The sequence below is a fragment of the Macaca fascicularis genome, chromosome 4 (genome assembly GCF_037993035.2).
Source record: "Macaca fascicularis isolate 582-1 chromosome 4, T2T-MFA8v1.1".
NCBI classification, from domain to species: domain Eukaryota; kingdom Metazoa; phylum Chordata; class Mammalia; order Primates; family Cercopithecidae; genus Macaca; species Macaca fascicularis.
In genome coordinates, this window is record NC_088378.1 from 69301673 (window position 1) to 69590030 (window position 288358).

The window sequence follows — 288358 nt, forward strand, 5'->3', positions numbered from 1 at the left end:
CTCCCAAGTAGCTGAGACCACAGGCACATGCCACCTTGCCTGCTTAATTTTTGTATTTTTTGTAGACACAGAGTTTCACCATGTTGCCCAGGCTGGTCTTGAACTCCTGGGCTCAAGCAATCCACCTGCCTTGACTTCCCAAAGTATTACAGGTGCAAACCATTGTATCTGTCTGTCCTTTGATTATTTAAGTAGCTTATTTATTTCAGTCATTTCCCTTTTCTGGGAAAAATAAAATGAGTTGAGGTTTCCTACCCTAGCACAACTGTATGGGTCTTGGGTTACTGTTAGAGATGATTGTGGAGGCATACAAGGTGACTTCAATTATTTTCATGTGACCAGGTGTGGTGGCTCACGCCTGTAATCCCAGCACTTTGGGAGGCTGAGGTGGGTGGATCACTTGAGGTCAGAAGTTTGAGACCAGCCTGGGCAACATGGTGAAACCCATCTCTACTGAAAAAACAAAACTAAACAAAAAATTAGCTGGGCATGGTGGTGCGTGCCTGTAATCCCAGCTACTCGGGAGGCTGAGGCAAGATAATTGCTTGAACCCAGAGGCACAGCTTGCAATAAGCCAAGATCGGGCCACTGCACTCCAGTCTGGGTGACAGGATGAGACTCCGTCACACACACACAGACACACACACAATTTTCATGTAACTCGAATTCAACAAAATCATTTGCTCAGTAAATTTATTGATTATTATGTTGAAATAATATCAAAGTGGTACTTGAATAACAGGATGATCATAGTGAAGTCATCAAAACACAGTGGTTCAAGGCCAAAGGACTAGATGGTCAGCCTCCACTATCCTCAGGGAAACGATCCCCAGAGCTACAAAGGTTAAGAGTCTGCTCTCATGATGTCAAAAATCCTGAGAATTATTCTTAATAGCTTTTAAAGGCCTTGTCTTTGAAGAAAAAGCTTCATTTCCTGGAATTTAAAATGATTCATAACTGGGGAGGTCTTGGGCTGGCAGAGGGGGTAAAGGTCGATGATATAAGATGCCCACTGTCATTAGAGTATGTTTGAGGCATTCATGTGAATGCATTTATTGTGAAATGGTCCATACACAATAAAGAGGGAAGGCAATTTTACTTTTACGTTCAAGAAATTAAAGTAGCTACCATAGGTAGAAAAGTTAACCCATGCTGACATGTTTTTGACAGAAGAGTAAAAAGTGTCCAAAAATGGGGATTTCTTCTTATCCTCAACCCTTCGTTCTCCAATAATTTGTGTTTTAAAATTAATAATAAGTGTTTTACATAGTGCTCAAAGCAATCTACAGATTCAATGCAATTCCTATCAAATTGCTGATGTCTTTTTTCAAAGAATTAGATGAAACAATTCTAAAATTCATATAGAACCATAAAAAGCCCAAATAGCTAAAGCAATCCTAAGCCAAAAGAACAAGGGTGGAGGCATCACATGACTTAACTTCAAATTATACTACAAGGTTATAGTAACATGGTACGTACAAAAATAGACATATAGATCAATAGAACAGAATAAAGAACCCAGAAATAAAACTACATACTCACAACTAACTGAACTTCAACAAAGTCAGCAAAAATATGTAATGGGGAAAGGACACCCTTTTCAGTAATGGTGCTGGGAGAATTGGATAGCCATGTGCAGAAGAATGAAACTGGACCCCCATCTCTTACCATACACAAAAATTAACTCAAGATGGATTAAAGGCTTAAATATAAGACCTGAAACTATAAAAACTCTAGAAGAAAACCTAGGAACAACTTTTCTTTGGTTTAGGCAAATAATTTATAATTAAGACCTCAAAAGCAAATACAAAAAAACAAAAATGACAAATGGAGCTTAATTAAACCAAAAAGCTTCTACACAACAAAAGAAACAACCAACAGAGTAAACAGACAACCTACAGAATGGGAGAAGATATTTGCAAACTCTATGTCCAACAAAGGACTGATATTCAGAATCTATATGTAATGCAAGCAACTCAACAAGAAAAAAATAAATAACTTCATTAAAAAATGGATAAAGGACGTGAACAGACATTTCTCAAAAGATATACAAGCAGCCAACAAACATGAAAAAATGCTCGACATCACTAATCATCAGAGAAATACAAATTAAAACCACAATGAGATATCATTTCATACCAGTCAGATGGCTATCATTAAAAGTCAAAAAACAACAGATGTTGGCGAGGATGCAGTGAAAAGGGAATGCTTATCTACTGTTGATGGAATGTAAATTAATACAATCTTTATGGAAAACAGCATGGAGATCTCTCAAATAATTAAAAATAGAACTGCCATTTAACTTAACAATCCTAGTACTAGGTATCTATCCAATGGAAAAGAAATTGGATATCAAAAAGACACTTTCACTCATATATGTATCACAGCATTATTCACAATAGCAAAGTCATGGAATCAACCCAAATGTCCATCAATAGATGACTGAATAAAGAAAATGTGAGATACATTATGTATATATATACATACACACACACACACATATATTAGAATACTGTGCAGCCATAACAAAGAATGAAATCATGTCTTTTGCAGCAACATGGATGGAGCTGGAGGCCATCATCCTAAGTGAAGTAACTCAGGAACAGGAAATCAAATACTGTATCTTCTCACTTATAAGAGGGGGATAAGCAATGGATGCGCATGGACATGCAAAGGGAAAGGACAGACACTAGAGACTCCAAGAAGGAGGAGGTTGGGAGGCAGGTGAGGGCGGAAAAATTACCTGTTGGGTACAGTGTTCACTATGTGGGAGATGGGCACACTAGCAGCCCAAACCTCACCACTATTCAATCTATCCATGTAACGAACCTGCACATGTACCCCCTGACTATAAAAATAAAAAATTTAAATAATTAGTGTTTTGGCATATAGATTGTTTTGAAAGTATTAGTCGTGTTTATTTTCTTCCCCTTGATAAAGTATTCTCCTTGAGTTCTGCCTGCAAATTGTATCAAAATGATCTTTGGAGTTTGGTATTTAAACCAGAAACAGAAAACAGAATAAAGAATTATCTATCGGCCGGGCGCAGTGGCTCACACCTGTAATTTCAGCACTTTGGGAGGCCAAGGCAGGCAGATCGCAAGGTCAGGAATTCGAGACCAGCCTGGCCAATATGGTGAAACCCCATCTCTACGAAAAAAATACAAAAATTAGCCGGGTGTGGTGGTGCGTGCCTGTAGTCAGCCACAGCTACTCGGGAGGCTGAGGCAGGAGAATCGCTTGAACCTGGGAAGCGGTGGTGAAGAGAGAGACAGAGTAGAATGGGGAATTAAAAATGAGGTAAGCCCTTTTTTCCCACTAGGTTTTAGAAAATGATGACTTATTATTATAGATATAGAGAGTAGGTCTTCAATTGCTCACTCTCTTTGCTAAAACTAAAACATTGTAGTATTTGCATCTTCTTTCTGCTTATATGTCCTGCTCATCAGCTACCTTGAGCCTGCTTTGCGACCTGTTTGATATTGCGATTTCAGATCACTAGAATATTGTTTAATACATTCTTAGAGTCCTGGCATGTGGTTGTATTTAAAAAAAAAAAAAAAAGCACTAGAGTTCTCTGCATGCTGAAAATGCAAGAGTAGGCATCTAGGGAAATGATGAAGATTATTATATCTTTGCTAGAGGTATATAATGAAATTATTATACTGTATAGTGAATCACATAAAACAGGAAATAATGCCATTTAATTGCCTTAAAAGATACACAAGTCCTATATTGACTGCAAATGTATTCTTGCTTCTAAGTCACATGAGACCTAAATATTCCTGCCTCAACCTGGGTTCCTAAAAAAGCAGAGCCTGAACCAAAGTTATAAGTGCAATTATTCTGGGAGGCACTAGAGAAGGAGGGAGACACAAAGCAAATGTGTAATATAGAGTCAATCACCCTGTGGGCCACTGGTACTTGATTCCCCCGGGTCTGCTTGAGACTGATTGAAATGGTTTTCCATTTCATTTGGAGGTTGCAGTGGGGAGAAGATGGAAACATTTATTAATCAGTTCCTAACCCCATTGGTCAAAATTCCACCCCAAGTGTGTTAATTACTCCTCTCCCCAGACTCAACAGGGAAGCCCTGGGGTGGGAGGCAAGAGGCTTGTTTAAGGAATGGCTCTTTGGGTTACAGTTATGTGAGGTTGATTGGAGTCTGTGCAAAACCAGTCGCTACAGGGGTTTTTGGAATAATTGAAAGGTGGGGCAAAGAGAATCTGATACAGGGCACAAAAGGTATCAGACATATCCTTCAACCTTACCATCTTATGGGGAAATAAATTTACATTAACATAATTACCAGAATCTTGCTGCCGCCAAGCTCCAGCTGGCTCACTTGGGAACTCCAGGACTTTGCACAGACTTCCTTCCCCAAGTGTTGAATAAGTCCACAGAGGGTGCCTAATAAAAGCTCTGATGGTGCCCCTGACTACAAAATTCCTGGCTTCTGCTGTACTGCTAGTTCCTCATCTGACTCCAGAGCTGGCAGTCCTTATGCTTCTCCTCAGGAGTCTGGCATTCTCTTGCAAAGTGGGAAGAATGTTGTGCCTCCGGAGTATTGCTTGGACCTATGGAACATTATAGAACTTAATGAGCCTGCACTTTCCATGCATAAGGCCAGTGAACCCAGCCGCTGTGCATCCTTGGGGTGCTCGTGTGCCTCTGGGAGAGCTGGGGGAAATGGTTGTGCCAGCTGCCATGCCATAGTCAGGACCCACCTCTGCTCAGGAGCTCAGGGTCTGAAGAGCATTGTGGCTGGCATGGCTGGTTTTTCACGTTACTTTCCTTTATGGTTAACTTCATTTTGGGGTGTGTGTGTGTTTGCACATGCACTGGTTTCTCTTCCTCTCTCATTCTTCTTTATTTTCATTCCTTTCCTGCCCCCACCAAGTCTCCCAGATATGTCTCAAATATCTAATTCTCAGCCAGGGGCACGGCTTGAAATTTTCTCCAGGATTCTCCTTGGTCCTTATGTAAATTATGGATGGGATTTGGATATTGCCAAATTCCACACGCCAGAGACACATGTATCTTGGCTCTGGCCCAGGTGGGATCTAATCTGTATCACAAGTTATCTAATCTGTATCTCTACTATCCTAAGGACTCTATGGATCATTCCATAGATCAAGTTGAAGAAAATCCTTATGAATATATATATAGTTGACCTTTGAACAACATGGTGGTTGGGGCACTGACTTTCCAAGAAGAAGGAAATCTACGTATAACTTTAGACTCCCCAAACACATAACTACCAATAGCCTATTGTTGACTGATAACATAACACTTTACTGATAATATAAACAGTTAACACGTATTTTATATGCTGTATGTATTATATGCTATGTTCTTAAGATAAGCTAAAGCAAAGAATGTTATTAAGAAAATCACAAGGAAGAGAAAATATGTTTATTATTCATTAAGTGAAGTGGATCATCATAAAGGTCTTCATCCTCATCACCTTCGTGTTCAGTAGGCTGAGGAGGAAGAGGAAAAAGAGGGGTTGGTCTTGCTGTCCCAGGGGTGGCAGAGGCTGAAGAAAATCCAGTATAAATGGACCCATGCAATTCAAACCTGTGTTGTTCAAGGACCAGCTGCATTTAATTTAGAACAGAACAATCTTTTCTTCTAAATGCAGATGATCCAAATTCAAAGAAAAAAAGAACATGTATTTTACCTTAAACACTAGTAGACTTAAGTTAGGTGAACCACCTTAAGTGTGTATCAGCCAGCCTTGGCTATGTCTTTGTGACCTGAGGCATAGAGGAAAATAAGGAGACTTTAACATTGCTACTTTGCTGCTGGAGAATTTGAGGCATGAGAAGCTTCAGACATAGGCTTGCTCAGTGGTTCTCAAACTAAATCTTGCATCAGAATCACATGGAGCACTTGTTAAAACAGATTGCTGGGCCCCACTCCTACATATTCTGATTCTGTAGGCCTGGGGCCGGGCCTGAGAATTTTCATTTCAAATAAGTTCCCTGGTAATAATGACACTACTGGTCCAAACACGATACTTTGAGAACCGCTGGTCTAGTAGCTTCAGCTTGAGATCAGATGACTATTTTGATTTCTTTCTTCCAGGCTAGAGCTTGTTTCATGGCACTTTCTCTAGTAAAGTTGGCACTTAATAAAGCTGATCATTTTCAACTAGATTTTAATTGTGCACTTTTGGCATTAATAGATAAAAGACCAGAAAGCAGGTAGTACATCCAAATCCAAACTAGAAGAAAGTGTTTTTTGAAAGAACTCTTAGTGCTGTATATCGGGATTTGGCAAATTATGGTCCGTGGGCCAGATCTGGCCTACCGTTTTTGCAAATAAAGTTTTATTGAAACACAGCCATGCACATTCATTCGTATTGTAGATGGCAGGTTTTGTGCTACAACATCAGAGTTAAGTAGTTGCAACCCACAGAGGCTGTATTTATTAAATATAAAATACTTTACAGAAAACATTTGCCGACCCCTGGTCTATATGTCTTTCTGAGCAATTCTTGACTGATTTAGGGAAGTTTTCTCTTGAAACCCAGCAGTAAGCAACATCAGTTTACATTAGCAGATATGAAACTCAGATCCTAACACTTTCTTCCGCCCTCCTTCAATCCTTCTCCCCCAACATGGAAAGTGGCCCAATAAGTGAAATGAAACTTGGCCTGATCAGCGATATTTAGAAAGTGGAAGGTGAAAGTGTTGACATCTGCTTGTATTTTGTAGCCCCTGCTTCTCTGGCAGCATGTGACATGGTGAGAGTGCTCTGGTCAGCTAGCCATCTCACGTTTTGTGGAAGATTGTCTGGTGTTCTGACCTTGGTTGGATTTATGCCTACGAAGATGCGTGGTTTGACAAAAGATCTACATCCCTTTCTACATAGTGGCTTCCTAGGTGAACTCTTCCTTCTTTGACTTTTGACAATTTCAGTAAGTTTGAGTGTCTGTTGTATATTCGGTATCTGTATGTACACATTGATAACACATATGCATATTTTGGGGCATATGTTTAAATCACGGTAAAACACAGATAACATAGGAATTACTATCTTAACCATTTTTAAATGTACAGTTCAGTAGTGTGGTATTTTCACAGTGTTGTGCAACAGATTTCCAGAACATTTTCATCTTGCAAAACTGAAAATCTAAACACATTGAACAACTAACACCCCATTCCCTTTTTCCTCTAGCCCCTGCCAGTCACCATTCTATTTTCTGTCTCTATGAATTTGATTACTCTAGTTACCTATATAAGGGGAGTCGTACAGTATGTGTCTTTTTGTGAGTGGCTTATTTCACTTATATAATGTTCTCAAGATTCATCCATGATCTAGTATGTCAGAATTTCCTTCCTTTTAAAGGCTGAATGATAATTCATAGTATCATATGTATATATCACATTTTCTTTATCCATTCACCTGCTGACAGCCCCTTGGGTAGTTTCCACCTTTTGGTTATTGTGAACCGTGCTACTATGAGCATGGGTGTGCAAATATCTGTTGGAGTCCCCGCTTTCAATTCCTTTGGGTACGTACCCACAAGTGGAATTGCTGGATCATATGATAATTCTAGTTTTAATTATTTGAGGAAGGGCATATGTGTGTTTTAATCAGGTATGCCCATTTTAACCATTTTGCCTCTTACCTTCTTCCTGATTTTATCTGCCCCTCTGTAGTTGGTTCAGGTCCCCAGAGAAGCTGATGCCAAGGCAAGATTAAAAGTGCAAGGCAGGATTAAACGTATTTAGTGGGGGAAATGCTGGTGGAGAATAAAATGAGGAAGCAGGAATAGGCGTGAAATCCTTCACACTGCAGAGCAGATTTCACTGGAGGAAAGAAAGAGGATTGTGGAGAAAGTCGCAGACTTCAGGGCAATTCTAATAAAGCTGCAGGTGGGTAGATGGGGGGTGCTGGAGCTAAAAGTCGGAGGAGTTCCGTGTTTGTCAGGAATGGGTCAGTGCTGGTATTGCCATCACTGATGGGGCGGCTGGGGAAACGCGCCGTCTGCAGAGCTCTGAGCGGCCACTTTCACAGCCACCATGCCCTTATATCTCTACATCTTGCCACTGAAGATGTATTTTTTTTTTTTTTTAAACAGAAAAAGCTCAGGGCATATTCTGGCAATGTTATATCTGTGGTGGAGAAAAGACTATGAAGTCAAATGGGGTTGGGTGGCAGGGCAACTTAAATGAGCCGGCCTTTATTCTGCAATGAAAGGTAAGCCATGAGAGGTCTGTAAGGAGAATAATACGGTTGTTTTTCTGTTTTTTTTTTTTTTTTTTTTTTTTTAGACAGAGTCTCGCTCTGCCGCTGGGGCTGGAGTGCAGTGGCCGGATCTCAGCTCACTGCAAGCTCTGCCTCCCGGGTTTACGCCATTCTCCTGCCTCAGCCTCCCGAGTAGCTGGGACTACAGGCGCCTGCCACCTTGCCCGGCTAGTTTTTTGTATTTTTAGTAGAGACGGGGTTTCACTGTGTTAGCCAGGATGGTCTCGATCTCCTGACCTCGTGATCCGCCCGTCTCAGCCTCCCAAAGTGCTGGGATTACAGGCTTGAGCCACCGCGCCCGGCTGTTTTTCTGTTTTAAAATGCACCACTCAGATCTGTGCAGAGGACACGTTTCCCTGGCTGCCCCACCAATGATGGCAGTACTAGCACTGACCTATTCCTGAGAAACCCGAACTCCTCCAACTTCTAGATCAAGCACCTCCCTGCAACTTTATTAGAATTGCACTGAAGCCTAAGACTTCCTACACAATGTGGCACTTATCATAATTTGCCCATATAGTTCCCTTTTACTTACATGCCCTCCCTCTCTTAGCCACCCATTGAAATGCTACTTTCTTTTAAACTATTTCTTCACACAACCATAAATGAAATTAGCAGCTCCCTCCTTGAAAGCCTAATTTATTTAGGAAACATTATTTGAAATCATTCACTGTATACTATGAAAAAAACAAAGATGGATCAAATTTGAATTCTGTTGTGAAGGATTAACTTTAATAGGAAAAGTGATATCCCACAAACACTACATTAAAAGCAGAAAGTAAGAAAAGCCATAAAGCTGTGTACAGAGAAAGTGCAGTGGGAATTCGGAAGAGGTGATGATCTTTGTATCGGAGAAATCTACTACAAGAAGTAGGCCTTCAAGAATCAGTAGATTTAGGCATGAGGAAATGAGGGGAGGAGGGAATGCCAGATTCAAAATATAACAGGGGCACAGGCATGAATTTTAAAAGAACAGCCTTGGCCAGGCACAGAGGCTCATGCCTGTTGTCCTAGCACTTTGGAAGGCTGAAGCTGGCAGATCGCTTGAGCCCAGGAGTTTAAGACCAGCCTGGGCAACATAGTAAAACCCCGCCTCTACTAAAAATTAGCTGGACATGGTGTCATGCACTTGTGGTCCCAGCTACTTGGGAGGCTGAGGTGGGAGGATCACTTGAACCTGGGAGGTCGAGGCTGCAGTGAGCCAAGATGGCACCACTACAGTCCAGCCTGAGCGACAGAGTGAGACCCTGTCTCAAAAGAAAAAAAAAAAAGAAAGAAAACAACGTCCTGACTAATTAAGATTATTCAAATTGTGCATAGACCCACTTGTAAAGTGTGAAATAAATTAATACATTTAGTTTTCCTCTTATCAAAAAAAGAAATAGAATAGGATGGAGAATGTCTGAAGTGTATGGTGTGCAGTAAGGGTATTAGTTTGTAAAACTTTTGTTATGTATAGATATATTTCTACATATATAATGGTTCACTATGTAAATGTACTTCTTCCTGTGTGGCAAGCTTCTATCTTATGCGAGTTTATTCAACAGTATATCGTCATCATGGAGCATATCTCACATGCTGACCATTAAGCAAAGTCCCGTGTGTGTGTGTGTGCATGCATATGTGTTTAGCAATTGGAAAAAAGCTGACATAGGCTCCGTCCTCATAGACAGTATGATTCCGTATAGCGATTCTCAAATTTTAGTGATATTAGAAACACCTGGAACACTTAATAAACCAAAACACAGATTTTCAGATCCTGCCTTTAGAGTTTCTCATTCAAGGTCTGAAGTGGGGCCTGGGAATTTGCATTTCCAAGTTCCTGAGTAATGCTAAAGACAGTGGGCAGGTGGGTGACTTAAATCAATACAAATTAATACATGATGGCAAACTGTGATAAGTGGTATGAAGGAGACGAACAGGGAATTAAGAGAGAGAATAACTGGGAAACTGGGAAACCTATTTTATGCAGGAAAACGTGTCTCTGGATGGTCAGCAAAGGTGTCTCTGAGGTCAGAAAATGTGATCTCAGAGAAAAGGTTTCTCTAGGAAAACATGTCTCTGAGGAAGTGATGTGTAGGCAGTGGGAACACCACGCTCAATGATTCAGAGGAGCTCAGGGAAAACAAAGGTTAAGTGAGATTGGAAAGCAGGCCCAGGCAGTCCAGCAGTTTTCAAAGGGGAAATATATGCATTCCTGGAGCAATGAAGACCTCTTACGAGGTAGGCAGGCACACGTACTTTTCAGAGAAATGCCTTCGTTATGTGCTTTCCTAAATGGATCTGCCCAAGAGCTAGCACTTTGGTACTTAAAAGTACCATTTATCTTTCCTGCCTTTTTGCAAAAGAGAGGCATACATACTACCTAGTGAACCTTACTAGGGTGTTTTGTCCTAGGATGTAAAAGTACTTGAGGGATGAAACAAGGAATAACTCAAAATCTTGACTTTGCTGTTGAAAAAAATGAATGACTTTAATAGTGGAGTAATAACAAGATTTTACTTGTTTTTACTAGTTTTCAAGTCAACTGGTTTTTAATTCTTGGCATTCTACAAAATTGTAGAATTTTTTTGTCTTATTGCTATAACAAAACATCTTTTATTTCCTCTCTTTAGGTGACTAAAACAACTACTTTCTCAGTGCTTACCTCCATAAAAATGAAAAATTGGGAAAAGAATCAATTCTGAAAATGGCTACAGTTTAGCATTAAGGAATATCAAATTATAAATACAGCAACTCACTTAATATCATCAGTAAGTTCTTGGAAACTGCTACGTGAGTGAGATGACGTATAAGGAAATGAATTTTCCCATAGGCTAATTGATATGAACAAGAATTAAGTTCCTATGGTATATTTCTGGTCACATATATGTCACCAAACTTCTAAATAAAGACAAAAACTTCTTTTACTAAACATTAAAATAAGTGTGACCTATACATACATTTTTAAAAGATGACTAAAACCAAGTAAGATAATTGCTTATCAGTTTATTCCAGTTCAGGGCCACGGGTTGCTGGAGCCTGTCTGGGCAGCTCAGGGTGCCAGTGGGAATTCACTTTGGACAAGACACCATTTCATTGCAGGACGCATTCACATCCACACCCACACTCACACTGGGACTGTGCAGACATGCCACTTCACCCAACGTGCACATCTCTGCAATGTGGGAGAAAACTCACGAAGGCCTGGGGAGAACATGCAAATCCACGCAGATGGCAGCCCAGCCTGGGAACCCATTTTTTTTTCCCCAATAAAATTATAACAAAACAACGTTGAAGGAAACAGGTTTATTCAAAGACCTGCTATACATGAATTAATTGGATGAAAAATATGCCACTGAATTTGTTAAGAGATTCATTTCTTGAGAGCTTGTTTGGAGGTTCCAGTGGGGGAATGCAGTTACTCCTATTACTCCTATACCCTTGACCGAAGACCCGTCCTCCTCCATCAGGGATGGTCGTCCCTTTGACCCAGCGTGAAGCTTTGGGAGGGATGCACACGGAGTGGTGAGGGAGGAAGGGGACACCGCCTAGCCAGCCAGACCAGCTGAATCACCCCTAGCGATCAATGGGGTGACAGATGTTGCAGCCAGATCACCCTCACATCCAAGAGATTCATTTCTAATACAACATACTTTATGTGTTTAATAATTATCTATATGATTTTAAATATGTTTCTGTGATGTTGATTAACTGTACCTTTGAAATAAATGTAATAATAACTCCAAGAAGAATATTTTTTTTAACACTTAGCATGCTACGGCCACAAGAAAATTTTAAAAATTCCTCTCTTCCTCTCCCTCATTTTTATATATACATTGTATATGAAAATAAGTGTAGTAGAGACATATTATATATATATACACACACACAAATATATATCAGAAATAGATATATAAATATAAACATATAAATATAAGTATAAGCATATATAGACAGTTGTAGAAAAGCATAATATGATCAAAATACTCTGAAGCCAAACAATATATAAGAATAACATTCTCTACATGGTAAGTATAATGGAAATATGAGTTTATGGAGAAAATGAAATAAGGTACTCAGGGTACCCTCAGGTAAAGAAGGAAGACCCCATGATTTTCAAAGACTGGACTAGAGGCTTGAGGTTGTGGGGAAGAGGTTTCTAGAGAAGGTTAGCCTCGGGAAGAATGGTGGGTTTGGGAAGAGACAGGCTACGAGCGTGACATGTAGGTTGTGGGGGCTGCCATTCCTGTCTCAGCTCTCAGCTCCTTCTTGAATTTTGAGTAGGCAAAATTGCCTCTATCTAATAACACCCCCCACTAGTTTTCTCTTCCCTTCTTTCGTTCTCCTCCTGCCCCCTATATGACAAAATAGGCAAAATGAGTACATCAGAGGGTGAGATGGAGAAAAAGAACTATAGTTGGAGATTGTGGCGGGTCTCTTTTAGGTAGGAAGGGGGAGGTAGGATAGTGAGAAAAATGATTGCGAAGAAGCAGCCATGTAATTTTTTCCCTTTGACTTTAAGTCCTCAGATGGGCAGGCTGGAGGCCTGGGTGACTCTTGGTCAGAGGGAGCAGCCTGGGAGGACTGCAGTTCTAACCCTTGGACAAGGCAAGTGGTGCAGCTGCTGAGCTGGAGAGGTTTTCTTTGTGAAAAAGGCAGCTGAAGTCGCAGAAAGGGATCTGGACTGAGAATCAGGAGAAGTGGATTCAGTTCACACTCAGCCACTTTTTGTGTGACCTTGGGAAGAGCAACTACACTCTTGATGCCCAGTTTCTTTATTTGTAAAGGAAACAATTGAATAAAGTGATCTGTACTTTTTCTCCCTGCTTTAAAATGACTCTTTAGAAGTTATGAAAATTGAAAATAGCTCACAAAAGCCCAGTAACTTTTGCTTTCTTCTTCATTCTAAGAGAGAAGAATTAAAGTGAACTTTCCAGTTCATTGTTACAAAAGAAAAGAAAAGAAAAGAAAAGAAAAGAAAAAGGCATCTTTTCTCTTTGAGAAACACCAAAATTACTCTGCCCCCTAATAGTCGCCTGGGTAGAATTTTCCATCTTAGCACAAAGCGGCTCGGCTCGACCTGGTTTCAACTAATCCCTTCTCTGTATTTAACAAGAGGAACTGGAAGAGTCAGACAGTGTGTGGGAAGACTGAAGAAAATAAGGAAGGTATAGAAACTACTAGAGATGGAGATAAGTTAAACATTCTGGCAAATTGTCACGGCGTATTGCTCATGCTGAATGGTTAGGCAGTTGGGAAGGTAGTTAAGAGAACGGCTTTAAATGCTTCCTCTAATTGCAAGCAGCTGTCGATTAGTGGAGCTTGACCAACTGTTTTTAATTCCACTCAGTGGTGATGAAGAGAATGAGACTTTTAAGGGAAACTGGCAGGGGCTGTGTATATGCATGGAGTTGCCTACACTTTTTCTGGAGGTCATAGAGTGCAGTAACTACTGAGAGATGTTCTCTGAAACCATTGCAGGCTTTCATGATAATAATGACTTTTCTAAATTTTACCAGCATTTGTTGGGCTTTTGGCGGGAGGCAAACTTCTCCGTTATCCAAATTCTGGAATGATTTTAGGGAGTGATTCATTCCCAATCGCGAGTAACTGGATGTCTTGTGCCAATTCAGAAGCAACTGTTCAGTGGGGGCAGTAAATCTAGAATGAGAGCTGATTATGCCATTTTAGAGTCTTCTTCTTAGAAATGTTTAATCTCATTTTTTTGAATTGGAAAATATAAGAAAGTGGAAACATTTTAACTAGTTTCCATAATTGAAAAACCTGCTACAGCTTATGTAAAGTTGAGAGTTTTCTGGAAGATAAAGTTTCAGGCTAGTTTAATCAAGTCTGAAACCTTACTTGATGGAATGACTCTACTTCTATGTTATATTTTCTTATTCCAAACAAGATTAGTAACCTTTCCTAATATTTATTTCATTTGCTTTCATTTCTCCTCACAGATTCTAAAAGTATTTTAAAGTTTCTGCATTGCAAACTGAAGAAACCATTCATTTGACTGAAAGCAAGGCTTCTATGAATCCAGGAAGGCCTTGTAGTTCTAACAGTAGCTGCCTAACTAGAAATATGTAGAAGAAGAAATTGCCAGCAATTCTTAGGGACGAGGGTGCTAGATTTCTTCAATGCCTATTACTGTCAATTTTATATCCTGAATTTCAGTGTATTGTAAGAGAAAGTAACTTTCATATGTACACGTGTAAGATTTATCAACAAGGATCTTTTTCACAGCACTGTTGATAATAACACAAAATCTGAAACATCCTAGGCCAGGCAGTGGTGCATTTGCCTGTAGTCTGAGCACTTTGGGAGGCTGAGGCCAAAGGATCACTTGAAACTCCTAGTTTGAAACTTGAAGTTTCAAGTGAGCCAGGCTGGGCAACATAGTGAGAACCCATCTCTTCAAAACCAAAAAAATTAACCTGGTGTGATGGCACACACCTGTAGTCCCACCTACTCGGGAGGCTGAGGCAGGAGGATTGCTTGAACCTGAACCATGATGGCACCACTGCACTCCAGCCTGGGCGACAGAGCGAGACCCTGTCTCAAAAAAATAGAAAAAAAGAAAAAGAAGTATCCTAAGTGTTCATAATTGACATTAGCTGAACAGTTTGTGGTGTTTGTATGGTCTGATATTTTGCAGATATAGAAAATGTGGAAGAATATATAAATGACATAGGAAAATGGTCATGATGTACTGGATGAAAAATCAGGTTCAAAATGAGTCATTTAAATAGATATCTCTATCTACCTATCTGTCTAGATATAGATACAGATAAAATTTAAATCGTGTGTGTATATGAAAAACTAAAGTTAAAAAAATAACAAAATAGAAACAGTAGTGGGATTACAGGTGACTTTTATTTTACTTTTTGTTTGTGTTCTGCATTTTCCTCTAAAGAACATATATTACCTTTACAATTAGAAAAGAACCCTTATTTTACCCTTAATTTCCCAATATATCAATTTTTATATCATAAAAGATTTTATTCCTTGCCAGGATGAAGCTAAAGGGGAGATTCATGTCTAAGCAAAGGAGAAAAAAAATCAAGAGGACAGCACTCAATAAACACCTAATTTTGTTTCTGATCTTGTGCCTGTTTGAAGCGCTCACACTTGTTTTGACTCAGCTAGATAAGTCAGCTCCTCTAAAACAGTCACAATTTCCACCAGCTGTTTTGGATGTTTGAGGTTATGTTTTTGTTTTAGTGAACTTCACTGCCTATCCCTTGAGCTAGCTTAGGAACAATTGCAAAGGAAGTCTTTGAGGCCGACTCAGAGGAAAGCTGCTAATCTTATGACATCCACAAGGATTTGAACAGGCAGCTCCATCTGTGTTGTTTCTGTTTTTCTTCTAGGGCAGGTCTCGATGGCAGAAAGATGGACACTTCTCAGGTCTAGTTGTTTCATGGCGTGTCCCTGACCACAGCTGTGCCCAAGGAGTCTCACAGATTCCTCAGGAGGCAATAGGACATTTATCAACGAAGATGTGAGAAACCCATGCGGGTACCGTTTATGAACCCTGCCTGGGTTCTGTTTTCCATGTAGTAATTCTTTTCCACGAGTTCAGGTTTATGAGTGCTCAGGCAGGAAGCTGTTTATCATTGAAAGCCCCCAAAGGAGAGCTGCTGTTGTCTTTATTCAAGACCTCTGAGACTTTCGTTTGAATTAGGAGCTGGGGGTTCTTGTTGCATGATATGGCAGAGTTTCTGGAAACTGATTTGGGGAAGAGGAAGCTGACTTATATGGGAGTCACCCTCTTAGTTAGTTGTCTTTCTCCAGCACCCCCTCTCGCATCATGCTTTTTCAAAGAAAAGAAAAATGATGACACTTCTAGTGAGAGGTGGGATTTAGTTAGAAATGTTCCAGGGCTGAGTGAAGGTTGATCTGACTTTTGAAGCTCACTTTTGAGGGTTGCTGCCTGTTTTCACTTAGCATTACTTCCAATGTGCTTTGCTGCCATTTAAAAAATTCCATTCTATCTGGATGTAGACTCACCAGGCTCAATTTTATTATTCTTATCTTATTTGGAAGGTTGTTTGCAAACAGTCACTCAATAGAGCATCTACTATGAACCAGCCACTGTGCATGGCCACCAAGAGAACTGTTAAGAAGAGTGTAGTTCTTACATGCAGAGAGCCCACGGAGGGGGGAAAGGAGGTAAGTAAGCAATGGTGAGGCTAGGCGCTTAAGTGCTACACTAAACAAGTGATCTGTTAGGGAAAATTTTACTCACTGGATTTCCAGAGGGGCTGGCAAAGGTATCGACCTGGCAGGTCTGTCCATCTGGAGAGAAACCATTAGAGCAGTTGGTACTTAGGTACCCTGGAGCAGAGCAATGCATGAGTTGGCTAGTAGAACTCCCTCTTATTTCAGGCTGGACACAGTGCCTCATGCCTGTAATCCCAGCACTTTGGGAGGCTGAGGTGGGTGGATCACTTGAGGTCAGGAGTTCGAGACCAGCCTGGCCAACATGGTGAAACTCCATCTCTGCTAAAAATACAAAACTTAGCCAGGTGTGGTGACAGGCACCTGTAATCCCAACTACTTGGGAGGCTGAGGCAGGAGACTCGCTGGAACCTGGGAGTTGGAGGTTGCAGTGAGCCGAGATTGTACCACTACACTTTAGCTTGGGTCACAGAGTGAGACTCTGTCGCGCAAAAAAAAAAAGTAAAAGAAAGAACTCTCTCTTATTTCAGTCTGTACTCTCAGTTGCAGCAATAAATACTCAGCTCAGATTCTGGGGTATTCTAACTTCAAGCTCTGCTAGATCCAGATAATATTGTCAGGAGTATGTCTCTGTCTCTTGGCTGGGTTTTCTTCAGTGTTCGTGTCATTCTCTGGTACATTTTTCCCCACTAGTGGCAATGGCCACTTGCATCCTGTTGGTTTGGCAAGCTCAGAGGAAAGGGCTGGTTCCTCTTCCAACAGTTTTAACAGTATTCTAGGGCTTACTTTCCTTAGATCAACCTGGATCACACACCAGCTCTGAAGCAATCATTATGGGCTGGGTGTGATACACATTTATTGCACAGATCTAAGTTTTGGGCCCTCTCCTGTGCCCAGGGTGTGAAGTTGGCCTTACTTGAATCACAAGGACTAAGAGCTGGAGAATAGCAGTTCATCAAGGGAAAAGGAGGAACTATTTTCAGAAGAAGAGTGGATGCTCAGTGGTCACATCCATCACAATGCCCATGATGCCCTTTTCTTGCAGAGATATTTTAATTTGGACTGTCCTAAGCTATCAGAGTGTTCTAGTCATCTTCACCCTCAATACAGAAGGGGTTGGATTTCCAGGTTTCTGATTTTTCATTTCCCAGAGTTCCTTTAATTCCAAGTTTTCCCACGTCCTGCTTAGCAGTGGGCTGGGGTTCAGGAAGAGGTGTCCATCCTCCCTCAGTACATTGGGAGCCTGCTTCTCTTATGTTTGTATGACTAAGAGGCATGACTCAAATGTTTAGTGTGGTGGTTCTCAAGGTTGTGGTCCCCAGATCAGCAGCATCAGCATCACCTGGAGACTTATTAGAAATGCAAATTCTATGGCCTCATCCCAGACCTACTGATTCAGAAACTCTGGGGGTCAGGTTCAGACATCTGTGCTTTCACAAGGTCTCCAGATGACTCTGATAACATACTCGAGATTTGAAACCACTGATTTAGGGAATAGTCCAAGACAATCTACTCTAGCAAGACTGAGTCCACCTCAAATTTTCTGTTTTATAGTCTGCCTTCCTAAGCTCCTGACACCAAGGGAAAGAGTCAGTAATTCTTGAATGCCGCTTGCTGGAAGCAAAGAGATAACTTTGTGCTTGGCATAAGAGATTTTCAGTGAGCTGCATTGAGAATCAGAAAATTCTTGTTGGCCATACCTCAGGAAATGAATGTTCCTGGAGATGCTGCAGCTGCCAGGCTCATCCTAGATGAAGGAATTTTGGAATCTTTCTAATTCTCTGAGGTGATGTTGTTTGACGTAGACCTGGTGGAGTTCTGCTGTCAATTAGTGTGTCTGCAATTCATGTATTCATTCAACATATAACAAGACCAATACTAGGCTGGGTACTGGAGATACAATTGCCTACAAAACAGACATGCTTTCTGCCCTCATGGAGCTCAAGGTCTAGTGGGAGTTAAAGCTGTGTAAACAGGCATTAACAGTAGAGTGTGATTTGATGGGGAGAAATACAGGGTCATTGGGGAGATCATGGTGGAAGGGAGGGGGGCCCTAATCTACACTGGGTTTCTCAGAGAAAGTTATGTCTATACTGGGACCTAAAGGATAAATAGTCATTGTTTGGCAAATAAAAGGAGAAGAGGATGTCAGGCAGCATTTGCAAAATGCTGTAATTGTGGGTTCAAGGAACTAAGAAGCAAAATAAAAACAAACAAAAAAACCCAACTCAGTATAACTGGACTGTAGAGTTTAAAGGAAGGTAGAGGTGAGGGATAAAAAGGTGGATGCAGCAAACTATGCAAATTTTATTAATAAATCTGGACCTTATCCTAAGAGCGATAGAAAGAGTTAAAGAGTTAAAGACAGAAGTTCTTTAACTCCATTAAAGACTTTTAGATAGAAGTGAGGTGATTGGATTAATTTTAGAATGAGAGCTTGAGGATGAATTGGGGATGAAGTAGGGCAGAGTCAAGACCACAGACAGGCAGACCAGTTGGAGGCTGTTGTGATAATGAGAGGAAGACAAGTCAGAAGTTTATTGTGGTCATGAAAAATGGTGGCTCCTTGGCCTAGGATAATGGAAGTGGGGTTGGAGAGCAGTGGATGGATTTGGGATGCTGATGTGTGGTTGGAGGATGGGCCAAGGGAAAGAGAGGACTCCTAGGTGGCCAACTTGGGTAACATGTGAATGGAGGTGCCATTCACTGATAGCAAACACTAGAAGAGGCACGAGTCTCTAGAATAAAGTCATGAGTTCAACTTTAGACAAGTTGAGATTATAAAATGCCCAAGAGGAGGTACCAAGGATGTAGTTACAATCCAGATCCGAGCCTAGACAAGAGATCTGAATAAAAGTAAATATTTGACAGTCATTAATACACAAATGACACTGAAACCGAGGGAGTGCATGAGATCACTTAGGGAGAGTGTTTGAATAGGAAGAGAGGAGGGCTTGGAGCCCAGGGGAGCCCCAGTATTAAGAAACAGGCAGAGGAAGATAAACCTGTGAAAGCAACTGAACGATGGCCAAGAGAGATAGGAGAAAGTCAGAGCGTGGAAGGTGCTGGGTATTGTGGAGGTCAAGGAAAGCAAGTTTCCAGCGTTTCTGTGCTAATAATCTCAGTTCTGCACCTGACAGATCAGGCCAGACCATCTCCAGGGAAGCCAAGCAGTTGCTACCCTTCCTCTGCCAGCACCCTCTCACTATTCCAAACGGGCTCATCCATAAAGACACTTTTCAGGAAACACTGCTTTCCTGTAATTACTTTCTTAGGCAGATAAAACGGCACTTGCTGAATCATAATTTACTTAAGGAGATCCCATCCCACACTTTCTTTCAACTTGCTGTCTCTTTTTAAGCAAAACCAATTAGATTCCTTGCATATTTCCCTCTTCTTTTTATCTTATCTCGTTCCACTTTCAGGTTGCTGTATTCACTGAGCCTCTGACCTCCAGCATACTTTCAGACAGATGGTCACAGACAGATGTGTACTGTGCAATTGCAGGTTATCCAAATATTGTGGTGTCAGCAGCACCTCTTTTGGTACCCAACAGTATCAGTGCTTTGCAACCAGCTTGCGTCTTCAGCCGCTGTTGACGTCCCTGACTGAATTACTGTCTTTCTTCTTTTTTTCTTCCCCTCTCTCCAGCTGGACACTCTGGGGAGGTGTTTTGGCCAGAATTAGACATGCACAGCTGATACCTCCAGCTGCAAGTTCTTTGGTTCTTTCTGGCTCTGCAAAAGCTCTTGGTGTTCTGACAATTCATTCAAGTGAAGAGCAGTATGGATGCTGGCCCACCCAGATAGTCTTTAAAAGCATTAAAAATGTTTCTATGATTTCTGTGGCCAATCCTGTCAGTTGAAGGTAGGACTAGGAGAAATAGTTCAAAATATGTTGAGAGTCAAAATGAATATAGGTACTCTTGGCAATTCATATTTTGTTTCTTAATTATAAAAATATCAACAAAATTGCTATTGCATGTTAGACCTAATTATGCAGCTCACTACAAGAAAAAGATGCGAGAGGCCAGACATGGTGGCTCACACCTGTAATCCTAACACTTTGGGAGGCCAAGGTGGGTGGATCACTTGAGGTCAGGAGTTTGAGACCAGCCTGGCCAACATGATGAAACCCCATCTCTACCAAAAATACAAAAATTAGCCGGGCATGATAATGCACACCTGTAATCCCAGCTCCTCGGGAGGCAGAGGCAGGAGAATCACGTGAACCCAGGAGGCAGAGGTTGTAGTGAGCCGAGATAGCACCACTGCACTCCAGTCTGGGCAACAGAGTGAGACTGTCTCAAGAAATAAAAAAAATGAAAAAAATAAATAAAAAAAAGAGAAAGAAAACAAGGCCATGTATTTTCAAAAATTTTCATCCTAACATGGCAAAAATATGGGAATTTATTTATGACTTTAAGTATCACCTCCAGGCTGATGTGTTTCCCAAATCCATTCTCTAGGCCTATCTTCCCTTGTAAACTTTAATCCAAAGTCTCCCATTATCCATCAACTTTTTTTTGTAAGCTAAAAATCTTGATCGCACTATCTCAAAATCCATAGATTTCTACTGAGCTTGTTTTCCTTGTCTCCAAACATACTTCCTCCCCCATCTTTTTCTGTTTCCTTGAACTTACTGATCTCTCACTCAGGCTTCTGAGTCTTCGTTGACATTTTCTTTACTCTTGATACCCAGCCTGCTGCCCGAGTCTTCCTGGTCACACCACCAAATCATCTTTGCTTCTTTTTCACTCCCACTCTGGTCAGACCAGCCCCGATCCATGTACTTTCATTGTGATGGGACTGCAAACATTTCCTAAGTGCTAAGTGTCATGTATTCCTTCTATTTGTTCTCCCTTTGTGAATCCATTACACAAAGAGATGTCAAGTTAAACTTCTAAAACACTGATTTTATCATCATGCTTCTCTATTTTAAAATATTCCATAGCTGCTTCTTATCTTCAAGATGAATCTAATAGCTCTCCTAAAAGACTTTGAGGTCCTTGTGCAATCATTTCAGCTGCTCTCTGGTTTGAAGTCACTCTTCTGGGATAAGATTCCTCACTTTTATTCTTCTTCCCTGTTCCAGCTTGTCAAAATAATTTCGAGTCTTTCTGCCATTGAATATGTTTGTTATCCAGCTCAGTTTTGTGTCAGTTACATATATATGTTCTTTGTGTGTGTTCGGTTGTTAAGTTGCATAAAATATGACAGAATAAGAACATAAGGATGTGCTGTTGTGATTTCTGCAGGACTGAATTTGTTTGTTTGTTTTTTGAGACAGAGTTTCGCTTTTGTTGCCCAGGCTGGAGTGCAATGGTGCGATCTCGGCTCACTGCAACATCTGCCTCCCGAGTTCAAGCGATTCTCCTGCCTCAGTCTCCCAAGGAGCTGGGATTACAGGAATGCGCCACCACACCCAGCTAGTTTTTGTATTTTTAGTAGAGACAGAGTTTCTCCATATTGGTCAAGCTGGTCTCGAAATCCTGACCTCAGGTGATCCACCTGCCTCAGCCTCCCAAAGTGCTGGGATTACAGGTGTGAGCCACCGCGCCCAGCCCTGTAGGGCTGAATGTTTTTCAGCTGGGGGCTGAAGTTGCTATTGTCTCAGAAAATGATCCTTTGCCTCCTGCTATAGCCTCACCTAAACATTTCATAGCTCCTTGGGTCATTCCTTTATTCAAAATTCAAGCATCAGTTGAGCCTCTCTTCTCCAGATGCAATTCCTTTTTCTCTCTCAGTAGGTGAAGCTGCTTGGAACTCACTCTTCATAAAGTACTGAGGCTAGCTTTTATTTGTTCTTTTGTTTGTTTATATTTGAAAGATTTGCTGTAGGTAAAAGCTGTTAATGGAGAAAAGTTGGACATTCGCTTTGACATCTACAAAATAACTCCCATTTTTCTATATTGTTCTGGTTATTACTGCTACATAACAAAAACCACTCTAAACACAGTTATGTAGAGCAATAACTATTTTGGTATCCTTTTGGGTTAAGAATTCCGAAAGGGCACAGTGGGAATGACTTGTTTGAGCCGCCCCTCGTATCACGGCTGAGGCCTCAGCTGAGAACACTCAAGGCTGAGGTTGACTCAACAGCTGAGTCTAGAATCATCTGAGACCTTGTTCACATACATACAGCACCTGGGCAAGGAGGACTTGAAGAGGAGGACTGCCACCTGGAGCATTTGCACGTGGTCTCTCCATGTGGCTTGGCTCCCTCACAGCAAGGCAACCTCAGGAGAGTAAGACCTATCTGTCAGGGCTCAGGGCTCGGGGCTCCTACCATGACTATTCCTGGGACGAAGACGGAACTTCATTGTCATTCATGAGCAAACCATGGAAGTCACACACAGCTCTTCCAGTGCATTTCATGAGATGCATGGGAGACACAAGCTACCCGGATTTGAAAAGGAGGGCTGTAGACCTCACCTCTCACTAGGAAGAATGCTGAAGAATTGGAAGATGTGTCTTAAAATCACCACATAAAATAACTGAGAAATTGGCTGTAGCTACTGCTCCTAGAAACTTGACCTAGTGGCCTGGCATTTTGGGAACTTTGCTAGCTTATTCAGCGCAGGTAACTCAGGGTAAGACTAACCTGAAGAAGAAATGTAATAATCACTCACTTATCTTCACCCCAATTCAGCCAGGGCTAGATATTTTTTAGTTTTGAGCCTTTTATTTTATTTTTTTTAAATAAAAAGAAACTTGGTAATAACACATCTTTGCCTTTTTCTCTTCTTTAATAGGCTAGAGTTGATATTTAATACTTTAAAAAGGTGCTTCTGGGAATTTCAACATTTGGCAGCTGGTAATAAGTAGGAAATGTCATTACATAAACGCCAGTTTGAGTTTAGAGGCAGGTGGTATTTTGGAGAAGTCAGTATCAATGTGAGGCTGTAGCCACACTGACCGCCTCCAGCCCATCTGCAGAGACATTTCTGTCTCTGGCAAGTAAAGCCCCCTCCCTCTGTCTGCTTTGACTGCCTCTCTGAGTTCCCCTTTTTTTTGACCTTGAGTTTCAACTTGATGAGTCATCAAAAGGACTGGGCCACTGGATTCTACCTGGCAAGAACTTCAGTGGCTATGCCTGTGGCGAGGGACTATTTTCTGCTCTTACCACATCTGTGTTGACATTCGTGGAACAAATACTCATTGAGAGCCTTTTATGTCCCAGGCACTGTGCTGGGGAATGCAGTTAGAAAAAAAGGAGTCCAACCAGACCTGGTTCCTGCCTTCATGGTACTTACATGTAGGAAAGATTGAAGTTGCAACTTATCCAGCTCTGCAGGAGTGGTGTGAGGTGCCTTTGAAAGCTTGTGCTCAGTGGGGTTGACATTGGGAGGCCGGGGGAGGATCCATGAGGAAGCAATTGTTGAGCTGAGGCGTGAGTAGGTATGTACCCAATAAGCATTTGTAGATGAATAAGCCCAAATGGGCTTAATGTTCCACCCAAAGTGCCTTGTGAAGAATTAAGAAACATCAGTCTTATCAGTAGTTCTGGGCAGACAACTAACAATTGCTGTGCTTTTGTTTCTAGTTTCCTTTCATTGGCATTCTATATAGTTACCCTTTTATTTTGCATGGGTGGCCTATTTTAGGGTATAGTCATGTCTTAAACTTTTTAGTTTGGAATAATTTTGGATTTACAAAAAGTTGCAGATATAGCACAAGAGAGTTCCTATCATCCAGTTCTTCTAATGTTAAAATCCTATATGGCTGCAGTAAATTTGTCAAAACAAAGAAATTGATATAGGTACATCACTGTTAACCAAACTCCAGGTTGTATTTGGCTTTCACCAGCTTTTTTTCACTGATGTCCTCTTTCTGCTCCAGGATCTGATCCTGGGTGCCATGTTGTGCTTAGTCATCATATCTTCCAGTCTCCTCTGGTCAGTGACAGTTTCTCAGTCTATCCTTGTTTTTTTGTGACCTTGACAGTCTTGAAGAATACTGGCCAGATATCCTATAAAATGTCCCCAATCTGTCTTTGTCTGTTTTCTCATGATTAGATTGGGGTTATGAGTTTTGGCAAAGAAAATCATACAGGTGGAGTGTCTTTGTCAGATCATGTGACAGGGCACGTGATACCCACATGTTATCCCTGAGGATGTTAACCATCATCATTTTCTTAAGGTACCATTTGCCAGGCAGGTTTCTCCACTGTAAGGTCATTATCTGTCCACTTCTCCACTGTATTCTTTGGAAGTGAGTCACTAAACTTAGCCCATCCCCAAGCAGGGTGGAGGAAAGGGATAAGTTTCACCTCCTAGGGTGGAGTGTCTATACACATTATTTAGAGTTCTTCTGCAAGGAAAATGTGTCTCTTCTCCCACATTTGTTGACTTATTCAGTTATTTACTTACATCAGTATAAACTTATATAGGTTTATTTTATACTTTGAGCAATAATTCATTATTATTTTGTTGCTTAAGTTGTTCTAGCTTTGGTCATTGGGAGCTCTTTCCTTTTTTCTCTCTCAGAAACTCACTCTTCTCATGAAATATGGAGGCACCTTTTATTTGTTCCTTTGTTTGTTTACATTTGAGATTTTAAATTTTTGAAGTGCTCTAAAGACTTGTCTTGATCCTAGGAATAATGGAAAGCTCTTGATGTGTTTTATAAAGAGTCGGATTCCTGCATCCCTTTGACAAGCCCCTGTCCTTTTGTTTTTTAAGCACTTCCTTATTTTCTGGTACTGTAAGATGCTCCAGGTACATCTTATATTTTCCTTACCCTGGTCTTACAATTAGCAATTTCTCCAAGGAACCCTGGTTCCCTTTATTGTAAAATGGTGTTTAGAAGCCACTATCTAGGTGGTAGGTGTGCTCATTGTTCCTGGGATCTCATTGATTCCAGGTCCTGTCAGCAGACAGAGCTGGGAAATATGTGTGCACATAGCTATAGATACCTATATCTGTAATTACTTCTGTCTCTATCCATCTGTGTGTCTCTTTCCATCCATATAGGCATATATATACATGTATACACACACACACACACACAAACACACATATCAAGCTAAATTTGAGTTTATTCTGATGTCACTGACTATAATTCAGTTCCATCAGCTTCATTCTAGCCATCATTTCTTGTTTATCTGTTACTCCCTCTCCAACACTGACCATGATCCATTTTATTATTTGTTCAACATTTGTAAAGCAATTTCAAAATTGTTAACCTGTATTCCCATGAGAAAGAAATTTAGCAACTAGAGTACAGTGTTTATGTATTTTTTTAGATATAATTATTTTTATAAGAAAGTGGTATAACAGTGATTGAAAACACATTTTCTAAAGCCAGATTGCCTGGGTTCAAATCCTGGCTCCAACACTTATTAGTTTAATGATATTGGATAAATTACTATCCTCTCATTCCTTCATTTGTAAAGTAGGGAAAATAATGATATTTACTCTGTGGGGTTATTTGAGGATTAAATGAATTAACATATGTAAAGTGTATAGAATATTGTGTAACATTCAATTAGCATTATTTATGTGTTAACTATTACTGTTAGGGTAGACATAACATCATTTTAATTGATACTAGAATAATGCCAGGTATAGTGGGGCACCATATACTGTTGAATGGCAGCATCATCTCTGTTAACTTGTTCTAGCACTTCAGCAAAGGGTTTTATGTACAACTTCCTCTTCCCATTTCCTTCTGTTCATCCACTCATGTTGTCTTTTTGTCTGGAGTTCATTTATCATTTATTTCCCTGTCAGCTTTTTGTGATTCTGAAAACCATGTTGAGACTTAAGTCTAAGATTTTTATCACTTTAATCCCTTCGAGGAGACTGTGGCCTCCTTGAGGTCATGGCTCATAACCATATCTAACTTTGTGTCCCTGGCTTCTGTGATTGAAGAGTCCAGCAGTCTGAGCCATGTTTTCACTTGCTGGTTTCTTTTTCATTCTGTAATTGAGCCTGGCTTCTCTGTGGCTACCACTGCCTGGAAAATTATAGATTTTTGTAAACCTTGAAATAGAGGTTGGGGGCTTCACTCGAAACATTTGTGATAATGTTCTGCCTGTTGTTGTTATTAACATTGTACAGCAAACTGGCCATGGTTTCTGCTTAGTGGGGCAGGATTGTGTATTACCGGCATTTTAATTAGACTTCAATGAACCCAGTTGTAACCACGTCAGTGAAGTCTCAAAATAGTTTTCATAATTGGGATTTAATAAGATAAAATACATATTTCCCCAACTATTTTTCCTTTATACTAACAACAACAACAACCACCAAAAACCAAAACCAAAAATACCCACATAAGCCAAAACCATATATACACAAAGACTAGGTGCTTTTGAAGGTAAATTAACTGACTAATTTTTGAATCATTAAAATATAAAACCTGAAGAAAACCTAATAGCTGAGGATGTTAACCATCATTAAATCAGAAATGACTAATTCCTCAAATCATTTAATCTGCTTAACAAAATGTCCTGCCCTATAAAAATAGAGCAAGGAACATTTTATTTGGCAAAACTATCTGAAAGTAGAAATTTCTGCAAATGTCTTTCTTTCTTTCTTTCTTTTTTCTTTTTCTTTTCTTTCTTTTTTTTTTTTTTCTTTTCTTTTTTTTTTTTTTTTTGAGACGGAGTCTTGCTCTTGTTGCCCAGGTTGGAGTGCAATGGCGTGGTCTTGGCTCACTGCAACCTCCGCCTCCCGAGTTCAAGCAATTGATTCTCCTGCCTCAGCCTTCCAAGTAGCTGGGATTATGGGTGCCCACTACTGTGCCCAGATAATTTTTGTATTTTTAGTAGAGACAAGGTTTCATCATGTTGGCCAGGCTGGTCTTGAACTCCTGACTTCAGGTAATCTACCTGCCTTGGCCTCCCAAAGGGCTGGGATTACAGTTGAGAGGCACCGCACCCAGCCTGCAAATTTCTTTTTTTTCTTTACTTTACTTTTTTTTTTTTGAGGCGGAGTCTCACTCTTCGCCCAGGCTGAATTGCAATGGCGTGATCTTGGTTCACTGCAACCTCTGCCTCTCAGGTTCAAGCGATTCTCCTGCCTCAGCCTCCTGAGTAGCTGGGATTACAGGCACGTGTCACCACGCCCAGCTAATTTTTGTATTTTTAGTAGAGATGGGGTTTTACCATGTTGGTCAGGCTGGTCTCAAACTCCTGACCTCGTGATCCACCTGCCTCGGCCTCCCAAAGTGCTGGGATTACCTGTGCCCGGCTGCAAATTTCTAACTAAGCTTCAAGTGCATCTTCATTATTTTAATAATTTTTTTTTTTTTTTGAGACAGTCTTGCTTTATTTCCCAGGCTGGAGTGCAGTGACATGATCTCAGTTCACTGCAACCTAGGGTGCAAGGGATTCTCCGAGGTTCAAGCGATTCTCCCGCCTTAGCCTCCTGAGTAGCTGGAATGAAAGCGGTGCGCCACCATGCCCAGTTAATTTTTGTATTTTTGTAGATACAGGGTTTTGCTGTGTTGGCTAGGCTGGTTTTGAACTCCTGACCTCAGGTGATCTGCCCACCTCCACCTGCAAAGTGTTGGGATTACAGGCGTGAGCCACTGTGCCCGGCTGATTTTAATGATCTTAAAGGCCTTGTAGATTTTGGGATTAGTGTGTTTGGAATTGCAATTATGAGGTGAGATGGTCAAATCCATACGGCCCAAAGTGAATGGAAGTCACTTGGCTACCTGGGAAACTTACAAAGGGCAGGCAGTAGCTGTGGCTCCCTGAAGCCAGACAACTGAGGTCAAAGCAGCTGACCATATTATTTAGCAATGACCAGTGAGTTACTTTAATCATTTTGCTGAGGTTTCACTCTTTGCCTAGCATCTGAGAATCAGGCCCTTTACAGTTTACAGTGTCTTTAGCAATAACTATTTTTAGGAATTAACTTCTTTCCCACTCAGGCCTGCTTTACCCTTGCTTAGCAAAGGTGGGTGATTTGGTTTTGTGAGATGCACAACCTGTTGGGTGTCATTTTTTTTTGTTTTTTTGGAGATGGAGTTTCGTTCTTATTGCCCGGGCTAGATTGCAGTGGTGCGATCTTGGCTCACTGCCACCTCCATCTCCTGGGTTCAAGCGATTCTCATGCCTCAGTCTCCGAAGTAGCTGGGATTACAGAGGCCTGCCACCACGCTCAGCTAATTTTTGTATGTTTTAGTAGCGATGGGGTTTCACCATGTTGGCCAGGCTGGTCTTGAACTCCTGACCTCAGGTGATCCACCCGCCTCGGTCTCCCAAGGTGCTGGGATTACAGGTGTGAGCCACTGCGCCCGGCCTAGGATGAAACTGATCCCAAACACTCTCCTGGGCTTTTCCCTCCCAAGTCCAATCCCTACCTTTCTTATTATAACTGAGAAGGGCAGAAGTTCTTTAGGTTGTTGTAATTTGAGTAAACAAAGAAGAGACCAAGAATAGGTAGCATGCATTACTGACTGACACCCAAAGTCCCCGACTGCCTGGAAAACAAATCAAGCAGAGAACCCTGCTGTGGGAGTTTAGGCGTGAGAGCCGCACACAGCTGTGCTGCCGCAGTGGTTAACCCACCGCGGGGGAATTGGTGTGTGGTGGGCAGGGGAAATGATTAGGCCATTTCTGGGTGAATTTGTTGTAAAATAGGGCTATGTATATAATCCCATTTATTGAGTTGCTCAACATACTTCATGGAACAAGAAACCTTCCTGCCAAGGAGCAGGTGTCTCCACGTTTCAGCAGCAGGAAAATAAATTAGGTTTGCCTTAGGCCTCACAATCATTCATGACCACTCAGAGGCTGTAACTTCCAGGCCTGGCTTGCTGATGGGGTCATGCACTTGGTGGCTGGTAATGAACTGGCCACCCTGCCCACTTAACTCGAGAGGCCACCAGCACCAGTAGCCCATCAAGGCAGCTGTCTGGAACCTCTTCGTACTATCTGGCCCAGGTTTCCAACTTTTTCCTGGTTTTGACGTCTGCCTCTGGGCTCTTTTGGGGCCCCAACCCACCCCCTGCACTCGTACCCCCTCACAGTTACCAGGCTGACCACAGTGGCTTCAGCTGTCAGAGGGAGGGAAAGGTGATGGGGGCCTATTTCCCCTAAAGGAAAGAGTGTTTTATGAGAAGACTTCTCCCTTCTAAGGTCCATAACTAAATCACAGACAAATCATTGTATGAGTGTTATTTTGAGAGAATAGCCACATTACAGTATAAATCAGAAGTGACCAATTCATGTATAAATCAGGGTACTAGGATTCAGTTTCTCTGCTTAGCATGGAAGAACAGCCTAGCCTGTCTTCTTGTCCAGATGGTGATTAATCAGCTCCATTCTGGACAACTGGGCAATATGAATCAGGAAAGGGCAGGGGAAATGCAAGCCGCAGTCGGAAACGTAAACCTCTAGTCATTCTCCTCTAGGGTCGGCTTCTAGCGCCCTTTCTCCACCCCAGAATGTAAATGCTAAAGAGGGGGTGGCAAGGGGCGATGGATCCAGACAGGCTTTGGAGTCAGCAAATCTGAGTTCAAAATCATTGTGTACCCTGGTCAAGTTTTTTAACTCCTTTGAGTCTTATTATTTTATCAACAAAATGGGAATTAAAAACATCTGATTTTCAGCATTGTTGTGAAGGCTAGAAATAAGCTATGCATTGCCTGGCATGTGATCGCTATTCTATTATTAGTAACTGTCATTAAAAGTTGAGAAAGCACTGCCAGGCCAATGATGACAGAGTGTTACAGACCAAAGATATTAATTAATCCAGTTCTGTGTCCCTGAAGTCCATAAACAAACTTCTTTTAAAATATTTTTCTCTTAAAACGAATACATGTTCAATGCCAAGTTCGTGAAATCAGCGAATTGATTCCACAGTTATTACTTTGTGCATTTCTTTTTGTATGTATGTATTTAAATAAAATTCATTTTATGATTCAAATGTGGTTTTACATCTTGATTTTTTCACTTAACATTAAAATGAGGAAAGGCTTTATCTCACATCTCTTACTTCATATAACAAGAAGTTCCTGAAAACGTCCTCTTTGATGGCACTGTGCCTAATGTGTGTGCTTACCCAATACAGAGGCAAATTCCTAGAACAGTGTGAAGATTCTTTGCTAAATGAAATGCTCAGTTTTATAAGCAAAAGCAAGCACAAAACCCAAGAGCATCTGTTTAGTGGCTAGAAAGACCAGGGGAAATGGTGTGTTCTCCTGACTGTTAACATGGCACATTTAAAATCAATTATTTTGTATTATGGAAAATCCCAAAAATAGACACAAAGAGGATCATACTCTGAATGCTGGGATCAGCTCTCTTTCACCTCAATCATTATGAACACATGGCCAATGTTGTTTTACCTGTACCTTCATTCATTTCGCCACCCACCCCCTTCCCAGGTTATCTTCCCAGGTCCCAGATACCCTTTGGTTTCACACACGGCAGACTTTTAGGGTTGATTCTGCATTGCTCTGTGGTGTCTGTTTCATGCTCACCGGTGCTGTGTGTGGGAACAAGCCCAGGATTTAGTCTCAGACATGTAGGTGTTTAAATCTAGGCCCCACCACAAATTAGCTGCAACCTAGGAGAAACCAAGTCTCAGTTACCTTAGCTTGAAAAATAGAAAGAATGCTTTCTAGGGTTATGGTAGAAATCACGCCAGATGACATATAAAGAACATCTACCAGCCTGCCTCAGTTGGTAGGTGCTCAACACACATTTCATACCTCCCCTCGCTTCCAACCGGGTTTCCCACTCCTAAGAGCTCCTCGCTATGACCGACCTAGTGACCTCTGCCCATTGGAGTTCCTGGTGCTCAGATCCTGCCATCCATGTCCCTCACAGCCATTTCCCTGCCTCTAACTCACTTTACGGAGGATCTAAACTGCTCTGTTCATGAGCCAAGCTTGACAGGGGAGGAAATTATCAGCACCTCTGCCACTCAGTGAGTGAGGCCTAGAGTGACTCTTATTACCCCAAATCTGGTGTGTGGGGTACTTCTGAGAACCCTGAACCCTGTGTAGCCCGTACCCTCTCCCCTCCCTCACCAGAATAAACCAGTGAAGGCTTCTGGAACAGTTTACCTCCCTTTCCTGCATTAATTTATCTCCATTTTTCTGGAATTAGGTCCGCAGTTTGGGTCTGGAATCGAGTCTCCTATTGTTGAAGGCCTTTGACGCTCATCCTGACTCCCGATCGATGAATTATTTGGTCGACTGAGGCAGAATCACCTTTACTGGAGCATAATCTGTTGGAGGCGGCATCTCCTGAAGTCTCCATGAGTTGCTGGAAGGAAGGTATGAACAAAATGGTGGGTGAAGAAGCTAAGACTGGGGATGCTGCTGGCAGGATAGAGTGCCTCAGGGCTGGGCAGGCTCAGGTTGAAGTCAGCAGCACTAATATCTCCTAGAGGGGTTTAATACTCTGAGGAAGGGCAGGCACTCAGAGGGGCCGAGGGTGTGAAAACACCTGGTATCCAATGGGGAGGAGCAAGGAGCTGTGCAATGGGACCAGGTGTGGCAGGTGCTTTGAGGAGGGCTGAGGTTGGGCAGGTTAGGCCTTGACAGCCTGGGAGGCTTCTGCAGGGGTGCCTAGCTCTTTTTGTACTCCTTCTCCACCAATCTGGCTCTCACTGTCTAGATGTAATAACGAGGGAGGTCTTGCATGGCTATACTGTGTGCCCGGCATTGCACTTCCCATGAACTGCAGCTGTTAGGCAGCTGGGCCCATGTGGGCCAGTCTCAAAGGGCTGCATTTAAAGAAGCATAGCACAAGCAGGAATTCTCGTCTTTCTTTGAGACTCTTGCTAACATTTGAGAGTTTTCCACTACATGATTCACATCACTTCTTTGGCATTCTCTGCCCTCTTCTCTAGTGCTCCCACATTTTGGGGAGCCTCTCGCTCTCCTGTCTCTCCCCCAGACTCTCTATTACATTCACTTAACACCGGGTGTCTTGTTCTTCCATTCCCTCTCCCGTCTGCCTTGGACCTACCGATTTGTCACATGGCCCTGGTCAGCCTCCGGCCAGCGCAGTGAGGCTTCTCTGACGATTTTTCCCTAGAGAACTTGTGGCTGTGGTTTTGGTCTTTCTCTCTTCAGATAACGGGAAAGGAGGAAGAAGCTAAACAAGAAATGTTTGAAAGCTCTATCAACGGGGGAAGGAGAAGGCCTTTCTTTTTTCCCATGACACAGCTCTGCCGCCTGTCTGGCCTCCTCACCCCCAGCCTCCTCACTTGACTTGTCCAACTCAGGTGTTTGGCTGCGCCAGCTCCTCCCTCATAGTCGTGACTCCAGTGACCTTTCCCCTGGGTCCATCCAGCCCCTCTGTGGCTGTGGTCCTAGCATGGCCTTTTGCCTGAGTCAAACTAGTTTATGACAAGAACTTAGACTGAAGCTCTCTGGAGGAGTTTGAGGAGCTTTAGGTCTGCCCTCTTGAGTGCTGATATCTGCCTGTCCACCTTCTTCTTTGTACCTGAGTCCCTGTCTTTGGAACCAGCCTGCACCATGATCCCTTGTTCTGACTGCGAAGGACTGGAAGCCTGCTGTGGAATCGCAGTGCGGTAACCAGGGCTTGGCCACCTGCTTCCTTGAGGCTGCATGTGGGCCTGGATATCTGAGGCTCTTGGATCCCCTGTGCTGGGCTCCTCCCTCCAGCTGAGACAGCCCTACTATTTCCTGTCATGCTTCTTAGGCTGGCAGCTTGGCTATACTTGGATGCCACGTTCCGCCTTCTGGGAGAATGGAGCCCCGGCACCTTCAGCTGCATCTGCCCCTCAGTGTGCTGCCCACTCTTGAGCTCAGTCCCTCTTGGCTTGGCTCTTTCTGCTCCAGACACAGGGTCTTTCTCATTTGCATTGCTGTTTTATTATGATTTTATTGATAACTACCATATCTAAGGTAGCTACTTCATTCCGGGCAGTTCCCTCATACCATCTCATTTATATCTCATAAACATTCTAAGGGGTAGGTATTATAAACATTCTACAGAGAATGAAACCAAGGTGCAGAGAGGTTTAGTAACTTTCTCAGTGCATGTTCCAGGTAGGAGCAGAGGTGCGATTCTAGCCAGAAAAATATAAGAAATGCCCAGGAAAGTAAAAAAATATAGATTCTTGAGTCTTACCAAAAGAAATTCTAATTTGTAGATTTCATGTGGAGATCAAGGAATATATATATGCACACACACACGCAATTGTATTGATTTGAATCAACTGGTTCATGGACTGTGTCATTTGGGAACTATGAACTATACCATTCTTTCCTGAGATAAAGCTAATTATGGTCTTTGTGGGTTTGATTTCTCTTATGATATGGTGTAAATCATTTAAGAATGACCAGTTCGTGTAATGCATATGAAATGCATTTTGACTGTGTCCTCAGAGGTACCCCTGGGGTATGTGTGTGTAGTCAGTCCCTTGTGGAAGTTGCAGGCTTAGAAGGTATGCCCTCAAAATTTGGGGACCAGGTGAGGAAACCTGTCCTGTGAAAGGGAAACTGAAAAGGATCAACAGAAAATGGAGATTACCTTAAGAGATGGTTTGTTAAGACCCTGCTGACAGTCCCAGGCTCTTGTAAGCAAAAGCCTGGAATGTACCATGTTAAGAAAGCTATGAACTACCCGGCTGCATTTCAACTGGAGTAAATGTTGGGTTGTGGTAATAGGAAGGTATGTTATGTATAGGGACCAGGAGGAGACAAGCCAGGGAATAAGAAGTGTTGCCAGCTGTATTTAGATAAGGGTGTGTTCAATTTCAGGGCAGTCAGCCTCAGTTCTTGGTGCAGAAATTTCCCTTGGAAGAGAAGAGCACTCTCCAAGAGTGTTTCCAGCAGGAGCTTCTCTTAACAACAACCAGCTTCCTCTAATCTAAGGAATTGATCCGCGATGGGTCAACTGGATGGGAAAGAGAAACCTCCATGGATGAATAGTCTCTGTTCCCAAACCAGGCCAGCTCATTGCTCCTTTGTGTTCTGCTTGATCAATTGTTCTCAGATGGATTTGGATAGCATGAGCTCATTGTCTACAGCATGATTCCCATCGGCTCAACTGACTGAAGTTGAGTTTCAGCAACTAAACTCTAAACTCACAGTCACGTCATCAAGTACTGATGCCTATGGATTTAATCCGCAACTACAAGCCAGACTTTCTTAGCTGCAAAAAATGAAAAATAAAAAAATTATTTGTCCAAGCTTAGGGGTCCCAGGGGTGGGCAAAGGCCACTATTGACCCTCTAATTGCCAGGTGACCCTATTCCTTAGACACTAAGAAGATTGGAGACTTAATTTCTTCCTAAGGAATTAATATTTCAAATAATTAATATTTGAAAAATACTGCTTTTCACACTAACCAAATATAAAATTCAGTACAAATATGTATTTGAATAAACAAAACAGGTAACTTTGTGTATCTCAGATAGGTGGGTGGATAATTCAAATTATACAATGGAGAGACTTGAGTAAAGGGGAAGTGAACTGCCCAGTGAGTTAGGGGTAAAATCAGGGTTAGGATGTGCTTCTAACTTCTCATTCTCTGCTCATTTCAATTAAATCTCAATTATTCCAATAAATGTCACCGCTCTGTCTATATTTTGCCTCCATTTTGTTCCTCAAGACAGTATCTTTTTACTCTCTTGGTTTTGGTTGGCCCTTGAATTCTTTTGCATTAGTGATCTTGAGATTTTATTTTGCATATGGCCAGGAAGAGTGTGCATGATGTGCTTGTTATGATTATAGACAGAGAGCTAGAGATCTCACTCAGGGCAGCAGTCAGTAATGGACAAGTGAACAGTTCTCCCTGTCGAAAATATGTTGTTCACGGGCTTTCCTTGAGATTGATCTCTATAGACTGGAAGCTAATTTGTGCCAGCAGAAAACCAGTAACAGTCCACCTGAGCTGCTGCTGAAGCTTAGGAGGGAAAATTGTGGCAAGTCTGTGAAAGATGGTGAAATTGGAGCCCAGGCTGGGCACAGAAAGGACATCTGATGAGTGAGGGTTGGCAGGGGGCACAAATTACCAAAAACACCCCCTCAAAATGAAAACCCTCCAGTTTCTTAATATAAATCCTCTAACAAATACATATAAATGACTCATAATTAATATAGCAAATACTTTACAGTATTTCTTATGTCCTTAAAGGTTGTGAGTCAAATACTTTAAACCTTCCTTTCCACAAGGTTGCCCGCCAGTGAATTTGCAATGAACCTTCCTTTTGAGCACAGTCTCCTCTCCTACCCCTGCCGCCTTGTGTTCACGGCCATCACACCTGCCCCAGGAGTCTGCCTATGTCCTTGCTGGATTTGGCTCCTCAAGGAGAGGCTCAGCAAAGCCAAAGTGAACTTTTTTCCCTCTGACTCTGAGTGATCAGCTTGTGATGTTATACACATCCAGGTGATGAGGTTTTCTAGTGCAGAACACAAATAGAAATGCTGCACCAAATACAGGCTCTTCATCTTTGAATTTATCCAAAAGCTTGAAATTCTCTGGCCCAAACAGATATTTACTGGAAAAGCAGTGAATTCTGGGATGTCAGGGATTGCTTTGAAGTTTCTCCTTTTAAGAGAAGAACAACCTTTTATGGATCACCACAGCCTCTACTGGGTACTTGCAGCTTTTGAAAACAAGCCTACAAAAGGGTTTTGCTGATAAGCCATGAAGTTGAATGGTTGCTTGTCTGTCCTGAAGACATTTTATCTGTGCGAACTACTTGGGGGAGGCAGAGGGAGAGGTGGTCACAGGGGAATCAACACAGCTGGTTTCAATATTAGAGGCAAAGATGGGCATTTTGCTCTTTCTCGTGATACCTGCTTCAGGAGTCAAATCCAACACGTGAAGAGTGTCAGTAAGTGCGGGGGCGCATGTGCTCCGGCACAGGCTGGGAAGGTGGCTGAGGGCTGCCTTCCCTTCATCACGCGCTGTGGTTATAGCATCTTCCCCAGTCCCTCGTGTCAGCACTCTTGGTTTTCACTAATTGTGAAAGTTCCTCTTTTTGCAGAAGGATCTACGTCTTCCTTGCCTCATAAAAATCATCCTGAATTTAAGTTGCAACTATAAAAAACCCCCAGCCAACAAGAAGCAGCCTTTCTGACCTAAGTTATGGGAAAGTGCACTTTTATTTTCTATTTAAAGAAATAGGAGTCTTCGTAATGCATTAGTAATTCCAGCCAAAAAGTGTTTGATATAAACTTGATTTCACAAAAGAAGGCAGTCTTTAACATACTCACCCATTTCTGCTCAGAAGCATCATCACTTTCAGTTTTTAAGAAAAGTAAAAACTATTTTGGAATTGGAAATGAAGTCATTTTTAATGCAACAATCCCCACACAAAGTTTAAGAAAAAGGAACAAATAATTTTTTTAAACTAGAAAAGGTTTGTTGAACTCAGACAGTGAGAATTTGGTATTTATAATTAAAGAGTAAATTTTAGCAGAAATGTACCACGTTTACTAAAGGGCAATCTCTCCATCTTTAATATTCCTTTATTATTTCCACTCCTATTCTACTTCTGCACTAGACTCTTTTAAAAAAACACTTTAAGGCTCTTTTTATTGATACACAATAGTTGCACACACATTTATGGGGTACATGTGATATTTTGATAAAAACATCCAATGTGTAATGACCAAATTGGGGTAACTGGAACAGCCATCACCTCGAAATTGATCATTTCTTTGTGTTGGGAACATTCCAAATTTTCAAGCTATTTTGAAATATGCAATAAATTATTGTTAACTATAGTTACCCTATTGTGCTACTGAACACTAGACCTTATTTCTTCTATCTAATTGTACTTTCGTACCTGTTACCAACCCCTCTTCATCCCACTCCCCTTCCCAGCTTCTAGTAACCACTATTGTATTCACCACTCCCATAAAATCAAATATTTTAAAACCCACATATGAGTGAGAACATGCAATATTTGTCTTTCTGTGACTGGCTTATACATCATGTCCTCCTGGTTCCATCCACGTTGCTACAAATGACAGGATTTTCTTACTTTTTTGGCAGAATAATATTCCATTGTGTGTATGTGTGTGTATATATATATCACATTTTCTTTATCCAGTCATCCTTTGATGGATACTTAGGCTGATTCCATATCCTGGCTATTGTGAATAGTCCTGAAATAAACATAGAAGTGTAGTATCTCTTTGATATACTGATTTACTTTCTTCTGGATCTCTGTGAAGCAGTCAGATTGCTGGATCATGTGGTAGTTCTGTTTTAGAGTTTTGAAGACCCTGCATACCGTTTTCCACAGTGGCTGTACTCATTCACCTTCCCATCAACAGTGTATGTGCTTTCCCCTTTCTCCAAATCCTCTCCAGTATTTGTTATTTTCCGACTTTTTGATTATAGCCATCTTAACTGGGGTGAGATGATATCTCATTGTGGTTTTTCCACCAGACTCTTTTCTAATTGAAAAACATGCCTAGTGTGCCTCTGTGCTGTGATGGTGCCACGCGCCACCACCCCTTGCTCAGAGCCTCTTTGCCTTCCTTTCCATTCCTTGTGTTCTCCCTGGGAGATCTCATTTGTTCTCTTTATTTTAGTAACCTGACGACTCCTAGATATATTTATTCGCATTGATTTCTCTTCTGCACTTTAACTTAAATGTACAACGGGAACCTTGAACTCAAAACATTCCAATCTCAAATCATCCAGCCTACCTTCCCCCAAAACTGCTCCCCACTGCCCCTCTTCCCGCTGCCCTGTATTCCTTTTCCAGCACCCAATAGCCTAGGTGTCATTCTAGATGTGGTTCTTCCTCTTTCCTTAAATCCTGTCACGATTTAGCCTCATAAACTTGACCCCTAGACTTGGATCCAACTTCTCTTTTCTTCTCCATTCCCATGGTCACTGCCATAGTACAAGCCCCGGTTGCCTTAACCCTGAACTTGGGCGATAATGTTCTACCTGGTCTCCCTGCTTTCAGTCTGGTCTTCCTCGAATCTCTTCTTTCCTCCTGAACCATCATGATATTTCTAAGACACATTTCAGATGGGCTCTGTTGCCCTCAGTGTTTCCTTCTCTGTCTGTTATACCAGACTATAAACACCTTGGAGTCATGGGCTTTGTCCAACCTGTGTTTCTATCCTAAGCCCTCACCACAGAACCTGTTAAATAGTAGCTAATAGTAGCTAAGTAGTCAGGGTGTTTATTGAGTGGATAAACCAATGAATGTTGTGACTTCCAAGTGTCAACAGTGAGCCTAATGATCTCCCTAACCCAAATGTGTAAAGTGTAGGGAAAAGAGCCCCCTCTTTGTATCTCACACTTACCTTGTATCTTACTACCCTTTAATCACTGTGCCTTGCCCTTGGGCCTTCCCTTGGTATTCACCTTAATCTGTATACAGCCCAAGGTGGGATGGATTGTCATGGGTGGGCACGAGGAACTAAATGGGTTTGCCTTTTCTCAGGACCGCCTTGCCCACATCTTGTCTTTTGAGCCATTCGAGTATCCCCAAGTATCTTGGAGCTTTTCCATAAAGGCCGCTAAAGCAGGAGAATCACTGAATCTGGATTCCTAGATCACCTCCCTGTGCCAGAGAGACTGTGTTTTGCAGAGGAACCCATAAAGCATAATTTCCCCCAATTTGTAGCATTAACACCCACTTTGAGGAAATGACATATAAAAATTCAAATTAATGTGATATAGAAATTAGAGTTGATGGTTTATATCACAATAGGAGAGTTTTAAAGGATTCATTGTCTGCTTTTTTTTTTTTTAATGTATTAAGCTTGCCTAGGTAATGACACTGCAATGCCTGTATAAAGACTCGGTTGCCTGTAACTATTTAGCAGACCATCCACAAAGAACTACCATTGTAATGTGGAGTTGTTTGCACTAAGATGGTGCTATAGTCTGAGTATGTGTGTCTCCCCATAAATTCTTACGTTGAAATCTTAACCCCAAGGTGATGGTATTAGGAGGTAGGGCCTTTGGGAGGTGATTAGGACATAAGAGTGCAGGCCTCATGCATGGGATTAGTGCCATTATGAAAGAAACCCAAGAGAGACCCTCACCCCTTCTACCATATGAGAATACAACGAAAAGACAACATCTATGAGACAGAAAGTAGGCTTTCACCAGACACTGAATCTACTAGCGTCTTGATCTTGTACCCCCCAGCCCCCAGAACTGTGAGAAATACATTTTTATGGTTTCTAAGCCACTCAGCCTATGGTATTTTGTTATAGCAGCCTGAATGGAGTAGACCAGAAGTTTTCATCTTATACAAGTTGTTTTATTGGTTCACATAGAGAACCTATTTCTTTGGGAGTTTATTTATTAGTTCTAACATTTATTTGCAATATAGAATCAGGAGCTTCAAAGACTTTTTTGCGTATGATGATGACTCAGATGAAAAGGCTCACTATCAGAAAGGCATATGCATGGTTTTGCTGAATTTCATCACTTTTTCTTTGCAGATTAGCTTAGAACCAGTGGTGAGGTACCCAGACAACTCATTCAGGTCACTGTTCCCCCGCTGACCTGGATAAAAATTCATCTGGGTTAGTTACATCTCAGTCTGTGGCTCAGGAAGAGCTGACACCAAGTGAAGGCAAGTGACCCACACAACAACCAGATTTAAGTCTCAAGGCCCGCTGCCACCAAGCCTTAACCAAGGGAACCAATTGACTGCTGACTCTGTATAGGTAGGGTAAAAACTAGAAGAAAACGAGGCTAAGTTAATCAGTTTCCTCTGAGAACATGAACCCTGTCCTTTCTGAAAGACTTTTAAGAACTACAGTTGAGATTGTGGACAGTCTGCAGTGGAAGTTACATTTGACCACCTCTAGACTTAAGGCTGTTATTTATATGAAAGTCTATTTTAATCAAAGGAAATCCTGTTTCACCAGCAGCACTGGCAGCCCTGAGATGCACGGTCTCAGGAGTGTTGTGAGGATACAGGCTCTCTTTAATCTCAGAATAAAAATATTTGATGTTTACAAGGTGTATTAGTGTAATTGGAATGTGTCTGCCTGTCTGCCGGCCTTCCTTCCATGGTGGGACCACGTAATTAAAGAGCATTGCCTTCATGTGGCTGCCTGTTTATCCTTTCATAGTCTCTCGGTAAGCAGTCACGGTCAAGACCGTTACCCTGGGCTCTTAGAGAGCTCATCCAGGCAGAGACAGCTGCAGCCAGAACAAAGGCGAGGCTCCACTCTACTTGCAATCCTTCTGAGGGCTCCAGGGTAAAGTGGGATGAGACAAGTTCAACTCGGTGAATAAGAGACGCCTGGTATCCCAAGAAACTCTCAGTGCATGCATGGGATTATGCCTTGAAAAATGTGTGTAGGTGTATATATTAGGTTGGTGCAAAAGTAATTGCACAGCCTTTGCCATTACTTTGAATGGCAAAACCGCAATTAATTTTGCATCAACCGTATATATACACACACACATATGTGTATATACACCTACACACATTAAGGTCTATCTACCTTTTTTGTTTGTGTCTATCTCTATCTCTATGTATATCTTTCTCTGTCTCCAAAAAGTGATTTTTCTTTTCTTCAAGTAAAAGTCAGAAAAGGAGATACTCACCCTTGTCTCTCTGTGTATACCTAATCCCACATTATGTATTCAAATTCTATTCCTAACGCCTCGGGACTTTGCTAGTTGGAGCCTTGTGAGTCACATGAGCACGAAGAACTCAGGTTTCCTGAGATTCTACATGTATTCCCATCCTCTCCTGTAATCTTGGAACTTCTAAGAGAGCCTGGCTGAGAGTAGGTGTTCAATAAGTACATATTAAATGAATGAATGAATTTCCTTGTAGTGTTCTAATGAGTGAATGAATTTCCCTGCAGAGTCCTCTTCTTGAATTAGTCTGGAAGTCCCCAGCAGGGTGTCTGCCATGTGCTCAAGTAAGTCTGTTAACCACAGCCACCTTGTGACCTCTGGCCCATTCTGATTCTCCCACCCTGGCTCTTCTTGTTGCTTGAGGGTGTCTGGTGGCTGTGGTTGTTCATCACCATGCTTGCTGCATCACCATGCTTGCTGCCCTTCTAGCCCTGGAGCTGTATGGCCTGCAGATTCACTGGCCCTCTCAACTCTCACTGATTGCTTCCCTCGTAGAAGCCCAAACGGTCTGTGGAGCTGGACAAGGAAATGTCTCCACATCTTTCTTCCCCTCCATGCCCTTGATTCTCTCACTCAAGACTGAAGGATTTCTGGTACAAAAATATCTCTCTTTCTTGAGCTTTAAAGTAAAAATGTCCTTAACTCAGCATTTTCCAACCCTAGTTGGATAAATTGTATACCCAGACCGCATCCCCAGACACTTTGATGCAGTGAGTCAGAAGCAGAATCTGGCATTCGTATTTTTACAAGGCTCATCATAGGTGATTCTGGGGTACCGACAATTGAAATTTTGGACAGTCTGCGGTGGAAGTCAAATCTGTGTTGTGAAGCACACTGTCACAGGTGATCAACTCTTACAAACAGACACCTGGGGACATTGAGTTGGGCTCAGCAATGATACTCTGCCAGAAAATGCAACCTTTAGAAAGGCAAGGATAGGCCAGGCACAGTGGCTCACACCTGTAATCCCAGCACTTTGGGAAGCCGAGGCGGGCAAATCACTTGAGGTCAGGAGTTCAAGACCAGACTGGCCAACATGGTGAAACCCTGTCTCTACTGAAAATACAAGAAATTAGCTGGTCCTGCTGGTGTGTGCCTGTAATCCCAGCTACTTGGGAGGCTGAGGCAGGAAAATTGCTTGAACCCAGGAGGTGGAGGTTGTAGTGAGTTGAGATTGCACTACTGCACTCCAGCCTGGGCAACAGAGCAAGACTCTGTCTCAAAAAAAAAAAAAAAAAAAAAAAAAGGCAAGAATACTTAATGTCTTTTAATTTACTTGAACAGCACTCTATTTAGATAAAGATACAATTAATTCTTTTTTGTTTGTCATGTTAACCTAAGGGTTGAAATTGTAGCAGAAGTACTGAGCACTGTCACTGGAAGCATTCCAAGAGATGTTGAGTGTTCACCCACAATAGATGCTGCAGAAAGGATATCTGCATATGGCTGCACTGACTCTAAGATGAGGTGATTTCATTCAGTGTTATAATGCCTATTTACTGAAACCCTATTGTGTATTTTGGGGGATACGAGAAATAATTAGATATGCACTCTGCCCCCAGAGAGCATAGAATCTATTCTCCATTGATTCATTCATTCACGGTGCCAGGCAGTGAGTGGTTAACCCTTTAATGAGTTACTTACTCAGTGGGAGGCATCTGAACATGCAAACATACCACTTACCTGAAACAACTGTCAGGCGGGGTAGAGAATGTAAGTGTCTTATGAGAGTTCTAGATAAAGTGCTTCAAAGAAAAAAATCATGCCTATATAGGTGGGTTTGCCCTTTAAGACAAAAGTAGTAAAATTCAAATGCTGAATAAAATACTTAGCTCCACTAATGGAATTTTCACGCATGAAGAAAAGCAAGCTATAAAGGTTAATATAACCAGACTGGCCGTGTTTCTGTCCCTGCTGCTGTGGGGTTATTAACATCATTCTGTGCGAGTGAGTCCACTGGAGAGATGGGGTAACAACTCTTTGTTCTTCCTTTTTTGTATCATTTCAGCCCTGAGAACAGCTCTTTACAGATGGTTTATAGAACTGAAATGAATTGAAATAACTTGTCAGCTGGTCTGTACCAACCCTAATAAAAGACTCAGAGGAACAAGCTACTGACAATTAGACAGTGTTTTCTATTTGAGAGTTGTTTCTAACAACCACAAATCTGAAGTGTGTCAAAGGAACAATTTCGTGATTCATTTGGGTAATGCTATCTTTCCTGGAATGAAAGGATTTCTTTTCATATAGAAATTGAAAAAGAAGTCTGCCCTTATTTTGAACTTATAGTTGACACAGCTTTGTAAACAAGAACAGTTCCAAGTCGTGGAGATATTTTTCCAGTCTGCCGTCTTATGATGAGGTATAGTGCAGGAAATAAACAGGCTTAAGAATTGGCCAAAAAAATATTTCCTTGGGGGCAAATCACCCTTGCCCCAGATACGTACTCATCTCTGCTCACAATTCTTAGGATGCACTTGGATTGGCCACACCCATCCAGTACACATGGAACTGCATTGCTTTTATTGATTGATTGCTGTTTAAAGCTTTATTCCATTATTTCATATATGTATCAGACATGTAGCAAATGTATGTGAAAATAAGGCAGAATACATTATACCTGTTATTCTAACTCGATTGTAAATGTTTGAGAGCAAGAACCTCTCTCTTCAATTTAGTTTTTTTTTTTTAGCTACTCACTGTTCCCCACTGTGTAGCACAAAGTCCAGCATCTCACATTTATTATTTCTGAATAAATATTAATTATTATCTTGAGCAAATGGCTATTTGCAGTGTCTGAATGTTCAGTACCATAGTCAGAAAACTCTGAGAACTTACATTTGCAGATGGTATTTGACATAACCGGAAATATTTAAGAAACAAAGAACAAAAAGCCTCAAATATAAGCAATTGTGGATACTTATGATTCTCTTCTTAGTTACACTTTTTTTCCTTTGCATTTTTTCCCCCTGAGGATGTATGATCACCGTTTGTTATTACTATGAGGTTTAGGGCATTATCCATTATTAATTATTTTAAGATTTACTTGCTGCTTTTTCCTTGAAAGAGAGTTCTGGATTTTTGATACTTCTCTTTAAAAGTGAGGTTTCTTTGAATAATTGGGGCCTTAAGAAAAGTTACAACACACTGTCTTCAATCCATCCACAAGGCTTTGCACGCAAACACCCTATTGACGTCAGCAGAACTTGGGTGAAGTTCTTTTTTTTCCTCTTTTTTTTTTTTTCTTGCCTATCAGTGGGAACTGGGGAGCGAGGGTGGTAGGGTGAGGTGCATGGGACTGGGTCTGGGTGCTAAGAATGAGTTGACTATGATGAAATTTGGAATGTTACAGTTTTCTAATAAAATTGAGTCTTGTGCTGTTTTCCCATTGAATAAGAAAAAAAACACAGTCAGAGTGACATTTATTCCAGGAACTTTAAAAAATTTTCCGTTATGTTTGATAGACTGTTTTATGATGACTGGCCAGTGTTAGAAGATTTGGCATTTGATTTTGGAAAAGAATAACTCTGAATTGAATTTATTAGACTCTCTGAGTCTAGTCTATAAGTAGAGACCATGCGCCTTCTTATGAGCTGATGTTTCAACCCAGAAGATGGCATATTCAGAAGCATATGCATTTAAAATTGATGTCCCATGAGTTTCAGAAAAATCTATGGACCCAAACATTTTTGAGATACAAAATCATTCATTATTTGCATTCAGCATTTCCTAATCTTCTACCTTTCTTATTTAGGAATTTAATTCAGTGCTAAAACTTCCTATCTGACTACCCTTGAGCAAAGATCATCTTGCTTGAACTGTAACTAAAATTGTTCTGCTTGATTAGCAAACTTCTCTGTGTGTCTGTGAACCTAGCCTTGTATAGCTATAGCAACGGTTTTAAATCTAGCTGGAGAGATAAGACATGAACACAAAGCATTTATGAGAACGAATACCCTTTGAGGTGGTTTGAAATCTCAGTTTAATTGCAGTTTACAGACGAGAGGAGTGGTGATTTTCCGTAGAAGAAAGATTCATGGAAGAGATGGGACTTTAGTGGATTTTAAAGATTTAGCATCATATTTATAAAATATCAAAAAGGACAGAGGATGGGAAATTTCTAAATTAATTTTGGGCTTTTTGGGGTCAGCCATGGAGTCATGTGTAGACAGGGTTTCAAGTTGAGCTATGTCTTCTTAGATGATAGACACGTGCCTGTGAATTCTTATTAGACGGTTCCTTTTATTTATAGCTCCCATCTGATTGTGCTCATCAGGTTGTTACTAATACTGATAAAATTTGTGGGTACAGAAACATTCTGAAAAGAACCTTTTATAATTTTTTTTGTTTGTTTTTTGGCGAACTGGAAGGGGAAACTGAACAAAAAAAGAGTAACCAAATACTGTGAAAACCCCAAATCTCTTGATCTTAGGCCAGGTGTCTATTGCCAATCTTATTAATTCTAATTATATTCAGCTTCATTTAAATTAAGTAACATGAAGGCTTTCTTACCCTTGTTCATTCAATTCAAGTATAGTTTTATATAGTTGACTAATCAACTGATGAGTATTTATTGAGTAGCTATTATGTGCTTGGAATTTTCTTATATATCTATAGTTTAAGTTCTGCCTTGCAGAGCTTAAAATCTTAGCAGTAAAAAATATAAGGCATTTTGAAGTGTCAGTTAATAGTGTGATGCCGTAGGGGAGTGTCAGTAGTAGAAGCCCAGGAAAGAAAGAAGTAAAAGGCACCCAGGATGATTGGCGATGAAGATAGTTTGTAAGGAGGAGAGAAAGCATTGCAGGTGATTAAAACTGCAGAGGAAAAGCTCTGAAGCAGGAGAGTGGAATAGAGAAGTGTGAAGGGATTAGAACTGATAAAGTTTTTTCCAAACAATTCTGACTTTCCTTGTTGTTTGAGTGTTCAATAAGGAGGTCCAGAAATAGTTTTATTTAATATTGTTTTGTGAAGTTTCCCCCTCTCTCTCTCCTTTCACCCACACACCCAGACATACAGATGTGCATATATAAATATAAAACATTAATTTTAATGTTATCTAGGTTATCTTTGTAGTTGACAATAAAGAACACATATCCTTACTATAACTGGCAGAAAACTTTTGTGATAGTTAACATTCTTAATTTTTAAAGATTTCAACTGTGAGGCTCTATTGGTATATAATCAGATTTTTGATTATTTTTAAAAATCTTAATGAATATTCTAAATAAATGAGTTCCAAGGTTAAAAGTTTCGTAATTTTTTCTAGAAAAGTCGAGGCAATCAAGACTTTTGTTTTCCTTCAGTAGACCATTTGGAAGTAAAAGTTAAAAACTAAGTATGAGAAATGCAGAAGTTCTAAAGGGAACTTTGAAAATTTATTTTTAGACTATTAAACAGACACACTTTTCTTGGCTGGCCCAAGATCCATTGAAATAGTGCACATCCAGAGAAACTATAATCACATCTAAATGATAGTTTCCACATAACCCATATAGAATATTTGCAGATTTATCCTCATGGGTAAAAAGGCAGCCATTTCTCTCAAAACATGTTAAGAGAAAAGGGCTTTTCAAACGCTGATGTGCATAAGGGTCACTTGGGTAACAATGCAGGTTCTGACTCAGCAGGTCTGAGGTGGGACCTGGACTCTGCATTTCTGAGAAGCTGCTGGTGATGCTGCAGGTGCCGGAATGTGAGCTACTCTGAATAGGAAGGTACCAGAGAACATCAAAATAACCTCTGGTGCTGTTGATTTATGAGTAATTGACATTTATTTTATTATTTTTATTGGAAAAATAAGGGCAGTGTCAGAGTGGGGAGGAGCTTTGACACCTTTAGCATGGCCCGGCAATGTTGGCCCTTCCCTAGATTACTACTCTGTAGAAAGCTGCACGTGGGCAGGGACTGGGCTACTTCTGTTCTTTACTGTATCCTAATGTCTACCACGGAATCAGTACTCAGCCAATGTTTGTCGAGTAAGTGAATGAATTTAGTGTTGGCCTGCAAATGCCATTTAGCTGTGTGCTTGTCCATGTTACACAAGTAGAAGAATGTGAAAAAGTGCAACAGTGTTCTAGTCTAAAAAAGGTCACTCTGGCCTTAAGAATTTATACTAACAAATTACAGCTCAAGCCTTGGTATTCTTGAATGCACAGCACAACAAAACCACTAACACGGAAGAGGCTGAGGAGAAGAAAAGAATCAGAGGTAAACACTACCTTTGTGAAGGACCCTTTTTAAGACAAAGTTCTTCCCACATACTTAAGGTCTCCCAAGCACTTTCCTTTCTGGTTCTTTTGTCCCATCCTGACCTAGAGTTTCCTCCACCCCTTTTTACTCTAATCTCTGATGCTTTAAGGTAGCCACTTGGCTGTGTTCACAGCCTTTTCTCCTGCTTGCCTTGCCTGTGTGTCCCCTGAGTTCTCCCCTGGGGCTTTTCTGACTAAGATGACATGTCTTGACATTTATTAAAGCAGGATGTAGCCCTTTCTTCCTGACTGCCATCTTATTACCTTAAAATTACTTTAGCATTCTAAGTATTACCTACTTAGCTACTGACACACCCTGACATTACCTTAGTACACTAGCATTACTGGAGTACTTAGTAGTACTTCGCTTGGAAAATTACTTCTATTGCATACTTTTTCTGTCTCTCCTCCTCCTCCAACACCCATTAGTCCATGACAACAAAGCACTACTTGCCACCAATGTGACCGTAAGCTAGAAAAAAAAGATAGCATTGGCATTACAGGGCAGGCCTGGATTTGAAGGAATCATAAAGACACTCCAAAATATGATTATGTTAATTTTCACAATTATTGAAGTGGAAACACAAAATTGAAAAATTGTAGAGAACTTGAGGACCCCCAAGAATACTTTGGATCTGTGGGGACTTTTAAAGCCCAACTGAAGAACTTCTCTAGACCTCAGGGCACCACTTCTAGACAAAAAGGGGCCTTGTGGCTTCTCTTGGTCTATCTTGTTTCCCCAGGAGAAAACATTAGGCTTCAAGACAGAAGGCTTGTCAACAGTGGTGTTTGTCTGTTTCTTGGTGAGTTTCCTTAGTACTCTACCTGTATAAACCTCTTGTGGTGGTTGACTGCTTCAGAATTAGTTCAACATTTCTGGCCTTTGTTATATCTCAGTCTGTAAAACAACCACGTAAACAAGAGCTGCAGCCTTCCACAGAGGACTTGGGTGAGCTCTGTAAGTTGGTTAAAGAGGATCTCTGACGTTGTCTCCCCCAACCCCCATCCCAATTCCCTTACGACAAACAGGAAGCAGTTCTGAAGACAACTGAAACATTTCTGAGCCAGCTTATTAAGTACACGGCCTAGGTTCTAATGCTGCCCTCTTCACACCTTTGCATAACAACCTTCTCAGCAAATCAGCACATTCTATCAAATGGGATGCAATCCAGTTCTGCTGTGAACTCATCTCCCCTTGGAAAGTGCTTGTTCAGTGACATCCCATTAACACAAATCATTCTATTCTTCTACTTGATTTTCCCTTTGCTTCCTTGCCAGAAAGGTCTATTCTTTAGATTGACCAACATCTAATTTTCCTCTCCCTAGTTCTCTGCCTAGACTGTAATCAGTTGGTGCCTCTGGTTAACTTCCTTTCAAGTCCTCTTCCTCCTCAGATGAAACGGATTTCCCCAGTGCATGAAACTGGAGTTTAGAGCTTCCTCTTAACTATGGTTGGGTCCCTGATGGTATTAGTAGCACTGTAATGGTGGATCTGTAGAATTCAGAGTCTTGAAAGACAAACGAACACATTGTTCCTGATCTGCAAACATCCTTGATCATATATTGAAAAGTGTAATCTTTTCTTCCAGGATAGTCATCTGGAAACCTGGGAGTCATTCTTACTTTCTGCTTACTTCCCTCTTCTCCTATTTTCTTGTACTACTTCCTTCATTCCCATTGCTTCTAATTTGGCCAATGATACCATCACCATGATCTTGCAACCACTACCCACTCCTGGCTCCAGTCCCACCCCTTGAAAGTGATTTCTCTGAACACAAATCTGATCAATCACTCCCTGGCTTTAAATTCTTCAGTGAATCACTATGACTCATGTGATGATTTCCAAACTGCTTAGCATGGCTTACAAAGTTTTCATGGACTCTGTTTCCTGGACTCTGTTTACTTCTCAGCATCACATCTTACCCTGTCCGCACACACTCTGCTTCCTGGCCAATACTGAATTGCTTTCACTTCCCCTAATGAATGGTGCCCTTTCTCATACTAGTCCTTGCCATGTGCTGGCCCTTCTGCCGGGGTCGGGGGAGTGCTCCTTCCAGACTCCTATTCCTCCTTCAGGAACTCAGGTTAGACATCACTTCCTCGGAGAAGCCCCTGCTTCCTCCTTTGTTCTTATTCCTTTTATAGTCCTTGGCATTCTGGATTGGTTTTACCTAATTGTCTTTCCCACTCAGGATGGTGAACAACTTGAAGGCAGGCATTGTATCTTACATTCAACTTTGTGTCTCCTGGGGTTCCTTGGAATTTCAGGACTTTCCAACAGTCAATTTCATGGCACTGTAATTTTAGCAGGGACAAGGAGAAACTAGTCATTCTGATTTTAGTTCATACAAGGGCGCCAACTTTTGAATTATCTATCCCATATAATAAGAACTCAATTCTTCCAGGCTTAATCTAGTGCCCTGATAAGATCAATTTATTCTACCTTTAACTAGGTAAGAATTAACCCACTGCACGACACATAATACATTGTTGATATATGGTAGCTGCTAGATATTATTGTTAGAACTAAATCTATGGGTGAATTACACAAATATTTTTAACCAAGAGGCCAGCAAGCCATGTTATTTATTTAATAATTAGCTTGTCTTCATTGAAGCCTACTCTGCAATTAGATTTCTTGTCTATTTCTTTCTTGGGACTTATTCTAATTCTCAATATGTGTAATGTTTAGTCTCCCTTACACAAAAGCAAAGGATAAAATTTAGGAGCTAAGAAAGTCCTGTGGGAGTAAGGATTTCTTCAAATCCTTGGTGAAACTGCCTGAATTCAATGAGCTGAGAGTGCTCTCCCAAATAGAATTGTGGGGAGTTACTATCTGTAACTGCAAACCAGGTGAAGCCAAGTTTGATTCCATCCTTGCCTAGGAAAAGCAAGGTACTCTCCCAACATCCAAATTTGAAAAGATAGCTAAGAATTATTTTAAAAGCTTCTTTTGGGGTCAAAATTAGCAAAGCAACATGATAATTGCTAATTTTAATTTATAATACCTGAAAGTCTACTAAATCCAACCCCTCATATAGACAATGTGTTTCTTCAAGTACTTAGAGTACAATAGATCCCAAATGGGGTCTCACAGGGACAGCAACAATTGAACATTCATTCTTCCATTCAACAGACATTTATTGAGCTCCTTCTCTACATAGGCGTTGTGCTAGGTGCTGGGTACAAGATGAGGAGACACATATTGTCCTGCCCTCACAGAGGCACTTGAGTGTGTGCCTCAACAATCAGCAAGCAAATAAACGACAGCAACATGACAAAACCAGTAGGTTACACAAAAGTAGGGTTTTGTGATAGAGAGGAACTAGGTAGCTCCTTCAGACTGAATGATCAGGAAAGCCTCTCTAAGAAAGGGACAAGAAGGAGTCAATAACAAGGGGGAGAAGCAGTGAGTGCAGAGGTTCCAAGTTAGAACCAAGATTTTCATATCCAAGGACAGAAAGAGGGCCAGGTAAGTGAGGACTGATGGACGAGGTGAGAAGACATAGGGAGATGAGGTAGAGGAATAGGAACTGAATCAAGGAGGGGTTTGAAGCACAGGCTGGATCTTATTCTGAGAACAGTGGAAGCCACTGGAATAGGAAACTGACAAGTTGATTTCCATTTTAAAATGGCCACTTGACTGTTATGTGGAGAAGGGATTGTAGAGGGGCTAGAGGGGAAGGAAGTGGATGGGGCTGTGTAGGACTCAGGATCGGTGATGTGGTGGCTTGATTAAAGTGGCAGCACTGGAATAGGAGAAGGGGACATGTTAGTAGCATGTTTTGGAAGTAGAGTCCGTGGGGTTTGTTCATGGATTAAATGTGGAGAGTGAGGGTAAGAGAATAATTGAGGATGATGCTTCCAACTGAGGACCCTGTCGTTCTACTCTGCATTCCATAAGCGTGTGATAACCCAAGCCTGAGTCTCCAGTGAGGATAGGCAGCAGCCTTCACCCACCTTTCATGCTGAGGGGATGCCGGGAGGGCCCTCTCTGCCAAGATTGGGGCTTATTCTATGGGGAACTTATTCTGATGGCCCAACATGATTCAGTGCTTTACAGGAGGCTCTCCTCAGGTGCCCACAAAGATTCTCTTAAGGCACAAAGAGGGTGGGAAACCTTTTCTGAGAGCTGTTTCTTTCATGTCGTGAGGCATAGAACTTTGCATATCAAATATCTTCCAGCTTCTTTCCCTTTCTATTGTCTGATATTTATCCTGTATTTCTATACAGTGGGAGAAAATATTTGCAATACATATAATTAATGAAGAGCTCCTATCTAGAACATATAAAACTTCTCTCTTTCTACACACACACACACACACACACACACACACACACACACACACCTCTCAGTAATAAAAAGTCAACACAATAAAAATGGGCAAGACAAAAGAATAGCCATCGCATAAGACGTCCAGTAAGTATATCTAATATCTGAACATCCAATACATATATAAAATGTGCTTAACCTCATTAGTGATCAGGAAATACATAAAGCTTCCATCATACAACCACAAGAATGGCTAAATTAAACAACAACAACAACAACAACAACAACTGATTTTACCAAGGATTGAGAAGGATGTAAGAGCAACTAGAACTCTCATATGTTGCTAGTGGGTGTGTAAATTGGTACAACCATTTTGGAATACTGATTGCTATTATCTATTAAAGTTGAATTTAGCACACCCTGTGACCTAGCAATTCCATTTCTATTTCTATATCCAACAGAAATGTGTCATATGTGAACCAAACCACATGTAAAAATTGTTTACAATAGCACTATTTGTAAAAGACTAAAACTGGAAATCACCAAATGACCAGCAACAGAGAATAAAGCAATTACGGCTTATTTCTACAATGGATTGCTATGCTGAAGTAGGAATGAAAGAACAGCAGCTACACATAACTGGTATGGATGAATCTCATGAACACAATGTGAAGGGAAAGAAGGCAGAAACCTACTTATCACACCCTCCATTTATATAAAACTCAGAGACGAAACAAATTTATGGTGTTAGGAGTCAGGTTCCTTTGGGGAGGAGAGAGGGAGTCGTGCCTGAATGGAGGGGGCGTGGAGGGGGCTTCTGGTATGCTGGTTAGATTTTTGTTTTGTTTTTAATCTGAGTGATATAGGTGGTAGTTACTTTTTGATGTTACATTGAGCTATACACTTATGATCTGTTCATGTTTCTGTATGTATTTTATACTTCAATAAAACACTAGTGATTTGTGAATACTTAAGATTCTTTTTAAGTCATCATTGATTGTTTGGATCTTCTGTGTCCCTGGAATCAGTTTTTCAAGAGCTTGTTTTGATCTCTTTCTTTTATTCTGCCATTGCATTTCACTTGTCCATCAATTCCATCCATTTCCACTTAAGTTTGAGGGCATGAGGGGCTGTGTAGAAAAGATGTCTGGCAGTTCCATGAATTGAGGGGTTTGTTTACCTTAGATAGACAGGGTGGGGACCCTGGATGTCCCCCAAATACCAGAATGAGGGAGACTTCACATTGACTTCCCTAGTTCTCCTCAGAGAGTTTATTTAATTCCTTTAGCGAAGAACCCTATAATTTTGGAGGAGAGGACCTAGAGATGATGTGTGGCTCTCTGTCAGTCTAGGGACAAGGGTAGGGACTGGGATATGTGGTGAAGTGGGTAACTCTTCCAGATTAAAACCTTTGAGCTATTTTCCTCATTCCTGCCCTCTGACATACGTTTTCACACCTGGTACACCCTAACTCCTTTTCCACTACAACTTCCTCCCCATGAATTCTATCTAGTTTGAGTTTCCTCTCACTCTGTTTTAATTATCAGAACTTCTCCCTCCCTCTTTCAGAAACTTTTCGAAATCTCTCGTGTTCTGATAATTTCCCTCCTGTTAGTTCTCTGTGATAGTACAGGTTTATACCTTTTCATTTTGCTTTATGTTTTATTGCTTTGGGGAGGAAAGAGAGGCATGTGCTCATCTGGCCATTTTGGTCAAGGAAATTCATTATTTTGTTACTCAATATATTCACACTTAAACATTCTTTCCTGCCTTGTGTGCTAGTGTATATTACATCCCCCATGAGGAATAAAGAGTATTTTACTACCTCTCACTTCCCTTTCCTGCTTCAACTTCTGATTTCTATCATTTCTGAATTGTTAAGGTTTATGTCATTTACATTTTTTCCTTTAATAAAATTAAGCTCTTTTGTTATTGCTCTAAAGACCTCTTTTAAAAATTAAAACCCTCAAAACAGAAGGAACGAAGTCATTTGATTGGGCCCATTTTGAAGGAAAAGCAACTCTGTGTTAAAAATCTTATAGCTGAGAATAGATAGTTTCAAAGGTCAAGGTCCGGTGGATCCTCATTTAGTTATTTTCAGCTTCTTTTACTTCTTCTGGGTAATAATCAGATGCCGCTGCTTTTTGATTCTCATCACATTCTCTTTAAAACTCTTTTTTGGGATTTCTCTTTTACTTCCGTGGATAATATAGTCATATTGAATTCTTGGGTGATAATATTTCTGAGTTCTTGCATGTTTAAAAATGCCTTTTTAATTACCCTTGATTGGTAATTTCACAGAGCAGAGACATTTTGATTCAAATAAATTTCTCTTAGGAAATTGATGGCTTGTTTCTTCTTCTAGCATGTATTGTGGTGATGAGAAGTCTAGTGTCAGTTTGATTCTTATTCTTTGCAGGTAATATGTTTAGTTTGTTTGGAAACCACTGGAGTTTTGAAACTTTCCAGTGTGTGTCTAGATGTGGATCTTTTTTTTTTTTTTCATTAATCTCTTCCTGTACTTGGAGGGCCCTTTTGTTCTTAGGACTTGTGATTTTTTCTCAGCCTGGTGAAAGTATATTTTACTATTTCTTTTGATTATTTATTACTTGTAGAATCTCTCTTAAACTGGAAAGGAACAATCTGGATCTATCTTCCCATCTTTTTGTTCATATTTATATCTCTTTGCATTTTTACTCTATGTCCTGGGATAGTATATGAACTTAAATATCTAGATCACAAACTTGGTCTTTCGCTACATTTAATTTACTATTTAGTCTCTACATATTTTATACTGTCAATCATATTTTTTCTTTTGTATGGCTTTGTCATGGTCTCTGCTCCTTTTATAGTAGCCTTTTCTTCTTCCTTGCAGTGGAGATGACATCATTAAATGTCTTCAAGACTATCAGATGACTATTTTGGCCTTTCCTTGAGCTGTCTCTGTTTCTTCTGAGGTCAGTTTTTCTGTTTATTTATCCTAGTTCTTCTCTTTGTTATTCATTTTTTTACAAATATTTGGTAATTTTTGTTTGCCAATTCATATTTATGAATTAATGAATTTACCATTGATTAGCATAGCTATGTAGTTGGTTAGGGTTTTTTTTTTTTCTGTATTTATTGCAATTTTGAATGGAAAAAACTTTCCCATTACATTTTCTTAATGGTAATTGCTTAAAGTGTAGAATCTTGGCAATTTTTTGATAGTTCTCTTGTATCCTGACAATTTTCTCAACTATGTTATTACATCTACTACTTTTCCCATTGATTTTCTTAATAAATTATCATTCTTCAATTCATAACTTGTTTCTTTCTAGCTATTTTACCTTTTTTTCCTGTTTCACGTCTCATTGTTTTAATATTTAAGTGCCTGTGTGAAAGATTCTGTGTTACATGTGATATACTTAAGCAATAATATAGAATAATAAATTATAACAATAATTTTATATATAGGTCACTATAATGTTAGTCTTGTTATAAACTATCTGACAACAGTGAAATGTGTCAACTGTTTTTCAGGCAAAGTAAATATTAAGGATTCAGATTTGTTAACTCTCCATTGAATTTTGGTCTTCTGAATAGGGTTGATGTAGAAGTGAGCCCACAAAAGTGTTTTGCTTGTTTTTTAAATGGCTACCTCCAGGAAACTTCCTCTTGAAATTTAGGAATATTCCAAGATGGGGAGTCTGGAAAGGACCGTGTGTGTGTGTGTGTGTGTGTGTGTGTGTGTGTGTGAATTTTTTTTTTCTTTTTTTTAACTATAAGTTTTGGGATACATGTGCAGAACGTGCAGGTTTGTTACATAGGTATACACATGCCATGGTGGTTTGCTGCACCCATCAACCCATCATCCACATTAGGTATTTCTCCTAATGCTAGCCCTCTACCTCTGAACAGGCCCCAGTGTGGGATGTTTCCCTCCTTGTGTCCATGTGTTCTCATTGTTCAGCTCCCACTTATGAATGAGAACATGTGCTGTTTGGTTTTCTGTTCTTGTGTTAGTTTGCTGAAAATGATGGTTTCCAGCTTCATCCATGTGCCTGCAAAGGACATGAACTTACCCTTTTTTATGGCTGCATAGTATTCCATGGTATATATGTGCCACATTTTCTTTATCCAGTCTATCATTGATGGGCATTTGGGTTGGCTCCAAGTCTTTGCTGTTGTGAACAGTGCAGCAAATAAACATATGTGTGCATGTGTCTTTATAGTAGAACAACTTATAATCCTTTGGGTATACACCCAGTAATGGGATTACTGGGTCAAATTGTATTTCTGGTTCTAGATCCTGGAAAGGACCTTTTCTACCTTTTGAAGTTAGTCAGTTATTTTCTCTTGTAGCTACTCATCGTCTTCTCAAAATGCAGAATGCGTACATGTGCCCCGTAATCACTGTAGAGTAATTTGACAGTACTAAGTCTTCACCAGAGTTTTTGGATGGAGTTGCAACCCTGCTCTACCAAATAATTATAGCAAAACAAAAACAAAGCAAATAATAAATCCCACAAACAATCAGATAGGCCCAGATTTTATGAGGCAGAATCTGATATTTTACTTTATGAATAGGTAACATGTTTAATTATGCATACTTAAGATCCACGCCATGTTTTTGTTTTGGTTCCAAACCACTTTGAAAAGTATCTACTGCTTATTTTATGAGATGAGTTCTTTGTATAAATTGTGTTACTACTTCTCACTACCTATGTTACTATGAAATATGGAACAGATATACTTCTTATTTGGCAGATATAAAACCACAAAAAAATATAGTCAGTCACAGTTCAAGGATTAGAACTGGTTTCTCATTTTTCCTAGTCCTGACATGAACAATAAAAACCATATAATTGGATTTTCTTTTTCACTTTGTCTACCAAAGATTTTACTGAGAAATGTGGAGTTCAATTTGCATAATTGTAAGGTCCTTAGCCTGCATATATGCATTCTAAATTTTCCGAGGCCTCAACTTTCTATTGTAATGTACGGCATATTACATGCACCTCTGAATTTCTAACGTCATTTATATCTTTACATTTTGTTTTTTGAATTACTTTCAAGCCACTTTAAGTACTTTTGGTATTACCAAAGGAAAGAGATAAGAGGAAAGGTAGGAAGGGGGAAAAAAAGGAAGAGAAGGGAAAGGAATGGAAAAGAGTTGGGGAAACAGTTCACATAAAGATTTGACTTTAAAGGAGAGTTTTCCGTTTTCTGGAAAAGTCTTGGCTGTAGCCTACTGCTGACTTAGAGCAGTCTTTCTTCTTCACCTTATTCTCTCTCTTCTCTTCCCTCCTCTTTCTTTTCCTCTTCAAACTATATCGTGACACTTGCCCCCAGAGAGAGATAGGCAGTCCCAATTAGTTCATATTAAGTTATTTCAGTAAGTGCTACTGACAGTTACTGCCATTATTTTATCAGCTCCATTTTCTTTGATAGGAGGGGAATCACTCATAGGCCCAAAGACCAGCATATTGTTCACATAACTGTCTGCACAATTTGAATGATCAGGAGAGCCCTTGGGTGGAGAATAGGAGGAAGGAAACTTGCTGTGTCAGGCATTCTCAGTTCTACTATTGATGGGAAAGTTTCTCTACTTTTCTTTCTTTCTTTCTTTTTTTTTTGGTCTGGGTCTGTAATTTCTCATCTGTCCTCATACGCCAGCTCAGGTCCACACACATCTGTTTCACCCAGTTTAGTCTGCCCTGTGTTTGTCCCACGGAAGCTAGCGTAAGTTAGTGCTCTTGTTGCTCCCACATTTGTTACTCTGCAGGCAAACAGCATTTTCAAACTTGACCATGAAACCTATCACTTTCTTGCTTGTGTATTAACACAGTCCTTTTTTTTTTTAATTACTAAAAGAGTTGCCTACAAAGTGATTTGCTTACTCAATAGCTCAGCAAGTGAAAGATAAATGACTTTAAAATATGATGTTAACGAAGGGTCCAGTCATATTATTATTTGCCTGTTATGTAACCAATTCTTTGTTTTTTTGGCTAAAGTTTTCAATGACACTAAATTTATCTGTAATAAATCTGTTTCTATAATTGCCTTTAAATATTTTAAATAAATAAATAAAAAGAGAAAAGTAGCATCTTTTGCCATTGCATTTGTGTGAGTCACAGCTTATTGTCTGCAGGGGAGCCTTAAAGGCAGGGTGGCCCATGAGGAATGGGAGACAACCTTTCCTCTCCAGCCCTTGCCCTGCCTAATTGATCGTATCGGCAGTATTTGATCCAGGGAACCTCCTCCTCCCTGCGTAACTATCAGAAGAGATTAACATTGTTATCTTAAGTCCACAGGCAGATAGGACTGGAGTTGCTGAGAACTCCTGGTCTCTCTATACTCTTGAATGGGACATCACCCTGCAGATTTTCTACCCTGTCTTGCTGACCTTGGTACATGGACACTAGCACTGACTCTGGAACATCAGGCCAAGCCAGGTCTCTGGAAACATCTCTGCTAAAGCCTGCAGATGTTCAGGACTATGTGCTGTGTGCGGTGGCTGGAGTGACTGATGGTGCCAGAACCTGCAAAGAGGTTGGTCCTGTGAGGATGTCACCCAGTGCAGCTGGCCAACATGGAAAGGAAAACGGATGCAAATAGGCTCTCATACCACTGTCTTTCTTTGATTTTGTGCTTCTTGTTGTTCCGAGCGGCAGACCTCCTGCCAGCCAAGTCACAGAGGTCCGAGGGTGTTTTTGAGGGAGTGCCCGGTGTGCCTCTGGTACCTTGATTCAGCACAATGGCTGTTTCTGATTTCTGGATGTGGCTCTTCACCATCTGTTTCAGGCTGCAGCTGTGGCTGGTTTATTTTGTGATAGGAGTTATTACTGTTGTTGGTTTCTCATTACATAATGCTTTACTTATATTCACAAAAACCTAATACCACGATGTGCTTTTGAATAGGATGCAGATTTTGGGGAGGGGGTGTTCAACAGATGCATAGGAACCTCTGGGTTCCCTGGAGAGGGAAGTTCAGAGTTGGGAGAAGAGACCAGCAATAATTCTGCTTTTCCTTCAAGGAGGGGCATATCCATGTGCATGGATGGAGTCGAGCTTCATCATCATCCTCTTTAAAGATAAGTGATGTTGAGAACTTGAAGAAATCTGGAAAATATAAGCTAGTGGAATTCAGAATGTATTTGATAGTGCTCATACATACAGAGGGTGCTGTACTGTATGAAGAATAATCTGCAATCTGCTTTTATACTTTCTTTCTTCTTCTTTTTTTTTTTTTTTTCTTGAGATAGAATCTCACTCTGTTGCCCAGGCTGGACTAACACCTTTTCTCTTATCTCTTTCCTTTGGTGACACCAAAAGGACTCGCTGCAACCTCTGCCTCCCGGGTTCAAGCGATTCCCCTGCCTCAGCCTCCCAAGTAGCTGAGATTACAGGCACCTGCCACCATGCCCAGCTAATTGTTGTATTTTAAGTAGATATGGGATTTCACTGTGTTGGCTAGGCTGGTCTTGAACTCCTGACCTTATGATCTGCCCACCTCAGCCTCTCAAAGTGCTGGGATTACAAGCATGAGCCACCATGCCCGGCCCTACACTTTATTTGCCTCTGCCTTTCCTGGGACCTGACAGCACTCTGGAACTGATGGTTCAGCAAACTCTCTAGTAGTAAACCAACGTTTCTTTAGGAAATGCCGCTAACATGGTATAACATATTTCATCAGTATATCATTGATTAGGAGGAGGCTCAAAGAGCTTTTCTTGCATCCCTGGGACAATGTAAGAAAGTCAAGCTTCCTGCTTCCACTTTGCTCTCACTTTTGTCAAATGCCTTGCTATAGCCTGTGATTATTGAAGGCCTTGGAAGGCATTTGGGTCCTGCTTCGAATTCCCGACACTCTAAGACACGTGTGGAGGTCTGACAGGATAAGGGCATTACACCTACACGGGAGAAGACAGTCAAATATTTGTATCATTTGCAGTGAGTTTCTGTTAGGAGCAAAGAGCAAGAGTCAATACAAAAATTGAGCTCTCTATTGGGAAGCCTCATTTTAGGATTTCTTTTCCTGGGTGAGATGATATTTGTATGCTGCACCTGTAGTCAGGTATGCTCTAGACACAGAGTGTATGAGGACGAGGTCAAATTTGGGGTCAAGTTTGGAAGGTCTTGCCAACCTGGTTGATTGTTTAAATGGTAAGCAGACGTAAGTTGCGGGTGAGGTTGCAGGTGAGGTCTGGTGGATGGTCCTAATGCATAAAAAACTTGAAGGTGGTCGGATGGACTATGGGAGCTTTCCTTCCCCAGGGCCACTGTGTGTGAGCAGACCCTGGTCACCAGCCACTTTGCATCTACCACTAGTTTGCTTTTTAACCGAATCATCCATTCTTTTCCACATCATCTCCTTATAGACAAAATGTCCACATGTTGGGAAGAACTGGCTCACATTTCAACTAAATAAAAAGACCTTTTGACATTGGCCAGACACGGTTGCTCAAGCCTGTAATCCCAGCACTTTGGGAGGCCAAGGCCGGTGGATCACAAGGTCAGGAGATGGAGACCATCCCGGTTAACACGGTGAAACCCCGTCTCTACTAAAAATACAAAAAATTAGCCAGGCGTGGTGGCCAGCGACTGTAGTCCCAGATACGCAGGAGGCTGAGGCAGGAGAATGGCGTGAACCCGGGAGGCGGAGCTTGCAGTGAGCCAAGATCGCGCCATTGCACTCCAACCTGGCGACAGAGCGAGACTCCGACTCAAAAACAGAAGGAAAAAAAAAAAAAGACGTTTCGACATCTAATAATAGTTCCCATAGTACCTACTGCATCCAAGGCGCTGGGCTAGGAACTTTGCATGTATTATCTCTGCAATGCCAGAACATGTTTCACGAATGATAAGGCAAAGGCTCAGATATGTCATAAAATGTGGCCACTGTCACAAGCTAAGGAATCCAAGTGACAGACTCGCAATCCAGGTCTGAATGCAAAGCCTGCCACCCTCCTGCTCCTACACCATTCTGTGCCCCCCGCAGCCTCATGCCATGGGTATACCAGCTGAGCTAGTGAGCTCGCGCTTCTTTTCCAATATTTTGCATGAAAACGAGAAGACTCAATAATATCCTAATGTGGGCTAAAAGAAACAAAGGAGCAAATAAAAACCTTGCTAAGTCAACCAGATGTTTGGATTTTAGACTAAAGATAATAGGTTTGCTTCCCTCAAGAAATAGGATTTGGGGAGGAAGGGGTACAGAGCACAGAGTACTTACATTACTATTGATGAGGTGGATTTGTCTATTAGACTGTAGTGCACCCTATGGGGTGAGAGCATCAAGGTGCACTTTTTAATGTTTGAATTGAATGGACCTCCGGCCAGGCAGGGATATTCAGAACCACTGGCTGACATAGCTAGACACTCATAGGACACACAGAAAACAAAGGGGAAGCATTAAATCAATACAGGATGCAGACGTGACCCACTTGTATCTGGTACAGATAAAAAGTGAGTGTGTCTGCTGGGTGATGGGCTGGAATAAAGGGAGCAGCTGGGAAAGGCCGTGGAGAAAGTGGACACATGTTGCTGGAACACAGTGGGACTTCTCATGGCCACCGCCCCAATCCGGGCTGCTGCCCAGTAAATACGTAGACTAGTCAATAGGGAAAGTGACCTACCAAGTATCATGGCCAGACTCCTGGATTCTTAGTGGGTTTGTCTTAGTTAGTGGCATTTCCCATCATCAGCTTTATTTCCTTGATATAAAATTCGACTTCACATTTTTTCCTGAAGTTTATTGTGGAGAACTAATTTCTAATCAAGTCCGTGGTGCGTAGTCCCACGACTCGGGACCCCACCTGTGTTGCTCTGGGGGCAGCCTCCAAAGCATCTCTTGGATGCCTGTTTTGTCAGCATCTCCTCTTCCCCTCTCAGAGTTGCAGGCAGATGTGGCCGGCAGAGAGAGGTTAAGGAGCCAGCAACGAAGGACAGCTGGGGATCGTTAGCAACAATCAAGGCGCGGCATTAAGAGGCAGCAGGGGTGAGTGTCTTGGTTCTTACATTGGCCTGCCTGAGGAAGCCATCTGGACGGAGGAAATTTGCCTTAAACCTTGGCAAGAGAACTTTGTTCTGTTTGAACTTTCTTTAAAGCCCCAGAGTGGGTGAGCATTTTGTTTAAACTTTCCTTAAAACAAAGAATAGGAGATCCCCTGCAATTAACAACAGGAACCTTCTTCCCCTTTTAACAGATTTGATAGGAAAAACCACAAGGACTGTTCTGATATCCATTAGCATGGTTCAGTTAGCAGGCTGGAAAGAAAGATACAAAGGAGTGGAAGTTTGCAGGCTTGGGAGCACCTAGGTCATGTAAGAAAGGTCTCATCACAGTGCGCTCCATCCTTAAGTCGGACCTTCTCTCGTGTGGGGCCTATCCCCGTTGATTGCAGAGGGGGATTCATTTTCAGCACAATTTCCTGTGTTCACTATTCGTCTTGGCATATGTATGCACGCAGCACTCACAAATAATGGGATTTGCCACTCTGTCTTAAAGTGATTCAGTAGGGAAGTGCATCCTCTCAGCTGTGAGACAGTGTTATGAATGCAGCTACTTCTTCTAGCCCTATTTCATGCAGTTCTTCAAATATCAGACTTCAGCTTAGTTCACAGAGGGATTTTATGACGTCCAGCATTTTCTCTTTGAACCCAAAAGCTACCATTACTATTATCCAGAACACACATATTTATACATAGGAATACGTCCATATGGAGTTCCCATAGGAAAATTACCTGAGAAAAACCCCAATATCTGGCTGACATGCCTGTGGCAGAAGCCTGTGCATCCGTCTTGCACAAAATCAACTTCCTTTGGCACTTGGGCAAGCTCTTTCACATTATGGGCCCTACTTTCTGTCCTTGTCAGATGTCCAAGTTGGCAGCTTCCTGCTCTAATGCCCTGTTGTTTTCCAGTTGTGAGTAGGAGCCGATGCTAACCCTTGGGCAGTTGTCCTGCAAGCAGTGCCTATTGCTACTCTCCCAGCTCATGCCCCCTCCCCGCCTAGACCATTTTCTCCCTGCCTCTCTGGTCCCCTGCGGCCCTGCCCTTCCGCCTGGGCCACTTCTGCTCTGGGACAGCCATCAGGCCTCTGCCTAGTATCCCTCTGCCACAGCCCTGCATTTCCTCTGTGTTGCCGTTGCTTGTTTCATTCCTTGCCTCTTTGATTAGCCACAAGTCTCACGGGAGTTTGTCATGTATCCTGTTGAGTCCTCTGTTGCCTAGCACAGGAGCTGCTGCACGGTGGTAGATAAGACTCAATGACTATTTTTTGAATAAAAAGACAAACTGAGAAATGAAAGGATGAATAAAAAGAGTGAATGAATGTTCCTTCACTCATACACATTCCTAAGAGGTGAGTGCAGGGAATCCCAGTGGAGGGGATTACTGCCTCTCTGCAGGCCTGATGTATCTGCTAACCTTACACAGAACTTGAACGAACATTGAAAAATAGCCACCTGATCGCTTCCTCACATGTTGAATGCAAAAGGGTGGGGGCTCTGTGGACAGAGGTGGAGGCTCTTTGGGTGTTCCTCAGCCAGTGTTGCGGGGACTGTAAACCAGAAGTGCCTTCTCTCCTCTAGCAGAAGAGGGGCTGTGAATGGGAGGGGTTTCTGGAAGCCATGGAGGCCCACAGGGGGAAGACCCACATATTCCTGGCTGTGCTTTCCAGCCTAACACACCCTCTCTATCTGTAGAGAAGAAGTTTGTGTTTTCCCTTCTGCCCTGTAAACACCTCCTATCCATCAGGATTTAGGTGAGTGCATACTGTTTCACCAGGTGGCACAGACGCCAAAATGTTTCATAAGGCTATATAGAGTTTGGGGCTCCTGTTGCTTTTTCACTGGTCCCTGGTCCTGTTGCTAAACCTGATCTGCTTGATCCTTTAATCCTACCTCAATGCCCAGATTTATGATTAGGTAGATCCTAGTTATAAACCAAATCAGTTAAATATATAATTGGTCTCATTAGTCACTGAAGAAATATCTAAAATAAACACGCATTGATCATTTCATTTCATATGGGACTAAAACTTAATTTCAAATGTATGATTTTATTTTAGTTAAGAACAACCAACCATAATTTGTCAACTAAAAAATAACGCAAGTATAAGCCTGTGTGTATGCTACATATTAGAAACAAACATTCGTGAAAGATTCATATGCTCTGCTCGATAATTGGAATCAAGAGGTCTGAGCTTAAGGAAATAGTTGAAAACACCAACAGAAATGTATGCATAAAGATGTCCAATATAACATTGCTTGTAAGAGCAGAAAACCTGAATACAGCCTAAACATCCTGTATGGATAAGTAATACAGAATGGATAAGTAAATGATAGCACAACCTTCTGAAGAGGAATGAAGCTATTAAAAAGATCTTTAATGTTTTTAGTGATCATTAGTGCTGACAGTAGAAAATTAAGTGTAAAGAGCAGTATACAAATGTATGTACACAAGAAGGTTTTAACTATTCCAGTTACATGCATCAGTGAAGGAAAACACACCATAATGTTAGCAGTGGTTGTCTGGGTGGTGGGATTATGGATGTGTAGTCTCCTTGTCACATTCTCTGAAATTTCTGCAATGGACCAGCATTATCTTAAAGCGAGCACATTTATCATAAGGAAAAAATGATTACGAAACATCCTAAAAGATGTTGTGCCATCGAGCCAAATACAAGATCGTCTCATTACTCTTTGTTAAGAGGAACAAATCATGACTCTTTTTCAAAGCTGCCAAAACCTTATTTGCCAAAAATTACAAAGAAGGTTTTGTAAACATATAAAATAAAAAATCTGCTTTCCAAAGTAAAGGCAGTATTATCATACAATTCTTGCAGGCAATTTCTAAGTGAATTGTGCTCTCTGAGCAAGCTTTTCCTCGGGATCAATAGTCAATAAATTTCATCAGAGTGGACGTAAGCCTAGTGGATGACTAGTTAACAGGGTGTCTTGAAGACAGCCTGCAGTCTTCATCAATGCAAGTTTACTTTGTAGTTTATATCACAATCCCGCAGGATGGGAATAAGGTGATTTGTGTCTAGATTTAGCTATTTGGGGGCATTAAGTGGTGCAGACTTTGGTCATTATGGCCCAATCTGGGATTGCTTTGTTCTCTTGCAAACATTACTTGTGTAGGCAATAGTCAGACAATTTTAAATGAGTGGTGGCCTCCTTGAGGATGGTGAAGCTGTATAATTAAAGGTCTAGGTTCAGGCACATTTAGTTTGATGCAATATTCTTTCTTCCTCTGATGAGGCTAGGTCAAATGGAGGCTTCAGGTCATGTATAGACATGACTGGTCTCTGCTTCCCATTTCACCGGCATTTCAAAACTACCCATGACCTGCCACAATAGGCATCTCTTTATAAGGGGCAGAAGATTGCAGTATAGAAGAAAAAAGAGAGCTCCATTATTAGGGTTGGATCATGAAATCTCTGACTCTTCTTGTCTAGGTTGAATCCAGTTACATTCATTCCTTTTAAAATTTCCTTCTCTGAATTCTGAAGTGGTACAGTTCTCTCACTAATCTCAATGGAAAGACCACATTTTAAGAGCAGTGAGTGTGGGATGAGAAGGCTGAGTTAAGAAATAGAGATAGGAACAGAGGGAATAAAGGAAGGAAAAAAAACCCCTTGTCTCTCCCTTCCTTCCCTCCCTCCCTCCCTCCCTCCCTCCCTCCCTCCCTCCCTCCCTCCCTTCCTTCCTTTTTCTTTCTTTTTCTTCCTCATTTTTTTCTTTTCCTTCCTCTGTCACCCAGGCTGGAATGCAGTGGCACAATCTTAGGTTACTGCAGCCTCCACCTCCCAGGTCCAAGTGATTCTCGTGCCTCAGCCTCCTGAGTAGCTGGGACTACTAGCGCATGCCAGCATGCCCAGCTAATTTTTGTATTTTTAGTAGAGATGGGGTTTCACCATGGTGGCCAGGCTGTTCTTGAACTCCTGGCCTCAAGTGATCTGCCCACTTCAGCCTCCCAAAGTGTTGGGATTACAGGCGTGAGCCACCGTGCCCAGCCAAAACCCTTGTTTACTGCATAACCCTAAACTATACCCAGCAGTTCAGGAATATTCTGTATATCAACTAATACTAAGAGGAGATGATATTTACTGAGCCCTGTACTAGTGGTTTATGGCATTTACTCCATCGAATCCTTGCAGCCACCACTTGAACTATGTTTATTGTTTTAATCCCTTATTTATAGATGAGGACAAAGAAGTGCAGAGTGGCTAAGATGGAGGTTGATTTCCCCCCTAGGCCAGGATATCAAATTATGGACCATACACAAAGAATTAGGCATTTCTAGGAATCATTTGAGGACCAGCATATTGTACATTTAATCATAAGCACTGCAAATCCCAAACTGCCTCCTCATTTCCCTGTCTACAAATGGGGTTAGAGCCTGCCCTACTCCTCAAGGTGGCCAGGCCTAGGAGACTCCAATAGTTTAGACGGTCCTGATGAGATTAGGACCTGAAGCACTTCACCATCTTCGCTTCATAATTGCTTAAGCCAGCCAGGCATGCTGGCTGACACCTGTAATCCACCACTTTGGGAGGCAGAGGCAGGTGGATTGCTTGAGCCCAGGAGTTCGAGACCAGCCTGAACAACATGGAGAAACTCTAGCTCCACAAAAAATTAAAAAATTAGCCAGGCGTGGTGGTGGATGCCTATGATCCCAGCTGCTTGGGAGACTGAGACAGGAGGATTGCTAGAGCCCAGGTGGTCGAGGCTGGAGTGAGCCAAGACTGTGCCACTGCACTCCAGTCTGGGCGACTGTGTGAGACCAGATCTAAAAAAAAAAAAAAAAAAAAAAAAATTGCTTAGGCCAAGCCAAGGAATAAACAAGAAAGAATGGCTGCAGTTTTGCTGGAGTAGGGTAATTCCCTCCGGCGTGTGTCTTTCCTCCGTGTTCCTAAGAAACAGTGGGAAAATCCAGATGGAAACCTCTATTATCACCATCTGTTTCAGCACTGCCCCTGTTCTCTTGTGGTGGGCCACCCCTGAGACAGCAAGACCAACCCTTTCTCTTCCTCCTCCTCCTCCTCAGCCTCCTCAAAGTGAAGATGATGAGGATGAAGACGTTTATGATTAGCTACTTCCACTTAATGAATAGTAAATATATTTTCTCTTCCTTATGATTTTCTATATAACATTTTATTTTCTCTAGCTTACTTTATTGTAAGAATAGAGTGTATAACACATTTAACATATGAAGTATGTGTTAATTGACTGTTTATCTGTAAGGCTTCCAGTCAGCAGTAGGCTACTAGTAGTTAAGTTTTGGAAGGTCAAAAATTATACAAGAATTTTCGACTGTGCAGGTGGGATGGGGGGGTTGCATCTGTAACCTCTGCATTGTTCAAGGGTCAACTGTATGATGAAAAACAAAAAGGAACGTTTATCAAATTGAAGCTAGTAAATGTTGCCTGTAAAATGTCCTGAGAGTTACCTTTTCTTTGAAACTAAGAGGCGAGGAGAGCAAATGTTAGATGTTAAGACCACAGTAGCTCGAGCTGTGACTTTCTAGTTGGTATAATTGGAAGTATGGGGAGACAATCGAATGGACTAAAGTCAGACACCAGCCCCAGCGGTAGCTGTCTCACACTGGGGTGTGTATGACTGAGCAAAGGAGAGGGTCAGGGCTGTGTATCCCAGAGCCTCAGCTGTTGCATGAGCAAGCGGAACCTTCTTCCGGTGCACTGTGTGTTTCTCACAGTTTTTTTTTTTTTTTGAGACAGACTCTCACTGTCTCACCCAGGCTGGAGTGCAATGGCACGATCTCAGCTCACTGCAACCTCCACCTCCCAGGTTCAAGTGATTCTCCTGCGTCAGCCTCCCCAGTAACTGGGATTACAGGTGTGCACCACCACACCTGGCTAATTTTTGTATTTTTAGTAGAGATGGGGTTTCATCATGTTGGCCAGGCTGGTCTTGATCTCCTGACTTCAAGTGATCTACCCGCCTCGGCCTCCCAAAGTGCTGGGATTACAGGTGTGCGCCACCGCACCTGGCCTCCTCACAGTTTTTTCTTTCACGTTAGTCCAAATTAGCCTTTGTGGAATATTCTGATATAAAACTTAGGAAAAACATCAAACTATATTTCACATAAGATCGAAACAGTTTTTCCACGTCAGGCACATTTTGTTTCACTGATGCTAGTAAAAAGAACCATGAACAGCTTTAGTCACTGAAGAACAGCTTACAAAAAACAGTCTTTAAGTCAATATATTTAACTGAGTTCTCAATACAAGTTTAACATACACTAATTAGAAAACGAAGCTCTGTGGTCTATTATTTTAAGAGACAGTAGTTCTAAGTTCTTGCCTACCTGTCTTCAATTCCTTTAGGAATTTAAAAATCAAGTTTAGTTTTCAGCCATAGTGATGATAAGGCTATCATCACTCCCTAAGTAAAGACTTACACAAGTATATATGAGCTTCGTTCCAAACCGAACTTGCCCATTTTCTCCAGATTTAAAGTAGGATGCTGTGTTTGTTCCAAGAATTGCAGTTCACGGCAAAAGAACAGCTTCTCTTCTCCAGAGTAGGAGAATTAACCAGTGCGTCTGCTCCCAACAAGATGCAGGAGGACGCAGCTGGGCCTGAATCCAACTTCACTTGCTGCCACTTTTAGTCTGTGAGGAAGTGTTATTTGAAGGATGATTGCTCATGTTGAGTTTCTCCTGCTGTTGGCTTTGAATGTTCCCAATCATTTCGTTTATTTTATCGATTCTTTTTTCTTCATTTTCATGCTGACGGTCCCATAGATTGTGAAATCAACAATCTAGCAACCTCAGGGACCCCGTGGTGAGTTGAAGGCCTGCGTCCTGGGAAACATGGCTGACTGGATAACAATGGAGGAAGGAGAGGGCCTTGGCCTAGATGCCAGGGGTTTGGCTGCTCCTCCTTGCTCCTAGGAAAACTGATTACCTTCTGGGGGGTGAGCAGGGGCTCAGTTTTATCATCCCTAAAATGAGGGTTTGGGCCCGATGTAGATTTTCTTCTCCTGTAGAGTCATATGAGTAAAATGTACTTTACCACACAGTAAAATTCTGGCTGGTTTGTTCCTATCTTTTGTCACGGAACTCTACTCCTCAGCCCCAGCGTTTTTATCATCCTTCACTAATTTTTAAATTTTATTGTTATTTTTGTTGTGCTTTTGTAGCTTTTTTTTTCTGGTCGATGACTCCCCTTCCACCTCTTCATTTTTCCTGCTCTCTTTTCTTGTCCTCTTAGTGTCATTTCGTTTTTTATCTCCTCAGTAGAAATGTTCACCTCCCTTCTCCTCCTCTCCTACACTCCTCCCACCACCGGACTACTATTAAGAATGCCCTGGTACAGCTGGGCATGGTGGTTCACACCTGTAATCCCAGTGCTTTGGGAGGCCAAGGCAGATGGATCACCTGAAGTCAAGAGTTCGAGACCAGCTTGGGCAACATGGTGAAACCCCATCTCTTCTAAAAATACAAAAATTAGCTGGGTGTGGCGGCATGTGCCTGTAATCCCAACTGCTTGGGAGGCTGAAGCAGGAGAATCGCTTGAACCTGGGAGGCGGAGGTTGCAGTGAGCTGAGATCACGGCACTGCACTCCAGCCTGGGTGACCGAGCAAGACTCCATCTTGAAAAGAAAAAAAAAATGCCCTGGTACATTGAGGAGTGGGGAAGGATGGGGAGGTTGAGGAAGCTAAAACATCAACCACCCTGCACTTTGCTTGCCTGCATACTGGGTTCCCTGACAGCACTCGCTACAGAGGTAGCACCCTCTTCAGTGGGCTCTCCCACGTCCACGTGCATGCCTGTTTTGAATTCCCTAGGTCCAGTCAAATCATGAGCACTCCCCCTCCTCTTTCCTGCACTCTTTCTGCTACTGGGAAGCATGTCACTATTAATTATTCTGTCTCAAGCAGAGAATCCTGGCATCCAGAGCACTTCCTTCCTTACTTCTGCTTGCTTGAATGGTAGCTCGGTTCATCTTTCATCTCTGCCCCTGACCGAGTCATTCTTTACACTGCCCCTTGTATTCTTCTCTTCAAATTCTATCTCACTACATTCCTCCAGACCGATTGCTACAATGGAAAGTTTCCCCCTTCCTGTCCAAAAACCCATATTCCATTTTTCTTTCTACTTCCTCCTTAAAATCATCTGTAGTCTTGAACTGACCTTCTCAGTGAGTAAGGGTTGTAAACAGGACCATAAGTGTACGCCAGTGTTATTGGGTCTTCGGGTGGGCTAATCTTCCTGCCTGGGCCCAGCTCCTGGCCGCTGACCGTGCAGTTGTTTCTCTGGGATGTAAACCTAACAGCTCTGGGGCGCCTGCCAGCATGGATTCTGTTCCATGGGCTGACTGTTGGTGGTCTCCAGGAACCCAGACAGGACTTGGCTCACACCCATTCTTAGTCGCAGTGCTCTACTCATTGCAACCAGGTGATCTCTTGCAGAATGTGCGTATACAAACTGCTTTATAGAGCAGGGTCTCCCAACTCATCAGGGGAAACCCTTGTCAGTAAAAACTTAAAAACATGTGCCTCCAGTGTATCTCTTTTTATTTATGGATGAAATAGATGCATGTTCTACTGCATGGAAATATGATACATTTTATAAAACATACATAACATATAACTTTTAGTGGTGGCATGAGCTAAGGCTGCCATAAAAATGTTTTAAGCATAATTTTTATTTTATGTAGTTCAATAGTACAAAAGACCTTTTTGCTCTTGCTGAGATAAATACTGTGAATAATATTTTTAATGAGAGCAGTGTGGTTTAATATGTCAGTTCTGATGAGGTCACCATGGTTTTTATCTCATAATGTGGATGATGAAAGAGAGTAGAAGTGTTGACTTTGCCAGTTTCTTGTTGTTTGTTGATCCTCATAGTATTAGTCTTCTTTCCAATCCAAAAATTTCTTCAAAGGAAATTTTTGGGCCATCTGATTGTTTTGAGAAGACTAGTTTAGTTTAAACTAGATTGTATGAGCTGTAAGCCTACTTAACCAGGCACATGTGAGCTGCAATGCATTGCAAGCCCCTAGGCCCACTGTCTACCAAGGGAACCCTACCACTGGGAACCCTTCTTGAGCCATCATTGAGGGCAGTACTCTCCTAACATATGGATAAGATGAGGAAACCAGTGTCTCTGAGGAGGCCAGTGTTGATTATATAGTAAATACTGGGAAAGCTTAACTTAGAAAAGTATTTTTTTAGATCAAAAAACTATAGATAGAGGTTTTAATGCTTTCTTTCCACACCTCCGTGGGTTATGTCGTGTACTTTGGAGACCACTGATCTTGTCACTGCTTCCTGACAAATTCTGAATCTAACACATTCTAGGAAAACTTTCTCCTTTTTCACGACCCTTCCCGTGGTGTCCCTGGTTCTAGTTCTTAGGCATAACTGTTCTCAAGAAAATATCGACAACAGTTTTCTCAAGACTTCCCAAACTCTTCAGCCCTTCCCAACCCTCTCCTCAGGAGCTCTCAAATCAAATGTAATCGTATATGGTTAAATATTTTTTTCTCAGCTTAACTGACTTGAATTTACTTTAGAAGATTGATGGGTGGAGAGGGAGTGTTTAGCACGTGCCTGGTGCCTTATGGAGCCCATCTCATGCCATCATCAACAGCCTGGATGAGGCAGATGTCACATGAGGCCCTGAGGCTCAGAGATGTTCAGTAATTGGCCAAGGTCTTGGTCTCTTTGACAGCAAAGTCTACTCATGTTGACTTCTATCAGGGATTTAGTGATGGGGAGAATCTGGCTGGGGCATCTCACCAGGGGCTGACATGGAAGCATTAGTTTCTGACAAACCTCAGGTCAAGATTTTTTTTCCAGGGAAGCTTATCTATCAATCCATCCATCCATCCATCCATCCATCCATCCATCCATCCCTCCATCCATCCATCCATCCATCCAACAAAAATGTTTTACTTACCATGACCCAGGAATGGGGGTAGGCACTGGGGATGTGACCTTCAGGGAAACACCTAGGAAGTTAAGATGAAGAATGTTGGGGTGAGAGAGTGGGGTTAACTGTCTGGGTAGGGGGTTTTGAAGCCACAGGAAGAGCTGTAGAAGGAGGGAGATGAGGGTCAGGAATCAGAGCTTAGAACAGCAGGTTGTTGGGTTGTGGTGCGTAATTTAAGATGAAAGCTGTGGGCAATTTTTGGAAGTTGGAGATCCACCTGAATGTCCTGCTGGTTCCATGATACATGTGTAGGCCAGGGCGTCTAAGTTCTGGGCAACATCTGAAGCTGCTCTTTGGGCCCTATGACTTTCCCCAGTTGCTCATAGCACCTCTCTTGAGCTGGAAATACAAAAAATGCTACTTTTGTGCTTGCCCTGTTGAATTGATGTATATTTGGCTAAAGGTCTTTGCCTTGTAAGGTACAGTTGTATCATTTATAGCTGATTAAGATGAGACCCTTGAAAATAACCATCACTTTATTTTATGATACCGGCTACTTTCTGAAAAGCAGATCAGTTTACACAGTATCTTTGCTAGAAAGCTAACCCAAGTTAGTTTGAGGCCTGCCTATCATAACATCTGCTTGGAGGCTCTCTGGGACCTTTTATTCTTCTCTCTTCCTCAGATGTTCAGGAGGTTCACAAAGTTAGTCATCCGGATGTCTAAATCCAAGTTTTTGACAATAACTTGGAATTGTCTACAAGAATTGCTTTATAACATGAACATGGCAGAGAAGGGTTTCTGTCATGACAAACTCCACAAATACAGAGCCTCATCGGTCACATTTACCATTGAACCCCTTGAGCCCAGAATAGTGCCCGGTACATAGCAGGTGTTCAATAAATATTTTGTTGAAAGAATTAATAAATGAGTTTTTAAAGATAGAGAATAATGAGTTATCTTTTATTTTGTCCAATGCGGTTGGTGTCCATCAGTTTTTTTTTTTCTTTAAAGAAAATGTTAAGCAGTTAAGGAACTGTTTCACCATTTTAAGTTGAAAAAATTGTGTGTGTGTGATTTTGTGCTTAACTTGGTTTTGGTCACAGAAGATGAGTCCTTGAAGGTAGATCTACAGCGCTGGCCACAGCTGAGATGCATGCCCACACTCTCAGACCAGACTTGGGCAAATCTCTTTTTTTGTCTACTGCAAGTGTTGAATTATCTTCTTTGAAGTGTTAATGGGCAATATGCCAAATGTATTGTATGGGGGACATCTTTTTTATTCATTTATTTAAAAAATCTCTATGTGTTTTTTAGGGAAATGCAAACCATAAGTTTCTGATTCATTTACACATAACTCATCAAAATGTGGTTTTGTGAGCACTCTTTGGTATGCGGGAAGCCTTATGATCCTTTTTACTACACTGTTCCAACCTTTTCCCTTCCTAGAAACAGGGAGTTATATTTGGCCAAAAATAGGTACATAAATAATTATGCAGCAAAATACTTAACCTGGATCCAAACTCCAATAGTTGAGGAGGCTTTAAACTTGAGAAAATGTTGCCACAGCTCATTACATTTTCTCTCATCAACTGTTGTTATGAAAGCCCAAAGAGGACAAGGGAACAATGCGCTGGCTGTGGCTTGGGAAGCTTTCTGGTTCTTTTGAGAGAGTTCTTGGAAAATCTTTTTAAAGGAAGCGAATATATGTGGCTTCCAATGGATGGTTTTTGGTTATAGATAGGATAATCAAATATTAGTTTTTCCTCTTTGTACTTGAATATTACAATTTTTTTCAAGTAGGGGTGGATAGAATTATGACATATATGTGCTGATTGCTTGCAAAGTTTTGGTATCTGAGGAAATGAACACAATATATATGTTCTTCTGTTTTTTTTTCTCCATTATTTGGGCAGAAGTTTTCAGACCTCAAAATAAGTATGCAAGATTGCTAAGGCTATATATAAATCCCATGGCTACTATAAATATAGAAGAAAATATTTTAAAATAATACTTACATGCAGTTAATACACAAATTATATTTCTTCTCAGAGAGTTTTTTAAAAATTATCTTTAAAAACAATTTATCTTTTTAAAAAAGATAATCACTATCAGAATATTTTGTCATCCTATTTTCTAAAACCCAAACAAAATAAACCAAAACAACTAATGTGAGAAACTGAGACATATCCAGAAATGAAATGTTCTGAGTTCCAAAGTTGTAATTTTACAATACACATGGCTGATAAAAGTATCATACACCTTGTTAGGTTGCATATAAATGTGTTTAGACCTCATACTAATTTTTGGATCTTGGTGAACACACATTTACCCCATTTTCTGTAACAAATTAGTCTAAATGCTGAGCTGGCAAGCAGCTGCCATGAGTTGCATGAGAAAAATAACTCCAGAAATGAAAAAATGTTATTGGTTCCCTAAATACTGGAGGTCAGGACTTTGAGAAGACAGGAAACAAAGTCTTTGGCTTTGGGGTCTTGCCAGGAGGCCTCATCAGTTTCAGCTGTGGATAAAGGCCTCGTCTAACCCCAGGGGTTTTTTTTGCCTCTATGTAAGTGATCATGGACAGATTTCTTCTAAGGAAATCACTGGAAAGGCATCAGAAGATGACATCAGCTCTCTTCAAATGTCCCACCTCTTGTCATTCAGAGGGCATTTTCTTTTTGATTACCTGTAGTGAACTGGTTTTCCCCAGCCCATCATCCATAGGATGGGTTTTCCCCACCCTATGATCCAATAAGGGTCAGCTTTTCAGATTGGAGAAAGGACCCACGGGAAGATAAAAGAAGGCTACGTTTCCAAATCCACCACTGACTTCCATGAAAGAAAGTGCATCTGCTTTGTTCAAGAACTTTTCTTTTTTTTTTTTTTTTTTTTTTGAGACGGAGTCTTGCTCTGTCGCCCAGGCTGGAGTGCAGTGGCCGGATCTCAGCTCACTGCAAGCTCCGCCTCCCGGGTTCACGCCATTCTCCTGCCTCAGCCTCCCGAGTAGCTGGGACTACAGGCGCCCCCTACCTCGCCCGGCTAGTTTTTTTTTTTTTTGTATTTTTTAGTAGAGACGGGGTTTCACCGTGTTCGCCAGGATGGTCTCGATCTCCTGACCTCGTGATCCGCCCGCCTCGGCCTCCCAAAGTGCTGGGATTACAGGCTTGAGCCACCGCGCCCGGCCCAAGAACTTTTCTTGAAAGGACAATAAGATATGGACTGGCTGTACTCCACTCAAAGGGACAGACACAACAAATTCAAAATACTCAGAACCTCAATGTCATTCTTAAGGAATGCCAATACTTGAAGTCGACTAGTGTCTTATGACTGATTCAGGCAGTTTTGAACATTGTCACATTTTACTCTAGTTCAGTGCTTCAAATGAGATTCATATTCTGCTTTTGTAACTAAAGACAGGTCAAGCATCTCAATCAAGCATTATTGTATAGACCTTGCCAAGAATGGACACCTCCACCCACCTTCAGGAAAGAGCTTTTTCTGGCTACTTTTTCTACCATTTCCAGATGACAACAAAATATCCTTAATGCTGTGACATATTTACTGCAACTCAACCATCCAGTCAAATTCATTGGGGGATAATTCCTAGAAAACTGAGAAAGTCATCAGTTTGTATTTACCTTCCCTTGACTGGTAACATTCCTGTCTCGGGTTCTTGATGCAGAGAAAACTTGGATCAAAGTGAAATAAACCTCTTCCTACAGATAGGACCATTTCAGAAATGCAGTGCCAGGCATTTTAGGATTTCAATAATTTTAAAAGATAATGAATCTGTGGAAAATGGAAAATTGTTAGCTGTTAGGTATAAACTAAGAAATTATAATGTCACAAAGGATGAGAGTTTTCAGAAGTGGAATTTCCCAAAATGGTGAAATTTATTCCTTATCAGCCCTCTCTCTTTTTCCCTACCCTGTCCTATAGCACCAAGTCACCAGAACTTAGAATGTGGAAAAAGAAGACTGTGTTTGGGGCAGAGTCAGTCTTGTTCACCTTTCTCCTATATGGAACAGGAGTGATTCATGCCTTCCTCTGCTGTCACACTGTCAGCATCCACTAATCATAGCCCCATGATCACAGGACTTGTGCACATAAACAATTTCCAGGAGGTACAGAACAGCCCAGGGATCTCTCAGGCATAAACACTAGTTATTCTGTAATTCATTATACTCCCTTCTCTATCCTTTTGACATGTGCTTGAAATAATAGCTTTCTTTAAAACGTTCGAACATGTCAGTGGACGTAGGCCCTTTCGCTGTCTTTGGTACATACATGTTTGTTTCACTACGTCCCCTTTCTTTGAAATGATCATCTTTGGCTGTTCTAGTGAAGCCCTGTGGATTTGCGTCTTAAAGAATATCAGGAGGATTCAGTGATGGCGTTTCAGACACATGCTAGATCCTCTTGTCCTTTGCATTTATGTTTCGGAGGAACCGGGGCACTACAGTGAGGCCCTTTACTGCTATCATTAATCAGACTACATATATTTGTTTTTTTTGTTTTTTGTTTTTTACACTAGTAAGTTAGGTCATTTAACTCCCACTTCCTCTCAAACAGGTGTCTTCAGCAAACTAAGTTCCTCCAGTCAGCCTGCTTACTTGAGGCAGGAGTCAATAACTTCTAGTTACTCTGATATCATTAGTTTCTTTACTCAGCCAATATGTGTTTATTGCATGTTTACTGTGCCACATATTGCAATAGGCATTAGAGATTCAACAGTGAGTGCGACAGTTACTTGAATCTAGACTTCCATAGGAGTCTAGAATCAAGAGGAAACATTTATGATTTGAAACCACAGTCATCCAGTTTCTGTAGCTTCTCTTGTGTTGTTACAATAAGGACTATAGATTTTATAAAGTCTTTAAATAACATTGAACTTGAAACATAGAAGAAAAATTATCTATACTCACATGTCTGAGCTATGTGTCCTCAGCGATTAGAAAATGAGAAGATTGGCCGGGCGCGGTGGCTCAAGCCTGTAATCCCAGCACTTTGGGAGGCCGAGACGGGCGGATCACGAGGTCAGGAGATCGAGACCATCCTGGCTAATACGGTGAAACCCGTCTCTACTAAAAAATACAAAAAACTAGCCGGGCGAAGTGGCGGGTGCCTGTAGTCCCAGCTACTCGGGAGGCTGAGGCAGGAGAATGGCGTGAACCCGAGAGGAGGAGCTTGCAGTGAGCTGAGATCCGGCCACTGCACTCCAGCCTGGGTGACAGAGCAAGACTCCGTCTCAAAAAAAAAAAAAAAAAAAAGAAAATGAGAAGATTGCCTGTCATCCCAGCACTTTGGGAGGCCAACGCGGGCAGATCACTTGAGGTCAGGAGTTCAAGATCAGCCTGGCCAACATGGTGAAATTCTGTCTCTACTAAAAATACAAAAATTAGCCGGGTGTGGTGGGTGCATGCGTGTGATCTCTGGGAGGCTGAGGCAGGAAAACCACTTGAACCCAGGAGGTGGAGGTTGCAGTGAGCCAAGATTGCGCCACTGCACTCCAGCCTGGTAGACAGAGATAGACCCTGTCTCCAAAAAAAAAAAAAAAAAAAAAAAAAGAATACTCTGTCAAGTGGAAATGCAGATTTAAAATGTACACAAATTGATTTTATGATTACAAATAGAAGAAAAGCAGATGCATGGGGGAAAGAAAGCTAGAGGAAACTTGGCCTAATACAGAGATTGAGGTCATGGGACTTGTTGGTTTTTTTATTCTTTGTCTATTTTCCAAAATTTAAGTCATGTTATTTATGTTACCTTTATTCAAATTATCAATAAAAATATATCGAATTGAGTTGTTCTCCACAGCTGCGTTGAGGCTCACGGTGGGTTTGGGAGTGAGTGGGAGGAAGGGTGGGGTCAGAGCTAGCAAGCAGAACGGGTTGCAGCAAGCACTCCCTGAAGCTGCCCACCAGGAGGGGCAGCTCCTGAGAGGGTGTGTTCTGCAAAGAGCTTGGTAGAAACATTTGTGAGCAGAAATCCTAATAAGGAATCCCTTTATTCATCTGCTTCTTCAGCTGAAACAGGAGGATAATTTGTCTGACTTCCTTGCGGTGTTGCTGTCAGTACAATTGAGTTCGTGCCCAGGAAAGCGCTTTGTGCACCAAACACCCTATATGGTGTTGGTTACTATCATTTTATGAATAATAACAATTTATTTGAATTTGGTTTCCTTATTTGAAAAATAGCAATAAGTTTCTGTCCTGCTTACCTCACAGGATTATTGTTAGAATCAATGAAATAATGTATGTAAATGAGTTTTGTTCACTCTAAGTGAACAGAAATAAGAGCTACAGAAATAAAAGTTACAGAAATAAAAGCTGTTATTTTTGACTGCACACCTGGTTCCCAAGGTATCATGAATTTCGGAGTAATGCGGAGGCCTGGCTTTACAAAATGGTGCCCATTTCAAGCTTCTGGGGTCACACTTTGTCTGTGGCAGAGAAAGACAAATCCTAAAAAGGTTTTTCTTCCAGATAGTGTTGGGCCAAGGTAAGAAGATCCTGTTTATGTCAACGAAATAACTTGTTTAAGCGGAAGACTTCAGAGCCAAGAGAAGAATGTGCAGTCAAGACAGTCTGCCACAGTGTGAACAACCCGTCTGAGGACGATCGGGCTGACTGTGCAAGCTGATGAAGGAACATAGTACCACTGTCCTCATCCTCTGGAAACAGGGAACAGTCACTTTCAATGTGCTCGAAAATGTGTGGAACATAAGGAAACTACCAGCATGCCAACTTTTGAAATTTCAAGATATTGCTCAATCAGAAATCAGGAATGAATGGGAAAAAACAATCAATTTAAAGGAATTAGTAGCCATTTAAATAGGTGACAGTCTGCCAATTTTTTCCCCTGAAATATAGGTCCAAAATAGAAGGCTCTCAGAAGTTCCTGTGACTCTGTGAGTAGTAGGTTAGAAAGAAAACATGAGAATGAGAAAAAAAAATGACCTTCCTAAGGCTTTGGCACTGAATACCATTTGCTCTCAAGACACAGTATCAGTGCAGCAGTTACGCATGCAGGAAAAATATGGATTTTTGAGACTGATATTTGGCAGGTCTCAATTTGCTTATAGACGTAACTGGGAAGACAACAATTTGGAAGGCACCATTTTGATTAGTTGCTTCTGTAGAACGACAAGAGATCTGGTGATTGCATGTGTTTAGTTAGCGAGATAGAATGCAGGTGAAACTCTTCCTTTAGAAAAGAAAACAGCAGTTGTAACATTTTACATTAACTAAAGAGAGTGAAGTATGCAGATACATAAAAACTTGCACATGTATGTAAGAAAATCCCTTCTCAGGACTTCCTGAAGTGAGTCACTTCCCCTCCTCAAGAGCTCCCCACCCTCACATGAGACCTGCTTATTCCAGTGAGGAAGCTCTTGGACTCTTCAGTTTTACACGAACACAGTTTTCCTAAGAAGTCTGTGTAGAATCAAACCCAGCCACAAAAGGGAAAAGAACATTAAAATTGAAAGGAGTTGGGAGAGGGAATGGAGGAAGAAGGAACTTAAACCAAAAATCCATTTTAAAAGAATGAATATACTTGACCAGATCTCCTTTTGTGACAAAATAAGGAATCACAGGAACCAAACTGTATAAAGCACGAAGAGTTAGTAGTGAATGGTTATGTCAGCCTCAGGTGGGATTCAAACCTTGGCACCAGCTCACTCCCTGTGTGACCTTAAACAGCAGTCATCCAGTCGACCCCCAGTTTATCTGTAAATTATAGGTTACTGATGATTAAATCAGATGTCTAGAAAATGTTCAGGACATCAATATATCTGATAGATTGTAATGTATTGATCAATGTATACATCGAAGGCATCATATTCAAGCACTTTGAGGGATCCAGAGTGGTTACATTCGTAAGTTTTGGTGAATTGGATCAATTTTGTGAATTGGATCACATTTTGAGAGATTCCTGCATCAACTGGCTATGAAAAGGATTCTTCCTATATAAATTGACATATAACATTTGTATTTACCTCCTATTATGTAGGTTTGTAAATCAGGATTTTAAAAATCTTACTAGAATACATATTTAATTGTAGTATTAAAAACAGTTTTCGGCCAGGCACAGTGGCTCACACTTGTAATCCCAGTACTTTGGGAGGCTGAGGCAGATGGATCACCTGAGGTCAGGAGTTCGAGACCAGCCTGGCCAATATGGTGGAACCCCATCTCTACCAAAAATTGAAAAATTAGTTGGGCGTGGTGGTGCACATGCCTGTCATCCCAGCTAATTGAGAGGCTGAGGCAGGAGAATCGCTTGAACCTGGGAGGTGGAGATTGCAGTGAGCCAAGATTGTGCCACTGCACTCCAGCCTGGGCAATAGAGCGAGACTCTGTCTCAGAAAACAAACAAACAAACATTTTTCATTTTATATTTATTCTCAGCATGATAAAATACAATTATGTTATCCAACTAATTTATTTTGTAATTGTTGGCTAGTAAGGCCCAGAGAGGTTAAATGGCTAGTACTAGGTAGTGGCAGACCCCTAAATCAACTTTATTAAGAGATAATATTTTTCTATTAAAATATCTTAAAAACAATTTCCACTATATAAGATTTTCTCTAGGCTCTTTGTAAATGTTCATAACATGTAGCTAAGAGCAGACTTTTTGCTCTATGAGAACTTCACCATTGGATTTATATAATTTTCCAAGAAAACTCCCTTTCAAAAACGGTCTACAGCAAGTAATATAAAAGTGATTTTTTCTTCTTTAAAGAAAATTCCCTTTAGAAAAGAAGGAAGTGCACCAGGACAAAGGCAGCCAACTGAGATCAGTGACTCAGTCTGTTCCATAAATTATAGCTCTGAAGTCAGTTTGAATGAGTGCTCACATTTCCAAAAACACAGACTGTCGTGGCACCTAAGGGTGTCGACATTGCTACAGAGGCAATTAGCTTTATAAAACAGAAAGAATCACTAAGTGCATGAACCCTAAGGTACATGCCGGCCCAGAAATACATATTTCAACAAGGAATTGCCAAAGGGCAATGGTGCATTGAGAAATCCTCCCCTACTCAGTGGTGAAAGTTAAGTCTGTGGTATGTACAGATGAGGGAAGCTTGTCTGCATGTGACCTAGGTTGAGGGGAGAAGGTAGAGAGTGTGTGGAATGGTCAGCGTGCCATTCTCCTGAGCCAGAAGAGTCTAATGGGCCCAAATTGTCTGTTTCTATCCAGGGTGTTCCTTGGGCGTTTTTTTCAAGACCACAGACCATAATCCCTGGGAAACTCTCACTTAAGTGAGTGCTCTTGACAATGAGGAAAACTAGGTGAGAGGCTGAGAGCTCATCTGGACAAGTCTGTGGTTGGTACAATGAGAGCATAGTTATGTTGGGAAGAGGTGTTCCCTTGAGACGTCTAATCACACATTAAAAAAAAAACAAGGCCGGGCGCGGTGGCTCAAGCCTGTAATCCCAGCACTTTGGGAGGCCGAGGCGGGTGGATCACGAGGTCAGGAGATCGAGACTATCTTGGCTAACATGGTGAAACCCCGTCTCTACTAAAAATACAAAAAACTAGCCGGGCGTGGTGGCGGGCGCCTGTAGTCTCAGCTACTTGGGAGGCTGAGGCGGGAGAATGGCGTGAACCCGGGAGGCGGAGCTTGCAGTGAGCCGAGATCACGCCACTGCACTCCAGCCTGGGAGACACAGCGAGACTCCGTCTCAAAAAAAAAAAAAAAAAAAAACAAAAAAAAAACAACAAAACACTGTTCCTTAAACTTTCCTCTTGGAAACTTGGCCACAACAAAACATGGATGTTAGAACCCTCTATGAGAAGTCCTTGGCCAATTCTGTGGATGTATTTTCACAGAAGGCTTGTCAGTCTCACTCTCTCTACTACCGTGCTGTTTCCTGTGTCTCCCAGCTCCTCTAGTGCTCCATCCACACCATGGCTCTCTGTCTGATCCTTGCCTACCGATGCAGTCTTCCTGGCGCTCAGAGTCTCTAGGCTCAGTCACTGCCTTAGGTGCAGAACTTGTCTATTTCAGTTACCTTTTCTGCAACTGAGAAAAACACAGTAATTTCTGCTTTATTCTCCAATCCACAGAAGCTATAATCTATGGAGCAGAGCTGTTTGACTCATGTAGCAAAAGCAACTGAGAACCCTGTAGGAAAAGTACGTTTGAGTCTCCTCCTCCTGCTAGTATGATTTCAGGGTATGATTTTTTTTTTCTCTCATGTTTTCCATAGTAGTTTCATTTAGAAATGCCTATTAGAATGAAGTTCTGCCATGTCTCACTAATAAGCATGCAGGCCCCTTGGGAATTGAAGCCCACCTTTTACTTGTCATGTGTCACATGGATCCTGCATAATGAATGGAGCCTCTTCAGAGTATACTTTGTGGCTGATGAGTTAGAGAAATCTGAGACTATAATAAGCTATTCCCTCTTGAGTCTAATGTCCTCCCCTATTTCACCATTTCCTATGGTAGTTATTTTAAATATCTGAGAAAAGGTAGTAGGTTTATTTCCTTTAAAACATAATCTGATAATGAACTCCTCCAGTTGGTTGGCCCTACCCCTTCTCCAGCTGCCCCTTCTCCTCCTCCAGCTGCCCCTTCCCCTCCTCCAGCTGCCCCCCTTCCCCTCCTCCACCCACCCCCCTTCCCATCCTCCAGCTCCCCCCTCCCCTCCTCCAGCTGCCCTTTCCCTCCTCCAGCTGCCCCTTCTCCTCCTCCAGCTGCCCTTTCCCTCCTCCAGCTGCCCCTTCCCCTCCTCCAGCTGCCCCTTCCCCTCCTCCAGCTGCCCCCTCCTCCTCCTCCAGCTGCCCTCCCTTCCCCTCCTCCACCCGTCCCCCTTCCCATCTTCCAGCTGCCCCCTTCCCATCCTCCAGCTGCCCCTTCCCCTCCTCCAGCTGCCCCTTCCCCTCCTCCAGCTGCCCCTTCCCCTCCTCCAGCTGTCCCCTCTTCCCCTCCTCCAGCTGCCCCTTCCCCTCCTCCAGCTGCCCCTTCCCCTCCTCCAGCTGCCCCTTCCCCTCCTCCAGCTGTCCCCTCTTCCCCTCCTCCAGCTGCCCCTTCCCCCTCTCCAGCTGCCCCTTCTGAGAAACTCACTGGGGAGGATGCGAGTGGTTTCCATCATCAACATCTAAACATTTCAGGATGCTGCTTTGGAAATGGCATTCTTGTTTTGCAAAGCACTTAGGTCTCTATTGAGATCCAATGCAACTTGTCATTATGGCTGCCATTTTACATTCTAGACCAACTGAAAGGCTAGGTGAGACTAACCTCTTTAGCTAGAATGTAGCTTTTCTACATTCTAGACTAACCTCCCTACCTGCCCCCCACCTCCAATAAATTTAAAAAGATTTAAAAACAGTTTACAATGAGTTATGTTTGTAACAGTAGATGTGGTAACCCTTTGAGAAGGAAATTTAGTTTAAAAACATTCGCAGTTAGGTGGAGTAGATTTCTTTCCCATGGCAAAAGAAATTGTTACTGGAGCAGCTGAATCATTTCTACCAATCTAAAAGAAACATGTAATTGGCTGAGATTTTCCGCGAGTGTTTCAATGTTTGTGCTTTTCTGGTTACTTGTTTCTGTCAGACTTTTACCTTCAGGTTAAATCCAAGTATAAGGAGCACCAAAGGCTCAGTGAGCGTGTTTCTTAGCCCCAAATCAAGGCATGTGTTCTCTGAACAAGAATTTTTGTCTCTTCTAGATGAAAGAGGAAATTTGGAGATGTTGCTTGTAAGTATTGGCGTTACCCAACCATTAGAATATTACATATAGACAGCTGGTGGAACATTTCAAATAGGGTTTGTCCCACAAAATCCAGTATAAATGTTTGCTTTTGTCCTTTTTAATGATATTGCATTTGAATTATACCGAGTACATTATGACATATGAAGCTCTCAGACCGTAGGATGGGAAGAGCCAAACTTTATGCAGTGCAGGAGTTGGCAAACGTTTTCTCTAAAGGGTCAGAGAGAACTATTCTCGGTTTTGCAGGTCATATGGTTTCTGTCAGAATACTTGACCGTTGTAGCAAAAAACAGCTATAGACAAGGAGTGAGTGAGTAAGTGTGGCTCTCTTCCAAGAAAACTTTATTTAAGGCCACTGATTTTTATTTTAAATAATTTATATATAATTTTATAAAACATAATTTTATATAATTTATATAGTATAAAAATCTTTGTCTGATTTTTTTCAGTGACTTAAAAATGGGAAGCCATTCTTCGCTTGTAGGCTCTATGAAAGCAGACTGTGGTCTAGATTTGTCCTGTGGGCCATGGGTTGCTAACTCCCATTATAGTGAATTAGCGAGTTAAGGATCTGAACCCAGGAGAAGACAGAGGTAAGGTGTCATACACATTTCTTCGACTGACTGACTTCAGCTAGTAAATCTTCTGAATATCATACTTTGTTGTGGTTTGAGTGCTTGTTCCTGGTGGGAATAAATGAGTGTTTTGGGGACCAAATATAAGGGGATTTATAAACAAAAATTTATTCCTAATGATAGCACCTCACATTTGTGAAGAGCTAAGCTCCACTGGCCATAATGTGCATGTTTAAGAGTCTCATAAAAATTTGGCCTGCTGTGAAAATGCTTAAAATCTACTCAGCAACTTTCAAGTATATACTTTTATTAACTATAGTCACCGTATTATACAATGGATCTCTTGAACTTATTCCTCCTAACTGAAATTTTGTACCTTTTGACTGACATCTCCCCAACCCCCTCCCCTGTCTGCCAGCTCCTAGTAATCACAATTCTCCTCTTTGTGTCTGAATCCAACATTTTTAGATTCCACACATAAGTGAGATGATGTGGTATTTGTCTTCCTGTGCCTGGCTTATTTCACTTAAACTAATATCATCCAGGTTTATACGTGTTTTTGCAAATGACAAAATTTCCTTCTCTTTTGAGGCTGAATAGTATTCCATTTTGTAAATATACCATATTTTCGTTTTCGTCTGTTGATGGACTCATTGGTTGATTCCATACATAGTGCTACAATGAACATGGGAGTGCAACTGTCTCTTTGACTTACGGATTTCATTTCCTTTGGATGTATATCCAGATGATGCTGAATCATATAGTAGTTCTATTTTTTTTTCTTTTTTATTATACTTTAAATTCTGGGATACATGTGCAGAGCATGTGGGTTTGTTACATAGGTATACACGCGCCATAGTGGTTTGCTACACCCAAGAACCTGTCATCTATGTTAGGTATTTCTCCTAATGCTATCCCTCCCCTAGCCTCCCCACCCCCCGACAAGCCCCAGTGTGTGATGTTCCCCTCCCTGTGTCCCTGTCTTCTTATTGTTCGACTCCCACTTATGAGTGAGAATATGTGGTGTTTGGTTTTCTGTTCCTGTGTTAGTTTACTGAGAATAATGGTTTCCAGCTTCATCCATGTCCCTGCAAAGGACATGAACGCATCCTTTTTTTATGGCTGCTTAGTATTCCATGGTATATATGTGCCACATTTTCTTTATCCAGTCTATCATTGATGGGCATTTGGGTTGGTTCCAAGTCTTTGCTGTTGTGAATAGTGCTGCAATAAACATACGTGTGCATATAGTAGAATGATTTATAATCCTTTGGGTATATATCCAGTAATGGGATTGCTGGGTCAAATGGTATTTCTGGTTCTAGATCCTTGAGGAATTGCCACACTGTCTTCCACAATGGTTGAACTAATTTACACTCCCACCAACAGTGTAAAAGCATTCTTATTTCTCCACATCCTCTCCATCATCTGTTGTTTCCTGACTTTTTAATGATCACCATTCTAACTGGTGTGAGATGGTATCTTACTGTGGTTTTGATTTGCATTTCTCTAATGACCAGTGATGATGAGATTTTTTTCGTGTACTTTTTGGCCGCATAAATGTCTTCTTTTGAGAAGTGTCTGTTCATATCCTTTGCCCTCTTTTTGATGGGGTTGTTTTTTTCTTGTAAATTTTTTAAAGTTCCTTGTAGATTCTGGATATTAGCCCTTTGTCAGATGGATAGTTTGCAACAATTTTCTCCCATTCTGTAGGTTGCCTGTTCACTCTGATGATAGTTTGTTTTGCTGTGCAGAAGCTCTTTAGTTTAATTAGATCCCATTTGTCAATTTTGGCTTTTGTTGCCATTGCTTTTGGTGTTTTAGTCATGAAGTCTTTGCCCATGCCGATGTCCTGAATGGTATTGCCTAGGTTTTCTTCTAGGGTTTTTATGGTTTTAGGTCTTATGTTTAAGTCTTTAACCCATCTTGAGTTAATTTTTGTATAAGGTGTAAGGAAGGGGTCCAGTTTCAGTTTTCTGCATATGGCTAGCCAGTTTTCCAAGCACCATTTATTAAAGATGGAATCCTTTCCCCATTGCTTGTTTTTGTAGGTTTGTCAAAGATCAGATGGTTGTAGATGTGTGGTGTTATTTCTGAGGACTCTGTTCTGTTCTATTCGTCTGTATATCTGTTTTGGTATCAGTACCATGCTGTTTTGGCTACTGTAGCCTTGAAGTATAGTTTGAAGTCAGGTAGTATGATGCCTCCAGTTTTGTTCTTTTTGCTTAGGATTGTCTTGGCTATATGGGCTCTTTTTTGGTTTCGTATGAAATTTAAAGTAGTTTTTTCTAAGTCTGTGAAGACAGTCAATGGTAGCTTGATGGAGATAGCATTGAATCTATAAATTACTTTGGGCTGTATGGCCATTTTCTCAATATTGATTCTTCCTATCCATGAGCATGGAATGTTTTCTCATTTGTTTGTGTCCTCTCTTATTTCCTTGAGCAGTGTTTTGTAGTTCTCCTTGAAGAGGTCCTTCACATCCCTTGTAAGTTCTATACCTAGGTATTTTATTCTCTTTGTAGCAATTGTGAATGGAAGTTTGCTCATGATTTGGCTCTCTGTTGTCTATTATTGGTGTGTGGGAAATTTCTGATTTTTGCACATTGATTTTGTATCCTGAGACTTTGCTGAAGTTGCTTATCAGCTTAAGGAGATTTTGGGCTGAGACAATTGGGTTTTCTAAATATACAATTATGTTACCTGCAAAGAGAGACAATTTGACTTCCTCTCTTCCTGTTTGAATACCCTTTATTTCTTTCTCTTGCCTGATTGCCCTGGCCAGAACTTCCAATACTATTTTGAATAGGAGTGGTGAGAGAGGGCATCCTTTTCTTGTGGTGGTTTTCAAAGGGTATTGGCTGTGGATTTGGTAGTTCTGTTTGTTAATGGAAATAAATAAGTATGTGAAGTTAAAAAAGGAAAAAGACTTGTGCTATTAGCTTCTTTGTATTACTTTGGCACTTGCACTTATTTTATTTTTATTTTTTAAAGAAAAAGAATTTTATTCATTTAAAAAAGTTTTATTTTTAATTGTTCTTGGTAGTTCTATTTTTTAATGGAAATAAATAAGTATGTGAAGTGAAAAAAAGAAAAAGACCTGTACTACTAGCTTCTTTGTATTACTTTGGCACATGCATTTGTTATTTTTATTTTATTTTATTTTATTTTATTTATTTTTTTTTTTTTTTTGAGACGGAGTCTCGCTCTGCCGCCCAGGCTGGAGTGCAGTGGCCGGATCTCAGCTCACTGCAAGCTCCGCCTCCCGGGTTCACGCCATTCTCCTGCCTCAGCCTCCTGAGTAGCTGGGACTACAGGCGCCCGCCACCTCGCCCGGCTAGTTTTTTGTATTTTTTAGTAGAGACGGGGTTTCACCGTGTTAGCCAGGATGGTCTCGATCTCCTGACCTCGTGATCCGCCCATCTCGACCTCCCAAAGTGCTGGGATTACAGGCTTGAGCCACCGCGCCCGGCCTGTTATTTTTATTTTTAAAGAAAAAGTATTTTACTTAAAAAAATGTTTATTTTTAATTGTTCTGGGTACATAGTAGGTATATATATTTATGGGATATATGAGATATTTTGAAACAGGCATGTGATGTGTAATAATCACATCATGGAGAATGAGGTATCCATCACCTCAAACATTTATCCTTTTGTACTTGCTGTTTTAAAAGTAGATGTTAACTTTTCCTTTTCAGTAGAATTCTTATTTTATCATTATAGGATTATAGTTTTTAGAGTTTAATTTCAGAAGCATATTTTCATAATTATATTCAAATATGCAATCATAAGGCTGATATTTTAAGTATCCATCATTTAGATTCTAATACAATATTTTTCTCCTTTTCACCAATGGTATTCTCCTTAATTTTAAAGGCTGGAATAAAATGTACCCTGAATGACATGTGCTGGAGTGTTTACGGCAGCACTATTTGTAAAAGCCAAAACTAGAAATGCCCACAATTTCTAGTTGTGGACACAAATGCCCACAAACAACAAATTGGAGCAATTTTAATGTGATATATGCACATAATAGAATGCAACACAACAATAAAGATGAATGACCTATAACCACACACGAAAATGTGAGTGCAGCTCACAAGCAAGACAGATAAAACAGTACACACAGTATAATCCAATTGTTTTTGAAGGACAAAATCAGATAATGCCAGTAGAGGTCAAAATAATGGGTGGCTTTGAATTATTTACTGGAAAGGGGCAAGAGGGATGCTGGTGACATTGTTTCTTAAACTGGGTGCTAGTTACCAGGGGGTGTTAATTTTCGACAATTCTTCCCATTGTACATTATGAAATGTGTACTTTTCTCTGTATATATTTTAGCTCAATTAAAGAAAAAAAAAAGGAGAAAAACATCCAACTTGCTGAAGTTTTAACTTTTAAAAGTTCCCTAAGATGAGGAGATAGAGTGGATAAAGGAAAGTTTTTGTTCTTCTTCAAATGGTTAACTTTTAAAATATTTTGGCTGTGACTATTTCTATAAAAGCAAAGTCATGACTCAAAAAGAAAATACTGCTAGTAAGAAGCCATCGGGGCCAAGTCTTGTCTTAGAGAATGACTCTTCAGGAATCCCCGCTATGTTTGTATCTTCACTTCACCACTTGCTTGTGGTACAACTACCTCTCACTCTCCACTCAGTAATTTAAAGAAGCTGATAGCACTGGTCCTCATAGATTGCTTTGTTTTCTTTCTGTATCAAATGCTTTATTTGTTCTTCTTATTATTCTTGTGTTCTTAGTTTTGGAGGCATAGCTTGATTTCTCTTCCCCTTTTCTTCCTTTCTCAATCTAAGATGTCAAAAACTAAAGTACCCACCTCTGATTTCCTTCTCTAAATCTGACTGCCTTTTCTGGTCTGGATGTTGGGGAAGGAAAAAGGTGGGCAGATCTCCCTAGAACTGGAGGAGCTGGAGTATGGAATGGGAGAACTGTCTTCTGAAGTACATTGTCCCTTGGTGGGATCATCACAGCCATCCAATGCAGTAGTGATTTTCAGACAGGGAAACTCTTTGTTCTTTAAAAAAGATATTGGTATATATACACATATTGGTATATGCGTATCTGTGATGTCTGATTCATCAGTGGCGAAACTTTCTCAGGAGAACCTGGGGTAGCTGGCAATCAGATTCTGCTTGGGGTTACTTAAATCTATAACTTCTTAGATGTTATAGTTGCTATGCGTGTGCCAAGGATCTCAGGCAAATCAAGAAAACCATTATGTGTGTGTATATATATATATATTTAAATTACATCATACTTATGCCCAATTTCCTCATGTATACATATTTTGAATGTTTTAAATATATTACTAAGTAGCAACTGATAAAAGCTGTAAAAGAATTTTTTTCCTGTTCTGCAGTTTCTCAATGTGCCTGGAGACTGTGATTCTTATGTAGTCTGAAGCATTTCTGTTGGTCTCCATATTCTGCCAAAGGAGAGGTGTAATGGATGGGAGGTCAGAAGTCAGAGGTGATTAAAGACTTCCTGCCTCAGTGAGGGAAATACTTCCGATTTTTCAAATCCTTAGGGTAGTGATGTTGATGCTGTGAGGCAGAAAAGTTGTTTAGTATTAATAACCGACTTTAGGCTGGGTGCAATGGCTCACACCTGTAATGCCAGCGCTTTGGGAGGCCAAGACGGGCGGATCACCTGAGGTCAGGAGTTCGAGGCCAGCCTGGTCAACATGGTGAAACCCCGTCTCTACTAAAAATATAAAAATTAGCTGGGTGTGATGGCGGGCACCTGTAGTCCCAGCTACTCAGGAGGCTGAGGCAGGAGAATCGCTTGAACCTGGGAGGCAGAAGAATTGCTTGCACCCGGGAGGCAGAGATTGCAGTGAGCTAAGATGACGCCACTGCACTCCAACCTGGGTGACAGAGCAAGACTCCATCTCAAAAAAAAAAAAATAAAGAAAAAACAATTCCTCTTAATTCTTAATGGCATGTTTCATAATGCAGGAAACATCTCTTTAGAGTCAGGTCTCTTTGTTAGTCCACGAATCCAAATAGATGACAAACTCTGGTTCACATGAAAATGCCCAGTGACCTCTGCACATGGTAATGAACAGACAAATCGGTGCCCAGATCCTGTATCTGAAACCAGAGACTGGTGCTGGCCCCTTGATACATGGACCATGTGGCACACAGGCTCTCCTAGACTCCCATCCTGGCTTCTCCACTCTTTACAAGGTGAGCATTTGCCTCTTCTACGTGGGTGGTGATGGTGTATGCTTATGTTCACCTTCTCCCTCCCCTGTGCTCTGGGGATTCCCTGGATTCAGGTGCTTCAAGACCCCAGCTGGGAGGCTGGAAGCCTTCATTTCCCATGGGACCAGAAACTTAGTTCACCGTTTTTTCAATATTTTTCTACAAGATAGATGTAAGCACAGTAAAAGCAAAGAAAGAGGTGGAACATAAGAGAGACTTTGAAATATAGGAAAGGAGAATACAAATGTAAAATTAGAAGCATTTCCATTAGAGAAAAGAATATTTCTTATTACTGTAACAAATCAACATTGAACTAGAAAGTCCAGCCAATGCAATAAGCCAAGAAATACAAATAAGAGGCATACAAATTGAAAAGAAAGAGTGGAATTATCCTTATTTGTGGATTATATGATGGTATACCTAAAAACTGAAAGATAATCATTTATCACAACTAATGAGAGTTCAGCAAGTGACCAGACCCAAGGAAAACATTTAGAAAAGGTGACCAAAAAGCCAAATTAATGATGTGACAGGCTCATTTGAAAATAATTGTGTAATAATTTGTTAAAACAGCTGCAGAAAATTTGTCTAGAAATAAAACACGTTTCTATTTTGACTGTCCTCTTTGGGTTCAAAAGTGGCTAAAAGTTAGACTGATGTAATCTTCTTTAAACAGTTAAAATTATCTCTTTGTGTCTTCTTTCTACGTGTTTTACTTTTTCAAAAATATCCTCTGCATAACAGCTTTTGCCAAGCTTCCCACACATATGCAGGCTTTGTTCCCACAGTCTGGGTCCGTTCCCTTTTTCTGCCTTCCTTCTTGGTTGGTCTTTCTTGTGTCCTCACTTTGGCTACTGATGGAGCTTGCCAGTTGGTCATACTTCTTCCTGGGCAATATTTCTTTATTTCATATTGGATTTATTGAAAAGATCACTGGTTTTGGACTCAGATACATATAGTAAGTTATTTAGCCTCTTGGTATCTCAATTTCCTCATCTGTGAAATCAGAACAATATAAACTACCTCACTGGATTTAAGTGATGACTAAATATGATAGATGTGTCTTAAGTGCCTAGTAGCCTAATGCAGAAGATATGTTACAGGTTCAGGCCTTTAAGGACAATCACACCCACTACCCACTATTCTGGCCAAAATAATCATGCAAAATTAAGTGAAAATGAAGCTAATGGCTTGGTACAACTGGTGACAGCCTCAGGTCAGGCAAACCCAGGTAAATATTTTGAAATCAAATAGTGTTTATGTTCGTGTTTATTTTATTTTTGGTGAAGTATAGCACATATACAGTGAAGTATACAAGTTCTAAGTGTACTGCTCAATTACTCTTTCTGTGTATATACCACTCCCTCAAATCACTTCTCAGGCAATAACTACCCCTAAATGCTCATATTCTAACTTTTATTTACATTGATGGGAAGAATAAGATATAAGCCTTGCCCTGACAGATTACCTTTGCCCTCAAGACCTCCCTGACTTGTGTTGTCTTGGCCAAGTCATTACACTTGTCTGTGTTAATTCTTTGGGTATAGAGTAGGTTTGACATGAGGTAATGTTCAACAGACCAGGTGGGAAGTTTTAGAAGCTGTTATTAAAAGGAACTCTGTGAATCTAAAGCAGTAACTCAGCTATTGTGCCAATTCCTACTTTCACTGAGCTGTATTTGACATTGCTTGACACTATTCTCCTATGGCATGGTTTCAGAGTCAAGACATTTGTATTTGTTGTCTTAGCCAGCACCAAGAAAGGAGCTTTCCATTACTGTCCAAAAATTTGAGTCCCTAATGCAGCCTTTGGGAAGAAAACTTAGGTAATAGAGGCTTTTGCATGGCACTTACTATACAGAAACAAATGTAATCAAATATTTCTTTTTGTTTGATTGAATTTTAATGACTGATTTAATCCTTAGAAAAGATTGGAATCTTCAAAATTGAGTGATAAGGTTTAACAGGGCAGAATCTTTTCTTTTTTTCCCCTGAAAAAATTCTGACAGTTTTTCTAGCTTCAGCACATTCCTTGCCAAGGTTCCTGTTTACTGCCATATCTCATACAAAATGGCGACACTTCCTGAAGTTCCATCCTGGGAGTAGAGATCTTGAACACGTTTTCCTTCTGGAAACATTTTCTTCAGTTGCTTTTTGTAATGCCTGCTCTTTTGATTTCTCTCAACCTCTCCAGTCTTTCTTTTCACTCTTTTTTGAGAGGAAACTCTCCATCATATATCTGACTGTGTGTATTTCCTGCAGAGTTTGCCTCACTCTTCTCACTCTATATGTTCTCCAGGGGTAATTTTATCTGAACCTATAGCTTCAATTATTAGCTATATACCTATGATTATCAATTTTATATGTCCAGCTTAGATCTCTCTCTGCACTCTTGAATAACTCTGCTATTGCTTACCGAAACTTTCCATTTGTAAATATCAAACGAACCTCAAACATGCCCATTCAAAACAGACCTCACAGATTTCCCACACCTACCCTAATCTCACCCTACCTGCTCCTCTGCTCTCTATATCTGTGAGCAGTTATCGAGTTTCCCACACCAGACACTAAGCAATCATCCTTGACCACTTCTTTCTCGTACTCCATGTCACCAAACCTTTTATGTTGCTATTGCTTCAGTGTCTTCCAAAACCTATTTACTTCTCTCCCTTTTCCCCTAACCTAACCTACCTTCATGTCTGGCCTGGAAAACTACAATGGTCACTTCATTCTAGCTTCCTTCCAGTTTCCCACACAGCAGCCAGAGTGATCTCACTGTTGGAACAATGAACAAAATCTTGAATGTGGGCGCATCTTACTTCCCCTACCTCCTCTTATGCCATTCCATCCTCATTCTGAGCTTCAGCTTCACTGGTCTGCTTTCAGTTCTTTAAAATATTATTATCCTTCTGCTATACGGCTTTTGCACATACTTATTTCTCTAAGTGGACAATGCTTTCTCCCTTTTTAAAACCTTGTCTGCAGATAGATCGGCTGAAATGTCAGCTCCCCAGGGAAGCATCCCCAACTCTCCCATTTGGTCAAGTTTTTTTCTTGACACATCCATGTAGCAACTTGTTTCTTTGCTTCAAAGCACTCGATTTGGATTTTCCTAATATTTGTTTGCATGTGATTTTTTTTTAAGCTGAAAACGTATCTCCTTCGTTTGATTGTATACTCCATAGTACTGGTTCAGTGTTCGCTGACATCGATGTACAGGATTCATGTTTATGTAGAGTTTTGTACTTAGTAGGTCCTTGATAAACCTTTAGAAATACAATTAGTTTGCAATGAGTTTTGCAGTGTAAAATGATCATAATTGAGGGAAGGAACAATGGTCACAGAGCAAGCTGGAATTTCTTTTTCCATTCAGTGCCCAAAGGTCACTCTTATATTTACGGCTCCATGGAAGGCAAAGAAGTGGTATCGCTTCCTGGAGCTCCAGCAAATAGAAACATGCCGTGAATGTTGGCAGGAATGGAGACTTTAGGGAAGAGTGATTGTGGTAGAAAAGGTCCTATCCTTCTGGCACCTGGTCCTTAGTTGTGATGCGAAATCCCTCCCATCAATACTTTTCAAGCTTTAGCAAGCATAAGAATCAACGTGAGGACTTGTTAAAACTCAGATACCTGTGGCCCCCCCTCCAGAGTTTCTGATTCAGGAGTTTGGGGGTAGGATCTGAGACTTTGCATTTCTTTCTTTTTTTTTTTAAATTTTTTTTTTTTTTATTATACTTTAAGTTCTAGGGTACATGTGCATAACGAGACTTTGCATTTCTAACAAGTTCCCAGGTGCTGCTGCTGCTGCTGCTATGAGACACTTGGGAAACTGCTACCCTACAGTCACAAATTAGTTCCCCATGATGGAAGACCTCCTGTACCAGCAACTGCTTATTGACTCTATAAAGTTTATATGGTCAAAGAGGTAGACATTGACTGATTTTCATTATGTTACCAGTACTAATGCCTGTGTTGGATATTCCAAATAAGTTAACATGTTATTGGTCGCTGCGTTTCTAAGTATTTTAAGAAATACAGCATAGTAATTATAGTGTGTGAAAAAAAGGAAGAAACCCAGATGATCTTCTGTTTGGTACAAACAGCAGATGAGTAATATGTACAGCACTTTTTGGCAGGGGCAGGCTACCCACTATGGAAGCTGCAGCAACCCAGCTGGGAGAATGAGGGAAGGGGGAAGGCCGAGAGGTGAGCTCTGGTAGAAGCAGCCATTTGTGGGTGAAATAAAATTTAGCCTAGTAGTATCTTAGTTTGGATGTCAAAAGATCTGAAAGAACATGAGGTTTGAGGATGACAGTGTGATTATGTGTACAAAGCACTGGCTAAAGAATGCTTTGAAGGAGAGCCCTGGTTCTAGTCTGTTTTGGTAATGTACTGAACATCTCTGGGCTTCAATTCCTTCACCCATCAAAATGGGATTAGTCTACATCAAGGGTCAGTGAATTTTTTCCATACAGGGCCAGACAGAAAATATTTTAGGATTTGTGGCCCATACCCTCTCTGATGCAACAACTGAACTCGGCTATTGTAGTGTCAAAACAGCCAAAGATACTATGTAAATGCATGGGCGTAGCTATGTCCCAATAAAACTTCATTTACAGAAACAGGTGGTGGACAGAACTTGGCTCAGCATCTTAAATCAACAGTCCCCAACCTTTTTGGCACCAGGGACGGGTTTCCTGGAAGACAGTTTTTCCATGGGGGAGATTGAGGGGGGTGGTTTAGGGATGAAAATATTCCACCTCAGATCAGGCATTAGTTAGATTCTCATAAGGAGCGCACAGCGTAGATCCCTCACATGTGTAGTTCACAATAGGGTTCGTGCTCCTATGAGAATCTAATGCCGCTGCTGATCTGACAGGAGGCGGGGCTTAGGCAGGAATGCTCCCTTGCCCGCCGCCGCCCACCTGTGTGGCCCAGTTTCTAAGAGGCCATGGACCAGTACTGGTCCGTGGCCTGGGGGTTGGGGACTGCTGTCTTAGATGATTAGTGTTTGAATTTAGTTTTTGATTACATACTCCTATAAGTAACAACAACAACAAAATTTAGCATGTATGCTTAATGGATGTATACTATTTTATAAATATGCATCTGTAAAGATCTAATATATTATGTACAATAAAAAACACACCCCTAAAATAGAAGTTTAAAAGACATATGTTAAAGTAAAGAAACAAGTGATCCAATATTTTCCCTAAATTCTACTGGATCTTCTTATATGGAGGTCACTCATCTTGATAGTTTCAAGGGCTCTTTGATGTTTTAATGTCCTATTGTTGTATGTGTGGCAAACCACCCACACTGTACAGCCAGGTGATTTTTGGCCAAATCAACTAGAGAGTTAACTCCGGGTAATCTGTACTAACAGAGGGAAGAAGAGAGGCAGGCAACTAAAAATACAAGAGCCAGCTTAATGTGATTTTGGAGCAAGTCCCAGTGCTCAGCAGCTGGGAGCCCCTCTGGGCTTGGGTACTTGCCACAGCCGTGGCTGCAGTGGGCTGGGTAATAGAGAGAGGGTAGTTTGAGTGGCTGTGGATAAGTGAGTGTTTAAATGAAGACATTGGTCATGAACTTTTAGTTGTGAAAGGAGCCTTCAAAATCTGTTAGTTCACCTACTTCATGTTTCAGATGAAATCTTTGTATCCAGAAAAACTTCTGCAATAGTTAGTGAGAGGCAAAGCTGGTCTTGCAACTCAGGACTTGAAACATTCTCACCTAACTCCTCAACAGGAAAAAATATTTTTCTTTGTATTTCTTTAGTGCTTTTCATTTTAGAACAAATCCCTTTTCAAAGCATTATGAAATTTTGCTACAATAGCAAAAGTTGTTCATCTCCATGTGTAAGTGAACGTTTAAATGATTGTGCAGTACCATGCACTTGAGCGTTCCTGGAACTGGGAAAGGAGTACATGTTTTGTGAGTTCTTTTCCAGTCTCTCACTTTACTATAAACGTGGAGCATATGGGCACCTGGGGCCTGAAGAAAATACATCACTATACTGGCAGAGTGTTCTAACAGTACAAACAGTCGTCAACCTACTGTGAATGTGGTGGTGTTTGCAATGCAAAAGGAATGGATCCTGAATTCAATATTTTCCATGTAATTTTATGCAAATGCTATTATGAATTCCCCTCTTTGAAGGAAGAAGGAATAGGGAGATATTGCCAGTAGGGAAAGTTTTTTAGCAGTCTTCCAAAGCTACCCATCCAACTGGGGCTGGTTCATAATACATTAGAAAGAGGAATTTGGAGATTTATTTTATGGTGAAGGGATTTTAACTCAGAATAATCAGGGTCCCCAAGTGGATCTAGTGCCTGGTGCCTGTCCTCAGGGGATTCAAATAGGATTTTTTTTTTTCTCTTCACCATCACTTTATTTTTTTTTATTATTATTTTTATTGTACTTTAAGTTCTAGGGTACATGTGCACAATGTGCAGGTTTGTTACATATGTATACATGTGCCATGTTGGTTTGCTGCACCCACTAACTCATCGTCTACATTAGGTGTATCTCCTAATGCTATCCCTCCCCCTCTTAAAGAGGATTTTAAGTATGGGCACTAAGATGAACACTGAAGGATGCTGCAGGGAGTTTGTATGTTTTGAGTAGGAATAGACACAGCGATGTGTTGTTTCAGTAGATCGTGGGCTCTGCCAAGGACTGCACAAGTGGGTCCTGGACTGGGAGAGGCCAGGATGGCTGTGTTGCACAAGGTGAGAGAGTGAGCAGTCTGACTCCCTGGTGAGTAAGTTCAGCTTGTGCAGGAAAGTCTGGTGTCCTGATTCTGCTGGTGTTTCTGTACAAATTCATCTGCCAGTCTCTTCCTTTGGATGTGCTTCTGGGCATTACCCTTTCAGAAAGGTTTTAGGATGGAAGTCCCCAAGGGTCTGTTCCCTTCCTCTAAGTGAATATTTCCATGGTAAGAAGTACAAAAATTTTCTGTGTGGGTAGATACCAGAAGGGTTTGTCTTTTTTCTGTCTGCCCTCCCCTCACTCCTTGAAAATGATGACAAACATTCTCTCTGCAAGGTCTTCCGGCACCAAAACACTTGCCCATGCCGTCTGATCCTGCTGTCTTTTTGGTTCTATGTTTGCAAATCTAGCCAGCTAAACCCACTGAGTTGCTGATCTAGAGAAGTTTTAAAAGTGCCCATCTTTCACTCCCTTTCTGTTACTTCTTACAGAGATTTATTTCACTCACTATTCTTTCGTGTACCTTGGTGGCTAGTTTTGCTTTGAGTGCAAATTAGAGAGTATTTTCCCCCTCTGGCTTCCATTTTTAATCACTCAGTGAGAGCATATGTCAGAAATATTCCGTATTTAAACTTCACCAAAGAAGCAGTGATTTTGGATGCGTGTAAAAGAGGGGAAAAAAGAATAATCAGAAGATTCTTTACAATGTGAGAATTTGATTAGATATAGTTTTGTCCTCACTTTCCCTTTGAAAGGCTAAAACTTTGCTGCAATTCTAAGATTATTCACCCCTTTTCATTTTTTTCTTTAATGTCTAGGCTAAAATTTCCTCTTGCTCTCATATTTGAATATGGATTCCTACTTTAGGAAAATCACAGCTGACAAAATTGTCTCAAATGGCATGATAATCTGGTTCTCTGCAATTTTCCAAATGCAAAAGTTAGCGGGTAGAAATCATTGAAATGCACCCAGGAGAGCCCACTGCCCCTCTTGGAAGACTGTGGTTTTATGTGTTCAAGGCTGGTAAAAGGTTGGCCAGATTTGAACCTCGATGGTAAGTGTGAGAGGTAAACATCCTCCTGAAGCCAAACTGAAGAGCCCTGCTAGGGGAGTGGGGAGGGGAGGGTTTTCTAGGAAGTGCTCCACACAGAGCTGATAGCATTTTCCAGGACAGAAAGTAAATAGGGGTTTTGTGTTGGTCTTTGAATACAGAGCTGGTAAAAGCCACAAACAGAAAAACAAAAAATCTCCCAGATGAAGGTTCTAGTAAAAGACATGTTATCTACCTCCATCCAAAAAAGAAAGAAAAAAAACCCAATGAGAGTAAATAGCACCTTCAATGACTCTTCAAACGCTTCATTGCACACCTGAGTTGGTTGATTGAGTTTCCTCAGCACGTCTGAGGGACATTGTTCCCATTCTCAGGGGATGACCTAAGACCCTCAAGGTAATTGAGTGAATTGTCTGCCCCTGAATGGAAGCCTTCCTGTCCATGAAAGTTGCCCAAAAGCTAATCACAGGTGATGTATGGGGACCACATTCCTTCTAAATGCACCTTTCTTTTTAAGAGGGTGTTTGTACCTTTGGCTGGAAAAGAATGCCACCTCCTACCCCCACTTCCAGACTATTCTCTAAGGCTCAAAGAAACTTCATCTCTTCAAGTCCTCACCAGGGTGAAGGGGACTTGGCACCTTTCTGTGCACAAGTGAATTTTTGTCATATTTATCCAAGTATGTCAGGTGTAACTTGACATCTTCCAAAACGGAGATGTAACTTGGACATTTAATTCTTACATTTGATGTTGTGGAAGATTGAAGATATGGTTAAATGACCAGGGTCCTCGTTCATCTTTTCTGCCTCAGGATTATCACTGGTCTAATGGGATTCCTTTCTTTTTGGAAGGGATCCACTTCTATTGCGGTGTATGACTCCCTGAGAAAGAGAGGCATCATGTATCTTGTGTTTTTTCCAACGTCCTCACTGTTTCTGCCAGCAGAAGTCTCACACATCTTTCTAGGTCTGTTCAAATACTCCCTCCTCTACGGTAGGTTTGGAAGAACACTGTCATGACCCGCGGTCTGTAATTCTTGCCTCAGTCCTCATATTTTTCTTAAGCATCTTCCATCTCCTCTATTAGATGTCAGGATCCTGGAACTCCAGGGCCAAGGCTTTTTATCATTTTCGTACTCATCTCTCCTACCTACACCCCAGATAAGATAAGATAATTAGTGCTTAGTTAAAGCTTGTATTTGTAAAACACTTCACCTGTTACACAGTGCTTTCACAGAGATTCTCGTACCTAATAATACGAGTTGAATTGAAATTAACTGAAGTAACTGAATCACTCAGTCCTATTAGGGGGTGGAAGCCTAGGCAGAGGAGGAGAAAAAGAAACAGGACTAGGGAAGGCAAGATAAATGCGATGAAAACACATACAATAGGGAGGGGCAGAGTGCCACCAATAGCTATTTCCAGGCTAGATTGGCCCCACTAGATGGCTCATTCCTGCTACTCCAGGTGGACTCATTCTCAGCTTCATACCGAGAACTCCAGCCTTAAAGGCAGAGTTGGCTTCTGCAAAACTGGAGAGATGGACTGTAGAAGAAGAGAAGTTCATTGTTGTTTTTTTTTGTTTTTTTTTGTTTTTCCCCTGATAGGAAAGATGCCACCAGGAAGAATGCACATTATGGCTACAATCTTGTGGTTTGTTGTGATTGTTGTTTTTCTCCTTCTGCCAAGGGACTAAGCAGGAATGGGGTTCAGCTAAGCCCCATGAAAGGCAAGAGATTTTCCTTTCCACCAGGGAGGCCCAGGAGAGGCCGCAGAGCCGGGGAGGACTGGCAGGTCCCAGGCATTCTTGAGGTCGAAAGGAATTGTGATGCTCTGGATGAGAGCGGAAAGAGATAGCAGTGACTGGAAAGAACTTTCTTAAATCAAAAAAAGAAAAACCAGACTTCAGTTCAGTAGTTATTGGTCAGAGAGAGCAAGATGGTTTACCTGTGATTTTTTATAGATCTCCACAAATTTACTCTGAATTATATCTCAAGCCCCTAAACTTTAGGAAGTATTTTTCTGTTACTTTAATAGCCGTGCTTTTAATATTAAACATGGACACATGTGTTTTATGTTTCTATAGGAGAAGGATAATTTCATAGGTCTTTTTCTATTCCTGCTTCTCCCCGTACCTACAGTTGAGGAGTTTGACTGTATGGCTGACTTATCATACGCAGATACCAGAATGTCAAATAGGGTTCTGAGGAGGAAGCCATCAACTTTCATCTGACTGTCCTTGCTCAGAATAAACTTGCTAACATAATACAAATGTCTTATCTCCTCATACCCAATGCCACTTTTTGCACATGGGCTATGTTATTCATTTTAGGTCTGTAGCATTTTTAAAAATTTGTATTTATATTTTTATTTTGGGGGTACATGTGCAGGATGTGCAGGTTTGTTACATAGGTAAACGTGCGCCATGGTGGTTTGCTGCACCCATCAACCCATCGCCTAGGTATTAAGCCCAGCATGCATTAGCTATTTTTCCTAAAGCTCTCCCGCCCCCAACCCCACACCCCAGGTGTGTGGTTCCCCTCCCTGTGTCCATGTGTTCTCATTGTTCAGCTCCCACCTATAAGTGAGAACATATGGTATTTGGTTTTCTGTTCCTGTGTTAATTTGCTAAGGATAATGGCTCCCAGCTCCATCTATGTCCCTACAAAGCACATGATCTAATTCCTTTTTATGGCTGCATAGTATTCCAGGGTGTATATGTTAATATTAAAGGGCATAAACCATGTCTGTTTAATTTCTCTACCATTCTGTTCCAGAACTTGGCAGGAGGAGGTATTACAGAGACTATTTGATGTGGTCATGAAACTGTAAAAGGGACAGTACTGTCAAAATCCTAGCAATTTCTCTAAGTCAGCAGGCTGTTTCTAAGCCAGCTGGGCATGTACGTTCTCTCTCTCTCCCTCTCAAATACACGCACGCACACACGCACACACGCACGAATACACAACCCTCCCCCAATTCTAAGGGCTGGATCATTCCTGAAATATTTAACAGCCAGGACAGGACAGCTCCAGACCTGCTGGAGACTGCTTTCCCCTTTAGTTGCTAAGTTTGTAGGGTAGGTCTTGGGGGTGAAGTGAGAGGAGGTCTCGGGAGTGGGTGAGGCGGAGGTATTTCAGAGTCACCAAGCAGTAGTAGCTGAACAACTGGGACAGCCAGTGCCCTCTGACTGAATGTCAACCCCGAGAGCATCTGTAGTGATGGGGGTGAAGCTTAGGGCCCCACAATTAATGTCCACTGCGTGCCCACTGGGCTGGGCACAGGGGGTTTAGAGATGAGAGACCCCCATCTCCGCACTTTAATCAGTGGAGTTGATCATTTTCTTTACATAGCAGACTGTACCTCATCTTTCAGTTCTACCACTGCAGCCTGTTCAGCTCCTGCACAACACCCACTGTAATGTGTGATTTAAATGTATGCATTTGTGTGTGGATGCGTGTGAACGTCAGCGCTTATTTTCAGACTCCCCAGTAGAGAAGAGCTCCATATATCCTCAGCTCCTATTAAGGGGTCTGACACTTGGTAGGCATGGATTTTCATTGAACAAATGAGTCAGTGGTCACAAAGTGATTATCTGATTCAAGAAAACCACTAAAAAATTGTTAGCCAGCAATTCTGTGGAAGACATATCTGTGTACACCAGAAGTGTAACATAAAATGCTGGATTTTGACTGGGTATGGTGGCTCACACCTGTAATCCCCGCACTTTGGGAGGCCGAGGCAGGCGGATTGCTTGAGGCCAGAAGTTTGAGACCAGTCTGGCCAAATGGCAAAACCCCGTCTTTACTAAAAATACAAAATTAGCCAGGCATGTTGGCACGTGCTTGTAATCCTAGCTATTTTGGAGGATGAGACATGAGAATCACTTGAACTCAGGGGGCGGAGGTTGCAGTGAGCTGAGATCACACTGCTGCACTCCAGCCTGGGTGACAGAGTGAGACCCCATCTCAAAAACAAACAAGCAAACAAACAAAAACCGAAAACAAAAACAACAAAAAAGCTGGGTTTAAACCTGTCCTGGGTCACTGGAGGTATATTGGTTTCTGGGCCCACCATAGGTGACTTTCCTGATAGAGGAACTTGGCTAGCGGTTGAGACGAGCGAGAGTGTGTGAACTCCTGTCAATGGCCAGATAAATGACACTATCAAACTGCTGACTAGCTAAAAGATTAAGCTCCTCAAAGGTCCTGTGAATGGCCAGCTGAGTGAATGACCCAAACTTTTGTGAACCCATCGAAGTCACTAGAGGAAATGGCCCCTTTAGGGCTCAGCAAAGATTCCCTTCTAAATCACCCTAAGTTATAGGCGGAGTTTTTGTTATTGTTGTTTTCCTCTGTTTATTTGATTCATTTCACTTGACATTCCTCCGCCTCTTAACTAACTATGTAGGTGCTGAAGGTCTCAAAGGAAGACAAAGAAAGGAGTGGGCTAAAAAAAACAAAACAGAAAGAAGTGCCATCTGGGCAGTTGCATAGGCTCCACTGGCAGGTTTCTTGAGTCTTGAAGAAAGTCAGAAGGATTTTGTTGAGCAGAGACTTGCGAGTGTCCTCACTCCCTCTTTCTGCTCCCCACCAACCCCCTGCCTGCTCCTACCCTACAGCCCCAGATCCTCCAACTCCACCCTTCCTTTCCGTTGCCCTGAAGGGGAGGACATGAGTCAGCATTCAGACTTGAAAGTGTGAGCTGCCTCTGAGTCCTCAGAATGTAATCATTTCAGAAAATCTAGGACACAGAACTGCAGAGAAAGTCACCCTCCCCACCTCCTTCTGCTCTGTGGCCAGACATTGACTCCCACTCTCTGAATGCAGCTTTAGCTAGGGCTGAACTTTAACCTTAAAAAAAAAAAAACCACATGGTATTGGGGTGGGAGCAGGAGAGCAGCAGCGACAACCACCACCCAAGTGCAATTAGATGAACAGATTTTGCAGAGAACTCCAACGGTTTACCACTCTGAACATCTGGTACTTGGCAGTGTTCAGCCTGGAATTAGAGAGCACTCCCAAAAAGTCATGTTCTGATAAGAGTCTCAGTCCTGATCTTCGGAGCCAGAATTAATTCTCTCCTTTACTCTTCCAAAAGAGGAAGCGCTTTGGAATTCCCACCAGGTATCTTGTTAAAACTTCCAAGCACACCTGTAAACTCATGCTTTTGGGAAGGAAACCAATTCCACTGATTTTTTATTTGGTCCACAGTCCATCAGCCTCCACATCCTGGTTTTTACTTTGCAATGGAAAAAATAAACTTTAGTAAATGTGTTTTGCCTGCCCAGAGTGACATCTTTGGTCTTGGCTTTTGTAGGAAAGGCAAACAGTCTCACATACAGGGGATAACTACAGACCTCATGGTGGATCAGATAGTTTCAAGGTGAAAATCTCCTTCGACTTGTGAAGATGTAACCTGTTTGGGGTTAAGAGAAAGCCAAGACCTCAACTGCTGTCATGTGCGGCAATGTGAAAGAAAGTAATTTGGGAAATTATGGTATTTCAGCTATACAAAGAATTGCTGAATTAGTTATACAATTCTTTACCTGCTGGGTTTCTATTGTGCAATCTGTTGCCCTAGTTTGAAGGGTCTCCTTTCCCTCCCAAAATTATCAAAGTAGTCTCAGTTTGAAAAGGAAGAGTGAGTGTTGAGCGCTGAAAGTCCAGTTATTGTGTTCTTATTTCCAAGTGTCTCGTTGCCAAAACAGACAGGAAGTGGTCCCACCACACTTTTATTTAATAAACCAACTTGCACTCTGAGCAAACAGAAAATCAGATATTGCTCTGGCTTTGACAGTGTCCTGGTACAAACTGGGAGACAATCAATGGAAGCTCCTCCTTCTGAGGAATTACGGAGACATGCACCTTTGTGCAATATCATTGAAGGAAACTCAGAGTCCATCTACAGCAGGAGAAAAGTGAGGCCCAAAAGGCAAGGGTCACACAGCCGGGGAGTGGCCCAATAGAAGTGAAATTATCTGCTCCTTCTGCTGGTCTTAGCCTTTCCACCACACCATTTCCAGCTGTACTTTCATTCTTAATGGTGTGAAGTTAGCCAGGCTGTGATTAATCAGTGAAAGCAGAGTGATTTTGCAGTGCTTATGCACATTTTGTAAGACAGGGAGAGTGTGGGAGAGGAAGGAAGGTTGTGTGTGTGTGTGTCTGTAGGCAGGCGTGGGTGCATGCACAAGTTAGAAGGGTAAAAGTATCCAAAATGATAGGAACATGATCTAAATGGTTCTACATTGTAGAAACAACACTTACCTGCTTTAACTTACAGACAACCCACCTTTCTCAGTGTATACAGAGTTGGCCTGGGGGTCAGTGCAATTTAGTACGTTTTCTTGGGCATTGTTCTGGGCCTGCAAGGCACTTGTGACTCTGGCTGACTCAAAAGATAAGTAAGACTGGGGCTCTCTCCTTCTGAATTCCACAACCTTTTAAGGGATACATATAGGCACACCAAGGCTCTGACACTAGGTGGACTACAAGGTTGTGATAGGGTGAAAGCAGCATGGCCTGGGAGGATTGAGGAGGAGCCCATTTGTTCAATCCTCCTGCACTTTGGAGCTCCAGGAGACACAGCAACAGTGATTTGACAGTCTTCTTAGAGGCCTGGCTTTAGAATTGCCTTCTACGAGGTATCTACACTGGGTGTGAAACCAAGTGAAGGACTAGGTAACAGGTGGTTCATCCCTTTTCCCTTTGTCTTTGCTCCTCAGTTTTTGGGGGTTCTTTTTGAGGAGTCGTGCATGATTAATTCAAGAGATGACTGTGAAGATGACAGGCACTTCAGGGGCATTCCCAGCAACCATCCTCCAAACCAAGCAACATTCAACATGTTGGAAAGACGTTCAGTCTGGAATATCCTCTTGTAGATGTCAATGTTTTACTTCATGTGTATCTATACCTTATTTTCCATGTATATAAATATGTACGTGTGTGTGTTATTTATTTAGTTTTTTACATGATCATCCCCAAAGAATATATACTTGTGAGGGAATTAAAGTCAATCAAATATTTTCCTATAGAATCTGTCCCTTTCTTTTTTTCTGTTGAAAACAGTCACGTTCATGAGATCACTTTGGCTAGTGAGAATCAATCATGCCTTCCTTCCTTCCCTCACTATTTCCCTTCTTTTTTCTTCCTTTCTCCCTTTCTTCCTTCCTCTCCTCCCTTCCTTCCTCCTATCTTTTGTTTGCTTTGTATGACATCTGAAAGGAAGGCTGAGGGACTCTAGTAGTCTGATCTTTATGACTTTTAAACTAAAGACTCAGCAAAATTCTCACTCAATGGAAGTGCAAAATAAGTTTTAGATATTAGAAAACATAATTTTCGTAATTATAAATTCTTAAAATGGGGAGCTCTCAATGTTGATATTATTCATTTAGACTAATTTAGACTAGGAATGACTGTGCTGTTCCTGTACTGTAGTCTCTGCAGAAACTTAAAAAAAATGCCAAACCCATCAGATGGGCAAACACAAAACAAACAAAAAGCCTAAAACACCTGACAATACCAAGTACTGGAGATGATATGGAGCAATTATAACTCAAATACATTCTGGCGAGAGGCTAAATATGTACAACACCTTGGAACTGTTTGGCACCATCTCCCCAAGATGAGTCTGTGGCCCAGCAATTCCACTCCTACGTTTATACCCAAGAGAAACAAATGCATATGTGCATCAAAGACATACGAAAATGTTCCCAGCAGGACTCTTCACAATAGCCCCAGACTGGAAACAACTCAAATGGCCATCAACAGAGGAATGAATAAATAAAATTGCAGTATATTTATACAATGAGCAAACTATGACAAACTACAACAACGTGGATGAATCTGGATCTCACAAACAGAACGTTGAGTGAAATAAGCCAGACACTGAATAATATACAGATTAATGTGCCATTTCTATAAAACTTAAAAACAGGCAAAACTAATACTTGATTTTAGAAGCTGGGGTAATGATGTCCTTTGCAGGGCGGTAGTGAGTGGGAAGGGCCATGAGAGGTGGTTCTCAAAGGGCTGGTTTTATTTCCTGAGTTAGGTACCGGCTACATGGGGGTGTTCCTTTTGTGAAAACTCATTAAGTTCTAAACTTACAATTTGTATACTTTTCTGTGTATATGTTATGATGTAGTAAATAGTTTTTATTTTAACGACTGAAATAAAAATTATGGATACATTCTGTTTTCTTATCCGAGGACATCTGTTTTTACTATTCTCACGTTTTGGGAAAGTTGTTTTTATTTTCCAAGCTAAACTTATGGAAGTTTATATTCTATATTCAAATCTAAATTTGGCTTAGTGTCAGGCAACATTATGGGTACCAGATTTGAAGTAATATTACATACTTACACAGTACATACATATTCCAGATTCACATGTCACATTTTCCTTAACTTTGGAAAGGTGTAGGGTGCTTATGTTTTTGGACAAAGTAAGGCAGGGTGACAGGAGGCAGGTTGGTCTTTAGGCAAATGACGGTTGTGTGAACCGTGAGGAATCTCATCAGAGCACTCTTGCTGTTTTTGGCACAGGCTTAGCAGTTTGTTCTTTAGGTTTCTCAGTCTTCTCTAGGACTCTGTTGAAACCATGGTACGATTGACCACTCAAGAATGATAGAATTAGCCATTTTTCGAAAAGCTCCTAATATGGCTAGGCTAAAGAATAAACATTAACACTGAACATGAAGTTCACTGCAAACACTACAGCGAAAGGCCAAGCTGAAATGCCCAAATAAGAGCATTCTTGTGAAGGGCATGCAGCCCTGGGCAGTTGGTGCTACCCAGCCTTGATGTCATTAGAGGTCGACATAGCCCATTTGAGGCAAGTTCCAGTCTGATTTTATCTTGGAGCCAAAATACTGGGAAGTTCACTCCTTGTGACGTGGGAAGGGGTCTGTGAACTTTTATAATGTATATATGTTTGGGGTGTGTGTGTGTGTTTGTATGTGTGTAAAGAGGAAGGAGTATTATGCTCCACTTTAAGGACCATAAAAGTCCATGTGAGCATCTACTTGCCATGTCAGATAAGATGTAGGAATTAAATATCACTTTTAACAAATAAAATATGATAAAACATTTTCTAAAAAATTCCCCACAGATATTAAGTGTATATTTTTGTCCTCTCTAGCCATGATTCTATTTCTAATTCACTAATAAATATTTTTAAATATATGGTTCATATTCTCTGTCACTGTTTCCTCTCTTCCTCATCCCTCTTTAACTCCTTGAAATCTGATTTTCACCCCCGACTGTTTACCCAAATTGACCCCTAGAAGTCACCAGTTGCCACTGTAACTCCCAAGGTCATTCTGACTTCTGCAGCTCTCACTGTATTTTCCACCCCCTTCTTCTTGGAAATTATTAATTCTTTCATCTTTCTGCCCTTACACTATTCTTGGTTTCCTGCTAACCTTCCAAGTCTTCTGAAGCTTTCCACATGTCTCTTGATCCCTTCTTCACGCCCCCTCTTACCCAAGGTTCAGTCCTTGGTCCTCCATGCTTCTTGCTGGACACCACCATGTTTAGAGGTCAACTCTGTTCTCATGGCTGCAAACACGAGGGCTGATGACTCACAGATTTACAGCTCATGTCCTGTCCTTTGCTCAGGGTTTATTCCCATATCTCTGACTGCCCACTGGTCATTTTCACTTGAAAGTCTTCCCATCACCTCAGACTCAACCAACAGTCTCTAATTGAGCTCATCATCTCTGCCACAAAACCAGTTCCTTTTCCCACTTTCTCATTTTCGCCATGGTGCCCCTGTCTCACAGTCATTCCCACTCAAAGCTTTGAAGTCATCTCTAATGTTTCTTTTGTGTTTATCCTTGGTTGCTCCAAAGTCTTTTTCATTGTGCCTGATAATCATCAAGTTCTGATTTTTTCCCCCAAGCCTCTCTTACTTTCTTGAGCTTCTTTCCACTTTCTAATTTGGGCTCTCATTATCTCAGGGACAGGTTGTTTTCAGCCCCTTCCTGGCTAACCTGCCTGACTCCAGCCTCCCGCCCTCCAATCGGATCTCATACTCTCAGTTGGTGCATTTTTCTTAAACACTGCATTTTCCCATCATTCCCCTGCATCCAGGTGTTGAGGCCTCCATACTGTTCATTACTCTTTCTTAGTTTCAAATTTTAAAACAAACAGTTGCTCTTTGAGTGCCAATATGTGTCAGGTGCCATGTTGGAGTCTAGTTGGTGATGGCTACGGTCATTCCAACAATCAAAGGGAATCTTCGCACTCCCACCTACCACCATCCCCCAAGGTGGGAAGAGAGACCAACATTCAAATAAATAGAAAGCATAAGGGAATAGGGAGACGTTGGAAAATTGTAAGTGCTGCCTGTGTGCTGGGAATTAAATAGCAGGCCCTAGGAAACCAGATCCTTACATTTATATAGGGACATGTGCTGATTTTAAATCTCTGCCTATCTTAAGGTTCAATAGTGGTAAATTTTCCTAAGAACATGTAACTAATAACTGACCTGGTGAAGAAGATGAAGAAAATTTGCCATTGATCATGCTTCCTCTCCTAGGTCACAAGCTTTGTGAAGAACGGGTCAGCTGTTTTTCTTCTATAAATCTTATAGTGCTAAAATGATTGCCGAACTCCTAGGGGTTTTTAGCAAATTCCTACTGATTCATTTTTTGACTGACTATAGTGAATACTGCTGAATCTCTTTCTGATCTCCTCTGACTCACTCAGTTACTAAAGCTAAAGCTCAAGTTACTTGAAGGCAAATTGTTATAATGTAGCAATGCCAATGATCTAGCAGGCTCTGTGCCTGTTTCAGACTGTCCTAGGCCAGTCACATCTACATGCACCTTCTTCAGAAAAAGGAACCAAGAAAGAATCTTTCAATTCAGTTACACCCAGATGTTGGGGAAGAAGATGTTGGAAGAAGATAAAATAACAAAGCAAATTAACTCAAGAGAAAAAAGAGAAGATGAAAAAATGTCATTTAGTTTTAAAAAATCTATTTTTATTTAAAAAGGGAGTTATTGTGTGACTTTGTACTTTGTTCTTGAAATCACTTTTATTTTCCTAACCACATCAAGTTGATAAAATCCAGATGAATATTTGGCTGAGTTAACTTTGTCAAGTGATGCCTGTGCAGAAGAAGGTCGTCCATCTTAGTCCCCAACACAGACCATTGCAAACAGGAGGCAAAAACAGGAGATTAGAAAACTAGAGATTTTAATTCTGTTGGTCTTTGAAAACCACTACCCTTGGTCCACCTACTTACCTCATAGAAAGCCACTGTTTTCTTCTTCTTCTTCTTTTTCTTTTCTTTTTTTTTTTTTTTTTTTAGCTCCATGTCATAAAGAAAGCCACTCTTTTCTTGATCTATGAGTATGTGGGTATCTCTACCAAGAGACAGAACCAAACAAGGCAGTTTGCAATTTTGCTTACAAACTTTTCAAAAGGACGTAGTGTGTGCTGTACATGAAAACAATACAAACTGAGGTGGTGGGGTAGTTCCTGTATGAATCTCATCACGGATGTTGATTTAGCCCTGGGAGTAATGGTACAAGGCAAAAATGTGAAATGAACCAGAAGTATATACTTTCAGGATTGCAGTCACATCTCAAAAACTCATAGCATGGGGAAAAAGGGAAAGACAAGTCTGGCATTAATGCTAACTGTTGTTTTTAGTTCCAGTCAATTACTTCATCACATTTCTTAGGCATCTAACGATTTCACCCACTGGCTTAAACTTCATCTTAATTTACATGGATAAAACATTAGACTCTATGAGATGTTGTCTACCCAATATATTACAAGTCAGGACAGGCTTTCTGTGTTATCTTTGGTTGTGGTGACTGTGGATAGTGAGACAATACCAAAAAAAAGCACTGAGTAATAAGAAGGTGGTTATGGTTTTGTTTGCTTGAAAGACCAGCAAACTCCCAGGATGAGAATGGGCCTGCGCTGTCCCAAATCTTTTTGGTAGTGATAGACAGTTCTGAATAAATATTTGTTTGATTCAATTGCTGATAACATTTCCGTCCCTTGCTTTCTATTTTAAGTACGACAATGGCTTTATGGAGCTCAAAACAAAAACAAAAACAAAACCAGAAGAAAACAACTCTTTAGCACCTCTTCCTGTTTTAAAACGAATATGTGGGATATTGGTTAAGTCAAGAGAATACCTTTGATGTTGGGGATGTAGATAGGGCCAGTTTCCTTGGGGTTTTCCTTGAGGATATTTTAAAGGGTATGGAGTTTACTCCAAATAGTGGGATGTCAATGAAAGATTTTACTTAGGCGAATGCAACGATCTGAAATATTCAACAAGACCACACGTTCTGCTCTCTAAGAATGGGATGAGGTTCTATCCTACCTCCACTGGGTCTCCTGGCTCCCCAGCTCTCACAGCTCCCATGGCTGCTGTTCTCAGCAAGATCAGCCTGCTCATGAAACAAGGACAGCCCTCAAGAAGGAGGGGGTGGCCAACTAGATCAGTACCACCAAAAAGCCTCCTAAGACAAGAACAGGAAAATATCCAAAGGACTTGGCAATGTGGAGGCCACCAGTAACCTTGTGAGAGTGGTTTCACTGTCAGTGGCGTGTTATAGGTAAAAGCCAGACAAGAGTGGGTTGAAGAGGGACTTGGGAAGTGAGGAAGTGGAAGCAGCACGTCTAGACATCTCTCTACAGAAGAGTGGCTATGAAGTGAAGTAGAGAGAAGAAGTGGTGATTATGGGGAATGTAGGAGCAAGGAGTGGGAGTCATCTAGGAGGCAGGGAGAGACTGATGATGCAGAAAAGAGAAGGTAACCCAAGGAATGGGGTTCCTAAAAGTGTGGAAGTAGGTAGGGGCTAGAGCCCACCAAGGAATTGAGAGAGGATGCTCCTTTCACTGTAACAAGAAGGCAAGAAGAATGTAGATGCTGATCTAGGTGAGTTTAGAAGTGTAATGTTGGAAAAATTAGGGAGAGACTAGCTAGAATCCTTTGGTTGCAAGCAACAGAAAGTAACTATGATTAATTTAAGCATAAAATAAATGCCTTAAATGAATCCTGGGTAGCTTAAAAATAAATCAAAGACTGATAGCCAGTGATGATACTCCTGATAATCCATAGGGAAAGCTGACTCTCTTTTTTAGATCTCTGTACAGAGAAGCAGGTAAGCACAGTGCTTTACTCAAAGATCTAGTACACCTAGCAGAGCAGGTCAGTAGAACATGATCAGAAACGTCCTGATCCCTCTACTACACAAGGGTACGACAGTTTCCAAAAGTGGTTGTCACATATCTCCTCCTCTCTTCCATTCCCTCCCCTCAGTCTTCTTTCTCCTCCCACTGTTCCCCTTCTTGAACCTCCCAGGATCTAGGTTCTAGCTTCTTCTTCTGTAGGAAGTACAGCACCTGTCTTCAGGTACCTTGCCATTCCATTGTCTTCAGCATATGCCAGACACTAAAGGAGGCTTCATTTGGGTTTCACAGCCGGGAGAGGTCAGGGTGGGCTCTGAGTTGGTGGGGCGTCCCATTTCCTGTTTGGCCTTTCAAGCAGGGAACAGAACAGCATGGCTGAGTTTTCACAGGGACAATATTCCTACATAAAGAAAGCACTGGTTGTCTGCAGAAGCAGCACAATCTAATCCCATATGAGGGGAATACATTTTGACCCTCCTTCTGGCTCAATAACTATCCTGATATTCCTGTGTTAAGAAGCATTTGACTTGCCCCAGAGCTCTTTTCTTGCCAGAGTTGCTGCCACTGGCTGTGAGCAGAACTTTCTCAGCCATCCAGGATGGCCAATGTCAATTCTCATTGAATTCTTCCTGATCCTCCAGAAGAAACAACAGCGACTTCAGTTTGTCCTGCTTCCCTCTGTGAAGTTTCAAAGCTGAATAGATGTCCAAAGTGAGATGAGGTGACTATTTTATGTAGAATTTCATAGATGATCATGATGGTCCAAAATCCACTTTTTAGCTTTATCGGTAAAAACACTTCACTTTATCACTTCTCTGGAAGTTTTTAGGTTCTTGAGGACTCACACACAGTTGCCAAATTTCAAAGACTTTTTTTCATTGTTGTTAAAATACTCTTTTAACTTATTAATTTAGGAGGTAGTTCTTATAAGTCAGATTATGTGTGTCAGTGGGACTGCACACTTTCCCTACTGTAGAAAAGTCTGCATGGAAAACCATATATTTGCTTTCTGTTTTTTGGCCTGAGAGTAGTTGGGAAGAGCTATAAAGATAGCAGCTCCCAAACATAATGCCAGAGTTCAGTCTGGATCCTTTAGGTTCCGACCTCCACACAATACTTTCTCTTTCCCTTTCCCCCACATAATGAACTTCTTGAATTAGTTGTTCACAGCCAGTGACTTTTCTCACCTTCACTTAACTCCCTTGAGTAGGGACAATATTGCATTCATCTTTGTATTGGGACATGTTCTTCCCAGAGGCCAGGACAGGTTTTGCATATGGTAGGTGTTCAAGACTTGTTTGTTGCTGTGTTACTATCAGAGTATTTCTTGGAAAAATACTTCTCACCTTGACCCTAAAGAGGCTGGATGATGCATGCAGCAAGCAGTGGATTTATAGTTAAAAATTTCAAGTATCATTCCCAATCTTACCACTTACTAGCTGTGTGACTTGGGGTTAAATCACTCACCACCTCTTAAGCCTCAGTTTCTTCATCTACCAGTGAACAATCCTTTTCCAACAAGATTGTCGTGAAGATCAAGTGAGATCAGGCTGTCTAAGTGTTTTAAAGCCCATATAAAACTAAGAGTTTAGTAATGATCAGAGTCAGAACAAAGGAACTGGCATGACCTTAGTGACTATGGTTAACACCCACCACCTTGATCTACTTGTCTTTTCATTTCTGTATCCTTAGCACCTAGCACAGTGCTTTTCAGAGTAGGTTCTCAATGGATTTTTTTTTTTAAATGAATGCCCATGTTATTAAAGTCAATTTTTGTCTTGCTTAGGTACTAGCCGGGGGAGTAGAAGTTAAATGGTTCCAAAACATTTCATGTGAATGTGAATGAGGGTGGTGGGTACAGAGATGGAAAGTGTTCCCCTCTTGTGGGGGCCTCAGGAGGGGAGAGTGGTTCTAGAAGCCCCTGAAGCTCTGGGCCTCTGTGGGGTGTCTCTGCCAACCTCAGCCTGGCCTGTGCCCTGGAGCAGGTAGTCCTGATGAGATCTCTTGGTTATGACTCTGTTACTGGGACACTGATGAGAGGATCAGGAGTAATACTTGGAATGATGCTCTGGGAGGCACACTGAGAAGAGTCGGTTGCTTTTGGAAAAGAGACAAAGAAAGTGAACTAGGCCAGTATTGGCCATAGGCCAGAGTGGGGAGAGTGGAGTGGGGTAGGGTGGAGATGATGATTGGAACACACTGTGGTTATCCTCAGCCATTGCAGTGACGGTTGATGTGGGTGTACAGAATCTTCTGGTGTGCTCTTTCAGTTGTATCAACCAAGTAACAAAACACCAACCGTATTATGTGTTCATAAAGAAAGTTTTCACTGAAAGCATTCTTTTGAAAATTAGAACAGTAATTTAGCCAACTTGTTTTTGTTTTGACCACCTCATTAAGGAATTATCTAATGTCAAATGGATTTGTAATCTTCATAGAATAAATAAGGTTTTGATTTTATTACAATACTGCTTCCTACTCTTCCACATCCCTCTGAAAGAAACGGTTAATCAGGAACATATACTTTTCCTTTGTTCTACTGCAATTTATAGAAAGACTTATAAGGTGGTTTTTCCACGGAGATAGGTTTTTTCTTCCCTTCCTCCACCTACTGCAGAAAGTCATTGCAGGGAAACCTAAGGCCTAAGACTTTCTTTGTAGGCTTTGTGCAGACCTACTAGGGAAAGCTGTCAGGCCTAGATGTGGAAAGTCTTCTTCAGCCTTAGGATTGCTGGGAGCCTAGAGAGGCTGCTGGTGTCTGCTACACTTTGGTGGGATTGTCCTACCTCAGCCAGCCTCATCTTCAGCTGTCACCTTGGCTGTCACCCACCGTGAGGCCTTAGTCTTCCTGGGGTGGCATTTCAGTTGCACCATGGATACGCACATGGAACTTCCTCCTTCTGTTGAGCCTTTCTCAAAACAAAGCAAGACCTCTGTGGGAGGATGTGGGACAGCCTGAGCTGGGTTGACAGTAGAACCTGGAACACTGGGAGAGAACACAAACAAGGACATTGCAGCGTGGAGAAAAAACTTGGCAGAAACGATGCAGAGCCAGTGCTTTGGCTTGGAACAGGAACAAGGAATCCAATTATAGTACACTCTGTATAGGGAGTTTAAAAAGTGCTTTTGTTTTGCTTTAATCCCATAGAAGTAAATGAGAGAATATGAACCAGATTGAGAGTGAGTCTTTCGTTCAAGATTTTCCTTTAGATGGTGTCAAGATGGAAAACATCTTTTCGAGCTTGAAGAATGCTCTAATTTGTGGAACAGCTAATTAAAGCTTCTTACAACCTGATTGACCTGTTGTGGTATTCTAAGAGCTAAGCAAAGAATTTACTCCCTACAGGACTGAAGCATCCTTATCCTATATATACTATGTGTGTTCTGTGTGCTATCCACCCTGGGGAGGGGGACACATTGTTCTAATGACCCTAAAATCCCTAGTTGTAGTTCCTCTCCTATAAGGGATGAGAGTGCAAAGGTATACAACAGAGTAACAGACAAAAAAACCTGTCACCCACAGCTTGAGGCTTATATTTTGTCATTTTAGACCTATAAAATCTATGCATAAGCAGATATATCAATATCACATGTAAATATATATTTATGTGCAAAAACATAAGCATCATATGTAACATGCAAGTTTTCATTCTGTAATGAGAACAAGTATCAAAGGAGCCCAATTCTTTCAAATAAAAGGGGTTTAAATCAGAACACTTAAAACGTTTGATATTACATACAGATTTTACATCAATCGTTAAGAATCTGATTTTCTCTCAAATTGTAATGACTGACTAGCATAACCCCTACCCTATGATCTTTCCTTGGGGCTTAACAATTAAATGAGTAATGATCTTGGAAGGTTAAGTAGATAATATGATTGTGAAAACCTATTAAATCCAATTATTTTTTTTTTCCGTGACCATGAAACACAATCTCTAAAAGCTGAGGTTGTGCAACTCCCTGGAAGGCTCGTGGCTCAGCTCAGTGTTGCATCTAATGAAAACAAAACCAAAAATAAAACACAAGTGATCCATGAGGCTGGCTCTTTGAGCCTCATTGCCTGTAATTGTAAACATCTGAACATCAGGATTTTCAGGAAAAGTTCTGCCCTGCAAGACATGCAGAAAGTCAAGAGTAACCCAGCCCAACCCTTGTTTTTGACTGATGACTCTTCAGGCTACTTGTCATGAGTATTCCAATTCAGATGACAGAGGTATTCCTTTCTCTGTGGAAAAATTCCCTTCTGGCCTGGGAGAGCAAATAGCTGTTGAATTCAGCTCTTCTGCAGATCTCCTTGGCCGACCAAGACCCTCGGGTAGAGATTTCACCCCAGCATTCCAGGTCTCTGTCCTGGGATTGATTGCTCTTGATGAGGAGGTGAGATGCTGACCCAGGTTGGCGCAGTTGTCACCTGGGCATGGGTGTTGTTCTTGGTGCCAGCTGCACCCGATACTAAGGAAAGGGTGAGTTATGCCATCATCACCAGTGTTGCTTCAAAGTAGGAGGTGCTGTAGTTGTCTGGTTACCTGTGTTGTCACAAGTTTAATAATCCTTACAGGGTGGAGCTCCCACGGTGAGTTTCCTTCAGATTAACACTGAATTCTCTTTGTCCTCTCCATAATGGTAATAATAAAAATAATGTTTCCTTTGCTAAAGGCATTAACTTTTAGGCTTAAGTTTATAACACATGTTTAAGCGATTACTGTGCTTATAGATCCAGCTTCCTCCAGTCACAAGAACAATGGTTTGCAATAAAAAATATCCCTTTCATTTGTAGAACACGTTAAGTTTTATGAAGCACTTTTACACCAACTATCTCCTGTCTCCCTCAGGCAAACCTGTGAGCTAGACATGGAAGGCATTCTTCTTGCCTCCTTCCCCCTTTTAAGAGAGGAAGTCTTTTGAGGTCCTGAAGATTGAGAACCAAAGGTCATCTGAGTAATAAGTGGACTTAAAATCTGTCTTCTAGTTTCATGACTGGGTCTCTCTCTGTCTCTCTCTGTCTCTTTCTTTGCCGATACTGTGAACGTTTGGTTGCAGAATTATATGACGATTTTTTTAGGGCAAAAATGACTTGATAATACTTCAGGAAAACAAACACTACTAAAATAACCCTCCCACAGCATAGCGAACTCTCCAGGTCTTTTGACTGATCTCAGTTATAAGGAAAGAGATCATGGATAATGGTCTACCATTTGAGAGTTCTGAGAAGCAGGCTGATGTTGCTTACTGGTCATTCCAAATATTCAGGGACCTGAATGCTCTTCATGAGTAGATTACATGGCTTTTATTGTTGTTTTCTACTTCAGGGATATACAGAGATTAGATTCACTGAATCTCAAAGCTGTAAGGAAGCGTAGAGATTATTCCTACCCCCTGCTTAAGCACTACACTCATGAGAAAATTGAGGCCAAAAATACGAAGTCATTTACTCAAGGACACAAGTTTGTCCAACAGGAGATAAACATTATCTGTTAAAACTGTTTCTATCTAAATCATGAAAGCTACCTTTCCTCCAATGCAGAATGTTATTTTAAATTTCAAGCTATGCCTGTCATATTCTGCCTAATGGGAATTACGTGGTGTGTTGTGGATGGAGCTTTTTGTATATTTTACCTGGAAATGACAAATCCACTCCACAAGTTACTATTATTATTTGAACATATCATAGTATGTGCATTGTGCTTTGGATCAATGTCAGTCAATTCCCCTTGAGTGAAATGCTGGGCAAAGAGCAGGGTCGTAGGTCCAGGAGTCTCAGGCTTCACTGCACTGGCGAGAGGCTGGGTGTGGCCAAGGGCAATTACTGTAAATGGGGCACGGCCTGGTCCGAGGGGCTGGGGCTCTGTGCTGGCCTGTTTTCAATTTAGACTTCTGTTTGTCTAAGTTGTTGATCATAAACAACAAGGCAGAGACTGTTTCCTGACTAAGAAATCCCTTTGACATTCTGGCAATGACTCACGGAGTCACTTCATGCCTACAGAGTAGCAAGTGTCACCTTCTGGGGTTCTCAGCCTTTCTCACGTAGAGTACGTAAAACACAGGGAATCAAGTTGATCCTGTGTCAGCCTGCACTCCTGCACTTTCTTCTGTGCCCTAGGCAGGACCCAGGCAGCCTCATGCTGCCCCAGAGCCCCTCCCTGCAGAGCCTTCCCCTGGCTCCCTCCTCGCCTCTCTCCGGCTCTCATCTCCCCATCAAATGGTCTGTCTCACATTGTTTTCTTCTCTACTTGATCCATTTTTTGTTATCTTTTTGCTATATTATAATTTTCCTTAGGGTGGGATCCCTGATTGGCACCTCTCTTATATCCTAGCAGAATACAGAGCACCTATTAAGTGCTTCAAAACACTTAGGGTTGGTTAGTTGCTGGGGTAGTGAGAAAAGATGAATTTTCTAAGAGTCTTCCCTCCCTCCCTGCCCCTCTTTTTTCTTTCTTCTCTTCTATCCTTCCTTTCACAAATGTCGGTTGCAATAGGAGACAGGCCCCGTTCTTGGTTGGGGAGAGAGTAGTGAAGAAAGAAGATGTATCATCACAGAATTATGATTTCACCAAAAATTCAGAGCAGGGGAAGATCTTGTTGGGGAAAGGGGGATGAAGGCATTTTGTCTTATAATTAGAGATGAGTACTAGTTGGAAAAAACCTGACTCCCTCTTTCATTGGGGAAGTGGAGGTGAGGAGGAAGGAGCACTGGAGTTGAGGACTGTTCAGGCTCTGACGTGAGCATTTGAGAAGCTATGGGCAAGTTACTTTCCACCCCAGAGCCTCAGGTGCTTCATCTATAAAACAAGGATGGTTGTGAGGATTACATTAGCTGTATGAAAATGCTTTTTTAGATTAAGCAAGCATTTTACTTTAGTTTATGTTAAGTAAATGCTTTTTTAAAAATTATGCCTGGTATTATGTTTGTGCTGTGTGAAAATGCTTTTTAGATGTCTATGATACAAATATGAAGAGTTTTATTCTATAGGGCAAGTCACATTTTATTTTTCTTCACTGCAAAACTTGACCTGAATAGTTGCTACCTTCCTTTTAAGCATGTGATAATAGGTAATAGGCCAGTTCCTTGTGGGCAGAATTAAGAACTCCTGTGCGTGTTAGACGCAGTGCACCCCTGAAAGTACGTTTGTTTCCTGCACTGAAGAAGCAGTTTGTTAAGTGACACAAGTCATGCCTGAATGAGCTAATAAAGTTTCCAGTTGAAGTCACACTTGGAAATTGTTCATAACGCAGACTATAGTCCCATGATAATTTTTAAAAATGCAAAAATATTCTGGGTTGACACAATTTAAGGTAAAAAATCTACATTTCTGAAATAGTAGAGACCACCCCAGTTCCCTTCCCTTTTCCCAGCACCAAAAAAAAAAAAAAAAAATCCCCCAAACCAAAAGACGAACTCCTTCCAGATCTGGCGTGTGTCTCCCTTGCTTGTTACGTTTTACCATTCGCCACAATTTAGGGAACCCCGGCTGTGCCCAGGGGGCTGGGTCACAGCATCCCAGGCAGGATGCTTCAAAGTTACTCACCTTAGAATGGAGCTAGAACTGGCAAATGCTCACCCCAGTTTCTCCACTGATTAAATGGGAGGACTGGTGCTGACCTGATTAATAATCTTTCTTTCTGGAATAATAATGAAAGATCTATAAAGCTCTCCTCATGAAACATGATGCCAACACAGCAGGACCTGACTGTGAAACCAGTTCCCATGGCAGACAGCCACTGCAGAGCGCAGGTCGCTTTCACTGGAAGCCACTCCTGGTAGCCTGTGTTGTAAGCCTGCTTCCCATTACATAAGAAGAGTGGCTCCTTCCCCAGCCGCAGCAACACTGCCAGGCAGATCTCATGAACTGGTCCCTGAACTTTAGACCTTGCTTTCTCCATGGCCGCAGACAGACTGGCTCTCTTTAGGGAAAGCCTGTTCCTGCCTCCTTCCAGACTGCTGGAGTTCCCATTTGCCATTCACAGGCTCACTGGTTTCAAAGGGGTTTCTTTCTTTCTTTCTTTCTTTCTTTCTTTCTTTCTTTCTTTCTTTCTTTCTTTCTTTCTTTCTTTCTTTCTTTCTTTCTTTCCTTCCTTCCTTCCTTCCTTCCTTCCTTCCTTCCTTCCTTCCTTCCTTCCTTCCTTCCTTCCTTCTTTTTGAGATGGAGTTTTGCTCTTGTTGCACAGGCTGGAGTGCAATGGCACAATCTCAGCTCACCGCAACCTCCACCTCCTGGGTTCAAGCAATTCTCCTACCTCAGTCTCCCGAGTAGCTGGGATTACAGCCATGCACAACCACTCCAGGCTAACTTTTGTATTTTTAGTAGAGACAGGGTTTCTCCATGTTGGTCAGGCTGGTCTCGAACTCCCGACCTCAGGTGATCTGCCCACCTCTGCCTCCCAGCGTGCTGGGATTACAGGCGTGAGCCACCATGCCTGGCCCTCAAAGGTGGTTTCTGTAAGGTAATTCAATCAAATCCAACTGAGTCATTTTTTGGTTTTCAAAAGCCACGAATGGCAGAGCAAAGCTTCCCAGAGACCTCTTGAGTAACAAGGGCACGTTTGTCACACCCAACCAGTTTCCTGGTTGAAATGGAGACAATTATTGGGTATTCATATTATAGTCAGCAATAGAGTAATATTGACCACTGATAATATCACTTGACCTTCCCATTTCTGAGAAGTGCCTGGTCTGCCATGTATAGCAAACTGCACTTACATGGAGGAGGCTGGGTGGTAGGAAAACATTTTCCCGATGCATTGGTCCTGGACAGTAAACAATGCAGGTGGTGTTGATATTGTTGAGTTTAGAAGACTCCCTAGGTATTGATCTTCCCATCTGAAAAATGGGGAGGCAAGGGAAGATGATCTCCAAGTCCCTCCTAGAGTAAATAGGATTCTCTGAATTAATGACGATCTTTTGGATTAACTGGAAATGAACTCTATGTCAATCTTTTGTTAACAACTTGCCAAATGACCTATCTGGGCAAATGACTTCCTCATCTGGGCATTGGGCTTGTGTGTCTACTTCCTGCCCTCTGGTGTACATTCTTCTCCCTTCACTGGAGACTCTAGACTGTCAGAAAGCCGGGGGAGGGACTGGAAGCATCTGTGGGGCAACGATAGGTGTCTGCTGTCGCTACAGTGCAAAAGGACATTTCAGGGCAGGGTTAGCTGGATTTGTCAGTAGAGCAGGTGAGAGGGAGTTTCTAGGACCCAGTTCCAGCAATTTTTCCTCCTCTGCACAGGTGCCATGCATCACCTTTTCTTCCAATCTAGTCTGAACTAGATTCAAACTTCCCTTCACCCTCAAAGGGTTTCTCGCACCTGAGAAATTGCTGCTTCTGGGTGCAGGTTTCCTGTGCCTCCTACAGATAACATTCAACTGATGGATTGTATCCAAGGGTCTCCCACTGACATGACTGCAGGCATCAGGCAGTGTGTAGTCATTTCAGCGTGAGACTCTTGGATCCTTGGATCCTTTTGATTTACAGCAAAGAAATATGGGTCATCAACAGGCTGTTCCCATAAGGCATATATGTGAACTGTCCTTTAGCATTTCTCCCTTTTGCACCCATTAAATAAGAGGTGAAAATGTGGCTGCCTGTTGGCTGAATATGACCTGTGGATATGTTTTATTTTGTCTACTTCCAGTTTAAAACAAACTCATATTTAAAAACTAAGAACACAACTTTGATTTAGTTGGTAACACATATAAAGTCAAGATCTTAAATAAAAATTTAGATTTCCAGTTTTTCATGAAAATTTCCGGCCACACTGGGATCTCTGTTTCTATAAGGTCACACCTAGCTGAAGCTCAGAGGTCACTGTTCCCATGCAGTGGTTCAGGCACTCTCCAGGGTGACAGACGCTACCTGGCCCATTTTACCGTTTACTTTTTCTGCCTGGCCCTGGTGGTCATTTCAGTGTGAGCCCCTTGGATTCAATTGATCAACTGACTGTCACCTGTAGAAGACACAGCAAACCTGCCTCCAAAAGCAGCAATTTCACAGACATGAGAAACCCTTTGAGAGTGAAGGTAAGTCTGAAAGCATTGAGAGGGGCAAGGTTCTAGAGGGAGGTTCCATCTCAGGCCTTGGGCATCACACAGGTATTGGGCCAGGGCAATGGAGCAGGCAGGCACCTGAAATTGAGCCCAACAGCACAAAGGGGTGGTGCCACAGGGAGGAGAACTTGCTTTCCTTCTCTCTTGCCTTGGGTCAGCCCTGCGATTGCACCAAAGTCCAGGCCTCAGCATGACCTCCTAATACCAGCAGGGAAGTCTAGTTGGTACATTCATCAATAAGGTAATATTTAACCTTCTATTTTTAGCTCTATTCTTTTTTATTTTTTTTGAAATTGCCCTCGGCCTCTGTAGCTATTAGAACCCATGAGTGAAGGATCATGACCATGACTTCTTAGATTTTCATGCTCCTTATCTTTCACAACAGGGACCTTGGCTCTGCCAATATTTTCATGCCCTAATAACTGTAATCAAGGCTTGGCTTGGTCATATGGTAATAAATAGTTGCCCATCTGGGACAAGGCCCTGCAAAACACAGAACAGGAAATCCCACATCATTTGGAAAGTTGTACTTTTAGTTTCATAACTCAGCTTTTGCTTAACAAAGATAGCTGTTATTGAAACTGAGCCTTTACAGCATAAGAAATGTGCTTAAATATTTGTGAAAATCATATCTTCATACAAAGTATTTTCCTACATGTCATCTTTTTGAAATATCTCCCTGATCTGCTGAGGCAGGCAGAGATGTTGTTATTATTATAAAGAATTTATGAAAAAGAAAATTGGGGTTCAGGAAAATTTAAGTGACTTTGCTCATGTCTCACAATTAGGTAAAAAGAATCATAACACGCTCCTGAGGTTTCTGATTCTCCATCCATGGATCTTTTCAGCCTCCCTCTGCTGCCTGTGTGTCATGGTTGTGTGTGTGTGTGTGTGTGTGTGTGTGTGTGTGTGTGTGTGTACAACACACACCAACACAGATGGATGCCAGTGCAGAGAGGCAGAGTTGTCGTTTTAATCTAGGAAAAACTTTCAAAGTCTTTTGGTTTAGAAAAATAGCATATGTTGGCTTATAAAATATGTATGGTTACTTAAAATTAAAAAGAAGCACTCCATGAAAACTTACAGAAAAGATTCCATTACATTGAGGGGATTATAGGACAAATGACTTTATAAGCTTATTTTTCTTTATGGATTCAGGGCCTCTAACAAAATAGTGTTTTGATTAGTTGTTTATAAGAAAAGGTCTATAATGTATGATGCTGTGCAGGAGATGTTTTCCTTAATTGTTAAATATGTAATGACTATTTCCTATGTATAAAATATGCTAAAGAAAACTCACAAGTTCGTAACTCTATTATTCAGCTACTGGTAGCAAATGTGCATCTATTTCCATAAGGGTTCATATTTCACCTAAACAACTCCATCCTCATTTATTGTTGTTGTTACTTTATCAAAACAAACACAAAACAAATAGAACATACTAGACAGATTAGCAGATTAGTTGCTTGGATAATGGCTGCCACTAGGAGTGATATGTTCATCCTACCTCCTCATTTCTCAAATTGAGATCATGGCTCTACCTATTTAACTTTCAAATCTACTCCACGGAGTTTGTTAGCCTTTTCTGCTTTCTGTTTTTTGCTTTGTTTTTTGTTTTTGGCCAACTGGTAATGTATTGGAAACATGCTGAAAGAAATTACATTTTAATCAAACTTGAATGTTCTATAGAATTATTTATACGGTTTTAAATATTTGACCAGTTTTAAATATTTTGAATCTTCAGAATGAAGACTTTTGTAAAACTTTGTGTGGTAATGGAAACTGTGGTGTATCTCTTAGGAAAATATTATTCTTATATAATTCTTATATGAATAATTTATATGAGTAAAATATTATTCTTTATATAATTTACAAAGTAGAGGTGCTCGCTTAGTAGAAAAAATTACTTTGAAATGCCTAACGTGTTTTTTTCAAATAATTATTTTGTGAGATTTAAAAAAAATTTAGATGTCATTTTTATGACATCTAGTGACTTTGTTTTAATCAAGTTTTTACAAAATCAAAATGCAATTTAAAAAAAACTATAAACATCTCAACACCCAAACTTGTTATTTTCAGGAAAGTGTGTGAGGTATTTGCTAGCTAAACATTTAGCCTTTTAACACAAGACCAGAGTTGACTTGATCTGTGTAGGAAGTGACTTTCATTTATTACCCCTCCCTACTGAATTCTGGCTTAGTTTTTACCTTCAGTGCCAAGTGTCCACAGTAGGAAGTCAGCTACAGAATGTTAACACTTCTTTCCTCATCATCAGGAACCATCAGGCTTTATATGACCATTTCTTCAAATTAAGTCTACAAAGAAAACTTGATCAAAATGTCCAGATTTCTTTTTCTGCTCATTTGCACCTCCTCATAGGAATTACTAATGCCCATTTTAGCATTAATCTTTCTATGGATTTTTTTAGTACACTTTAAAAATTCCTAATTCTGTGCCTTTGATCGTGTTATTTCCCCATTGGAAGGGTCCGTTCTAGTTTTATTTTCCTGGTGGAAGCCTTCCCCTGTCTTTAAGCTCCACCTCAAATCTCACTTTCTTCATCAAATTTCCTCAGGATAGGTGTTTCCTTTGGACTCCTATACAGTTTATGTCTAAAGAGTTATTTTGGCATTCAGCATTCATTCATTCATTTATCAGATTTTAGGACACAAAGGTAAAGTAGGCAAAGATCTTTCAAGAACTTGTAATTTAATAGGCTGATAGCCTATACTTTTATTAATTCATTAAAAAACAAGCTCATTGCATATTAACGTTGTAACATATTTGAAATGAAAAAATGTTTCAAAACCAAAATATGAGTGAGAAGAGTGGCATTCTTTTTTCACTTTTAGTAAATGAAAATAGCCTAATAATTATGGCTTCATAAGAGAAAGCTGGACTCCTGGTCTGCTTCTGCATTCAATGCAATAACACAGATCATGTCACCTCTAGAAAAGTTTACCATACACTCATGAGAAATGCAAATTAAAAGCAAACAACATAATTATATATCATTAAGTATTATTACAAAAATATTTTTTCCTTGTTAGACTCCCTGGGAGAGTCTCAGTGTCCCCCAGAGGTCTCTGAACCATACTTTGAGAACTGCCAGTTTATGCTATACTGGGCTATTCACCTCTTTTGATGGTGAATTTGCTCTCTCATTAAATTGCAAGCTCCACAAGGGCAGGGATTGTGGTAGGTGTTCTATAAAATGAATAGCTGCTGCTGATGATGATGGTGTTTGTGTGTTCACATTTAAAATCATATATATACACACATGCATATACATACCTGTGTATATCTATCTATCCATCTGTCAGTTTATCAATCATGAGTGTTTCAAGTACTCAAAATACTGTTAAGTGATAGAGCCAGCTGTTAATAGTTTGCACAAAGGTAGTAACAGAGGTAATGTTAGTAATAAAGCTAATTACTCTTTCTACGAAGAAATTACTCAGAAAGGAAATCCATGTCCATAGACAGGAAGGAAAACTAACTGTTTCACTTTTGCAAATTTTAAATTCCTAGGGCTTCATCATGTTCCTTTCCTGCCTGGTGACAGATGGCAGGTGTGGTCAGATTTGCACATGAATAAAACATACCTGGAAACCCCAGCCTTGAAATCTGCCGTAGGAAGTTCATATTCTTTATCAATTTCTCGGGAGAATTACATCAGGAAGAGCTTAACAGGTTCTTTCAAAATCAGTGTTCATATACCTTCCTTAAGACTCAAAAAGAGAAATGAAATGTGCCCTGGCCACATATCCCTTCCTCAGAACATGCCATTCTTAGGCATTTCAAAGCAGGGCTGAGTCTCACATTACCTTTCTCCAATGTAAGCCTTGACCAGGCTTGATTCGCTTCAACTTTTACATTCAAGATGAAATGTAGCTACAAAGAGAACTTTAAAATCTTTTGGCACTTAAAACTAAGTATTTATACATCAGTCTTTCTGAAGATGATGTATTTCATTTCTATTTTGTAGATGGAAAGAACAGGTTAGTACAGATTGAAATGATCAGATGCATGGGATGAAACACCATCAACTTACACATTGTTAAACTGGAAGGAGTTTGGGGATTGTCTTGTGTGTCCCGCACTCTATCTTATAGAGAGGATGATACCAGAGAGGTTAAGCAACTTGCCTGGGGACTGTGAGCTTTCGCTCTGAGTCTCTGAGCTAAAGGTCTTTTGTGTCGTGTACTGTGCACCAGCCCAGTGAGTGGCTGAGTTGATACTTTCTCACAATCCAGGCTTCATCTTCCTTAAGGGCTGCACTGTACCGAGAGCACATGTCTAATATGAGGCATTGGGGACACGGTCTCTGCCGCCAAATGAGTGACAAGAGGTGCTTTTGCGTTGCTCTTAACAGGGCCCCCATGCTTCTGAGTGAGGCTTTGAGCAAAGTGTCCAAGAGATCAGGACACCAGGAAAGTGGCTCTCAGTGCTGGCTGCCTGTTCCAACCTGCTGGGTTTGATTTGCAAAATTCTAAGACTTTGGCCCCTATCAGTGAAGTTAGAACTGGGGGAGGAGATGCTGTGAGCATCACACTAGGTAGTTCTTATGCACACCAGAGCGTGCTCTGGCCATGCTGTGTTCTCAGACCCTTGCTCTCTTCTTCCTCCAACCAAATTAAGCTGCTCTCTTAGCCCTATAGGAGAGACAGCATCCATCACAGGCCTTGCTTCAGATTTTCAGGAAGACCTTGCTGAGTTAGTTGGGCAGAGAGTACACTGCCCCTCGAGGCAAGTGACCACGCACCTCCGGCTTCGTGAAGGACAAGTAATTTTATGACACATGGCTTCCTGCTTGTCTGCGTGCTGCCCACCACACCACACGCCTGGCCTTCCATGAGCAGAAGTTTCACTACTGAAATCAGTGGGTGACCTTTCTCATTTTTCATACCACCGGAAGAAGAGACAATTTGCTATCAAGTAGGTTTGCAAACAAGTTGGGTATTTCTGCAAGACAGGGGGAACCTAGTAATGGAGGCCTAAATGGGGAGCATTCCTGGGTACCACTTCATCATGTTCCTTTCCTGCCTGGTGACAGATGGCAGGTGTGGTCAGATTTGCACGTGAATGAAACATACCTGGAAACCCCAGCCTTGAAATCTGCCAGAGGCCTTTGCCGTTTCACTATTGACTGCAAGAAAAGGTGGTTATTTTGTGAATGTTTTCAATATCATTGTAACTCACTAAAGAAGTCTACCCACAAAACATCAAAACACTCTGTGTGCCCAGGCGACTGTTATTTGCTCTCTCCACTTTTATGCCAGAGGTGTTGGCATCATGGAACGTGAGTAGGAGATTTCAAACTGTAGGGCGCAGAGTGCTGGCCCATCACAGCGACATGCCACCTCTTCCTCTTTTGAGAACAGCCCAGCATTTCAATGAGTGGGAGCTGAATGAAATCCTCATCTGGGGAAACCTCATGGAATAAAAGGGAGAGAAGGCATCGAGCACGAGGTAAATCAAAACTTGGAGCAGAAGGGGCAACAGTGCAGGAGGAGTGGCACTGTCTGCAGGGAGCCAGCTCTGGGTTCCTCTCCCTACATCGGCTCCTCCAGGGTGTCTCCTCCCACCCCGGGTAGATCCTTCCCTTGCAACACAGAGGAAGCTTCATACCCGTGGCAGCCAGGGAAGGTTCTCTGCTCCAAACCGCCCAAGGCTGATCATGCATTTGAATGATCTAATGAGGAAGCAGAAGGCTTAGGTGCCTCTCCCCCAGCCACCATTCCCTTTAGGAAATGTAGTCATGGTTCTGATGGGAAAATCTTGAAATTACATATCGATATAACAAATTCCATTGCAGGAAGTAGTAATTTTACCAGTAGAAACTGTCATTTAATTATACATGCATACATGCAAAATAGTCAAAAAAGTAAGATGCCATCAAATATTTAAAGATATATTTGTAAATTCTGGTATTTTGATGTGAATTATTAATGTTTTTCAGATAAACAGTAGAAGATACCATCAAAGTTTAGAAAATTTAGTGAAACAAATAAAAGTGATAAAATTCTGCTTTTCTTTCCTCCCTCTGTAAGTTAGAAGATCGCTATTATCTTATTTTAGTAAAACACCATCTCAGTTCCACTTTTGAAGAGAAGTTTGAGAACTTCTGGTGTGATGGATACACTACTAGACCCTAAGAAGATCCCTACTCTGTCTCATGTTGAGATTCTGGTCAGTGTTCTGTTCTTAACAAACCTGGTTGCTTTTGATGAGGTCTCAGCTCTACTCCTGCCTGAAAACCCTTGCCCACACTGCTGGTCCCACCAACTACTAGCCGTGAGATTCAAGCTAAGTTGTCCGTTGCCTGGGAGGGACAGGAGAGATTTAATTGGAAGGAGAATTGTCCAGCAAATATTGTTCAATGATGGCAGAACAGAAACCAGCAGGCAAAAAGGCAAGCTGTGGTGCTGATCATGAGCCAGAGCAACAGCTTCCAGGAGCTGATTTTGCACTGAAGTACCTGAGGAGAGAGCCTGAATTTCAAGCTCGAAGAGGAAGAAAAAGGCTTGGGGCAACCCCATCAGTGAAGAAAACAAGACACAGTGGGGAGAGAGGGGAGAGCAAGAACAGAGAAGGAAGTGCCTAGTCTTGGGCCAGTTTTAATGACTTCCTCTAGACAAACTGAAGAACAAAAGAAGGAAGGCCCAAGCTAGCAGAGGAAAGGAGAACCTTGCTGGGTGTGAAGGGCGGCAGGGCATGGCAGAGTACCACTCAGGGCAAGACGTGTGAGCAGAATAGATGCCCCTGAGAGGTAAAGGAAACAGATCCCCATATTGAAATAGCATGACACATTAATTCACTAGAAGGCTCTCCCGGGATAATGCCTGATATTAGAATGAAATACAACATCAGGCCAAATATATGGATGCTGTGGTGGAAAGAGGTTGGGCAGTGTTGTCCACAACAGACATGGGTGTCAGCCCCAACTTCATCATTTTATATCTGGGAGAGGACAAATTGCTTAAAATCGCTCAGCTTCCTTATCTGCAAAATACCGATAATAATCCCCTCTCACAGGTTTCTTATGAAGGTCGAGATCACATGTGCAAAGAACCTATCAAGACTCCTGTCACATAGCGAGTATTGATTAAAGGGTGGTTGTTAGCATCTTGTTTTGAATGAAATGCTGGCTGTGGAAGCTCCTTTGTGTCTCAACGTCTCCGTAGGGAAGGAAACAGGAGAGTTGAAGGTAGATCTACATGGGCCTGTGAGGGAAGAGTCTGGGGAGAACATTAAGATAAACTGCTTACTTATTCCATGTAGGTGTTGAGGGGCTGGATGGCTAGATGCAGAATGCATCCAGCTTGGACTTCATGGGCCACTAGCAGGGACACTGCGTTAGCACACAGCCCACCCATTAACTTCTTGGACAATGGAAAGTAGGGTGTGGGATCAGACCCCCAAAGGCAGGCTGTGAAAACCCAGCAGTGAAGAAGCAGGTGCGGTGAACATAGGTCCAACCTACATCCCCATGGGCAGCCTGACAGCTCACAAGAGCTAGATGCAAAACATCCAATGCAGAGAGAAATGGAGAGGACAATGAGAGGAAGACTACAGGAGGAAGATTTGTAGCCAGGTCGGGGGTGGAACAGAAAAGCAAGCTAGAAATAAGCATCTGGCAAAGGGTGAGATCAGCAACTTTTGATCTTTCACCTGTTAAAAGGGGATTTATGGTCTAAGAGAGTGAAGGTTGAAGGCAGAATTCGACAGAAACACTCCCTGATGACTGTCTCCATACAGGTCCAGGAGGAATAAGAGGCCATGGAGGATGAGGGCACTGCCCTTCAGTGAGTGGTGGGCACAGGTGCAGTGAGCCCCAGGGCAGCCGATCTGGGTCTGAGTTTACCAACTGCCTCTTACTAGCTCTATGACCCACTCTTAAGTCATTTCCCTGATCCAGGTTGCAGCCTGCTGGCTACCCAATGAAAGAATGGAACTAGAATATCGTCTCTGAACATTAAAAAAAGACACCCCTTTTTGAGAAATACCAGAATATCTTGTGCTCTCCCTTCCCCAACTGGGCGCATGGTCCTTTTCAATAACCCCCACCCCTAACTGGATCATCACCCAGGCCCTTTCCAAAGCTGACAGTTGGTTGTTCCGTGAAGTGAGAAGCACATGTATTCCCAGGAGGGCAAAAATAAGAAAGGTGGAAAGAGAGGCAGAGGGGCTCAGTGCAGATTCTGATGTGGGTGCTGCTCTGGAAGAAATGGTCCAATAGCAAAAGCTGAAGGCAGGTGGGGAACTGGCAAGCTCCGGGATCAGCCAGCTCCTGAGCTCAAGAAGTGTGACTTAGGGAGCCTGGAGCAGGACAGGCCACCCTATGCAGATGGCTGATTTCCCAAAGGAGACTCCCTGGGGACACACCATGTTGCTTTCCAGCTCGGAGAAAATAAGATCTTGGAAGCTGTGTCTCGAGGTTGTTTCCTGACTATCTGAATGGGCAGCTCTGGACAATCTGTGACCAGCCCCTGAGTCCTTAATTGGTGGTGCTTCTTGCCTCAGCCACTTCCTGTTTTAACTTCCTTGACTCTCCCTGCTAATTTCCCTCTTCGTGCTGCTATGCATATTCAACTTGATAATTTCTTGTGAAATAGGTGCTAAAATATAAAGAGGCAATGCTGGCTAGTGTTTAACAAACAAAACCAAAAACAGATTCTGGAGCCACACTGCCAAATACACACGCTGGAGCCAGATAAGCTTGCTAGCTGTGTGTCTTTTGTAGGTTACTTGACCTCTCGGTGCTTCATTTCCTCATGTAAAGTGTGGTTAATAATCCTCCCAGTCTCACAGGGTTGTGGGAAGTAAATGAGTTAATAAGTATGGAGTGCTAGAAGTGTGCTGGCGTGGAGCAAGCACTTCGTAATGCATTAGTTCTTATTATTTTCCAATTTGTCACATTTTCCCCCACTGTCCTTTCTCATTATTCTTGAGCGCACACAATAAAGCAACTGTAGAGTCAGCAGTAACAAACCTGAGGTGTTCCCACCTCCTTCTTTCTTCTACTTCTGCCCCAATTTGAAAAGAACTGTTGGTCATTGTATCTTTATCACTTTTGTAATTTCATCACCTGTAACTAACTGATTTATTTTTTCAGAAAAAGGAGTGTCAAGGATACAAAAAAAATTAGTTAGAAACAATGAGTAAGACCTACAATTTAGTAGCACACCAAGGTGATGATAGTCAATAATGATTTAATTGTACATTTCAAAATAACTAAAAGAGTATAATTGGATTGTTTGTAACACAAGGGATAAATGCTTGAGGGGATGGATACCCCATTCTCCTTGATTGGATTATTACACATTGCATGCCTGTATCAAAACATCTCATGTACCGCATAAATATAGGCACCTACTATGTACCCAAAAAATTAAAAATTAAAATTGAGTAAGGAGAAAAAGGAATGCCAGTGAACTGAATTTGGGAGAATACTGGGAATGGGAAGGCCTCTCCTCCTCTCCCAGGTCTGACTTCCTCTGGCCCTACCTTTTTTCTACTGGAGAGGTTCAGGTTTAAATTTGAAAGCTCATTTTCAGATTGAGTTTTTGAATTTATCTATTAAAATCCGAGAGAGAAGGAAAGTGGTGAGTTTTCATCCTTCTAAGCAGATGAAAACATAGCAAAGAAATCATAGCAGAGAAAACCGTTTTGCAGAGTTCAAGACCTCCATCTGTAAGTAGTTGGAAGGTCTCAATGGCTGACGCTTAAAAGGAGAATGAAATGAGCATTTCTGTATTCCTACGGCTTTGTTTCACAAAATGCATCCAGTATTCTGGATTGGAAACGAGGTGGCAAGTAAAGCAGCACATAGTATCTTCTATTGTAATTGTATGTTATACAATATCTGCGGATGAGAAAGGATGGGAAAGGGGGAGATCATCACGAGATTTAAAATTCAAGCTCATGAGCTAAAAATGTTTTCACCCAGGTTTTTGTTTTGTGTTTTTGTTTGTTTGTTTTGTTTTAATTTTGTAACATCAAGGGATTTTCCTTTTACCTATCGAATAGCAAATACTTCCTGGCTGGGGCCTTTCAACTTTGCAACTGCGCTTAACCTTTTGTAGTCAGACCCAAAAGTCCCCTAACCAAGGGAAAGTCAACCTAACCACACCCCAGAACAGGAAAAATAAAAGACATATTGTTGTGTGAGACACTTTCTTTGAGGCAACGTGTCTGTTGCGATCAATTATTTCATTTATTCATCATGAGCTGGAGACAGTCACGGATCTTGTTTACAGGAAGTTCTTTAGAAATGAGCTTTCCTAGCTTAACTGAACTTACAGCAAATCGTGTCACTCAGAACCCCACCTGTATTATTTTCTTTCATTTTTACCTGACCAGGTAAAGGGGAATAGGGTGGGGACCCTCTGAAAACCACATGCTTTTCTCAAGAATTTCTGCCGGTCCAAAAACAGACGGCAGAAATGATATAAACATGCCTTTGGAATGCAGGCAATGTCTTGTGTCTTGTGCACACTCTGTGGCTACCTCTAGTGTAGCGTTGACCCTGTGTGATCTGTTCATCTGTCAGGCTTCTCACTAGATCTTGAGCCCCTTGAAACCTGGGTCCAGGTCTTATTCACCTTTTATACCCTCAGTGTCTAGCATGTTGTTAGAGCTTACTAAATTATAATAGTATTACTTTTTTATGCGCTATCCCATTGTGCCAGAGAACTTAAGAGACTCATACACAACCTTGTTGAATTAACAAATGTTCTTGAATCACATGTACTTTGATACCGAGAAGGCAAAAATCAGTCCAGGCACACCTTGATGAAACGGCAGAGATGACTCACCTCCCCACTGGGGGCGGGAGCGGGTGGGGAGAGAGCATTTGTAGAGTCATAGAATGATGGAGGCCTTTCCAGCAGGAGGCTTCACCGAGATTCCCTGTTATCCCTGTTAGTGTAATTCCCCCTCTGACTTTACATGAACCCAGACAGTTGTCTGGCATCGTCTGTGTCTGTTACACAACCAAAATGTGTTTTCTTGCAAGCTTTCCATTTCCCTTAGCAAACAGGTTTTGGCTTCCATACTTTAAAAAAATAAAAAATTAGAAGAAGCCTTATGGAAGTGCTATATGCATCTATATAGTAAAACTATCATTACTAAGGACCGGCATGGGGCACCCCACCATGAAGATGAGGAAATGGGAGCCCAGAAGTAGTCGTCCTGGCTTAGATCAGCCAGGGTCCCAGCCCCTGAGAGAGAATTGGATGTACCACGTCTGCTTTGTCGGCAATGGCCCACTATACCTCATTGTTCTTTGGAGAACTCTTTCCTATTGCACTGAAGATGTGGGATTCCTAGTCAGAAGGAACAGTTCACTGTGAATCAATTTATCCCATTACTTCGGCCCAGAGGGAGAATGCTGGGTGGGATGCCACAGTTCCATGATGGAGCCTCAGCGTCTTCTGCAACAAAGGATGAATTTCAGAGTGACCACAGGAAAACAATACTGCGTTTGTTGTGGAAAATGTCCTCTAATTTTTCTCCTGGTTGTGGTTGCTGCTAAGGCTGTTTGTTCATGCAAGTGTTTATAGCATGCCTTTGCCCTTTGTCAGGGGAAACTGGCCTTCCATCCTGCCATCTTGCAACATGACTTCTGACTGTATTTCACTGATCCTAATAATAGACACTGTGGCAACCACCTGTACTTAAGGTCATTGTCTCATGGGTTTCACTCTAATGCTCTGCTTCCTGGTGTCATAGTCACAGCTCTGAATGGGCACACCCCTTCCTAACTACATGAAAATTTGTCATTAAAAAAAACAAACAAAACAACTGGCTTCTCCATGAAAACCTCGTGACTGACACTCTGTGAAGTATAATGTTGACAAACCTGTTGTTCGTCCTCCCTGAGCGTTGAGTTTGGTCGATGTCCACTACCTTAATCACCAGGCAATCTGAAGGAAAGTATTTTCTGTTATTGTTAAGCTTATGCATGAAACGTGGAGTGAGTTTATGCTTACATCACGACAACTGGATTCGGTCGGAAGGACTGTAATTCAGACAATCCAGTCCTACAGGTCATCGGGACACATTTCGTTCAGGCACAATACCTATTTACACATCTGATACCTGACTTGTAACACACACTATATTCTCGAATAATAGAAATGAAGATGAGGAAAGCCCCAAGCGGTAGAGCACCGAGAATACTCTGGGATTCTTGGGTTTGGTTGCTACATTCCCTTCCCTTTTATTAGCTTCACCATCCAAGTTGCTTAATCTCTTTTGGTTTGGTTGGTTCATCTATAGACTGGGGGCTGATAATAGCATATTACCTACCTCAAGACAGCCTGCTTGACTGATGAAATTTTAAGACTCCTTAAGGTCTCGTTCTTCCCTGCAGGTTTTTTTTAATTGATTCAAATGAAGGACCCTTTCACTGCCACTGAGATTAATACAGTTGAACATAATCAGCCTCCACCTTGATTACCCCCACCTCCCTGCCAGTCCTGCTCCTGTGCAGGAGTAAGTCAGGTGGCACTGAATAGTAATATATCATCAATAAAGCATCATCAGGTGAGCTCTCATGTCAAGATTATCGGGTTCGAGATTTTATCCAATGATCTAAGTTAGATAGGCATAACCAATTCAGAGTGATCTTATCATGGTCCAAATTATTTGTGCAGGTTTGTGGAAGTAGCAGGCATCCCTCTTTGTGCTGGGTTCCAACATATAGGAGCAGAAACCTTCAAACCATATTATCCTTCCTCCTCATGCCCGCTTAGGGTTAAATAATTGTCGGATTGTAAGTTGTTTTCAGCCCAGCTGGGCAAGTGGTTTTAAGAGATTTTAGAGATGAAACTTTGAAAACAATAACAACCAAAAGAAATGACTGTCGGGGATATATTTTAATGATCATCTGCAAATAGTTACCACATAGAACGTGTCGTTAATAAACTGAATTACCCAACAGTCTTCCTTGCTGGATGTGCTCTGTTTCCTGCATGTGCGTCTGTTTTTATCACAGCTTGGCATCATTTTTAAAACATCTGGGTCCTGATAAAGGGGATTTGAGTACAAAAGAATTCTACATAAGGTAAAACAACAACTTTCTCTCCTCTTTAACGTTCCCCTCCCATATCTTGCTAGCTCCCCAGACTGTGGAAGGAGAGGCTTAAACCCAGATCCCCACATTCTGTGCTTCCTACCCTAGAAAGTGCCCCCCTGCCGCACACGGTTCTTTGGCTTAGCTGTGTCCTTTCTGTCTATTGAAGTTAGGTTTGTGTCTCACCTCTTTTAGCTTTGAGTTTTTCCAAACTTTGATCACAACCCAGTTTACACACACACACACACACAAACACACACACACACACACAGTATAATATATTTACAAATACTTACAGTATGTCCCAGGCACTGTTTTAAGCGCCTTAAAAGTATTAACCCACTAAACCCTCATAACCTTATGTGGTAGAACTTATTATCCCCACTTTATAGATGAAGACACTGAGTAGCAGAGGTTTAAGCACATTCCCCAAGGTCAGTGCTAGTAAAAATAGCACCATTTTGAACCTAGATACGGATTGCACTCTGGTCTGGTCTATTCCATTCCATTACATTCCATTCTATGACTCTGTTCTATTTCTTTACACAAATGTTGGTCTAGGTACACTAAGTTCCTTCAGTGTCATGAAAAACAAACGTGTCACTTTATCTTTGCCATCATTACAGTCTGACAGCACAGAAAAAATGGTCTGTATCACTAGTTTAGCCTTTGTCAAAGCTGTGATTATGTATCTTTGTGGATATTTGACACAGTGACCATGGTAAAGACTGTGTAACTTGGACTTTGGGTAATATATTGGTGTCAATTGTTGAGTGACTGTCTTTTGCAGGCTTAAGGGTCTGATCACACCCTTGTGGATAAGGGTAATGGTTATCATGAGTTGTGGGGGAGACCAGACCTTAATATTGGGGCAGAGGATAAAGCCTCAGAGAAAAAGGTTCTTATTTGGGACAGAGCTGTGAATTCTTCCTTTTTTGTGAGCTGGAGATGGATTTGATCTGGACTCTGCAGCTTAAAGAAGCCAGGGGTGGGCTCTGTGGTGGAAAGGAGCTTTCTCTGGCTTACGTGATGGTCATTTGGGCATGAAACAAGAAATCAGACAGTGAGAGACCAGGGGATGGATCTGGGTTTTGAATCGGCTAAACAGGGCTGGGCTTCCATGCTTGGGGAGAAGTCCTCTCTCTCGAGATCCTAGTAGGGATACATTCCTGCAATAGAGACCCCAGGATATTCTTTAACGTAGTACTTAATGCATGTGCTAGGTTGGCAGAGGGCTGTGCTCTACCCCAAAGGAAACCGTTCTGGCACCTGGGCTCCTTCCTGGAAACCTATTCCATTGCCATGGTTCTCAAAACATGTGGTTCCTCAGAGCCAAAGCTATTTCTTAACAACACTAAGACATTATTTGCTGTTTTTCACTTCCATTATTCCATGAGTGTACAGTAGAGTTTTCTGGAGCCTAAGTTTTAGGTGATATTGCAACAGACTGAATGCATTAAGTGGATTATGAGAATCTTGCTGTTTTCTATTAAGCCAGACTTTAAAGAGATTTGCAAAAACCGTGAACCAATACCCCTGTCCTCACTAAGCTCATTTGCTAGAAATATAGTTGTTATTAATATTAACATATAAAATATTAAATATTAATTAAAATGGTACTAATATTATGTAATGGTTTTAAAATTATTTTAATTAATAAATATATATTTAAAAATTCTGTTTTAATTTCTAAGATAGTCTTCACTAGAAGTGATTCATATAAACAAAAAGTTGACATCATTAATAGTTTTTAAGAGTGGAGAGAAGTCTTGAGACCAAGAAGTTTTAAAACAGCTGCGTTAGGGCACTGTTGTCTGAATGGTCCAATCTGGTTCACTACCATGACTGGATGAAGATGGCAGGAAGAAAGAAGAGAAGGGTTCTTTTCTATTTGTGCCTTTCTGTGTGGCTTCTTGAGCTTCGTGACATCATGGTGTCTGGGTAGCAAAAAAAAAAAAAAAAAAAAAAAAGAATTCCCACAGTGAGGAATTCCAAGTGGACAAAGCCCAGTATGTGAGCACTTACCAAGCCTCTGCTACTCACATGACCGTTTCCAGAGTCAACGTGGGAGGGAAGTACACAAAGACATGCATCCCAGCATCCCAGGAGGAGTGATTCATTGGGTGCCACCAAAATAATAATCTACCTCAAGTGGATTTAGATAGAAAATTATACTTTTATTTTTGTAAAAAGAGGCTAGAGTATTCTGAGCTATATGGATCATAAATCATATATAATACCACATAGTCCATCTTTTACTCATGAAAAGTTGGACTCATGTTAAATAGAATAATTTTTATCTGAAATACCAATTTACTCATATAACATGGTATTAAAATAATAGCAATTAAATTATTTAATCAATCAACTTTATCACAAAGAATAAAATGACCTGAAATTGATTTCTTCTGAGATAAGTTATGAATTCTGTCCCCCTGATTAGACAGTGACAGGGACTCTATCTCATACTTTTTCCCAACATTTAGGGTTACAGTAAGATGGCATTCCAATTTGAAGATACATCTAAGATAAGTTCACCTTCTGAAATAAAAACTTGCAAAAATCAATACCTAAAGGATGCCATCAGCCCGGTGGACTGGAATTTGTGAATGTGTTGCTGATGATTACGGTGCATCATCTGAATCCTGTCCTGGAGACTAGAACATTTATGCAATACAATTCAGGCAACTAGCCTATTCTGGAAAATATAAGTGATTATAAAGATGCAGGTTGCAATCTACTTAATAGTATGATGACAAATATAATGGCAGCAAGGATGCTTTGAAGAACTGACTGTAAGAAATGAAGGTTAAAAAACTGTTACTGAAGTGACACCCTGTTAATATCAGTTATTTCTTCATTTTTATAGCTGAATAGTATTCTGTTGTACGGATGAAATATGATTTGTGTATCCACTTACAAGTTGAATGACCTTGGTTTGTTTCCAACTTGTTGGTGATTATGAGTCAAGCTTCTGTGAACATTTGCCTTTGTATAGACGTATTTTCGTAGGGGTAAATGCATATGAGTGGGGCTCTGGGATTGCATAGTGAGTATATGTTTAACTGTACAAGAAGCTGGAAAACTGTTTTCCAAAGTGGTTGCACTGTTTTGCATTCCCACCAGCAATGTATGGGAGTTCCAGTTGCTCTACATCTTTACCAGTGCTCAGTTTTGTCCATTAAAAATTTTTTTTAGCCATTCTAATAATGTGAGTTATTGTGGTTTTAACCAACCGGCATTTCCCTAATGACAAATGATTTTGAGCATTTTTGTGTATGCTGAGTTCCTATCTCTATATTGTCTTTGGTGAATTGTCTGTTCAAATATTTTGCCCACTTTTAATGTTGGGATTTTTGTTTTTCTATTGTTGAGTTTAGAGAATTCTTTATAAATTCTGAATGCATGTTCTTTATCAGGTATGTGTTGCAAGTATTTTCTTCTAGTCTGTGACTTGTCTTTTCATTTTTTTCAACTGTGTTTCAAATTTTTTATAGAATCTAATTTATAATTTTTCTTTTATGAAGTTTGCTTTTTGTGTTCTAAGAAATTTTGTCTGCCAAGGTCAGAAAGATTTTCTATTTTTTTCTAGAGGTTTTATAGTTTCAGATGCCAGGTGTGGGTTGGGTTTTTTGCTTTGTTTTGCATATAGATGTTTCATCACTATTTGTTGAAAAGATTAAGCTTTATGTATTCAATTGCCTTGGCACTTCGGTTGAAATTGGGACCTTTGTAGATTTATTTATGGACTCTCTCCTGTTCCATTAATCTACATGTCTGGTTTCTTGCCAGTATCACACTGTCTTGATTACAGTATAGTAAAAATTTATAGTAAATCTTGAAATCAGGTTTTATGAGTCCTCCAAAGTGTTTTTTTTCCCAAGATTGTTTTGACTATTCTAATTTTTTTTTTCAGTTGCATATTGGTTAAGTTATTCCCTCTGATCTTCAAGTTTCTCACCTTTAACAAGTGGATAATAATAATACCTACACCACAGAATTATTAGAAAGGCTTAAATTTTGCAATCCATTTAGTAAGATACCTGTCACAAATTAATATTTCAAGAACTGTTAGCTATTATTTATCATTCTGTAGTTTGCATGACAGCTTTTCTACTATCTGAAATCTTGCACAGTAATATCCCCTTATCCGAGCTTTCACTTTGCGTGCTTTCAGTTACCCAAGGTAGAGTACAATGAGAACTTGAGAGAGAGAGAGAGAGAGAGACAGACAGACAGACAGACAGACAGACAGTACATTCATATAACTTCTATTATAGTGCGTTGTTATAATTTCTGTTTTATTATTCATCATTATTATTCATCTTTTATTGTGCCTAATTTATAAATTAAACTTTATCATATGTATGTATATATGGGAAAGAACATAGTATATTATATAAAGGAATCAAGTACTATCCTCAGTTTCAGGCAACCCCTGGAGTTACTGGAACATATCCCTCACAGATAATAGGGGACTACTGTACCTTGCTTTATTCTACAACATGCACACACTTGCTGAAATAGTTTTTTGTGTGGGGGTGTGTGTGTGTGTGTATGTGTGTAGGTTCAGCTACTATAAAAAGTATTTTGGAATAATTGTTTAGTCAAGGAATTGAAATATAAATTTGAAAGGAGCATCATAACATGGAAATATTTCTTGCATATCTCACTTTACTAAGGGAATAATACTGTAAAACAATGAAGATTAATAAAAGATGCTATTGACTTTATGAGTAGAGGAAGAAACAGCATACAGAACAGGAGGAGGATTGTTTAGAGTCAGATCCCAATAAACTTGTGTCTTGACTTGCAACTTCTTAGCCATAAAACCTTAAATGCACTCTGTTGTAGTCACTTTTTTTTCTGAGATGGGGTCTCACTGTATTGCCCAGGCTAGATGCAGTGGCACAATCATAGCTCACTGCAGCCTCAAACTTCTGGGTTCCAGCCATCCTCTGTCACAGCCTCCTGAGTGGCTAGGACTACAGATGCATACCACCATGCCTTGCTAAGTTTTTAAACTTTTATTTTCTTATTTTTAAATTTTATAGAGATGGGATCTTGCTTTGTTGGCCAGGCTGTGCAATTTTCTCATCTACATAGTGTCTCACAGTAGTTGCAGTGAAGATAAGTAAGGTATTAGCTGTGAAAGTGCTTTGTAAAGTATAACATGCTAAACTCATGGCTCCCAAATGTATACGGGGGTGTGCTAGAGTGCTAGAGTGAAGTTACAGGGATGTAGTGGGATATTTTCAATTTTCTTAGGAAGCACAATAACATCTGTTGGACCTTGCATGTTGTTTGGCCATAACTACTTTAATAAATGAAAATGTTAGCCTATATTTTGGTTTAGAGTCCTGTAAAAAAAATTACTGAGTTGTTAAGCATATTGTGAATGAGAAAGCTTGGGAAGCTCCATGATAAACACCCATTTCATAAAAGCCATATAGTGTCAGTGTCTGGCATATATGTGAGTTATTTTGCGTGTGTGGTTTAGTTACTTCATAATCTCTGATGTGCTTTTTTTTTTTTTTTTTTGAGACAGAGTCTCGCTCTGTCACCCAGGCTGGAGTGCAGTGGCGCGATCTCAGCTGACTGCAAGCTCCGTCTCCCGGGTTCATGCCATTCTCCTGCCTCAGCCTCCCAAGTAGCTGGGACTACAGGTGCCCACCACCACACCTGGCTAATTTTTTGTATTTTTAGTAGAGACGGGGTTTCAACGTGTTAGCCAGGACGGTCTCGATCTCCTGACCTCGTGATCCACTCGCCTCAGCCTCCCAAAGTGCTGGGATTGCAGGCGTAAGCCACTGCACCTGGCCGATGTGCATTTTTTTTATGTAAAGGATCTTAGAACCCATCTCAGGAAATGACATTTCCAGAAGAAGTATTGGAACAAGTTTGTAGCACCGTCAAACATATGCATGACTTGATGGATGGCCGCCCCCATCCTCACTACTCTCCTCCACAAACACACAGAGAGATCCTATAGGCTAAGTGCTCTTCATGTATTAACTCACTTAGTATCTGCCACATCTCTAGAGAGGACATTTCAACAGTGTGTTATAGATGAAGAAACAGCTTGGAAAGGTTTTGGGACCCCAGTCCCTTGTATACCCACATACCCTCCATGTGGTCTGCTAAGGAACTCAAGAGCTGCAGCATAGAGAATCCTAAAGTATTGATGTAATCCTGTGTATTTCTTAATTTACCAATATATTTTTAAAGCCTCATTGTGATCCTTTTTTAATTATTTGAGGAAAAATGGTTGGTGAGGTTGAATGGAGCTTGCCTGTAATCATTCTTGAATTCATAATAGCATGATCCTGTTTTCCTTCATCCAATACTTGGCTCTACCAAAATCTGTGTGCCGAAGAACCAAAAGTGTTTATATATACAAAAAAAACCCCAGTTTTTGTAAGTGCAAAATGTTACACGGATTTTTTTAAATATATAAAACATAAAAAGAGGGATAAGATGCCCATATAAAACATTCAATCTCCTTTTTTCAAAGGAAAGTAATGAATTCATGATGTGGTAAGTTGCCTTCGTTTCCAGAAGACATATGGTTTCATAAACACAATTGGTGAAGCAAAGATGCTTGTTCAAAGGTTTCAGCCATGCAGCTTTTCAGTGCCATAATGACTGGTTGATAATGAGAGACAGAATTTGCCAGGACTTGAATCCTCCTGAGTTTTGTGATATCAGCAAAGGAAGTCAATGGGAGGATGGCCTGGGATGGCCCCTGCTGTGCCTAAGTGCCTGTCATTCTCCCTCTCTAGGTACTCTGTTCTCCAGCTGTACTTAACCACCTGCAGTTATTCATACCAACATTCGCTCTTAGGTCTCTCTGCTTTCGTTGTTCTTTTTGTTCAGAGTCAGTGCTGTCCAAGATAACTTTCTATGATGTTAGAAATGTTCTATATTTGCGTGGTCCGATACAATAAACACTAGCCACATGTGGTTATTGAGTGCTTGGAATGTGGCTAGTGCAAATGAGAAACTAAAATTTGTATTTTATTTGATTTTAATTAATTTAAATATGCACAGTGGCTAGTAGCTATGGTACTGGACAGCAGAGCTCAGATGTTTTCCATTTCCTTGCCTTTCTCCCCAACCTCTAGATCCTTACTGCCAGCTCACCTCCTACTCATTCTTAGAGACTTAAGAGTCAGTCTTTTGGGAAGCTTTCCCTAGCCTTACTGCACCTTCTCCCTCTAAAGCCACATGCAGCATTTTATGGCTCCATCTTTGCAATTGTAATAATATTTTTCCTTGATTCCAGCAGCACTGTGATAAAGGTTTTATCCAGCAGACTGAAAGTCCCATGAGGTTTTTGGACTGTGTCTTTGGATCCCCAAGTATCCAATGCACTACACTGTAGCTGATCAGTACCTTCTTGTTGAATGAATGTGGTTGGAATTGGTGAGCCTTGCAGTTGTAAGATTCTATGACTAAGTAGGAGGGAGAGTGTGATACGTTGTACTGATACCATCAATGAATAAAAAAAATAAATTGACTACCTGAAAGGGAACTGCTGACCCACCCAGAGAGTTGAATATCATTGGATGGCACCCTTTAAAGTGGTCATAATGGAGGTTACAGTTTTTCTTAATATTGTAGAGGAGCTTAACATAGCTCTCTGCCGGGCGCGGTGGCTCATGCCTGTAATCCCAGCACTTTGGGAGGCCAAGGCAGGCGGATCACGAGGTCAGGAGATCGAGACCATTCTGGCTAACATGGTGAAACCCCGTCTCTACTAAAAATACAAAAAATTAGCCGGGCGTGGTGGCAGGCGCCTGTGGTCCCAGTTACTGCAGAGGCTGAGGCAGGAGAATGGCGTGAACCCAGGAGGCGCAGGTTGCAGTGAGCCGAGATCACGCCACTGCACTCCAGCATGGGTGACAGAGCCAGACTCTGTCTCAAAAACAAACAAAAAAACATAGCTCTCTGCATTACTATGTCCAGTTCTTTGCTCATTGTTGTCAATAATGATCTAATTTTAAAATAAGGTTTGTAAGCTTTACATATGAAAGCAAATGTTCCAGGAGGTGGCAAACCAATATTTCAGATTGGGAGAAACTGAAGAAACTACCTGAAGTCACTGCCTTCACAAGTTTCCTTGGGTATCCCAAGCTGCTTACTACCTTTCCTTCTCTCTGGAAGTGAGAATTGAACAGGCTGGTCATTTTTCTTAGGCAAGGCCAAAAACGTACAAAAGAGTAGTTTGCGTGCAATTTTACACCATTTCCCAAGGCCATCCAGGCCCGTTTTTCTTTTCTACTTGATCATGACAATGTAAGCCATTTTCTTTACTTGTTTTCTTTTTGTTTGTTTTCCTTAGAATATTTAGAGATACTAAGTCTTTGATCCTTTTATCCTAAAGATTTACATCTAGTCCTTTAGTACCAATATGGATTTCTAAATCCAGTGCAAAAATAGTGACAAAGCCCATTTTAAATAGTAAACAAAAATATTTTTCTAAAACAAAAGAATGATAGCCAATAATCATAAAAGTCGTTCCTTCTTTATCAGGTTGGGCACCTCACTCATTTTGCTTCACGTCGGGGAGTAGGGGAAAGGAAATTTTCATGCCTTAGAAGTTTAATATGTGGTTCTTTAGTATGTGAGGCACACATTCAAACAGCATGCCACAATACTTAGCATTTGGTAAGATGTTCTTATGCTAAACTAATAGGTTTGGACTCCTGACACTCAATTAAAATCATGTATATTTAGTTTATAATTAGCAAGTTTTAAGTTGCCTTTTTTTCCTAAAAAATATTATATCCAGACATTGTGAAAGTCTTTCAAATGGTTTTGTTTAGTAAAAAGGGTTTTTGGTTAAAAATGTTAACGTTCAAATTAGTCACACAGCAAGTGGATGACAAAAGATAAAACAGCAATCTTGTTCAAGGAACAAACAGTTTCAAGTTAACCAGGCTGAGCAAGACACACTTGAATGGACTTGACAATTGATTCTGAACTTCCAAGTGGAGTTCCAGGGACATAAAACCGACACTGTCATTGGCACTCTGAGTCATTCAGGCACACAGGAGAAAAACTGGCTCAGCAGCATGTCCCATGTGACTCAGCCTGGTGGTAGGTTTTAGTCAATGAGGAGGTCATTCTTCCATTGGAAATGTCAGCAATGGAAAAATCTGCTTCTAATGGTATCAGTTAAACAGTAATCTAATTTCACTGATTTTTCACTATATATTTTTCCAACTCGCACAAGTCGGATCTACTCCTTTAACTTTCAAAACCTTTTAGTGGCCTACCACCAACTATGTACTGAGTAGACCAATTCATTCATTCATTTATTCATTCAGCAAATAATAACTGGTCATTTCCTGTCAGCCTGGCACTATTTCAGGTACTGTGCTAAATCAATAATTAAAATTAAGTCCCTGCCTTCATGGAGCTTACATTTCAGTGGGGCAGATGGCAATAAACAAACAACAAACACTTATAGTATGTCTAGTGTTGACATCTGCTAAGAAGAAAAATAAAGTGAGTTAAAAGGATAGAGAGAAATTGGGGGTGATGTCTTAGTCCATTTAGTGTTGCTATAAGGGAATAGCCAAGGTTGGGTAAAATAAAAAGAAAAAAAGATTTATTTGGCTCATGGTTCTGCAGGCTGTATGAGAAGCACGGCACCAGCATCTTTTTCTGGTGGGGACTTCAGGCTGCTTCCACTCACGGTAGAAGGTGAAGGGGAGCCAGCATGTGCGGAGATCACATGGTGAGAGTGGAAGCAAGAGAGAGAGGAGGGAGGTGCCAGGCTATTCTTAATATCAGTTCTCCAGGGAACTTACAGAGTGAGAACTCACTCACTACAGTGAGGATGGCACCAAGTCATTCATGAGTGATCCACCCTCATGACTCAAATGCCTCACTATAGGCCCAACATTGGGGATCAAATTTTATGAGGCTTGGGGTACCAACATATGAAGTGTAGCAGCTGATTTTGTATTTAGGATGGTCAGGGAAAGTCTTCCTAATAAGGTGATGTTTGAGCAGAGGCCCAAGGGAGAAAGAGTACAAGTCAAATGGGATTATCTAAGGGAAGACTTTTCTAGGCAGGGGGAACAGCAAATGCAAAAAGCCTGTAATGAAGGGAGGGCTTAGAGTATTTGAGAAACAGAAAGGAGATCGGGGAGATCAGAGGCAGATGTGGGGCTAGGGAAATAGACTGGAAGCAGAGAAATTGGGGTGCTGTTACAATGGCCAAGTGGAGACAACAAAATGGGCAAGGAGGGAACAACTGTGAGAAATTGATTTTGCAGAGGTGGCCAGAGCCAGATCATTTGCTCTGAGTGGAAAAGAAAGCCCACTGAATGTTTTTGAACAGAGGATTGATCTGACTTGCTTTAACACTTCTGTCTGGCTGTCGCAAGAGAAGAGGTTGTTGGGGCAAAGATAGGAGCAGAGAACACAGTTGGGAAGCTAAAGTAAGGCCTAGAGACTTTGATGGTCTGGACGAGGGTGATAGAGGTAAGAGATGAGAAGTGACTGGATTCTGGGTTTAGCTTCAAGGTGAGACCTTCAGGATTTGCTGAAGGATTTGATATAAGACGTACTAGACATGGTAAAGTCAAGGACCATTTGAAGACTTTGGCCTGAGCAACTGGAAAGATAGTGGTAGAACTGCCATTGGCTGAGATGAATGAGACTGAAGGAAGTGAAAGCTTTCTCTTATTTTGGGTAAGAGTAGAGTAATGTGCTCTTACCCACATCAAATGTGCAGTTGTGAACATTTTAAGTCTGGAGCTTCTATTAGATGACTAGATGAAGACATCCGTTTGGAAAACAGACACATAAATCTGGATGGTAGCAGTGTGGCCAATATTGCAGATATAAATTGGAAGCCATAAGTTATAGACAGGTATATAAAGCCATGGGACTAGAAGATGTCACTGAGGGGGTGAATACAGATGGAAGAGAAGGGGCCTGGGGACTGAACTCCAGGAAGAATGACAAAGTGGTCTGAGAAGGACTGGCCAGGGAGGTGAGAGGAGACCAAAAGAGAAGGTGCCCTAACAAAGTGAGGAAGGCCAAGAAAGAAGGGATTGGGCTTGTCCAGTGCTGCTGAGAGATAAGTCAGAAGAAGGCAGAAGAGTGAACGTTAGCTTTGGCATATGGGAGGCCACTGCTGACTGTGATGAGAGGTTTGTAATGAATGGTGCTGATGAGAGCCTGGTGAAAATGGGCTGAAGAATATGGGAGGGGAGTAAATGGAGTCACTGTACATAGAAGATTGTTTTAAGAAATTTTCCTGTGAAGGAGAGCAAAGGAATATGGCTGTGAGCTGCAGAGGTACGTGGCAGTCAAGGAAAGTTGTCATACTGGCACAATCCAATGCTTATGCCAAATGGACACTGATCTTTTAAAGAAAGATCATATTTGCAGTTGAGAACCGTGTTCACAGTGCTCTTTGAAAGAGGAAGATGGTTGGAGAAAAGTATCTTCATGAATGACATATTACTACTTTTTATTTGTTCCTACTATTTTTGTTTGAACAATTGAACCATCATTTCACTTTGCCTTTTATAATGTAACAGCAGCATACATTGAAAAATGCTTACTGTGCACAGGAAATGTGCTAGTTTATTTTACTTGATTTATATTATAATGTTATGCAGTACTAATTTTTGCTTTCCTGCTTCACTGAGGCCAGAAGAGATTATTTGTTGTATCCAGGATCCCACAACTGAGATTTGAACTCTGATGATTTTGACTGTAGGATTTGAACTCTTGACAACTATATGCTTATTTCCGCCTCTCTTTGTACCTGCATTAAGATGAAACTTGAACCTTTTGTGTATTACTTACACATTATTTGTCCATATTGTTACATGCCTTTAGCCGATCCTGTTCCTAAGGCCACCTCTTCTTGGTGGCTTGCTCATGTCATAGATCATGTGTTCCCTGGCTTATCTCAAGGGAAAGGTACAACAAGCTGAAGAATGTGACAGATGCTTCCAAAGCTCCCAGTAATCCCCAACGAACCTGGATTATTCAAAAGATTCATTACAGAAATAAAAGAATATAGTGAGGCGGAGGGGAGGGGGGGTGGTGAAGTACATTGTGTTTTCCAGAAGAAAATCCAAGAGACAAAATATACTAACTGGTTTTCTCTATGCACCAATGAAATAAGAGATTGAAAAAATATATAAACTGGGCATGGTGGCTCATGCCTGTAATCCCAGCACTTTGGGAGGCTGAGGCAGACGGATCACCTGAGGTCAGGAGTTCAAAACCAGCCTGGCCAACATGGCAAAACCCTGTCTCTACTATAAATACAAAAATTAGCCAGGCGTGCTGCCAAGTGCCTGTAATCCCAGCTACTTAGGAGCCTGAGGCATGAGAATTGCTTGAATCTGGGAGACAGAGGTTGCAGTGAGCCAAGGTTGCACCATTGCACTCCAACCCTCCAACCTGGGAGATAGAGCAAGACTCTATCTCAAAAAAAAAAAAAAATATATATATATATATATGTATATATATACACACACACACATATATATATGTAGAGAGAGAGAGACAGAGAGACAGAGAGAGAGAATATAAGGAAATTAGCAATAATATATCAAAACATGATATAGTGTTAAAAATGTCTTGCTTATAGGAAAAAGAAGATATCCTTCATTCTATTTAGTCAGTAAAATTTTTCCATCTTTGGAAGGAAATTAAAGACACAACAAAGTAAAGAAATTGGTTAAGTTAAATTCAGGTGTTCTTTTGGGTTCACCAAATACAGAAAAGAGGTAGAAACAGGGATAACCCCACTTCACTTCAACCACGACTGCATGTCTTGCAAAGTATCTGATCCTTAGAACTTTACCTTTGCTGTTAGTTAACTGGATCCCTCTTAAAGATGTGATTAATAGTAAAGACTTGTCTGTGTACATTTCATTTATAAGGGAAGAAGGAATAAAAGAGTTGAAAATAGAGGATATCGGACTTGCCTTGATTTCTTTCACTCTTGCTTATGAGATTATGTAAGTCTAAGTTAAAGTTTTAGTTTAAAGTCACCTCCAAATTATAGAAGATAAACAATTTGAGTCTCTTGATTGAAAAGTATTAGAGCAGGGCACAATGATTTATAATCTGATAAAGAGAGAAAAATGTGTTACTACTGTCTGCTCAGATGTTTCAGGTTTGGATTGCTCGGTGGTATCACAGATATTTACAGGTTAATCATTTGGATTAAATACCCTATCCTCGTCCCAGTAACTCTTTAGGTCTTGTTTTGACTATGACATTTCTTTTTTTTTTTTTTTTTTTTTTAACTTGAGACTTGGCAGCTGATAATCTTCAGATTCTAAAACTTCTGTATCTCACTTCTTTGAAATTGCCAGTATTCTTGTGTGATCTCTTCCCCTCTTCACTAAGAGGAAGCAGATACAAGGTATCTTCAATTTCTTGTTCATAATAGCTAGCACCTTCCCTCCATCCCACCAAAAACCACATGTCCTTAACTACTGCTACTGCAACATCCTTTCCATCTACAATCAAGGATGACCTGCATCAACATTTTTTTTATTTGATAGAAGCAGTAAAGGATTTATGGATTTCTCAAGCACCTATATAATGATATACTTAAAACCAAGCTCCTAAATCCTGTGAACTTCCATGACTAAGTGGCCTAGCTGCACAGGCCTAGGACAGTTGTATGCTGGAAATGGAATTATATAGGCTAGATTCATTTTCGTTTTCCATTTTGCTTTCTAAAAATAAACACAAAAATACAAATGTAAGGAAATGGCAAATGGGGACTTTGCCACAAGAGAGACACCTGTAAATTGGTGTGGTCAATAGTGAATGTATGGGTAGTAGGCAGTTGGGCCCTAGAGAGGATCATTCTGCTTTCAGCGGAAGAATATCTGAGTCCAGTCATCCACCTCACCGTTTGTTTGCAATTGTATTTCTGGAGTAAGTGATGTTTGGGATTGGTTTTGCATGAGTAGAAATGTTGTGTTCTGGTAAGAATTGGGAGCTTGTGTCTCGAATCAGTAAACTTTGCAAGTGAGGGAAACAGGGACACTGAAGCATTGCTACCTGTGCAGATCACCAGAAGATGTAGATGCAGAAGGTAATGTGCAAGTGGACTACAAATTAAACTTTTTGTTTTTGTCAAAGGTCGTAGAAAACCACAGTGAAGGGAATGCTGATTTGGGGGAGAGTTATTTTGTATTACTAGAACTCTTTTATATGATGGATTAAGTAGTTTTCTGCTACTCAAATATAATAGCTCAGCATCCCTAAATTTCCATGCCCTTTCTCAAAGGGTCTGCTCTAACAGGTCTGTCTGAGCAGCACATATGTCCTTTCCTTCTGAACCAATAAGATGCTTGGATCCTGGAATGTGGAACTGAAACCCAGAGAATGCCCTCAGTCCCAGATGGGTAAATGTCAGGGCAATGGGGTGGCTGTATCAGAATTCAGTTGTGTGTATGTGGAGACACTGGGCAGGAAAAGTTAGCTGAAGTTGGAGAGAGAGAGAAACAGAGAGAATGAAAGCAAGAGGGAATAGAAATGAGGAATAGAGAAAACTGGGCCAGCCTGAGAAAGAACCAGACTACTCTATGAGCAGTAAAAAATAATGAGTAAAGTGAGGTGGCAGATAATGAAGTCTTTCACGTGTAGTCCCTCATAAAATTGGCAAATTCAGGATGGATTATGCTTGCATTAAAGTGAACAGCATTGACTTTGTGAATGCAGACCTATTTTTGAAGAGTACAATGTGCGGATGCATCACAATTTGTCTTTGAAGATTTATACCTTTTTTTTTTTTTTGAATGATTTAAAACTTGTCTGCAAATTCTCTGACCCTCTCCCTTGGAGAAGCAAGACTTCAGTTCCACCTGCTGAAATCAGAATGTGCTTGGGACTGCTTTAACCAACAAAGCATGGTGGAAGTGATTCTGTGTGACTCCTAAGGCTTGGATATAAAAGGTCTTGCATCTTCTGACTGGTTCTTCTAGGATGCTCACTTTGAGGAAGACAGTTGCCATGAAATAAGTCTGTCTATTCTGAGACTGCCACGCTGGAGAGGCCACATGTAGATTCTCTAATTGACAGCTCCAGCTGAACTTTCAGCCAACAGCCAACGTCAACTCCAGCCACATGAATGAGCTGTCTTGGATGTCCAGTCTTCAGATCACAGCAGCCCCAGCCAACATCTGTCCATAACCACATGAGAAATCCCAAGCAAGAACTCTCCAGCCACGCTTCTCAAATTCCTGACCCATAAAACCATGAACAAGAAAGAAGCAATGGCTGCTGACCATGCAACCAACAGTGTCTACCTCAGATTGCTTGACTAAAGAGAATGTCTCCTTCTTTCTGTCACCAAAGATGGTCTAATAGGCAAATTTCTTCTTCTTTGTGCTGGAGACTTGGCTGGATGTAACATTAGCTAAGATGGTCAAGGGTATTTTTTTTTTTTTTTTGTGGCTGTCTCTGTGTGGATTAGCTAACACCTCTCATTTCTGTGCCACCAATTGAACTCTGAATTCCCATTTGTCTTTCTACAAGTTTATGACATGAATCACAGTGTTTGTGTGGGGGCAGGGTGGGAGAACTGGTGAGAGTGCATATGGGCCAGTGCAAGTCATCACCGCAACTGGGAAGACTCAGACAAATGCTTCATGACAGTGCTGGGAACAGTCAGAGGAAAGGAGGCAGAGGAAAAGAGAAAAGGGAGTAATGGAGGCTTGGCTGATTGTGTGCCAACCACCTGGATCTTCAGGGGAAGTGGGAATTCCAAAGCCTTTCAGACTTAAACACACGACTTCGTCGAGACAATCGTTTTATTGGTGCCCGGGTGAATCAGATCGTAGCTCCAGGCATGCTATTTCATGAACTTTTTCTGATTCATGGAATCAATTATGTTGCCTTTCAATGTACCATTTGAGAGTTTAATGTTAAATTGACTGCCATCTAGATCCAGTCAAAATGAAACAATTTATATCAGAAAGATATCATCCAAAAAGTATGCTCTCTATTCATTCTTCTAGATTTAGGCTCCCACATGCACAAGTCTGCAGGGGCCAGGCCAATATGGCAATTGCAGGAAGCCTCCTGACAGAGACCATGATGCATAAATGACCCTTCTCAGGAGTCAGTGGCTGCTCAAGGCCAGCCAAAGGCTATGCAGAAAGTGATTTCAATTTGCCAAAAAAAAAAAAAAAAATATATATATATATATACACACACACACACACACACACACACACACATATAGGCAGTCTTTTTTATTATTATAGTTTAAGTTCTGGGATACATGTGCAGAACATGCAGGTTTGTTACATAGGTATACACTGGCCATCATGATTTGCTGCACCCATCTACACTAGGTGTTTCTCTACACTAGGTATTTCTACACTAGGTATTTCATCTACACTAGGTATTTCTCCTAATGCTATCCCTCCCCTAGTCCCCCACCCCACAACAGGCACTGGTGTGTGATGTTCCCCTCCCTGTGTCCATGTGTTCTCATTGTTCAACTCCCACTTATGAGTGAGAACATGTGGTGTTTGTTTTTCTGTTCCTGTGTTGGTTTGCTGAGAATGATGTTTTCCAGCTTCACTCAGGCTTCAGAAGGTAGGTAATAACAAACTCCTCCAAGCTGAAGGAGCATGTTCTAACCCAATGCAAGGAAGCTAAGAACCTTGATAAAAGGTTACAGGAACTGCGAACTAGAATAACCAGTTTAGAGAAGAACATAAATGACCTGGTGGAGCTGAAAAACGCAGCCCAAGAACTTTGTGAAGCATACACAAGTATCAGTAGCCGAATCGATCAAATGGAAGAAAGGATATCAGAGATTGAAGATCAACTTAATGAAATAAAACGTGAAGACAAGATTAGAGAAAAAAGAATGAAAAGGAAAATGCAGTCTTTTAAATGAAACTTGAAAGCTGGATTCTTATGTAAAATCTGAATCTTAAATATTGACAATGGATTAAAATTTTTATGAAACACCTTGTGTGTCAAATCCAGGCTGCAGCAGTCTGTTTGCAGCCAGTTTGAATCCTTTTTGGATTCTTTAAATTTTATTCCTGCATCAAGAGAGCTTACTAGGAAAAACAATATACCAAGACTACATAGCTTGACTCCTTATAGAAATATTCATTGAACTTTGTTTTAATTTGATGTCCTTGACTTCTATCAAAGTCCATTTTGCTATGAAACATTCTTATATGAAGACATACATGGAAATGTTTACTGGAAGTGAGTAGGGAAAAGAACTCTGTCTTTCCAGACGAACTCGTGTTCTTCCTTTCATCAGATAATTAAAACTGTGTAACTCATTATGTTTACTCATTTGGCTTAACTTCTAAGAAGCTCAGAGTTAAATATAGTGCCCAAACAAATATATTCCATGTTTCTGGTTCTGTAAACTTTTACTTTTCTTTAATACCAAATGGTTTCTAGGTTTCCTGCAATATGTATGTAACTTACCTGTTTTTCACATTGGAAGGTCTAATCCTTTTTGGGACATGTGTGGGATATGTGTATGTCACATTAATGTACACAGACATATTTTATTTAAGAAACCACATTTTATATCACATACAACATATTTGTGAGTCCAATACCCTCTTTCCTATTTCATAGTACTCATCTATCTCACTTTTAAAAAAATGAATGCAATAAAATATTAAAGGGGAATTTTTTTGCCAGGTTCTATCTGGCTGTCTGGCTACTTAGTTACCTTAGAGATATTATTTTGGGCATATTGAACTCCTGGCCTCAAGCAATGCCTCTGCCTTGGCCTCCCAAAGTGCTGGGATTACAGGCATGAGCCACCATGCCCAGCCTAGAAATATTCTTTTAGACATCTAAGGTGTGCTTTAAGAAAAGGTTTTCCCATACCTCAAACATTATAAAATTGCAGATTTATAATTTCAGAAAAATTTATAATTTTAATCACCCAGTGATTACTACCATGAACAAATTTTATTTCCTCCCATATCTTATCTCTCTCTATATTTACTATAAATTTAGATATATATGCTGTTTTTATTATATATGTGTACATTTATATATCACATAATATTTTAAATAAAATTTATAATTAGATGTTTCTTCTTACTGTTACATTGAAGATTTTCTCATTATAACATTAAGAAACAATTTTATATATTTTTATAATATTCAGTTATGTGAGTATACTTTAATTAATTTAGCCCTTCATGAGAGAATGTAAACCAGAAGAAAAAAAACCCCAAAAACAGAAAAACAAAAATTAACATAGCCCATATTATTAGACATTTGAGTTGTTTGCCATTTTTCAACATTTAATCAATGCGACTCTGAATGTAAATATTTGTGTACCTCTCACAATTTTTCCTGGAATAAATTCCTAGCAGTAGACTTATGGGAGTCAAAGCGCATATCTTTAAAAAATATATTGGCAAATTACTTTCCCTAATGGTTTTTTTACTGGAATCAGTACATGTGTGCCTGCCTCCTGACACCAGTCAAAGAAGACATATCACATAAAAATCTTTCGTTCATGCAGTATATTTAAAAAAAGGTCCTTATTATTTTATATTGCACCTCTTTGATTATAAATGAGGTCAGGGCCTTGTTTGTTTTGTTTGAGTCTTCACATTTGTATTTCTTCTTGTACAAACTATATTTGCACTCTTTTGCCCATTTTTTAAATTGCAGTGTTAAGTTTTTTTTTAATGCCTTAAAAAAAAAAAAAAAGACATGTGGACTAGACATTATTCTGTGACTGTTATACTTCTTTGGAATATCTGAAAAATCTCAAACTTTGTACCAAATGTTTCCAGACTAAACTCTACCAGCCTCTTCCACCCAATTACATACAAATCTGTAGTTTATTGAAAGGGAAATTATGCTGCTTTGTAACTCTCACTGTTGCTTGCCAAAGTTCAGTTCCATAAATTGGTAGACACTGACATGAGATCCACACTTTTTTTTCTCACCCCCCTCTGAGACAATAAGAACTTTGATTTCCCTACCAAGTAGAGCTGAATGCTGCTTCGTGTAAGAAGTCTCATCCCCATCAACTCAGTTTTCCAAGTGGGACTTTCCTGATGGAGCTTTCTTGAGTCTTACTCATTCTTTTCTTTCCTGGCCACCCCACCCCCTTCCTCTAGTAAGTTAGAGTTCTCTTTCCAGAAATATCAATCAAGCGGGTATAATTTTTCAGTGCTTCCTACTCCAGTGACGTAAAACACCCACAGAAATTTTCTGCTAATCCTGAGTAAAACAAACAACAGTATGCCAGCAATGCTCTTGAGGCCAGATCATGCAAGTCAAAACGCACACACGCCAGGAAGAAGACCGTGGTTGTGGGACGCATGTTCTTGGGGAGCAATGAGGCAGCTTTTGCTTTTCTTTGGATGGGCTCAAGCCTCATATATGTCATTATTTAAAGAAATCAAAGATACTTTGTTTGATTGGGGAGGGCCGGAATTTGTGTCTCAAAATAGCTACAGTTTTCTGAGAATTTATCATTCCAAAGAAGCAATTTGTGCAAGCTACAGTAGTAAAACAGGGTACAGTTTTCTTTCAACTTCATTATGTGCATGTTAGCTTTTGTTATTGTATTTACATAAGCCATTTCCTTTGAAACACTGTCTATTTGGCAAAAGTGGGAAAAGCAAAACATATTTAGGTCTCTTTGCTGTCTCTCTTTAGCTCTGAGAGGGACATGCAGGGGCACAGAGTTTGCCATAGGCTTTTCTGGTCTAGCCTTCACTGGTGCAGCATGGCTAAGGGTTCTGGACTGAAGACCCCAATAGGCAAATTCTCAGAGGGCTTCCTGGCCTCATGGAGGTCTTGTGAAGGACCTTACTTTATTGAGTTGTGTCCTGAAAGCTATCAGAAAGACTGCCAAAGAGTAAAATGAACATGAGTTTATTTCAAAGAATAAATGAATCCACCCACTCCCCCTGATTCCATGAATATTGAGGGGTGCAACCTACCTTAGCCACAACCTATACTTACTTTCCATCTCCCAGAGCTAAGGGGCTCCCAGAAACATATATCCTAGGTACTTGATCCAAGGCATGCCTCTCAAAAATTCAAGAAGGCAGGAAGAAACCATTCTGGTTATTCTGGTTAAGGAGGGGCCAGAGTTCCCTGAAATAACCTGATTGTAGGCTGCTCACAGCATGAGTGAGCCATCACTGAATGTGGACCTGGAAGAGGAAGGTGAGGGCAGGGAACCAGGGAGTACATTCAGGAGGTCTTCTCTGAGCCACCCATATTGAGGTTTGTTATTTCTACTGGGCATCTGTTGGTTTGGACTCTTGGTTGAAGGTGACCAAACCAAAAAAGACAAAGCAAAACACTCAATGAGCTTAAGCAATAAAAGTAATTACTTAGTTAATATAACTAAACAGTCCAAAAGTAGAACTAGCTTCTGACATGGCTAGAATCGAAAGCTTAAACATCATTCATTTTTGGCTCCATCCTTTTTAAAAGTCTTTCTCCCTTGGTGAGTATGAGGGCGAGAGGCTGCTTAAGCTTCCCAGTTTCACAACCTCAGGAGGAGGACAGCTTCTTCCTCCCAGAGAGAAAGATGAGGAGGACTGGGGAGAACTGAGGCTTGGCCCAACTCAGATCAGCTGTCTGTCTATCCTTTAACCAAATGGAGGAGACCTACATCCTACATAACAAGTCCATTCCTAAGTAGGGGAGTAGGGTCCCCCTAGGAATGAGAGGTTTCTATTGTCACAGATTCTATATCACATACCAGGGCTTGTCGGGTGGTGGGGGGTGAGGGGAGGGAGAGCATTAGGACAAACACCTAATGCATGCAGGGCTTAAAACCTAGATGACAGGTTGATAGGTGCAGCGAACCACCATGGCACATGTATACCTGTGTAACAAACCTGCACATTCTGAACATGTATCCCAGAACTTAAAGTAAAATAGAAAAAGAAAAAAAGAGAAGATTCTGTTGCTAGAAGAACCAAAGCTATTACAATCTGCTTATTGATGGTGTGGTGGCAGAAACACTAGGCTTATCGTCAGAAAACCTGTCTCCGCTCTGCCTCTGTTTTGCTGTTACCTCGGGCAAGACAGTTCTCTAAGCCCCAGACTCCTTAGCTTTCCGATGAAGACAAGAATAAGCACGTGATCATTTCACTGCGACCACTGTGTGAAGGATACAGAAACAATGCAAATGTAAGGGGTTATTATTAATATCATGATCTCTTTCCGGTCCCTGGACCTGGCTATTGGCAGATCATCTGTTTACTTGTTCCTAGGACACAATGTAATTTGCAAGGTTCTAAAAGGGAAGGTGATTGCTCAAGGTTCAAATTAAAGAGCTGCCTTCAACCTACCCAGGTGTGCAGGCAGGACATCTGCCTCCCACCTGCTTCACTCAAGTGACGCAAAGAAGAGTGTGTTGGTTTCGGCTTCCTAATCGTGATGATGGGGACTTTGAGAAGCGTCTCTGCCATGCAGCTTCACTCTGAAGTGTTGGGCTTCTATTCGTGGACTCTTTTGAAAGCTGTCTTTAACTCCTGAACACCAAAGCACTTGAAACATTCATTTTTATAATCTCTAAAAATGGAATAGGATGACTGGCACTTGTCCTAAAGCCCCAGCCACACCTGCTGTTTATCCTGCATTCATGCGGTGATGACTCTCCCCTAGAGTTCATGGCATTTCCTTTGACACATCAAAGTGAAACTCCTAGAAGACAGAAACAACATGTCTATTGTTAGAGGAGGAGTAAATACTCCATTTCAAGGTGAAAACCACACCACCATGTTGATTTTTTTTTGAAGTCCTAATACCTTAGTTGGCTAGATTTCAGGGTTAGGAACCAGTGAATGGGCATTGGTGAAAGTGCAAGCTGTTGTTCTGGTAAAATCATCCCCTTAGAAAAGAACATTATAAAAATATTTCAAAGAGGACTTGAATTCACAAAATCTTTCCCAAAGGAATATCTTGTCTCCACATCCAACTGCTCACTAGGTTTCCTGAACCCTGGATTTTCCACCAAGTGTAATCTCTTCTTTTTCCTCCCTATAGCCTTAGTTCTAGGACATTCATTTTCCATCTGGACCTTACCTCCTAACTCATTTCTAGTGCCTTCTCTTTTCCAGTCTGTCTTCTCTCCAAACTTCCTTCCTCTCAACCTTATCCAAGTAAATGCACATCTGAGTTAGGATGATATATACTTGGGAACTTTTTTTTTTTTTTTTTTTTTTGAGACAGGGTCTTACTCTGTTGTCCAAGCTATATTGCTATGTTGTGATCTCAGCTCACTATAGCCTCCGCCTCCTGGGCTCAAGCAATCCTCCCATCTCAGCCTCTGGAGTAGCTGGGACTATAGGCACGCACCTTCATACCTGGCTAATTTTTGTATTTTTTGCAGAGATGGTGTTTCGCCAGGTTGCCCAGGCATTAACCTCTCTCTGCCTTAGTTTTCTTAGTACTTAGTTCAAAGGATTATGTGAGAATTCAGTTAATATATGTAAAAGGCTTAGAATAGTGTTTGGTCTATAGGAAGACCTATAGATGCATAAGTGTTACCTATTATCACCTGATCCTGTTCCTGGCAGGCTGCTACTTAAAACTCCCACCACCTTCTGGTCAAGGCAGATGTAGCTTATGTACATGGCAGGCATCTCCTCAGGGCCTGGCGCTGCAGCCTCTTCTCTCACCCCCGCCCCCAGGCACTCTGGCCTCTAGTGTCCAACTACGTGTCCCACCCATGTGGTTTCTTCTACCTTCCCTCCATCCCCATTCGGAACTCCTTACAATTCTTCAGGGCTGTGCACTGGTGATTCCTCCTCTGAACTTCTCCAGGGAAGACAAGGATGTCTTTTTTGGTGCTTTCTTCATTGAGTATAACTATTGTTTATTGGATGTCTAGAATAAGCCTGGGACCTTATATGCAGCATATCATCTAATTCTCACAACAGAAACATCATTCCTATTGTACAGATGAGAAAACTGAGGCTTACAGAGCTGCCATTACTAGTCTGAGAAAGCAGTGGTACCAGGATTAAAACTCTGGTCTGATTCTGGACTCCATGGTCATTTGACTACACGCTATGCTGCTTTCCCTTTTGGCTGCTAGTTTTTGTGTCCTCTCTCCTCTGAATCTCTGAGCTGCCTCCATGCCACAAACAACATCCTTGAGAGCTCGCTCCCTGCTCATGGAGGAGTCTGTGTCCCAATGAAAGTGCCTGTGCACTATACTTCCTTGACTCGGTAAATCCTCCCTACACTCCTCCACCCCCATGGTGAGCAGGTGCGCTCATTTCTGTCCTTCCATTTCTGAATCACCAGCTGGATTTTTCTTCTGTGTTGAAGACTCTTCTACCTGCCTTCTAACTTTGATTCTCTGAAGGTCACGGTCTTTTGGTTCATGTATGGGAGTAGAGAGTTACCCTGGCTGAAGTATCAAGTACATCCTACCTCAACTGGTTCTCTGGGTACCACCCTGCAGCTCTGGCTGGTGTCTCTCCCTCCCTAAAAGGGAGAAGGGAATTGATGGCAGACTGCTTGCAGGCAGGGATTGCGCCATGGATGCAGAGTGTGTAGCCCAATATCTGGCACACAGTAAACACTCAATAAATATGGCTGAGAAAATAGGTGATTGGAAGAAGCAATGGTAACCAGTAAATACTGTACATTAGATGGAAATCAAAGTTAAGGAATTGGCTCCTCAGAAAGGCAAAAAGATGACTGTCCCTCCATTTTGCTTCTAAGAAGAGACCCATCAGGGGCGGTGCATGGAGTGGGGGAGGTACAGAGGATCTGGATAATTGTTATTTGAAGAATGGGTTGAGACCCTCCCTAGCACCATTATTGACCTACAACTTAACCAAGACAGCAGCAGCTCCTCTATCCAGCCAGATTGGAGCCAAAGTTTCTTCCCTCCTGATGAACCTTTCTCTCAATTACTCATTTACTCTGCAGTCCACTAAAGCAGCAGTCCCCAACCTTTTTGGCACCAGGAACTAGTTTCATGGAAGACAATTTTTCCACAGACTGGGGGAGGGGGAGGATGGTTTTGGGATGATTGAAACGCATTATATTTATTGTGCACTTTATTTCTATTATTATTACATTGTAATATATAATGAAATAATCATACAACTTACCATAATGTAGAATCAGTGGGAGCCCTGAGCTCGTTTTCCTGCAACGAGACGGTCCCATCTGGGGGTGATAAGAGACAGTGACAGATCATCGGGCATTAGATTCTCATAAGGAGCATAAAACCTAGATCCCTCACATGCACAGTTCACAATAGGGTTTGCACTCCTATGAGAATCTAATGCCACTGCTGATAGGACAGGGGGCAGAGCTCAGGCAGGAATGCAAGTGACGGGAGTGGCTGTAAGTGCAGATGAAGCTCTGCTCCCTCGCCTGCTGCTCACCTCCTGCTGTGTGGCCCAGTTCCTAACAGGCCACAGACCGGTACTGGTCCATGACCTGGGAATTGGGGACCCCTGCTCTGAAGTTTACCAACTTTTCTGACTTGTATCGATCCCAAAATTAACAGAAAATATCCTTCTTTGAGAGAAAGTGAGATAATGAATATGAAACAATTTAACATCGAACTCGGCCAATATGTCCAATACATTGGCCAATACATTGCCTTTGTTTTTCCTTTACAATACATAGGATGTCCAATACATTGCCTTTGTTTTTCCTTTACGATATATAGGATGTCCAATACATTGCCTTTGTTTTTCCTTTACTAAAAAATGTTAATACCAATTATGTCTGATTTTGGAAAATCCTTTTTGGGAAAATAAATTCTTCTTGAAAGCTAGCCAATTTTCTAAGTAATAAAGTAGAACAAATGAAGAAGGTGGCCAGGTACTGTTTAAAGAGCTACATATAGGCTGGCCACGATGGCTCAAGCCTGTAATCCTAATACTTTGGGAGGCCAAGGTGGGCAGATCACCTGAGGTCAGCAGTTGGAGACCAGCCTGGTCAACATGGTGAAACTATGTGTCTGCCAAAAATATAAAAATTTGCTGGGCATGGTGGTGCATGCCTGTAATCCCAACTACTCAGGTGGCTGAGGCAGGAGAATCGCTTGAACCTGGGAGGTGGAGGTTGCAGTGAGCTGAGATTGTGCCATTGCACTCCAGCCTGGGGGACAAGAGTGAAAATTCATCTCAAAAAAAAAAAAAAAAAAAAAAAGAAGCTGCATATAAACTGTAAATAAAATCAAACCTTTGTGAAAGGAAGTTAATGTATTTTTTTTTCGCTATAGTTGTAGATGGAAACCTTACATCCTTTAGCTTTACTGAGGAACATAGACTACTGGGGTTAATTTCTCTGAACTCTTTAGACCTTTACTCTCATCTAGAGGAGAGGGCCTTGGTGCGGATGAAAATTGGTATTAGTTGCCTTACGCCTACCAGAGCGATTTCCCCATCCCCTGTACTTGTGGCCTGCAGACTATTCTAAACCCCATCTGGTCCCACCTGGGGCTTTCTCCAAAGCTGACATCCTTAGGCCCTGATGGTTCCTTCACAAAAAGAAGCCCCCGGCCCCCGTCTTGCAGTATTTCTCTTTCAGTCTATGAGAGAATTAGTATTTGTTGCTTTCCCTGGCTTTCTTGGATTAGCATTTGCAGGCCTTTCCAGGCTTAAGGAAACTTGGCAGGAATGTTTGGCAGCTTCCTAAGCTTACTAGAAATACCAGAAGCCCACAGTTTGCATAATGCTAATTAAGTTTTCAGCTCAGTCTCCAAGTTCTTATAGTGTTTAGAGGATCGAGTAACTTAGGAAGTGTCCCATATAGAGATTGACCAGAGAAGACAAGAATCCCCATCCACCAATAAAACAATAAAACTCCAGCAGGTATGCCCTACACCTGCAAAGGAGAAGTGGTCTTTTTTAATTTATTTACTCATTTTAACTTGCAGTGAATATCCTGCCAGCATCACATCATTTTCTGGTATCACCTCCTGTGGTGCCTGTATTGATTTTTCTGCCTTGCCTTTGGAAGTGTTTGGTTTGCGCTTAGCCATCACACTCAATGGGTGTGGTTCTCTGGTATTCTGCCATACCTCAGGGGTGTGGTGAGGCAGGGTGCCCGTGCCAAGTGGCTTCACCCGCCCAAGGTGTGGTGACATCACCTATTCTTACCACATCTCGGAGTATTTTATTGGTATCTTACTATAAGTCATCCAAAGTGAAAACATTTCATCTTGTGCTTCATACCTGCCTTTGCCAAGCTTCCAAATATTGGTTATTGCTGTGGGGCTCATATTATACATCAAGAATCAGGCTTTTCATTTTCAAATTTTTATACTAATTACTACAATATCTTCTAAGAGAAGAAAATGCCAAGAGAGGAGGCCAAAGTACCGCAGAAGCACTGACCTCACTTACCTTTACTTGAGAAATTCATCTATTAAGAGAGGGTACAAGTTAGGAAATGGTCAATGTGCACTAACACTTTGTGCTTAAGAATATGTGTTAGTAATTAATTATTCTATAATCTGTCAGTTTTGAAGCAGGTACTGATTCCTGGTGCCCAGTCATGGCTAGAGTGTTGGGCACCAGTTCCCTTCTTTGAGCTCTAGAATTTCAGTGCCCACGTGGATGGCAGTCACTGCTGCTTCACTGTGGTTAGGCCTTGGCAAAAGGCTCGGGTCGGAGAAGTAGGTGGATGGGCCCAGCCTAACCCCTAAAGGAGTTCCAGGGAGCAGCCTGGCCTGTGCATCGGGAAACAACCTTGGAGTGTGCCTACTGTAACGTAAGAGTTAACTAGTTTTCGAAGGAGAGAAAACACAACAATAAAAGGATGTCACCAGTTCCTTTCTTGGAGTGGTTTTGGTTTTGTAGCTGAAAAGTCAAAACGAATGTGAGAATTCATCAAGGGTTAAGCGGTCAGTTACGTGTCATGGATTATGAATTCAACAGGAAAACAGAAGCCAATGTCAGCATGAGCTGGAATAGCTGGAGGAGGCTTCCTGGAGGATGGCAGGCTGGCATTAGGCCCGAATGATGGCTACCATTTGAGAAGACCCGCATGAGGGTGTCTAAATATTTGATTTGTTCCCACGTTTATTGCAGCACTGTTCACAATAGCCAAGATTTATTTATTTATATTTTATTTATTTATTTATTTATTTATGTTTGAGATGGAGTCTCGCTCTATTGCCCAGGCTGGAGTGCAGTGGCATGATCTTAGCTCACTGCAACCTCCACCTCCCGGATTCAAATGATTCACCTGTCTCAGCCTCCTGAGTAGCTGGGACTACAGGTGTGTACCACCACGCCCAGCTAATTTTTGTATTTTTAGTAGAAATGGTGTTTCACCATGTTGGCCAGGATGGTCTCAATCTCTTGACCTCGTGATCTGCCCACCTCGGCCTCCCAAAGTGCTGGGATTACAGGCCTGAGTCACTGCACCCAGCCAATAGCCAGGATTTAGAAATAACTCAAATGTCCATCAACAGACAAATGGATAAAGAAGATGTGGTGCAGACATACAATGGAGTACTACTCAGCCATAAAAAGGAATGAGATCCTGTCATTTGCAACAACATGGATGCGACTGGAAATCATTATGTTAAGTAAAATAATCCAAGCACAGAAAGACAAACTTTGCATGTACTTATTTGTAGGAGCTAAAAATTAAAACGATTGAAATCATGGAGACAAAGAATAGAAGGATGGTTACTAGAGGATAATGGGGAGTGGTGGCAGGGAAGGGGGGATGGTTAATGGATACAAAAAATAGTTTAAAAGAATGAATAAGATCTAGTAATTGATAGCACAACAGGGTGACTATAGTCAGTAATAATTTAATTATACATTTAAAAATAACTAAAAGAGTATAATTGGATTGTTTGTGACACAAAGGATAAATGTTTAAAGTGATGGATACCTCATTTACCCCAATGTGATTATTACACATTGTATGCCAGTATCAAAATATCCCATATACCCCATAAATACATATGTCTACTATGTACTTGCAAAAATTAAAAAAGGATTCAATTTGTATACACAAGTGGCATATACAATGCTTTCTACAACAAACATTGCTTTGGATGTTAGGAGTTACTGTAGAATAAAGAAATAAGGTGTCTTGCCTTCATACATTCAAGCTCTTTCTTGGCTTCTTGTGAGAAGTAATTTACAGAACACAAACTCAATTTAGGAGTAAAGTACGTACACCATATGAATAAGAGAACATTTATAAATTATTGCAGGGGGGTGGGGTTGCTGGAAACTAAGATAAAGAAATTATATCATTTAAATAGGGGAAATCAGATGAGGATCAATTTTTTTTCTCAGTTAAAGAATCCTTTCTTACAGGAATTGGCAAACTGCAGTTCTAGGACCCGATCAGGCCCTTTGATCATTTTTATACAGCATACAAGCTAAGAATGGTTTTGATAGTTTTACATGGTTTAGGAAAACCAAAAGAATAATATTTCATGACAAGTGAAATGATATAAAATTCAAGTGTCAATGTTCATAAGTAAAGTTTTATTGGAACACAGCCACACCCATTTGTTTATGGATTGTCCACAATGGCCAGGCTAAGTAATTGCAACAGAAGGCATAGGTGACACTGTCATCATTTTGCATCTGAAAACCGCAGTGACATGGTTAAACATCAACAGTGTTTTGGTGTCCCCCCAAAAGACGTATAAGTCCTAACCCATGGTCCCCATGAACATGACCTTATTGGAAATATTGTCTTTACAGAGGTGAGCCAATAAAAATGAGGTTATTAGGGAGAGTTGTAATCCAGTATGACCTGTGTCCTTGTAAGAAGGGGAAATTTGGAGACAGATGCATAGGGAATATGACGTGAAGACACAGGGAAAAGGCCACCTAAAGCCAAGGAACACCGGAAGCCTCCAGAAACCAGAAGGGAAGCATGGGCTGAATCTTTCCTCACAGCCTGCAGAAAAAATCAACCCTACTGATTCCAGCCAAAGTCCAGAACCATGAAGTGATAAATGTTGGTTGTTTAAGACCCCCAGTTTGCAGCGCTTTGTTATAGCAGCTCCAGGGACTCATTCCCTTGCAGCCTCCCTGTCACTGGCAGTCACCGTGTGACAGTAAAACAAAGAGCTCAGCTTCGAAGACCAGAGTAGGCTTCTTCCCTGGGCTGGGTAGTCCTGACTCAGTGGGCAAGAATGACCAGTTGACGTGTGCAGAAGCAGTTTTGCACAGTGCCTCTGTGGGACGCTGAGTGGCAACATTAGTTGTGGCCTGGCCGGCTCCAGTTCTCTGCATGATTTGGGACTGCATATGCCCCTGGACTTCCTGATAATTTTCCTGGAATATTGCTCAAGAGGGAGTTAGAGTTACCTGGCTGGTTAAAGAGCAGGTTAAATTTAAAAATAAATAACAAGGCCGGGCGCGGTGACTCAAGCCTGTAATCCCAGCACTTTGGGAGGCCGAGACGGGCGGATCACGAGGTCAGGAGATCGAGACCATCCTGGCTAACACAATGAAACCCCGTCTCCACTAAAAATACAAAAAAATTAGCCGGGCGTGGTGGCGGCGCCTGTAGTCCCAGCTACTCGGGAGGCTGAGGCAGGAGAATGGCGGGAACCCGGGAGGCGGAGCTTGCAGTGAGCCGAGATCGCGCCACTGCACTCCAGCCTGGGTGACAGAGCGAGACTCCGCCTCAAAAAAAAATAAAAAATAAAAAATAAAAATAAATAAATAAATAAATAACAAAAAAGAAATATCACTCTCTTTGTATTTCTAGCTTGGGATATAGCTCATCTGGTTAAACTTACAAGTGAGGAATTAGCCACATGCAGGTTTTGAGCTTGTGCAAACAGTATAGCCAACAGAAACAGTGACAAACAGAAAACCTAGATGTCAGGACTCCAACCCAGCCCAGACTCATCCTACCACACTGTGGGTTAGTTACGGGCTTTGAGCCAACTTATGTACAGTCACAGAGATGATCCTCATCAAAAGACAATTTTATTGAAGTTTTCTAAGAATTGCAATATTCTTTGCAGAAATGTATTCATTTAGGAAAGTCTTAGGCATTTCAAAGCCTATTCCCAATTCAAATCATTTATTCACAAAGTTAGCTCATTTTACTAGAACTCAATAAATTTCTCTGGAGCACTGTTGGTGTTGACAGGCAATAAATATGGCTCTAGTATTTCTCATTATTTTATTCTCAAAGTTGAGTTTCTCAGCATTGCATAGAGAGATGTTTTTGGCGGGTCTGCTTCAAATATGAGGGAGCGCATCGTCCTCAATTTCTATACCCTGTCTGCTCAGACAAGGAGGGTGTCCACCTCCACATTTGGAATGAGTTTTAAAATCCCAAAATGCCATTTCAATGAGCCATGATACCGCCACCAAATATTTATGAATATATTTTAATTTGAGCCATTCCTTGAATGTCAGTCTGGTTGACAACTCAGCCATGGATGGGTTTTCAGATTTCTTCTGCATATTTGGGCATATTCATTCTGGGAAGCCTACCTGTTTGAAGCACTGAAAACAGCAAGATATCATAGCAGTATTTTTGAAAGTGCCAAGCTGAAGCTGGAGTCAGCATGGCCGGGAATGTGTTGCTGGTTACACAGGACCTTCTGTATTTAGGAGAGCAAGCAACCCTGGCAAAAACACCAGCTCTAGCTTCATCGTGCCTGTTGCCATCACAAAACACGGGTAGTGAGAGTTTATCTTCTTCTAGGCCGAGGCAGAGCAGTGTCCTGCTCTGTTGTTAGGTAATAGCTTAGCCAAGCATGTCATGGATAAGTATCTCCTTCTCTGATGTTCCTCCTGCTCTGCCCCCACCAGCATGACTTACTGAAGTGAAACCTAGGGGAAAGGGAGCAGAGACAGTGGGCCCTCACTCAAGCTCACATCGCAGAATCAGACGCTAGTCTCATGGCATCGCTCATGCATGAGGCAGAGGTGAAGATGCATACCCTGTGTGGGTTGTGAGGCAAACAAATTAATGAGGTAAGAAATATCCAACTCACAGGAAGGAGGCAGGATTGTAGTGGGAAACCAGCCTCCAGAAACTCTGGTTTCAACATTGCTCAAGATGCTCTTGAGAAAATCTCTTTAGAGTTTGGGCTTATACTTCTTGTCTGTAAACTGAAGGGCCTAGGTTCTGTGTTCTCCTAAGGTTCGTGTGTGTGTGTGTGTGTGTGTGTGTGTGTGTGTGTGTGTGTGAGAGAGAGAGAGAGAGAGAGAGAGACAGAGAGAGAATGTGTTGTAAGGGAAAGGGATGAGGGTGGTAGTGAATAGAGCAGTGAGTTCAAGCTCATTTGCCAAAAAATAATAGTGAAAAATGTGTGAACTACAGACCATTTACCTGGCACTAGGCACTTAACACGGATTATTTAGTTTAGTCTAACTGTAATTTCATTAGTGTTGTCACAATTTTACAGGTGAGGAAAATGAGGCTTAGAGAATGTATTAGTTAGGGTTCTTCAGAGAAACATAACCAATAGGTTCTCTCTCTCTCTCTCTCTCTCTCTCTCTCACCCTCTCACTCTCCCCCACCTCCTGTCTCCTCTTGTGAGAAAGATTTTAAAGAACTGGCTTATGCAGTTATGGGGGTTGGCAGGTCTGAAATCTGCATCTGCAGAAAAGGCCAGCTGGAGACCCAGGGAAGCGTGTATGTTGCAGCCTGAGTCTAGAGGCAGTATGGAAGCAGAATTCCTTCTTCCTCAGGGGACCGAAGTCTTTTTTCTCTTAAGGTCTTCAGCTGATTAGATGAGGCCTACCCACATTATAGAGGATAATTTGCTTTCTTCAAAATCTACTGATTTAAGTGTTAATCACATCTAAAAAATACCTTCAAAGAAATACCTTGATGAAATATCTGGGTGCCATGACATAGTCACGTTAACACATAAAATTAACCATCACAGAGAAGTAAAGCCCAGGCCGATCAGCTGTAAAGTAGAACCAGGATTTGAACTCAGACAGCCCTACATCAGAGCCTACTCTTCCCTCCTGTGCCAGTTGTCAGGGTGGCTTTGTGCAAATCACCCAAGCGTTTACTCCCCAAGCCTCAGCGGTAAAATTACCCCACAATTTCTGCTTTGTAACCCATAGGCTAAATGTATGTGAAAGTCTTAGCATGGTGCAGGCAAATGTCATTAACATTAAAATGTAGAGTCATTTTTTTACCCCTGCCCAATTTAAAGTAATTTCCTTAGGAAAGTAAATTAGCGTATCTAGTTTTAGAGGGCAATTTGAAATTTTTAAAAAATATAAAAATGTGAATCCTCTATGATGCTACAGTCCAGCTTCTAGGAATTTTATTTTGCAAATAGATAAAGATATAATTATAAAGATGCCCTTCCAATATTGGTTAAAAGGCAAAAAATAGGAAACGATCTCAATATCAATAAGGGAACACAGTATGAACTGTGAATCCATACTACGAACTAATAGACAGTTACTAAAAAATGATACAGACTACCTTGGAAAGGTGTTCAAGACATGCTGTTAAATGATAAGAACAATATGTGAAATATATTTTGGAAGAGTTCTATTTTGATAAGAGAAAAAACTATATATGTTAATATATTGATAATCTTAGAAAAATACTGATGTATACATATTAAATTAGTGTCGCTGGAGAGTGAGATTAGAAGAAAAGGAGGAGAACCGTTTCTTCTTTGTGCATGCTCTCTATATTTCCACAATTTCCAAATGTGTTACAATGGGATTTTCCATTTAATTAAAGATGCGTTTGGTTTGTTACTAAGTTACCTTTTAAAAAATTTTTTATTTGTTTAAGTTTACAAATAAAAACTATTATATACTACATGTTGTTATGAAATAGGTATACATTATAGAATGGCTAATTTGAGCTAATTAGCAATATGCATTATCTCATATCTCATTTTTTTTGTGGTGGGCACACTTAAAATCTACTCTCTTAGCAATTTTCAGAAATTGTTATTAACTATATAATCACCTTGTTGTACAATAGAGCTCTTGAACTTGCATCTTTTATCTAACAGAAATTGTGTATCCTTTGAAAACATCTCCTGATCCCCCACCTGTTGTTACAAAATTATTGATTTCATTTTGAAACGAGTCAGCTAAACAGAATAGTTTGTTTTTGACCTTAGTCTATTTTATTTCATATCAGGTTGACTGCTTCTCCTCCCAACCCCCAATCATGGCTCTATACTAATTTGCGTAACTTTGATAAAACTTTTATTCAAGAAAAGAAGAACAAGTCTCATGTGGCTTGTGAGAAGATGAAACCACTATGACTTATAGGGACATTTTGGGAAGACAACACCTAAACTTGGTCAACAGACAGGATGGCACTCATGGGGAAGTCTGTCCTGGCAGTTCTTGCCCTCTGTCTGGCAAAACCAGACCTGCAGAAAGGGGGTGACCTTTAGGTTAAGGCAATTTCTTGCTGTTACCTGGAGGGAAAAGTGTGTGCCAGTGACAGCTTACTGGGATACAAAATCCTCACAGGCGCTCTGTGGCTTTCTGTATTTTGAGGGAGTGCTTTAAGCAGACATGGGGGGAAGTGATTTAGCTAGGAATGTTGAGCTCTCCAAGGGAAAAATAAAAGTCCTTCAATCATTGTTTTAAAAAGTTATTTTTTCCCTTTGTAACACAGAGCTACTAGGATACCATGATGGTGCATGGTGGCATTTGCTGGTTACTCTCCACATAGCAAGGCACTTTGCATTCAAACTCAAAATAAGAATTTTTGCCAATAGAGTTTAAAGGGAAATAAATTTTCACATTTCTCTGTTTTCCTGAGGACAGGGGCTGCAGTCTCTTCTCTTTATTTTAGTACCCACCCCAACAACTGGTGTGGTGGGTACTCACTGGTAAACTAAACTAGCTAATCTGCAGATCAGTCTCTCCAGAAAATATTTATGACTTATATTTGATCTTGATACTCCCTTGCTGAAACTCTTCAATGTCTTTTTCTTGCTGTGAATATCAAGTCCAGAACTCAAAATGTGTCCTACAAGGCCTCTCATGCTGGGCTGCTGGTCATCTCCTTGTACTGGTTCCACTATGCAGGTTATTGATAGCCAACCTCCCTTCAGAATGGCCAAGTCTGTGTCTTTCTAAATTGCTAAATGTTTAGAACATCACCCCGGCCCATGAGACCTGGCCCCTACCCACCTCTCAGACTCATCTCTGGCTCACCGTCCATGTAGTCACACACTCTCTCTCTTTGGTTTCTTTGAATGTGCTGGGCTTCAGGACACCTTGGTTCCCACCCAATCTGTGTCTTCTGCTGGGGAATCTTTCCAGTTTTGTTCATCTAGTAGTTAGCTATTTCTCGTTTTTCTGATCTCAGTTGTAATCTCAAGGCCGTAGGTGGCTTTTCTGAAGCCACACCCTGTGATTAAGTTAAGGTTTCCTTTAGTACGCTGTTAAAGCACACTAGAGTTTCCCTTAAGTATCTATCATAACTTTGGTAAGATGATTATTTGGGTAATTGTTTATGGTAGTCTCCTTGAGGCTAGGAAACTCAGCTTGTTCTGATAAAACAAATGTTTACCACACAGAAGATTCTTAAATATTTGATGCAGTGAAAGAATAAATAAAAGGTAGGCTAAAGCAATGTGAATGATCAGTTTTTTTTCCCTAAAACTATTCAGATTCTACAAAAACCCTTGTTGAAGAAGACCTGTGATTCAAATGTTTCATGCATACTAATTTCATCTGCGTTTGAAATGAGCCTCCTAGGTGTCTTAGCTCTTTTGCAGCTGAACAGATCTACTTGAAAACAATTTTAAGGGATCTGCCTTGCTTTTTTTTCTTTTGACATTCCTTTTGCCACTGTCTCCTGATTATATTTCTAACCCCTGGGGTCATAATCAGGTGATGGCTGAGTTTCACCTACATACACACATTCTATGAAAACCCACAAAGAAACCTACATGAAAGGTAAAGCTTATCAAATTTCTTTTAGGCTCTGTAGCCTAACTTGTTTTATAACCTAGGATTTAAGCATGTGCTAATTTGTCTGTTTTGTTTGATCAAATTATACTTTATAGTACATCAATTATACTTTTCTGGTTTTATTTGAAGTAAAAATATTTTCCCACATGAAAGAGTCATTTTGAGTAATACTGTAACAAACCAAAGTTTGCCACGTACATCCTGAATGCTATTGCCAGTATTTCTTCTTGTTTTCATTTTAAATTTGTTTTTAATTAGCTTTGTGACCCATCAAATAGCCACTTCCATGAATGAACCCTATACTGCACTTCCCTACCAACTACCAGCTGGTTCATTCAACGTTAATAGTCATGAAAAACCCCTGCACGAAAACTTACAACAAGCTCCAAACACCCAGATAAAACTCCCCAAACCAAATAAGCAACACATAAATAATTTATTTTTTCAGAATAGAAACACATTTTTCTTTGGGGTAATATCAAGGTTCACTTTTAAAAGATGTATTCATTTTTTACAGTTCTCGTCAAATAGAAATGACTGTCCAATGCTGTAACTCTGAATCACAAGATAAAATCAAATCTCCTAAGCAGAGTTTCATGTCGCCACATGGGGAATAAAGAATGATGGTGAGCAAGAGAGAAAAAAAAATTCCTCTTAGAATGGGACAAAAGAAGAGGACATAAAAAATAACTAAAAGAACAGAAAGTACCCTGAATGCTATAATTTAGGCTGTGGTGAAAGTAAATTCGAACTCCCCTGAGCCCTGTCAGTGGTAGACAAAACATGTCAGGTTAGCAGGAGGAAGGAGATGCTCTCTGGTTGACCCTAAGGCGGGACCCCACCCCCACTCCCTAGAGATCACAGGATGCCCCCCTCTCTTGGGGGAGATTCCCACAGTGAGTTACTCAATAGACTCCAACTGTTTCTCAGATCTGTGAATGTGAGGACAGGAAACACAGAAAGTTCTGCAGAAGTCTGGTCAGTGTGGCTTCATTTGGGAAGGAAAGAATCTTCTCATGGCCTCAACCCAAGGCTTTCTTCCACCATGCCCCTTCCCAAATGGGCTGAGAGCCATTATGGGACCTCTACCCTACCTGAAAAAGAAATTCTACAAAACCAGTCAGAACTTGGGACTTATCTTACTTCTGTTGTAAGAGTGTGCTTGAAATTGACACTCAGTTTAATTCCCTTAAAACCTTAAAAATAATGACAGGGGGCTTGCTGGAGTTCTCCTGTTGCCATATTACTGATGTAAAGATCCACAACTAGGCTTTCTTTTGCCCTTGGGAACAAGAAATCTTGTTTTCAGGCCATTCAAGTCACAGTAGAAGTTTGCCTTTTGTTGTTTCTGCTTCGACTTGTTCAAGAGTTGATACACATGGTGAATGAGAGAGGAGAAATACCACCACGTTAAGGCTGGTGGTCCCAACATTGCTATTGTTGTGAGGGCTGAAGAAAATAATAGCTTTTGTCTGTGACTTTTAAGGTCTCTAAATGAACCCGTATATATTTTTCCGTTAGTCCAGGATAGAAGGGTTAAAGAAGGAAAAGTCCACTGGGTGGCCAGGGGTAAGACAGGCCATCTCCTGTGGAGGAGCAGGTCTGAGAGTCTGGGGGAAGACTGAACTTGATGCCTAGATTCATCCAAAACACAGAGGCCCAGTTCAGAGATGGTGCGTGGTGGCATTTGCTGGTTACTCACCACATAGTAAGGCACTTTGCATTCAAACACTAAATAAGAATTTTTGCCAATAGAGTTTAAAGGGAAATAAATTTTCACATTGCTCTGTTTTCAAAGTTTTAATGCAACCACTCATATCAGGGTGCTTTTGTTTGTAAAGAAAGAAAAGTCAACTTCAAGTAGCTTAAGCGATAAGGAGCATTTTTAGCTCACATAACAAAACACCTGAAAGTTGAGCGACTCCAGACTTGCTGAGTTTAGTGTTTAAATGATGCCATCAAGGTCCCAGCTTCACTCCACCTGTCCTCTCTGTAAACTGGCTTGTCTTTTAGCTGAATTCCTTCATGGCCCCAAGATGGCTGCTATTTTTCCAGCCTCGATGCAGACAGCAACATCCAGAGGCAGCAAAGAGTTTGTTTCCTCTTGTGTGTCTTTTATTGTCGGTAACGAACACTTCTGTTGAGCTCCCTGCGTACTTACGTCTCACTGTCAGAGGGCAGAAGGCACAGGGAGGGATAGCCATTTAGTAGGCAACAAAAATCATTTGTCACAAAATCAGAGTCAGCACCCTGAGTGTAGGTAGGCTTTCCCAGGAGGGAGAGGTCTTCTGATGTTCTTGATTATTATACACAGTATTTCGGCTTCAACATCTTTCTGTTTTCACAAAAATGGTGAAGTGGTTTCTTTTTTGAAAATGAAAACTGGGAAGAGATGGGTTACTGAAAGCACGAATTTTAGGCTTCACCTTAGGTGCTTCTCAAAGAGGGGCGGTGTCAGAGTTTCCTTCTGAAGGGTGTTACTCTTCATGCCTTTGACATCGTGTAAGGAGAGCTCAGTGTTTAGAGATGTGGAGAAAATACCTATTATATCTTTTCCCTCTTAAACTTGTTGAATAATACAAGTAGAAGTCAGAGTTCTATTCTCTGACCTCTCTCCAAAAGAAAATGTAAAAAAACACTCAAGATGTTTATCAAAGACTACAGGTAAATTGAGAAGATTTCCTGTAGTGGCATCAGGGATCTAAATCTCACTGTCATAATAGCATGACCTTGATCTGCTGGAGTCATCCCAGTTTGGTTTGTTCCTGTTGTTATTTTCACCTCCTTAGGGTTCTCATGTCTTATCTCAAGTCCACACATCTATCTGTGGAACTTCGGAGGGATCAACGCAGTTGACAGGGAGGAACGCAGACCCTATGGAATCTGTAGATGAGGCAGCTGTAGTCTCTTTATGTGACTTATTTCAGGGTCCAGCCGCTCCCAGCATCTCCTTACACTGCAGATCTGCCAGGTTCCCCTTGTTTTGCCCTCAAAGGTGGATATTCATTGATTTCCGTCTGCTATGTAATGATCCCAATTCTTAAAAAAATGACTGAAAAGAAATGTTGCTGTGAGAAAATCTCAAGGGGGAGGAAACAAGAAGAGAGAACAGAAACCTCAAATCTGCTGGATATTTCAGAATCAGAAGAGGTTAGTAAGAAAACAAAAACTGGGAACAAATTTAAAAGTTCTGTTTCTCTCTCTATTTTAAAATAAGAGAAAATGTTATTTGTGATTTGGGGGTAGAAGCTGAATGGCTAAAAAGAGAAAATAGAGTATAGGATACTTTATTTTCCAAGTTTTGATTAGAAAGAAAACGTTCAGATACTCACTACTTAAGTGGTGATTAAAGACATTTAATTTTGTGTAGTTTTTTTCATCCCTGGATTCTCCAATTCCCCATACAGTTTTATTTTTAAAGCCTTTGTACAAGACAAAATGACCAGAGAAGAGCTGTTTTTTAAAAAGGGTTTGAAGTTTGTTTGCTTAACAAAGTGTTTGCAGTCATAATTAGGTTGCATATTAAAGTTCAAAACCAACTCAAGTTGGAAGTGACTGAAAATTGTTACCATCTGATGGCTTTGTGGGCAGAGCTTTCACAAACGACACTGCACGCACCAAGGAATAAAGGCCCCATTCTGAGCATTGCCCCGGGAGACTTGACGGGTCTGGGCAACACTCAAACTGCAGATTTCCTATAGTGGCATCGTGGATCTAAATCTAACTGGCATCATAGCATGGCCTTGATCTGCTGGAGTCATCCCAGTTTGGTTTGCTCTGGTTGTTATTTTCACCTCCTTAGGGTTCTCATGTCTTATCTCAAGTCCACACATCTATCTGTGGAACTGCAGAAGCCATGATGAGTTGTAGCTCCCGGGCTCAGTTCTGCAACTCTCACCATGGAAAATCCATCTCAAAGCCAGGTTTTCTGAGAGAGAGAGAAAGAGACGCTGATTAGGGTGTTTGGGATGAGTCAGCTCCTCATCTGTTGTGTTGAAGGGCAAAACTGTCTTTAATTTTAACCGTGCTCCATTTCCATCTTCACTGGCATATGAAGCCTATTTGGGAACAGAAAGAAAAGTTTTATATGGTGCATTTCAAACATCTTGCCTCAGGCAAGAACCTCACTGTTTCTTAGAGGGAACTCTCTTTATTGGCTTCCACACCTGAGTCTTTTATTGCTACTTAGGAGGAGACGGAATGATGGAAGCTTGTCTCTTCTAATGATAAGCACGAGGTAAGAATTAAGACCTAATACACTCCACGATGGGGCATAATTATGCACGGGTTAGTACCAATGACCTTGATGCTTGGAGCCATCACAGGCATTGTACTTGCTGAATGTGTCTGATGTGTAGGTTCAGTGTCAATCTGAAAACCCACGTTTATATCAAATAAGAATGAGAGTGGATTTGTTTCTTTAAGTAATAAATAAAATATATAATATGATTGCATATTAAATCGTCATTGAACCTGGAGCGATTTGAAGATAAATTTTGGTTATGAAGTCACTTGTCTTCCTGAATATTGATGCATATTCCCTTTTATTTCTTTTAGGGTATTATTCCAAATGCTTGCTAGTATAGCCATTCTTAACAAAATAAAAAAGTGGGGTCAGAATTTGGAAGAAAGCCAACATAATGACAAAAGAAGCAACTGAGTCTTCGGTTTTGTGATTCAAAACAGACAACAATTTTAAAACAAAATGGAAGGAACCTGAAATACAGGGTTGACTTTACAAAGAGCAGAAATGTTTTCTTGGTGAGGGTAAGGCTGCATTCAGAGGGAGGACAAAGATAAATAGATTTATTTTTAGAACTTTTCTAACAGCTAATTGTGGAATATTTCTTGAAAAATCTTTATCAAAAGCAGGTGCTTTCAGTTGTCCTTAATAAATTAATGTTGTCCCTCTTCCCTCTTACCCTAAAATACCGATATTGGAAAACAGGTAGACAGTGCTCATCGTGACTCTCTTCATGGACCCCCACAATAAAGACAGTGGATGCATCATTTCAGTCAGAGAATAGAATCAATTTGACCAATGTTATTAGAGTGTATAGTTTGGCGAAGTGACTCATTAACCATGAGCATCTAAAAACCACTGGGATCTAGTAGTACAGCAATAACACAGCCACAGGGAGAATCCCCAACCCCATTTACACTGATATAATATCCCCTAATTCAGTGACAATGGGATTGGCCATGTTCTAAAGCAAATTTAATTACTTTGCTTAATAAATTTGAAGCTTTTGAGAGCTTATGCCTTTTTAATATACTACTGCATGACCCTCACTTGCAAAAATAAGTACATTACATACAATCATAAAAGGAAGTTGCAAACATTTCAAAAACAATGATCTTTAGAGATATTTTACAAAGAGATTAATATATTAAAATGCCAGGCTCACCAGGTGTGGTGGCTCACCCCTGTAATCCCAGAACTTTGAGAGGCTGAGGTGGGCAGATCATGAGGTCAGCAGATTGAGACCATCCTGGCTAACACGGTGAAACCCCATCTCTACTAAAAATACAAAAAGTTAGCCGGGCGTGGTGGCACGTGCCTGTAGTCCCAGCTACTCAGGAGGCTGAGGCAGGGGAATGACGAGAACCCGGGAGGCAGAGCTTTCAGTGAGCCAAGTTCGCACCACCGCACTCCAGCCTGGGCAACAGAGCGAGACGCCGTCTCAAAAAATAATAATAATAATAATTAATAAATAAATAGTAAAATGCCAGGCTCAACAGACTGGATATAAGGTAAAGTTGTTACCTTTGGGAGTGAAGCTCATGGGAGTTGTTACTTTGGGATTGCCTATGTGAATCTCAGATGATGTCTACACACCCTGTTCTTTTTTTTTTTTTCTCTTTTTTTTGAGACGGAGTCTCACTCTGTCACCCAGGCTACAGTGCAATGGCACGATCTCAGCTCACTGCAAACTCTGCCTCCTGGGTTCAAGCAATTCTTCTGCCTCAGCCTCCCAAGTACCTGGGATTACAGGCACACACCACCATGCCCAGCTAATTTTGTATTTTAGTAGAGATGGGGTTTCACCATGTTGGTTAGGCTGGTCTCGAACTCTTGACCTCAGGTGAGCCACCCACCTCAGCCTCCCAAAGTGTTGGGATTACAGGCATGAGCCACCGCACCTGGCCTACCCTGTTCTTATAACCATCCACCATTCCCCTTTAAGTTACAGCTCTTGCATCTAAAAGAGAATATTAGGGGCCAGGTGCGGTGGCTCATGCCTGTAAACCTAGCATTTTGGGAGGCCGAGGTGGTGGATTGCCTGAGCTCAGGAGTCTGAGGCCAGCCTGGGCAACATGGTAAAACCCTGTCTCTACTAATAAAATGCCAAAAATTAGCCAGGTGTGGTGTCATGTGCCTGTGGTGCCAGCTACTGGGGAGGCTGAGGCAGAAGAATTGCTTGAACCCAGGAGGCGGAGGTTGCAGTGAGCTGAGATCACACCACTGCACTCCAGCCTGGGTGACAGAGTGAGACTCTGTCTCAAAAAAAAAAAAAAAAAAAAAAAAAAAAAGAATATTAGGATAGAAACATCCAGCAATCTCTCCCTGTTGAATCTGTTGTTCACTTGGAAGGATGGAAAGGGGAATGAATAACATGACAGATAAGGCCAGGGAAAGTGCATAGACCCAACTCTTTAAATTCAGAATCAAGAAGGAAAAGTCCAGTAGCCCTTTGTTAAACTCCAGTCATGAATATACTACAGAGCAGTAAGTGAACAATGGAATTAACCAAAGTGAAAAATCTACTGTAACCAGTTGATCAAATGAGCTGAACATGGTATGGTGCAAGCAAAAAACAGCATTACATTTTTCTCACATTGAACTTTCACTTCTCTCCTGGTAGATTTTTTTTTTCCTTCCTCTAAACAATATCTTTGGAAGATCCCTCACCAGTTCCAGGTACTTTCAGGCTGGACCAGTGTCAGCTCCAGTTATACCAGTTACTTATGGCCTTTGTACATTCTAATTGGCCAGTACCTGTGCTATCCTAGCTGGAGAACATACCAAATATCGCCCTTGCCTTCTGATATTAATGACCAGTTATGTTTTCAGCAAATACAAAGTCCAACTTTGCCTAATGTATCAAAACCCTGATTTCTTATCAATTCAAAGCTTTCACTCTTTCATACCACTCAGGCCTGGCACAGCCTCAGAAACCTGCAGCACAACAAATGGACATGGCCTCTGTACTATTTTTGTACCCGCTTTGTGATACTTCCAGCTATGCTCTACTCTAAGTCCTCCAGAGTAGAGACAAGGGTGGGGAGGGGAATGAGGTGAGAAAAGGGGAAAATATTTCTTACTTGGCCAATGCTGATGTTATCTGGCAATGAGGCCCTCAGTGTAGCAGGAGCCCAGTTATGGGTCCTTTCTCTCGTGGGGTGCTGCGTTGGGAAATTCAAATCACCCACTAAGCCTGTTCCTACCTTACTTTTACTAGAAGAGATTGAACAGATGAAAACTACACTTCCTAGACTCCTTTGCAGACAGGTTTCTATTAAATAGATGTGAATTTGTGTCCCTTAGATTCACTTACCGGGAGATTTGGAAGGCACGAATGAGGTCGAGGTCATCTTCCTGAGGCTTCAGGCTATGATTTCTTTTGTTTTTCTTTAAATTTTTATTTTTAGTTCTGGGGTACATATGCAGGATGTGCAGGTTTGTTACATAGGTAAACATGAGCCATGGTGGTTTGCTATACCTATCAACCCATCACCTAGGTATTAAGCCTAGCATGCATTAGCTATTTTTCCTAATGTTCCCCCTCCCCCAACTCTACCCACCAACAGGCCCCAGTGTGTGTTGTTCCCTTCCCTGTGTCCGTGTGTTCTCATTGTTCAGCTCCCACCTATAAATGAGAACATGTGGTGTTTGGTTTTCTGTTCCAGTGTTAGTTTGCTGAGCATAATGGCTTCCAGCTCTATCCATGTCCCTGCAAAGGACATGATCTCATTCCTTTTTATGGCTGCATAGTATTCCATGGTATATATGTACCACATTTTCTTTATTCAGTCTATCATTGATGGGCATTTGGGTTGATTCCATGTCTTTGCTATTGTAAATAGTGCTGCAATAAACATATGTATGCATACATGTATCTTTGTAACAGAATGATTTATATTCCTTTGAGTATATACCCAGTAATTAGATTGCTGGGTCAAATGGTATTTCTGGTTCTAGATCTTTGAGGATTCACTACACTGTCTTCCACAGTAGTTGAACTAATTTACATTCCCAGCCACAGTGTAGAAGTATTCTTATTTCTCCACAAGCTCATCAGCATCTGTTGTTTCTTGACTTTTTAATAATTGACATTCTGACTGGCATGAGATGGTATCTCGTTGTGGTTTTGATTTGCATTTCTCTAATGATCAGTGATGTTGAGATTTTATTCATATGTTTATTGGCTGCATGAATGTCTTCTTTTGTGAAGTGTCTGTTCATGTTCTTCTCCCACTTTTTAATGGGGTTGTTTTTTTCTTGCAAATTTGTTTAAGTTCCTTGTGGATTCTGGATATTAGACCTTTGTCAGATGAATAGATTGCAAAAATTTTCTCCCGCTCTGTAGGTTGCCTGTTTGCTTTGATGATAGTTTATTTTTGCTGTGCAGAAGCTCTTTAGAGTAATTAGATAGCATTTGTCAATTTTTCCTTTTCTTGCAATTGCTTTCAGTGATTTTGTCATGAAATCTTTCCCTATGCCTCTGTCCTGAATGGTATTGTCAGACGATGATTTCTAACAAGTGAGGTGATGGAACCATGAAGTTTTGGGTGGTAATTATGTATTGATATAGGTCATTAGTTGTAACAAATGTACCATTCTATTGTTCCTGTGTCCACCTGCCATGCTGTCATATGGAGAGAAGTAGTGGTGGATATGGCTTCAGCTTCTAACTCAAGTGGTAGCCTCAGAGGTACTAGGTCTCCCAGTGGGTCAGTTCTGTATCACTCTGTGAGTGATTCTGGGAGGCTTGCTCCTTTAGCTCTCCCTAAGATTTTGTAAGCCCCTGTATTAACTAATGTAGGTGCTTTTGGGGGTTCTTGATGAGACCACTTCCTTCCTCCCAAGACAACCTCCAACATTGCTATTCCCTAGGGCCGGTTATATTCCTCTGTGTGATTGCTTGCCATGCAGCCCAGCTCTTGCAACTGATGGGACACCCACAGAGATTATTCTATTCTTGAGACTCAGACTCTTCCAGTAAGAATTAAACACTAGTCTCCACATTCCAGAAAACGCAAGCCAAATTTTCCCAATAATTTTGTAACCAACCAGGCTCTGCTCTGGATCTCTGTTTAGAGAGGGTTGGGGGAGGAGATGGGAGGTGGGTGAGTGTGGTATGATGTCAGTATTCTCTCCTGGCAAGACCCACACCCTCTACAAATGTTTTTGTAAAGGCCCCCTTCATTTGTTTTGAATTAGGGGGAACACCTCCCTCTCCTCTAACAGTGCTCTTCAAAGTAATCCTCACTCTCTTCCTTGTCTGGTCAGGCTGAGGTAAGGGCCACCTCCTTGGTAAGCTTTGAAGATATGGTTTAACATCTCTCTTTAGAACATGGGAATAGGTTTCACCTATGATTCTCAGCTTTGGGACCTCAGCTGAAAGGAAAGTAACAGAAGAGGTCTCATTTAGCATCCAGTTATACTACTGTGTCTGATTTTCCAGATGGGAAGCCAGTACCCTGCTTTAAGGATTGTTTGGGGCAGAGTAGCCTGGGTCATCAGCAAGATGAGAATTGTCTTCAGCAGTATTGAGTTAAAACCACCAATTCAGAACAACTTTCTAACCCAGGTGACTGTTAAAACCCTGTTTCTTCTCCATGCCCCTTCTCATTCCAAACTTTGCATTTTAAAAATTATTTGCTGGATTTTTTCGTGCTTATATGGTTTGTATCAAAAAGTTAATGGCAAAATCTGAGACGGAACCCAATGGACAAAAGATCTTTAAAATTTACTAGTCATTCAAGAACTAATGTGACTACATTTAAAAAACATCTGAAAGCAAACACACACACACACACACACACACACACACACACACACACACACACACACACACCAAAAAAACAAAATCCATGAAGGCTAGATTTTATAAAGGATGGAATAACAACTAGTCCATGTGTATGTGCCTCAGTTTCCTAAAGCAGAATGAGTGGATTAGGCCATCACATTTCTTTTCAGTCCTAATGCTGCATGGCTCTACATAAACCAAAAGAAAGGCCAAACCTTAGTTAACTCTAAGGAAGCATTGTTCTCTTCCCTCAAGAGCTCAGATAAGCTAAAAACAAAACAAAACCCAAATGACTTGAAAACTTACATTCATTCAAAAACCTGCACTTGGATGTTTATAGCAGCTTATTTATAATTGTCAAAACTTGAAAGCAATCAAGATGTCCCTCAGTAGGTGAATGCATAAACAAACTGTTGTATGCCTAAGAAATGAAACATTATTCACTAAAAAGAAATGAGCTATCAAGCCGTGAAAAGACATGGAGGAAACAAATGCCTATGAATAAGTAAAAGCCAATCTGAAAAGGCTATGTACTGTATGACTTCAACTATATGAGATTTTGGAAAAAGCAAAACTGTGGAGACAGTAAAAAGATCAGTGGTTGCCAGCAGTTACTGCAGAGGGAGGGATCTGTGGGGAATACAGATGATTTTTAGGGCATGTATGGTACTGCAATGGTGGATACACATTTGTCAAAACCCTTAGGTTCACCAAGAGTGAACCTGAATGTAAATGATGAACTTTAAGTGATAATGTCAAATACTCTGTTGTAGCCCCTGTTTAAGTCAAGGCACTTCATGTATCACAAAAGGCAACATGGCCTGGCCATCTTTTGCCAAATATTTTCAGGATAGAAGTCAAGGAAGCACCCAAACTGGCAGGTTAGAGATGAAGCATGAGCTGAAATCCAGAGATCTTACAGCAAGAAGTAGCAATCACCCTGTTCCAGTTTCTGAGAACTACAGTTTGAACTTTGAACATGGCTGTCTCCAGAGTGGCGATTAGTTGAATGTTGGTCCTTGGCTCATAATGCTTATGATGAAAAAAATGATTAAATAGATAATAAATTTCTAATATATTTACTTTGCTTCCAGAATCATGTTGAAGCATCCCATTTACTGTTAGCTATATCCACTCTTTAATTAGATGAATTCTCTTGGTGTGCCATCCAATGGACCTGGTAACTTGGAATTTTAGTCTCTGTCCCATTTCTGCTGAATACTCCTAATGCACATTAAATTGAAGACAAATGATTTTTATACCTCCATTTTTATTTAAATGAGAATTGTGAACATGAAGAACAGTGTTTTAAGAATAATTAATTCGAGTAATCAATATTCAAAGTGTTATTTAAGTATATAGCCTCATGATGCCCTCTAGTGGTTAACCCACAAGAAAAGTGCCTCCAAAGTGTCACAGAAAACAGAAATTTTCCCCTTCTAGAGGTGAGTCTACCCGTTCAAGTATGCTGTTATCTTTTATTTCTCTAATGAAAGCAATGGGGTTTTATGTTCAGTTGATGTTGCATTATTTTCTTAGTACCGCAAAGATAAAGACACATCAAGTTAATAACAGTAATTGTGTCAAAAGCATTATAACCATTAAGTAAGGGCAATGGGTAGATATGGCCCCACTACAATTGGATTTATTGCCTCAGAGTATAGGAATACATCCCTTAGGGATGAGAAAATTCTGGGATTGATTAATCTGTTATTGTTAATCCTTTTCCACCACTGAAATGGCTGTCTTGGAAGTGAGCTGTGATTCTTAGGCAGGTAGTGGCACTATTCGAGAAAGAAAAGAATAACTACTAGTCCCAATTAAAAATAAAACAAAAAGTGGACCTATTACTTGATAAATGCCTTATAAGAATTGTTTTCTGCATTCTTGAATTCTCAACAATTGCCATTAGAGTGACATCCATCTATCCATCCATCTATCTATCTTCACATACAAAGTATGTTTTATAAGATTTTGAATAAATGTTCAATAAAGTTAGTGAAGGTCTTAAAATTGGGTTTTCTTCTAATTATCAGTTTCAAGACATAAAAAATTTTTAAATGCTTATAAATTGTTGATTTGTACATTTTTCTTCATTCTATGGAAACTAATCTCATTTGAATACATTTAAAGATATCTCTTTAATGATTTCTTCTGGATAACAAGTTGCAAGCTTCACATTCATATTCTTTACTGATAAGTCTATGGTTTTCTCCAAAGTATAAAGTTGCATGACAATAAATCCCTTCAAAAGAAAACATGCTTCATAGCAGAGCTGTTTATGTGACCTGACAGACGCTGGTCTATAACAGTGCTTTTTGGAAAGTAGTTGAAGCATTTTCTCGATAATAAACTCAACAAATATTTTTATTAGTCTCCTTCCACGCGCCTGCTAGTCTGTATACTAAAGTTAACTAATTGTAGGCGGTTGGTACTGGAGAGAAAGACTGAAAAAGTGATTGCAACATAGAACTTAACAGACATTATGTCCTGCCATTAAGTAGTAAGAATTTTTCAACTTTCTTTTTCTTTTTCCCCAACAAATATTCTAACCATCCCCACAAGGAAATTAATAATAATAAATCTCCAAACAATTCACCAAGACAAGAGTACACATACCAGGATCTGGAGCCGGAATTAGAAAGAAACAAAATGGGGAGAGCTGTCTGAAGGTGAAACCTTCCTTTCCCATCAACTGTGTTTGTTTGCTAATGTATAATTTATTCCTGTTGTTAGTTTCCTTCTCTCCCCAGGTCCTTGAGATTGTGAACATTGTTTCCAGGACTATATTTGTTTCCATAAAATTACCCTCTCATGAAATGATTTGTCAGATTCACAGGTTTGTTATACTTGAATTTTACCTGATGCTATTACGCCTGTTCCTTTTTCCCTTTCATCCCTGCTAATTCTAAAGTGAGTATATTCTGTGATTTTTAACTCAATTTCTGAAGGCAATCTGAATCCACCCAACCCTCTGCGCATTGAATCTAGGAGTAAGTGAGTCTCACATATACTAAATTCGAGTGATGTTAGGGTCACAGGATTCTCAGAGAAGCCTAGTTTTCTTCAAGTGAGCCAAGGGACCAGGTCGTTCTGAGCCTACTAAAGAGGACACATGCTTTATTAGGTTAGGCCTGGTTCTGACCCTTACCTTCCCAGTGTCCTGCAATTGACCAGGAGCCAAGCTGGAGCTCCTGGAGTCCTTCAACAGAGGAATGAATTAATCTGGCATCCAAACTGGAGATGGAAAATTTCCTCAAATTTTGTAACCGGGGCCCCAAGGGGTGGGAGGGAGACTGCTGGGTGGAGTAGTGGGAGGCATTGTTTTCCTCTTTCTGAAAAGAGAATTTAAAATATATGCATAATATTTTGAGTTGTCTTTTCCAAATGAAAAAAATATTTTAAGGAAAATGCACCCACATCATAGTATAATTTGATCTGCCCCAAAGTGGGGCACACTGGTGACACTAACTGTGAAAATACAACTTATACACAGAAACCAACTTTCTAATTATATTGACTTTTAAGTGTCTATAGTTTTAGTTACAATACAGTTACAGTAAATCACATTTTAAGGTATTTAAAGTGACTATTGGTTTTGCTTGTTAAGGACAGCCAACTGAAGATCAGAGGCAAGCATCAGTATTAGCGTAAATAATGAAGCAATCATCTGACCTTAATATCCCCTATAGTGTCAAACTGATACTTATTTTCAGAAAAGACTGAAAAACAAATGGTAGTGGGAAAAAAACAGTCTGCATATATTTATCGAGGATCTGTTTTCTGTGCAGAGGTTTTTTGAACATATGCCATTAACATTTCCTTATTTATTGTTCGCTCTTTTGAACGTGTCAGTGTACTTTTACTTGCCTTACTTTTTAAATGATCAAGTTGGAATATTTTTCTGTATTTACAAAGCATTTGTATTACTTTCTTGTCAACATCTGGAATATACTCTTTTTTAAAAAGTTAATATAATAGTCATTTTCTTACTGATTTATAAAATGTCTATAAATTAATATAATTAACCTCTATGATTTCCCCCTAGTTTATTATTTTCAAATTTTGTGTATGATGTTTCTTTTAAGTACAGTTAAAAATGATTTTATAATCATATTTATCAGCCTTTTAATTTATATTTTTGTCTTTGGTGTTACACATTGAAAAGCTTTTCTCTCCTTAGACTATGTAGTCCCTTGTGGTGCAATCACAGCTCACTGAAGCCTCAAATTCCTGGGCTGAAGCAATTCCCCTGTCTCAGTTTCCCAAGTAGCGGTAACTACAAAGCACGTACCACCATGCCCCATGCCTGGCTTTTTTTTTTTTTTTTTTTTTAAATTTTGTAGACACAGGGGCTCGCTATGTCGCCCAGACTGGTCTCAAACTTCTGATCTCCAGTGATCCTCCCACCTCACCCTCCCAAAGTGCTGGGATTACAGGCATGAGCCACTGCGTGCATCCCTCATTATGATTTTGTATTTTGTGTTTCAAATTTTTAATCCATCTGGGATTCATTTTGGTACCTTATATGTTGTGTTAATTTGATTTTCTATTTTCCCACAGATTTAGATGGTAGTTTTAACCAGTCGTTGAGTAATTCATTTTTCCTTTGATGATTTGAGATGCTAGCTTATCCTGTACTAATATTTTATATCTTTTTAAGGCTGTTTATATAAAGTTATTAACGTCTTGGTATGAAATAAAACATTGAGCATTCTTTGATTTCCTCTTTTTTCCTGCTCAGTTGACTTACTGCACTTATTTTTATTATGCTCTAACAATTCTTTACATTATTTACACTCTCTTGACATTTGTATTAGGTCTTATAACCAGGTTTTGAGTTTGTTCTTTTTATTAATTTCTAAGTTAGCTGGTGTATGTTTTCAATTCAAAATATCAGAAAAGATAAATGATTTCTGGTCTTTGTTTATCTTTGTATGTCCAAGAATAGGTCTTTCTGTTGTTTGTATATGTTAGAAATAATAGAAATGAGTAGAGAATTTGAGGACTTTCTGTTGTAGGGGATGAAGGGAATGATACCTGGAAAATATCCCTTTTCTGGGAAACAGATTCTGTTTGTTTCCCTACATGTGGCTTGTAGGATTTTTCTTTCCCATTAAAATTCAAAGGTTGGCCAAGTTAAGTCATTTCATTAATTTTGCCTCATACTTGATACACTTTTGAAATCGAAAGATCTGAATCTCCCTTTGGTTCAGGTCAAAGTTCTTCTGTAGGTTTTTATGTTAGCTTTTTGTACGTTTGCTTTATTTTCTTCTGGAATTTCTAATATATGTATCATTTCCTGGAACTGTTTTTCATGTGCCTTTTCTTTCATCTTATTAATCTCTGCATAATTGAGTTACAGGATAACCTTTCTAAGCATATCTTCTAATTTTTTCATTTTTCTCCTGCTGTTTGCAGTTTGTTGTTACTTCTGGGTTCCAAGCAACTTAAAGCCAGACTGTGTTTCAGATCTTTGTATTTCCAGTTCTTAGTGCACTGCTTGGCACAGAGAACATGATGCATAAAAGTTTATTGAATTATATTGCAATAAAGTTGCTCAAATATAAATGGTAAAAATTTATTATGGAATAATTTTCGGTGACAACAATATGTATATCTTGGTGTAAAATGACTGATATAAACTATATTAGCTGTGAAGTCTTTTCAGAAATTATGGTATGTAAGAATTTTAGCTTAGAACCTCTAATATTATTCTATAACTTTAAAATCAAGCCCAGCCCAGCCCCAGCCCCCAGGCACACTGTTGCAGTAGGGTAAAAAGACATGTAATAAAGTATGAAAATAATGACTAACATTTGCTGGGGCTTACTAAAGGGAAGGACCTAGCCAAGGGCTCTGCATACATAATCTCATTTAATCTTCTCTACAAATTTGTTAGGCCTTATGTTTACTGATGAAGAAACTGAAGTTTAGAGGGTAATTTGCAAAAGGTCATATAGCTAGTAAGTAGCTGAGCTGGGATTTGAGCCGAAGCCTGATTAATTCCAAAGTCTGTGATTTAACTAATTAAACTGGACTGGATGGCTTTTCCTTTCCCCAGTCCTCCCAATGCTGAGGTTCAGTGACACTGTAATGTTTCTTGACTCCATATGCATACTGACCCTTCCTTCCTTCTCTCTTTTCTTTTCTTTCCTTTTTCTCTTTCCCCAGAACTCTGATTTGGCTTCATAGCATCTGAATCTTTAAGATTACAGACCATGAACATGGAAGGCTTATCCTTGATCTAAAACTGGTGAGGTTTCAGTCATCGCCCTTTTCCTCATCCTATTTGCTTTTAAGCCACATAATTAAATGCCTATTGTTTACGGTGGCCTCAAAGAAAGAGAAGTAAGTTATGGTCTTTACCTGCGAAGGGTTTCAGTCTGATTGCAAAGGACGGCATATCCACACAGAAAGAGCCCATTTCCCCACATAGCTGCTTTTAAAATAGCCATCTGTGTTACACGTTGGTTTGATATTTCAAGATTCTCTTAAAGATTCTTAAGGGATTATGAAGGTTCTGGTACTGAAATGGGTGTTCTCAATCATCCTTTACTCCAAGACCCTCAAAACCAAACTTTGCTCCTTGCAAGGGAATTTAGACACCTGGATTGCCCACTCCAGGTGCTCCAAATCTGGGACCTGCGTGGGAACGATGGGGACCATGAGTGCTCAGCCTTGTGTTGGAGCACAGTGCCATGGAAAGAAAAAGATAGTGATGACTCTTTTTTGACCTCTGTCTTATTTGTTGGTGACTGGGGCAAAAGCTACATTAAGGAGTGACAGTCATAGCAGAGATTATGAAACTGATAAACAGAAAGCAGCATGGTATATTAATTAAGGAATTGGGCTTCAGATTAAGAAAGCCCTAGCTCTGAATCTGTTCTCCACCAATTATTAGCTTTATGATCTTAGACAAGTTCCTTAAAACCCACTGAGCTTTATTATTCTCATGTTTTACATCAAGTACTCAATAAATAATAGCTAGTACTTTTAATAGTAATTCACCGGGTGTAATGGACTTCTTTGTTTTTCTACCTAGTGTCCATTTTTCCTTTTTTATTTTTTTAAATAACACAATGATTTTCTCACCTCTCCCTCAATGTAATTGCCAACGTTCTGAATCCTCCTCTCAACAAGGGGTGAACATATGGCTGGAGCTAAGCCAACCAGTCTCTCTTTGGGGACTTGGAATCTTGAATTAATCGATACTCTGAAGAGATTGTCCATTGATTCCTGCCACCTGGACCTTTAGAGCTGCCTCAATTGACGTCTTCCTTTAAACTTGATAATTTGACCACCTCCTGTTCTTCTTCTGCATCTAACATCTTCAGCAAAAAACTGAGCAGAGTAGGTTTTGTTTACAACTAAAAGAACCTGCCTACTATATCTGGTCAACCTTCTCATGCCCACATGGTTGATTTCTTTATCTTTGATTTACTCCAAGAAACCCATTCGATCGGTTACTCTGGTCCTAAACATTCCTCTTGCAAGTAATATAGTAGTCATCCTAGGCATCTCCTATATTGTCTAACATTTTATCATGAAGTGTATCCATTTTCTCCAAAGCATTTCTGTGCATATCTAAAGCCCATGTTATCTGTGGTAACCTCACGTATACCTGAGAATGATGCATCTGCCTTCCCCATGGTGTGGTGCACCTACGCGGCTGCTGTGTCTATTTTCTAGACCCAGCATGCCCAGATTTTTCATCCGCTCTCACACGGTTTCATCTCCAAATCTTTTATTATATTGGATTCCCTCCTCTGAACTCTTTCCAGTTAGCTAGAAAGTACACCCTATCCCATAATATCATGTTATCCCAGACAGCACAGAGGTCACGTCCTGTCCAGAAGGTAACTGTGTAGTCCCCAAGGCATGACATTTGTTCTTCATACCTGAGGTAGCTATGAATATTCTGGGTCTCCTGCCCAGGCATACTCTGAGCATGCCACAAGTGGGAAGGGGTTAGCAGACAGGTATCCACGTGTTCCAGGGAAGAGTCATTGCCTATTCTGAGCAGTGCTAATCAGTTCAGTTTCTCTTCGTGTCTACTTTGAACTGCAGCCTTCTTTCTAACACAAGAACACCAAAGTGAGTAATAATTAACAATTATTCAGAGCTCATGGTGTGTCAGGCACTGTGCCAAATGCTTAACGTTTATGAACTCGTTTAATTCTTAAAATATCCCTTTATGCTAGGTTATTATCTTCATTTTACAAATGAAGAAACAGTTATACTGGGTCTAGGTTACATGGCTAGGAAATGAAGTAGCAGAAATTTTGACCTTGGATTTGACTGTAAAGCCCATGTCTTTAAATATAACATTGAATTGTTTAAACATTCAAGAGGAATGGACTAGAAAATGTTAGACAAAAATTAGAAAGGGCATGTGCTTTTGTAAAAAGGTAGAGTCTTATAATTCATGCAATAGAGCATAATGATTTCCTGGTGAAAATGAGTGAGAAATAACTCGTGCATATTTCCTTCCCTAGAGATTAAAAATGAGTATTGTATATGGAAGGCTCTGAGAAATCCTGATATGAAGAAAGCTATTTAAGGCCACATTCTTTATCTCTCTCTCTCTCTCTCTCTTTTTTTTTTTTATACAATTAGGACAGCTTTAATTTCTTTGATTTGCTTTATTGCTTAGCTCAAATGTCCAGTACATTTTCCAGCACCTCTGATTCTAGGGGAAAGACATTTAGTTTTTCATTATTAAATATCACATTGAGTAAAAGTTTTTGTAAGTATTCATTTATCAGGTGAAGAAAGTTTCGGTTTTTTTTTTTTTTTAGTTTGCTGAGAGTTTGTTTGTTTGTTTGTTTTTATACTTTAAGTTCTGGGATACATGTGCGGAATGTGCAGGTTTGTTACATAGGTATACAGGTGTTATGGTGGTTTGCTGCACCCATCAACTCCTCATCTACATTAGGTATTTCTCCTAATGCCATCCCTCCCCTAGCTTCCCACCCCCTGACAGGCCCGGGTGTGTGATGTTCCCCTCCCTGTGTCCATGTGTTCTCATTGTTCACTTCCCACCTATGAGTGAGAACATGCACTGTTTGGTTTTCTGTTCCTGTGTTAGTTTGCCGAGAATGATGATTTCCAGCTTCACCCATGTCCCTGCAAAGGACATGAACTCATTCTTTTTTATGGCTGCATAGTATTCCATGATGTATATGTGTAAGGCAACATTCTCTAAGTTTATTTTAACAGAGGAGACCTCTTTCTCACTGAGAGTACAAAAATATACAGTAGACTTAACTACTTGTTAGAATACTACACTGAATTATACATATAATGCCTCACATCTTCATAATGACCTTGTAATAAGTACATTATTATTTCAGTTTTTCAGATGAGGGAACTGACAGTCAGAAAGATTTACCTCTCCGAAGGCTATGTGTGGGTAAGTTGCTAATTAGGAGTTTTATTCCAGTTATATAAGACTGTAATGTCTTTGCTTTGCTTGCATGCTTAAAATATTTATTTCCCCTATCTAAGACCTCAAATGAAGAAAATTCAGTTTTAAGAGTTATTATTGCCGCTACTTTTTTGATGTCTTGGAGATGCGAAAGCAGTATGCTGAGGAGAAAAGAGCACCTGCTTGGTGTCAGGAAATCTTAGGCTGGATGGAAACCTCTGCTACTGACAGCTAAGGCTGCCTGTGAAAGTTGCTTAATCTCTCTGAGCCTATTTTCTTTCCTATGAAATGGATATTCATAATATGAGCAGCTTATTAACTGTTTTCCCCAGCATATGTATTCAACTCCATATTTCATTCTAACAAGGTAGACAAAACAAATGGTTTTATTTGTAGCTCAAAATACAGCACCTTAGATCAGATCATGGTTTTCCTGATTTTGTAACATTTTAGAGATAGCTAAAAAATACTAACATACTTTTCCATAGTTTTGTTTTATTTATTTATTTATTCATTTATTTATTTGAGATGGAGTCTCACTCTGTCGCCCAGGCTGGAGTGCAGTGACACGATCTCTGCTCACTGCAACCTCTGCCTGCCAGGTTCAAGTGATTCTCCTGCCTCAGCCTCCTGACTAGCTGGAAATACAGGCACGCTCCACCATGCCCAGCTAATTTTTGTATTTGTAGTAGAGACAGGATTTCATGATGTTTACTAGGCTGGTCTTGAACTCCTGACCTCAGATGATCCGCCCACCTTGGTTTTATCAAAATATCTTATTTAAGAGGCCAGGTGCAGTGGCTTACACCTGTAGTCTCAGCACTTTGGGAGGCTGAGGCAAGAGGGTCACTTGAGTCCAGGAGTTTGAGAGCAGCCTGGGCAACACAACACAGTGAGACACTGTCTTTACATAAGATGATTTTTTAAAAATTAGCTGGGTGTGGTGGCTCACACCTGTTGTCCCTGTGGGAGGCTGAAGCAGGAGGATCTCTTGAGCCCGAGAAGTCGGGGCTGCAGTGAGCCCCATCGTGCCATTGTACTCCAGCCTGGGTGACAGAGCAAGACCCTCTGTCAATATCTCAATAAATAAATAAACAAACAAACAAATGAATAAATATCTTATTTAGGATCTTCTTTTTATTTTATGTACTTTAGATACAGAAAATTGATCTATTTTAAGTGTATATTTCATTAAACGTTGACAAATGTATACAATCACATAACTACCATTGCAATCAGGTTACAGAACATTCCTATCACCCCAGAATGTTCTCTCCTGAACTTCTGCACTCACAACCCTCCCCTGAGCCCGGGCTCCCAGAAATCACTGATCTGCTTTTGTCACTTTGATATATTTTGTCACTGTTTTGCCTTTCTTGGGATGTTATCTAAAAGGGATCAGACAGTATGTAGTCTTCTATGTCTGACTTCTTTGATTTAGCATAATGCTTTTGAGATTCACCTGTGTTGTTTTGTGTTTCAGTAGTTTATTTCATTTTGCTGCTGCTATGATTTATCCATTAGCCAATTAATGGAAATTTAGATTGCTTTTAGTTTTTTGCCTTCCATGATATTTAGTATGTGTCTTTTTGTGAACATACATTTTTATTTATTTTGGGTAGATACCTAGAGTAGAATTTCTGGGGTCATAAAGTGAGTATGTGCTTCACATTCTAAGAAACTGCTAACCCGTTTTCCAAACCAGTTTCTTCTATTTTGCATAAGTACAAATTATGAGAGTTCTTGTTCCACATTCTCACTTATTTGTCATTATCAATCTTTTAAATTTTTGATATTCTAATATATGTGTAGGTATCTCATTGTAGTTTTAATCTAAATTGCCATAGTAACTATGTTTAGTATCTTTTCGTGTGCTTATTTGTTATACCTTATTTGATGAAGTATATATTCAATGTTTGTCCATTTAAAAATCAGTTTGATTGTCCTATTAGTGTGTTGCAAGAGTTCCTTATATATACTGGATAGTAAGACTATTTCACATATGTGTTTGCAAATACATTCTCCTAGCCTGTGACTTGCCTTTCCTTAAAAATGTATTTTGAAGAGAACACAGATTTAATTGTAAAGACATTCAATTTATCCACATTGTTTTCTTTTATGGCTTAAGCTTTTGGTGTCATATTTAAGAAATCTCTGACTGACCCAAGGTAACAATAATTTTATTTTGTATTTTCTTCTACAGGTTGTATAATTTTAGTGCTTATTTATTGTTCTAGGATACATTTATGTTTATGTGATAATTATGTTTATAATTAATTTTTGTAGGTGATATAAAGTAAGGATTGAGTTCATAGTTTTGAATATGGATGTCTATTTTTTCCATTTGTTGGAAAGACTCCTCTTTCTTGATGAATTATCTTGGCCCCTTGTTGAAAATCAGTTGACAACGTATGTGTGGATGTGTATGGGCTTTCTATTCAGTTCCAGCAACCTATATGTCTATCCATACGTTGTTAGCTACATTTTTTTTTAGATGTCCCATATCAGGTTGAGGAAGTTCTCTTTCATTCCTAAATTGCTGCAAGTTTCTATCAAATATTAAAAAACAAAATGTTTGAAATTCTTTTTTATTTGGCATCTATTGAGATAACTATATAGCGTATCCTTTATTATGGTATGTTAATATGCTGAATTTACCCTGAGTCTCAAATACTAAACTAACCTTGAGTTCTTGGGATGACCAATACTTGGTCATGGCATATTATCTTAATATTCTGTGAGTTTTTTTCTTATAAAAATATTTATGTCTGGTGTTAGTATCAGGGTAATACTGGTTTTATAGATGAGTTAGAAAGGATGCCATCCTCTTCTATTTTCTGGACAAATTTGTGTTCTCTTTCTTAGATGTTTAATTGAATTAACTGTTGAAGCTGGGCATAAAATTCTCTTCATGGGAAAATTTTTAAGCTAAAAATTCTATGTTCTTCATAGATATAGTACTATTTAGATGATGTATTTCTTTTATGAGTGAGCTATAATAGTTTGTGTATTTCAACAGATTTTTCATTTATTCTGAAATGTTGAATTCGTTGGCATAAAATGTTCATAGTATTTCCAATAATATGTTTGATGTCTGTAGTATCTGTAGTGACACCCTTTTTTTCATTTATGATATTGATACTTTATGTCTCTTCTCTTTATTCTAATTTACTTGGCTAGATCGGAGGTTGACAAACTTTTTTTCTGTAAGGTATTAGATAGTAACTATTTTAGGCTTTGTGGGCCATGGACTTATTTCTTCTTCCTCTCTTCCTTCTTTGTCTCCTCCTTCCTCTTTAACAGCTTTTAAAAATGTAAAAACAATTTATAACTGCAGAACACTAAAAACAGGTGACACACTTTATTTGGTCCATAGGCCATAGTTTATCAACACCTGGTCTAGAGTTTTATCAGCTTTATTGGTAATTTTTAAAAATCAGCTTTTTCTCTATTTATTTTCTCTATTGTTTTACTGTTTCCTATATCATTGATATCTGATTTTTTTTCCTTTTGTATAGTTGAGGCTTTATTTACCCTTCTTTTTCTGGTTTTTAAATATAAATTCTTAGATTATCTACTTGAAATATTTGTTCTTTTCTAATATAAGCAGCTAATGCTTTAAAATTACCTTTGTGCTATGTTGTATCCCATAACTTCTGAAATGTTATTTTTGTTTCTATTAATCTCAAAATATTTTCCAATAATCATTGTGAATTCTTCATTAACCCATGAACTCTGAAATATGTTGACTGTTTTGCAAATATTTTTAGATTTTCCATATAGTTATGTTATCCCTTTCTAATATAATATCACTGTGGTAAGAGAACATACTTTTTGTTATTTCAACCTTTTACAATTTATGAGACTGATTTTTCTATCCCAGAATATGACCTATCTTGGTAAATTTTCTATGTGCACTGAAAAAGAATATGTATTCTTCTGTTGTTGGGTAGCACGTTTTATAAATGTCAGTTAGGTCAAAATTTTGGTAATGTTCATGTCTTCTATATTTTTATTGATTTTCTGTATACTTGTTATCTCAGCTAATGAAAGAGAGCTGTTAAACTCTCCAACTATAATTGTTGAATTTATTGATTTCTCTCCTCAGTTGTATCAGTTTTGTTTCATATATACAGTCATGTGCCACCTAACAATGTTTCAGTCAACAATGGACCACATATACAATGATCATATGTACCATAGATCATAATGGAGCTAAAAGATTCCTGTTGCTTAGTGATGTTATACCTATTGTAATGTTGTAGCACAATTCTATATTTTATAAATTTAGTGTAGCCTAAGCATACGGTATGTATACAGCTTATAGTAGTGTACAGTAATGTCCCAGGCGTTTACATTCACTCACTACTCATTCACTGACTCACCCAGAGCAATTTCCAGTCCTGCAAGCTCCATTCGTGGTAAGTGCCCTATAGAGGTGTACCTTTTTTATCTTTTGTACTATATTTTTACTGCATCTTTTCTTGGTTTATATATACAAACACTAACCATTGTGTTACAGTTGCCTACAGTGTTAAGGATAGTAACAGGCTGTACATGTTTGTAGCCTAGGAGCAATAGGCTATACCATATAACTTAGGCATTAGTAGGCTTTGCTATCTAGTTTTGTGCAAGTACACTGTGATGTTCTAACAACAGGATTACCTAAGGATGCATTTTTCAGAATTTATCCTCATCATTAAGCAACATGTGACTGCATTATATTGATTGTTTGTGTACTTTGAAGCTCTGATATTAGGTGCATATATATTTAGTATTCTTACAGTCTCTTAATGAATTGACCCCTTTTTCATTATGAAATTACCTTCTTCATCCCTGATATAATTCCTCATTCTAAAATCTACTTCATACAGCCACTCCAGCTTCCTTTTGATTAGTGTTTTCATAATGTATCTTTCTATTCAATAACTTTTAGCTTATCTGTGTCTTCATATTTATGTCTTATAGATAGCATATAGGTGGGTTTTGCTTTTTAATCTAATCTGATAATACCCTTTAAGTTGGGTGTTTAAACTATTATATTTAATCTAATTATCAATATGTTTGAGTTTAAATTTAACTTTTTTTTCTTTTATTTGTCATTTCTGACCTTTGTTCTGCTTTTTCCTTTTTTCTCCAATTTTTTGGGAGGTTAGTTTTTATTTAATTTCCATTTTTTCTCTGCTATTGTGTTATTAGCTATATTTATAATAAAGTAACCCTTTTATTTCACTATTTTAGTGGTTACTTCAGGGTTTACAATATACATTTTTATGCTTATTACTGTCTACCTTCAATTCATGGATATAATGCTTCTATTTCCCCACCTTTGTGTTATTGTGGTCATACATTTTACTTTTACCTATATTATAAACTTAACAATTCATTATTTTTGCTTTAGATAGTTAATTATTTTTAAAGAAGTTTTAAACTGATAAAAATGTTTTCTATTTATTCATATTTTTACCATCTCCAGAGTTCTTCATTCATTTGTATTGGCTCAAATTAACACCTGATAATAATCTCTTTTAATGTAAAGAACTTTCTTTAACATTCATGTAGAGCAGTGAATCTAGTAACATTCTCTCAGGTCTTTTTGCTAAATACAGAATTCTAGGTTGATATATTTGAGTCTTTTTTTTTTTTTTCTGTGTAGTAAAATGTCTTTCCGTTGTCTCTGGCTTCCATAGATTTTGAAGCAGTCCACTGCATTTCTCATTTTTGTTTCTCTGTTTGTAGCATGTCTTCCAGACCCCTCCTCCATCCCCAGCATCTTTTAGGATTTTCCCTTTATCACTGGTTATCTTAACTTTTTTTATTATTATATGTCTTGGTGTGTTTTTCTTTATATTTTTTCTGCTTGGGTTTGCTGAGTTCTGGAACTTGTTTATAGTTTTCATCAAATGTGAACATTTTTCAATCATTTCAAAAGAATTAAACTTTTGTATTCTCTCCTGGAACTCCATTAACACATACATTATACTTCTTAATATTGTCCCTCAGATGATTGATGCTCTATTCATTTTTTCCACTGTGTTTTTCTCTTTGTCCTTCATTTTGGATAGTCTGTATTGCTTGTCTTCAAGTTCTCTGATATTTTTTTCTTTTCTGCAGCATTTAATTTGTCTTTGATTTCATCTGATGGATTTTTCATTTAACATATTGCATTTTTCATCTTTACAATTTCATCTGAATCTTTTTTTTTTTTTTTTAAGACTGAGTTTCACTCTTGTTGCCCAGGCTGGAGTGCAGTGGTGTGATCTCAGCTCCTGGCTCACTGCAAACTCCGCCTCCCGATTCAAGCGATTCTTCTGCCTCAGCCTCCCAAGTAGCTGAGATTACAGGTGCCTGCCACCACGCCTGGCTAATTTTTATATTTTTAGTAGAAACAGAGTTTCACCATGTTGGCCAGGCTGGTCTTGACCTCCTCACCTCAGGTGATCCACCCTTCTGGGCTTCCCAAAGTGCTGGGATTACAGGCGTGAACCACCACACCCGGACTCACCTGAACCTTTTAAAATATCTTATGTTTCTCCTCACTATGATTGTACTTTTCTCTACCTTCTGGAACATTTGGAGCACACTATAATAGCTATCTAGCATTTTTATTGGGTAGTTCTGTCATTTCTGGATCTATTTCAATTTGATTAGTTTTTCTTCTGATTATGGATCTTGGTTTTTGTTTTGTATGCCTGGTAATATTTTATTAGATGCCATACATTTTGAATTTTATGTTTTTTGCTTCCGGATTTTGTTTTATTACTTTAATAGTGTTGGATTTTGTTTTTTGCTAACAAGACAGATTAACATGTATTTCCATTAAAATACCCTTTTTTGTTTCATTAAGAAGACAATGACTTATTCAAACCTGTATATATAATGTCATTAAAATACGCACATATATTTAAGAGTTGTACATTTATAGGGCCACCTTTAAAGACATGCGTGTTTAAATTATATATCTTATTCAATATATTTGATTACTTTTTGTATCTCTAAGTTTTCATGTATCTATCCTTTCATGTGCAAGAGAGAGAAAATTTTTTTTTAAGCAGTAATTGATTCCAGCCATGGCTGACTCCTAATGAAATGACATAATTTGCATTTGAAATGGATTTTTTTAAGTGAATCCAATTTATTGGCCCCTTTGAATGTAGAAGTTAAAGTTTTAACTACAAGTTCAGTAAGGAGAAAGTGAGGTAAAAATATTATTTCATTCATCCATTTATTCACTGAACAAATATATAGGGAATGCTTGTGTTTACCAGATTCTGTGTCTACATTTGTAGGCCCTGAGATGTACAAGTGAAGAAGACAAGACATTCTCTACCCTCATGACACTTCGATTCTAATAAAGGGAGACAGACAACAAACAAATCATTTTTTAGATAAATAACAAGATTTCTGACGGTGGTAAGAGCTCTGGAGGAAATGAAGGGAAGGGAGAGCAACTATAGACAGTTAATTCAGGGATAGCCCTTTTGAGAAGATGACATTTGAGCAGACCCTGAATGATGACAGAGAGAAGAAACGTAAAGACTAAACACAGGGGAATAGCAAGGATAAAGGCCCTGAAGTAGAATGAGCTTACTGTATTTAAATAATAACAAGCAAACTAGGGCAAGTAGAGCAGAGTGGAAGGTGATGAGGTCAGAGAGGCAAATGGGAGCCAGAGCATGTAAGACCTTGCAGGCAGTGGCAAGGAGTTTGCATTTTATTTTAAATATGATGCTAGTGGAGGATTTGGAGCAGGAGAGTGACATAGTTAGACTTATGTTTTAAGATTACTTTGTAGCTTGCTATTGTATGACCAATAGACTCTAGGGTGGGGAGGATGAAAGGGAAGATGGGCGATCAGTTAGATGCTTTACAATAGATCAATCCAGAAAATTACAATTATTTACATGAAAAGTTAATAGGCATTTGAAAGGAGGAGGGTGGAGAGGATGAGTCAAGGAAGGGAGGACTGACCCATTAGTCAGGAGACTGGAACTCATGAGAAAAGTATCTAGTGAGAAATAGCAACTGGTGAGATTCCCAGTGTCAGAGTGTCTGAAGGACATTTTAGAACAAGGCTGTCTACTAGTCCGTTTCAGGTTGTTTGTGGGTCTATGTTGTAAGCTCACTCTACTATCCCAAGCCTTAGTAAAAGTTTGCGACACATACTGTCCTGCATTGCTAGTACTTTGAGGGTAGAAAGAAATCAATCTGGTGTCCTGTGCAATACCACATAGCATAGGAGAAGGAGAGTGTGCAGAACATGGCAATATGCTTCACTGGGCAAACTAACCTAGTGGATTTGAGAGTATACAACCATCAGTGATGAGCAAAAAGTCAACATTTCTCAAAGATTCTCAGGAGAGTTTGGGATGGATATTGGGTTTCCCAGCCCATACGTGATAGTGGTTTGAGCCAACTCATTTGCATCTTGAAAGGCAAGGTGACCTAGCAGATTACCAGTCACATAAGTAACTGAAGAACAGTAGTTTGATGGTGTCTGGCTATGTCAGTAGCATAAATCATTATGATGGTTTTCCCCAGCCAGATATTTTTCCCAGAAGTTACTTATTAATAACTAATTTATGTGCTCGCTGACAAATATATATTGAACACCTATTATATGCCAGACATTGGATTAAGAACTGAAGCTACTGCACTAAACAACATAGCAAACAGCATAATTTATCCCAGTTGGAGTAACTTGATTCCACTCAGTACTTCAAAATGGCCAGGCATTTGGCTCAATTCCGAGTTGGGCATTTTTATCTGGTAAGACACACAGATACCTAGGTTGGGCATTTGGGGAAATAAGCTTCCTTCCTCTTTTGTAGGAACTCCTGCTCTCCTTCATGGGGAGATCCAGTAGCTGCACACAAAAAGGTAGCTATTATCATTATTACTGTATATTGTTTTTCTTAACTTACTGATTTCCCTTAGTGTTTTAGGTGAACTAAATTTCTAAAATAGTTTCCTTAAGCAGTCAGAATTTTTACAACTTATTTTAATACATAGTTTATAATAATAAAATGTTCATGTATGATCAAATTATTTCTTGGAAAAAGTCAAAAATCGTTCTAGAATAGAAGATTTTCTAAACATTTAACCAGAAAAAATAAAGATAACATAACAACAACTTTGGAAAATGGTTTGGCATTATCTGCTAAAGTTGAATAGACACATAACATACAACTCAGGAAATTCTACTCTTAGTTTATAACCAACAGATTATCTCTGTCTGTCTATCTTACAAGAATGTTCATAGTAACACTACCCATGATGGCTAAAAACTAGGAATAACTTAAATGTCCATCAACAGTAAAATAAATAAATGAATTGTGATATATTCAAACAATTGAAATATATATAGCAATAAAAATGAATGGAGTACCTGCAATAATATGGCTGAGGCTCACAAACATAATAGTGAGCTTAAAAAGCTAGGTAAAAAGAGTACAACTTGTATGCCTTCTTTTACATAAAAGTTCAAAAACAGGTAAAACTTCATGGTGGTGGAAGTCAGGAAAGGGACTCCTCTAGGAAGTGTAGTGACAGGAAGAGAGCTAGAGGAAGTTTCTAGGGGCCTGATCAAATTCTGTTTCTTGATCTGAGTGCTAGCTACAAAGATGTGTTCACTTTATGAAACTTCATTGAGGTGTATACTTACGATTTGTGTACTTATTTGTATGGATATTATACTTGAATAAAAAGTTTGCTTAAAAAAGTAGAACAAGAGCAAAACTCCGTCTCAAAAAAAAGTAGAGATAAATGCGTTGTATTATATTCCCTAGAGTTCATAATTCATTTTTTTTGAAATGCTGTGGATTCTCAGTGAATATTTGGTGACTATAAATACTATCATTTTGATTTAAATTTTTATTTTATTGTATTCTTTGGGGAATAATTTTTCAGCAAATACATGTTGGAAAGTAAAACAAGTATTTATATTAACTAATCAGCATCATCTAAATAGGAGTCCTAGCCAAGCAAAATGGTTCTAAGCCAGCATTAGATTTAACCATTAGCTTTTACCAAAAAAAGATATGTATCACTAAACTCTCAAGCAGACAGAATTTACAAATTTCATTGAGCTAGAGATTTATTTTATTTTTCAAAATTAAAATTTCCAACTTAAATTCTTCAATATCACTTTTTGCAGAGTTATTTATAAATACAAAATACAGTTTAGTTTTTGCTCATAAATATTTCTTGAATCTGTTCTATTATCTAAGCTATCCTTGCTTTGGCAAAGATTCAATTCTTTCTTCACTACAATAGCCTGATAATCTGTCGTATCCTGACTCATCTTGTTCTCTTGAAACAACCTCTACCAAACCTCCACAGTGGCCACTGAAACAACAAATCTGATCATTATATTCCCTACCGTGAAACTATTCCATTCTGGGAAGCTCCATTCTTAGAGTTCTCTTGCCAAACACCTTCTCAGTCTTAATTTTTTTTCCTGTCAGAATAATCCAATTCTGTTTTCAAACATAATCAGAATCTGACTAATGCCACTAACATTGTTACCACCTCAGTTAGAGTCACCGTCATTTCTTGCCTAGACTATTGCACAGGCTGCCTAACTGATCTCCTTGCTGCCATTCTTATTTCCCTACAGTCTACACTCAATGTAATACTAGAGGGATTTCTCACAAAACATAACTCAGATCATGGTACTTCTATGCCTCAAACCCCTCAATGGCTCCCAATGTACTTAGGGAAAGATCTAGATCTAAAGCCCTTATGCAGCTCTATGACTTCTAACCCCTATTACTTCTCTCACTTTCTCTCTTACTCAAAAATACTCCACTCTAGGCACACTGGTTTTCCCAGGAAGACACAGTTGCTGTCTTCAGGGAATTAGAATCTCTTCCAGACATATAAGAGAAGATTACAATGCAGTATAATAGATGCTATGATGGACTTGAAAAATATTGTTCTAAATGTAGAGGAAAGGTAGGACACATAGATTTGAGATTGAATTGCATATACATGAGAATTTATAAGAATGTAGAGAATGGGAAGAGAACTGAGAATTGCATATTAGGGAGCAGTTAGAAATGTAATAAAAAAAAATTCAAGCTAGTATCTTACCCTGAAAGCCATTATATATAGAATTTCAAGAAAAAAGATGGTCTGAATGTAGGGTATTAAAGTTGGCAATTAAGTCACTAATGACCTCAAGAGAGTATGGAAGAAATAAACCAGTTAATGATTGTCTTAGTTCATTTAGGTGACTATAACAAAATACCTTAAACTGAGCATGTTATACCCAGTCTACAAATAACAAAAATTTATTTCTCACAGTCCTGGAGACTGGGAAGTCCAAGATCAAGGTGCCTGCAGATTTGGTATCTGTTAAGCGCCCACTCTCCGGGTCACAAATGGCATATTCTCCCTGTGCCCTCACGTTGTGGAAGTGCAAAGGGTATCTCTAGGGCCTCTTTTATAAGGGCACCAATCCCATTCATGAAGGCTCTACCTTCATGACTTAATCACTTCTTAAAGCCTCCACCTTCTGATACCATCACTTTGAGGGTTAAGATTTCAATAAATGAATTTTGAAGGGATGTCTACATTCAGACCATAGCAGCAATGAATTGAGGCCTCAGTGAGGGTTGTAGAAATGTAATCAGTGAGTGTCAACTATATAAATTATTCTCTCAAGAAGTTTGTCAAGAAGGGAAGAAGGAAGTTGGGATGAATAAGAGGAAATTTAATTTTGCACAAGGCAGTGGTACAAACAGAGCAAAGAAATAAAGTTCAAGAAACCTAAACCATGTGATGAGGGGGAGGGTACCATTCTTCAAGGAAGTACCCTAGAGTAGGGTTACAGGGTACTAAGATAACTGGAGAAAAACTGGCAAATGAGAATGCAGAAGGGTTTGGCTCAGCCTAGCTGAATAGGAAAGTATTTCGAATTGGGTTATTATACTCAACCACTAGCTTGAATTATGCAAAGGAAAAAAGATAATAAGGAATAGCTATACAGTTGACCCTTGAACAATACAGGGGTGAGAGGCATTGACTCCCATGCATTTGAGAATCTGCATAGAACTTTTGGCTGACTCCACAAAAACTTAACTACTAATAGTTTACTGTTGGTCAGAAGCCTTACTGATAACATGAACAGTTGATTCACACAATTTTGTTTGTTATGTCCATTACATGTTGCATTCTTCCAATAAAATAAGCTAGAGAAAAGAAAATATTATCAAGAAAACCATAAGGAAGAGAAAATATATTTACTGTTCATTAAGTGGAAATGGATGATTTTCGTCCTCATCATCTTCATGTTGAGTAGCTGAGGAAGAGGAGGGGTTAGTCTTTCTGTCTCAAGGATGGCAGAGGCAGAAGAGGTGGAGGAGGTGGAGGGGGATGCAGGAAAGGCAGGCACACTTGGTATAACTTGTATTGAAAAAAATCTGTATAAGTGGACCCACACAGTTCAAATACCTTTGACCCCTTTATCTCCAAGGGTCAACTGTATTTGGGGAACCAACAGATATTTTCATAGTATGTCTGATGATCAACATTATTTGTAACTGTGAATAACATTCCTTTGGACATGACCAATATTTATTGGGGCGGGGGAAAGGGCCCTAAGTTCCATTTTCTAGAATGGTCACAGTTACTGTTCATGGTTTTAGAGACTAATTGTATTGCCTCTGTGACTTCATCTGCCAAATTTGACATTTCTAATCCTTTTAATGTATTCTAATTTGGAAACCACTATAGTTCTGTAATAATGAAACTTCACTTCTTTGGGTCTCCTCTTCTTCTGTTTCTTTTGTATTGAGGTATGTTGACAATAGCTACTTTAATACAAGGCAATGTTTATATTTTTTCTTCTATCTGAATATGCTGTTTAAAGATGCTCAACATTTTTGTTGAGCCTTTTTGGCCACACCAGCACTGATGCCTACGAGAACAGTTGACAAGGTTTCTCGACCTCCCTCCCAGGTAGAAATTTATACATCAAGGCTGTCACTGCAGTGATGAAGTGATTCTTAAATCAATTGATTTCAGATTCTTTCTTCACCCCACTCACTTCCTGCCCTTTAAGACTTGTATTAACTTGGCTTGAACTGGGACAAAATTTGGTTTAATTTGCAGAGCTCACCAAATATGTGTTCAAAGTGTGTCTAATAATATTTTTGGGAGAGAGGGGAAGCAAATTACACTCAAACTTCCTTTTGTGTTTTCTAGACATGACCTTAGAAATCCTGGAGAAAACCATAACACTGAATATTACTTGTTATTAAATATTATTACATGTTATTATAGGGCAGTTATTATTTTATATGATGTGTCATGATTAGTGAGACTTCCCCCTATAAAATTAGAAAACAGACTTGCGTGTTTGGTAATTCTATCCTTATGTTTGATACTCTTTTCATACCCTGGACTTGGTAATACTTTGAAAATTCACAATCAGATTAGGAATTAGAAAATTTAGAATCAGGTCAGGAATCAGAAAATTTGGAATCAGATTAGAAATTAGAAGAAAGTTTGTCAAACTTTTTCTTTTAACCTCCAACTATTGGAGCTGGACACAGAACCATGGAAAGAAAACCTTCGCAGACAAAGATAGACGTAATAAAAAAAAAGTCTACCTTGCACATTACGTATGCCAGGAATGGATTTTAGCATTGTGCCACTGCTGCCGATGGTATTCTCTAGTTCCACCACAATAGTAATAGAAGGATTTTCCATTTATATTGCCACCCTGATGTCCCATGTTCAAAGCCCTGCTGACCTGGTGTGGTAGGGAAGTCTGTTGTGGATTGATACAATTGGGTTCTCTACATAGATAAGGTATGTGCCTACATAGATGAGGTGGTGCCAAGTGTTAGGGCACAGATGGATATGATTCCCTCTGGCTGTGCAATAGTCCCACTGGACAAAGGGAACCTGCCCCAGATGATGATGAAGATACTGTGGTCCCAAGAGTTGGGGGAGAGGAGGTGAATTGTCTGTGGAGGCTGCCTCAGCTCCCATGTGGCTCCAGGGCACTAGTGATGAAGGGCTGCTCCGAGAAGCACAGTGTTTTTATGGTGCACATCCACAGGGTCCCTTCGAGAAAATTCCCATATCCCACCTTTTTTAGGTTGAATTGGGTGTCTCCTTCCCCCTCCAAAATTTATATGTTGAAGTCCTAATCCCCCAGTATCTCAGAATATGACTATATGTGGAGATGACATCTTTACAGAGATAATCAAGTTAAAATGAAATCATTAGGATAGGCCCCAATCCAATATGACTGATGTCCTTACAAAAAGGGGAAATTTGGGCACTTGTCAGTGCCCAATCTGTAGAGGAAATATGATATGAAGACACCCAGAGAGAAGACAACCAAGGAGAATGGCCTGGAATAGATCCTTCCCTCACAGCTCTCAGAAGAAACTCATCCTGCCAACACTTTAACTTCAAATTTCTAGCTTCCAGAAGTGTGAAACAATAAACTTCTGTTGCTAAACTCCTCAGTTTGTGATACTTTCTTATGGCAGCTCTAGCAAATGAGTACATAGCATTCTCAATATTTCTGTTTCGTCAGCTACCCTCAATCAACTCCCCTTTCCCAGAGTTGGCCACTACCCTACTTCCTTTTCACAGGTCATTTTTTGTTCCATGCCTTGTGGAAGACTTGTTCTTCCTCGAAAGGCTTCGTCCCAGATTATTCTGTGCTAGGATTCCATGCTTCTTCAGTATTTCTGCACTCAGAATTGGGGAAGTGAATTCCTCTTTCCTGTGCTGTGCTCATATCTCTTCTTGGAGCAGTGGATGTGGGCCACCCTCAGTGACAAAATGAGAGGACACAGAACAAAGGATATAAAAGAAAGTACCAGGATAAAAATATCCCTTAATTAATATTTCAATGACTTCATCATGTTACCTACCCCTAGATTTGGTTTATCAAGACAGTTGCCTGAAGCCGACCTCTGTGTTCTTTTTCCCTGTACATGCCAGTGTTTCTACAACCTCAGAGAAGTAAATAAAACCCAGAATTAGAAGGACTGAAAGTTCAGCAATTGTCCAGGGTAGAAAGACTAGCTTTCAGTCTTTCTACCAGCTTTTCAGTACCAGCTTTTCCCAGGAGAAGCAGCGTCGTCAGGGTATGACGGCACCACTGCTACTGGAAAGGGAAAGGATCATTGGTCACTCACTTGACACTCGCTGGTGGTTTCCAATGCACAGCCAAGGGATTTCAGGTTTGTGGATCTAGGAGTGAATGTTTACAAGATAAGGTAGGAAAGGTCAAGAGGAGCCCCTCTTACCCTTCTGGGAGAATGGACACAAATGAAAACAGAATCAAGAGAGCCAGGAATCATGCTCAGTTGTAAAGCACTTAATTAAATGGCTCACAGTAAATTCTCAATAAATGTCAGTTATTATTATTATTAATGTCAGTTATTATTCCATTAACTCTGAGATGTACTTCTAATTTTTTTCTGAAGCATTTTAAAGCAATACCAAATGACATGTCATTTCACCTGGAAATACTTCAGTTTGTATTTCTGTGTGTGTGTGTGTGTGTGTGTGTGTGTGTGTGTGTTTAAACATAACCACTCATGAAGATTTTCTGATTGCTTTAATTTTCCATTTTTCTCAATCATAAAAGAAGTTCCACAGACATCCTTCACCGTATCTACCCACATCTCCATCGTGTGCATCATATGCTCAGCCTCCTGACTATTACTCTCATGAAATTTACTATGTTCCTTCTTGAATCTAATCCTCCCACTTTGCTCTAGCTCCCATTTCTTCTTACCCACCTAAGGGTATCACTCCAGAGACTCTTCTTTTTCTCTAACATCAGTTGGTATTTCCCTTCCACTGACTTATTTCATCAGTATGCATGCATGCTGTTCTTTCTTGAATTTTGAACTTTCTCTTAACCATACTTTTTTTTTTTTTATCAACTAGGTAGTTAATTAGTCTATTCTTATGCTGCTGATAAAGACATCCCCAAGACTGGGCAATTTATAAAATAAAAAGGTTTAGGGCAGGCATGGTGGCTCACATCTGTAATCCCAGCACTTTGGGAGGCTGAGGTGGGTGAATCACCTGAGGTCAAGCATTCGGTTCAAGACCAGCCTGGCCAACATGACAAAACCCTGTCTCTACTAAAAATACAAAAAAATTAGCTGGGCATGGTAATGCATGCCTGTAATTCCAGCTACTTGGGAAGCTGAGGCAGGAGAATCACTTGAACCCAGGAAGCAGAGGTTGCAGTGAGCAGAGATTGTGCCACTGCACTCCAGCCTGGGCGACAGAGTTAGACTCCATGTCAAAAAAAAAAAAAAAAAAAAAAAGAGGTTTAATGGATTTACAGTTCCATGTGGCTGGGGAGGCCTCACAATCATGGCAGAAGGTGAAAGGCACATCTTACGTGGCAGAAGACAAGAGAAGAGAGCTTGTGCAGGGAAACTCTCCCTTATAGAACCATAAGATCTCGTGAGACTTATTCTCTCTCACAAGAACAACATGGGAAAGACCTGCCCCCATGATTCAATTACCTCCCACTGGGTCCCTCCCACCACACATGGGAATTCAAGATGAGATTTGGGTGGGGACACAGTCAAATCATATCACTAGGGCTCATTTTTCTGCCTCCTTTTGCAGCAAAACTCCTTGGAAGAATTGTAAGGTGCATGTTTTTGCCTCCCATTTTTAAGAGCTTTGAAATCATAGTCCCCATAAAATGAAGGCTCATAGTCACATGGGTATAGCAATGATTGGTGAAGGGCAGAGCAAACTTGTAGCTGATTTTTCTGCTGGCCTTGTCATGAGTTTTGCTGGCCTCAGCACACTCCAGTTGAACCATACTTGTTCAGAGAATAGGCTCTGGAGTCGGATGAACTCAATTCCAAAATAGGGAAATAATACAATTATGTAAATAATACATTTGTTATGAGAATTAAATCGGATAATACATGTTATGTGCTTTGCAAAGTGCCTGGTACATGGTGCTCAATAGAGAGCAGCTATCATCATCATCCTCATTGTCATCATCGTCATCATCATACGTCATAAATGATCGTATATGCACACATAAATGCATGTACAATGACTAAGGATGGGTCACATCAGAATGAATATATAAAGGATTTTATTCACATTATATAAGGAGCAGTACATCATTTTGTTCTTTGCCCCAGCCCCCTTTGGTGAAAATATCAGCCATTCAGTTGTGATAATCACAGTGTTATCAACCTAGTAGAAACACCAGCACACCAGAATACTATAAAAGGCCAAGAGTTTTTTTAATGGACTTCAGCAATCTATTGAAAATGAAAATGTAATTAGTGTGGCAAAACAATAGTTCACATCTTCTAATTACTGTTCTATTTTTTGACAGAATGTTTTAATTATTGTTTTCTTTCCTCTTCTCTTCTGTTTCTATTGATTTGTTGCCAGTTTAATTGAGTCAGTAGGACCTCCCAGTTCTCCATAAGTTACCCTCAGGGGCTTCTGTCTGCTTCATTGTTTTAAAGTAAACCAGATCTCCAAATACCTACAAAACAAACTCAGAAGTTGAAGGGATATTTTTAAATGAGAAAAAAACTAGAAGGAATAAAGAAAAGACATACAATTCAAGGGATAAAGGGAAGATTAGACAGAAAACAAGTTTCTAATTTTAGAACTAAAGGAATAATTATTATTAATAAATATACTACAGACTTACCTATTTAAAGTGCTGAAGCAGAGGAACAATAACATAGAGTAACAGATTTTAAAACATTTTTGTTTTTCTTCTCAAACAAAATTTGTTTACAATTGTATGCAGAAACCTGTGTTTGAATAAGCACAGTATATGGAGAGATGATCACTACATGGGGTGTATGTGGTGTACATTAGCCACGCCCACTCATCAATGACTTGGTGTTCTCTGTTGAAATAAAAAATTTCCAAATGATTTTCCGGTCAGATGTAGTGGGAAGGATTTTAACATATAAGTAAAAGATGGGCCGGGCACGGTGGCTCACACCTGTAATCCCAGCACTTTGGGAGGCCAAGATGGGCAGATCATCTGAGGTCAGGAGTTCAAGACCAGCCTGGCCAACGTGGCAAAACCTGTCTCTACTAAAAGTACAAAAATTAACTGGGCATGGTGGCACATGCCTTAATCCCATCTACTGAGGAGGCTGAGGCAGGAGAATTGCTTGAACCTGGGAGGTGGAGGTTGCAGTGAGCCAAGATGGCGCCACTGCACTCCAGCCTGGGCGACAAGAGTGAGACTCTGTCTCCCAAAAAAAAAAAAAAAAAAAAAAGACATTGATTAATGTTTTATGATCAATTGGTCTAGTAAGCAAAGTGTTCAAAGAGTGAACAGGCTTTTCTACATGAACAACACCATAAATGACAATAGTATTGTGTCAAACAGATTTGGATTTGAGTGTTGGCTCTACTGCTGTGTGGACCTTGAGCAAATTACTTGATCTTCTGAATCTCGGTTTTGCCATCTGAAAATGGGAATAATGTTAGAACCTACCTTAGAAGGTTGATATGAATAATTAAATGAGATAATGCATATAAAGCATACAGTAAGTATGCATTTATTACTATTATATATAATACATTATAAACATATATTTTATTATTGTATTACTATTATTACGTACTATTAAAATAGTATTATGAAGCCAAAATTCAATACAGAACCTTTTAATGGGTATATTAGTCTGTTCTCATGCTGCTGATAAAGACATACCTGAGACTGAGTAAATTACAAAGAAAAAGAGGTTTAATGGACTTATAGTTCCACGAGGGCTGGGGATACCTCACAATCATGGTGGAAGGTAAAAGGCACATGTTACCTGACAACAGGCAAGAGAGAATGAGCAGGGAAACTCCCATTTTTAAAGCCGTCAGATCTTGTGAGACTCTTTCACTATCAAGAGAACTGCGCAGGAAAGACCCACCCCCGTAATTTAATCACCTCTCACCAGGTTCCTCCCACGACACATGGGAATTGTGGGAGTTACAATTCAAGATGAGATTTGGGTGGGGACACAGCCAAACCATATCAATGGGCATACATATAAACACCCCATCCCTCACCCCCAAAAGAAGCAAATACAAGTGTACAGAGTATTATGCAGGGATCTGGCTGGGAGCAGCAGCTGGGATCAGTGTCTCCTTGTTTGAGTATGTTCTCTTGTTCCATTTCATGAAATAAATGGCGTCCTGGAGCCACTTCCACACCTAAGAGTTGGGTATGACCTTGGGGTAGGCCCAAGTGTCACACCAACAGTAGCTTGGTTGGTTTGGTTTTAGGAATTTATGTTGACGAGAGTGTTGAGGCAATGGTATATAGTACTTTTCAGATGCTTTCTACCATGACCCATAGTTAGAAATACATTTGGCATCATGATTTCACACATATACACATACACACACACATACACACACACACTAGAACAAAAGTTTTACAAGATAATATTTACTCTTATGAGATACTCTCAGATATTTTCTCATCTCTTCTTTCCTGTGCTATTTCATTTTTAAAACATGTATTTGGTTGCATCAAATTGATTTCACTTTTCTAAAGGGTCTCCAACCTACAGTTTGAACAAACATGCTGTCAATAACACCATTTTTTACCTTTTTGCTTTCTTCATTCATTTCTCAGCATTTTTGTAATTTTATCTCTAAGAGAGGTAGGTGCTGTTACATCGTAGGTCAATTTTACTGACAGCAATAAGTTTCTAAGCTGAGCAAGAATTTTGTTGTGTAGAGGTTTTTTAGGGGCATGTCAAGATACCACCTCAGAGGTATAGAATTCGAAAGCAGTGAGAGTTCTTTTAGGATGGAGGGTCAGGCCACAACATCTTGCTGTTTCTTCAAAGGGTTTTGAAACACCTCAGACACCTACTTGTACTTCTACACTCCCTGGGCATTGTCATTGACATGAAACACCTTTAGATGACTGATCCGGGGCCCTTCATTTGCTCCTTCTGCCCCTTTGGTCTGGATAGCCTCTGTGATTGCTCCTTGCAGTGCCCTATAAAGTTTACTTGATGATGAGGAGGAGGTGGAGGGTCTGGAATCTGCTCATTATCAGCAACACCTCATGGTCAGAAACATGCAAGGCAAGCAAGTCTAGGTGTTCCAGAGCTAAGAGGTATAATACCAACAGGGCCAGTTGGGAAGCTGGCATCAAGGCATGCAACTTAGTGCACCTTATATGTGAAGATGTCTGGGACACAGAGAAACACCTGCCTCTTCTTACTAATCATCCATAGCGGAGAAAATTGTGTCATCATGCAATGTAACATCTTTGTACATATCTCTTCAGTTAGATCATAAGCCCTTGGAAGTAGGAATAATGTGTTTAATTTTTTTTGTATTCCTCTGGAGTAGCATGTACATTGTTCACACCCAACATGGATATGGATTGAATAAACAACATGCTGTGGCTGCATTTTCCAGATTTGCTATTTAATTTTAGTTTGTTCTTCAATATAAAATGCTAGTTTTTTCCCCCTTGCTGTCTGGGTGATTAAACTAGATTTGAAAAGTTTTAGAGAGAAATGTAGAAAAGCTGACAGCTTGCAAATGTGCACAATTAGTTGGTTATCCATAGTGATGGGGATGTCTGAAGTCTTTCTGACGACGTGTATAGAATGTATGAAAATGTAAGAATTCAAACAATTCAAAAACTTCTAAACATCTTGGCAATTTAATTTTCAAAATTACCGAAGTGATGAGAGGAACTTATGATGAGTTGGGAACATTTTTTGCCAGATTTTTGCCCCTCTTTTCTTAATGGTCCTGACGTGACTGCAATAGACGAATGGATAAGAATGCAAGTGGCCAGTAGGGTTTCCCTTATTATTTGAATGGTTTTAGAAAGGAGTCAGTTTGCAAATGTAGTCTAGGGGGAAAGTAGACTTGCCCGTGAGCTGAAACTTATTTGGCAAGTTGCAATAAAGATCATGTTTTATGACAGAGTTAACATAAATACATGAGCCGCAGGGGCTTTCACGAAGAGGTGACTGCCAGAGTAGGTCTTCATGTTTTATTTTCCTCATTTGGTTGAGCTCACTTAATCTCTAATCATTCTTTAAATAAAAAGGAAGTGCTCCTTTCATTTAGTTTCCTCTGAACTAAAGAGAAAAACTGTGAAGCTTTGAAAAAGACCCCTAGTCTATAGGCTTCATTAAAAGCAAAGCAAAAGCAGATGCTATGATTACAAGGTTTAGCTGTAATTTCATATAGACAACAGTAGCCATAACCACCCAATGACCTCATTAGTCATTTAGATACAGCATCCGTGAGGAAAGGTAGATCAGCTACAGCCTGCTGCAGGTAAATGATGGGATCTTATTTACACCAGAAATAACTCTCAAGTGCCTTTGTGGTTTGAAGAGCAATTCACAAGAACTTGGATGAAAAACAAAGTGGCCATTTGAATACTAGCCAGCCAGAAGCCTAAATTCCTTGGAAACAGGGGCCTGCCAGGTGGTTGACTTTGGAATTTTAGGGGATATTTGAGAGTGAGTGTGTGTGTGTGCGTGATGTGTAGCTGACAAGGGGTTCTGAGAACTGATTCATCTAGCCGACATAATCTGAGGAACTACAATGAGTACTATTATGTTGATTTCATTCATAAAGACATAAAGAAGCCCAGGCCCTTACTGGGTTCTTAAGCTCCTTCAGTTTGGAGCACTCTTCTTCCCCAAGTCCTATGTCCTCTAGCTTCTTCCCTCAACTATTCATGCCACCCCCAACTGCAACTCACCATTCATGGAAAACCCTCTGCCCACCCCTCCTCCTAAATTTGGCTGAATTCCTGCCATTCATTTCCTTTCCAGCACTTAACTCAACAGGAAATAAATATCTGTATAATTATTTGTTTAAAGTTTACCTTCCTTTTTGGGCAGAAAACTCCATGTAGGCAAGGCCAGGTCTGTCCTACTCACTGTGTCCTAGGGATCTAAACAGTGTCAACCAGAGGGCAATATTAAGACATTTAGAGGCTCTGCCACCCTCCAGATTGTGTAAGTAATGCTAAAATGGAATACATGCATGTGAGAATTAAAAGAACTACTTTTGGATTTAAAGATTTTCTGACTATAAAATCCTAGATACCCAGCTGTTGCCCTACTGGAGGTCAAAACAAGAGCTAGTCTGTCTATCAAGTAATCTAGCACAGACTTGTCACTTGATAATTTGTCCAAATTCGTATAAGTAGCCAGTGGGAGAGCTGAAATTCCAACTGAGGGCTGATTGATTTCCAAGTCTTCCATCTTCCATCTGACCAGGCAGGAGGAGCTGGAAAGGTAAGGAAAGGGAAAGGAGAGGAGAGAGAGATGAGATATGGTTTCTACCTTTCTGGGACTGGTTTGTGTGTCTGTTGTTGTAAATGTATACTACAGTGTTTGGCTTCTTTGTAATCATTCTTTGATTTGCTCCTTCATATAGTTGATATTTTTTGTCTACTACGTGATAGGCTTTGGGGATACAAAGGTTAATAAACTCTGGCCCTTGTCTTTGAACACCTGGGTTCTGTGGGAATGACATGGAAGACCCCAGACACACAGTGATACCACATGGCCACTGATGTGAGAGAAGTAAGAACAAAGCCCTGAAAGAATCCACTTCTAGTAGTCTGGATCTCCACTGGTAAAAATCATTATTTTAGAACAATTAAGATTCTCTTTAGAAAACAAAAATAACTTGTAACATTATTGAGATATCCCTTGATACAAATCCAAACCAAGACATATGTTCACAGGGCAGGTGCACACATAGCATGTCTACATTGAGATTCTTGTATTAGGAATAAATATTCATCATGAAATCTCAGTCCTTTAGCACCAAGAGAAGCGTTGACACAGATTCTACATAAAGATAAAGCTTTTTTCTCTATTTTTGTACCCAACATTACAATCACATGTGAAAAATTTTGCCACTGCTTTGATTTAAAACATAATGATGTACACAAAAATACATTTTCTCCTGTCTCTTACTTGCCAAGGAATGATTGAAAACAAATTCCCTGGTCTACTCTCTGAATTCTCTATTGCAATTCTCAGCTCAATAATGGTATTTCTGTGCTTCCAGTTGTGTGGGGATCTTTAACTCCTCTTTTACTCGAGCTTCCTTTTCTCATATGACAGGAAATCCCATTCATTAAGTGAAAAGCATATCCGGCATCTGATTATCTCTCACTGTCTTGGTAGGTGCCACCATCATCCTTGCTTTGGGTGTAGGAGGAACCTTCTAATTGATCTGCCTGCCTCTCCCCCTGCCTGACTCATTCCATTCAGTGGATTCTCCTTTCAAAACTCTTCAGTGACTTCTCATGTCATTCAGAGTAAAAGGCATGGGATCTATAATGGCCCATAAAGCACTGCAAGGTCAGTGGAGTCAGTGACCTCTCCGATCTCAGCTCCAACTCCCCAACTTCCTTTACTCCACTCTGGCCACACCTTGACTTCCTTTTGTTTCTTTACCCTACTAAGTGAGCTCCTACCTCCAGCCAAACCAGCAGTTTCTCAGCCGTGATTTACTTTTCCTCCAGGAAACTTTTGACAATGTCTGGAGACGTTTTTGGGTACCACGAGTAGGGTGGGTGGGGTGTGCTGCTGGCATCTAGTGAGTAGAGGCCGGGGATGTTAAACATCCTATAATGCCCTGGACAGTCCCCACTGCAAAGAATCATCTGGTCCATAATGTCAGTAGTACCGCTGTTGAGAAACCCTGGATTATCCATATGCCTGACTCTCCTACCTCCTTCAAGTCTGTACTCAAATGTCACCTTTTCAGTGAGGCTTTTCCTGATCATCCTATTTAAATGTACTCCCAACACTCAACCTCCTGACCTCCCTTATCCTGCTCTATTTTTTCCTTTAGTCATAACACTTATCACCCTGTAACATACTATATGATTTACTTACATGTTATGTTTATTGTTTATTTTCTGCTGTGAGCAGGTGTGTTTGTCTGCTTTGTTTATTATAGCCCAGCAGAATGCCTGGCAATAGTAGGCCTTCAGTACATTTTGTGGCATGAGTGAATTCAATGCTCCTATGTGAAAGACTTGTAGTGGGGCTTTGGTAAGGTATGCATTTTTCCATCCTCACCTGCAACTCAATATCCTTCTAGGGATTCATTAAAAGGAAATAATCATCTTATCAAACCATCAGTTTGCATCACTTATTGAGAAGTAGTTTGAAGGTCTGGGCTTGGGGGTGGGTATATTTTTCTTCTGTATTTTTTGACCTGATCCTCAAGCACTATCAACAAACTTCCGAAGTAATTAAAATAACATCACCAAGAAGCTCTGTGTTATTTTTCTCTAGGTATAAATAAAAAATATTGTGCATTCAGGCAATTTCCTTTTTTTGTGATTGGTGTGACTGTCAGGAAATGTTCATTTAATAATTTTATAATTTGTCACCTTTCTTGGACTAAATGATGTTCAAAAATGGCCAATATAGAATATTTATTAATTTTAAACTACAAAATAAAGAGAAAGATCCTTTATCTCACCCATGCCCTTTTTAAAGTATTGATACATATTTTAGTGTTTTGTCCTCCTCAGTTTGAAATGTCTCCAGGGATAATAAATTAAATTTCAAAAGCTGTGATGCTCAATCAGTCTTTATCATTGTTTACAGGCTAATTTTCCTAATTTTCGCTCAACAGTGCATCTGCTTTTATCGGAAGATGATTTTTACCAAATAGATATCAGCTGAATGTAATTTTTGACACTTACGTGGGAGACTCTCTAGACTTCCCTTTTTTTAAGAGCAAAATTTCTCTAATGGGGGAAAAAGAACTAATTTGAAAATGTTCGAAAGATAGCGCTTATTCTCATAATTTTGCAAGTATTTGCCTTCAGATCTCATCATTCCCCTGCCCCACAACCTGTTTTCATTCACACTTAACTTGCTCATTACACAAGGAGACTGGAAGTCCAGTTCAAGGAAACAGCACGTTCTCGAGTAAATTACAGGTTTTAAGACGACAGAAATTTGTTGTCTGGGCACACACTCTGGTTCCTTTCTTTTCTTCCAAACGTGTAACATTGACTTGCTGTTTCGTTGTTTAAAGGGTGTTCTTTCTGTATGTGTCTCTCTAAAACCTAATGAAACAAAAATATGGGAATCATTGTTTTCTTTGTTTTGATGGCACAGTAAGGTTGGTTGCGACACAAGGGAGGGAAACTGGGAAGCGGCTTTTTACTTTTAAGCACAGCTTTAAAAATAAATCTTCAGACAAATGCTCTGGAGACATCTCAACAAATGCCTTGTGATCTTCAGCTGAACTGTCGAGTTATTTTTCCCTCCTCCCCGCTTTTTAAACATCAGTAGCTTTTCTGCTTTTCTGTAAAACAAACACAGCCAATTTTGGGGGGAATCAGTAATTACAGATGATTTTCATTATGATTTCTCTTTTCTGTGTTAAACAAAAAAACAGACACCAAGGCAAAACCTCTTCTTACTTTCATGAGATTTGAATGTGTCTAAATGAATTATTAATAACTCCATAGGGCCCCTCAATAGTTCCAGAAGATGAGTGTGGACAATTTTACTCTTAACCTTTTGCCTCAATTTCTTGATTTTTACCCTCATTCGTTTGTGAAATGGCTTTCCTTGACTAAGATTGGTAAGAAAACAGGTGCTTTCAAATACTGAAATGATTAAAAAATTATGTTATAGCAAAATCATAGGTCTTGGAAAGAAGTCCCAGGGCTGACTTCCCAGGGCTGACTTCCTTTGCAGAATAAAAATGACTAGAGTGTTATACAGAGTGTGAAGAAGTAGATTATTTGGATGTATATACATTATAATGACTTGTATCTATAACTTCCTTGATCTAACGTTTAACCAGTATTTTGTTAGGTTGTCTCTGGGAGCACAAACTATGCATTTGGTACAGGGACTAACATATTTGTACATCTTTTATATACTAGAGTGACATGCATATATTATTAATATATTTATGACTCAGTGCCCCACACATGTGCACTTAGAATGGTTCTTGAGAGTTCTGCATGTTTCCTTTTTCTGAAATAAACTAGAAATTGTATCATGAAAATTATCATTGAACAACAGCAGAAAGACACAAAACGTATCAAATCATCTTTCTAAGACTTTAGCATACCCATATAAACTACAAGTCAGAGAATAGCACACAGTGGGAATTGTGTAATTAAGAGTAGGCATTAGGCTAAGGTACTCAGAAGAAAGATTTTGTGAAGCCCACAATGGCAAGAATCAGGTGAAAGGTACTCAGCTTTTTGTCATAACCAGTGGCCTTAAGGAAAAAAACATGACTCGATGTATCTTCCCAAATGGTACACTATCTTGGTGATTCAGAAAGAGGAAGTATAAGTTTTTTAAATGGATTATGCTTAGGAACAAAAATCAGGTCTCTTTTTCTGTTCTTATAGTGACATATGCCAGAAAATAAGAGTTGATTCCCAGCCTGATCTGTCTGCAGATGCATGGTTTTTTTCTTTAACCAGCTGTGGCTAATTGCATGAGGGCCGCCTCTTGTGCTGAACATGAAAAGGAAACCTGTAATTTATTGCAACAGACCATACCATTTCTGCTGTACAACTGTCTCTTCTGTCATGTCAGTGAGTGGATTTCTCATGGTACATTGGCAGCTCAAAGACTGGAAAACAGCATTGGCTGGAGACAGAGAGAGAGAGGAAAAAAAAAGAGTTTCAGAATCTCTTCATGTACTTTACACAGAGCTCAATTAAAGAATAAACTGGAAACAGAATTTCCCTTTGCCATCTGCCAGGGGCATTTTTTTTTTCTATTGTTTATATGTAGTTCTTTGATTCAACTATACAGACTTACTAAGATACAACCACATGTTCCGTGTGACATTCAGTATAAGATTAGTTTCTGTTGAGCAGTCATCTTTGCATGCCCCAGGAAGAGGCTGAAGGAGATCCCCTACTGAAAGTAGGGCCAGACCACTCTATCCTCTGCACCCCACCCTCCCCGTGAGCCTTTCGTGATCTTGAGCATCTCAAGAGTTCATCCAAGCATACAATAGGCATGAAATAACTCAGTCTGAATTTTGTAAACTGGATCTGCCTATTGAGGTGTTTACTAGAAATTTAGTTCCTAATGAACAGGTCTCCTCCCTGCCTTAAGGCCCACTTGCAAATGCTTGTCAATGTGATGCCCTTCTTTTGTTGAGTGGAAATCCAAATTAAAAGCCATTCTATTTTGCAGCAATGGAAAGAAACAAGTTGAGAAAGTTCCATGTATGTTTTCCAGTTGACTCATGGCCCCTGTCAATAGTTCTTTTGTGTGAGGGTGGTAAGTTTTCCCTGGATGCTCTGACAAGCTTGAAGAAGGGAGCCCCGGGACACTAATTCCCAGACAGTGGGATGGAAACTCCACGAGGGTCTCCAAACTGGGCCTTTCTAATTAGGTCAAGTGCATGTAGTAGCTGGAGCCACACATGCTGATTGACTTTTTATCCTCACATTTGTGCCCACACACCGAGCCCAAACTACCCCACCTAATTAAGCATATAGTTCCTAATGAAGGCCACCCATTTGCCTATGACTAGTCTAATCTGGTGCTGGGGATGCTCCCTGAGGTCATTTCCAATTGATCACTTCTTCCCAGTACAATTTGAATCAATTAGAAATACCCCAGTTTTGCTTGTATAACTTCAAGAAGCAGATCTGACTACATTTTTTTGTTCCTGTACATTATTAAACAACGATACCACCAAGAAAATCAGTAAATGATGTCCATCTAAGTAATGAAAAATAACTGAACAAAACATTAAAGTATGATAAAGGGGAAAATGCCAATTGAAACATACATATGTATATGAACCAAATATATGTTTGTATGTGTGTGTGTATACACATATACACATATATTTCAGGAGTCAGTGATGTCTAATCAGATGAATATTTGTTAACTGGAAAAATATGGTAAGATTGTGTACATCCCAATTCACATGATTTTTTATACTTTGTGGAAATAAGGAGTAAAGAAGGGACTTTTTGAAAATCTCAAAAAGTGAATAGTGACCAATTTTCCAACCACAACCCTCACAAATAAACTTCTGTTTTTGATGACTTATACCACTTTTCTATAGGGAAGTAGTTTCCCTCCTCCGACTCCTCCCCACACACATGGCATGTTGCTCTTAAACCAGAAAAAAAAGGATCCGTAATGCAAAATTACACAACTATCTCTGCCTATGACAATATGTATGAATATAGAAAGTCTAGAATTGTTATACTTTTACTAAATTCTCTTTATATTCAAGCTATTTGGGCAAAAAACTCAATGTTTTCACATTAGAAAAGTTAAAATATAGAGAAAATACCCTTTGTACCTTTATACCACACTGTTATTAAAATTTACCCTGTAAGTAGTCTTGGAATAAATCAGACATACATAGGTCCCCTAAGAGCTTTAATTCCCAGAAAAGGTACATTTTTACTGTTTCTCATATAAAAACATGTAAAATATTCATTTAATTTTTATAAACCTCTGGAAAATTAACATTATGCACTTTACTTTCAAATATATTCTCTGAAAAGCTTTTCAAGAATTGCATTTAACTTAAGCCTTCAAAAAATTATATTTAATTAAATTGTGTTTAACTCAAGAATGTATTTAACTTTTCGAGGTTACAAATAGAATTTGTTAGTTTTCAGGGTTTCTAGGAATACTCTACATTATTGTTTTTGTTGGTATTGGGGTTCTTTAAATGATTGTTAGTCCACGACTAAATGTGTTTCTTCTTAGGCGGATTTACCCATCAATATCTATTTATAATCAAGGCTGAAATAAGAAATTGTTCCTTGACATTAAGAAATTTCAGTTTTATTTGAAAGAAAACACTAATCACTCAAAATACCAGAGAGGACAGTGAAGTGCTATGCTGTGAGGTCCTAGATTTAGGTGTCGTGGGTCACCAACGGAACAGGGGGCTGGCTAATGGGGGCTGCTGTAATTAAGGAAAGATTCATGGAAGAAATGAATGTGATTCCTCATGATTGACTGGAGTTTTAGAGTGCCTGTAGACACCTGGAGGTCCAGGAGAACTTTGGGTCATGTTAGTTTTCCTAAGGCAATGATTTATGTATATCCCAACAACTGGAGCCTTGCGAAAACTTGTAAAAGGATTGATAGCGCTATATATTAGGTTGGTGCAAAAGTAATTGTGGTTTTTGCCATTGAAAGTAATGGCAAAGAGAGAAAAGAGAAGTAGAAGAAAGAAAGAGATATTTGTTGAGTCCTTCTATGTCAGACACCGGCCTGGGGAGCTTTGCTTATAGGTATTACATTCAGTATTCACAGTGAGACTGTAAGACAGTTTATTATCCACATTCTACAGATGAAGATGCCCAGGCTCAGGGGGATCGATTACCTTGCTCACGGTCACATGGCTATTCACCATTGGAGCCAAGATTTGAACTAAATAAATCCCATTCCCAATCCCACTCTTTTCTCTATAGTGTACTACTTTTAGCAAGGTCTTTTTTGAAAAATTTTATCCTTTGCAGTACAGAAGAATTGTTAAATATATCGCTGTATATAATTTATATATAAATTATAGCTTGGTCCAACTTTATCCATAAATTAATTCATAAAATCCTTAGAACAAAATTCATCTTTAGAGTCTGTTTTGATTTTGGTTTCTAAAAATGTGATATCTTTCCTATTTAAAAAACTATCTAATTTACGCTAAGCAAGAGATAAGGAGAGTATATTTATGAAAAGAAGCTATTTAATAATAGAAACGTGGAGGGAGATCATTCTGCAGAGAGCGATGACTCAGCATCTAGGCTCAGCACAGCCACTACATATCTGAGTGACCCAAGACATGAACCCTAACTGGGGCTCAGTCTTGTTATCCGTTTTAGTTCTAACCATCTCTCCTCACTCCTTTTCTCTATTCAGATTGCTTATGAAAGAGAAGTCTTTAGAGAGACTCAATGTGCATAAATGTCTGTGAGGAACTATTATAGAATAGGAATAAATTAGTTAACAAGATGTTGATTTTGACCAAAACTGTGATTCTAATAAGCTTACTTTCAATGATAGATTTTGGGTTGAATTGTAATGTCAACCCACTGAGTTTTTCTGACTTCTAGTTTATGTGACGGAACTAAATATTCCCTGAACTTTCTTTTGACCTAGGGCAGGAAGAATGCCTCAAAAATGCCATAGTAGCTTCAGCTCATGATGCTAGGCAGCTGTACTAGGGCATTATATTGATGCCATATGAATGTGGAAACCAGTCAGCCAGTGGTCCTGTGGGGCTGACACCTGAAGGCAAGGAGTTCTATTCTGCGTGGCAATAAAACATCAGGCAGATTTATAGCTTGAGTTGAATACATTAGAGTAGGTGAAGTAAAAGCATTCAAACTTCTCCCTGAATTATTTATTTTGGGTGGTTTTGGGGTAGATTTCAAGCACAGCATACACATTTTCAGCTGGACCTACATACCTTGTACCTACAAGTGAATCAACATGGACAGATAAGAATCAGTAGCCACTGACGGCCACAGGTGGTGAAATGTACCATGAAGTTGGTACTCACAGGCACTAACCAACCCTGCCCACATCAAAGCCATGAGGGCACTTTGGTTTCATAGCCCTTTTCACTGCCCTTTTATGTTACTGTGACAGAGGTTTCTGTGGTTAAAACTAGATGGTGTATCTGCCACTCATCCATTCGGGATAAGCTGCCCAGAACTTTAAAGGACTATGTAGAACATTAGAGTACCAGTGATCTGATTCTGTTGTTCAATGGCACACACCAGTGACTTTCACCAACACACGGTGTCAAAACTTTTGAAAGCAAACAAAGATTTTAGGTTTGAGATAAGTCACAGTCATCTTTCAAGAAAAAAACTGAGTTTTTTCCTCAAATGTAACCACTGTGTCTCTCTTTGTTTCTTCCCTCCCACACCCTTTGCAATGCCTTGTTGTCCTTTGTGCTGCTGTGATGTACACCTGTGGCATGTTGGCAGTGTGTTTTCATGTGGTGCAGGAAACTCCCAGATTACCAGCTGGCCCTTCCTTGCAATTTAGTACTCTTTATGAAACATGTTGTTCTTGCCAGAGTTAAAACAAAGCAACACATAGAGCAGAAGAATATAAGGCACTGAGTCAGAGTAAACGAATGAACCAGTCACTGATCCAGCCTCTATTTTTGTCACACACACACACATACACATATGTATTAGTCCGTTCTCATGCTGCTATGAAGAAATACCTGAGACTGGTAGTTTATAAAGGAAAGAGGTTTAATTGACTCACAGTTCCTCATGGCTGGGGAGGCCTCAGGAAACTTACAATCATGGCAGAAAGCACCTCTTTACAGGGTGACAGGAGAGAGAATGAGTGCTGAGCAAAGGGGGAAAAGCCCCTTATAAAACCATCAGATCTTGTGAGAACTCATTCACTATCATGAGAACAGCATGGAAGTAACCACCCCCATGATTCAAGTACCTCCTATTGGGTCCCTCCCATGACATGTGGGGATTATGGGAACTATAATTCAAGATGAGATTTGGGTGGAGACACAGCCAAACCATATCATTCCACCCCTGGCTCCTCCCAAATCTCATATTCTCACATTTCAAAACACAATCATGCCTTTCCAACAATCGCCCAAAGTCTTAGCTCATTCCAGCATTCACCCAAAAGTCCAAATCTAAAGTCTCATCTGAGCAAGGCAAATCCCTTCTTCCCATGAGCCTATAAAATCAAAAGCAAGTTAGTTACTTCTTTTGGTGATACGGGCATTGAGTAAATACACCCATTCCAAATGGGAGAAATTGGCTAAAACAACAGGGCTACAGGCCCTATGCAAGTCTGAAATCCAATGATCTTCTTTGACTCCACGTCTAACATCCAGGCCACACTGATGCAAGAGATGGGCTCCTATGGCCTTGACAACTCTGCCCCTGTGGCTTTTCAGGGTACAGCTCCCCTCCTGGCTGCTTTCACAGGATGGCATTGAGTGTCTGCAGCTTTTCCAGGCACATGGTGCAAACTGTCAGTGGATCTACCATTCTGGGGTCTGGAGGATGGTGGTACTCTTCTCGCAGCTCCTCTAGGCAATGCCCCAGTGGGGACTCAGTGTGGGGACTCTAACCCCACATTTCCTTTCCTTGCTTTCCTAGCTGAGTTTCTCCATGAGAGCTCCACCCCTGCAGGAAACTTCTCCCTGGACATCCAGGCATTTCCATACATTCTCTGAAATCTAGGTGGAGGTTCCCAAACCTTAATTCTTGGCTTCTGTGCACTCACAGGCTCAACACCACATGGAAGCTGCCAAGACTTGGAGTTCTTGGCACTCTCTGAAGCCACGGCCTGAGCTGTACCTTGGTCCCTTTTAGCCATGCCTGGAGCAGCTGGGACTTGGGGCACCATGACCCTACACTGCACAAAGCATCCAGGCCCTGGGCCAGGCTCATGAAACCATTTTTCTCTCCTAGGCCTCTGGGCTTGTGATGGGAGGGGCTGCTGTGAAGACCTCTGACATGCCCTGGAGACATTTTCCCCATTGTCTTGGCAATTATCATTTGACTCCTCATTACTTAGGCAAATTTCTGCAGCTGGCTTGAATTTCTCCTCAGAAAATGGATTTTTCTTTTCTATCACATTGTCAGGCTGCAAATATTCTGAATTTTTATGCTCTGCTTCCCTTTGAAACATATGTTTCCATTTCAAACAATCTCTTTGTGAATGCATAAAACTGAATGCTTTTAAGAGTACTCAAGTCACCTCTTGAATGCTTTGCTGCTTAGAAATTTCTTCTGCCAGATATCCTAAATCATTTCTTTCAAGTTCAAAGGTCCACAGATCTCAAGGGCAGGGCCAAAATGCTGCCAGTCTCTTTGCTAATGAATAGCAAGAGTCACTTTTATTCCAATTCCTAACAAGTCTCTCATCTCTACCTGAGACCACCTCAGTCTGGACTTCATTGTCCATATCACTATCAGCATTTTGGTCAAAGCCATTCAATAAGTGTCTAGGAAGTTCCAAACTTTCCCACATCTTCCTATCTTCTTCTGAGCCCTCCAAACTGTTCCAACCTCTGCCTGTTACCCAGTTCCAAAGTTGCTTCCACACTTTTGAGTATCTTTACAGCAATACTCCACTCTGAGTACCAATTTACTGTATTAGTCTGTTCTCGTGCTGCTATGAAGAAATACTTGAAACTGGGTAATTTATAAACAAAAGATATTTAGGCCGGGCATGGTGGCTCACGCCTGTAATCCCAGCACTTTGGGAGCCCAAGGCAGGCGAATCATGAGGTGGGAGTTCTAGACCAGCCTGATCAATGTGGTGAAACCCTGCCTCTACTAAAAATACAAAAAATTAGCTGGGTGTGGTGGTGGGCACCTGTAATCCCAGCTACTTGGGAGGCTGAGGCAGGAGAATCACTTGAACCCGGGAGGTGGAGGTTGCACTGAGCCAAGATCATGTCACTGCACTCCAGCCTGGGAGACAGTGTAAGACTTTGTCTCAGAAAAAAAAAAAAAAAAAAAAAAGGAGGTTTAATAGACTCACAGTTCTGCATGGCTGGGGAGGCCTCAGTAAGGTTACAATCATGGCAGAAGGCACCGCTTCACAGCGGAGCAGGAAAGAGAATGAGTGTTGAGCAAAGGGGCAAAGCCCCTTATAAAACCACCAGATCTTGTGAGAACTCACTCACTATCATGAGAACAGCATGGGGTAACTGCCCCCATGATTCACTTACCTTCCAAGAGGTCCCTCCCATGACACATGGGGATTATGGGAACTACGGTTCAAGATGGGATTTGGGTGGGGACACAGCCAAACCATAGTAACATACATTTTCCTGGCCATCCCTGACTGTGTCTTTTGGCACTGGACTTTCACAAAGTAGGGTATATGGTATCCTGGACTGATCAAGGTACAAGGCAAGACTGTAATTTTTCAAAAGGTTTGACAGAAACAAAGGAAAAGGTATACCATATCAAGTAAAGAAACAATTACAGACAATTATGATTTTTGATTATCAGTAATTTTTTTCCAAGTAATTATAAAAGTCAAACTCCCATACTATTTGTTACCTTTTTATCACGTCTTACCTCAGATTGCTTCCTCTCCCAAATAATGGCTCTATTAGCTGGTGCATACAGCATAATCCCAGTCTCCTTGCAATGAATCAAGCCTCATGCTACCATAAGATATGAGGTAAACAGTTATCAAATTTATAGTACTTTGCTGAGCTGGTGAATTAAGATTACCTAGAGAGATTTTCTACCATAGAGATGTTTAGATCTCTCTTTATCTGATGAAAGACTTGTACTGATTGTGTTTAATAAGGTACAGTGCTGTACCCTTCTGTGCAAAGTTCTCATCTTTATATGTACTGCCTTATTTTTACCATTACCCATCAAAAGAAAGAAACTTATTTGGATAACCAATTCAGAGGGGCTTCTTTGAGGAGACTTCCAAGGAATGTTAGCAATATTTAACACCTTTCTGAGAAGTGTGCATGTTTTATTTTATTTTTGTTATAAGCTTCCTCATAACAACAATAGGCCTCAGAGACTAAGTTGTTGGACACTTGCTGACTTTGAAACTGACTCTTGGCTTCCTCCATTTTTTTCTGCTGCTGCTGATCTAGAAACTCCTCTTTGGCAACTGCCATTAAAAATGCTTGAATTTTTGCTTTTCAAGGGCTGTTACTCTTTGGTGCTTCCATATGAAAAAGTCTAGAAAGTTTGGTTAAATGGTGACTTCATCCAAAGGCAACTAAAATTAACCCTAAATTTTAAAGATTCTAACAAAGTGATATTTCCTTGTATTGGGAAATACTCTTCCTTGATTTGGTCCTCCCCATCAACATCTCTAGCTGCCTGGCCTGTGTTATTTTGTCATATGTCATTTCTCACCTGACATATTAGAGTTTTGTTTTGTTTATCCCTCCCACTCACCCCACTAGAATGTAACCTCCATGAGAGCAAGGACTGTGTTTTCTTTTGTGCTCTATTGCTCTGTATGGTGTCTGGCAAATATTGAGTGCTTGATAAGTACTTGTTGAAGATTTGAGCAAATACAACAAATGTAGCAATTTATTTGCCTTCCCTGAGAGAAATGTGAAGAATATCAGCTCTGGTGGCAAGTCTGTTGCTAGAGTATTAATTTTGTTTTTTCAATAATTTTTGTGGGTTTTTGTTTTGTAGTGTGTGGCCTATATAGAACTAAGTCTGATTTTCTAGCAAACTAACCAAATTTACACACCCAAAAGACTATTCTCCTTCAAGTTGGTACTCTTGAGAGAACATATATCTATTCAAATAAAGCTTAGAATATTTTGGGGAATGTCTCTTGAAATCACCTTAATATCTATTTGTCAACTGTGTAAAGTAATTGACCTCATTTCTTTACAAAAAAACCTCTTATATTAATTTTTGAATAGGCAATACAGTTGCATAAATGTATAGACTCCAAATATTTGAGAATATTTCAGATATCTTTCTGTTATTGATTTCTAATCCAACCCCATAATAGTCAGAAAACATTATTTGTATGACTGATTGGAATCCTCTTAAATTTAGTAAAACTTGCCTTATTCCCCAAAATATGATCTATCTTAATAAATATTCTGCACTTAAGGAAATAAATATGTATCTGCTGTTGTTAGGAGTAGTGTTGTATAAATGTCAGATCATTTTGTTGATGGTATTGTTCGAATCTTCTATATTCTTACTGATTTTTTTTTGCCACTTTGTTCTACTAGTTATTGAGAGAAGGTCAGGAGAAATCTATGACTATCACTATGGATTTGTCTATCTCTTTTGGAAGTCCAATCAGTTTTTGCTTCATGTATTTTAAATCTCTGTTTTTAGGTGCAGAAACGTTTAGAATATGTTATCTTATAAATCCTTTAATATATTGTTATTATTTTGCTTTAAACAATTATCGTTCAAAGAGATTTAAGCAATGAACAAGTCTTTTATAATTTAGCCACATGGATACCATTTCCAATACTCATCATTCTTTTTGGTAGAACCAGATTTCCATCTTTTATCCTTTTTTGTTCTGCCTAAATGACTTTCTTTTAATATTTTGTATAGTACATGTCTGCTGGTGATTAACTCTTTTTGCTTTGTAGATGTGAAAAAGTAGGGTTTGAAAAATTTTCACTGAGTTCAGAATTCTAGGTTGATTGTCTTTTCTTTCAATACTTTAAAGAGGTTTCTCTACTATCTTCTGGCTTGCTTTTTTTTTTTTTTTTTTTTTTTTTTTAAACGGGAAGACTACTTGCCTTTTTTTCTCTGAGTACATTTAAAATTTACTTTTTGTCACTGGTTTTAAGTAATTTCATTATGATGTCCTTTATAGCTTTACTCATGTTTCCTGTGTGTGGGGATTCTTAGATCTGTGAGTTTGAAAATTTCATCAAAGTTTGAACATTTCAACAACCTCTCAAAATTCTTTTCCTACCTTCATCCTTATCTCCTTCTGGGACTCCAATTGTATCTATATTTGGCTGATGCCTTTTTTTCCCCCAGAGTTTTGCTCCTTGTGTTTCATTTTGGATTACTTCTATTGTCAAGTCCACCAATCTTTTCTTTCTGCCGTGTCTAATCTTATGTTAATCCCATCTAATATATTTTTCATCTCAGAAATATATTTTAATTTCTAGAATTTTGATTTAGCCACTTCCATATTTCTACTTAACATTCTCACGCTTTTCTCTAGCTTCTTTGACAAAAAAAAAGTTTGTAATTAACTGCTTTAATGTTCTTGTTTACTAACTTAATTACCTGTATAATTTCTGGGTCCATTTCAATTGATTTATTTTTCTCCTCATTATAAGTAATATTTTCCTGCTTCTTCATATGCTTGACAATTATTGATCACATGTTAGACATTATGAATTTTACTTTTCTACGTGCTGGATATCTGTATTTCTGTAAATATCCTTGAACTTTCTTCTGGGACACAATTAAGATACCTGGAACAGTTTGAATATTTCAGGATCTTGCATTCAAGCTTTGTTACATGGGATCAGGGCAGCATTTATTTTAGGGCTCTTATCCAATACTTCTGAGTATTTTAGCTGATGCTCCTAGAATTATGAGGTTTTTCATTCTGGATAATGAGAACAGAAATTATTCCTGGTCTTGTGTAATCTTCAATGAATGTTCTCTCCAGTCATTTTGGGTGGTTCTTTCTCTAACCTTGAATAGTTTCCTTATGAGCATGTGCTAATCATTACCCAGGTGAAGATTTAAGAGGACAACTCTGCAGATTTCCATAATATTCTCTCTATGTATAACACAGCAACGCCTATAAACAAGACTGACTGATTAGACTGTGACTACTTCTCTGTGCTCCTGTCTTGGCTTCCCAGAAATATTGACCTTAACCTTCAACTCCACAAGTCAATGTTTCCTGTTCTTGCTTTCAACTCAATGTCACTGGATTCTTTCAAATCAGTAACATCTCCAGTTTGTTTGTTTGTTTGAGACAGCATCTCACTCTGTCACCCAGGCTTGAGGGCAGTGGCATGATCTCGGCCCACTGAAGCCTCAACTTCTGGGGCTCAAGAGATCCTCCTCTGCCTCCTGAGTTATCTGGGGCAACAGATGTGTGCCAGCATGGCTGGCTAATTTTTGAATTTTTTGTAGAGACAGGATTTCACCATGTTGCCCAGGTTGGTCTCAAACTCCTGAGCTCAAGCAGTCTGCCAGTCTCAGCCTCCCAATGTGCTGAGCCACCATGCCCAGGCGTGAGCCACCATGCCCAGGCAACATCTTCATTTTGATTGAAAGTTTTTTATTCTTGCAAGGAAATTAGACATTTCTTATTTTCCCTGGATTTCTTGACAATTTTTCTTTGGATTTTGGACTTAGAAAAACATACAGATTTTCTAAGAAATGCCAAAATGGAATTCCCACACAATTTCACAGTTTCTCTTGCAACTATCCTTGGCCATATAAGTAAGTAAATGACTAGAAAGAAATTGTCCAACTTTATTTTTAAAATAAAGCGACTTTCTCTGACCTTTCTTTATGTTCCCCTTATTGCAAGTATGGGGCTGCTGAGTCATGGTACATAATGCTGGTGAGAATGAGAACAACACATTACAAATATCCAGGCCACAAGGTAGACAGAACGGAAGACCCTGAATGTTGCTTACTTTCTTTGCTTTATGTACGTACCTAAAGTTTTTTAGGAAGGCTTATATTTTTGTGTTTACTGATGACCTTTATAACAATCCCCCCTATTTTTTTAAATCTTACAATAGTTTTTGCAGTTGTATCATTCCTATTTTATCAAATCATGTACATTCTATTTTGTCCCTGTCAAATATATTAAATGTTTGTTTCCTGTCCAACCATCATAGTTTTCCCTGTTATCCTTTTGTTGACTGTAGTTCGTTATCTAATAGTCTCCTCAAAAAAAGGCTCATGGGGAAAATATTCTTTCAATTCTAGAAATCTGTTTGCATCCTTTATTCTTGCTGACTGTGAGGTCTCTTAAGGACTTCATTTTCTTTTTTGAATATTGGTAAGAGTTATTAATCTGTTATCTTTTGCATAGAACATTGAACTCAGCCCATTTTTGCTCCCTTATAAGTGAGTTCTTTCTGCCTGACTGTGCAAAGATTCTTTCTTTATTTGAAGGCAAATAACTGTATCATGATATGTTATAGTGTCATTACTCTGGATCTGTTATTCCTGATACATGTTTTAATTGCAGAAAAAGTTTCTTCAGTTAAATCTTTAGATTTTTGTTACGTCCCATTATTTTGTTTTTCTTCTTTTGGAATGCTAATTTTGAGTATGTTTGATATCCTTCTATATCTATTATTTTTCTATTGTTCTTTAAAAATTTGTTTTATTTTATGTTTCTGATTTTTTGAGTGTCTATGCTCTATGTACCTTACTGTGTTTTCCACAAGGTTGATTCTTCTACGTCTTGATTGGAATAAAAGGAAAATATGTGCATTATTAGAAGCAGCGTACAAAGAGAGAGCAAAGGAAAGTAGCTCAGACCCAAGGAAGATAAAATTAAGTTAAGGATGATGGAGTATGGGAATGCAGCAGGAATCATGAGAATCCTAATTCGTAATGCTAATCTCTTCCTACCTTCTTGTCATAACCTTTGGAGTAACTCTGCCAACCTTCCCGGGGACCCACAAACAATGCTGAAATCTCAGGATTGTCTTTCTTTAAAGAGAATATGCCCAAGGAAAGGAACCATATAAGCTGAGACGTTAGGCCAAAATTACCATTATAATTTAGACTCACTTTCTTAGAGGTTGTAATAGAACGTGATAATTTTCAAAGTGAAAATGAAAAGGAGTAGGAGATCATATTTTGTTTTTGGATATACCTACCATTCTTTTTATCTTTAGGAATTATATAAGGATAGAACATTCCTTCAGGGAGAATGAGAAAGACAGTAATAAGAATGGAGTCTATACATGTAATTCATGTATACATATCTTCTTTAGAGATGAAAGAAGAAAATATTTATAGCATCATTAAGCTAAACCAAGGATATAATTTAAAACCCTCACACACTTATCGCTCAAGTGAGTCTGTTTATTGTTAGAGTGATGACCCAGGAGGCGGGGCCATGTGGACAGAGATTAAACCATGCACCACATTTCTTTACATAGCAGGGAACTAGGAGAACTCATATATCACTTCAAGTTATCTGAAAGTCGTTTGAGGTAAACCAGTGAAAATGGTTTTACATTTGAAATAATCAACATTGACATACTTATAATTGCCCATGATTCAGGGTATTTATAAATAATGGTTCTTATTATGCAATAAGATTGAGATGGCCGAAAGCAAAACCATTTCATCATAAGTGACATAAATTTCAACTAGTCTTTGCAAAAAAATCTTATATTTTTAACATGGATTTCAAAGTTCATCATTCCCAGTCTAAATATTTTCTGTTCTCTGAGAGCATTTCTGTATACAGTCCTTTATTGCTCCTTTGCTTCTTTATTTGTTTGACAAATATTCATTGAGGGCCTACTGTATGTAATGTTGTGGGGCCAAATTAGATAAAGCCCTTGTTCACATGAAATTTATATTCCATTGTGAGAGATAGAACAAGGAGCCAGCCAGCCAACCATCTGATGTCAGCTTTGTACTAAGAATAACAAGCCTGGATAGAAACAGAGCTATGGGAGAGGGGTTTTGTCTCAGATAACATGGTCAGAGAACATTTCTCTGAGGGAATGAGCAAAGTCTTAAATGAGAATAGCTGGGAAAGTGTGTTCCTGGCAGAGGGAACCCTAAGTTCAAATCCCTACATGTGGGAACATACTAGATACTCTGGGTATAGCCAGTAGGCTGCACAGGCTAAGAAAGCAAGTGCCATCAGAGAGTTGAAGAGGTTGAAGAAGGTCATATAAGAAGGTCATGGGTCATATAAGATCTTGCAGGCCATGACAAGTGCTGTGAATTTTATTCTATGGAGATAATGGATTTATATCTATAAAAAGACACTGAGAGGTTCTGAGCAGAAGAGTGACATGACATAATTCACATTCCAAGGACGGTAGAGATAAGAGGTGATGACCATTGTTCAGATACAGGTCATGTTTTGAAGATTACAGACAATAGGATATACTGTTAGATTAAATGTATGAGAGAAAGAGAATAGTCAAGGACAATTCCAGTTTTCAGCCTAAGTGCATGGTTGAATTTGGGAACCATTCACTGAGAAGCAGAAGATGGAAGAAGGGGTTGGATGACAGAGCTTGAACGAGTTCAGTTATGACACGTTAAAGTGAGATACCTATTAGATACCAAGCAGGAGAGGTTGAGTAGACAGTTTGATGTCAAGGAATTCAGTGGAGGGTTCAAGGCTGGAGATAATAATCTGGGAATTTATTCATTTACAGGCTATCTAAAGCCATGGGATTAGACAAGGTCATGTGAGATGTGAGCTTAGATAAAAGAAGATAACGTACAAGGATTGAATCCTGAGATATGACAACACTTAGAGTTAGGGAGAAGAGGTGAGTCCCACATCAAAGACAGGAGAGGAAGAAAACCAGGAGGATGGCACCAGAGAAACTAAAGGAGAAAAAAGTTTTAAGAAGATCAGAGCAGCTTTTAAAAGTCTGAAGAGTTGAAAAGTGCGTAATTGCACTACGGTTATAAAAGATGGTATTATTAGACGAAGCTATGTGAACGTACATAGGAGCCCTCTGAACTATATTTGCAACTTCTGTGAGTCTAAAAGTATTTCAAAGCAGACATTAAAAGAATAGTTAAAAGCAGTTTTAAGAAAAGGAGCAAACAAATGCTGCTGAGAAGTCAGTGAAGAAGAGGACTTGGAGTTCAGTGTTTAATTTGGCAACATGGAGCTCATTCATTAATGACCTTGCTAAGGGCAATCTCATGGAGTAGTGAGAACAAATGTTTGGTATGTGTTTTCAAGAGAATGGGAAATGAGCATGTCAAGATAGTGAATATAGACCATTTTTTGGAGGATTTTTACTATAAGAGAGAACAGATAAATATGCAGTACATAGAGGAGCAAATAGGGCCAGGGAGCATTTTAAAACATAGTTAAAAGTTTAAATTCTGGTTGCTTAAGTCTGTATATTTCACTAACCACTTTTTTTTATTGTAATCTATTAAATCATTTAATTCTATATCAGCTGATAATGGAACTTTCTTTTGCCATTCATGAGTTTTCTTCTATTCCCTCTAAATTATCATTTAATTAGTTTCTATAAATTTAATTCCCTGGGTTTTATCCTGTTATCTATCACTTTTAAGGTAGTTTGCATCATTCAAAGTATTCATCTGGTGCTATCTTCCATGAGCTATTTTCTGTCCAAGGAAATATATAACTAACTCTTCTCAGCAATTTTAGAACTCCAAGAACATTCTCACCTTTGCATAGACATGAGATTCAGATTTGTGTGCTTGTGTGTGTGTTTAGCAGTTAATCAACAAAGTTCATTTAGGAGCCGTTGTGGAAGGAATATGCTCTGGGTGTTGTGAGGATACAGAAGGATGGAGCATTTGAAGGGCCATGTGAATTTCATGACTAAAGAAGCCTGAGCATTCTGGCTAGCTGTGGTTACGGTTCAGCTTAATGGGCTGACTCATTTCTGTGGCTGCTTTATAATTTTGTATCTCAAAAGGGCCACCGTTCCTAAATACCTCCTGTCTCCTTCAGCATTTGCTGCCAACACTTGTAACTAAAATCAAATAGTCATGGCACAGCCGTGCTTTTTAACTGACAGTGTGCACACCAATTACCTAAGTGTAGAGCGGGAAGATGCACAGACACTTCCCCCTCTCTCAAGATGCACAGACACTTCCCCCTCTCTCAATTGCTTGTCAGAAAGATCCAGCAACAACAAAAGGCAAAACATCCTGTTTCACAAAGCACATTAAACAGAGCAAACAGGCTTCTAACTCAATGGTTTAATTACAATATAGGGCATTGTGGCAAACCATGCTTAGCCTTTCAAACCACTCGTGTGTTTCTCAATAAAAAGGAAAGCTCACCCAAAACCCTCACAAAGCTTCTCACACCCTGAGAAACCAATGGCGTCAGAGAACACTGTTCCGTTGGTTTTCTTCTTCAGTTCCCAAACTATCTCAGCTTAGGAGAGTTAACTCAAACGTGAGCAATTCATATACATTTTTTTTCCTCTGTCTTCTAGCCAGCCTGACTGTCTGTCCTAACTTGATGCATCCTACTCCCTTCGCTTTATTTAGAGTCTTTTGTGCAGGGAGCTTTAGGTAGAAGTTTTGAACTAATCATCTCATCAGTTCAAGCCTCATTAACATCATCGGTCCAATCAAGGCCTCTATAAGTCATGATTTATTTTTCTTTTTCCCCTCCACAAGCAGTCACTCTAGAGTACTTAATATGTCTCCTAATATGTATACAAATTTTAAGAATATTTTGTGTATGTATGTGTTTTAAAAAAATTATTACAATAGCTTTTGGAGAACAGATGGTGTTTGTTTAACATGGATAAGTTCTTTAGTGGTGATTTGTAAGATTTTGGTTTACCCATCACCCAAGCAGTGTATACTATACCAAATTTGTAGTCTTTTATCCCTCAGCCCCCTCCTACACTTCCCCACTGAGTCTCTAGAGTCCATTGTATCATACATATGCCTTTGCATCATCATAGCTTAGCTCCCATTTATGAGTGAGAACATATGATGTTTGGTTTTCTATTCCTGAGTTACTTCATTTGGAATAATGGTCTCCCAACTTCATCCAGGTTGCTGTAAATGCCATTATTTCATTCTTTTTTATGTCTGTGTAATATTCCATGGTATATATATGTGTGTGTGTGAATATATATATATATGTATGTGTGTATGTGTGAATATATATTCTCTCACATTTTATATATATATATATTCTCTATATATATGTCACATTTTCTTTATCAACTTGTTGATTGTTGGGCATTTAGGCTGATTTCATATTTTTGCAATTGCAAATCATGTTGCTATAAACATACATGTGCAAGTGTCTTTTTCATATGACTTCTTTTCCTCTGGGTAGATACACAGTAGTGAGATTGCTGATCAAATAGTAGTTCTACCTTTAGTTCTTTAAGGAATTTCCGTACTGTTTTCCATAGTGGTTGTACTAGTTTACATTTCCACCAGCAGTGTAAAAGTGTACCTTTTCACCACATTCACTCCAACACCTATTTTTTTTTTTATTTTTTAATTATGGCCATTCTTGTGGGAGTAAGGTGGTATCACATTGTGGTTTTGATTTGCATTTCCCTGATCATTAGTGATGGTGACCATTTTTTCATACATTTGTTGGTCACTTGTGTATCTTCTTTGGGAATTTTCTATTCATATCCTGAGCCCACTTTTTGACAGGATTATTTGGTTTTTCTCCCTGATTTGTTTGAGTTCCTTGTAGATTCTGGAAATTAGTCCTTTGTCAGATGCATAGTTTGTGAATATTTTCTCCCACTCTGTGGGTTGTCTGTTTACTAGGCTGATTATTTCTTTTGCTGTGCAGAGGCTTTTTAGTTTAATTAAGTCCCATGTATTTATCTTTGTTTTTGTTAAATTTGCTTTTGGGTTCTTGGTCATTAACTCTTTGCCCAAGCCAATGTCTACAAGAGTTTTTCCAATGTTATCTTCTAGAATTTTTAGGATTTCAGGTCTTAGATTTAAGTCTTTGATCCATCTTGGGTTGATTTTTATATAAAGTGAGAGACCAGATCCAATTTCATTCTCCTACATGTGGTTTGTCAGTTACCCCAGCACCATTTGTTGAATAGGGTATCCTTTCCCCACTTTATGTTTTTGTTTGCTTTGTCCAAAATCAATTGGCTATAAGTATTTGACTTTATTTCTGGGTTCTCTATTCTGTTCCATTGCTCTACATGCCTATTTTTATACCACTACCATGCTGTTTTGTTAACTACAGCCTTGTAGTATAGTTTGAAGTCAGATAATACGATGCCTCCAGATTTGTTCTTTTTGCATAGTCTTGCTTTGTCTATGCAGGCTCTTTTTTTGTTCCATATGAATTGTAGGATTGTTTTTTCTAGTTTTGTAAGAATGATAATGGTATTTTGATGAGAATTGCATTGAATTTATAGATTGGTTTTGGGAGTATGTTCATTTTCACAATATTGATTCTACCTATCCATGAGCATGGGATGTTTCCATTTGTGTTGCCTGTGATTTCTTTCAGCAGTGTTTTGTAGTTTTCCTTGTAGAGATTTTTCACCTCCTTGGTTAGGTGTATTCCTAAGTATTGTATTGTATTGTATTGTATTGTATTGTATTGTATTGTATTGTATTGCAGCTGTTGTAAAGGGGGTTGAGTTCTTGACTTGATTCTCAGCTTGGTCACTGTTGGTGTATAGCAGTGCTTCTGGTTTGTGTACATTGATTTTGTATGCTGAAACTTTACTGAATTCATTTATCATATCTAGGAGCTTTTTGGATGAGTCTTTAGGGTTTTTAGGTATAAGTTATATCATCAATGAACAGTGACAATCTGACTTCCTCTTTTTGTATCAGGGTAGTACTGGCTTCATAGAATGATTTGGGGGGATTCCCTTTTACTCTATCTTTTGGAATAGTTTTGGTAGAATTGGTACCAATTCTTCTTTGAGTGTCTGATAGAATTCAGCTGTGAATTCATCTGGTGCTGGACTTTTTTTTTGGCTGGCAATTTTTTCATTACTCTTTCAGTCTCTTGTTATTGGTGTGTTCAGAATTTCTGTCTCTTCTTGGTTTAATCTAGGAAGGTTGTATATTTCCAGGAATTTATCTATTTCCTCTAGGTTTTCTAGTTTGCGTGCATGAAGATGTTCATAGTAGCCTTGAATGATGCTTTATATTTCTGTGGTATCAGTTATAATATCTCCCATTTCATTTCTAATTGAGCTTATTTGGATCTTCTCTCTTCTTTTCTTGGTTAATCTTTCTAATGGTCTATCAATTTTGCTTATCTTTTCAAACAACCAGCTTTTTGCTTCATTTATCTTTTGCATTTTTTTGTTTCAATTTCATTTAGTTTTGCTCTTATCTTTGTTTTTTCTTTTCTTCCTCTGAGTCTGGGTTTGGTTTGTCCTTGTTTCTCTAGTTCCTTGTGAGCTTAGATTGTCTATTTGTGCTCTTTGAGATTCTTTGACGTAGGCACTAAATGCTATGAACTTTCCTCTGAATAGCACTTTTGCTGTATCCCAGAGGTTTCACTATTATCATTCATTTCCAAGAATTTTTTGATTTCCATCTTGATTTCATTGTTGAACCAAAGATCATTCTGGAGCAGATTATTTAATTTCCATGTATTTCTATAGTTTTGAGGGTTCCTTTTGGAGTTAATTTCCAATTTTATTCCCCTGTAGTCTAAGAGACTACTTGATTAATTTCAATTTTCTTAAATTTATTGAGACTTGTTTTGCAGCCTATCATATGGTCCATCTTGGAGAATGTTCCATGTGCTGATGAAAAGAATGTATATTCTGCAGTTGTTGAGTAGAATGTTCTGTAAATAATTGTTAAGCTAATCTGTTCTAGGGTATAGTTTAAGTCAATTGTTTCTTTGTTGACTTTCTGTTTTGATGACCTGTCTAGTGCTGTCAGTGGAGTATTGAAGTCCCCCACTATTATTGTGTTGCCATCTATCTTATTTCTTAGGTGTAGTGGTAATTGCTTTATAAATTTGAGAGCTCTGGTGTTAGGTGCATATGTATTTAGGATTGTGATATCTTCCTGTTGGACTAATCCTTTTATCATTATTTAATGTCCCTCTTTGTCTTTTTTAACTGTTGCTGCTTTAAAATCTGTTTTGTCTGATGTAAGAATAGCTACCCCTGCTTGCTTTTGATTTCCATTTGCATAGAATGTATCTTTTCACCCCTTTACCTTAAGTTTATGTGAGTCCTTATTTGTTAGAAGAATCTCTTGAAGACAACAGATACTTGGTTGGTGGACTTTTATGCATTCTGCCATTCTGTATCTTTTAAGTGGGGCATTTAGGCAATTGACATTCAATGTAAATGGAGATGTGAGGTACTATTCTATTCATCATGCTCGTTGTTGGCTGAATACTGGTTTCCCCCATCCCCCACTTTTGTTATTGTTTTATAGGCCCTGTGACATTTATACTTTAAGGAGGTTCTATTTTGGTGTATGTTGAGGTTTTGTTTCAAGATTATACTCCTTTTTGCATTTCTTGTAGTGCTGGCTTGATAAGGGCAAATTCTCTCAGCATTTGTTTGTCTGAAGAAGACTGTATCTCCCTTTCATTTATGAAGTTTAGTTTTACTGGATACAAAATTATTGGCTGATAATTATTTTGTTTAAGGAGGCTAAAGATAAGACCCTAATCCTTTCTGGTTTATAGGGTTTCTGCTGAGAAATCTGCTGTTAATCTGATAGATTTTCTTTTATAGTTTACCTGATGCTTTTGCCTCACAGCTCTTCAGATTCTTTCCTTTGTCTTGACTTTAGATAACCTGATGACTATGTGCCTAGGTGATAATCTTTTTGTGATGAATTTCCCAGGTGTTCTTTAAGCTTCTTATATTTGGATGTCTGGATGTGTAGCAAGACGAGGGAAGTTTTGCTTGATTATTGCTGCAAATAAGTTTTCTGAACTTTTAAATTTCTCTTCTTCCTCAGGAACACCAATCATTCTTAGGTTTGGTTGTGTAACATAATCCCAAATTTCCTGGAGGCTTTGTTTATTTATTTATTTTTTATTCTTTACTCTTTGTCTTTGTCAGATGGGGTTAATTTGAAAGCCTTGTCTTTGAGCTCTGAAGTTCTTTCTTTTACTTGTGTGATTCTATTACTGAAACTTTCCAGTATATTTTGTATTTCTTTAAGTTTATTATTTCCAGCAGGTATGATTGTCTTTTCTTTATGATACCTATTTCTCAGGATATGGATTCACCATATCCTGTAACATTTTCTAAATTTCTTTAAGTTAGTTTTTAACCTTTCTCTGGCACCTCCTTGAGTAGCTTAATAATCAACCTTCTGATTTCTTTGTCTGGCAATTCAGAGATTTCTTCTTGGTTTATATCCATTGCCAGGGAGCTAGTATGATCTTTTGGGGGTATTATAGAACCATGTTTTGTCATGTTACCATAAATACTTTTCTGGTTCCTTCTCATTTGGGTAGACTGTTTTAGTAGAAAGATTTGGAACTCAAGGGCTATTCAGATTCTTTCATCCCACGAGGTGATCACTTTTGTGCTACTCTCCCACTTCCCCTGGGGATGGGGCCTCCTGAGAGCCAGACTGCAGTGATTGCTATTTCCCTTCTGGGTCTAGCCATCCAGCTGGGCTACCAGGTCCTGGGCTGGTGCAGGGGAATGTCTGCAAAGAATCCAGTGATGTGATCTGTCTTCAGATCTTCCAGCCATGGATACCAGCACCTGCTCCAGTGGAGGTGGCAGGAAAGTAAAGTAGACTCTGTAGGAGTCCTTGATTATAGTTTTGTTTATTGCACTGGTTTTCTTGAATGCTGGTTATGCTAGCAATGAAGTTGTCATGTGGACAGACTCAAGACCTCTGGTTAGCCAGGGTGTTGCAGGCAGTGGAATTAGCTGTTGTTTTCTCCTTCTTTGGAGCAGGGTTGTTCTGTTATGAATTGCTGTAATGGCTTGAGTTCGTTGGCCTCCAGCCAGGAGGTGGCACTTTCAAGAGAGCACTAGCTGGAGTAGTTGAAGGCTGATATAAGCTTGCCCTACCTTGGCCAGAAGAAGCACTCAAGTTTTGCAGGCAATGGATGGGGCCATAGAGCTTCCAAGACTTTATGTCTTTTGTCTTCAGCTACCAGGGTGGGTAGAGAAAAACCATCAGACTGGGGCAGGGTTCGTTGGGTCTGAATTCAGAATCTCCTTGGGCAGGGCTTGCCACAGTCACTGTTTGTGGCCAAGGATGGGAGGTGTTTCTCTAGCCAATAGAGTTATGTTCATAGTGGGATTGTGGTTGCCTCTGCTGCATCTTACAGGTCACTAGGGAAGTTGGGGGAAACCAGCAGTGACAGGCCTCACCTAGCTCCCACACAGCCAGCAAAGGCCAGTCTCACTCCTGCCATACCCCACCAACATCCCAAAGTTTATATCCAGGCAGTGGGTCATCGGGGGTGAGATCTTGCCCCAGGCTACAAACCTCCCCGCTGAGAAAGCAAACAGTCTCAGGCCTTGCCCCTTCCTGCATGCCTGCCTGCACCATGCACTGTGGCTTCTGCACTTGTATCTGCACTTTCCATTTGCAGTACCCCTGCCCTCGATCTGCTTAGGTAAATTCAAGCTCAGTCAAAATTATTACAAAGTTCAGCTAGAATCTTCCTTCATCCTGTGGCCCCTCCCCAATTCCACTGGCTGCTGTTGCTGTCCCCAAGGACTACTGTGAGATAAAGCCAGGAATGGTTTCCCTGGGCTTGAGCTGGGGACCGGCAGTGCCTACAGGACTTATCCTGCTGCTGCTTCTACTTTTATATTTTGCCCAACTCAAAATCCATTTCAATTATAGGTAAGGTTAAATCCTGCTGTGATCTGGATTTGCAGGTTCCCCAGTGGGGATGTGTGTTCAGAGGCAGACGTTTCCCTTCTCACACTCGGGGAACTCACAATTTTTTGGCCGTCTCACAGAGTTTATAGCAGCAAACCACTTCTTTCCGTATACGTATATGTTAATATTGAGCGTCAACCTGATTGGATTCAAGGATCCAAAGTATTGATCCTGGGTGTGTCTGCGAGGGTGTTGCCAAAGGAGATTAACATTTGAGTCAGTGGGCTGGGAAAGGCAGACCCACCCTTAATCTGGATGAGCACCATCTAATCAGCTGCCAACATGGCTAGAATATAAAGTAGGCAGAAAAACGTGAAAAGACGAGACTGGCCTAGCCTCCCAGCCTACATCTTTCTCCTGTACTGGATGCTTCCTGCCCTCGAACATCGGACTCCATGTGGTTCAGTTTTGGGACTCAGACTGTCTTCCTTGATCCTCAGCTTGCAGATGGCCTATTGTGAGACCTTTTCATCATGTGAGTTAATACTTAATAAACTCCCTTTGATATCATATCTGTCTATCCTATTAGTTCTGTCCCTCTAGAGAACCCTACAATGTATGTGTGTTTATTTATTTTATTTTTTAACCTTCCAAAGTTTAATCAATCAACTCCTTAGAAGCAAAATCTAACAATTACTCCAAATACTCTAAAATTCAACAGAGTAAAATCTCAAATTACTTTCTCATCTTCCTAATTCTAACTTTAAAAGGAGTCCCTCCATAAAGTGTCTGTACTTTCACGAGGATGTCAGGGAGGACTCGTTGATTTTCACACTGGATAATGTTAAACTGCTCCAGTTTCAGAGACTCATGAAAAAGAGGATTCAGTATGTTAAAACGTTCACATCCCCAAGTTAAAAATGGATACTGAATAAGACAGCATCCATATTTCTGGAGAAAAATCAGTACACATGTCACTTCTGTTACAGAAACCCATTTACAGCATCTGTCCCGCTCCGTGGAAGCGACCGGTCTCAGGCATCTCCAGCCTCACCACCTCATTGCACACATGAGAGGCTTGGAAGGCTTTGAGCAGAAGCCAAGGTCCCATCAAGGGTCCAGACTTTCAGTGCCCCCTTTGTTTTCATTGCGCCTGGGCTGCTTTAGCTCTGAGGGACTGCCCTGAGCGTCTCTTACTAAATTCTTCTGCAGAAGGGGTGGAAATTACATTGATTGGTACAGACTTTGGTGGAGTGTCTGTCTCTAAGGGTATTAAGTTTGTTCTCTAGGGTGTTGTCTTGCTCCAGGCTTGCAATGTGTACAGAGTGACCCTCTGGGATGGGTGAGCTTTTGTGTTTTAACTACTGGGTGGCAGGATCTTCTCCTCTGAAGGCCTCAGCAAGGAGCTTTTGACAGCAGAATGATAGAGAGAGGGTCCCTGATGGCTGTTGGGGCTGGGGCCTGTCTGGCCTGAGGTGGGGTCGAGCAGGAGTTGCTGGGGTCTTGGGTTCTGCTGGCAGTTGTTCCCTCTACTGGTCTGGATCCTGGCAAAGACCCTCGGTGTTTCTGACTCTTGGTTTTCTTTGCTGTGTCAGGAGTTCTCATGCTCAAAACAGACTTCTCTTTTAAAAGAATTCCAAGTTCGCCTTTCTCAAATGTCACAAATGAGCAGTAACTGTCTGTGGAAGAAATGGCCAGGAAGGCACCATCGCTAGACCATGAAATGTCACTGGAGGTGTGGTAATGTATATTAGACACGTAGCCAAAAGGGAAGGACTCCTGGGTGTCCAGAAGCACAGAGTCCTCCTAAGCCACAGCAAATACCAGGCAGTAGGGCAGACCCATCTGCTCCACACCTGTTTCCACCACTGGCCTCAGTTCAAAGTAGACCAGACAGCTGCCAACAGCAAGAGTGACTTTTCTAGGACCCAGAAAAGATGAGCGATGGGCCTTTTAAGATTCTTCCTGGAGAAAACGTAAGTGATGTTCATTACATTTTCACCAGATTCCACACATCCAACTGGTGTGAGGAGCAAAGACCCATCGGGAGTGAAACTCAGTCTACGGAAGAACAACTTCACGCTGTCATCGTGAAACGCCCAGTAGCTTCTTGCCTCTCCTTCAGCCCCTATTCCAGATAGCATCTTTGAAACATTAAAAGCCATACGCATCTTCTGTATACTGTATACCCGCAACACCCTGTCACAGCTCAGAGTAGCAACATATTGACTTAAATGTTCCCAGTTTACTCCTTGGACATAACTTTTATGTTATGTTAATCGATATTTTTTGTCCTTTATTGATGATCCTATAAACATCAATTGTCCCATATGATGGCTGTGCTATCCACAGAGGCAGAGGCCATTAAATTCCCATCAGTTGCCCAGCAAATATCATACACATCTTCTAAGGGGCCCCGCAGAGTCTTCACAATCGTCCAGTTCTTCTTGTTCAGCTGGGCCTGGTCCTCATCCTGAAAAGCGATCTGTTCCAGGTCCTTGTTATCATTCACCTCCTACAACAGGATGACAGCATCATCTCCTGCCGATGCTAAAATTTCCCCAGTTGGAGAAAAGTGCAGGACATTGATGGATTTGGTATGATGAGCAAGATTGGACAAAAATTCCACGATGGCATTTCCATCTGGTCCCTTTTCTACCTTCCAGATCCTGACAGCGGAATGCACACCTGCAGACACCAGTCTGTGCGTCCTCCCAGCAGTCCCATGCTGGAAGTCGAGGCTGTACACAGGCTCTTTGTCGTGCCAGGCTATTTCACAAGTGATTACTCTCATCCTCCTGAGTCTTGAAGGGGCAAAACGTTTCTCTGACACCATTCTGCAGGGACCTGGATGGTCAGTGGTGCCGTCACCTCCTGTGCAGGGCTGTGCTGCCTCCTGCACGTACCGCAGGCCCTGACCCCACATGGACAGGACCCATGTTTTTATTTTTATTTCTGTTTTTTGAGACAGAGTGCTCTGTCCCCCAGGTTGGAGTGCAGTGGCACAATCTCAGCTCACTGCAACCTCTAGCTACTGGGCTCAAGCAGTCCTCCCACCACAGCCTCCAGAGTAGCTGGAACTACAGACAGGTACCACAATGCCCAGCTAATTTTTGTAGAGGCAGGGCCTTGCTATGTTGCCCAGGCGGTTCTCGAACTCCTGGACTCAAGCAATCCTCCAACCTCAGTCTGCCAAAGTGCTAGGATTACAGGTGTGAGCTATTGCAACCAGTCATGTATGTGTTTTTAATAGGCAATAAATGGGGTGCTATCAATTTCATTCTGTAACTTTATTTTTAAAACTCATCATTCTATTTTTAAGATCTTCCCTCATATGCATATTCATCCAGTAAGTCATTGCTTCTAACTGCTTCATGGTACTCCACAATGTGTAGCCATCATATTTGATTTTTCTATTCCTTTAGTAGTGAGCACTTAGGTTGCCTCCAACTCTTGCTACAGTGACATATTCTCATATATATCTCTTTACAGCATATGGGTAGGTCTCATTTTATTGAATGTCACTTTATTGTACTTTGCAGATACTGTGTTTTTCTCAAATTGAAGGTTTGTGGCAACCCCGTGTCAAGTAAGTCTATCAGTGCCATGTTTTTCAACAGCATGTACTCACTTTGCATCTCTGTGTCACAGTTTCATAATTCTTGCAATATATCAGATGTTTTCATTATTATTATACCTGTTGTAGTGATCTGTGATCAGTAATCTTTGATATTGCCATTGTAATTGTTTTGGTGCCATGAACTGTGCCCATAGAAGGCAGCAAACTTAATCTATAAATACGCTTACTTCACCAACTGGATGTCCCCTCAACTCTCAGGGCTCCCCTCAGGGCTCCCTATTACCTGAGACACAATAATATTGAAATTAAGTCAATTTATAACCCTACAATAGTATCTCACTCTTCAAGTGAAAGGAAGAATCACACACCTCTCACTTTAAATCAAAAGCTAGAAATGAATAAGCTTAATGAGGAAGGTATGTTGAAAGCTGAAATAAGCCAAAACTAGGCCTCTTGCACCAAACAGATAGCTCAGCAGTTAGCCAAACAGTTAGTTGTGAATTCAAAGGAAAAAATTCTTCAAGGAAATGAAAAGTGCTGCTTCAGTGAACACATGAAGAATAAGAAAGAGAAACAGTTTTATTGCTGATATGGAGAAAGTTTGAGTGGTCTGCATAGAAAATCAAACCAGCCACAACACTCCCCTAGAGTGGAGAAGTTAAATGTCTGTCTTCAAAGATTCAAACAACAGGCTGACTCACTTTTTAGGGGCAAATGAAGCTAGTGACTTTAAGTTGAACCCAATACCCACATACCATTCAAAAAATCCTAGGGCTCTTAAGCATTATGCTAAATCTACTCTGCTTCTGTTCCATAAATGGAAGAACAAAGCCTGGCTGACAGCATATCTGTTAGCACCATGGTTTAGTGAATATTTTAAGTCCACTGTTAAGACCTACTCTTCAGAAAAAAATATTACTTTCCATAGATTACTACTTATTGACAGTGTACCTGGTTGTCTGAGAGCTCTGATGGAGATGTACAAGGAGATTAATGTTTTTTTCATCACAGCATTCATTCTCCAGCCCATGCATCCAGGAGTAATTTCAACTTCCAAATCTTATTCTTTAAGGAATACATTTCCTAAAGCTATAGCTGCCATAGATAGTGATTCATCTGCTGCATCTGGGAAAAGTAAATTGAAACCATTCTGGAAGGAATTCACCATTCTAGATGTTATTGAGAACATTCATGATTCATGAGAGAAGGTCAAAATATCAATATTAACAAGAATTTGGAAGAAGTTGATTCCAACCCTCATGGATAACTTTCAGGAATTCAAGATGTCAGTGGAGGAAGTAACTGCAAATATGGAAACAGCAAGAGAGCTCAAATTAGAAGTGGAGGTCAGGCACGGTGGCTCACTCCTGTAATTTCAGAACTTTGGGAGGCCGAGGCAGATGGATCACCTGAGGTCAGGAGTTTGAGACCAACCTGACCAACATAGTGAAACCCCATCTCTACTAAAAATGCAAAAATTAGCTGGGTGTGATGGCGGGCACCTGTAATCTCAGCTACCCAGGAGGCTGAGGCAGGAGAATCACTCGAACCTGGGAGGCAGAGGTTTGCAGTGAGCTGAGATCACACCATTGCACTCCAGCTTGGGCAACAAGAGTAAAGCTTCGTCTAAAAAAAAAAAAAAAAAAAAAAAAAAGAAGTGGAGCTGGAAAATGTAACTGAATTACTACAATCTCATGATAAAACTTTAATGAACAAAGAGTAGTTTCTTGAGGTGGAATCTATTCCTGATGAAGATGCTGTAAACATTGTTGAAATGACAACAAAGGATCTAGAATATCTCATAAACTTAGTTCATAAAGCAGTGACAAGATATGAGAAGACTGACTTCAATTTTAAAAGTATTGTAGGTAAAATGCTAACAAACAGTATTTCATGTTACAGAGAAATCATTCAGGAAATTGAGAGTCAATCCATGCAGCAAACTTCATTGTTGTCTTATTTTAAGGAATGGCTGCAGCCACCCTACAATTCTGCAGTCACCACCCTGAAGAGTCTGTATCCATCAACATCGAGGCAAGACCTACCATGAAAAAGATTATAACTTGTTAAAGTCGAGATTATTATTAGCATTTTTAGCAATAAAATATTTTTGTACAAAGTCTGTACCTTGTTTTCTAGACATAATGACATTACACACTTCATAGACTACAGTAGAGTATAAACAAAACTTTTATATGCACTGGGAAATAAAAAAAGTTGAGTGACTTGTTTTATTGCAATATTCACTTTATTGTGGGAGCCTGGAAGCAAACCCACAATATCTCCAAGGTATGCCTGTAAATCCAGAAATGGAAAGATTAGGTCATATGGTAAATGCACACATTTTTCATATTAATGTTTTTATTGAAGCGTGACATAACAAATACAAAAGAGTGTATATAGAGTAAGCATACAACAGCATAGAGTGTGATGAGTTTTCACAAAGTGAACACACTTAGGTGACAACTACCCAAGATGACAAGCTCCCATTCACACCCCGTGCAGTTTTAGCCACCTCTTCTCCCCCAGACAACCTCTACCCTACTCCTAATACACAGTTTTAATTTCTCTCAGAAAGTTGAAATGTTTTTAAAGCAAAGTAGAGTATTATATTTTTTAAACTTGGAGGAAAAAAAAGAAATTTTACACCAAGACCGTGAATATTTTTTTTCCTGTTTTCTTTTAGAAGTTTTATTGTTTGACCTTTTGCATTTTGGTCATGATTCATCTCAATTCAATTTTCAATGTGGTAATGAGGTCAGGTCACCATCCATCCTTGGCCTGACTGTTAGCCTGGTGTATTCACCTGGGCCCCTTCTTTGGCAGGTCTTGAATTCCTGTTTTCATCTTCTAAAACTGCTGAAAACTCTGACGATTATCAGAGGCTTTCTACTTCTGTTTTTTTAGCTTCATACACTCCCAATTCAGCAAATGTCCTGAAAGGAATTCCTGCTGTGTGTTTCAGGCTCTTCATGTCTCTTTTGGAAATTCTCTAGTTTCGCCATCTCCAGATTCTCAGCTTCTCCCACGACCCAGAATAGGTGAATGACCTTCCGGTAGAGGCTGCTAGCTGCAGCTCACCTCTCTCCAATTCTACACTCTTCAGTCTCAGCCCCTACAGTTCTCTTTGCCTCAACAGCACATCACTGCCTTCAAACAGGTTATTTCTGCCTTGAACTTGGCTTTTCTTCTTTTGCTGGACAAGAGTGCCATTCTGCACAGTTACTCCATATGGCCTTGCACAATACACTTTTCATGGTTTTTGATTTAACCCCCAAATGACTGGGAGAGGTGGGTGCAGTGTTCTTCTCTTTACAGAAGAGGGTTTTGAACACAGGCTTGTTTACATCCAAATCATACACTATTTTCACAAGACTATTTACGATTGCTATCAGGATGGCTCAACCGGAACCTGGCCTCTCCCTAAGTCATCAACTCCTCTTATGAGCTATAGCTTCACAATGTTGCTTGGTTTTAGCATCCCATCTCATGACCCTCAGTCACAAGGAAAGCCATTGCTGGTGACAGCTCTCCTGTGCTGGGTCTGCCTCTGAGAGCAACTTCTAATTTTCCCCTTTATTTCTTTCTTCATCTTGCTTCACTGAAGACAATTTGTTCACAGTTTTCTTAACATATTGGTATTACTTTTCTCACTTTATACTGACTTTTTGTGCAGCTGCCCCCAGGAAGGGAGATGATTACCATTGTTGCCTAGGAGAATCACAGTTATGTAGTTTACCAGTTTATTATAAAGAATATTACAAAGGATATAGGTTAAGAGATGCACAGGGTGAGGATAGTCTCTCTATCCCAATGGCCACTTAATATTATCTGACCTTGTGATTTTTGCAAATCTGATGGGTGCAAAGTATTTCCTATTTTGCATTTTTATAACTGCTGTTTCTGTTGAACAGCTTATCAAATACTAACTAGTCACTCAGTTTTCCTCTCCATTCTTTCCTATTGGGTTTCCTGTATTTTATTTTTAAATTTGTATTAAAAAAAATTTTTTTTTGAGACAGAGAATTGCTTTCTTGCCCAAGATGGGATATGGTGGTACGAACATGGCTTATTACAACCTCAACCTCCTAGGCTCAAGCAATCCTCCCACCTCAGCCTCCTGAGTAGCTGGAACCACAAGTGTATGTGCACCACCACATTCAGCTAATTTTTAATTTTTTTTACAGAGACAGGTTCTCACCCTGTCACCTAGGCTGGTCTCAAACTCCTGGGCTCAAGCAATCCTCCTGCCTTGGACTCCTGAAGTGCTAGCATTACAGGCATGAGCCACCATGCCCAGACATCTTATTGATTTGTAGGGTTATGTGGATTTTCTAGTCATTAATACCTTATTGGGTTTAGATAAGGTGACTATATGCCAAATTTATGCCTATCGTCCTACCCTAAGTATTAAAAGGACCTTCTTTTACTCTCAAGCATGTTTTTAAGTTTAAATGTTATAAATATCTTTTCCTGGTCTCTGATTCTTCTCTTAATGTTTTCACTGGTGTTTTAATGCTATCAAATCCACTAAGTTTTTGCCTTATGGTTTGCACTTCTTAAGAAGTCTGTTTTCAATTCAGACTTGTGCTATTAGACATTTAGGTTTTTCTGGCCATTTGCATTTTCAGACAATGCTGTATTGAATATCCTTTTATATCTCTTTGTTCATATGTGTGAGATTTTCTCTAAGTTTTGTATCTGTGTGACTGAGACTACTATGTACTAAATAGTTCCCATCTCCTTTTCCTCTGTCCACACAATGGCTGGAATACATTCCACAGCCTCTCTTACAATTGTTAACTGGGTGCCATGTGACTGGCATCTGGTCAATAGAATGTGGGCAGAAGTGATACATGATGTGTCCAGTCCTGGCTCATGAAAACTTCCCATAGGGATCCCCCAGTGTTCTTTCTCCTGCCTTCTGGGTGGATACAGAAGATACAATGGAGGACTCAGAAACCCAGAAGGATGGTGGTGCCACCAGATGGAAACACCTTGGGACCTGGGATTACTAGATGGATCCCAGAATACTAAATTGGGAGTTATGTAAGTGCAGAATAAAATTCTGTTAAGTTGTTAATATTTTGATGTTGTTTGTTACAATAATATATTAGTTGATGATATGGCTTGGCTCTGTGTCCCAACTCAAATCTCATCTCAAATTGTAACCTCCAGGTATTAAGGTAGAGACCTGGTGGGAGGTGATTGGATCATGGAGGCAGTTTCCCCCATGCTGTTCTCATGATAGTGAGTAAGTTCTCATGAGATCCGATAGTCTGAAAATGTGTCACTTCCTCCATAGCTCTCTTTCTCTCCTGCTGCCATGTAAGATGTGCCTTGCTTTTCCTTCACCTTCTGCCATAATTGTAAGTTTCCTGAGGCCTCCCCAGTCATACAGAACTGTGAGTCCATTAAACATTTTTAAAATAAATTACCCTAATCTCAGGTCATTCTTTACAGCAGTGTGAAAATTGACTAATACAGTTGAAAAAAGCATGCAGAACTCGAAAACTATAAAATATTGTTGAGGAAACACTAAATACAAGAGAGAAACATTGCATTTCTGAAGTGCAAAATGATTTTAAGATTTCATTTATTCTCAAATTCATCTATAGCTTCAATGTAATCTTAGTCAAAATCCTATCAAACTTCGTTCTAAAAACTGACAAGTTGATTCTAAAATTTATATAGAAATATAAAGTGCTTAGAATTGCCAAAACAACTTTGAAAGAGAAGAACAACGTTGGAAGACTTATACTGGATGATTTTAAGGCTTATTATAAAGATACAATATTCAAAATACTATGATATTGGTATAAAAGAGACATATTTATCAATGGGACAGAATAGAGATTCTAGAAATAAATCCACACATATATAATCAATTAATTTTTAACAAAGATAGCAAGGCAATTCAGTGTAAAAGAAAAATCTTTTCAACAAATTGTGCTGAACAATAAGTCAAATGAAAAACATAAACTCTATCATTAACTCACACTACATACACAAATGAACTCTAAATGAATTATAATTGTAAAACTCAAAATTATAAAACTTCTGTAAGACAACATAGGAGAAAATATAGTGCAGTTTTGGATTGGCAAAGATTTATCAAATTCTATAGCAAAACAAGAACTATAAAATCTTAATATATAAATGAAATTTAACACACCATTTTTTAAAGGTTTGGTCTTCCATCAATATTCTTACAAAAATAAAAAAGCAAGACACAGATTGAGTGAAAACATTGGCGATATCTGACAAATAGCCTATATCTAGAATATGTCATAAATTCTTCCAATTTAATGACAACCTACTTTTTAAAACAGGCAAAAGATTTGAATGAATAGTTCATCAAAGAAGATATATAGATAGGAATAAGCACATAAAAAGATGCTCAACTTGATGAATCACTAGGGGAAATGCCAAGTAAAACCACAGTAATATTACTGTGGACATTCATTAGAGTGAATAAAATTCAAGATTTCATATCAAAATTTTGGTGAGGATACAGAGCAACTGGAACTCTCATATACTGCTGGTGGAAATGTAAAATGGTATTTAAAAAAGCAATTTCACAGTTTCTTTAAAATTTAAACATGCATATACACCACAGCACTATGTCCTAGTCCATTTTCCACTGCTATAATAGAATACCACAGACTGGGTAATTTACAAAGTAAAAAGGTTTATTTGGCTCATGGTTCTGGTGACTGGGAAGTCCAAGAACATGATGTCAGCATCTGGCAAGGGACTTTGCACTACATCATAACAGGGAGAAGTAATTTCATGATGAGAGAATGTGAGAGTGTATGAGACACAGAGAGAAATGAGTGCCAAACTTTATCCCTTTATCAGGAACCCACTCCTGAGATAATAATCCATTCATGAAGGCAAAGCCTCATAACCTCACTACCTGTTAACGGCCCCACTTCCCAATATTCTTAGATTGACAATTAAATTTTAACAGTCCATTGTAATACAAAGAAACACCCTAAGGGATGTCCTGTATTACAGACATACTCCTTTTTACCTCCTTTGTGGAGTAGTAGTCAAATTTGCCCTTGGTAGTCAGAATCAACTACCCAAGCCAGCAAGTAACTCCCTTCTATAACTATGGATTCAGAGGCATGAAGAACCCAAAGTGGCCAGATTTCCAATTCAATGATATTATTGTTGTGTCTCCTCTTTGCTCCCTTTGAAAGTAGGATATCTAGCCCAGCAAGTCATAAGGTCATGGGAACAAGAAGCAAAAATTTACTAGTGCATCATGAGGGGTAATAGTGAACTAGGGGTAATAGTGAGTGGTGCCACTCCCATGTTCATCTCTTGATTCCTAGAACAATGAGCCCCGGCTATGGGGGAAACAGCACCACGTATTTGATGCCAATTCAAAGCATACAAAGTCTTCTAGAGAACATTGCCCCAGCTCTTTAAGGTATTGCCACCTAGCTGGTATTCTATTTGAGTCTTCCAAAGGCCATCCCACTGTTTTATCAAGCTACTAGCTGCTTCCAGATGGTAAGGGACATGGTAAGCCCAGTGAATTCCATGAGCATGAACCCATTGCTGCACTTCTTTTGCCATGAAATGAGTTCCTTGATCCAAAGCAGTGTGTGTGGAACACTATGCTAATGAATAAGGCATTCTGTAAGTCCATGTATGGTAGTTTTGACAGAAGCCTGTGTACAAGGAAGGCAAATCCATATTCAGGGTAAGTGTTTATTCCAGTAAAGAAAAAATGCTGCCCTTTCCATGATGGATGTGGTCCAATGTAATCAATCTGCCTCTAGGTAGTTGGCTAATCACTCCAGGAAATAGTGCCATATTGGGAAAACAGTGGTGGTCTCTGCTGCAGGCAGATTGTGCACTCATCAGTGGCCATAACCAGATTAGCTTTGTAAGTGAAGTCCATGTTGCTGAGCCCAGGCATAACCTCCATTCCTGTGACCATGGCTACTTTGTTCATGAGTTCCCTGGGCAATGAAAGGGTAGCTGGGGAAAGAAGCTGACTGGTACCCACAGTGAGAGGTGAAGCCAGCTGGACTTCCTGGGTGGAGTGGGAACTTTGAGAACCTTTCTGTCTAGCTAAAGGTTTGTAAACACACCAATCAGCACTCTGTAAAAATGCACCAATCAGTGCTCTGTGTTTAGCTAAAGGTTTGTAAATGCACCAATTAGCACTCTGTAAAAACGGACCAATCTGTGCTCTGTAAAATGGGCCAATCAGCAGGATGTGGGAGGAGCCAAATAAGGGAATAAAAGCTGGCCACGGAGCCAGTAGCTGCAACTGGCTTGGGTCCCCTTCCACAATGTGGAAGCTTTATTCTTTTGCTCTTTGCAATAAGTCTTGCTGCTGCTTACTCTTTGGGTCCGCACTACCTTTATGAGCTGTAAGACTCACTACGAAGGTCTGCAGTTTCACTCCTGAAGCCAGTGAGACCACGAAGCCACTGGAAGGAACAAATGACTCCAGATGCGTCACCTTTAAGAGCTGTAACACTCACTGCGAAGGTCTGTGGCTTCACTCCTGAAGTCAGTGAGACCGCGAACCTACTGGAAGGAAGAAACACTGGACACATCTGAACATCTGAAGGAACAAACTCTGGACACACCATCTTTAACAACTGTAACACTCACCCCAAGGGTCTGTGGCTTCATTCTTGAAGTCAGTGATCCGATTGATTATTAAAATCCTCCTCTACTGAAGCCAGCCTTTGGTGAACATCCACATGCGACACAAATATCTCCACATCCTTTTGCCCATTTGAAGAAGTCTATCTGCTTGTGTCTTACCTAGATTTCCTTGTCACCAATTTTCCAATCATGTTCCTTCCAGGGCCCTGAACATCCAGCTAAACTATTGGCCACAGTCCATGAAATGGTATATAATCACATGACTGGCCATTTCTCTCTTCAAACAAAGTGAACAATCAGATGCATTTCCAGGATGAATTCCCTTCACCACTGCCTTTTAGTGTATGTAGTGCTGCAGCTGTTGACTTTCAGGTGGTGCCTGCATACAATGCAGAACCATCAGTAAACTAGGCCTCAGTCTTTTCTTTCTCTCTCAGCTGATTGTCAGAAACTTCCTCTTAGGCCACAGTTACAGGCTGGGAGAATGAAGGCAGTGGAGCAGGAGTAAAAACCATAGACCTTTTGGTCATTTCTTCATGTAACTTACTTGTGCCTTTAGGGCCTTCTCCGGACTGGTCTCACGTACACCACTTCCATGTGAGGATGGAGTGCTGCTGTGTATATTCAACTTTATGGCATTGTAGATCAGGTAACACCCAGTTCACAGTGGGCAGTTCAGGTTGCATGGTAACTGGATGGCCCATGGTTAAGCCTTCAGTCTCTACTAAGGCCCAGTACCAGGACAAGAGCTGATTCTCAAAGGAGAGTTAGTTATCCACAGAAGATGTCAGGACTTTGCTCCAAAATCCTAATGGTCTGTACCATGAGTCAACTATAGGGGCCTGCCAACTTCTCCAAAAAGTGTCCTTACTGCTGCTTCAAGCACCATGGATCTGCTGGATCAAGTGGCCCAAGTGTCAGAGTACGTGCAGCTTGGATTTATTGCAGAGACTTCTCTTGTTCTGAGTTTCATTTGAAACTAGTCCTGAACTCAGACTTCCTACCTCTAGAACTGTCAAAAAATTAATTTCTGTTGTTAAAGCCACAATCTATGGTATTTTGTTACAACAGGCTAGCCAACTAAGACTATAACCAACTGAAATTTATCTTAGGAATGTACCATTCATTTAACATAAAAAAATTAATTAATGGTCTGTATTAATTAATGTATTAAACTACATCAACAGATTAAAGAACAAAAACCACAGTTATTGCAATAGATGAGGAAGAAAGAACTTGACAAAATTCAATATACCTATGTAATAAAAACATTCAACAACTGGGAATAGAAGAGAACATCCTCAACTTGATAAATCTGTAGAATACCCACAGCCAACTTTATGATTTAATGGTGAAAAATAATATGTTTTCCCTCTAATATCAGGAACAAAAGAAAAGTGTTCACTCTGTCACTTGTATTCAATATTGTACTGAAGGTTCTTGCCAGGGCAATTAAGCAAGAAAATAAAATTAAAAGCATACAAATTGGAAAGTAGTAAAACTATTTTTATTTGTAGATGATATGTTCATGTGTATAGGAGCATGTTTATAGGAAGTCTTATGAATACACTAAAGAACTGTTAGAACAAATAAATGAGTTTAGCAAAGTTACAGGATACAAGATTAATATACGAAAATCTGTATTTCTATACAGTAGCAATGAGTAAACTAAAAATGTAATTAAGGAAAAAATTCTATTTATAGTGATAAAAAAAGATGAAATACTTAGTAAATTTAACAAGGAAATGCAAAACTTATACTCTGAAAACTATAAAATCTCATTGAAGAAAATTTTAAAATATGTAAATAAATGGAAAGACATCCCATGTTCATGGATTTGAAGAATTAATATTGTTAAGATTCAGTGCTCCCCCAAATAATCTATAGATTTAAGGCAGTCCTTATCAAAATTCCAGCTGCTTTTCTGACATGGATCAGTTGACAAGCTGATCCCAAAATTCATATGAAAATGTAGGAACCACGAATAACCAAAACAATCTTACAAAGAAAAAGTTGAAGGACTTCTTCATTTTAAGTGTATCACAAAGCTACAGTAATCAAGACAGTATACTTCTAGCTTAAGGACAGATATATAGATAAATAGAATAGAGTGAAGGGTCTAAAAATACATTGGCCTTCAGCAGGCTGCCAAGACAATTCAAAGAGGAAAAATATTCTTTTCTACAAATCATGCTTTAGAGAATGGATATTCATATGTAAAAGAATGAAATTGGATACCTATTTCATACCATACACAATAATTAACTAAAACTCAATCAAAGACCTAAATGTAAACACTAGAACTGTAAAACTCTTAAAGAAAACATAGGTGTATATCTTTGTGACCTTTGTATATCTTTGTGACCTTTGACTGACAATGGTTTCTTACCTATAACATGAAAGGCACAAGCAACCAAAAGACATATATAGATAAATTGGACTTCAAAACTAAAGTTTTGTGTTTCAAAGGACACTGCCAAGAAAATTTAAAAAAACAGCCCACAGAGATGGAGAAAATATTTGTAAATCATGTATCTTATAAGTATTTCTTATCCAGAAAGAACTAAATTAAAAAGTCCTAAATTCATCAATAAAAAGACAACCCAATTTTAAAATGAGCAAAGCATTCGAACAGATATTTTCTTCAGAGAAGATATATGAATGCCCAATAAGTACATGAAAAGTTATTCAGCATCATTAGTCATTAGGAAAATGCAAATCAAAACCACAACGAGACACCAATTCACACCCACGAAAATAGGTATAATCAAAGAAATGGAAAATAAGTGTTGAGGAGGTTGCGGAGAAATTGGAGCCCTTCATACACTGCTGACAGAAATCTAAAATGGTGCAGCCATTTTGAAAAACAGCTTGGCATTTCTTTAAAAAGTTGAACGTAGAGTTACCATATGACCTACTTCTAGGTATATATTCAAGAACTGAAGACATGTTCACACAAAAACTTGTGCACCGATATTCATAGCAGCACTATTCATACTAGCCAAAAAGTGGAAACATCCCAAATCAATTCAATGTCTAAAAACTGATGAATGTATAAACAAAATTTGATAATTTCATACAATGGGATATTATTCAGCCATTAAAAATGAATTATTGATACTTGCCACAATATGGATGAACCTTGAAAAAATTACACTAAGTAAAAGAAGCCAGACACATAAGGCCACATATTGTATGATTGTATTTATTTGAAATGTCCATAAGAGGCATATCCATAGTGACAGAAAGATAAGTGGTTTCCAGGGGCTTAGTGGGGGGGGAAATCAGGAGTGACTGCTAATGGACACGAGTTTTCTGTGAGGTGGTAAAAATGTTGTGGAATTAGATAATGATGATAATTGCATAAATTGAAAATATACTAAGAAACAGTCCCCACTCAATCAGACACTTTTAAAGAGTGAATTTTATGGTATGTGAACTATATCTCAAATTTTTTTTTTTTTTTTTTTTTTGAGATGGAGTCTTGCCGTGTCACCTAGACTGGAGTGTGGTGGCACGATCTCGGCTTGCTGCAACCTTCACCTCCCAGGTTCAAGCGATTCTCCTGCCTCAGCCTCTTGAGTCGCTTAGATTACAGGCATGCACCACCATGCCCAGCTAAGTTTTGCATTTTTAGTAGAGATGGGGTTTCACCATGTTGGTCAGGCTGGTCTCAAACTCGTGACCTCATGATCTGCCCACCTCAGCCTCCCAAAGTGTTGGGATTACAGGCATGAGCCACCGCACCTGGCCTCAATTTTTAAAATTGGAACTCTCTGCACTGGTATAACTACATAACAAGACTTAATAGGCTCATCCTGGAAGATGTGGGCAGAAGCTTGCTTTTTGACACTTTCTTGGTGCTTCTGTTATTCATCAGTTGGGTTTAGCTGCTCCTAGCATGTTCAAAGCCTCTATTCCACCTAGGTCGTTATTATCTCCTCCTTTCCCCTGTCTCTGAGAGGGGCTGTAAGACTCGCGGCTGTGCCCCTGTGGCTTGGCGTGTGATCAGCCACTTCTATGTCAACTCTCTTGCTTTCTGGAGCCAGTGTCTTATGAGTGTGCCCACAGTGATGATCAAAAGAAGAGAGAATATTCTTGATGTGGTGAGCTGATTTCCTCTTTTTTGAGGAGTAGGATGGGACCCCTTCTAAGCCTGGTCAGTTGGCTATCCTGGAGGGAATTGAGTGAGTGCTACCCTTTTCTCATTTTTACCTGCACAGATACCATTTGGCCAAAGTGCTGCCACTCATCTCAGCCCCGGGTCCTCTGTGAATCTGGTCCACAGGAAACCTCTGGTACTGATGGGAATGTTCACACCCTCAGGTGTTGGTGTATGGAGAAGGACAGGGATCACTACAGGTCCCAGCCCACTGTGCAGATGCTTATCTTACATTTTGGCTTCTAGAAAAAGCAAAGGAATCTCTGAAATGAATAATTCTGCACATCCAGGTATTTTAAGCCTCTAAGAGAAGAGAAAATATCTTTATGCTTGGAAAATCAGAATTGGAGTAATATCCCGAATTCTTCCAAAAGTTTTCCCTTCAAAAACTACCCCAAAATGCAAATGAGAACAAAGATTCAGGATGCCATCAGAGCTTATAGATTTTATTTCCCACTGAAATTGATGTATTTATGAATTATAATTTTTCTCATTTTCTTATCCTTTTTCTTAACTAGACCTTCATCTTTTCTGTATTCTTTCTACTCAACTTTGTTTCTTCCTTTTTATCTCTAAACAAAGAAGAACTAAGTAATTTTAATTGCCTTGATACTGTTGTTGGCCTCTGGTCTCTTCAATTATTCAGCATTCTATTTTTGAAAGATGAATCAATGAAGTTAACTGAAGTCTCAGTGACTAACAATGCTTATCTTCCTTTCAAAGATGACATGAGAATCTACACCTAAATGAATAATGTTCACAGAAAAGCAAGTTACTTAGATGTTAAATGATCATTTAGGGAATATATGGTTACTTAAAACACCCTCATATATATTGAAATATTTAGGTGTTATCATGCCAATTCAGAAACCTTTATCATGAGGTTCTGCAAACATTTATAAGGCAAGGGTTTTTCAGAATATCTGTCTTGGCTGAACCAACAGACCAAAGGTCACTTTCTTAGTAAACAGTAAACATTTTATTCAATTTTTGTGAAAGATAATTAGGATACGTTTGAGATGGTAACATGCTATTCTTGCTGATTCAAGCATCGCTATTCTACTAAACTGGTGTAACAGTAGAGGTGAGAAAAATGCACTGTAAAAGTTATGTTTTTCAGATGTCATCAAATGAGAATAATGAGTTCAGTCACAGTGTCCTGTCGCCTCCAATTTTGCTTCTTCAAGCTAAAGGCCCTGTCTCTTTTTTAGCCAAAGCATTGTCATTTATTCACTTATTTTGCACATTTAAACAGCAGAGTAGAATTTCATGTTTGGCTTTTACAAACTCCTTAAATCATTGTTTTCAGCTTTAAAAATGAGTATATTAATACTGATGCAAAGGTTGAGGTGACAGTGTTTATAATATTTCTTGAGATCAGCAGATGAAAGGTAGACGTTGATGTTATAATAGTGTAGTATGGATTGTTATTGAAAGCTTCTGTGTTCTCAGAGTCAGGTTTAAAGAGATCTCAATCTCTTTCTTGTGGGCTTAGAATACTTTTAAAAATTGTCAAAAGAAAACCATTTCCTTCATTATTCAAAAAAATTGAAAGAGAAGAACTTCTGAATATTTATTCAGAAGTAGTTCAAAAAAAGACCTGGTTCTATTTTATTTTGCAGAGGATTAGAAATGTAGTTTAAACTACAAAAAAGGAGTTTTTCAATATTTCAGAAAGAATCATTGGTATATTGAAAGAGTAGATTTGAGGCTGGGTGCAATGGCTCACACCTGTAATCTCAGCACTTTGAGAGGCCAAGGCAAGTGGATCACCTGAGGTCAGGCATTTGAGACCAGCCTAGCCAACATGGTGAAACCCTGCTCTACTAAAAGTACAAAAACTTAGCCAGGTGTAGTGGCACACACCTGTAGTCCCCACTACATGGGAGGCTGAGGCACAAGAATCACTTGAACCCGGGAGAAGGAGGTTGCAGTGAACCGAGATTGCAACACTGCACTCCAGCCTGGGCGACAGAGTGAGACTCTGTCTCAAAAAAAAAAAAAAAAAAAAAAAAAAAAGAAACAAACAAACAAAAAAAAACACGTGGACTTGAGAAATGACAGCAAACTCAGAATTATTAATGGGAAAATAAAAATAGAAATATAATATGATGTTGAGTTTATATTTATGTAGAGCTTTAAAGATTACAAAGTGTTTTTATCTTAATTCAGTCTATCCTCACAGCATCTCTCTTGGAGCAAAACCTGTGTTTTATGTCTGAGGGAACTGATATTTGGGGAGGCTAAATCACTTGCCCCAGGTTGTATGGCTGGTATCTTGCTGATGTTGAACTTGAACCTACATCTTCTGGGGCAATGATTGTTCTGTCCTTCAGAAAGGAAGATAGAACTTCTGGTTTGCCATTGGCTGATTTCAGGGAAATCAGAAGATAAGAAAGAAAGACAATATTTCTAGCAGTTTGCTTTAAAGTGGTCGATGAAAATACATTGGTCCACACTACTCTGGTCACCTGCCTCTTTTGCATAAATTTTGGCCAGGTGAAGACCTAACCCGAGAGGGAAGAAGAACCTGCTTTTAGACTTTCATCAGATGTTTTAAGTCACTTATAGGGAGTCATTCTGTTATTTCTTACCTCATGCTTTCTCTTTCTGTGGAGGTAAGTTTGTAGTGACATCTCATTCACAGAACATGGTAGTATACGGGAACAGAAAAGAAAGGAAGGGTGGGCAGTGGATGGTAAGTGTGAGCAGGTGTTGGAGAGACACCAAGCTCAGGCCACAGCTCAACTTCACAGGAAGTTGAAGAGCTACTTAGCCTTTCCTAAAACCCAACCTTTCTAAAACATTGACAATGAGGACAAGTAATTGGTGGGTTGAAAATGGAGAAATGGTCATGAGAGGGAAGAGGTAAAATAGGTTTGAACATTTTCTTATTTCTTTACTTGTCTCCAAAATTAACACTTCCACAAGCTAGGTGAATGGGGACCTTGTGCATGGTTACATTTACCATCTTACAGCTTTCCTCTGGGTTAGTGAATTTAACAATATGAATGAAAATAGATGACACAATTCTGAAGTTGATAATTTTTTTTTTTTTAGTTAGCTTAAGTCACCAAAGGATGGGCTCTAAATAGGAAATGGAAGGGGTAAAGAAGCAGGTCATATTGAAAACAAAAAATAATTTAAAATTTCCCCAGAGGAAATACCCCTTTCTAGAGCATACTAAACTCTCAGTTGCCATATGTTGCTTGAAAAAAAAAAAGTTACATACCAAACATTTTCATAATACAAACTATAGAAAATGAGGTTATAGGAAATCTTTTTAGCTGAAGGAGATCTTCAGAAAGTGAGAAATCATCTGGGTGGGTGGAGGGGCTTTAGTTAGAGAAGTCTGAGAAACCCCAAATAAAAGGAATCAGCAGTTCCTAGAAGGAAACAGTTTGGTAGGAAGAAGGGATTATCCCAACTAAAAGGCTAATGAAAACTGAGAGCTCGGGTGACTTCTGCTTGACAAGGAGATTGTCACTGTTGACAGGGTTGACTGGCAGGGTGGAAAAATGAGGGGGATAAAGCTTCACAGAAAGACTTCAGAGGAAACTTGACACCTTCAAAACCACAGGTGTGAAGGTAAGTGAAACCGGCAAGTAAAAGTTGGTGTTGTTTTTCAGGATCTGATGTTCTACATACTTTAGGTTCAACATTTAGGGGTTTAAGTGGACCACTGAGATAAGTTGGGACATGGGAGGTTAGGAACCGAGGAGTCAGAGGACTCTTTTCTGCCCCTGAAGAGACTCCATAGACTTTATTTTTAAATGTATTCCACAATACTCTCTAGAGCTCTAAGAAGACAGGCTAGCTTTTTTCTCTGCCAGCCCAACCTGTTTCAAATCACAGGCTTCAATGGGCTTTCTAACCTAGCTCTCAAATGTGATTTATTGAGTGTCTGTTATGTCCAAGATGTTGAGCGTGATGTGTGTGTTAATATATAAACATGTTTGAACACTTGTTCCTTGCCTTCAAGGGTTTCATCTCAATGAAAAAATGGGATAGAATGAATTCTGCCTCAAGATGAATTATTCTCAAATAGAACTAACAGTAAAAAGTAAAACACAAAAAACACACATGCCGAATAAATAGTATTAACATTAAATGCCATAAAAATTCAGAGGTGGAGATGACAGGAATTGAAAAAGCCGTTTTTGGGAGAGGTGGAAGTTGAGTTACATCTTTAAGGCTGAATAGAATTCGACAGCCTGGGTGAGGGCTGGGGGAGGAGGGAATGTGAAGAAACGGGAAGAATGGGAGGATACTCCCCAAGGGGGTAAAGAAACCACTGGAGTAAGGGGAACAGGGGATTAAATTTAATAACCCTAAGATGCACCCCCTGGGAAAACAAACAGTGGAATTTGTAACAATTATTTTTGTTTGGCTCTTGAAGCTGAGCATTTGGGTCTGTTGAGGATATAAACAGTTCAGTGTTTTAAATGGGAAGAGAACGACTTGAAGTGAATAGCAGAATGGGCTCTGGGGACACTGGACCTAGGGCTGCACCCTGGCTCTACCATTTGTGAGTGGTGTGATCTCCACTGAGTTCACGTTTTCATGCCTCAGGCTCCAAATTTTTAATTTGGGATAATATTAGTATCATAATAGTATCTAATTCATAGGGTAGCTGTGAAAGTATTTACTATGCTTATAGTGCTGGGCACATAGAAGGAGCTCAATACATCTTTATTATTTTTATATTAATATAAATAACATTAATAACAATAATAATGGTAATAAAATCTCAAAGCCAAGTAAGCATCATGAAATTTTTCATGTGCCCATGAGCACAGGGGAGATCTTCAGAACCTACTATTTTCTGATCTCCAAGAAAGATGGAGAAAAGAAAATTATAGCATTTTTCTTTCGTTTTTTCTTCCTTCTTCTTTTTTTTTCTCGAATAAAGAGATGAAGAAAATGCAAGACAGTCCATGTCACTCTTGGCTGTTCTCTGCTACTCACCCCAGGTCCAGGGGTCTGTGAGTGGTCGTGAGGACCCCACCCACAGGCTTCTGCTTGGGTCCTTATCATCGTGGCCTCTCCTGCTACCCAGTGAGAGTTCACTGTTCTTGCAAGGGATATGGCTCCCGAGTCAAGTAGAAAGGGAGCGCAACACTTTCCTTCTCCATTATTCTATGGGCAGGTTTAACATCCAGTGCCTCCTATTTATAATTAACATGAAGCTGTTTATTTCTTGCTTCTCATTTTAGCAGGGTAAGCATGTCGAGGCAAGCCACTTTCTAGTAGATTGTGAGAAGATAGACCTCAGCATGAGCCTGACTGTGGGTCTGATGTGGAGAGAAGAGAGTCAAAAGGAAATATTCTGTGGCTTTCTATATGACTGAAAGGCAGTGAGGCTGTTGTTTGCTGTAGCAGCTGATTGAAAAAGAGTGACATTCTGTCCAGTGAACGTTAATAGGCCCAAGTGGAAGTGTGGTGATCGAAGCTGAGTCATAACTTGAGAGGAAACCAGTCTTACCCATGTTTTTTGTTCTTTAGTGGAGACCCTTAGTAAGCTCTTCGAAGACAGTGGCTTTCTACAAAAGGAGAGCTATAGTAACCGTTGGCCGCAGCAAGAGGCTCTTCTCACTCTTGTGTTGGAACACGAACCAATTATGAGAAGCCTGGGTTTGACTTGCTTTTGGTGTGGTTAATGTTGGTGGGAAGGTTACTTATAGGTCTCTTTATTTATTAATACATTTGGTCGTAGATGGGCCTACAGGATTTTCAATTGCTGTGACTCTGTTGGTCTGGCTAGCTTTTTCCAGGCTAACAATGTAAACACCCCCAGCACCCCTGAGGGACAGTCTCACAAAGCCCCTCTCTGTCTGACCTGTGGCTATATGTAAGCATTCTCTTGATGGTTCTTGGAATGTGAGACTTGGTGACATGACCTAAGACTTGGTTGTTGTTGTGATTTATCCAGGACACTTGACTAGGCAACAGGAATGCAGACCATCTCTGTCTCAGTCTAGTACCTGCAGCTTTAGCCCAGGTTTAGTCTTTGGGGTATGACTGGTAATCTGAAAATTTGGGAGAGAGTCCACTGTCTGTGCAAGAGCAAATCTTCAATTTGGACTGATTCCACTACGAAGGAAATTGAATTTTTATGGGAGCTAAAATAAACAATCCTTAGCACCCCCTCCATTCTAAAATACATTAAATAGCCCTCATATTTTCATCTTAGAACAAGTCTGGCCTCATTGTTTCTGTCACTCAAACACTTGTTAATGTTATTTATCTAATTTTCAGATATTCTCAGATCAAAATTGTCCATGCCCAGTTATCTTTCTCATGCAAAGAAATTGTGATCAGTGTTCGGTTTCAATCAGTTTACTGAAGGAAGGGTCATTTACAACACCTGTAGCCACTTTTCTCTTAGGGACTTAGTTAAAAAATCAGATGCAGGGTGTGAAATGAGACCTAAGTAATTCTTTCCAAGTTCCTTTGAGGAGCTCTCTGCTAGTAATCTCTCAGCCCAGAAATCAACACCTGCCTTTCACAAATGAACCTCCATCCAGTGTGGAATTCCAGCAAGTACACAGGTAATTACTTCTAGGAATATTGCCCTTGCACATCTCTCCTCTTGCCAGGCACTAAACTAAATTCTCAAAGAGAAACACTGGGAAACAATATGTTCTGTGCTGCCTTCACATTTTACCACCATGAGAGGCAGTTACATAAGCCGGCTTCCAGAGATTTGCCGAGTGCTCTTCTTAAACAAAGTGGCTGCTGATGGATCATTCTTTACATAAAACAGACACTTGTTTCAGCAACCAAAGTCCATGTCAACAGCAAAATCCAACTAGTGTTCTACTTTTATATTTGTCTATAGAGTATAGATCTCTATACACTTCAGGAGAAAAACCTGTGTCAATAATGGATTGGGTTCCACAGTTTACTTTAGTTTCTCATTATCTCCATCAACTCAGAACTGGCAAGAAGACCCATGGTGAAGCCTAAAGGCTTTGAAAGGGGCTACTATGAGCATTATGGTTTCTGTCCCATACTCAGGAAGTACCCCCAACCAGGAATCTCTCAAGACCAAGGCGTGATGAGTGCAGTTTTACTGCTGCCTCTGCTCATGAATAAGACCTGTGTGGTAAATCATTTCCCAGGTAGAGTTTGTTCTTCCTCCTTAAGTAAAAATAGTCTTTAAAAAAAAAAATCCTTTCTCAGAGTAGTAAACAACTCCCTGAAGTATGCGTCATCTAGATAACCTCTACAAAAGACATTCTCTGCTTGATTCCATATGGGTTCTGACATAAAAGTGCATCAAAGTTAGAAAAATCTGCTCAAGTTTTACCAGCAAATATTCTTAGCCAGAGGAGCTGACGTGGGGGTGAATGGAAAGGAAGCAGAAAGTCAAGTGCAAGATCAGTTACAAGAATACCACTTAGAATTTTTGGTTTTCTCTCACGCCTGGTCAATATATTTTTTACGTGTCAGTGGGTTGGGCCCATCATTAAGCTGTTGTCTCATAGCATCAAGCCCATCCTCCTCCACTCTGCTCTGTGATGCTGGGCCTCTGCAAAACACAATTATTTCTGTGTTGCTGATAATTCCCTGTTAGGCTCTGCCAACAGGGGATGCTAGAGAAAGACTGCAAGTCTGGGAAAAGAGAAAGTTTATTTTCCTCCCTACTACCTCTGACTCCAGTTTTGCTACCTATTTCTTTCACTATCACCCATGAACACTTCTTCACCCAAGCAGTGGCATTTTACTTCAGTAACAGCTGTTTATACTAGTTTGCATTTTTTTTTTCTTGACACAGGATCTCATTCTGTCGCCCAGGCTGGAGTGCAGTGGTGTGATCATGGCTTACTGCAGCCTTGACCTCCTGGGCTCAGGTGATCCTCCCACTTCAGCCCCCCAAGTAGCTAGGACCACAGGTGTACACCACCATACCCAACTAATTTTTGTATTTTTTTGTAGAGATGGGTTTTTGCTGTGTTGCCCAGGCTAGTGTCGAACTCCCGGGTTCAAGTGATCTGCTTGCCTTCGCCTGCCGAAGTGCTGGGATTACAGGCATAAGCCGTCATGCCCAGCCCAGTTTACAATTTTTCCAATACATGCAAAACCAGTCTCATGGTACACCCCTTAGATGCACTGTCTTAGCTGGCAGTATCCCCTTTTTGGAAGTTTGGGCCAACCCTGTGGCCCCATACTGGCCTTAGGTACATCAGCACAAGCCACCAGCTGCCACCTCCCCTGGGGGATCTGAGTCTATCCCCCTACCCAAGTCTGAAGCACCAGCAACTTCACAGCAGTGCGCTCTCCTCAGACATCTGAATGCAGCATTCATTGGGATCTATTTTGATGGTTCCTATCTCATCCCTTTGTTCCCCAGCCCCGCAAATTGTAAATGTGTCCTATTTCCATAATAACTTATTGTTCTCTTTTTGCATGTTCAGTCATTCAGTACCTAGTAAGTACTTCTTTATATTCTTTATATTAAATTATCTCCATTGGTATAATTTGTCTCTTGTGTGGACCTGGATTGATAAAATAGGAGTCTTTTCCTTGACCTCACAGCTTTCACTTGGACATTGACTAGGTCTTACAAGGTATAGCTGAAGTCAACATGATGCTCTTTGGATGGGAATTTCTTGTTCCTATTTATTCCCTGGGCCTAAAAGACCAGGGTCGATTATGAATTCTTACTCTGGGTTCTAGAAAGATGTTGGCAGCTTACTTAATACCTGAGTTAGCTGTTGCATAAGATGAAACAGGAAAAGGTCTTCCCTTTTTAATTGATAAGAAAGACTTACAGAGGCTCCGTTTTCTCATTCTAAGTCTCTCTGGAAAACTAAGATGTCAGAGGGCACTTTTCACTCCAGGCATCAGATGTTATGAAAATAATAGATCTGAAAGATTTGTAGCATGAGGCAAGGGAAAAAGGTTGATGGGTTTAAGTGACATAATTGAAGTTCTCAACATTAGAAACCCCTTTTGTAAGCTGGGACACTTAAGGCTTGGCAAATATGCATGCCTGTTAGCCGTCTGCATCACAACTGACTGTGTATCTATATTGAAGGATTGAATGAATCATAGACATATGATCGCTGAATGGAAAAAAAAAATGTGTTGTGCCCAGCACTCTTTTCCATAAAGAAAGCGTCATTGGGAAATGCAAACATGTGGAAACAGACCACAAAAATGCAGCAAATTAGTCCTTATTATCCACTCATCCATGCAGGAAAGTTTTAAAAGGTAGTAAAGTCTTAGGTTCTTAAAATTGGCACTTTGGCCTTACTGTTTTTAAAGTAAAATATATGGTGCTGGAAAACCACCGTGCATCTAAGCATTTCGTTTAGCTTTTAACTACTTTTCAATTCAATAGGCATTTCGAGTCATGCTGTCACCTGTTCCCAAGCTTTCCGCTGCAGGTTACCATCCCAAACTACCTCATTAAAATAAATGAAAACAAATAGGATTATCCAAGTGAAATGTTACTAATGCTATTATGAAGTAAGAATGTTTTGGCGCCATTCAATAAAGCTGCAACTCTAAGCTGTAAATGTAACGCATGGAAATTCAGATGACATCTCAACTCATTAGATCTTCTGTTCCATATTTGTGCTTGTGCTTGGAATAGTTGATAATGTAATTCTGTACAGTCACAGTATCATAAGGGTACTTGTTTTTTTCTAACGAACAATGATGCAATTCTATGATTCCACTATCCTTGTTTGTCAGGTGTCCCGTGTATTGTAATTTCTGAGCACAATGGATAACCCTGTAATTTAAATATGGATATGCCCACACCGAAAAGTCAAACCTACATACCTTTCAAAACAATTTTTCTCAAATTGCTTTCTAATTTTTCAGTGTTTGTTAGAGGAGGAGTTGTGCTAAAAATCTTAATGAACCATGTGTATCCTTTTCTAGAATTTTTTTAACCATAAGTATGTTGGAAGTTTATTATTTTTTATGAGTTCAAGTCTGAGAGAGAGACAGAGGGAGAGAGAGAAAAGGCATGGACTGAAAGGCAAGATGATGTACTATCAGGAAAAAAAAGGACAGGAACTTATTTGCCTGACTCAGGGGCACCCAAATACAACACAGGTGATACCAAGTGTGAAGTGATTCTTACTGAATGAGCTGATACCAAATGTGAAGTGATTCTTAAACTATAATCTAAAAGTTCAGTATATAACCCAGCATGCTACTGTGTGCTGTGACACGATGCACAACTGTACGCCTACAACTCCCCAGCTGGCCATTCTTCATCCAGATGTACAGGAAACTGAGAATCAAAGAGACCAATGTGGTCACATGTACACAGCACATCTGATGCTGGGGAAGCATCAGCTTTTTAAGCATAGGTCTCATCCCCAAGAGTGACAGAGACCCTAAAGAGTGAACAGAAAAATCATGGTTTCTGAGAATTCAGAACATATGCTATAGCCATGGTAGGGAAAAGTATATTGTCAGTATAGAAAACTCCCATTTAGGTCCAATTGACATCTGGGAAATAAAGCTAAATTTTATGAATCTTTCTTTAAGCCATTTGTTTCTTTTACATGACATGCAATGGTGTTTCTGCCTTTCCAGTGCTGAGAGAGCTCACCTTCCCCTCCATTGGATCTGCCTCCGTTGGATGTGTCTTAAAGTTTTCATCACTATCACTTGTAACACGAGTAGTGCAAACCAAGAGGCTTAGATGAAAATGGAAAAGCATAGGGTAACAAGCATTCCCTTAACTAGCACTTACTAGCTGTGTGACATTAGGTAAATTACTTATCTTTGAGGCTTGATTTTTCCATCTTAAAAATGTGTATATAATACCAATCTTACAGAGTTGCTGGGATGATGCTGAAATGAAATTATATTTATGATACATGAGGCCTAGTGCTTGGTACATTCCTAGGTGCTCAGAAAATGTTAATTTCCCACCCACTCCCTTTACTTTTTCGTTATACTTCCAGGTGTCTTACCAGCTTTGAAACATCTTGACCTCAAAATGATAGAACCAAGTAACATACATAGGAAATGTAGTTTATAGCTATCTTGTCACGATGTTAGCTCAAGTCATGGTAGAATGGGTTGTTCTGGAAAGTGTTGGCGTTGTGAAGGCTACGAGGAGATCAAGAATACATCTTTTTACCTGAGAAAGGCACTCCAGTTTCTTTCCATAGGTCAGAACCCCAAACTGAAAGAACTTAAAGATGTTGGAGCATGGTGGGAAGGAACAGAATGATGTGATTCTGGAACAAATACGTCATACTGTCTGGGCCAAGACAGAATGTACCAATTCACGCTAAGCCAGGTGTGGATCTCTGAGGGCAACTTTGAAAATTACAGTGCTCCTAAGGTCTTTAGAATTAATATGAAGTCTTTGGTATTATACGTCTGTGGGTAGAGTGGCTATATATCCTGATTTTCCCAGTATGGTGCTGATTTATGTGTGTTATCTAAGCACAATTATTAATGATGCCTCTTTTGTTCTCCAAAGTATCACAGTTTGAATGACACGTTATATGGTTTTCAATGCCACTGGGTAGTAGTTGGAAGCTCTAAGCCTCCAAGCGGAAGTCACTAATCAAAAGAATCTACATTGGCTCCAGTCAGTAACTCTGCTACTATTAGTTGTGCTCCTAGTATCATTTTTAAAAAACACACATTTTCAACAAGCTCATCCCCATCCCTGAATGACACCTGAATGTGAAGTGAAGAATGAATGGGGCCAGCTAAATCAATGAATGATTTTAGATTTTTGATAATCTACTTCTTTGGGGGCCATATTTTACATATCTGACTCATTCATTTTCTCACTTTCTGTCAAACTTTACATTTTCTCCATATACTTCTGAACTCTCCATTCAATTGATTTATCTTTTTGTGCTTAAACACTTACATGTATTCAATTACTATGGCCTTATAATGTCATGCTATCTGATAGGATGTGTTTTTACCTCACTGATAAGATGTGTTTTCTCCTCACCCAATGTTATTCTGATTGTTTTAAAACTGCTTAACTATACTTGCAAATTTATATATAATTTTTTTCTTTACTGGAATATTGAGGAAACAGGCCCTTACTTAAACTTTGCGAAATAGGAATATCAAAGCCCTACAAAATTTCCTTCTACCAGTTCAATCTGTTCCATCTTAGGATCTCAGGTTTAACTGCACTCCTGTCTTTGATTTTTCATATGTTTATACATGTTATGGATGAGAGATGAGATGTGCTTGTCTTTGGTGACAAGTGTTATGAAATAAAATTTCCTCCTAATTCAGAGCAGACTATTAACGTGAAAGTACAATCAAGACATTCATGGAAACCCAATGACAAAAGCATTCCAAGAACTGCAGAGGAGCACTCCCCTCGTCTTTTCATTCTACACCCATTAGAACAAAATCTACTTTGGCACACGCTAGGGAGAATCAAGGTAGAATGATTAGTTTGAATGTACCAGGCTATAAAGGATTTCTACCCCCCTTTAAGTCAGTACAAACTGAGCTACTAAATACATATGAAAATTAATGGTATTTATAGCCGTTGTTATGGCCATGGTGTTTGTACAAAAGCTTTCTCATTAATGGAGAAGGGAGGGTTTATGTTTAACAAGTCCGTGCTAGTTGTTTTCCAACATCTTTGATATCCTTCATAAATTGCTAAAGTATCAGCGATAAGCTGACAATGGGACTGTTGGGGTGCTGAGTCATGGCCAGAGTCAGAACATCTCCTAAGTCCCTAGGAGTTTTCGTGCTCAGCTTTCCAAGTTGAATTGATTGGGTAGGATGGTACTCTTTAAGAAGAGATCTACCTATCTGTGGATTTCCCTGTGAAATATGCTAATCTCAATATAAATAAATGGGCTTGGATGGAATACACATGTGGTCTAAAAGTCTGCAGATGCAGGTTGAATGTACATATGATGGTAATCAAAGCATGTATGTAAATATGCCTTTCCTTTATCACCATGAGTACAATACTAGCTAGGACATAGACAGTTTTTAGGAAAGAGAGAAGTATTCCTATTGGGGCTATTGGCACAAAATAAAAAATACTCATTATCCACCTTGGTCTGCTCTGAATCCCCGTATTTCCATCAAAACAGGAATCTTACCACTCCACTTACCATGAACCTCAACCTCCTAAAATCAATCAATCATCAATCAGTCAAACGATAAAATGGAGGAAGTTGAAGACCTTTTCCTTTAATCCTTGACCTCATCTCCAGAAGGAAGAGTAAGAATCTGTTATAGTGGCCTAAAGTCTCTACCCAGCAAGTCAACTAATACCCAAAACCCTCATCTTTACATTACTTCCCTCCACCTTATTCCCATGTTTCTTATCTCCAGAGTAGACCTGCCTGCCTCTGTGTGGAGCCCTCAGTGATTCTTCCTCCAATCTCTTTTTCGCTAAGTGAGGTCTGGAAGGCCCAGGATGACTTTCATGATCTCTCTTTTCTGTGTCCCATTTATGGTGCACATTTTAAACATCGACCAAAATATGTTGAGCACCTACTGTATGTCAGGCTCTGCTCTGGATACTTAGGGCACATCATCAAACAACACAAAATTCCTTACCATTGTGGGGCTAACCTTCTAGCTGCTTCTCAGTAGTCTCTGCCCTCCATAGGGAACAGGTTGAGGAATTCTAAGCTTCAAGTTAGTGTTCTTCTAACAAATGCAGGTTTTATCTCTCAGTCTAAGATCGTAATTGAGGAATAGTTGGAATTCAGGCATATGAACTAAATTACTTTCTCTTCCACTTTAAGAAAACTATGTCCAAGATAACATGAGTTGGTTTTCAGTTTTATCATTTTATTATAGTATTTATCTGTGCTCTCCCCCATAGTTGTTTTGGACATTAGCCATCATTGTGGGAACCATGTCTTTTCTACTTTGCATGGATTATTGGTGATAGCTGCTATGAAACTTGGATTCTAATCTCTCTGCAAGAATTACAGAAAAACAGGAGTTGCAAGATTATATGATAGATTCATTACATATAAAAAAACTAAATTTAATCTTCTTGTACTCAATTTTCACCCTAATGCCATGCATTTGGGAAGAGTGAAAGTTATTTGAGTAAAAATATCTTTATTTTATCTTTCCTCTCAAAGGACAGTTTAATTCAGTTGACAGTTATTTTCCTTGGCACTTTACTCTCTCAGTCAACATTTCATATTAATTTCTTAATATAGATCCAATTCCCACTTGATATTCAGATTTCTCCAATTATTCAACAATGTCTTTATAATTGCCTTACCTGCAAAGTGGCAGTTAGATATTGAGGCTTGAGGGTTTCTTTTAGGCAGGAAGAGAGCAGGAGCACTTTATGGCTAGATGCTGTGTGTGTCCTTTTGCCTTGTATCCAGAAACATGTACTGTCTGGTTGGCATACTTTTAAAGATACTAATACTGGCCAGGCCAATGGGTTTAGGTAACTATCAGCCCAACTCCTGTAAGATTAGAGGGGAATATTTTTAAAGTATTTTTTTTCTGAATATGTAAGTAATGTGTGTTTATTTCAAGAATAAAAATATGTACTATGAAGAAACTGAAAATTATCCACACTCCCACCCTCTAAATTTTCACACACAATGTGCAGTTTCATAGTCAACTTTTTTCAGTTAGCTTGAACTAATGACCTGTTTAAATGCACTTGTGCTACGCAACAAACAGGAAACAAAGAACCTCCTTGGCAATGGTTTTATGATCATGAGGTAGCAGTGGCCCAAAGAAGCTAAGCAATATGGATATCAAATATGGAACCAAAAAAATGTAGCTCAATATTAGGCTGAAACCAAAATCAGTGTCACTGACAGATAATCTGTATACTTAAATTGCAGGAAACCAAATAACCCCATACCGCAAGCCAATATGTTCAGATACCCAGAGGGTCATTCTTTGGCCATGGAATTGAAATCCATAGACATACTGCAGAAGATTTCTGTGGGCAAAGCTGATGTCCTAGTAACGTCTGTTTTGAAAATATTCCAGGCCTGAATCAGCTGTGTCCTGCTGAGGTCATAGAACTGTAGGCTTCTCTGCGCCCATGAGCGGAAGTCTCTCCAGAGCCTCTAGAGTATTTTTCTTAACTCATGTAAATTCATTTGGGAAATTGATAATTCCATAGACTAATAAAGAAGATAGGTTTAGATCAGGTGCAGTGGCTCACATGTGTAATCCCAGCACTTTGGGAGGCCGAGGCAGGCAGATCACATGGTCAGGAGATTGAGACCATCCTGGCTAACACGGTGAAACCATGTCTCTACTGAAAAATATAAAAAATTAGTTGGGTGTGGTGGCATGCACCTATAGTCCCAGCTACTTGGGAGGCTGAGGCAGGAGAATCGCTTGAACTGGGAGATGGAGGTTGCAGTGAGCCAAGATCACGCCACTGCATTCCAACCTGGGCAACAGAACAAGACTCCGTCTCAAAAAAAAAAAAGATAGATTTAAATGCATGTTATATTTTTTTACTATAAAATGTAAAGTGATTTCTCCTGACAACGAAATACGTTATTGGCTTTTGCAGGTGTATTTGGGAAGCCATGTGCCAAGCACCAGTGCTGCAAAAATGAACTGTTCTATTTTCTTTGTGTTTGCCCTGGCTACTGAGATTTATTTTGAGAAGATGGAAAAAGTGTGGGGCCCACTTTTTGTGGTGCTTGTGGGCCTATGGTGTTGTGTGATGCCTCTTCGTGGATACAAGTCTCCAGTGAAGATTTGGTACATGTGCTTGAGCCCATTGTGAGGCAATCCCTGACTAATAGTTCAGGGGAAGCTTTTTGATCCCCTCCGAGCGAGGAAGGGTTGGATTCAATGCACAAAAGGACATCGGTCATGCTTCTCTGGCTTTCTGATAGAACATCAACCACTCCACCCACTCTGCAGATCTCCAAAACAACATTCAATGCATACCCTCTAGGCCCTCCTTGCTATTGCTGGAGTTTACTGGAGAGGTTTTAGATTGCTTAGCGTGAGAAACACTCTGTGTATTCTGCTACTCCATAAGTCTTAAGATCTATCCTTGTATCAAGTTTTGGTTGTCCCCTGGAAGACTCTTTGTGAAGTACTCTAGCAGTGGGGAGGCCCATAAAGGGCTGCCCACTGCTGCTCTGCAAAGTTGTGCCTTTGATTTTAACACCTGAGGAAGGGAAAAGTAGAGGATAGCAAACTGCTGTGGATTTGTTGTAATGTTGTCAAGGATATTGTCTACAGGACACAGAGTGTAAGGTTCTACTTCAACATCTTCTTTTTCGGTTGAGAGCCAGGATAAATAAAAGGGCTTTTCTTAAGAAGGTGGCAGACTTTCTCCTTTCTGATAAGTAGAGTGTGTTAGTAATATAAGCTGCTATAACGAAGGTATCCCACAATTCAGTGGCTTAAACACGATGGAAGTGTATTTTCATTTTGTGTAATACTGTATAGAGAGGTGATCCAGAGCTGGCATGAGTTCTGTCATTCTGAATACTCAGCTTCTGTGCATTCAAAGTGATTGGTCCAAAGCAAGGACCAAAGGAAACTGGAAGGGACTTGCATTATTTCCACTTACTTCCCACTAGCCAGATATTAGCCTCATGGCCATCCTGTCTACGTAGGAGGATGAGAAATGCTTGATTTAAAGGAGAAAAGGAGAATAGATATTGGAGGACAGCTAGAGTCTGTGCTGGAATCTTCCCCTCTGGCCATCTAAGTATCCACGTGCACCCTTCTTCCCACATGTAGGACGTTCTCCATCAGGCTTAAAGTTCAAAATCCACAGAATGTACAATCCTCTTCGTCAGGTCTACATCTAACTCCTATGATCTGGTGACCTAGAAAATAAGAGACAAGTTATCTTCAACCCCACTTTCCACCCAAAATACCACAATAAACAAAGCTTTATGATCATTTTATTGTGGATAACCACAATAAAAACTATTCAAAAAAGTGAAAAATGATGAACATACAGCAGCCACTGGTACAGAGCAGTTGTCAAGCCCCACTGGGCAGGAATTGCAGACTCTCTGCTCTGGCAGTGCAGGCTCTTTGGTTAGATCCCGACTCTGGGAGCAACTCCCTTGGGCATCTATTGTTCTCCCTGGCCCTTTAGAAAGAGTTTCCTTGTCTTTTATTCTTCATGGCCACACATGAAGTGGGCAGAACCTATTGCCTGCTGGTGAAGGTTTAGGAGGCTGGGAATTACTTTAGGCTTCAGATAGCCACAAAGTTTTGCAGGCCAGGCTTATGGTTTCTTTGGCAATACAATTCCCTTAAAACCTAAGAGACTTAAAATCCCGTTGCTTTCCGTCAGTTCCAGATGCCAGTAACCACTGCTGGAGTTCTCATCTATCAATAAATCATCAGCCACGAGATTCTGTTCTTTCATTTCCTGGTCTCCATGCTCAACATACCTCTTTCTCTCACATTGCCAGAGACTCCCTAGAAGTCATCAGAAACAATAGGTTTGAGTGAGAAGGCAACACCCTTAATCTTTACCTTAGGAGTGGCCTATTGTGTAGTAGAGAGCACATAGTATTAGGTTTAGAGATGACTTGAGGTTACAATTTCATCTTTCAGTGTATTTAGTGGTACAAAAGCAGTAATTTTTTTTCAAACCTATGAATTACCAGATTTTCATTCAACTTCCATGCAGACTTCAGACAAGAGAGAGCCTTTCTGAGAAGAGATCTGCTTGCAAACTTCTATCACCTGAGTTAACCACTCTCCTAAGGCTTTGCTAAACTTGGCAATTACCAGTCATCTGTCACTGGTAGTAGTTTTGCCAAATGTTTACCATGACATGACAACTATCAGTATCTTTACAGATTTCAGTATCTTTGTCCTCAGTGCCTGTTGCCTGATATTAAGGCACTGTCATCTATTTTAGGGTTTCTGTTTTTCCTAGAGGATTCCACTTCTAGATACCAGCTTTTATATTGGTAGAGTACGGTCTAAGCTGAAAAAACAAAATATCCCAAACTACAGTAGCTTCAGCTAAGGAATAGACCAAAGGTCAGCAGCCCAGGGTCAGTAGAGAGATTCTGCTATCCTTACCACACAGCCTCTCTGGGTTCCAAATACCTGCCCCAGCTCGTACCATCACACCTGCATCTCAGCACATCCATTACACTAAAAGGTATGGCCTGTGAGTTGCACCTATCAATTCCACTCATATCCTGTTGGCCAGAAGTTAACTGCATGACTAGGCTTAGCTGTAAGGAAAATTTGAAACATCATTTCTAGAAAGGAGTAGGCCTTGGTGAACAGCTGCATTTTCCACTATAGAATCAAATAATCTTGTTTTTCTTTTGTCCTGGGAAATTAGGAAGCTCAAAGTCAAATTTGTTACATTCATGTACATATATGTACACATTAGTGCTTGGGAATAATGCTATCAAGAAATGGGAATGCAGATACCTCTTCAGATCTCAATTTCAGTTCTTTTGGATACATTCTTAGAAGTGGGTTTCCTGCATCATGTGGTAGTTCTATTTGCAGTTTTTTGAGAAACCTCCAAACTGTTTTCCATAGTGGATGCACCAATTTACACTCTTATCAACAGTGTACAAGGGTTCCAATTTCTCACATCCTCAAAGACACATGATGTTTCATTTTTTTATAAGAGCCATCCTAGTAGATGTGAGGTGATATTTCACTGTGGTTTTGATTTGCATTTCCCTGATGATTAGTGATTTCAGCAACTTTTCATATACTTTTTGGCCATTTCTATGTCTTCCTTGAATAAATGTCTATTCAGGTCCTTAGCCCATTTCTAAATTATGTTATTTGGGTTTTTTTTTTTTCTATCGAGTTACAAGTATTCCTTATATATTTGGGATATTAACCCCTTATGACACACATGGTTTGCAAATATTTTCTCCATTCTGTAGGCTGCCGTCTCCGTCTGTTGATTGTTTTGTTTTGTTTGCTTCAGAAGCTTTTTATTTGATAGTTTAATATTGTCCCACCTGTCTATTTTTGCTTTTGTTGCTTGTGCTTTTAGTATCATGTGCAAGAAATCATTGCCAAGACAAATGTCATGAACCCTTCTCCTATGATTTATTCTAGAAGTTTTACACTTTCAGGTTTTATGTTTAAATCTGTAACCCATTTTGTTTTGATTTTTGTGAATGGTACAAGATAAGTGTCCATTTTATTCCCTTCCTTCCTTCCTTCCTTTCTTCCTTTCTTTCTTTCTTTGTTTCTTTCTTTCTTTCTTTCTTTTCTTTCTTTCTTTCTTTCTTTCTCTTTCTTTCTTTCTTTCTCTTTCTTTCTTTCTTTCTTTCTTTCTCTTTCTTTCTTTCTTTCTTTCTTTCTTTCTTTCTTTCTTTCTTTCTTTCTTTCTTTCTTTCTTTCTTTCTTTCTTTCTTTCTTTCTTTCTTCCGACAGAGTCTCACTCTGTCACTTGGCTGGAGTGCAGTGGCATAATCTCGGTTCACTGCAACCTCTGCCTTCTGGGTTCAAGCAATTCTCCTGCCTCAGCCTCCCAAGTAGCTGGGACTACAGGCATGCACCACCACACCCAGCTAATTTTTGTATTTTTAGTAGAGACAGGGTTTCACCATGTTGGCCAGGATGGTCTCGATCTCTTGACCTCATGATCTGCCTGCCTAAGCCTCCCAAAGTGCTGGGATTACTTCCATTCCCTATTGTGTGTTTTTAGCCCCTTTGCTGAAGATCAGTTGACCATAAATGCATGGGTTTATTTCTGGAATTTCTATTCTGTTCCATTGGTTCACATGTCTGTTTTTATGCCAGTACCATACTGTTTTAATTAATGTAATTGTGTAATAGAGTTTGAAATCAGGGAGTGTGATACCTCCAGTCTTGTTCTTCTTTTTCAAGACTGCTGTGGCTATTTGGGGTCTTTTGTAGTTCCATATGAATATTAGGATTGTTTTTTATGTTTCTACATTTAAAATATTTTCCATATATTTTCCCTTTCCATAGTCTTAATTTTCTATTTTGATTTTATTAAACTCTTTATATACTTGTATTTTATTGTAAGCTGACACAAGGCCTTTTCAGGAAGAGCTGTGATATAAACAAATGGTTAATGTGACTATGAATAATGAGAATTCTAACATAGAACACTCCCAAGGAACATTAAGCTTTGATTTCCCATCTATGCTGGAAAATGTTAGTCATCTCAAATATACCAAGCTTGAATTCCATTTAATTTGCAGTGTGCCTAACATATTGCTTGATATTTTACCATTAGCGGGTTTCTCTCTTGGCTAAAGGTTTGTGCCATTCTAAACTGTAAATATTCTTGGGAGGAGTAATCACTTATATTATCATCAGTCATCTCTGCTGTAGTGAGAATTAGCTAAATGGTTGAGTTTCATGGTAATAACTGCTAAGAAGGGTGGGTCTGAGGAAATGTGACACAAGACCAATAAGTATTCATTCTGGGCAGGGCAAAAGTGCAGAAAAGGTGTCGCGTGGATCACTACAGAAGGCAGCGTGGCATCTGGATGGCTTCTGAGGTGTGGTGGAGATGGGGGGAGGGCTTGATGATCTTTCAATTTTATTTTGCACTTATTTGTGCCAAGCCTTGTTCAAGGACTTTATACAAATATATTACCTTACTTAAACCAGCCCTGTCAGTAAGACAGGAGAAGACAGACCATGTGCCACAAAATGGAATGCAATTGCTAACACTGTCTTGCACTAGTTTACCAAGGGGTTTCGTAGACCTTGTCTCACCTGATCCTTTAGTAACCCTATTGGATAGGTTGAGTAAACAAGAGGAAATGAGACCCAGGGAGGCCAGGAAATGTATAGGTGATAGAGCTGGGACTCTAGCCAAGTCCTCCCCCAAGACTCATTTAACTGCACCATGACCATGCCCCCTAATTCCACATCATTTCACATAGAGTTGGCATCACATCTTAAAACAAAGTTAAAGATGTTTTTAAGTGGGGAAATGGGAAGACTTTTAGATGAATAATGGAATAAAATGTTTGGCATGAAAACACCATAATTCGTTACTCCAAAAGCTGAAGAAGAAATTTCTCATGGGTGGCTGAGGTATCAGGTTCCTGGGTAGACCAGCCCCTCCACTGTGCTCATTCTCTCCATCCTGGAGACATTGTATTTACTCTTTCTTCAGCCTCTAAACATTTCTAGATCTTACCCATTCTACATGAAGGAAAAACCCTCCAAGTTTTGACCCCTCATCACTCTCCATTCTATTGTCTTCAAATTTCTCAACAAAAGGCACAGTTCTCCTCACCTCTTTCTCATTCCTCTGAAAACATATCTTTGCTTCTAACACCTGCTGTCAGTAAAGTTGTTGATTACCCCCAATACAAAATTCAATGGACTCCTCTTAGTCCCTTCCCTTCTTGACCTTCCTAGGTCACATTTGACCTGACTGGTCACTCCCTCCCCCCTCCTTTATCTTCTCTGGCAGTACCTTCTCTTGGTTCATCTTCTACCTCTCTGAACATTCTCTCCCAGAATCCTCACTGAATCAGTTTCTCTGTCCACCTCTTAAATGTTGGGATGCCTGAGTGTTTTCCTGCTGCATTCCTATTCTTTTCTCACTTTCTGCTCTAACTAGACGCCGATGTCCACCTCCATGTCCATCTTCCTCTCCATCTCCACCTCATATCTCAGTTCTCCAAGCTCCTGAAGAAGCATCTTATATCTTATTACAAACTTAAATTCATTACTTCTGAAGTTGAACTTCTTACATTTCCTCCTATTCAGTTTTGCAATTTCTTCCACATTGCCTGTGCTGGCTGGTAACCCATTCACCTAGTGTCCCAAAGGAGAAGCAGGACTCCTTCTTCCCTCACCCCACATTCAATCATCCTTCAAGCCTCGCTGGTTGTGCCCTTTAGCCATCTCTTGGATCCACTCTCTCCTCTCCATCCTCCGCACTATTCCTTAAGTTCAGGCTATCCTTGGCTTCTGCCTGGAGAGTGGCACTAGATTTCCAACTGGTCTCATTGCCTCCAGATTCATTTCTCTTCCATCCAAACAGTCCATCAAATGGGTCTCACTAAAATACAGGTCCAGTTCTTAAAACCCTCAACAACTCCCCACAGGCTACCAAATGAAGTCCAAATTTTTCCCATAGTAAAATCTTCAAGAGTTACATTTTAGTGTTCTACCTCCCCGGCCTGATTTCCTGCTATTTCTTCATCCACTGGTCCTTCCTTCCAATGCCCTCTCCCAATTCCTTTGGTATGCTTTTCTCCTCTCCAAACTCTGTAATTCTGTATAATCCTTGCTATCTATTCACGAGATTTTCCTGATTGCTCATAAGGGAGGTCTATTTCATGTACATTAAGACTATAGAGAAAGGAACAGCTATATCTTCCTAGAGAAATCTGTACAGAAGAGGGGAATGCTTGTGCTGAGGCTTGAAAGAGGAGGAAACGCTGGCTCCATGAAGCCTTCATCGACCCTCGAGGATTGGTAAAGCCTACCTCTTTCCTATGTGCTGCCTTTGTACATTTACTTGTTTGTTTCTCTTGGTGGACTATGAGCTCTTTGAGTGTAGGGATTAGGTTGTAGCCCTTGTAGTAGCCCCAGTGCCAAGTACAGTGCCAGTGCTTTGTAGACCTCAATAAACTTCTTAGATTGGACTGAATCAGAGTAGCCCAAGGCCTCTGAGCTCATTAATGGCAAATGGTTGGTTTAAAAGAAGTGGCACTCCATGCTCAGGTCTGGAATCTTGACCTCATTAGCACTCTGTTCCAACCTAACCTGCCAACTGGCTCTGACCTTTCAAATGTTAACACTATACACCAGCACGTGTGAGATAGTATGTGCACACCAAGTATCAACATCTCATATGGATATGTAGTATATGGAAACTCAACTCATCTCACTCACCAAATTTATGGCCCTTTTAAACCTCCCGGGTTAGTTTTGAATCAAACCCAGATTTTCTAGTGTTTGAGTTCATTTTCTTTTGGCAAACACATCTTCCTGTTGTTAAGAAGAAAGCCTTTACAAATATTATTTAAAATTTTAACTAGTTTCTTGAACATCAGCTAGTTCTTATAATACAGGATTTTAATGGTATGAGTGTAAATGAATAAAAAACACATGGATTAATATCTCCTCAGAATCTTCAGGCTGTTTAAAAATTTGCAAGAGACAATTGAGGAAAATATAGTTTAGGTTCTGTCAGATTCCAAATGCAGAATATTTTAAGATATGCCGTGATTTCAAAGTATGACTTTGCAAGCCTGTTGGAGTATCACAATATTGGAGTATCATTAACATTAGTATAAGTGAACTATTTAGTAACTGGAGTTATCATGAGTGACCACAAGGCTCTACTTAAGCAAAACAACTGCCACCACATAGTGCAGTAGACCTCTGGTTTCAGAGTTTCTAAGTCTGATCCAAACTGGTAACAAAGAGAAGCTTTCTCTCAAGTTCAGCACAGCATCCCTTCGGAGGTTGGTGCTCTTCATGTTTTTTCTTTATCAAGGAGAGTGGGAGTATTAGATACAGGGAGGCGTGGGACGCTTGAGTGAAAGGAAAGCAATGCAGGGGTCCTACCTGCCTCTGTAATGGAAACTCTTCATCATTATGAAACTACTGCCTCGTTTAGCACACGACGAATATGGGCTGGGAAGATCAGGGTGATTGCAGGTCAAGATGACCTAGTAGGATTAGCTAGTTTGTATAAACACGTTCCAAGTCCAGCTATGTTTCAGTTAAGCTGCGCACAGACAAATACCAAAGTGGCCTAGCCCTGGTTCAGTGTCACAAACTGTTTGTTTATACAAGAGATCCCTAGAAGTCCACTAATTTAGGAGACAGCCATCTTAGGGAATTCATGAGACCCTCTCTGTAGTGGTTATTTTAAAACCAGATTAAACCAGGCCCTTGAGAAAGCAGTGTAGAGAGTGATCCCATATTGCATCTTGGTGTAAGCAGAACAGTGAGTCTTTTGAAAGAACTTCCCTATCACAAATGTCTATTGATTTCATTTGTTCTACAGGGATGTGAACCATTTGGTGTGCTGGATTTTGGCTCACACATTGAGATAAGAATGAAGCCTATGTAGGTCACTCTTCTGTGTCTAACATGCTTCTCTTCTTGCCTGTTGAGAAAGAGCTGTAGCCTTCCTGGGGTTCAAGCAGACACTCAAAAAGCTCCTTTTGCATTTCAATATATCTAATAGAGCCTACACATGGAAGCTACCTTGTATATTGTTCAATAAACATTTATGGAGTACTTCCTGTGGGCCAGAGACTGGGTTAGGGATTGGTTACATAGATAGTGGATGCAGATAGGAAAAAAAAAGTTAGATCTTCAGTAAAGTTATAACCTGAGTCTGGAGACAAAGAGGATGGAAGAAACAGATATGTAAAGAAACCATAAACATATAATAAGCTCTGAGACAAAATCAAGGACAAAGTCCTAGGAAAGTAAAAACTTTACAGGAAAGGAAGCAACTCACTTTTTCTGGGGACATCAAGAAAGCCCTCCCAGGGAAGATGATTTTGAGATAGGTTTTAAAGGATGGGTTGGAATTTGATAGTTGATCAAAGTCAATGATACCAGTGGAAGAACAGATCCACAGGGAGGTCAAGAGGAAAAGGAAAAGGAAAAGGAAAAGGAGCTTATCCAAAATGCCTCAATGGGGTTGACTTTTGATTGGTACTCTTTGTACTTCCTATTTAAAGAATGGTTTGGTTTCTGTCTTTTTGTTTCTGCAATGCCCTGTTTCCCATTTGTCACTTTGATTTTTCTCTTGTATTTCGTCTCCTTTTGCAGTCTTGATTCAGTCCAGTTCAGCATTTATTGACATCTTATATTTTTGGTGCTGCATCAACCCTATGGGAAATACAAGAGAAGGAAAACCCTGTCTCAGCCTTCTGAGAGCATACAGTTCTTAAAACTTCTTAAATACAGGTCCAGTTCTTAAAACCCTCAACAACTCCCCACAGGCTACCAAATGAAGTCCAAATTTTTCCCATAGTAAAATCTTCAAGAGTTACATTTTAGTGTTCTACCTCCCCGGCCTGATTTCCTGCTATTTCTTCATCCACTGGTCCTTCCTTCCAATGCCCTCTCCCAATTCCAAGGCTTGCGATGGCATGGTCTACATGCGCTCGCTCATTGAAGTGCTTTGGAAACAGGTTGATGATTATCCCCCAGCCTCTAAAAGCCATCCAAATTGCCAGTTGCTCAGCCTCATCTCAATTAGGAGATTAGTGAACATTTCGCAAAATATACTAGGCATGGAAATTAAAGTTTCTGATGGTGTAATACAAATCCTTTCTTATGACAAACACAATCCCCAGGAATGGTACCACAGCTGATTCATTTTTCATGTTTTAGGAAAAGCACAATTTTTCCAAAATCTTAAATTGGCTATTATAGGAATACATGCCTAAGGGAGATATTAATGTAGATTTTCCTGGCACTAATATTTCCTGTGCTCTAGGGATAAGAAATCCACAAGATATAACTTTAAAAACTTGCTATGTTGCCTGAGGTTTCTCCATACCTTCTATTGCTTAATTGCTTTTATTTTGTTGACTGGCTAAGGAAGAGAAATGCTAACCTAGTTAATAGTTTGACTCAGCAGTCTCTCATGTCTGAAAAAAAAAAGTGATGTGAGTGGGAAGAGCCTTGAAACAAATTTGTAGTGAGACTCGCTGTTCCTCTCTATCTTGAGGAACAGAAATCGGATTTCATAGAGTACTTGCATTTTTACACCTAAAAAAGTCTTCTGAAATGGAAAGAAAAAGGTCGTGCCATGGCAATCAAGGTCAAGAGAGTTTACACTGGGTCTGCAGGTACCAAGATGGGAGTGATGATAAGACTGAGGACTTCTTGTCACTGGCTCAAAGCACCAAACTCAATCCTTCTTGCTTTAGACACACAAGAAACCAAGAAGTCTTTCACAGCAATACTTGCCATTCAGGTTGTTCAAAATGACTTCCAAAATGCCCAGCATTATTAGGAGAAAGGTACCACCTAATGAACTTCATGCTAAGCACTCTATTGAATCCCATTTTGTTTCTTCCTGCCACAGTTCCAGGAACCAAACTGAGTCAAAAAGAGAATACTAAACTATTTACCAAGTCATATGACTAAACTAAACTTTAATGCTAACTGTAAAAACAAGAGGCCTAATCTCTTGGATGTGTATGTTTGGTTTTTGTCTTGCTTTTTTATTTGTTTGTTTTTGGTTGTTTTGGTTTGGGTTTGTTTTTTTTTTGTTTGTTTTTTTGTTTTTTTCCATAGTGGTAATTTTGGCATTTGCCAAGTGATTAATACTCTTCAGTAACATCAGTTTATGTGAACCTAGGATCTCTCCTTTCAGGGCAAGTATGTTCATGATTATTCAGGTATTTCTGCAGGATGACCTGGCCCAATCGCTTAAAGCTCTGTATGATCTACAAAATACTTTCTCATTTGTTATTTCATTTGATTCTTGAAAGTGACCTGTTAGATAGACTGAAATGTTTGATTATTCACAGTTCACAGATAGGGGCAGCAGGCCCAGAGAGCCTAATTTAGATTCCATTATACTAATTTAAACCCTAGTAAGTAGCAAAGCTGAGATTTAAAACTAAGTTTCCCCTCTCCAAGTTCAGAATTGTTCCCATGATACAAGAGGTTGTATGTGGTGAAAGAAATCAGGGCTGGGTATGAGGCCTCTCTGCCAATGGTCACCTGCCTGGCTTGTTTGTTTTGCCAGAGATAAGACCTGACAGAGATATCAGTGCCCCAGGCAGGATGATGACCAGTTTCCCTTTCAAATGGGTAGGTTTTAGATACTTAACTTTATTTAGTGAGAAATTGGAGAGACTGATTTTCTAATAACAAAGATTCCACATTCCTTTGTTTTGAAAAATATGTCTACCTTCTTGCCCTATGACTCCAGTTTCTCCAAGTCAAAAGCATTAATGACCCTTGCAGACTCATATAGTTGGTGAAGACTTTAACAAAATCTACTGCTTCCCGAAGTAAGGAGGATGATCACACTGCAAATACCCTGCTTCTCATTAGTTGCTTTGATTTTCCTCTTGTATTTCCTCTTCTTTGGCAATCTTGATTCAATCCAATTCAGCATTTATTGACGTTGTATATTTTTCGGTGCTGCATTGGCCCCATGGGAGACATAAGAGAAAAAAACCCTGAAGCAGCCCTCTCACACAGCATGCAACTTTAGAAGCCCCTTTGGACAGACCCCTTGCCCAAGTCTCTCTCTCTCCCTCTCTCTCTCTCTTTTTCCTCTCTCTCTTCCCTTTGCTTTTTCAGGCCTCAACCTTCCCAACTCTGACACCACATTCTCAGGTCTTACCCTTCCTGAAATCTCTCTCCCTTTCTTGGCAGAGCAACTTAACTTCACCTCAGCCTCTCTCTCTAAACTTGGAATTTTCTTTGCAGAATGACATAAACCTTCAGCTATGTCAAATACCATTTTTCTGAGAATATCAGTTTTGTTGAACTCAACAAATCAAAGAACCAAGGCTCAGTACCAGACTCTATCTTCCTTAAAAGGCAGTGAGGAAATTGTTAAAATATATGTGTAAACTTTTTTCTATTGTATGATTAAATTCACATAGAGTAATACATGTGCTAAGCAGAAAGGGGCCAATTTACACTTCACCAGTTATGTAAGAAACCATGCAATAAAATTATTTTATGTTAACAAACACCACATTCCTGATTAATTGCAAAATGTCTTAAGTCTCTTTTAAATGATTCTCTGACAGCTACTCAATGGGATTGCCCCTTCATTGGGCTCTTCCTCCAACCCTCAGTTTCCTCATCCGGAAAACAGAGATATCACTTTCATGCACTGATTTGGTAAGAATTAAATGAAATACTGTCACATAACACATCTAATCACAGTGTCTGTTCATAGTAGGCAGTTGGCAAATCTGAGCCACCTCCCCACCTCACCCCTTCCAACATTTGCCCATAATGCTTCTCCTTCACTCAGGCCCGACTTCCATCAAATATTGTAAACTTTCCTGGGAACAGAACCTTGTCTTTTATTCCCTGTGCTTAGAATAATGTGGCAAAGGCTGGGTATAGACAAGTCATTTAATAGTTGACCTTCCATATTAAATATCCATATATATATATATATATCTGTCTATCTCTTTCTCTATCAATATTTTCCCGAGTCTCTATCTTCATACATATATACATAGGCATGCATATAAGTATATGCATGTATGTATTTTAGCCTGAAATTTTTTGCTTTTGTTTGCAACACAAATTTATGTGACAATAAAAGTACTGTCTTTGGAGAAGAGATAAGAGATAAGATGTCTTGGTTACTCAACATGTTGAGCCATGATTCTTTGGCAAGTAGGACCTTAGTTCTTAGGGTTTCATCTGGAAGACAAAACCTTCTCCTTTTTTCAGTATCTTATCTGTCTATGAAAAATAAAGGGGTCATCTGAAGTCGCAGAGACCTGAAATGTTAGTTCCAAGAAATTTTGTTGCTAGTTTTTATTAATTCTTCTTCTCTGGATGGAATGTAGCCCCACAATTAAGTTTGCTATCTGACTCAGGTTTTATTTCACTTCATTTTCAACCCATCTAGAGTAGTTTGTAGATTAGTTTTTGTGTTTTGGAAAAACAAAGAATGTTGGAAGATTCAAATAAGGCTTTAAGGAAATTCATCATTGATTTGGTAAATAACATCTTCCTAGAAAGAATGTTTAGCTTTGGCCCTTTGAATATCATCAGTTTTAGGAAGTGTATTATCTAGTTTGGTAGCTCAGTTGTAACTAATGTCTCCTGTAATTTCCTCTTACTTACATGCCACAGAGATATTTCCCTGGAGCCTCAATGATTTCACCCCTGGATATAGTTGGTAAAGAAGCCCCTGGATATAGTTGGTAAAGAAGAGAGTGGTAGAAAATGAAGCTGAAGAAACAGGCTGTGATCAGATTATGACAGGTCTTGAGTTTTGGGCTGTATTTTGCTGACAGAAGGCAGTATGAGGTAGAGAATAGTGTGAGGGAAAGCTAAAAAGCATAAAGAGATGTTGTTAAGATTTGGATTTCAAGGTCCTGGGAAACCTCTGAAGCATTTTAAGCTAGCAATGGACTTGAATATATTTGTATTTTTAAACAACAAAGATGTTTGCAGTGTGAAGGAGGTTGAGGTGGGAATGTGGAGAGAGAGGAGCTAATTAAGAATATGGTCCGTGACGGCCCACGTAAGAATTGGTAGATAGTAACCCGGCTTAAGCAAAGGGGAGGGTGAGGAAAAAGCTTACATTCAAGAGACAGAAATATTTCCTATGTAGGAAATAGGATTCCATGTGATTCTGAGTATGAGGAGAAAGAGGAAGAAAATGAAGATAATACCCAATTAAAGAAAATAAGTTATTTAGAAACTGGGTACAACTGATTTAAAATCAATATGATTCTGAAAACGGTGGTCTCAGTTGGTTTCTCTTATAACACCCACCACGAAGCTGTACACACAAGATGCCATCTACAAATGATGTGGGCTGGTGGCACACTCTCCAAAGGAAGGTGCCAAGGGTGCTTCCAAAAATACAGACCCACCTCATCCGCAAATGTTTTCATGGCAATGGATGACTTACCCTATGTACAAAACTTAATCTACCTGATCAGCATTATTCCACAAACAGTTGATCTGGCGGGCAGTGAATCCAGGTCCCTCAGATTTTCTTTCTCTATATGAATCCTCTACCAGATATTTGGTAAGACAGTGACATCCAAGAAAAATCATTGAGAACTTTGGAATACAGTGAGAGGTTTGGTTGAAGATGAGTTTATAACAGCTGTGGAGATAAAACCGTAAACATTTACTTTTTCAGCTCCTTCGTGTCCTTTGTTTTCATTGATAAGAAAAAGCTGTCTGTAACTGATTTCCCAGGTAAATCTTAGGTTTAAATCTCCCCTTTATTTTTCCTTTACTCATCCCAGAAATAAAAAACCATCATAATTCAGTTCAATTCCTGTAAGTGTAAAATTCAAATTTTTGTTCTTGTCGATGACATTCCATGTCTAATGATTAAGAAAAAATAATGGGCATATATTTCTTTGACAATCTAGGAAACAAATCAGTTGAAAAACCATGAAACCATGCCCTGTATATCTCAACTGTTGTTAACATTGGGTCAAAGTACAGGAAGAAAATGAACCCTTCTTCAAATTCCTGCCCAGCTTGGCAAAATCTCAGTTTGGAGACAGCATATTCAGGATAAGCCCTCTGACTTGGTTTATATCCCTATTGACACATCATGAGATATTGGCCAACTTGCTTAACTTTTCATGAGCCCCCTTATCTGCACAAGGGGCATTTGATGGTGATCATCCCTTGGGCAAGCATTTATTAAGCGTCTATTTTCATGTATCACTGTACTAGGTACTATACCAAGATGCCTACCCAAGAGAGATATGGTAAAAAAAAAAAAAAAAAAAAAAATCTATGAGATAATGAAAGTAAAATGTTTTAATGTCCTTGGAGGAATGAAACTATGCCAAGCCAAGAGATTATAAATTTAAAATTTTGTAAGAGTGAAGAAGGACTTTCACAGTTTTCATAACTTTAAAATGTATGTAGTTGATATGGAGATCAGGATTAATCTCAACAGAGAAGAGTTAGCATTGCACACAGAGAAACTCTGTTCAGGACCGAGAATATATGTGCAGATCACAGAGTCACAAAGGAGGTCAAGATAAAGAGAAAGCACCAGGATAATGGGCTGCAAATTTATCATAAGCCCTGGCAAAATAATAACATAATTTTGAACAAGGTTATTGCATATAAAGAGCACTATGCTAAACAGATTAATATTTGGCCTTTCTCCATGCTGCTCTGTCCTGGGAAGCTGAACCCTATGGACTTTGTTACCCAGGCTCCCGTGACACTGACTTCCAGTGAAATTTGTCCAATGAGCAGCACCAGCAGGAGATCGGGGTGGAAGGAGATAGCAATCAGAGTATTTCTTCCAGGGCCCTTACGTTCCCTGGGTGGGCCTCTGACAGTGGTTGTAGCCTCTACTAGCTTACACTGGATTCAAGCAGCACTATTTCCTCCTCTTGTTCTTTAAGCCTAAGTACAAGAACAGCTTCCCACTGTCGCTAGTCTCTGGGTGCCTCAACATCCCTTGTTTGTTTCTTTAACCTGCTTGTACCTCTGTAAGGAGACATTTATCAAACTGTCTTTATGGAAACTTCTGGGGTGGATTTTGTTCTTGCCAGGATCCTGACTAATATATGCATATTACAAAATATTTATATAAAGTCCAGAAAGATCCTCATGTAGACTCTAAGATATTTTTCCATGAAAAACAAAAACACCCAAGTTTTTTAATCAGTCTCCACACAAGATGTCCCAGAGATGTTTGGATTTTATTTCTTTGAAGCTCTAGAAAATCTCACACAGGGGCATCAAAATCCTCTGATGAAACAATTTTTAAGCAGAAAACTCATTATGAAAATATCTTAGAAAGGATGAGAAACCCCAGAGAATACTTCATGCATTGTTCTTTTCCTTTACGTGGTTGATGACGTGCATTTTAAGTCAGAAGAAAGGAAAACATTCAGTAATTCTGGCTTTTCTTAGGCAATAATGGGTTTTGCAGGTCTGGGGACAGGATTTTATCTGAGGGGTTAGAGTGTACATGGATCAGAGCTTTGTGTCACACACACAGAACACAATGAGGTGTCAGCAGTCTGCAGTCTGGGAGGATGCCCACACGATCCAGAATTGACATTTTGTGACTCACTTTACCTCCCCTCTGCTCTAGTAACAAACATACAGGGGAGCTATAAATGAGTCCATTTCCTGCAAATAAGATTTTAATGAGATTCTTTAGCTGGTCACACACCAACGTGAGATAATAAAAAGTTGATTGTTGATCTCCTCCCTCCCAGGGCTAGTGATGGTCCATGTTCTTAAAACATACCACATTTAATTTAGCTTACAAAATTGTAATGGGACAAAAAATTGGGTCAAAATAAGTCTGTCTCCAGTGGTGGTGACAGGGACTTTTACGTGATCTCCAAGTGATCTCCAGCAGAACCTCACTGCTGCTTGACCTAACGTCACGGAAAACATAACATTTTGTAACCGTCATGCTTCATTTGGCATGCCTTGGCTAACTCACTCATCCTCAGGCTTAAAAATAGGGCATTGAGGTACGTTAGAGAAAAGGGAAGTAATATTCCAACTCTCTCTCCGTGGGACTTAGAGGTCTACATGGGAAACCATTTGTTTTCTCCCCATAATTTGTCTCTGTCCCTTATTTTTAGACATTGATGGTAAGAGGGGCATATGGGGCACAGGTATGATCAGGAGCCAGTGGGGAGGAGCAAATGCAGGAGGAGGAAATGAGAAGACAAACTTTTTCCCCATTGCATTGTCTACTCTTCTCAAGGCAAATAATCTGAGTTTTAGTAGCCATTAACTCATAGGGACAACTTCCAAATGATCTTGCTCCTTTTGGAACTTAGCAACTTAGCCTGCTGCTTGCAACATCTCTTATTGGTCTCAAGGTTGAAGAAAATGGACAGAGATGAGAAAAAGAATACGAGAAGGATACGGCTGGACAATTATATAAGCTTTGCTGTTTTTTGGTTTAAATTAATTATTCATTGATTTTATTCATTCAACAAATATGTACTAGGTATTTATTGTGTGCCAGATAGTAACACAGTATGGATCCCAGAGTGGAACAATACTAAATACCTACCCTCCATGAGTTTATTTTGGAGTAGGCGAAACAGACAATAAACTAAAAGACATAATCAATACATAATATGATGTCTGGTGTCGTAAGAGGTAATATGTGTGAGACTCTGTGCCAATAATTTACTTACACAGCTCTCATCTACTCCTCACAACAACTCAAAGGTAGGCACGAGGTTTATTATCTGTTTTCTTGTGAGAAGACAAACTCAAGAGTTGAAGAGAACTTGTGCCAGGTCACCTTTGGTGGAGGTGAGCTCAGATCAGCCTGACCTCACAACCCGACAAGAACCAGGTGGGTTTGTTTTGCCGCCTGCCAGCCTACCAACATTCTGCCTGTCCTGAAAGATGCCTTCCTGGGCCTGCCCTCTTTGAGGTCTGGGCACTTCCTGCTTGTCGAATTCACTTGGCAATTAACCATGGACAGCCTTGTGAAAGCTGTTGTCTCTTTTTATTTTGAGTTGCTATTGAAATATTTTATTTTTATTTAGATTGATTAAAAGCTTGATCATGATTCAAATTTTTGTCCCTAACTTTGCTGTAAACTCCTGAGGGTTAGAAACATTTCAAAGATTTTTGTTCTTTATGGCTCTCAAGGCACTCATATTATGCCTTGCACACAACAGACATTTAATATGGAGTTGACTTGATTGAGTCCCTATAAGAGACAGCCCTGGGAATTTATTGAAGGATCCTCATTATTATCTCAAGTCATAGATGAGATCCTTGTTCTTGATTTCTCACCTTGGGGCATCTTGGACTAAAACTTAGAACATTCCTTCTTTTAAGCATGCAGTCTGCATTATAACACTTCTTGGGAATCCAAAAGAAACTGGTACAAAGTATTTCAGTATCCCTGGAACAGTAGAAGAACTCTGTACTCTTAAACATCCATGGAAAAGAATTTATAATTGTTAAACTTACTATTGAAGCTGGATTAAAAAACAAACAAACAAACAAACCTACAAAACAAAATGGGACCTGAAAACAAAATGACTTTGCATTACAAAACCATGTTACAGGAGGAAATTCTCCTTCAAACACTGGATTCAAACATTGTCCACTGCAAACTTAGCTAACCAAGATCCAGAGACTGGGTCATCCTGAGTCTACTTGTATCCAGACAAGGCCGCCCTTTTACAAGAGGACTCACCCCACACCCTCGCTCACATAAAATATCATTCCATTTCAACATAATGTTTCTTAAGCAAGAATGGCAGAGTCAGGCAGAGGGTAAGTATATATAAAAACAAATAGAGCCTTTATGGATGTGTTAAATACTCCAGGGCTCTTCTTCAATCAGAATTCGCTGGGGCCCCGGAGACTTGAGCATAGAGTGATGCTGAAAGGAAATGTTTTTGAGGTATAATCATGTTTTATTCTCACAAATGTGATCTTTCTGAGTGGTTATATGTACGTATCCCATAATTTGAGAAAAAAGAAAACTCTGGATGTAAGAGGGCTTTCTTGGAGTAAAGACTTCAGAATGTCAGGCAGCTCCCAACTTTCTGCAGAGCTGACTTTCAACCCTTTTTTGATATTTACTTGGTCAGTAGCCAGGTTACCTCCTCTCTCATTTTAATCAACTACTTGAGAACTAGCAGCCACAAGAGGCTCTTCTTAGGAGCAGTTTCAGCTGCCTCGAGGTTGAGTTGCTAGCCTGGCTTCTAGTAAAGGGGCATGTGGGCCGTGATTTTGCTGGTTGTACTCATTGGAATCTGTTGGCTCGGTATGTTGCCATGATGTGAAATCACAGAGCCCAAGTTCTGTGTGGATGACCCATGTCTGGAGAGTGGTTCCAGATACCACTGATGTCTTCTGTGACACCTCAGAAATCTAGGAATAAACTCGACGGCATTAAGGACTTAGGTGTGAGATACAGACAAGTGTTCAAACTGTTAGTTTTAGGATGGTAAAGAATGGATACAATTAGGGAGGAAAAAAAGGGAGCAAGTGATTAGATGCTGATCATCAGAGTCAAGAAGACGTTTCTTCCATTTATTCTTTCAACGAACATTTCTTGACATGTGCCAGGCA

At 40.0% G+C, this 288358-nt stretch overlaps 1 long non-coding RNA gene and 1 pseudogene across 2 annotated transcripts; one reads left to right on the top strand and one right to left on the bottom strand.

Annotated features, from left to right (window-relative positions):
* The first annotated feature begins 13345 nt into the window (after positions 1 to 13345).
* Positions 13346 to 195641, top strand: LOC135970411 (uncharacterized). Of its 2 annotated transcripts, XR_010586086.1 has the most exons (6): positions 54359 to 54440; positions 61357 to 61462; positions 83062 to 83090; positions 188250 to 188308; positions 190452 to 190491; positions 195613 to 195641. It is a non-coding gene; the product is annotated as an uncharacterized lncRNA (long non-coding RNA). The 2 variants fall into 2 exon arrangements; XR_012434423.1 differs by lacking the exons at positions 54359 to 54440; positions 61357 to 61462; positions 83062 to 83090 and adding exons at positions 13346 to 13409; positions 31501 to 31670.
* Positions 195642 to 238415: 42774 nt separating this feature from the next.
* Positions 238416 to 240099, bottom strand: LOC102129312 (chromatin assembly factor 1 subunit B pseudogene; annotated as a pseudogene).
* Positions 240100 to 288358: the final 48259 nt, after the last annotated feature.